This window comes from Sceloporus occidentalis, unplaced genomic scaffold (genome assembly GCF_023333645.1).
Source record: "Sceloporus occidentalis isolate IW3139 unplaced genomic scaffold, rSceOcc1.0.p SCAF_4, whole genome shotgun sequence".
NCBI lineage: Eukaryota > Metazoa > Chordata > Lepidosauria > Squamata > Phrynosomatidae > Sceloporus > Sceloporus occidentalis.
The window spans coordinates 196,778,906-197,028,551 of record NW_028316984.1 but is presented as its reverse complement, the minus strand read 5'-3'; the positions used below and the strand labels follow the sequence as shown (position 1 = coordinate 197,028,551).

Below are 249,646 nucleotides of genomic sequence, written 5' to 3'. Positions count from 1 at the left end.
GCAGCCAATGGAGCTCTTTTAATATTGGTGTTATGTGGCTGGCCCTGGACATGCCAGTGACCAGCCTGGCTGCCATATTATGCACCAATTGAAGCTTCCGGGTTTGGTCTAAGGGTTGCCCCATGTAGAGTACATTGCAGAAATCCAGTCTCGAGGTTACCAGGGCGTGTACCACAGTTTCAAGGTCCCTCTGGGCCAGGTATGGGCACAGCTGGCGAATAAGCCGAAGCTGATGACAGGTGCTCTTGACCGTCGCATTCATCTGAGCAGTCAGGTGAAGGGACGAGTCAAGAAGCACCCCCAGACTGTGCACGGAGTCCTTCACAGGGAGCGTGACCCCGTTCAGGACAGGTGGAACCACCGCCATTCCTGGACCAGGAGAACCTATCACGAGTACCTCCGTTTTCTCTGGATTCAGCTTGAGTCGGTTTTCCCTCATCCAGCCCATTACTGACTCCAGACAGGCCACGAGAGGAGAGACGCCATCCTCAGTCACTGCATCAGTCGGAGACATAGAGAAGATTATTTGGGTGTCATCAGCGTACTGATAACCCCGCGCCCCATGTTTCCGGATGATCTCTCCCAGCGGTTTCATGTAAATGTTAAATAGCATGGGAGACAGAATGGCTCCTTGAGGGACCCCAGTTTTAAGGGCCCTCTCGTCGGAGCACACGTCTCCCAGCTGCACCATCTGGGACCTCCCGGAGAGGTAGGACCGGAACCACTGGAGCGCAGTGCCGCCGATTCCCACCTCTGCCAGGCGCCCCAGAAAGATACCATGGTCTATGGTATCGAAAGCCGCTGAGATGTCCAAGAGCACCAGCAGGGACACGCTTCCCCTGTCGATGCCCAGACGGAGGTCATCGACCAAGGCGACCATGGCCGTCTCAACCCCGTAACCCGCCCGAAAGCCAGTTTGAAATGGGTCCAGATAATCCGTTTCATCCAAGACCGCCTGAAGCTGGATTGCAACCGCCCTCTCGATCACCTTTCCCAGAAATGGCAGCAGTGACACTGGCCGATAATTATTATGTACCAGGGGGTCGAGGGAGGGCTTTTTCAATAAAGGTTTCACAATGGCCAATTTTAATTTAGATGGAAATTGCCCTTCCCCCAGAGATGTGTTAATAATCCGTTGCAGCAACAAAGTTACTGCCGGTCCCCCCTGGGCTGCTAACCACGAGGGACAGGGATCGAGAGAGCAGGTTGTCTTCCGAACACTTCCAAGGATCTTGTCCACATCATCGGTACTTACCAACTCAAACTGATCCAGTTTAACAAAGTCCACGGAGGCTCTGGATGCCTCTACCCTAGGTCCTGCCTGAATGTCGGCGTTAAGACCTTCGCTTATCCGAGAAGTTTTATCCGCGAAGAAGTTGTTAAATTGGTCACAGCAGGCCTTAGAAGGTTCAATGATCTGGTTCAGGGCAGGAGGGAGCTGAGTTAGCTCCCTGACTACCCTGAACAACTCTGCTGGCCGCGACTCCGCGGACGCGATACAAGCACCATAGAACGAATTCTTTGCTGCTCGTATCGCCTCTCCATAGTCCTCTAACCGTTGGGCTAGGAGAGTCTTGTCGTCTAAGCGAAGGTGTTTCCGCCAACGGTACTCTAGCCGTCGCAGCTCTTTCTAATTTTTAAATATTTTTATTGAGAAACAAAACATTTAACATAAAAACCAGCGACATCCCAGAATAAATATCGCGCACATTAGTTCACCGACTGGTTATTTTAAGAATTTAATTAAAAATATTTTTAAATGTTTTTTAAATTAAATTATTAAAATAATCAATCAGTGATTTAAACATTTAAATACTTGACCCCACTTTCATTGTCACTGTTTTCATTGGGTGCATGCTACAGAATCCTGGGATTTATAGTTTGGTAGGGCACATGAAAGCCAGCATAGTGTAGTGGTTTGAGCACTGGACACTAAGAGACTGGCAGAGTTTGGGTTCAAATTCCGGCTGGGCCACAGAAACACATTAGGTGACCTTGTGCAAGTCACACTCTCTCAGCCTCAGAGGACGGCCATGGCAAACCCCCCTCTGAAGAAACACGACGAGAAAACCCCCAAAAAGCACCAGTATAAATATAAATGCATGCTGCTTAGTCATGCTCAAAAGGGAGGACATTTTGGAATTCCTCCTAGACAGGAGGCTGAAATGTAGGACGTGGCCTGGGAAAGGAGGACATCTGGTCACCCTGACCAAGGGCTCTTTTTAGCAGAGCAGACTAAGGACCTTGTAAAACTAAACATCCGTGGATTCCAGAGGATGGAGGAACATCACTTGTGGTTCCTTCAATTCGTTTCCAACTTATGCTGACCCTAAGGCTGGGGTTTTCTTGGCAAGTTTCTTGAGATCGGGATTGCCAGTGCCATCTTCTGAGGCTGAGAGAGTGTGACTTGCCCAAGGTCACCCAATGGGTTTCCAAGGCCAAGCCAAGATTCAAACCCTGGTTTCCAAAGTTGTAGTCCAACACACAAATCACTATGCCACTAAAGTGGTGTCAAACTACATTGTTTCTACCATGTACATTCATCCCTTCCGGTTCATGAGGGATCCATTCTGGACCGCACCATGAATTGGAAAAATCGCTGATATTGGGGCCCCATTGATTTCAATGGCTGTGCGCACCATAGGCATATGCGCCATTTTATTCCCTCCCCGCTTGCCATCCATGAGTAATGAAGGCCGAGAATCCCAAATCCACAAACAGGGGACGACGACTGTAGATGCACTCAAAGTGGTGTCAAACTGCTTTAATTCTGCAGTGTGGGTACACCCTCCGCCAGATGTCTCAATACCCCATTTGTGGTCTTTTACGAGTATCCTGAATAGAGAACCCAGGTTAGCCTTTGCGGAAGGCGGGAAAGGTCCAAATCATGGGAAACCATTTGGGCCATTCACACATTACAAACAGAGACTAAGCTGGCTAAAGATGGCTATGATCTCAGCAGGGTTTTAGCAGAGTTTTCATGCCTAGCAGGGGTTGCACTAGATGGCCCTTATGGTCCCTTCCAGCTCTGTGATACTATATATGTTGAATGAGGCTGTCCAGAAATACTCTCTGTGTTCCTTGCATACAGAGAGACAGAGAAAACAGGCTGAGGATTGTAATGTCCACTGTAAAGAATATTAAAAACAGCGGCTCAACGTGTGGCAGTAGTTAAGAAAGCAAACAGAGCACAGGGAAGTATTGATAGAAGAATAAAACACACATCCCCAGAAATCATTATGGGATTGTAACAAAAGACTAGTGAAGCCATACCTGGAGTACTGGAGAAGATTAAAGGAAGGGCTTGAATACAAATGGGGAGGGAGGGGAGGAAGTATAGCTGAGCGTAACCAGGATGATAAAACAGTCATGTGGATTATATCTAAGCAGAAAGACGTTGGGGAAATTAGGTTTGCACTCATTTAATTTTTTGAGGGGGAAAAAAGAAGAGAAAGAAAAGTGGAAAAGAGAGGAGATTAAGGTCTGGCATGATTGAAACGTTGCATATCAAATTCTGAGCAGGTAGGTGGTCATGGACCATCAGAAGCAGCAATCTTAGTCCAGAGATCTGTGCATGTTCCATGTCAGTGGGGCACTGAATCCACTCTGGGCTTTTGTTTAAACTTTAAAGAGCTAGTCCAGGCACTGACACTATTGGAGCGGTAGCATTCAGTACTCAGGATAGTTCCCTTAAGGTTCAGACAACAAGCCAGAGTGGATTCAGCGCCCCATTGATGCAGAAGCCACCAGCTACTGTTGGAGTATAGCATTGATGTATGTGCCTATAGGGTTAAGAGGAAAAGGAGGGTGCCTTCCTCATAGCTACATTGATTATCTCTATGGTCATTTGGTCAGTGTGACTGTGAAGAGGCCACTTGCTATCTCTTCCCACTCTACTAAAGGTTAAGAGTTTTACAACTCTTTGTGTCCTCTCCTCTTTCCCACTGTTCTCTAAGATGAATGAAGCCGCAAGGCTATTCCTCTGAGGATGTTTTTTCTTTCTTACCTGCATGCATGAGGGTCAGCACTAGGGATCCTTGTATTAAGGATATATATTTTTTTCTACTGATTACTTATTTTTTGAGAACATGGATGTATTCTTGGTCACAATAAAGTTCAGTCAGACCTCCACATTTGCAGGGGATCTATTCTGAACCCACCCACACCCATGGATACGAAAATCCATGCATGCTCAAGTGCCATTAAAATTAATGGCAGCGTGGTGCAGTGCAGCATGGCGCAGAATGGCGCAGCATGGTGTGTGCCCACCCGCTAGCACAGTCATGTGCATTTGCTGCCATTAACCAAACTGGGGGCTTGCCATCAGCAGATGGTTAAATCAACAGATGGCAAGTCTGCCAATAAGGAGGGTGAACTGTAAGTTTTTTTTTTTAACTTGCCTATAAAGGTAAAGGTAGTTCTTTGACATGAATGTCTAGACATAACCAACTATATTGGGCTGTGTTCATCTCCATTACTAAGCCAAAGAGCAAGTATTGTCCGAGGACTACTTTGGTGGTTATATGGCCAGCACGACTGCACTGAACGCTCTTACCTTTCACTGAAGTGGTACCTATTTATCTACTTGCATTTGTATGCTTTTGAACTGCTAGGTTGGCAGAAAGTATCCTATGTATCCTGTTTATTTACCAAAAGCTCAGATATATACTGTTGGGACACACACTACTGCTGCTGCACTTAATACAAGAATATCCAATTTTACCCACTACCAAATTTTATAGACTATCCAACAGCTACGGTTCTGGCTCTGTTCGGAGTCTCATATGGTGGGTGGGATATGTAGGTTCCCTCCATTATTTTCAATGGAGTGAGCTGGTAGACACACGGAAGAAGAATGCGCAACTTCCTCCACTGAAATGACTGGGGAAAACCTTGGAGAATTTGCACAGCAGATATTCATTCTGTGCTGTGCTGGTTGGAGTCGGCCTGCCAGTTGTTCGCTTATTTGAATTTGTGCCTGCCATCCCCCTATTAATTGTTATTATTATAGAATCATAGAGTTGGAAGAGACCTCAAGTCCAATCCCCAGCCACACAGTTAGACACAATCAAAGAAACCCCAACAGATGGCCATTCAACCCTTCTTAATTAATAGGCAACCCTATTAGGGGTTTCCTTGGTAAGATTTGTTCAGAGGAGGTTTGCAATTGCTTTCCCCTGAGGCCACCCAATGGGTTTCATGGCCAAGCTAGGAATCAAACCCTGTCTCCAGAGTTGTAGGAGATTTTCACATGGCAAAAGTGACAAGCATAGCAGGATGCTCCTGTCACTGTCGCCCAGTTGTGCGAAGATGATCAGACTATGTCATGGGATGTCGCGCAATGTCATGATAATCGTGTCATTATCCCATTAATAAAGAGGAATTTTAGTGTCACATTTTATTCATGGGACCTTCCTGTAAATAAAAAGTGAAGGAAGAATCCCTCCTTATTCACGGGATAATGACACGATTAACACGATGTTGCACGATGTCATCTGATAATCTTTGCTCAGTTGCACGATAGAAATAGGAGCATCCTGCTATGCTCCCATCACTTTTGACCATGTGAAAATCTTCGTAGTCCAACACTGTATGCCATGCTGGCTAAGTCATAGAATCATAGAGTTGGAAGAGACCCCCAAGGGCCATCCAGTCCAAACCCAATTCTGCCATGAAGAACAATCAAAGCACTCCTGAATGGCCATCCAGCCTGTTTAAAATTCTCTAAAGAAGGAGACTCCAACATACTCCAAGGCAGCAGCGTATTCCACTGTCCAACAGCTCTTATCATCAAGAGGTTCTTCCTAATGTTTAGTTAGAATCTCTTTTCCTGTAGCTTGAACCCATTGCTCTGTGTCCTAGTCTCTGCAGCAGAAAAACAAGCTTGCTCCTTCTTCCATATGACATCCTTTCAAATATTTAAACATGGCTATTATGTCACCTCTTAACCTTCTCTGCCCCAGGCTAAACATACCCAGCTCCCTGGGTATGTCAAAAACGTCTAATCCAGTATAATTCTGTTTGTAATTGAAGAGCTCTATAAGAAGTGGTGAACGATGGGAATCAAATTCTCTTAAGATTTCAAATGTGAAGAATTGGCAGGGAAGTTTCCCCTAGACCTAGGCATTTTACCAGGGACGTAGCCAAGGGGAGGGGGGTTCTTTGGGTCCGGACCCCCCCTCCATTAGAAAAATGAATGGTGTGTGCTGCTGCGCCGCCGCACCCAAGCCCCATTATAATGGTGGCACTTAGTCTGGACCCCCCCTTCCTAAAATCCTAGCTACGTCCCTGGTTTTACCCAGTTCTGGAAACATTATAAGAATAAGGTATCTGGTGGTATCAACTTTGCACAAATGTCTTATGGCACATTTAATTTTAAATCTTTCTTTCTTGGAAAATGACACATAGTGGTGCCACTTCCCACTTGCATTTATTTTCATTCAGAGCTTTGGAAAGTTACTTTTTGGACTAAGCAGGGAACTGGTGTGAATTATTGTCCAAAAAAGCAATGATTCTAAGCTCTGAATTAGTATATTTAATATATAAAATATATAGTACACTAGTATTGTGTTAAATTTAGTACATTTAGTACATTTAATATATTAGTATATAGTTAATTTAATACATGGTGTAGTGGTTTGAGCATACACTAGGGCTCCAGAGACCAGGGTTTCAATCCTGGCTTGGCCATGTAAACCATTGGGTGAACTTGGACAATTCACACTCTCGCAGCCTCAGAGGATGGCAATGGCAAACCCCCTCTGAAGAAACTTACCAAGAAAACCCCATAATAGGTTCATCTTAGGGTCACCATAAGTAAAAAACTACTTGAAGCCACACAACGACATTTAACATGGGACTGCCAACACATCTGATAGTCCTGACGAGAAATTTGTACCTACGATAAAAGGCTGCTGTCCGGATAGAATGTGGAGAAACAGAATGGTTCCCAATTGGCAAAGGACTCAGACAAGACTGCATGCTATCACCCTACTTGTTCAACTTATATGCAAAACATATTGTAAGGAAAGCAGGCTTGGAGAAAGAAGGAGGAGGAGTGAAAACAGGAGGGAGAGATATCAACAATCTAAGATACATAAACGACACCATAATACTAGCAGAAAACCTTCCAGACCTGAAACAACGCTATGGAGTTTACCACATGAAGGAGATCGGGAGTTTATCCTGTGAATATCCCGGAAAAATTGTGTAATTTCACACAACATCACACAAAACCCACCATTAAAGTGGTCACAAAGAAGCATTAATGCACATCTTTTTACTTTCAGTATTTCAGCGACAATGCATTTCCGATATCACTTTATTTGCACAATTGCATGTGATATAATCATTTGCACAATTACCCACCATTTCCGCTTCATTTGCGGGATGCTTTAAATGTGCTTTAATCTCGCTTTAATTCCAAAACCAGCCGCAATGTGATAAACTCCTAAGAAAAATCAAGGAAGAAATTGCAAAGGCAAGCCTACTGTTGAACATAAAGAAAACAAAAATAATGACAATGGGAAATCTTGACAAATTCAACATAGACAATGAAGAAATAGAAGTAGTAAAAGAGTTCTCATACCTGGAATCAAACATTGATAGAAATGGGGACTGTAGCCAGGAAATCAGAAGATTTAGAATGGGGAGGGTGGCTGTGAATGAACTAGTAAAGAAAATGCAAAGATATACTACTGAGCACAAAAGTTAGAATGATGCAAGCTATTGTTTTCCATATTACCATGTATGGATGTGATAGCTGGACAGTAAAGAAACAAGATAGGAAGAAAATCCATTCATTTGAGATATGGTGCTGGAGAAGAGCGCTGAGGATCTTGTGGATAGCCAAAAAGACCAACAAATGGGTCCTAGAGCAGATCAAGCCAGAAAACTCCCTGCAAGCCAAGATGACCAAACTGAGGCTGTCGTACTTCAGACACATCATGAGAAGGCATGACTCACTGGAAAAAACAATAATGCTAGGAAAGGTGGAGGGATGCAGAAAGAGAGGAAGCCTGCATGCTAGATGGATGGACTCTATGAAAGAGATCATGGGTATGAGTGGAGGAGCGAGGGAGTCGTGAGGGAGCCACGGGGAGCGCACGGGGTGCAAGGGGCAGTGCATCCCATTTAGTTGAACGGGGCATGCGCTCGAAGTGCGAGCACACCACCATGCCACCACCGCATGCATGAGCCTCATTACTTTCAATGGGGCTCGAGCATACACATTTTTTTTATGCGAGGGGGTCTGGAATGGTTCCCCCGCATAAAAAAAAGGCACACTGTATTAGTATAGTGCTGAAGGCAAATGAATTTATGAGTGGCCTACTGTTAGCGCACAAGCAAGCTCCCTTTCAGAAGCAATTGAACATTTTTTCTGATGCAGACTTGGAAGGTTGTGTAAGCAGAGTTGCATATGTAGTGCCATTGTGCATGTGGCAACCATTGCTCATCGCACATGCAGATGTGCCTTGTGCATCACAAAGGTACATTTCACATTTGCTTACCACCCAGTTGTGCAGGATAGCCATTCACTAACTCACAATTCTCACCTAACGGTGAGTTTAAAATTACATTCCACCTCCTCAAGGAAGGATCTCAGCCAATGTTTCATAGAACTTGCTGTAATTAAAATCAAAAACAATTAATGTAAATTGTAAGTATTAATTATGGTTAATATTATCACAATTACTTGCTACTATTAGTAATCAATAATTATTTGTTATTACCAATTATTAATAATTATTTATAATTATTAATTACAGTTGGTAGCAACACCGAACCAAGCCAAACCGTATCTGAAAGGTATCCTCATGCACATGATACATACATACATTTCATTGTTTTTGAGATTGAGCCTTGAATCCTCCGAGTCTGGCTTCATCTAGTGCTGTATTTCTGTAACTTGTAGCCCTTGAGTACCCTCTCGTGGTGAGTTGACAAAGCATAGCTAAAGAATATATTTTAAATATATATATATATATATATATATATATATTCATAGCTTCTGCAGAAAAAGAAAAGAGAACATTGCCCAAATCGAGGTCATAACACTTGTCCATGCTAATGTACACATACAGAGGTGGATTTAGAAATAATTCCCACAATGTAAATAAATAACCAAGATTATCATGGTGACTGGTGCCAGGATCCAAACTGGTCCTTGAACATTGCAAAGGAAGCCTGAGTGAATTACATACCCTCCAACTGCCTGGATTTGGCAGGAACAGTCCAAATTAATCCTCTGCTGGTCCATTTTTTCATTTGCTTTTAAAATGTCCCACTTTCCCCCTTTGTCCTCAGCTTATTTTCATTGCTGCAGCGAGAGCTCAAAGTGCAAAGTAGTGCACTTTGCAGAATCTTACCATAAATTGTAGATAAAACTGGAGCTTATCACTTGGGCAAATAAGACGGCTTACTTCTTCCGGCTTAAATGATTGCCTGGCAAAAAGCGGGATAGAAATAAAAATTTTATTATTATTATTATTTATTAAATTCTGGATCCGGCATGCCACAGGATGTTATCATACCTAAATCGCCACTGATCTAGCTGCGATGTCACCACCCGGATGTATCCTGGGTCGAAGCCTTGCTCAGCCAGCAGTTTTTCGAAGTCGGGAAGTTTCCAACTTCAAAAATTGGCCAGGTGAGCAAGGATTTGACTCAGGATGTATCTGAGCGGCAGCATCCCGGCTACATTGGTGGCACTTTAGGTATGATAACATCCGGGGGCATCTCAGATCCAGAACTGAAGCCGGAAGAAGTAAGCCAGTTTATTTGCCAAATGATAAGCTCCTGTAGTGTGGTCATTTGGGTGTTGGACTAGAATTCCAGAAGACCAGGGTTCAGATCCTCCATCTGCTACGGAAGCTCAACTGTGTGACCTTGGGCAAGCCACACTCTCTCTCTCAGTCTAAGGGGAAGGCAATGGCGAACCTCTGAAGAGTAGATCTTGCCAAGAAAGCCCTACTATAGGATTGATATTGGAGTTAACTTGAAGGTGCATTACAACAATTCCAAAAATTGTAGAGCCAGTATAGTGCAACTGTCCTGATTTGGTAGGGATAGTCCTGGTTAATCCTCTATCATCCCACTGTTTAGCTGCTTTTAAAATGTCCCAGTTTCCTCCTCCTGCTTTCATCCTTTGTCCTGAGCTTACTTCGATTGCTCCAAACTGGGTGTCAAAGTGCAAAAGTTGTTTGCACTCCATTAACTCAGCAGGAAAAGACAAGAGTTGGGAGCACAATCTTGCCCTATGCAGTAGGCTCAAGCTAAAGCAAACTTCTGCAGTATCTCCTCACTTAACTTTTCCCATCTGGACCACACTCTTACATTGTTTGGCCACACATATCCCAGGTTTCAACTGTGAAATGTTGGAAATTCTGCCTATGGTTTCCACAGGGGGATTTATCTGTCCCTTGCATATCAACAGGATCCTGGCCAGTGTGATTCTGGGCTGTGTTAATAGAAGCAATCTATTTTTTTAATATCCGAGTTTCCTTCTCTTTCTCTTGCTTTTTCTTTTGCCTTCAGCTTACTTCAGTTGATGCAAACTGAGTTCAAAGTGAAAAAGTAGCTTGTACTCCATTAACTCATCTGGAGGAAGAAGAGAGGAAAGGAAGTGATCTTGCTCTTCCCACAGTTAACCACAATTAATCAAAAGAGGAATAATGCAGCACTTTAGAACAGTCAAACTAATTCCCATATTCCTCTGCTTCTCAAACTAGATTATGTGGTAGACCAGCATTTACCCCCCACACACACACAATGTGCCAGGATCTGTTGTTGTTGTTGTTTACTTATATCCCTCCTTTCTCCCAGATTTCTGCCATGTGATTATTGCATTCATTTTATTTTCCTGGAAATCTCATTATGTCTGGCAGGCAATGGCTCACAGTCTAGCATAGGTCAACTGACCACCACTTTTGCGTAGCTCTGTCATATGCTGTCCGACTAGTTTATCACATGAAGGAGATCAGGAGTTTATCCTGTGAATATCCCGGAAAAATCACATAATTATGCAAAACGATTTCACATGACATCGCACAAAACCTGCCGTTAAAGTGGTCACAAATAAGCATTAACCCGCATCTTTTTACTTTCAGGATTTCAGCAAAAATGCATTTCCAATATCACTTTACTTGCGCAGTTGCATGTGATAATCTTTCGCACAATTTCTCGCCATTTTCACTTTATTTGCAGGATGTCTTAAATTCTTTTTAGTCTCTCTTTAATGCCGAAACTAGCTCCAGTGCACAAGTCTACAAATTTTGCAGTCAAATTTCCCACATTTGGGGAAATCGTAAGATTCAGCACACCTGGAGTGCAATGGATGAGTCTAATCCTGAGAAAAACATCTTCATGATCATGGTATCTCACCTGCCATGTAAGTCCTTACAACAGACATATTGTTGGTTAGTATCCTCTTAGAATCATAGAGTTGGAAGTGACCTCAAGGGCCATATAGTCCAATCCCCTGCCATGCAGGAACTCACAATTAAATCACTCCCTGTGACAGATGGTCATCTAGCCTCTGTTTAACAACTTCCAAAGAAGGAGACTCCACCACGCTCCAAGTCAGCATCTTGCACTGTTGAACAGCTCTAGCTGTCAGAAGTTCCTCCTAATATTGAGACAGAATCTCTTTTCCTGTAACTTGCATCCGTTGTTCCGGGTCCTATTCTCTGGAGCAGCAGAAAACAAGCTTGCTCCCTCCTCAGTATGATACCCCTTCAAATATTTAAACAGGGCAATCATGTCACCTCTTAATCTTTTCTTCTCTAGCTAAATATACTCAGCTTCCCCAGTCTATCCTCATAGGATATGGTGTCCAAACCTTTCACCATTTTGGTCACTCACCTCTGGACATGCTCCAGCTTCTCCACATCCTTTTCGAATTGTGGTGCTCAGAACTGGACACAGTATTTCAGGTGAGGTCTGACCAAAGCAGAATAGAGTGGCACTATTACTTCCCTAGCTCTAGACACTGTATTTCTAGTGATGCAGCCTAGAACCAGGAGAAACAGGAAAGGTTGAAGAAGACAGAATCTGTGATTGGATCTCCTCCTGAAATTTTCTAAGAGTCACTACTGGGGGGGGGGGGGGGGGGGGAATTAACAGGATTCGTATCACAGAATTGGAAGAGACCCCAAGGAAGGACAATCAAAGCACTCCCGACAGATGGCCATGCAGTCTTGGTTTAAAAACCTCCAAAGAAGGAAACACACACACCCGAGGCAGCGTCTTCCACTATCGAACAGCTCTAACCACTAGGGAGTTCTTCCTAATGTCAAGATGGAATCATTTTACCTGTTGCTTGAATTCATTGCTCAGGAAGAGCAGAAAATAAGCTTGCTCTATCCTCATATTGACATCCTTTTAATTATTTAAACATGGCTATCATGATTTGGTCTAAGAACATAGAATGGGGGAAGGTTAACTCACCACACACAGACACAGGGGAGGGGAGAGAGAAGGGTAGGTATACACATCATAGGCATGCCATTTCAGAACCATCCAAGGGCTTTCTGGTGATGTGAGGCAAGAAACATTTAATCTAGCCTACCTCCTTCTAGTCAGACACAGGATGCAGAGCAGAATGGAGGATGAGCCCTGGCACCACAACTACTGTGAAGAGAGCAAAAACTTACCTAATTAAATACATACACTTCCCAGAGAGTCTTTGCAAATTGCAGCAACAAATGAATTAAGCCATATCTCCCCATGTGAACCTGCCAGAGCTTTAAGATGACCAGGGGAAAGTTTTTTTCTCAGTCCCGCCACCATCACAGACTTCTTTGGTGATGACACAAGAGAGAACCTTCTCGGTGGCTGCTCCCACCGTCTGGCCTCCTCCTTGCTTTCCTTTCACCAGCAAGCAAAAATATATTTTTTTTATGTAAGCAAGCCTTTAATGCTTAAGGAAGGTTCTTAATATACGTAGATTTATCTTTTATCTGTGTTTAACTTTTGTATGATTTTTAATCCGTTTTATAGTGCTTTAATGTGATGTATCTACCAATCACGGTTTCCACAATCCCTGTAGATTGAGTAGAAGGCACTGACAAGTAGTTACGCACCAACTAAGAATGCAGCATTTACATTGGCATAACTCTGCTTACTCAACTATGAACTGATTACAAACATTGTGCCAGGGCTAAAAAGAAGTACAACTGCAGGTGTAAGAGAAATGGTGTGCCCTTAGGACACCTTAACCACCATGCCATACACTCTTAGTTATGTGATGGTGGACCTTAGTGAACTGCAACACTCCACAACTCAGTGTGAAAACAAATGTGAAATGCAAGACCACAGTGCACAATACACAGCCACAATGTGCAATGTGTGATGCAGAACTCACATCTGGATTTGCATATGGCACTATATGCATCAAATTGATATAGATATCCACACTGAACAAATATGTCCAACTGCTTATGCCTGTGGAAGTCACCAACAAGATGCCAGCCAGTGGTCGCAATCCTGCATGGCTCAGAATAGTGTAGTACTTCTGTGGGCATATCTACACTAGGCTGATCCATCTCCCACCACCATCTAGACTTTCTATACAGTTTCTAAAGCACAAGCTCCTCTGCACTGTCATTCTGTGTTTCATGGGGCAGGAGCAGACAAGCATCTGGCTATGTCCCTGTAGCCAGATGCAAAATGATTGTAGTGCTGAGATCTGCTGGGATTGTCTCATATTCTCAGCACTGCTACAATCATTTTATATCTGGCTACATAGACATAGCCAGAAGCTTCTCTAATCCTGCCTGCTTTCCAAGAGCTGTGGAGTAGCCATGTTGGGTGGGTGAGTAGGTGGGGGGCTTCAGAGGATGTACACTAAGTTGGGGGACATTGAGAGCTGGAGACAGAGGAAAGGAATACCAACCTCTGCAAAGGAGCCCTTGTGGCACAGTGGTTAAAAGCCGGGATTGCAGCCACAAGGTTGTGAGTTCGATCCCAGGGCTCCAAGGTTGACTCAGCCTTCCATCCTTTCGTGGGTTGTAAAATGAGCACCCAACTTGTTGGGAGCAACTGGCTTACATATTGTAAACTGCTTTATTAAGTGATCTAGAAATGTAAATGCTATTGTTATTGCTATTGCAATGCTTCCCTCCAAAAAACATAGAGGTTTATCACACAGGGCTTTTTGCAGCTCAGATCCGGGGTGACTCCTGGTTCAGCTATGCGAATTCATGTTATAACATGAGTGTTTTATCACACCTGGTTGCCCTTCCATTGCCCGTCTGAATCAAGGGGGAATCGAATCCAAGGCAAGTCACGTGATGCAGATTCACGCAAAGCGGAGTGAGTGCAAATTGTATAACCACACTGGTGCATCCCATGCAGATTCAACTATTTGAATTGGGACCCTTGCACATGCTCAGTGGGGGTCTGAACGCTGTCCTCCTTCCCTGCCCCCTCCTTAGCTGTCATCCTTCATCGGGCTGAAAGAGCAGCCAGGGGATGATGGGATAGGTTGCTGGGGGGCACTGCAGCCAAGATTGGGCTCAAGGGACAGGTAGGTGGCAGAGAGGACGAGATGGGGATGCAGGAGCAGTCAGGGGATGATAGGATGGGTGCCAGGGTGGCAGAGAGGACGAGATGGCATGAAGGAGAAGGAGGGGGATGAAGGAGCAGGATGAAAGGGGCCGGGGGGGGGGGGCGACATCGGAGTGATCTTCCACACCAGACCAATTCGAAGTGAAATCAAAGTGAGCTTGAAAGCGAATTCTGTGAATTCATTTTTTTCCCGATTTCATCAAAATGAGGAGTCACTTTGGAATCACTGCGGAAGCGCCACGGAAGGAGCATCCATAGAAAGGAATCTCGTCTGATAACACATTCATGTTATAACGTGAATTCGCATCGTTGGACCTGCAGTCACCCCGGATCCGAGCTGCAAAATCTCCAAAAAGCTTTGTGTGATAAACACCATACAATCATAAGGGAAACTTAAGCATGTGTATGTTACTACAGGATACCAGCCTGTATCTCCTAGGCAGCATCAGCACTGCAGAAATAATGTACTTTGGCACCACTTTAACTGCCATGGCTCAGTGCTATGGAATCCCGGGAACTGTCTCGATGGGCCATAAAACTACAGACCCCAGAATTCCATAGCATTGAGCCATGGCAATTAAAGTGGTGTCGAGCAGCATTATTTCAGCATTGTAGATCCAGCCTTAGACTTAGATTTTTAAACTGTAAATTTAAAATGATGAATTTTAAATGTGGGTTGTTTAGAATGGGTAGCATGTTTTAATGTGTTTTTATTGGTGTTGTGCATTACTTGGTGTTGTTTTCCACCTTGACCTATAGAGAGAGGTAGGTAAGAAATAAATTGCTTACCTACAGCATTGAGATATACACTTCCAGCCATCCTCCATATTTTATTCATTGGGGAGGAATGTGACAAGTATTTTATTCACCGGGGCAGAGTGTGCAACCTCCGGCGGACCCAGGGAAAAAAAATTAGGCCCAAATCTAGAGATACTGCCTATCCAGGTCTACATATTTCTGGTGTTTAAACTGGCCATGACATATAGCTTTGCTCTTAAAAAACTGGTAGCAAAAGTGAGATTTGCATCGCGGACTTCCCAGTTCACGGCACAGGTCCTCAGCGGTGACGTTACATCCCTGTTTTTCTTCATCCTTTCCTTGCACCACATTAGCGAGTACACAGATGGGAAGAGAGCAGGGGGAAATACAAACATGATATTTGTAAAGCAATTTCAAACACAGCTGGGGAACGCATCTCCAAAAACAACCAAATCTCTGTGTGTACTCAGCAAGGTGTCTTTGCAGTCGGAGTCTGTTGCAGCTTTTCTCCTGAGAGACCTAGTTTAGAGGAGAGGCAGGAGATAAGGGAGGGAGAGAATAATACTTAGAGCAAATTCTCTTCACCCATGGCATTGTCATTACAAACTCCAATGAGCACAGTTATTGCAAATAAATAAAAACAATGGACCAGAACCAGTTTTACATAAGAAAATACAGAAATACCATCCAATTAGGCCTAAGCTTCCGTTAAACCTTTTCTTTTGCCCATCAGGTGATAAGGTTAATAGGAAAACACTCAGAGGCCATGCTTGGGGGTGGGGGTTGAATGTGAGGAGAGGGGCTGAGACAGCCGGCAGCAAAACTAACAGGATGATCATACGACAAAAGGTATTCAAACTTAAACTAGCTTAAGAGTCATTCTGGCTTTGCCAAGAGTCCTGGGAATTGTATGTGGGAAAGGTAGCACAGGATAGAGGTGTCCCAACTTTTATTTTAAAAGAGATCAATACTTTTCCAAACAACAGTTTGCAGGATTCTATAGTTTGTGGGAGATCAGTACTTTACCAAACAACAGTTTGCAGGATTCTATAGTTTGTGGGAGATCAGTACTTTACCAAACAACAGTTTGCAGGATTCTATAGTTTGCAGGGGATTCATACTTTGCCAAACAACAGTTTGCAGGATTCTATAGTTTGCAGGGGATTTATACTTTGCCAAACAATAGTTTGCAGGATTCTATAGCTTGCAGGAGATCTGTACTTTACCAAACAATAGTTTGGGGGATTCTATAGTTTGCTGCCTATATCATAATCTTCTCAGTGCCTGCCTTTAGGGTCTGGAATTTCCATCCTAGGAAGGCTGTTTTTTGATCAGCGGCAAATATTTTTTTAAAACATTTAATAAGAAGAACATTTAATAGGATGCTTTATTGTTTGTACTGAGCCAGTATGGCGTAGTGATTTGCGCACTGGACTATGACTCTGGAGGCCAGGGTTAGAATCCTGGCTCAACCATGTAAATCCACTGGATGACTTCAGACAAGTCACACTCTCTCCCCCTCAGAGAATGACAATGACAATCCCCCACTGAACAAATTTGCTAGGAAAACCCTATGATACATTTGCCTTAGAGTTGCCATAAGTCAGAACAACAACAATTGTTTGTAATTGTACCATTTTCAAACTGCTTTTTATTGTTTCTAATTGTATGTTTTATTTTTTAGAATGGTATTGATGGCTTAATTACATTTTAATATTGATCACTTGTATATTTTAATAATATTGTGGTTGTGGTTTGTCATAAAGTCTACTTTGACTTAGGGTGACTTTATGAATGACAGACCTGCAAGAGCCCTGGTCATCAATTATACTGATTAGGTCTTGTAAACTCAGGGTCATGGCTAGACATTCATGTCAAGGGACCACTTTACCTTTACCTCTGGATATGTTCCAGCTTCTCAACATCCTTTTTGAACTGTGATGCCCAGAACTGGACACAGTATTCCAGGTAAGGCCTGACTAAAGCAAAATAGAATGGCACTGTTACTTCCCTTGATCTATTCTAGACACTATAATTCTATTGAAGCATACTTCCAGTTGCGTCATTAGCCACAGTGCTACTCATGCTTGTCCTCTGCTCTTCCCCACTAAGCTCACTGAGGGCCATCAGACCTGAGAGTTTCAACTTCTGGCACTACATTTTGTTTCATTTTCAATTGTCTCATCATAAGGTTTTCAAGGTAAAAGCTACCTTGGCAACTGTTACCCAGAGGACTTTTTCTTCAGTCACCCCCAAATTGTGGAATGACCTGATAGAAGAGATTCAACAGCTGGATACACTGTCTGAGTTTAAGACCATCTCTTCCCGTACCAACCAGTAAAGGTCCTAAGATCTACCGGGGAAGGTTTTCTCTCCCTCCACCTCTACTGCTGCCTAGCAGTTGTTTGGTACCTTCAGTCTGGCCTCTCAGCAAAAGCCTGTCTGACATGTGAGACCCTACCAGCTGCACTGCTACCATCAGCATAACTTCTTATCTCATTTGAGCATGCACTCCCATTACCGTAGAAAGGTAATGCCAAAATGGAAACAATATCATATCATTTTTAGTGTATACGTTTTGGTAGAAAGGCAAGATATTAATAAAGTTCATCATCATCATCATCATCATCATCATCATCATCATCATCATCATTTTGCTGGTATGAAGCAAATTTCCTTTTACTTCCCAAGGCCTTAAATGAACTGTTAACCCTTAGCTTTTTACATTTTCCCTTTGTATTGTTCACATGTTGTCCTGTTTTATAGCCAGTTATACTATATTATAATTTTCCCATAACTGAGTCTGGGATTAAAAAAAAAGAATCTCTGAAACATGAAAAACGTGGAATAATGTAAATATTTTGGATGTTCAATGACATCCTTAACTCTGCTTCTGCAAACATCATCTGAATGCACAAACTATTCTGAAATGCATAATTGCAATGTGAAATGTATGTGAACTATGCAATGCACCATGGGACCACGTGCAAGATGGCACCACACGTTCATCTCTGCTTCCATAGAGTACAACCATATGTCTAAAGAAACTTATGCATGTGTTAGTCACTAACAGGATGCCAACCATCTTTTAAGATGCAGTGGAACCAAACATAACCCATGATATTTGGGTGCTGAAAATCTGTGTTCCTGCATGGCAGTGGGTTGGATTGGATAGCCCTTGTGATTGCTTCCAGCTCTGTGATTCTATGAGTCTATGAAATAACTCACTGATAACCTTTCCAATCTCTCGCTCACACCCTCCCAAAAATCAGGTCAGGCCACCCTTTTCTATGGAATTCCGGATAGAAAGACAAGAAATCGGAATTTATCTCATTACATCCTGGCCCCATCTCCACAGCCACTAGTTGCATCCCACCACTCTAATCTATTTCTCCATAATCGGTTTCATAATGGTTCTCAAATCTTTTCCTCGCCACTAATTGGGGGTCGGTGGGTGGAGGGGAAGTGATGTTAAGAGAGTAATCTAGTCTCTCTCCGCTGATCTTCCGTGTATTTGGATGGTTCCTGCTAATGCATTGTTTCGTAAACATATGTTTTGCCACCCGAGAGAAAGCGGGGAGCAAAGGGCTCTTGATGCTCCGTGCCAGTTACACAGACTAATGCTTTAAATATCACTTTTAATACTAATGTCAGATTATTAAAAACATAATCCATTCTGCTGATTGGAGCCAGCGAAAAAGCAGAAGGATAAGAGGGCTTCTATCTGTGCATTAACACATTTCATGGAGTGTAAAGCCACTTTCTTCCAGCTGAAATGTAAGGTTGTGAACTAATAGATTCTGCACTTTGCAAAGAGTTTTTAAATATGTGTGTGTGTGTGTGTGTGTGTGTGTATGCGAGAGAGATTCATTCAGATATAGACACAGAAACACACATAGAGAATTTAGTAGAAATCTTAATCTACCACATTTATTGTGCTGCTGAGCTGTGTGGTAAACAAGGGGGGGAAAGTGTGACATGACTCCAATTTGCTCTTAGAGCCCTGTCCTGCCCCACTCCTCCTCCTCCTCCTCCTCCTCCTCCTCCTCCTCTTCAATTTGCTTTTAAAAACATTTTATATGTTTAAATAGAAACAGGAAAGGAGACTAAGAAGCACTCAGCTGAAAGCAGCTTTGCAGAAATGTGTTGGAAGAGACTAAAAAAAAATTTTGTTAAAAAAAAGAAAAGAAATAAGCTACCGGACTCAAATCTCTCAAAGATGGTCAGATAAAGGAAAGGGGCTCTTTTGGGTCCAGATTGTTTTCCTAGTTTTTTCCATTTATTCCCCACAATAGAGGCACTTGTGCAAGGATGAAACCAGTTCCGGACCAGGCTGGTGTGTGGCCACTTTTGTGCTGTGCATTTTGGTCTACGACTAAAAACTCGAAGATCCGGAAGAAAACAAGCGGGGGAAATTCAGGAAAAAAATATAGGGCTTTACCCCATTTTCCCAGAAGCTTTTTCCCCCCAGAAAAAAATGGGGAGGAAATGGGTTAGATAATATTTTCTTTTAGAATGGTGGACAAAGTGTCAAAGACAAAGTTTTCACATATTTACTTCCCCAAAATCATTTCTAAAAACAGTGTAAGAGGAAGATTTTTAGGTAAGATTATTTACAGTATCATCATTAAAATTCTTGCTCATAGTTTCCTTCCCTTAGTTCTTTTCATGGGCTTTATGTCTGCTTGCTACAGTGGAGAACTAGTAAAGACAAAATAATTTCCCCTGTTTTGCTAATGGTCATGGCTTCTTCTGTTTTTATTGTAGGCAGGTGAAAGGTATATAGGTTTGTTTGTTTTTGCTTGCTCCTGAACTGGAAAAACAACGAATTTCCTTATAGTTCGGGACTCGGCAGTTCCATTTGTACTAACAAACCAAACTTAAATAAAAAGTAAGTTTGAGAATATAGAAGAAAGAGGGAAACAGGAAGGCTATGGTCCCACTCACTTCCAGCCTTGGTCCTAACTTGCAGAGGCATTACTATAGAGGTGCAGGGGGTGCAGACCACGCCAGGTGACACCCCAGAGGGTATACACCTGGTGGGGTGGTACATCCACAGGGACTGGCACAGTTACTGGGTGAGAGACAAAGGGTGTCACCTCTCTTTCTTGCTTGCCCAGCAGCCACACCAGATCCCGAACAGACCCACTGGAAGCCACAGCACTGCCCCCACAGCAGTGTCCCTTCTGTTCAGAATCTGACATGGCAAGCAGACACACCAGACTCCCAAATGGGACCTCCAGAAACTGCAGTGCCACCCTTCTTAGCAGTGACCACTGGCAGGGGGTGCTTTTATTTCCGAATCTGGTACAGCCATGCTACACCCTGAAGGCTGCAGTGTTCTGGCCAAGTGGCAGACAGCTAGTAGAGGGGCAGATGAGTTAAGATTATGACTACTATGAGGACAGACTTAGGGATCTGGGTATGTTTAGCCTGGAGAAGAGAAGGTTAAGAGATGATTTGATAGCCCTGTTTAAATATTTGAAGGGGTGTCAAATTGAGGATGGAGCAAGCTTGTTTTGTGCTGTTCCAGAGACTAGGACACAGAGCAATGGATTCAAACTACAGGAAAAAAGATCCCACCTCAACATTAGAAAACTTCCTGATGGTAAAAGCTGTTTGACAGTGGAATAGGCTGCCTTGGAGAGTGGTGGAGTCTCCGTCTTTGGAGGATTTTAAACAGAAGCTGGATGGCCATCTGTCTGGGGAGCTTTGTGTGTTTCTGCATGGCAGGGGGCTGGACTGGATGCCCTTGAGGTCTCTTCCAACTCTAGATTCTAGGATTCTATGAAATGGGAGAGAGGGTTGAGGTCCATGATTCCCCCCCCCCTCGAGTCCTTTACAGGACCCGCACTGGATGACACCAATCTCAGTGAAGAAGCTGCTAACTAGGGTTGTATGACCTCCAGATTTAGCCCCTTTACTCCATGGAATTTTAGAGTTGGAGGTGACTGCAAGGTCCATCCCATTGTAGGAGAAAGGCAGGATATAAATCCTTGGAATAAAAATAAGTAAATAAATAAATCTAGTCCAATCTCCTACCATACCAGAATATACAACTAAAACACAGTCAAAATGTGCCTATCCAACCTCTGCTTAAAGGCTTCCAATGAAGGAGAGTCCATCAACCTCAGAGGTCATTCATTACACAGTTTAACAGGTCTAATTCTCGAGACATTGGAGTTTATCTCACCGGGATGGATTGGGAATGGAACGAAAGGGGCCGGGATGAGGCCAGAACGATTGGGGGACGCATTTTACTGCACACAAAAGTCCCCATTCCTTTCCCTTCCGTTCCATTCCTCATCCGTCCAACAAGAGGCAATTTTTTGAGAACGGTTACTGAACAGTTCTCAAAAATCGCCTCCTGTGGGATGGATGGGGAACAGAACGGAACGGAAGGGAACTGAATGGGGACTTTTGTATGTGGTAAAATGCGTCCCCCACTCGTTCCAGCCTCATCCCGGCCCCTTTTGTAATGCACAAGGCCCGTTCCAGGGGCCTGTGAGATAAACTCCAGTCTTTCTAAAGTTTAGGTGGAATCGCTTTTCATGGAATGTGAATCCACTGGTTTATGTTCTAGTCTCTGGAGCAGCACAAAACACATTCCAGCTTGTTAATATCTGTCTTGATCTGTAGTGTCCAAGAACTGTATCACACTTTGCTTTTAAAATGCCAGAAACATTTGATAATAGCACCTTTGGAAATACCTATTACACGACGTTGTCGCCCTCTCATCACTGCCTCGCCTTCCAATTGTGGTTAGGCCACAATGATGGGGAAAACTCATCAATAAACTTCAATGTGTGGTCAATTATCTTGCGACAATTCCAGGAGTGCAGAGGCACATGGTATCTCTGTCACCTTGTCTACCCTGTACCTCTCCCCTTCACTATTCCAGAACAGCCGCAGAGTTACTTCTATTTTTTAAAATCACATAGTTAAAAGCATAACTCTCAGAGGGACCAGATGTCCTACTTTTCCAGGACAAGTCCTTCATCTCAACTTTCTGTCTAGAAGGAATTTCAAAACATCCTCCATTTTGAACATGACTAATAACTGCTTTATCACACTAAGGGGCAAACAGGATTTAAACGAGAGTTAAACAGCAAATGTTGTGTGATAAACATCAGGTATTTCCTATTTAATTCTCATTTAACTCTTGTTTAAATCCTGTTTGCCCCCTAGTGTGATAAAGCAGTAAGAAGCATGAATTTACATTTGTATAAGTTTTATTAATTTTTATTTTGTAATGTCCTGCAATTTTCCTGTTATGTCCTGCATTTTGCAGTGCCTTGTCTTCCTTTGAGGTTATGACATCTGGTCACCCTGATGACTCTGGAACTGCATTAAGAAAAACTAAACAAGCACACATGAACAATACAAATGATGCTGGGTTGGACATTGGACAGGGGAGCAGGTTTTAGGATGAGGGTGAAAGACATCCTGAAGGGTCAGCAATAGCAGTATATGTGGTATGCACTTCTCAAGATGTGGCTGAAGTATGATAGCCTCAGTTTGACAATCTTGGCTTCCAGGGAAATTTCATTTATTCATTCATTCATTCATTCATTCATTCATTCCATTTCATTTGTTCATTCGCATGATGATCTGTTCATTGGGTCACCATAAGTCATACGACTTCCTTGATGCAACAGCTTCACTCGCTACTGGTCTGTTTCTGGGCACAATTCAAAGTGCTAGTTTTGACCTATAAATCCCTATATGACATAGCCCATGTGAAAGCCCATAACTCCCCATACAAGCCTCTACTCAGGCCATCAGCACAAACAGACAATATGTTGTGAATTTTAGATACTTTAATTGTTCTAAATTTTAATGTTTTTAAAACAGTGTGTTAATTTTAAAATGTGTTCTACTTCATACTGTTTTGATTGCTCTGTTTTAATTCCTGTTGTAAGCTGCTTTGAAATCCATTTGGAGAAAAAAGTGGGATATAAAATAAATAAACTAAGTCAAAGATGACTTAACAAATCACCAATGCCACAACAAGGTAAATCTCCGCACGCAAAGTTATTGTATACACTTGACTATAAACCAACCTAATGTATAAGTGGAGGGAAGGTTTGGGGGCCAAAATTATGGATTTTGATATGAACGGTGCATAAGTTGAGGGTAAAACCTAGGGATGTATTACAAAGGCTGTAAAGGATGAAGCAAAGGAAAACAATGCCACAGAATTTATCAAATTCCAATATAATTAACTAAAGCCAGGATGGATGAGAGAGTAGAAGGGGCTCAGTGCTTTCAGGACAGCTTACACTCTTGCCTTTCACCAAGGAATGGTTCCTTTTTTCATAAGAGTTAAAATACAGTGCTTACATTGACACGCAGGTGAGTCAACTCAGTTTTCTTGGTTCACTTTTTGACTGAAATTTCTAAACTTATACATGAGTATATACAGTATGTATTGATCATGCTACATAACCCTTTTACTGAATGGCAATGTTGTGCAACTGAGTGCACATCAGAATATGCAATGTACAGTGTGCACCCCCCAAGACGTCTGTACACACTGTGCATGTGCAATGAGGATCTTCATGCACAGTAGCAGCACATGCACAATTCCATTTCTGCATTCTTGTACTATTTCTAGGATCAAGAAATGAAGCAGGAGAGTGACTTCGTTGCAAATACGGACTGAACAGACTGCCCCAATCTGGCATTTCCGTGGCGCAAAGGAGCCGCAAAAAACGGGTTTTTGCACGTGTCTTCTAACATTTTCTGGAAACCTCAGATTGCTTTGGACATTGCAGTAGAGACAGGATCTGAAACCCAAGGCAGGGTAACCTTTGGTCTCCAGATGTTGACAAATTACAATTCCCAACATCCCTCAGCAAACTTTTTTGGAACATGGCCACATAGCCCGAAAAACCCACAAAAAACTATCCCTCGGCAATATTTGGATTGGCTGTGGAGGATAAGAACTGGAGTCCTCCAACAGGAAAAGAGTCCCAGGTTCTTCAACCTTGTCCTGAGTACATTGAATGAATTCCTAGCAGAGGCAAGGGTGCATCTACACTCTAGAAATAATGCAGTTTGACACCACATTAAGTACCGTAGCTACATCCTATGGAATCCTGGGATTTGTAGTTCTATAAAGTCTTCCAAAGAGTGCTGGTGCTTCTCAAAATTACAAATATCAGTGATTTGTAGAATGGAGCCATAGCAGTTAAAGTGGTGTCCAACTATAGTGTAGATGCAGCCTTGAACCAGGGCCATTCACGTTCACATGTCAGTTAGCGGTTGCTGTTGACAGATGGTCTCATATATATGTGTGTGTGTGTTTGTGTGTAATATATATATATATATATATATATATATATATATATATTAGTTTCCCTTCTTGAAATGCAAAATGGAAATGTTTTGTGAGCTCTTAAATGCTGCTTTTTCCAGATCAAGCACACAAGCAGTGAGAGTGAAGTCCATCTCCGAGAGAATCCATCTAAATGTAATGATCAAATCCCAAAATCTCCAAATAACGAAAACAAAGTGATCCAAGTAATGCAATCTGCCGGAAGTGGACCACAAAGTGACTTGGATCTCAGCTGGCTTACAGAAAAGTGTCCATTAACAAGGGATTATTAACATTAGCGCAAGAGGAGTTACACGGCTGGACAATACGAAATCAGAAAAGAGCTATTTCCTTTCCACAGCCATTTCAGAGCACTGAGGAGGGAAGAGAGGGGAGGGCTTGGAATTCAACACTTTACACCTTTTTTCCTCCGTTTTCTGAATTTTGCTGGACAAAACATTGTGTCATTTATAAAATAAGTTGAAGTTGATGATCAGATGCCACAACTATATCACCATTGCATTAAAATAAGGGCTATGGTCACGTTCTGAACTTCAAATTGCACAATTTTATATAGAAGTCTATATATTTTTAAAATGAACTCAGTGAACTTATATGAATGTTAAGGTGCTTTGGTTTATGCCAGCGTAGTACCAGAGATTTTAGCCATAACATTGTTTAAGCATTAATGCTAGTAAGCTTTTATGTTGGTCATGCTGGCAGGTAATAATTAGTAACAATAACAGTAGCAGCAGCAACAGCAACAGCAACAACAATAATGATATTTGAAAGTCGAAGGCTTTCATGGCTGGCATCCAAGAGGCTGTATTCTAGAAGAGTTTATTCCTGACGTTTCGCCAGCAGCTGTGACTGGCGTGGAAGAGAGTGAGGTATATATACTGTTCGTTGAGAGGAGGTAATTTACATGTTGATCTGTGTATTGTTCTGTTGTTCAATGGCAATGCATCAAGGTGTCTATTTAATTAAAGATCCATTGTCAGCTGGGAATCCCCCTGACCCTGGGTGGCTTTCATTTGCATTTGCTGCGTCTTGATTTTGCTGTTTTTCAGCACTGGTAGCCAAATTGTGTTCACTTTAAGGGTTTCTTCTTTCCTGTTGAAGTTGTCCAGGTGTTTGTGGATTTCAATGGCTTCCCTGTGCATTCTGACCTGATAGTTGTTGGCATGGTCCAGAATGGCAGTGCTTTCAACAGCATTTTATGCCCAGGATGGTTTGTGGCATGTTCTGCTACTGCTTATTTTTCTGGCTGACCCAGTCTGCAGTGTCTCTCATGTTCCTTGATTCGTGTTTTAACACCACATTTGGTGGTCCCTATATAGACTTGTCCACAGCTGCATGGTATGCAGTAAACTCCTGCGGCTGTGAGAGGGTCTTTCCTATCCTTCTCTGAGTGCAACATTTGCTGGATTTTCTTGGTCAGTTTATAGACCATTTGGAGGTCGTCTTTCCTCACCAGTTTCCCTATTCTGTGTGTGACTCCTTTGATTTATGGTACGTCAGGAATAAACTCTTCTAGAATGTGGCCTCATAACCCAACCCCCCCATAATAAAATTTATTTCTTACCTGCCTCTCCCTAAGGATTGAGGCAGGGAACAACAGATTAAAATATAGCAACAAATAAACACATAGTAGAGTTAAAAACACAAATACCAATCAAAAATACATAATCAGTTACAAAAGCATAACATCAGTTTAAAAAGCATACATATAAAAACAATGAATTCATAATTTAAAAACTTGGATTTTAAAAACTTAATTGAAAAATGTAATTACAAAGTGGTTTTTTCCCCCTCAGGAAATGGAATCTAAGAAAAAATAGGGTGGCATTAATGGTAATGGAGAGATGTAGCAAAAGCATTCATAGGATATACAGTGCTACCTCGGGTTACGAATTTAATTCGTTCCGCGGCGCCGTTCGTAACCCGATACATTTCGCAACCCGAAAAGGCGCTGGAAAGCCGCTAGCCGCGGCTTCCGATTTGAATTTCGCGCCGGAATTAATTTCGTAACCCGAAAAATCCTTCGTAACCCGGAACAGTTTTTTCCAATGTAACTTTTTCGTACCCCGGAAATTTCGTAACGCGGTGAATTCGTATCCCGGGGTACCACTGTAATGCAAAATCCGACTGACTAAGATCAGTTAGACTTCAGGGAAAACCCAAGAAAAAAGGAAGAGGAACAGACCTCATCCACAAGATCTGAGACATCAAAGTGAAATTTACACTAAGAGTGGGGATGCTCTATGCCCAGCAAGGGAACACATTACATGATCAAGCAGAAATAAAAAGACAATGGAAACAATACACTGAAGAACAGTATACAAGAGATGGAAGAATGACAGTTTCATTAGAGGAAGAATCATTTGAAGATGAACCTCCAATTTTAAAAAAGTGAAGTGGAAACTGCACTCAGAGCACTTTGAAGAAACCAGGAACAGATGACATACCAATAGAGCTGCTTCAAGCAACACAGACAGACTCTACTCTAGTTCTAATCAAAATCTGTCAACAAAATACGAAAACAAAACAATGGCCCATATTAGAAATCCCTAACAAAGGGGACACCAGAGATTGCAGTAACCACTGGACCATTGCATTGATTTCCCATGTAAGCTAAGTGATGCTCAAAATTTTACAACAAAGACTTTTCCCATGTGGAAAGCAAGAAATGCCAGATATCCAAGGTGGATTCAGGAAAGTAAGAGGCACTAGGGATTATCTTGCAAACATATGTCAGATAATGGAGCACATCAAAAACCTTCAGAAGAAAACCTAACTGTGCTTTATAGATTATAGCAAAGTCTTTGGTTGTGTAAGTCATGAAAAACTATGGATCACTCTTTTAAAAAACATTTGATTGTCCTAGAATTCAAAGATATAGCCCTTAGTTAGGAGAAAGTAGACTGAAATCTACAAAAGCTCATGCTGCCAACTTCTTTCTTTCAGTTAGCCTCTAAGGTGCTACATTTCATTGTTCTGATACTCAGGACAACAGGCTATCATCAGGACAAAATACAGAAAAACGGAATAGTTTTCAATAGGCAAGGAAGTCATGCAATGGTGCATTTTATCACCTTATCTGTTTCATTTGTACAGTGAACACATCATACATTAAGCAAAATTGGACTCAGAGGAAGGAGGCATGAAAACTGGAGGAAGTGTCATCAACAATTTAAGATATGCAGATGACACCATACTAGTAGCAGAAGATAGCAAAGACTTGGAACAATTACTGAAGAAAGTCAAAAGGAACGATACAAAGGCAGGCTTACAGCTGAAATTTAAGAAAACAAAAATAATGACCACAGATTATTTACATAACTTTAAAACAAACAATGACAACATTGAAATTGTTCTAGATTATCCATACCTTGGCTCAGTCATTAATCAGAATGGAGCCTGGAACCGAGAATTCAGGAGAAGACTAGGACTTGGAAGGGCAACTATGAAAGAACTAGATAAGATCCTGAAGTGTAAAGATATATCATTAAATACTAAGGTTAGGATAGTCCACGCCATTGTATTTCCAATTTCTTTGTATAGTTGTAAAGTCTGGATAGTGAAGAAAGCAGACAGGAAGAAAATCAACTCTTTTGAAATATTGTGCTGGAGAAGATTTCTACAGATATCATGGACTGCTAAAGAGACAAATAAATGTGTTTGACAGCAAATAAAACCTGGACTCTCCCTAAAATCCAAGATGGTTAAACCGAGACTGTCATATTTTAGCCACATCATGAGAAGACATGACTCAGTAGAAAAGATAATATGTTTGGTAAAGTAGATGGAAATAGGAAAAGAGGAAGGCTACATTCCAGATAGATGGATTCAGACAAGGAAACCACAGTTGCCCTAAGTCTGCAAGACATGAGCAGAGCTATTGGGGTGACATGGGGGTCTCTTATTCATAGAGTTGACATAAGTCAAAGTTGACTTGAAGGTAGTTAACAAAAGCAATTTAAAAATAATCTGGATAGGCCTGCCCAAAGAGATTGATTTTTAATGTTGTTTTGTATTTGTTACAATTTAAATGGCCACTGATTGATGCAAATAAAATTTGATCCAGTTTGGTCCAGTTCAGGCATGGTTGGTGATGGTCTGGGTGTTCATTGTGCTATTCAATGTAGAAAACTGGTATTACAGGGTTTGGTAGCATTTTAAAAAACCATTTGTCCAATCCATTGTATGCCGCACCACCATGAATGTATGCAAGAGCTGGGAAGTGAAGAAAACAGATAAGAAAAAAAAAACTTTTTTGAAGGCTGGAGAAGAGTCGTTGACAAATGGGTCCTTGAAGAGATCAAACCTGAAATCTCCCTGGAAGTCAAGATAATCAAACCGAGACTATCATACCTTGGCCACAGCATGAGCAGGCATACTCAATAGAAAAGCCAATAATGCTAGGAAGTGTGAAGTGAGCAGAAAGAGACTGCACACCAGATGGATAGACTCAATGAAGGAGGCAGCAGGCCTGCATCTAAAAAACCTAAGCAAACAGTGGAGGACAGGGGGGCTTGAAGATCTCTCATCCATAGGGTTGCCATGAGTCAGAGTTTACTTGAGGATGGTTAACAACAACAACAACTCATAATCCCCTCTCAGTCTGTTCTTCTTTTTCATGATAAACCTAAAACCTACCCATATCCTGCAACTGATCCTCATAAGACTTAGATTCCAGACATCTTGGTCACCCTCCTCTAGACATTTTTCATCTTGTCCTTCTTAAACTGCATGGAGAAGATGGCAAAATGCTAACGGGGACAGAGAAAAGGCAGAATTACTCAACACCTTCTTTGCCTCAGTTCGACAGTGGAACACACTCCTTCAGAGTGTGGTGGAGTCTCCTTCTTTGGAGGTCTTTAAACAGAGGCTGGATGGCCATCTGTCGGGGATGCTTTGATTGAGAGTTCCTGCATGGCAGAATGGGGTTGGACTGGATAGCCCTTGTGGTCTCTTCCAACTCTACGATTCTATGAAACTTCAGTGCACGCTCTTCACTATTAAGCACCACCACTATTACCATGTACCTCTACCCAAAAATTTGGCACGTCAGGTGGAAGAGTTCTACATTAGCTTTTTCTTCCTTCCTTCTGTGTTCTCAAGACGAAACTTAGAGCCAATATCTGCCCCACCGGGAGTGGCGGACCCATTAGAATGGTCCGCCCTCGAAGGCTGATGGAGCCCATTGGATTCCAGACAGCCTTAGAGGGTTTACTGGTTGGGAATGCTGGTGATCCTGTCGATGCTCTGGTCAATACCTGGAACACCGATCTTAACAGGGCTATCGACACGATCGCTCCCAAGCGCCCTTGCCATCCCGCCCCAAATCGGAGGCCCTGGTTCACGCCAGAGCTGAGGAAGATGAAGCGGTTTGGACGACGGCTAGAGCGCAGGTGGCGGAAGACTCGACTCTTATCCGACAGAACTCGCCATAGGAACTTTCTTCGTTCCTATCAGGAGGCAATACGTGCAGCGAAGAGAGCCTTCTCCTCTGCACGTATTGCGTCTGCAGAGTCCCGTCCAGCAGAGCTGTTTAAGGTGGTGAGGGAAATGACCCAGGTGCCCCCTGCACCAAATCCCTTACTTAACCCAACGACGGCCTGCTGTGACGCGTTTAACAATTTCTTTGCAGACAAAATCTCTCAGATAAGAGCCGACCTTGATGCCACCGTTGAAACAGAGTTGACAGGTGAGGCGTCCAGTGACTCCGCCGATGTAGTCATACTGGATCAGTTCCAATCTGTGAGTACTGATGACGTGGACAAGATGCTTGGTAAGGTGAGGAAGACAACTTGCCCTCTCGACCCTTGCCCATCATGGCTGGCCGTCCGGGGGGAGATGCATTGATGAGATTCCTTACGGATATCATCGGTGCATCCTTTAGGGAAGGACATATTCCATCTTGTTTAAAGGAAGCGGCGGTTAGGCCACTCCAGAAAAAACCTTCCCTAGACCCCCTGGATATGAGAAATTATAGGCCGGTGTCATTGCTGCCATTTTTAAGCAAGGTGATCGAGAGGGCGGTTGCCCTTCAGCTCCAAGCTGTCTTGGATGAAACCGATTATCTAGACCCATTTCAAACCGGCTTTAGGACAGGCTTTGGGGTTGAGACTGCCATGGTTGCCTTGACCGATGATCTGCGTCTGAGCATTGACAGGGGGAGTGTGACCCTGTTGGTGCTCTTAGACCTCTCAGCGGCTTTCGATACTATAGATCACAGCATCCTCTTAGACCGCCTGAGGGGGTTAGGTATCAGGGGCACTGCTTTGCAGTGGTTCCGGTCCTTCCTCTCGGGCAGGTCTCAGAGGGTGCTACTCGGAGACTGTAGCTCCAGTAAGAGGTACCTCACTTGTGGGGTTCCTCAGGGGGCTATTCTGTCCCCGATGTTATTTAACATCTATATGAAGCCGCTGGGTGAGATAATACGGAGTCATGGTGCTGGGTGTTATCAGTACACTGATGACACCCAAATCTATTTCTCCGTGTCTCGTTCGTCGGCCTCGAATTCTGATGGCATCTCTTCTCTCAATGAATGTCTTCAGGCGGTAATGGGCTGGATGAGGAAAAACAGATTGAAACTGAATCCAGACAAGACGGAGGTGCTCATGGTAGCGGCCTCGAATCCAAGAATTGGGTTGCAATCTCCAGCCCTGGATGGGGTCACACTCTCCTCCAGTGACTGTGTTCGCAGTCTGGGGGTGCTCCTTGACTCGTCGCTCCTGATGACAAATCAGGTAAATGCGACAGTCAGGAGTGCCTGTTATCAGCTTCGGCTGATATGCCAGCTGCGCCCTTTTCTGGAAGTAAGGGATCTCGAGACGGTTGTGCATGCGCTGGTAACCTCACGCCTTGACTTCTGTAATGCGCTCTACATGGGGCTACCCCTGTGCTTGACTCGGAAATTACAGCTGGTTCAAAACATGGCAGCCAGGCTTGTCTCAGGAACATCTAGGAGGGACCACATTACTCCGGTTTTGAGGTCCCTCCACTGGCTGCCTATCAGCTTCCGGGCCCAGTACAAGGTGTTGGTTATCACCTTTAAAGCCCTAAATGGCTTGGGTCCAAGCTATCTCAGGGACCGCCTCCTCCCGTACAATCCTCCCCGCGCTCTCCGGTCCTCTGGGAAGAACTTACTGCAGCCTCTAAAATCTAGGCTTGCAGCGACTTCCCAGAGGGCATTCTCTGCTGTCGCCCCCAAACTCTGGAATGACCTGCCGGATGAGATCCGTCAGTTGACATCATTAGACAGCTTTAAAAAAGCTGTCAAGACGGATCTCTTCCGGCAGGCCTTTCCAGATTAACCATCCCAGCCCAGGTTCCCTGATTCCCTCATTCCTCCCGTGGCCCCATCTTAGTGATGGTTGAGGATCAACAGAGGGATATCAGGGGTTTTAGTTTTTAATTGTTTTTATGCTTTGATATTGTGTTTTTAATATGTTATACTGTTTAATACTGTCTTAAGGGGGGGAGGGATAAAGTGTTTTTAATTGCTGTATTTTATATTTTACTGTTGTCAACCGCCCAGATTGGTTTCCCATAGGGCGGTATACAAATAAATATTATTATTATTATTATTATTATTATTATTATTATTATTCCCCATGACTAAACAAAGTGGGCCAACTCAGGCACAGCTTTATTGCCTCCATGAGAACAAGCAACAGACCTTCCCAAACCCAGACAGGCCTTCCAGATGTGATTGACTATAGCTTTCATCATCCCCAACCAGTGTGGCTTATTGGACAGACTTGCTGATCTGACACCTCTGGTTTTGATTTTGCACTGTCAAAAAGTACTTTGGAACCAGCAGCTCTGAGTAAGGGAGGAGGGAGAGAATGAAGGGTGGGGGAACTGCCTTGAGCTGTTCTTTAAGTTAATTATCACTTCTTTTGGTACTCTGAATGGCTGTTCAATGACAGTGTCAGCAAGTGGAAAGAACCAAATTACTTTAATTATGGAGTAATTGCACAGAGTGATGGTAATTAAATCTTGATCAGTTTAAGTGAGTGAATTAATTGCTCCAACTTGGAATGCAAATCACAGCGAGAGGAGTTGTTTTGTAGTTTAATTAACACCAGCCACTAAATTCTTATCATATCTAAAATGCGGCTCATTAATGAGTTTGAATCTGCGCTCACCTTAATAGGAACTTGGACAGAATGCATGCTGAGAAAGGTAGTCGGGCTGAAGGAAAGTGAAGGAAAACTTATTATTCTCGTCAGTTGTGGAGGTATTAGTTGCACACTCCACTTTGCCTTCTGGTGAAATGTGCAAATAGAAATATTTCCATATAATTAGCTTCTGGCCTCATTTCATTTCTGTATTCCCAGATCTGCTAACAGTATCCACTTTCAAATTTGTCAATCTCTCCACCCCTCCCTGGCAGCCCCAAGTTTTATATTTGCAACATAATGCCTGATCTCCCACATCAAGGGAGATGGAGTGGAACATTAGACTTATAATGTTACACAGCAGTTGCGCAAAATGGCCTAGTTGCTGAATGGCAATGTTGTGCAACTGAGTGTACAATGTGCACCCTCATACACCATACACAATATGCATGCACTCACACTTAACCATGTGCAGTGCACAGTGAAGGGCCACACACAAGGTGGAACAATGCCTAATGGAATAGTATTAGCAACTCTTACTTGTGCAACTTTGAACTGAATTCTGGACCAGATAAGAAAGTCTAATCTGCTTCTGTAGGGGACCTTACAATTGTCGAAGACACCAACAGGCTTCAGCCCATATATTTTTGTTTTGCCCTACTTATATCCATTCTACAAGCCCAGGTCAATTTTCCCCCCAAGGCTGTTCATTTCTAGAACTTCAGATAGCCAGATTTAGGATGATAAATTGGTCTGCTCCCAGATAATACTGAACACCAAGATGCAAAATACTACCACATGACCTGTCTTGAATTCTCCAGGGTTGTGGACATCCCCAGAAGATTGCGTAAACCAGGGGTGGGAATCATGTCCCTCCACATGTTTATCACTTTGCTGGCTGCCAATTAGTTTCTAGACAAGGTACAAAGTGTTGGTTATTACCTTTAGACCACTACAGAGTTTGGGTCGAGGTTACCTACAGGATCACCACCTCCCATATAATCTACTCAAAACTCTCAGCCAGGACTAGGTTGGGAACTGTCAGCCAGAGGACATTTTCTTCAGCCGCCCCTGGACTGTGGAATGACCTGCCAGGAGAGATTTGACTACTGGATATGCTGTCTGAATTCAAGACAGCATTGAAGACCAATCTCCTCCGGCTTATCCAGATGATTTTAAATTGTGAATTTAGATGTTGAATCCTAAATGTGAACTGTTTCAAACGGTGTATGTCTTATTTTCCTTTTAAACCCTTGCGTGTTTAATTAATGTTTTAACTGATGTTGTTCATTGTTGATTTATTATTGGTCCCTGCCTCAATCCATGGGGAGAAGCGCTACTGAAAATGAATATTTAGGGGTTTTTTGTAAAAAAAAAATGAATAAGATGTAAAAGTGCATATATGTATGGAAAGTAGATAAATCTGTTTTGTTTTGTAAAATCTCAAAAATAATAATTTTTTAAAAAGGGAGAAGCGGGTAAGAAATTGTTGTTGTTGTTGTTGCTGGCCTAAAAATCTCAGCATCTCCAAGCAATAAAGCCAACTTTGACGAATGCTGGAAAGTAGTCCAACAACCTACCAAGGTTGTAGCTACACTGCAGAATTAATGCAGTTTGTCACCGCTTTAAGTGTTGTGGCTCAATGCAATGGAATTTGGGGATTTGTAGTTTTGCGAGATATTTACCTTTGTCTGTCAGAGAGCTCTAGTGCCACACAAACTACAAATCACAGGATTCCATAGGATGGAGCAATGACAGTTAAAGCAGTGTCAAACTGCATTAATTCTGCTGTATGGCAGCAGCCCTGGTTTCCACGCTGTAGAAATAGTGGTTTGATACCACTTTAACTGTTGGATGTCTGTTGGACATTTGGTAGACATTTGACTCTATCTGGTAGAATCCTGGAATTTGTAGTTTGGTGAGGTATTCAGTGAGGCATTGTCATTTGAGATGCTGATGCCATGGATGGCCAAGAAGACAAACAAACAGATTCTAGAATAGAATCAGAATAGACTAGATTAAGCCCGAGCTTACCCTGGAACCCAGGATGACTAAATTGAAGTTGTCGTACTTTGGACACATCATGAATCATTGGAAAAGATGATGATGCTAGGAAAGGTGGAAGGCAGTCAAAAGAGACAAAGACCACATGCAAGACTGATAGACTCAATCAATCAAAATTGATAGACTCACGGGCCTGATCCCAGTTACTAGTTCCTTGTATACTAGTTAATCCTTGTCCTTGTATACTAGTTAGTATTATTTTAGAGATTTTTTAATCATACAATGTTATTGTTTTAGATTGTACGTCGCTGGGCAGGTTTTTATTCTTTTTTTCTTTTTTTCTTCTTCTTATTTTATTTGACCTTTACTATGTAAAGCACTGTGCAAACTTTACAGCACTCTATAAATAAATGTTAATAATAATAATAATAATAATAATCCTACAGGACCTAAGCAGAGCAGTGGAAGACAGCGGGTCTTGGAGATTCTAACAATTTCATCTTCTGACAAGTCAGATTAAAGTTCTCTTTCCTAAGTGAATGCCTGTCTGGTCCATGGCATTTGTGGTTTCGGCATTGCTAAATTTAATTAACAAGTGGTTTAGCGAGCCCAAGATATGTGTGTACTAGAATTTCTCTAGAACTTCTACAATGATCTCTTCCTCCTTTTCATTGTTCGATTGTACTTGTTATACACTGTTTTTCACTGTCTCTGATAGAGAAAAGTTTTTCTTTGTGCTGTACGTTCATTTCTTGTTCCTAATTACTGCATTTTGTTTGTTTTCCACATTTTATTTTTGTTCCTTTTGATCATTGTTCCTTTTGCTTCTCTTGATGATGGGTCGTTACGTTATTAACTGAAATTTCACTACCTGGATCCATCTTGTGGCAAATGTGAGGCATTGCATGAGTAAAGACTCCCATCTCAAACTTTGGAAAGCTGTTGCAAGTTAGTACACACCTAACTTTGCTTAATCTAGTGCTCTCCAGCTATATTTGATTATGACTTCCACCATCCTCAGTCAGAATGGTCCATAGTATCCTGGAGAATATCAGAAAAATTAAAATGGTAGCTGACCATAGCAGAGAAGGTATACATATTGATTGTCAGTTGTCAGCCAGCCACCAAATTCAACCCCACACTCCCAAAATATCATCAAAATAAAATGCACACTATCCCACTCTGATATTTGTGGGCTGTGGGCAGGACCTCAAATGTGGGCAAGAGGGGATTTCAATCTAGTCCCAAAGAGGAGAGTGAGCCAAATGGGAAGCAGGTCACATTTCAGCCAACTGCTGCAGGCTATATGTTTCAGAGAAGTGGCTTGTTGGGAAGATGGTACACTGTGCACCAAATGACCTGTGAGGAGCTAGCAAATTAAAATCCTCTGATGACCTTTTGGTTTCGTCCATCTCTGGTGGTCCCTTGCTTTGATCCACATCTAGTGACTCTTCTGGTATGGTTATTACAGGCTGTCCCTGTAATAGGTAAGGTTTTTAAATGCATTTTAAGTCTGTTTGGTTAATAGTTTGAGTGTTGGTCTATGACTCTGGAGATCAGTTCAATTCCCTGCTTGACCATTAAAAATCCACCTTGGGCATGCCATACTCTCTCAGCCTCAGAGGATGGCAATGGCAACCCCCTTTGAAGAAACATGCCAAAAAACCCTATGATAGGTTCATTAGGGTTGCCTAATCAAAAATGACTTGGAGGGATGCAGTAACAACAACCAAAGGGTTGTGTTTTTTTTTACCCCAGTTCTGGTTTGGAACTTGCCAGATGTTGTCTGGACTACTTGAACCAGAAACAGGATTTAAAACATGTGTCATCTGAACAAGACATGCTAAAAGTTTTGGGCCCAAGCAGACAAGCCCAGGGCATTGTTGGGCCTCTGCAACATAGCTATGGATTCCTAAAGTTATATAACATTAACTGCAATGCAGAATCTCAGTCATCATCCTCATCCTCCTCGTCTCTTGAGGAGAAGATGGTACTAGTAGACCTATGCCTGGACCAGATATAGCCTCACACTTTATAGCTCCCAAACTGTGGTCCTCCAGGTATTTTGAACTTCACTTCCCAGAATCCTTGACCAAGTTGTCTAGGACTTCTGGAAGATGAAGTGTGGAACACTTGTGGAACCAATCCTAGAGAACTCCTGTGGTGCATAACTGGTCAGCACTGCCACTTGGGTTGCACATTCACACCATAAGACAAAATAGGACAAATGCTTTGCATTTCTTCAGCAAGCAAATGGAACAAGTCTAGATATGTGTGTCCTCATCTGGAATCCTGATGCAAGATATAGGAGGTCAAAAATAAGGTCTTGTTTCCAGATGTCATGGCATTCCAGGATTGACAGTCTCCAACAAAGACTGAGCTCACTTAGGCCTTGATCCAGCAAAGCCCTAGAACGTGTACTTAACTTTCAGTGCATCAGTGGCAGTAAGTAATCCTAATGGAATGACTCCCCCTGATTAAGAGCTTTGAGTGCTAAATTTGGTACATGGAATAGCCAACCATCCTGCTGCATGAGAGTGACCTCTGCTGGATGACCTGAAAGCATCATTTACTCTAGCATATTTTAAGACTTTCAAAGCAGAGATCATGGTTGTCATCATAACTTTATTTGCCGATATTGTACATTGGCCACTTCGGACCTTAAGAATGGAAGCGTACCAGTTTGGCATGAGTTCTTATCACAATTTTCCTCACAATAACACTTTGGTGATCCATGGTCGTGTGATCTCTTTTCTGCACTGCTAAATGCCAACCACCTCCTGAATCTGGCTGTGTGAATGTGAACACAGCAGCCATTTTTAGGAAGGTTTTGCTGGGTGCAATCGCTGCGAGGATCAGAATCACATCCACTCACACCAAGTGACTGCCCGAGAAGCAGAACTGCAGAGGGAGGGACCTATCGCACAAAGGCAGTAATGGAATTACAAAGAGACTGAGAGCCTATTGACAGGTTTTGCCCATCAGTGAAAAGGTGCACCACAGGCACAAATGGAATGCAATGCAGCAACAGGAGGTACACAACACCGTGTGACAATTTCCAGCCAAAATACACTTTTATCCTGTTAAAATTCTGCTTTCCTAGCAGATGGCAAGAAAACCCTGTGAGAAGCTCACCTCAGGGTCACCATAAGTCAAAAATGACTTAAAGGTGCACAACAACAACAACAACAACAACATGGCCTGCATGCACAAGGTCATTTAATAGCTAGCAGCTGCATCAAGCAAAAGAGGTCTGTTCAGGTGCAGACCACGGTGAAAGAAAAAACACATTTCCAGTACCTTCCCACCAGTGACTGAGGCTGCACTAAGGAATTGTAATAGGAGTCTTGCTTCTGATTGTTGCAGCTTAATTTGCTGGTAAGAAGGGAATCCTTGTTTCCTGATCGACAACTGAACGGACCTCTTTTGTTTGATATAGCTACTGGCTATTAAGGCAGGATGGGAAGCATTTACAATTGTGGCAATAGTTCCACAAGCATGACTATGTGATTTTATTGAACTTGAAGCAGTTATGGATCCATAACTGCAGTACAGAATGCCATCCACCTGTAATACATTCACCACTGGCTTGAAAGAGGCTAGAGATGGGGGAAATATTTTTTAAAAGCATGTTTCTCAATTGTTGAGAAATCCTGGTAAGAAGAAACCTGGATTGATGAGAATCTTTGCAGCTCAACACTTATCCTATGCAAAATTCGCACATGATTGTTTTTGCTCAGGAAACAACATTTTTAGTTTTTTTGGGTTTTTGGTCTATGCGGCCACGTTCCAGAAAGGTTTCTTCCTGGCGTTTCGCCAGCATCTGTGGCTGGCATCTTCAGAGAATGCTTGCCTGGAAAGGACTTGGCTATATATATTGTGTGACCTGGAAAGGCAGGAGTGATTTGCATGTGTATTGTTTTGTTGCTAATGGCAGGCCTCAGGGTGGGAGGGTCTGCAAAAGAGGAATAGATGTCTGCTTGATAGTGCTCATTGTCTGCTGGGAGATTTCTCATTTGCATTTGTTGAGTCTTTATCTTGCTATCTTTCAGGACTGGTAGCCAAACCTTGTTTACTTTAAGGGTTTCCTCTTTTCTGTTGAAATTATCCAGATGTTTGTGGATTTCAATGGCTTCCCTGTGCATCCTGACATGGTAGTGGTTGGCATGGTCCAGAATTTCAGCGTTTTCAAACAGGATGGTTTGTGGCATGTTCTGCTACGGCTGATTTTTCTGGCTGACCCAGGCACGTTATAAACGGCCATTTAGTACGCGCTCTGCGCGTCCTAGGATTAGGAAGGGGCATGCTAGGGTTAGGAAGGGTCTCACCTTCCTAACCGGCCCCATTCCTAGGATGCGCAGAGCGTATACTAAGTGGCGGCCCCCGTCCACATGGGGGCCGCCATTTTGACGTCTTGGATGCACAGCGTCTGGACGTGGCACGGCGGAAGTGACGCCGCAAGTGCGTGCCTCGCGCCTTGCAGCGCCACTTCCGGGGGCCAAAAAGGAGTCCCATTTCGGCTCTCCTTTTTAGCTGTGCCAGGAAGCTTTGTGGTCTGGCCTCTGGGCCTTCTCAGCGTAGCTAATGACGGTGGCGGCAGACCGCTCGCTTTAGGGCGGTCTGTAATGCACCCCAGTCTGCAGTGTCTCTCGTGTTCCTTGATTCTTGTTTTCACACTGCGTTTGGTGGTCCCTATGTAGACTTCTCCGCAGCTGCATGGTATACGGTAAACTCCTGCGGCTGTGAGAGGGTCCAGCAAATGCTTCGCTCAGCCAAGGACCAGAGAGACCCTCTCACAGCCGCATAGCCCGAGAAACCCACAAAAAACTAAAAATGCTGTTTCCTGAGCAAAAATGCCAGCCATGAAAGCCTTCAACTTTACAACAGCATTTTTGATATGTAGAAAGTAGGGCTTTCTCTGCATTTTTGTTCTGAGCAGAATATTTGGCCTATTTTTGTGCAAGAAATGCTGTTTTCAACACAAAATAGCCTTGTACAATTATTTGTTGCACCGCATAAGTCTTGAACTGACATTGTCTTCAAAAAACAGTGCAGTTTGCAAAGACTTTCTCACAGTGAGAAGAAAATTGCTAAAATTGCTCATCGCTTCCTCTGAGAAGAAAATTAGCAAAGAATTACATCCCTAGAAGAGGGAAGTTTGCTTGTTTGCTTGCATTGCTTTTGATCTGGAGAAACAACTTCCATTTTCTTTATAAGTGTATCCGAGGTTAATCCAATTAACAAGGTCCAAGGTCCTACATGAAGGAAATGGGGAGTAACTTTAAGCTCATGGAGTTATGTGATGAATGTGCGTTTGTGGAGTGCAACACTGCACAAATGAATGTGCAAACAAATGTGAAATGCAGAATTGCAATGTGAGATGTAAACATGCATATACAGTGTGCAATGGACAATGGTCTCTGGATTTGCAATGCACAACAGACATGTGCACATCAGTATCACATGTGCAAGTTTGTTTCTCAGTGATGTAGTCTTAAGTCCAACTATTCAGACTCAAGTGACTTCAATGACTTGACTTGGACTCGACTCAGCAATAAATGATGCACGGACATGATTTGAGACTTGTATATTTTTAGCAACCGAGATGGTGGTCCAATTTCATCCAGAAACAGGAATTGCATTAGGCAATAGGCTTGAGGCAAGGGTTGAGGTCTGCTCAGCAGCCTGTCCCTGCTGCACATTGGAAGAGTCTTCTGAAGCTTTTGAAATGCTTTAGAAGGATACTTCTGCCTCAAGCCCATTGCCTAACACATATGCTGTTCCCATCTGGGAATTTCCCCCCATAACTTTGTGCATGTCTTCTTGATTTTCTAGTTATTGAAATCCACACACCACCACCACCACCTTTTTTCTTTTAAAGTTGGCTCTCAGACTTGAGACTTGAGAATTGACTTGAAAGTACCTTGTAAGAACTTGAGACTCGACTTGATGCTCAGAGTAAAAGACTTGAATACATTATTGCTGTTTCTGCAGCCTTCAGCTCAATACAGATTTCCACATCAGACAACATCAGTCACATTAAGCACTTCTATAGAGGGAACATATACATGCATAATTCATTCTTCGGATGCCAGCCAAGATGTCCAGATCCAGAAGGAGAAAACAGAAAATGAAAAAGTAAGTAAAGGGGGACAAGTCAAAAGATGCACCTACACTATGGAAATAATGCATTTGGACACCACTTTAACTGCCATTGCTCCATCCTACAGAATCCTGGGATTTGTAGTTTTATGAGCCACCACAGCCCTCTCTGGCAGAGAAGGCTAAAGACCTTGTAAAACTGCACACTCGAGGATTCCGTAAAATGGAGCTACAGTACGTGTTGTTGCTATGTGCCTTCAAGTCCTTTCTGATTTATGGCCACCCAAAGGCCATGGGGTTTTCTTGGCAGGTTTCTTGGGAGGACAGACTATGCCAGTCTGATAAAATATGCTGGCTGACTATCTGCTTTGGATTTATATCTTTGTAAATGGCTTTAGGTGTGTGCAAAGTGGAACTGAATAATTTTGCAACACTATATTGCAACATACAAGTATCCAGGGGTGTCATTAGGAGGGTGCAAGGGATATACCAGGTGACACTGCAAGGGGGATGACACTACTGCCCCCAAACATCTGCAGAAACATGATGTGGCATTCACCTGCATCTTTTTTGAAATGCTGTGAATGGTCGAGGTTCAGTAGGAGGAGAAAGGAGAGGCCACAGGTTTTAATTTTTAAAAATCTTAATTTCTTAAAAAATATTTTTAATTTAATTAAAATTTTAAGAAATATTCTTTTAAAATCTCTTTTAAAACATCAGATATTACCAAATTTTCACTTTAACCACATGATACAATGTCAATGTAAATACATTTAGGCTGTGCATATGATATTGTAATTTAAAGGTGTAATTTTAATTTTGTTAGTTGTTTATGGCATAACTATGATATATGGGCATTAGGATTTATAGGTAACATCAGTACAAAAAAATTACTAAGGATTCTGTATGGTGTGATACAGGAGAAGGTCAATGACACCATGAGTTACTGCATTGGGTGATGCCAACGTCACTGATTCCACTGCAAATGTCTTTTGTGCAATGGCAGCCAGTGGAGTGACTGATGGATCATAGCCCGATGCACAATGGGCACTGATGTACATTGCAATGCTCCCCAGTGTGCATCCAGACATCACCTAGGATGTGCCAGAACACAACAGAAGCACCCAATGCACATCAGAAGTGCCCAATGTACATTGGAGTGCTTTTCCAGGTGCCCAGATGTGCTTCTTTGCAATTCACTAATGAGGTTTCATTGCATTTCTGCAACATAGCTATAGATTTGTAAAGTTACAAAATGTAGGCTGTGATACAGGTTCTTGGCTATCAAGTCTAACGAATACACAAACAAATTTTGCAAGGTAATGCTCTTGCCCTGTGATTTCTCCTCCTTGCTCTGAGGCTCAGGAAGAGGGCCAGGTTGAGATCTGGGAATGCTAGCAGTTTTGTGGGGCTTCCTGCAGGCAAGTGGTGACCAAAAGCATAAACCAGATGGGCCATTTTTATCCAGATTCAGAACTAGGAGTTCATCACACAGAGGCAGAAACTAGATTTGCAGGTTGTTTTTCACATGACATTTGGGGTTAATCCAAACAGAAAGTAGAAAAAAACCTAAAATGTGGGTTGTTTTTCAGAAGACGTTTGGGTGAAAGAGAAATAACGCAACATTAACCAGAATAGAAAGTCGCTAAAACCTGCTCCTTTTGGGGTTTTGGTGACTTTCCGTTCAGGTTAATGTTATGTTATTTCCACTTTACAGAAACACGTCTGAAAACAACCTGCTTTTGAGGGTTTTTTCAGATTTTTAAATCCCTTTTCTGCACAGAATTTACACAGTTTGCCTCCGTGTGATAAACTATAGTTTCTCTTCAGCAGTTGTGTAAATTGGGACTTTCATCACTTGGTAAATTGGCACATGCCAACTTCTTTCTATCTTCCTCAGTCCATGCAACTAGGAGAGTGTTGGCTTGTCTCTCCTGCCCATATTTCTGACCACCCAAATTATCTCACCCTTATTTTTTGACAGGGTTTGCATCTTTGCTTTTTTAAAAATAATAAATTAACCATAGACGTTGGGTGCATCTACATGGTAGAAATAATGCAGTTTGTCACCACCTTAACTTCCATGGTGACATCCTACAGAATCATGGGATTTTTAGTTTTTGTGAGGCACCATCAGAGGTTTGCGAGGCAGAAAAGGCTAAAGACCTTGTAAAACTACAGATCCCAGGGGATCTATAAGATGGAGCTAGAGCGCTTAAAGTGGGGTCAAACTGCATTATTTCTATAGTGTAGATGCACCCCATAATTCTGGAAACCAGGGTTCAAATTCCTGCTTAGCCATGGGGTTACCTTGACAAATCACACTCTCACAGCTTCAGAGGAAGGCAAAAGGAACCCTTCTCTGAACAAATCTTGCCAAGAAAAACCCATGATAGGGCTGCAATAAGTCAGAAATGACTTGGAAGCACACAACAAAAACAAGGCATTGTATTAATTTTTTTAAATGTAATCACAACTTCATTTGGAAGAGTGGTAAAAGTAGCAAAGCAGAAAAAGAAACACAGTCCGATCCATTAAAATATAAATGGAATATATATATATATATATATATATATATATATATATATATATATCAGGAAACTATAAATGGTCTTTAGTGGAATCAGAAAAATGGAAAAGGTACTTTGTCCATGAGTTTTCCGGGAAGACTATTTTGCATCTGAGGAATGCCTAAGACTCTACCTGCACTTGCTATTTAGTTCACCTCTGAATATGGACTGAAGGTGGGATTGCATTTCACAATTAAACCTGATAGAATTAAGGCCTTTTGACACCGCCTTAACTGCCATGGCTCAATGCTATGGAGTCCTGGAATTTGTAGTTTCATGAAATATTCAGCCTTTTTTTGTCATAGAGCTCTGGTGCCACCACAAACTATAAATCCTAGAATTCCATAGCATTCAGCTATGGCAGTTAAAACAATGTCAAACTGCATTACTTCTTAGGTGCATTTTTTGGTCCATCAAGACGATCTATCACTTCCTCAACCCTAGTATTCTTCCTCTTTCCTTCTTTCTATTTCTCTGGAGGTTATCACAAGGGGGACAGGACAATGATCCTGTCCCTGTCCCATCCTTCCTGCACAATTGCGGGAAGGACTTTCAGACGATGTCACGCTTATCCGGACATTATCCCATCCAGAAAGCGTGAGTGACAGCGATCGCACGAAAGCCGTTCAAATGATGTTGTGCTGATGTTGTCCCATCGTTGAAGTGGCATTGCCTGGCATTTTGCATTAATGAGAGTACGCATTAATGCAATGCCACGTCAATGACAGGATAATGACAGGATCAGCGCTATGTTATGAAAGGCTTTTGTGCGATCTCTGTCATGGACGGGATAAGGACAGAGGAGCGATCCTGTCCCTATCCTATCTGAGTATGATAATCTCCTCTGTTTCTGCCTTCCTGACCTGTCTCCCTGCTATCCTCTGTTTCACTCCAGTATTCATTCTATATTTCCATCTGATCACTCTCTCCCACTTGGCAGGCAATAGGATTATTTCTCATTCTCTCTCACACACACTTTAAAAAGACCGGGACCCATACAGAGATGCAGCAATTATTCCTTGTGTGTTCATTTCCATATTGCATATCTTGCCTGCATGGAGCCTATTAGAGGTTATCTGACTCTGGAGCAATTGATATGCTAAGCCTGGCTTCAACTTCCTTTCTGCTGGTAGAAATCTGCCACCTAGTGACTGAAGATGGTTTTGCATTTTACAAGCATATTTGAATAAACTAAAATCAAGAAAAACCTTTGAAATGTGGTGCTGGGAAAGATGTCTGCAGATACCATGAACTGCTAAAAGTCAAATGAATGGGTCTTAGAGGAAATCAGCCCAGAACTCTCACTAGAAGCAAAGGTGACTAAACTGAGGCTGTTGCACTTTGACTGTATCATGAGATGACATTGGAAAAGATTATCATATTTGGTAAAGTGGGAAAAAATTACCCGATTTGGTAAACAAGGGGAAAAGGTGGGATGGTACTACAGGTGGATTGATTTGATCAAGGAAGTTTTGCAAAACCTGAGCAGGGCTGTTGATGGCTAGTGCTTTTGGATGTCTCTTATTTGGAGGCAAAGGCAAAGTTGACTAGACAGCAAACAACAACAGCAACAAATAATTGCATGATCAGTAGCTTTTTCTTTTCTTCTTCATCTCAGTTCTTTTATACCAACCAACAGGGCAGCTTTTACATTTTGGTTCTTATTTTGGAAATAATTCTGTTCCTTTGTTTCTATTATTATTGTTATTGTGATAGGTGAATAAAAATTGTAATATGTGAGGTACAGGAAAAAGTGGTCTTATTATACCCTCCGGCTGTGACATTGTCATCTTCTCCTTATTTGTCCTTTGCAAGGTATCATGCTTTCAAATATATATATATATATATATATATATATATATATATATAAGGGGGGGAGGCATGTGTTAAATCTTGTGCAACAATCAATTCCAACTATCCAAGTTTGGCTATTCAAATTACTTTTCCAAAAGTACTTTAAAATGCATTAAGTTATTAATTGCCTGCTGGCACTTTAATCAAATGGGGAAATTGACATAGCCAGAGGCATGTGTCTTTTTGTGGGAAGGAAATTTATTTAAGAAGGAACAGCAGCTCTTACTGCTTAATTTAAACTGAGAAAACTGTGGAAAATCAACTGCTATGGAAAATTAATAAAACATTTCCAGCTGCAAACAGTGACTAATTGTACAAGACGAAGACTGCCTGGAATTAATAACTTCCAATCTTCTGTGTGAAGAACCCCCTACCAGTTCAATTTACTGGGAGATTAAATTACTTCTAAGTTTGCCATATTAAAACAGAACATGAATCAAATGTTACTGAAGGCACATCTATTATTTACTGTCTGTGATATGGATATAATTATTTCCAAACAACCACAATGTAACGTGACCGGTAATATTTAAATGACTCTCCAGCAAACGGCGCACATGCTACCATGGGCCCTGAGGTGGTAAAAATAAAATAAAATGCACGGCTCCAAATGATGGCCTCACATTAAGGCTCCGAGGGAAACGCCAACTCCATTTCCTTCTTGTTGTTTTTAAGGGAACAGCAAGGATAGATCAGACCTCGCCAGAGCCACACGACTTGAGGAATGGCATGGCTAAGGCTGTTTTTTAAGCAATAAAATAATACAGGAGATATTACCGGAGTTCACAAAGGAGATGCGTTCCTGGCCATCGCGCCTTTCGTTCTTCTTGAACAGAAAATTTGGTACCGAAGGCAGACATAAAAAATAAGAAGAGGTTCCTATGGCATAAAAACAAGCACGCTTCAGCAACCATTTTAATCCAAATTAACAACATGCACATTGATGTGCAGAATCTGAGGCTACATCTATACTGTAGAAATAATGCAGTTTGATGCTGCTTTAACTGCCATGGCTCAGTCCTATAGAATCCTGGGATTTGTAGCTTCTCTGTCAGAGAGAAGGCTAAATATCTCACAAAACTACAAATCCCAGAATTCCATAGCCTTGAGCCATGGCAGTTAAAGCAGTGTCAAACCTTATTCATTCAGCAGCACAGGTGCAACCTTAGAGTTGGAAAGGGCCACAAGGAGCATCTAATCCAACTCCACTGCCATGCAGGAATACATAACTAAAGCACTCCTGAAAGATGCCCATCCTAAAGTGTTGGTGGTCTCCCATCCAAGTATTAACCAGGGCTGACCCTGCTCAGCTTCCAATATCAGATTGGATCTGGTGCCTTTAGGGTATTTAGGCTTGCTGCTGTACTAAGAGCTGAGCTGGAGATTTGCACCAAACTCTTTCCTCTTGCCTGGAGCTGAGCCCACCACACTGGAAAATTTGCACCTCCTGGAGATGACCCACAAAAACTGGAGATTCAAGATTAGACCCTGAGATCCAGCATCCCTAGCCTTGCTCAGTAGACCTGAGCCTTTGGTTTGCTCCTGACTGCAGGCTTGAGAGCTAGTCTTAGGGATGGGACATAAGGCAGAGGATAAGAAAGACAATCTGTAAGGCCCCATTCCCACTGGCTTATAACGCGGATCAGGACGCGAATCATGGGTGCATCGTTTCCATTTGAACGTGCATTTGATCTGCATTGCTCCATTGGAATTCGAATCTGAATCGAATTATCCTGAAAAACCCAAATTATAGGTCAATAAACCAGTTTAAAAAAACAGTGGCTTTTTAGCAAGTTTTCCTGTGCCTCTTGAGTCTGATTTGGGGCATACGAATGGCAACGACAAGGGTGTCTGATTCGGGAACCTGGAGATGGGAGGAGCAGCACTCAAGGGACTGGCCTGGGGGTGTCACCCTCTTTGTTCTCTTTCTGCATTGCCGGCGCCATTTTCTTCCTTTCGCATAGCCTTTTCCCCCAGTGGATTGGGAAGCAGGGTAAGGCAATCGCGCTACATTGAGCTCCAAATGCAGTAAACACATTACTCCCCCTGCAACCTCCCCCCGCTCCACATTCATAGACCGATGTGTGAGGAGAGCCATTGAACATCATTTTAAACTATTATTTTCTCTTTTTTCTTTTTTTCTTCTTTTGCCTCTGCCTGAGCGCCTGAGCAGCAGATGGGCTTTGCAGTACATGCCTGCATGATCATCCCCCAGACAGCCCAGGGAGCAATGGGGCAGGCAAAGGGACTTGGGGGGAATAGAGGCTCCTTCTCTGTTTCCCAGAGGAACTATGGGAAGACACAGAAGAGCCTGGACGCCAAGGGATTTGAGGGGAATAGAGGCTCCTCTTCTCTCTTTCCTAGAGGGAGTCTGGGGAGACACAGAAGAGCCTGGACGCCAAGGGATTGGGGGCAAAGAGAGGCTTCTGTTCTCTCTTTCCCAGAGGAACTATGGGAAGACACAGAAGAGCCTGGGACCCAAACGGATTTGGGGTGAATAGAGGCTCCCTTTTCCCTTTCCCAGAGGGGAAAAGTGCCTAAATGACTGATTGGCTGTGACGTCAAGCGCTTCCAACTGTCTTGGATGAAATCAATTATCTGGACCCATTTCAAACTGGCTTCAGAGCGAGATATGGAGTTGAGACCGCCATGGTCGCCTTAGTCGATGATCTCCGTCTGGGCATCGACAGGGGAAGTGTGACCTTGTTGGTGCTTTTGGACATCTCAGCGGCTTTCGATACCATTGACCATGGTATCCTTCTGGAACACCTGAGAGAGCTGGGCATCGGGGGCACTGCGCTCCAGTGGTTCCGTTCCTACCTCTCGGGCAGATTCCAGATGGTGCAGTTGGGGGACAGTTGCTCCTCTAAGAGGGAACTGACATCTGGTGTCCCTCAGGGAGCTATTTTGTCCCCCACTTTGTTTAACATTTACATGAAACTGCTGGGAGCGATCATCCGGAGACACGGGGCGGGGTGTTATCAGTACGCTGATGACACCCAAATATGTTTCTCTGTGTCCCCGACTTGATTCAGTGACTAAGGATGGGGTCTCTCCTCTGAATGCCTGCCTGGAGTCAGTAATGGGCTGGATGAGGGAAAACAAATTCAGTTTGAATCCAGAGAAAACGGAAGTACTGGTGATAGGTTCCCCAGGCCCACGGAAGGAAATTTATCCACCTGTCCTGAACGGGGTCACACTTCCCCTGAAGGATGAAGTTCGCAGTTTAGGAGTACTTCTGGACTCGTCTCTGCAGTTGACATCTCAAGTGGATACGATGATCAGAAGTGCTTGCTATCAACTTTGGTTGATACGCCAACTGCGACCCTACCTGGGCCAAAGGGACCTTGAAACTGTGGTACATGCTCTGGTACCCTCTCGTCTAGATTTCTGTAATGCGCTCTACATGGGGTAACCCTTGTACCAAGCCCAGAAGCTTCAGCTAGTACAGAATATGGCAGCCAGATTGGTCACTGGTGCTTCCAGGTTTGACCATATAACACCTATTCTGAAAGATTTGCACTGGCTGCCTATTCGCTTCCGAGCGCAATACAAGGTGTTACTTATTACCTATAAAGCCCTACATGGCTTGGGCCCGAGTTACTTGAGGGACCGCATCTCCCCACATAATCCGCCCCGCACACTCAGAACAACCGGGAAGAACTTGCTGGAAATCCCACTTTCTAAATATGTTACTACATCCCAGAGGGCCTTCTCAGTAGCAGCCCCACAAATCTGGAACAGTCTTCCCGAGGAGCTCTGCCTTATCACCCCCCCCCCCCCAGAAACATTTAAAAAGAGGCTTAAAACCTTCATCTTCTGTCAAGCCTTCCCCTCTGGAAAACGAAGTTGTGTATTTTGATCCCATCGACTCTTTGCCTCACCCTATTGAATGACTGTTTTAGATTTGTATAGTGTATATTGTGTTACTGGTTTTTATCTATTTTTATGATGTGTTTGTAACTGGTTTTAATTCTGTGTAAACCGCTTTGATCTTTTGGAAAAGCGGTATATAAATAAAATTTATTATTATTATTATTATTATTATTAAGCGCTTGATTGACAGCTGCTTTAAAAAAATTACCACAGGGAAAATACCAATGGGAACAAAAACAGGGGTAAAAACCCCTGGGTCTGTTTGCACCCATTTTTAATGGGAACAATGGGTCAGATTCGAGTCAGAATCGCAGCAAAATAAGCTGCTTTTTTTGCCCAGTGGGAATGGGGTTTATGATACCTTTTCTCCCACTCCAAAGTGATTTTTCCCCCAGGGGGTGAGGGAAACGTTTTCATAATTTTCATCCTCCCAAATAACAAACAGTTGCCATTCCCTTTCCCCTGATAAACTGTCCCATACATTCTAAAAATCATCCATCCTTCCCATTAAATGTAAAAAGAGAAAATGTAATTTTATACGTACCAAGTTTAACCATTTGAAAGTTTACTCAGTCTCAGGACACTCTCTGACATTGCACAGATGAAATTTTGGACACATGTGGCCAAACAACATCAGAGTGTTGTCAAGACGGCAAAAGTTGTTTGTGAAGGAGAACACCCAAGCTAGGAGAGGCCACAACAGTTTGCTTTTGCCTGAGTGTACAGGGAAGGAAAAGACTTTACTCCCTCCCATGATGAGATAATTGAGTGCACACTATTTGGAACTCAATTCGCACCATTGGAAGTAAACCATAAATGGGGAAAGTGGGAGGAGGAGAGAAAGAGCTTGAAAAAAAAGGGAGGATAGAAGATAAATCAGGACAGTTGGAGAGTAAACTACTTAATTCAGCAAACTGCAGTGGGACCCTGAAGCATCTATATTGGTGAGGTGGTGAACCCACTCCGAGTTTAAGTGTGAACTTTAAAAGGAGCTACCCAAAGTTCTGGTCTGTATCCCCCAAATTGGGTCTGCACCTTGGACAAATCCTTTAAAGTACAGGCTAAATACTGGAGTGGATTCACAGCCCCACTGACATGGAAATCACCAGCTGCCACTGGCTAAACTATTATTATTATTATTATTATTATTATTATTATTATTATTATTTTCATGTTTATTTATACAATGCCATACATTTACACGGCGCTGTACATAGCAAATAGCAAAGTACAAATAAAAGCCTGCCTAAGGTGCACAATCTAAGAACAAAAGGAAAATTGTTCTCCACTCTGTCTGGTGGTGACTCTGGAGTCGGTCTGGCAAAGAAATTTCTTTCCCTCTATGTCTTGCTGCTCTGATTCAGGCAGTGAAATGTCCCGGGGTGTCTCTTTTCTGAGCCACAGCTTGCTTTTGACAACCCATGTTCAACCTGTGGCTCAGAAAAGAGACACCCCGAGACATTTCACTGCCTGAATCAGAGCAGCAAATTGTACCTCCACCCATTGCACAGAACCCAAAGCAAATCTTACTGGAGCATCTCTTTCCTGATTCTTGGTCATAAACCAGGTCTAGCACTCTGTTAGTGATTTACCAGGGCACAAGTCCATCCTGTGCCATCACAACTCATTGAGGGTTGGGCTGTTGCAAAGATTGGAATTCTCTTTTCTCCTTGCATCAAACAAAAGCCACCCCACCCAAAGCACCTTGTCAACTGAGCATTCCCACCCAAACCCCTGCGATGCAAAAGCAGATTCCCAAGGAATGTACATTTATATGTACATTTGTAAATGTACAGAAAACTCATTTCAACACATTTTGTTGCAAAAAAGAAATTGAGCCGAGGATTTCATCACGAAATTTGGCAGCATGCAAAATTGGAGAGTGTGTTGTGTTCCAAGCCACATGCTGCCCCAGAAGTGCAGGTCAGGTTGGTTCATTTTGAAATGCAGCCAAGGAGGGAAACCTTTGAGTGACTCTCTGTCTCATCTCCATCTTCTGTTGAGGTAGGCCCAGGGGATGGAGGAACCGTCACAACGCATTTCCTGTTACAATGAAATCACTAATGAGGACAAGCAGCATAAGACGAGGGTCTGAGCCTTTAAACCTAAAGTTCGTTCCCCTAGGAGATCTTTGGAGCTCACAAACCAAAACAAGCATCCTGCTTCTTCATCCAACTTGAGCAAATTGAAAGCCGCCAAGAGGTTTGCCCTAAGGCGACGCTGGCAATCTCCTTGCCTTTGTTTCAGCCAGAACAAAATCTAGCTTTGAAGTTTCCCCCCACTTGTTACAAGGGGAATTTTCTTTTGTTTAATCCAGTTTAGCCTTTAATACCCGACCTGGATCAGTCCTGTGGCTTAGATCACATGGGCCTCAAGGCGACCTGGTACTAGCCGGAAGGTATGTTCTGCCTCCCATCCATCCCTCTCACCCCCCATGATATCAATGGTGCCAAAGTCTCCGGAATAATCAGTATCTCAACTTTAGGTCATCTTTCACTTTGAACTCCCAACTTGCCCTTTTCATAGAGGGAGGGCATGAAAACCTTCCCAAATATCAAACAGGCTTAATCCGCTTTCAGGCTTCTTAGCCTTCAACAAGACTTCTGTGTTGAGTTAAAATACCAAGGAAATGTTCGGCATCTTTTACATGGGGATAGGACTCCTTTCTTTGTGTAACCATTAAGACGCACGGACGCACATACACAAATCTACAAGTAAATTTCTTGGATGTTGTTCACTGCTTGTGGCTGTGATCAGACCCCTTCTCCCCTTCCTGCAAAAGCTCCCCTGCACATTCATACTTGTTGTTGTTGTTATGTGCTTTCAAATTGTTTCCAACTATACCAGTCAGCTGTAGATTGAAGAACTGGGAACATAGTCATGATGTTGGGGGATTCTGGACATTGTACTCCAAAAAGTTGTATTTGCAAACTTTGCTTGTTGTTGGTAGGTGTTGTCAAGTTGGCTTCAATTTCAGATGACTCTATGAATGATAAAATGAGCCAGTGTGACGCAGTGGTGTGTGTGCTGGACTGCAACTCTGGAGACCAGGATTCAGTTCTCAGCTTGACCATGAAAGCCACTGGGTGACCTTGGGCAAGTCACATGCTCTCAGCCTCAGGGGAAAGGAATGGCAAACTTCCTCTGAACAAATCTTGCCAATAAAACCCCATCTGAGAGTCGCTTTAAGTCAGAAATGACTTGAAGGTGCATGACAACAACAAATGAATGAAGAAACAAAAATAGCAACCACAGATGATTTACATAACTTTAAAATAGACAATGAAAACAATGAAATAGTTCAGGATTTTCTATGCCTTGGCTCAGTCATTAATCAGAATGGAGACTGTAGTCAAGAAACTAGGAGTTGGGCTGGCCATGTCCACAGTGATGGAAAAACCTGGCTTACCACTGGGGTATCTGGATCCGTGGGGAGGACAAGCTGTCCACACTGCCGGCACTCATGATGGGTTGATGCGAGTACAACACTATCCACATACTCCCTCCCATCCTGGCCTTGGTACTGTTCAAATGCAGTTTAGTGTTGTGGCAGGAGTTGGAATTTCTGCCGATGCTTCTTCTCCCATCCCCAAACTGGCAGGCAGTCCGCACACTCCATACTTCCCAGCCTGACTCAGAGAGAAATATCTGGACTATGACTCTGGAGACCAGGGTTTGATTCTCTGCTTGGCCATGAAACCCAGTGGGTGACCGTGGACAGGTCACATTCTCTCAGCCTCAGGGGAAGGAAATGGCAAACCTCCTCTGAACAAATCTTGCCAAGAAACCCCCAAGATAGGGTTGCCATAACTCAGAAAGGGTCCAACTTAGAGTTGCCTTAGGGTTGCCATAAGTCAGAAATGACTTGAAGGCACCTAACAATAACAAACCTGCTTCTAGCTAGGAGGTGGGGACTAAGGAGAGTGGGGGGGCGGGGGGTGAGCCCAGCCACCAAAACAATTGGGAAGGAAGGAGGAAGCTAACTAAGCAAATATATAAACTCTTGCAAGCCTAACTAGCAGTGGTTCTACTAGCTTAGCTAGAGATTTGCACACTGTTCTTTCCCCTGGCTCAGAAATGAACCCATCATAACTGGAGAACTTGCGCCTTCAGAGAAACCGGAAACTCAGGGCCAGGCCCTGAAATCTAGCAACCATCACCCTGCTACAGCATTAACACTTCCTCTGCAGGCAAGACTTTGCAGCTAAAGTGAAAAATGTGACAAAGAGATTTGTTCTGTGGGTTGTTAGTTTGATTCACTTTCCTGCCTCCCTGGAGGTTTTGCCCTTTTCACTGGATGTGAAATTTCATGAAAATTCCACATCAGCTGTTCTCCAAGGGAGACTTGGCTGCCTTGGACTGTAGTTTCAAGTCACTCCTCTCCATCCGCAGGAGGCCTGGTAACCAAATGAAGAAGCGCCTTCCGACGGTGTGAAATTAGTAACCCTCCATTAGCTCCAGAAATAAGTCTGCGATTCATGAGGGTCATTGCGTCGGCATTTATCAAAATGAGCTTTTCCTCGAATTAGCATCTCTGAGCCTCCTTGACAATTGGAATTCGCTTAAATATCTAAATAAATTTAGTAGCCACTCAGAACTCCACATTCCTAATGCATTTTCTCCAGAACCCGCTGGCATGTTTAAAATGCTCTCTCTTCCCTCCTCCCTCGCCCTCCCTTATTCTTAACTAAATACCTATTATATTAATGTTTAAAATCCATTTAAGTTCATCAGGGGTGGCTTCGCCAAAGGACCCTGACTTTACTGGTGTAATTAGAGGATGCATTGCCCCCTAGTGGTGATGCATGCTTTCAAGAGAAGCTGTGACTTAAATTGGATGAACCTTGCAGGAGGAGATTGAATGCAAAATAGAAGGGGAATTATATATATATATATATCGCACAACATGAGAGGGGAAGGTAGAGATACGTGTGGTTTCGTTTCCACAGTCTCTTCGTTTGAGATTTTAAAGCTTCAGTTCTTTCCGTACTAGAATCCTGTCGGTAACCTACACTGACATTACCTCCAGTTACACATTTCAGCAGGAATTCAGTGTGGGACATAAATCACTGTAAGTGGACACACATCTGCTGGAAATAGAATGCAGCCATTGTGCAACATCTGCATTCAGCAAGGGGCTGCCTTGATGTTACTACATACAGGAGGCAGAAAAGTGACTGTTGTGCATTGGAACACTGGCTAGGAACTCCCAGTGTGCATTGCTAGACCCCAATATCCATTGTAAAACTGTCTAGGGACACTTGGTAGTGTGCCAATACATATCTTCACAATTCACTAGCAGAGTTCCGTAGTACTGGGGCTACGTAGCTAAGTATGAGTAAAGTTACCCAATATTGACTGCAACATAGAATCACAGCTTATGCAGTTATAACTAGATCGAGATAAGCAATAGTAAACCCTGGTTAAATGCCGGTACTGCAGCCACAACATTGTGAGTTTAATCCCAGGATTCCAAGGTTGACTCAGCCTTCCATCCTTTTGTAGTTCGGTAAAATGAGAACCCAGCTTGTTGGAGGCAATTGGCTTACAGATTGTAAACTACTAAGAAAGTGCTGAATTCACTATTTAAAAAGAAATTCCAAAAAGCAAAGTTTAATTTTGCCATTTTATATAAGGAACATAATAATAATAATAAAATAATAATAAAATCTTTATTTATATTTCCTGCCTTTCCCCATGGATCAAGGCGGGAGTACAACACATAAAATCAGCATTACAACAAGCACAAATTATCTAAAATTACATCAGTTAATGAACAAGACAAATTCATAAAATTAATACAGTCCATACCTACATAAAATTACTGGAAGATAGGGTATTACCGAGGTTCCATTATGGTGGATTAAATGTATAAGCCCGCTGGAAGAGATCCATTTTAAGTGTTTTCTTAAGTGTATCTAGGGTGTTGATGCGACAGATCTCCTCCGGCACGTTGTTCCAAAGTCTGGGGGCAGCAACAGTAAATGTCCTGTCATAGGTCAATTTCAGTCTGATTTTTGGGTACTCTAGTAATATCTTTCCAGATGTTCTGAGTGTGTGGGGCAGATTGTGTAGGGAGAGGCGTCCCTTCAAGTAACTTGGGCCTGAGCCATGTAGGGCTCATTTTACTGTGCCACTGTATATAATGGGACTTGAAAATCCACAGATGGGGAACCAAACCCCAGTAGACACCCAGGGCCTACTGTACAACAACGATGACGACGCTGATACTTTAATTTATTTCTTAATGTCCAGAAACCATTTGGAATGGAATAAAATGTCACAGAATGCCAACTTCCAAATAGACCATTCCCACCAAATTCTCTACCTAGTTACCTAGTACTAAGTGGGAGTGATCCATTAAGTTACAAAAGCTCCACCAAGAACCACTTGGTTGCACCCTTTATGGCCAAAACATTGGGATGGCAAAGAATGGCCCCAAAATCTCACTCTACAGATAGCCACACCACCAAATTCACCATGTGTGTATCTTCTGTCTTGATTTTGCAGGGACAGTCCCAGTTAAACCTTTGCCATCCCACTTTTCCAGATGCTTTTAAAATATCCCAGTTTCTCCCCCCTTCTCCCACTTTTCCCCTTTGTCCTCACCTTACTTTAATTGCTACAAACTAAATTCAAAGTACAAAAATATTTTTCACTCAGTTAATTCTACAGCAGGGGAAGGCCCTAGCTTGTATTCTTCTTTATTAATAACATTTGCTATGACCATGCTATGATGTTGCTTAGCCACATATGTCCTGGCTTTCATCTGTAAAATGTTGGAGGGTATCATAGACTCATAGAAAGTATGTAGTTGAACAAGACTAGATGAGATTGCAAAGGGAAAGAAAGCCAAGTGACCTGGTGGAACAGCAACCCTAATCCTTTTAGGACTAGATCTCTCCTTGGCCTAAAATATCTGGAGTGTGTGTTTGTTAAACTGGCTAATTGGGGGTTGTATGGATTTCTGGAAACTGGGAGGACTAAACTGAGGCTGTTGTACTTTGGCCACATTCTTCTTCTTCTTCTTCTTCTTCTTCTTCTTCTTCTTCTTGGCTTTACTTCGCAAATGAAGATTCAGGAAGGATTCATCCGTGCTTTCTACAAGTGCGCTGATGACGTTGGATGTATCCTTCGAGCCTGTGCAATGGATTTTTCTGGTGGAGCGCAGCGTGCACAGAACTGGCCTCACCCTTTAAACCATAGGTTCGACTGCTGAGGCCTTGGCAAGCATGGACAGTGGCAGTGAGGTCCTCGGGTCATAGGTTTGATTAGAGTTTCCTTCTCTTAGATGGTTGACCTTACAGGGTTAGACGAGCACCATCTGCCCAGGTTTGGGATTAGAGTTTTCCTTCTCCATAAGGCTAAAGAGCCCATCCTGCCCTTTGGTGCTTTTGGTCAGACCCTTCGGTTGTGACCTATCTGGCATGGAAGGCCCTGCCGGTGGCTATTATACCACCGCCAGCATAGCTCACAACTGCATTAGGGTACGCAAGCCTCTCCCCCACACAGTCAGAGCATAATTGGAGGGGAATAGGAGGCCAGAAGATGACTGTTAAGGAGGAAGGAGCCTCTTCCTTCAGGCTATCCCTGGTGGAGCTGGGTCTGCCTGATCACTCCCTCTCAGGCTGGAAGATGACATCATAAGGAGAAATGAATAATTAGAAAAGGCAATATCACTCGGAAAAGTGGAAGGCAATAGAAAGAGAGGAAGACCACATGCCAAATGGTGAGACTTAATCAGGGACAACATAGGCCTGAGCCTGCAGGACCTGAACAGGAAGGTTGAGGACAAGAGGTCTTGGAGATGTCTCATCCACAGGATCACCATGAGTCGAAGTCAACTCAAGGGCAGTTAACAATAACAACAATGGAACCCAAGCCATTGTATTCCCCATTACCAAGTATGGAAGTGAGAGACTAACAGTGAAGAAAGGCGACAGAAAGAAAATCAAATCACATTACAGATGTGGTGCTGGAGAAGAGTGCTAAGGATACCATGGCTAGCCAGAAAGACAAACAAATGGGTCCTAGAACAGATCAAGCCTGAAATCTCCCTGGAAGCCAAGATGACTAAACTGAGGCTGTCGTACTTTGGCCACATCATGAGAATGAAGGACTCAATGGAAAAGACAATAATGCTAAGAAAGCGAGGACGACCACATGTCAGCAGGACAGACTGAATTAGAGAAGCCACGGGCCTGAACCTGCAAGACCTGAGCAGAGTGGTTGAGGATAGGGGACATGGAGACTCTCATTCACAGGGTCACCATGAGTCCAGGTCCACTCAAAGGCAGTTAACAACAACAAGAGCATTCTTTGCATTCCTGAAGTCTCCCTTTTCAGCAGACACGTCACACCATCTTGGAAACAAGAGCAACCACCTCAAATAGGCTCCTACACAGAACATCTGTTTCCCAGGTGGTGATAACAGTGATACAATTTGCAGTATAGTTTAAATGAATTTGTTCTCTAAAAAAAAATAATCATGTTCACATTTTGATGCCAAGTATTCACTGGATATTCAATTCTGTGCCAAGTGCTTGACACTGCTACATCCTCTCCCCACCAGTTATCTAAGCACAGAGGCTTCAAGTCTTCCAGCATTTTCTCTGGGATTTGGTTTACTTTGGATAAATGAAGAGAGAATACTTAAAAGCAGAAAACAATAAGGAGACAAGGTTCACATACTGTTTACTGTAAGATTGTGAACTGTTTATTCATTTTAAAATAGTCCAACATGTTTCAGTCTGTATGAGAAAAGGCCTTCTTCAGGGGTTAAAAACAAACACAAATACACACAAATATATCTCCTTATTGTTTTCTCTTTTTGGCTTGGATAAACCTACATAGATGTGTAACACACACACACACATTTCTTCTTCTGTGCCTTCAAGTTGATTCTGATTTATGACAGCCCTCTCCTATGGCTTTCTTGACAAGATTTATTCGGTTTTGCCATTGCCTTTCTCTAAGGCTGAAAGGGTACGACTTGCCCAGGGTCACTCAGTGAGTTTTCCTGACCAAGAGGGGATTTGAACCCTGGTCTCCCAGAGTCCTACTCTGACATTCAAACCATTACACCATGTTGGCTTTTGGGTGCATGCCTTCAAGTCATTTCTGACTTAGGGTAACACTAAGTCAGCCCTGGTTAGTAGTTGGATGAGAGACTGTCAATGAATATCAGGTGCTGCAGGCTGTATTTTAGAGGAAGGAGCTGGCAAAACCGTGTCTGAGTATTCTTTGCCTAAGAAAAATCAATGAAGCCCAAGGGGTCACCATAAATCAACAGGCAACTTGTAGGCACATATACACACAAAGAAGGTGACCCATCATGGGTCTTCTTGGCATGATTTGTTCAGAGGGGTTTTGCCATTACCTGAAGTTGAGAGAGTGTGAGCTACCCACGGTCACCTAGCAGATTTCCATGGCTGAGCAGAGATTTGAACCTTTGTCTTCCAGAGTACTACTCTAACAACATGCTGGCTACAACATGGTGACCCTTTCTATGGTTTACTTGGCAATATTTCTTCGAAGGAGATCTATCACTACCTTCTGTTTAGGATGAGAGAGTGTGACTCACCATGGTCACCCACTGGGTTTCCACGGCTGAGCCCTGGTCTCCCAGAATCAAACCCTCAAACCACTACATGAGGTGGGCTCTTTCATATGCACAGCCATATGCATGTATTTATGTTCTGTCTTATATCAAGAGATTTCACAGAGAGGTACAGACCGTAAAACCTAAACAGTCATGAAATAATTCAAGAGGATAAAATAACTACAGGATGGACTGCCCTTATCTGGAATTCTAAAATACAAAGTATTCAAAAATAAAAAAAATGTCTCATGGGTGGCTGAGATAGTGACACCTTTGCTTTCTGATGGTTCAGTGTACACAAACTTTAGTTCATGCACCTAATTATTTAAAATCCTATATAAAATTGACTTTAGGCTATGTGTATAAGGTGCATATGAAACATAAATGAAAGTTGTGCTTAGACCTGGGTCCCATCTCCAAGATATCTCATTGTGTATGTATATGCAAATAAAGGTATTCCAAAATAATTTTAAAAATCCAAAATCCAAAGCACTTCTGGTCCCAAGCATTTTGACGAGGGATACTCAACCTGTACTGGAAATCCACCATCTAGTAGATCAGCAGTGAGAGTTCTGTGGTCCTCCAAATGTTTTTGGATTGTAACTCCCATCATCCCTCACCTAGGCTGGCTAATATCTCAAGGGCTGCCTGATTCTCATCCTCGTGGAGATACCATCACACTCAAGGGAACAGACAGGGCCTCCCACAAGGTCTTAATGGTGATGCAGGTTTACCTTATACATACATATGCATATGCATGTTACCACACACACACTCAAGGACTGCAGTCCCAATCATTCCAAGTGAGCAGGCCATCCTTTGCATCCCACCAGTGGGTTAATTCATCACATGAGGACATGGAAAGGGGCCTTCTCCACTGTGGCACCCTGGTTTTGGAATGTGCTCCTCTTAGAGGCCCGACTGACATTGGTTTCATTTTGGTGCCTTGTTAAAACATGGATATAAATTTTACCCAATTTGTAAATGTACACAAATTTGTTTTATCTTACTAGATAGTTTAACACTATTCACTTATTTTACTTTTACTGCTCCCATGCTCGCTCAACACATTTCTGGGGGCACTAGTACCAAAAAAGTGCTTCCAGAAAGCCAGCTGAGATCAATCTCTCAGGCTGTGCCTTTTCCAATCAATGTCAGAGACAAAAACAAATTCCACATCTAGTTGTAGGGTGGAGGAAGTGGTCCAAGGCACCACCTAGCCATCCGGAATTGTCAGCTCAGGACTGCTCCATGCTCTGAGACCTAGGGATGACCTCTTTGGTCCTGGTGATATTACAAGGGTGATCTCTGTGTGTGTGTCTGTCTGTCTGTCTGTCTCTCTACACATATAGTGGGCCCTTGGTATCTAGAGGGCCCTTGGTATCCATTCCAGATTCCCCCACAGATGGCAAAAAACACAGGACCTCAAGTCCCATTGTTTTCAATGGGCATGCACTTCTGCCTGTGCCTGTGCAGGCACATGCAGGAGCGCACACCCATTGCAAAAGCTGAGCTTGCCATCCACTGAGGCTCATATCTGTGGATGGCAAACCCGTACTTGGTGTGGCGCGCTATATCTATATTTCTCGTGGGTTTTGGTGGATATAAACCCATTTCTTCTGAATCAGTACCAAGTACTATTAATGTCTCAGGCATAAAGCTGAGTGAGATATAAAAGACAATGGGGATATTTCTATTCCACCTTTCTCCCAAAATGGGATTCAAGGTGACTATATACTCCTTGTCCCACGGACAGCACAGAGCTCTTTATATGGAGATAAACTGTCACAACACTTCCCCCCACAAAAAAAAAAACCCCAAAAAACAAAATTAAAGCCAAGATCTTCTGGCCAGCACCAAATTCCATTGTTTCTGTCAACTGTACACGCTAGAACTGTAGAATAGTGAATTTGTTGTTGTTGTGTGCCTTCAAATCATTTTTGACTTATGGCAACGCTAATGTGAACCTATCATGGGATTTTCTGTTAGAAAATTTTTGCATTCTCTTTCTCCTTCCTTAGATAGATCGGGATTTCTTGCACGCAAACTCCTTTCTCTCTCTGTCTCTCATTCAAACTAACCATGTGATACACGCCACTCTCCCTTTGGGACTAACTGACATTCTCTCAATGATTTTCAACTGAGCTGTTGTGTTTCCATCTTCCTGCTCCCTCAACTTTCTTTGGAAAGATGGTGAGATAAATATTTCTTTTAACTGAACTATTTGCTAGCTAGATTAGGATATAGCTTCTAGGTGAATATAGATTAAAGCCAAACCAAGATGGCCACACACTTACCCAGGAAATGTGATCACAAGTCCTAATGGCATCACCCATAATATTGGGGGGGAGGCTTCATATGCTCATCCTCCAATGTGATCTATGCTATATTGTCTCAGCAAAGCCCCTCAACACTCAACACTGGGCAAACAGGCCACTACCTGTGCCAGAGGATAAATGGACATAAATCAGACATTAGGAATGGGAACACACAAAAACCAGTGGCAGAACATTTCAATCTCCCTGGGCATTCCATCTCAGACCTCAGAATAGCAGTCACTGAACAAAATAACTACAAAAGTAGAAAAGATATCCTAGCATCTGAGTGTTGCATGGAGGTTAGGGGGCTGAGATGGGAAACAGGAAGCCCAGTTAACAATAGGTTACAATAGTCTAGGTGGGACACAACCAGTGCATGAACCAATATCTTGGCAGTCGAAGCTGAAAGAAAAGGTCTAATTTCGGCAAGATTATAAAGAAAAAATCTACATGACTTGGCTGTGGAACAAATGACAAAGAAGAATAAAAATGAAGCCAAGACTACACACTTCCTTCATGAGTTGGATATGAATATTGCAAAGTTGGCTCATCTCTCTCTCTCTCTCAATCTCTCTCACACACACACACACACACACACACAGAGATGATCAAATTAATAATAATAATAATAATAATAATAATAATAACAATAATAACTTTCATTTATATTTCCTGCCTCTCCCTGTGGGTCGAGGCGGGATTACAATGATAGAAACAACATTACAAGATAAAAAACTACAATTTCATATAAAATACACTCAATAAAACCGTAAAACTGCTATCAATACAATACATAGACTAAATCATCATTTAAAATACATATCTTTGCAAATAGAGATGGGGTATTTCTAACTCTCTTATATCAGATTGGGTGGCTAGGCCTGCTGGAAGAGATCTGTCTTAAGTGCCTTAATCTTAGGCAGGAGAGGTACTGAGTGAGATCCAACCTCAAAGAGACAGGATGCCACTTTACACTTGAACTGTGACTTACCACAACTGAATATACAAAGAAAAGTGAAATGCCAAATTGCAAAGCAGAATGCCCAGATGAGGGTATGAATTTGCTTGTGCAAGGTGCATTTACATACTGAATGTGCAACGTGCATTTACTTGTGCAATGCATAGTATATTTGAATGTGCTGTGTGTATGTGCAATGCACAGTGTGCATTTGCCTGTGCAATGCATAATGTTTATTTGAATGTGCACTTGCATGCACAATGCACAGTCTGTATTTGCTTGTGTAATGTCCAACGTGCATTTGCTTGTGCAGTGCATAATGTGCTTTGCAATAGCACCACACGTGTGCTGTATGTTCATTTCTGCTTCCACTTCCTTCAATCAACTACAGATATTATGTTGTGGCTTACAAAGTACAACCACATGCATAAGGGAACTAACAGGATGCCAGTCTTCCTGTTTTCATTTCCTAGGGAGTATACGGCTGTGTTAATCTTTCACAGCTAAAATAAGAAGCCTAGAGGAACCTTAAAGATTAATACATTTTGTTTGGCATAAAATTTCATGGACTGCAGCCCACTTCCATCAGGTGTATGGAGTGTTGCCTTACCTGGCAGCTATGGTTAAATTTAGTGCCAGAAGGGACAGCCATTTACATTTATTTATTTCCCTTTACCCAGATCCTCTTCCTTCAAGCTTCTGCAATTCCAATGTTTTCATATTTTTAGCCTCCACATGACACCTTCTGTACAATCATATCTTACTGCTAAATCTTATATTCATTTAATCCCCCCCCCCCAAAATGGCCAGAAGATGGCAGCAATAGCTACACATTTCTATTATGGCTGAGGTTGTTTCCAACTTGTTTGCTGCAGTTTGCCAAAAGACAGATGTGTTATTCCACTGCAGCATGAAAAGGGAAAAGGGAGAAGGGGAAGAAGAAATCCAGTAGCACCTGGCAGAGTGAGTTATTTTAACACTAGCTTTTGCGGCTTTCAAACCATTACTTCCAAGTTTAAAATAAATCAGTTGCTCTTAAACACTTAAAATCATTTTGGAATGTACCATTTTAGACTGCAGCTTGAAAAGTGGTGTCCATATATTTCCTGTGATACAACAAAACTGTTTTCAGTACAGGGATAACCATGTATGTTGCATACTTGCATTTCATCCATGGAGGTACATGGATGTGTTTGTAGTATTCAATGTCTTAGGTATTAGAAGCCCTGAAAAACCTTTTACAATGAAATAAGTTAAGGACTTTGATCATGTACTTCTGCATGGAAGAGGGTTGGATTGGATGGCCCTTGTGGTCTCTTCAAACTGTATGATTCTGTGATTCAAAGCCAAAAGGCCAGCATTTAGTACAGTTACTTTGGGGATTACAGCTTCCGGAAATCTCTGGTCATCATGTAAGAAGCGAGGGTCAAAAGCACAAAACTTGAAAAAGATACTTTTTTGGATTGCAATTCCCAAAAACCCTCCTACAGAGAATGACCTCTAGCATTTGGGTACCGTAAACAAAACACGTATTTTCCCATAAATTCTGCAAAAGGCATACTAACAACAGACCTCTGAGCATTCTCCAGATGCACTGTTGTAATTTGCTCCAACCACTTTGTGCAAAAAGTAGGAGGAAAAAGATAAAATTACATAAATTTATGTTAGGTGAATACATCTGTTAGGAAACAACCAAAAGGGCACACACATGAGCAAGCTTTTGATTTCTGAAAAATGTTTCATCAGGCCAGGAAGAGAGGCAGGAGGTGACCATAGCAAGTCACACCAGAAGACCTCCAGATCCATAGAGAGACATAAACCTTTGGTCAGATGTTTTGCCACAAGGTTTGTAGTTCGGACCCAGTCTTCTCCCTCCCATTCATGATAGGAAGTGAACAGAAGACTTTCATTCAGTTCAACTCAGTGGCACATAGTGGTTTCCATGTGAGTGAAGCAGTGAACCTGCTCCAGGTTCTAGTGTGACCTTTAAAGGAGCTCTCCAAGGTGCTCAGTCCCATCTCCAAAATATAGATACTGGCATTCTGTTGGGGACTCACATCTTAATATGTGGCCTCACATGTGTAGAAACAAGAATTGAGCAGACGTGCCATGTTTGTATTCACCAAGGGGCCAACATGACATTATAGTATAACCCCAATATCTCATATTTACCATAGACAGCAAAAACCCTAGATAATGGTGAACACTATGTTTCTGCTGGAGTTTGACCATAGATTTGTACTGGAGGACCTTCAGATGCCTAGAGAGGTGGTCAAATTCCACTAGACATTGACTATAAACCTGTGCTGGAGGACCTCCATATGGCTAGAGAGACCCTTTTTCCCCAGGTAGTTACCAATCTAACAGATACGGGGGTCAGAGCGTACCACATAATGGTGTTCACTACACAATGGTATCCATTGGAGTGACTGATGTGCATTACATCCCTACTCATAGCAGTGCTCTCTGGCTGATGACCTGTTACACATCCTTGCAATTCGCTATCAAGGTTTCGTTGTGCCTCCGTTACTTAGTTGCGGATGTGTAAAGTTATGCACCATTAGCCATAATGTAAAATCTCAGCCATAGTCCCTTTAAAGTTCAAACTTAAACCCAAGTAGATTTGCCACTAGATGTAAATGTCCCAGTTTCTTTGTCCCCCTCCCACTTCCCCCCTTTATCCTTGGGTTGCTTCAGCCAGGGCAAACTGAGTTCAGAGTGCAAGAGTATTTTTTTTCTCAGCTAACTCAGCAGAGGAGAGAGGAGAGGAGCAAGGGGACTCTTGTCCTTCCCAGTAGAGGCAGGCAAAAGCATACCACTGCAGCCTCTCTTAGCTTGTGTGTTTTTTATTCCTCATTAATAAATTTTGCCATTTTGGCCACATTCTGATGTTGCTTTGGCCACACATGCCCCTGTTTTCATCTGGGTATATGATTCATGACATGCAGGACTGACAGTCCAGAAGCAGCTGTTGGCATTTAGCAATAGCATTTACATTTCTATAATGCTTATCAGTGAACTCAGCACTCTCTAAGCAGTTTACAATCCGTAAGCCAATTGCCCCCAACAATTTGGGTACCGACCTACAAAAGGATGGAAGGCCGAGTCAACCTTGGAGCCCTGGGGTCCATCTCACAACCTACAGTACCGGCATTTAACCATTGCACCACCAGGGCTCCTTTTGTGTGTCACCTAAATACCATATTAAAACACTGGTTTCAGTTAACTTTGCCTTGTGTTTCTCTACAAAATTAACTTATTTCCCCCATTCAAAAATTACGTGGTGCACACGTTTCTGTTTTATGAAGGACTCAGACATCCCAAATACAGGAATGTTGTTGTTGTTGTTGCTGCTGCTGCTGCATCTTGTCCATTCTTTATAAAATGAAAAGCATTCCGACCCTCAAATAGGGGGCATCCCTTGTAATAAGGGACTCTTACCAGCTTTACATGACACAAGTTTCCTGACCATCAAATAAGGGATATCCTTTCTAGCAAAAGACACTTGGCAACCCTAATAAAGGTATTATCAAACTGTAATTTCGGATCCCCCTTTTCTCTTGCGACTTACTCCACCATTATTTGTAGATGTTTTAAATGTAGTTTGTGCAACACACAAGTAATCCAGCAGAGGATGCTACAAGATTCCAAATTGGTGCTGCTGGTGCTGGAATACATTCCAGATTTTCTCATGAATTAACTGCCTCTCTTTCAATTTTTATAATCACTCTCCATGTCCCTGAATGCTTCTCCCCAGTACTAGCATCAATCCCTCCTTTGTCTGGATAAGGTCAGAGCCATTTAGCATAACATACAAGTTGGATATGACTTGAAGGCACACAACAACAACTGCTTTTGATCTTTGTTTTAAAGTAATACAGTGGCGTGAACACTGGATGACTCTGGGGACCTGGGTTCAAATCCCCTTTTGGTCATGGAAAGCCATTGGATGGCTTTGGGCAAGTCACACACTCTCAGTTTCAGAGGAAGGCAAAAGTAAATCCCCTCTGAACAAATCTTGCCAAGAAAACCCAATCAGGTCACCGTAAGTCGGAAACGACTTGAAGGCACACAACAAAAACACATACCGTGCGCCCGTGTCATACATGGGCACACTTTACGCAGCTTTCAGTATATGCTGAAAGCCACGCTGGGAGAAGGGGCGGCGTATCCCATAGGGAATAATGGGGTGCACACCCATATTACATCCACGCCGCCACACCGCTGCCGCACTGCCACGCCGGCACGTGCACGAGCCCCATTCATTTAAATGGGGCTCAAGCATAGGTGGAATTCGCTTTACACGGGGCAGTCCGGAACGGATCCCCTGCGTAAAGAAAGGGCAGACTGTATTTTAAATGGAAAGGGATCTTGTAATGCTTTTGAGACTAACAATGTGAAAGAATTTGTAGTACAAGCTGTCCTAGTCCTAAAGAGACTATCACATGGGGGGGGGGGGGGGGATCAGGGGATTAAAAGGGGAAGTTGCACAATTGTGGCAAAGATTTTCATACACACGAAAACCAGGAATGTTCCAGCAACAAACCATTTAATCTAGGCTAGATTAAATGTTCCTTATTCTTATTCAAAGGGATCTTGTAGCACCTTTGAGACTAATGGAAAGAAAGAAAGTGGTAGCATGAGCTTTCCTAGACCCCCATGCACCTGAAGAAGTAGACTCAAGTCTAGGAAAGCTCATGCTACCATATTCTTTCTTTCAGTTAGTCTCAAAGGTGCTACAAAATCCCTTTGCGTACTGACATTCGAGACTAACACAGCTATGTCTCTGAATTCTACCCACATATTTTAAATGGTTTCAATTTTGTTGTTAGTTTAATAATGTTAGAGTCTATTTTATTATTTTATTACCATTATTATTTATCTTTATCTTACATAATTTTAAACTTTTAATTTTTCCTCTTAATCCTCCCTTGCTGTAGATCCTCAGTTACGTCTTAAACAGTCTATCAGTTCTGCCCATTCCTTCTAAAAAATTTCTAGCGATCCATTTCTGTTCAACAATTCTCTTTTCCACACACTTTCCTGGGCATGTAATTGTATGAGCCAAGGAGCTGGGAAAAGGCCATTGCCGCTTGGCAGAGGGAAAAGGTGCCCTGTGTTTTTGGAAAAGAAGGGTAAAATGTACAAGGACAGTTGGCATGGTTGCTGGGCACCTGGAAGATGGGATAATGTGTGCTTTTGTGTGTCTGTGTTTGTGTGCATGTTGAAAGAGTTGCAGGGCCAATGCTGAATGCAGCTATGCTGAACACTGCTAACCATACCCTTCATGTGGTCATCTGGTTTTGCAGCTTAGGTCCAAAACACACTGCAGAAATAATCCAGTTTGAAACTGCTTTAACTGCCCTGGCTCAATGCTAGGTAATTCTGGGAACTGTAGTTTTGTGAGATATTTAGCCTTCTCTGTCAGAGAGCTCTGGTACCACAATAAACTACAATTCCCAGGACTCCCTAGCACTGAGCCAGGGCAGCTAAAGCGGTATCAGACTGTATTGTTCCTGCAGTGTGTTTTGGACCTTAGTTCTGATTTGGGGGGATAATTCACCAACTCTTTTTTGTCTTATAAATCCAACCCAATAACATTTGTCAAGAGATATTGGGAAAGCTTCTTTGCTGGGGTGCCCTGCTTTGGTGTTAAAAGGGGAGCTTGGAAAAGTTTCCTATCTTGCTCTACAACTCTGGTGGGCTAAAAAGAGAGCTTGGGAAAGTACCTTTTGATGCACTACAATCCCAGGTTTTTAAAGGTAACTATCATCATGAGTATTCTCATCAAAGATCTCCACAATGCTAGTCTCCCACCTTCCTAGAATGACCTGAGGGTACTTAAACCTTTCTTGCTGTAAGGAAACAGACTGGATTAACTCTCCCCTACTCAGGCTGCTTAAGAAGGAATGGTCCCATCACTGCCTCTGGACCTGGGGATGTCTCCTTTTAGCCATGATTTCTATCTTAATTGGCAGTCAGAGCAATATTTTCTCACTTGTTAGACTACTGTTTTAATATTTGAAGAACTGCTCTAGCAGGAGGAGCTGCGGTTGAGGCTTAATGTATCATGCTTTGGGGGCTTTTTAATGGTTTTTATGCTGTGTGGTGCTGGTTTTAAAGTTAAGAGTCGGTATATAGTTTTTAGTTTTTATTTTAAAAAATGTTTTAATGCATTTTAGTAGTTTTAATTGTTTTAACATATGATTGCTTAATTGTATATTTTATACTTTGATATAACTTTTATAGTGTTTTTATTTAAAATGTTAGCCACCTGGAGTCCCATTATTATTATTATTATTATTATTATTATTAAGAAGAAGAGGTAGTAGTAGTAGTCGTCGTCATCATAGGATGCCAGCAAACCTCTAATAAAAGAAAGTCTGTCACTTTCTTAGCCATGCAAGCCTGCATTATGATGTTATGGGTTAGTGAATCAATTTTGGATTTTCCTTTGAATTTTAAAGGAACCAATGAAGGTGAATCTGTTTTTATAATAGAGTTCAGTACTTTGGATAATTCTTCTGAAGGTCAGGCTGAAACCAAGAGCCGATTCATCTCTCCACTAACATCAGAGTCGGGGCAAGCAGAAGCTTCCCTATGTATAGAGACAGTGAATCTGCTCTAGGATTTATTCCAGGGTTTTAAGAAGCTATCCAGTATGGGGCCTGTTGGAGGGATCTCTCTCACTATTATTCAAATCATACCACTGGAATTTCTTCCTAATATTTAGCTGAAATCTGCCTTCTCCGATTTGAAAAAGAAAGCAAATTTGCTCCATCTGTCGGCATAATGGCCTTTCCTATATTTGGGTACAACTGTCTAGACTGCAGTCAAGATGTCAGAAGATGTCCCATCTGGATTGCCCATCTAGATGTTCACTGCACATTGCAATCATGCATGGCACATTTGTTTGCCTGTTGCCCAATTGTTTGCACATATGGTGTCCTTGTGCATTGCAAATGCAGGTGTGCATTGTGCATTGCAGTTTGTGCATTTCACATTTCTTTCCATGTTCAGTTGTGCAGTATTGCATTTCATGAATGCACCATTGTCACATAGCTCTGTGAGTGTAAAGTTATATTCCGTTCACTTGCTGTAGGATCTCAGACATGGACAACAAGCAAGTCCTTGGCTTTCCCATCAGTCTTAAGAGAGGAAGGAATGGAGGGAGAGAGCATCACTGGAGTAAAGTTCAGAACTGCACACAGGAGATGGGGGAGGATTGCAGGACAGCAGGAAATATGGTCAGGGTGAGAGATTCCTCTTCCTTCTATTGTCTTATCCTCCCCACACACATACAAACACACAACCCCTCATGCGTCAGTCCTGAAGCCCAAAAACAACCCTCCATCCAAGGTCATTTCCTTCCTCCATTCCTATGAGCAATCATCAAAGAAGTGGCATGAAACACCACTGTGAAGGTTGGACCACCTCAAACAATGGTGACAATGTTACCTGGGGCCCGAGAAAAACAACGGCCTCAGCTCCTCTAAGGGACTTGGTGTTCTGGAAACTAGGCTGTATTTCTTTACACCAACTAGCTACTGGGAATCTGTCAAAGTATACATTATGTTGTTGCATGCTCTCAAATTGTTTCCAACTTATGGCAACCCAAAGGTGAACCTACCGAGAGGTTTTCTTGGAAAGATTTATTCAGAACGGAATTGCCTTTGCCTTCCTCTACATCTGAGAGAGTATGACTTGCTTAAGGTCACCCAGTGAGTTTCTATGGCCAAGCCGGGCTTTGAACCCCAGTTTCCAGAATCATAACCCAGCGCTCAAACTATGCTGGCTTCCTGCAACATTTCACAGTTGCAAACCAGGAGTTGTGGGCCCAAGCAAGACCAGAGTGTAGTGAAGATGGCAAACGTTATTATTGAGGAAGAAGACACAAGCTAGAAGCTGCAGCAGTTTGCTTTTGTCTGAGTCTACAAGAAAGGGCAAGAACCTGCCTTCTCCTCTTATTTCCATGTCTGCTGTGAGGTACAGTCAAATATTACTGAAAGCCAGCAACCATGTATTCCCAAGTATATTCTTTTTTTCTTTGAAGTATAAATTTAATTATGGTACAGAGTCCACTGCCAAAGGGAGCAGTGAGAGGTATTAATTTAGTTGACAGCATGGTGTAGTGGCTTAAGCGTAGGACTAGGACTCTGGAGATCAGGGTTTGAATCCATGCTCAGCCGTGGAAACCCACTGGGTGACCTTGAGCAGGTCACACACTCTCAGCCCCAGAAAATCCCATGATAGATTCACCTTAGGATCATCATAAGTGGAAACAACTTGAAGGCATACAACAACAAAAACAACAAAATGGTGAAACTGACACATTTTTAAAGAATATTGGAAATAGTTCCATACCTTAATTTGGTCATTAAACAGAATGGAGCCTGCAAGATTTGTTCAGAGGGATTTTTGCCTTTGCCTTCCTCAAGTTGGAGTGAATGTGGTTTGCCCAAAGTCACCCACTGGGTTTCCATGGTCAAATGGGGATTTGAGTCTCCAGAGTTGAAATTGCCCATTTGCTCATCCAGGCCTTGGTTATTTCACACCTGGACTATTGCAATAGCCTACTGACAGGTTTGCCTTCTTGCTCTCTTACTCCTCTGGTTTTAATCCAGAACAGTGCTGTTCAGATTGTCTTAAACCTGCCCAAATATTAACATGTCTCATAGATTCCTCCACTGGCTAGCAGTTTTGGGCCAGGGCTCATTGCAAGCTTTTGGTCCTGGTGTTTAAGTCCCTGCACTTTAAATTCTTCCAGTATTTGGCAACTCGACAAGCATGGTATGGACCATCTAGGAATTTAAGATCTACAGGCAAAGGATTATTGATGGTTCCATCAATGCATATGACTCTATCAAGGTTATGAGCCTATCAGGATCTGGCTCTGCATTTGTGGAACAGTCTTCCTTTGCACTTCCAGCTGGTGAAGGACTTTATCCACTTTCATAAATGGTTGAAGACCTTCTGCTTCAATCCGCCAGATTGCTGAAAGTGCCTAAGGAAAGTGGGATGGGTAGCATCTGATTAATTCGTGTATTAATGTACAGTTGGTCCTCCACATTTGCGCTTTTGGCTTTTCATAGAATCATAGAATCGTAGAGTTGGAAGAGACCACTAGGGCCATCCAGTCCAACCCCCTGCCATGCAGGAAATCCAAATCAAAGCATCCCTGACAGATGGCCATCCAGCCTCTGTTTAAAGACCTCCAAGGAAGGAGACTCTATCACCTTCCGAGGAAATGCATTCCACTGTCGAACAGCCCTTACTGTCAGGAAGTTCCTCCTAATGTTCAGGTGGAATCTCTTTTCCTGTAGCCTGCATCCATTGTTCCGGGTCCTGTTCTCTGGAGCAGCAGAAAACAAGCTTGCTCCCTCCTCAATATGACATCCTTTCAAATATTTAAACAGGGCTATCATATCACCTCTTAACCTTCTTTTCTCCAGGCTAAACATCCCCAGCTCCCTAAGTCGTTCCTCATAGGGCATGGTTTCCAGACCCTTCACCATTTTTGTCGCCCTCCTTTGGACACGCTCCAGTTTCTCAATGTCCTTTCTGAATTGTGGCGCCCAGAACTGGACACAATATTCTAGGTGGGGCCTGACCAAAGCAGAATACAGTGGCACTATTACTTTTCTTGATCTAGACACTATACTTCTATTGATGCAGCCTAAAATAGCATTGGCCTTTTTAGCTGCCGCATCACACTGTTCACTCATGTTCAACTTGTGGTCTACTTGGACTCCTAGATCCCTTTCACACGTAGTTTCATTCAGCCAGGTGTCACCGATCCTATATCTGTGCATTTTATTTTTCCGCCCTAAGTGCAATACCTTACATTTCTCTGTGTTGAATTTCATTTTGTTAGCTTTGGCCCAGCTTTCTAGACTAATCAGGTCGTTTTGAATCTTGATCCTGTCCTCTGGGGTATTAGCTATTCCCCCTAATTTTGCAGATTTGATTATTTGCGGTTTCAATCAATATGTTCTCTCTAGGAATCTCTAGGTCCTCCAGCACAACTCTGCCAGAAGTTGACCATAGAGCTGTGCTGGAGTACCTAGAAGTTCCTAGAGAAGACACTTCTATAAGCATTTGTAGGTCCTCCAGCATGATTCTATGATCAACTTCTGGCAGATGTTGACCACAGAGTTGCATTGGAGGATCGAGTGATTCCTAGAGAGGTGTCCTCCCAGATAAAAAGAATAGTGGATTTTATTTATTTATTTACGGTTTAATTAGATTGTGGCCCTTCACCACAAACCCCAGCAAATGTAGAGGGGCCACTGTATTAGTTTAGTATTTTAGCATTTTATATTCTTGTGTTTTATCGTCTGTTTTTTATATGTGTTTGATATACTGTCCTTTGGTGGAAAGGGCGTTATAAATAAACATTGTTGTTGTTGTTGTTGTTGTTGTTGTTGTTGTTTGGCCATCCTCTGCTGTAGGTGGAAAAGAAAGCATCTCTCCACCCCTTGCTGATGAGGCTGAGCCTTCTCCATTTATTCAGCTCCATCTCTCTTCCCTACAGTAGTAGACGGAGTGGTTGCTCATGTAACACTCTTACTTCGAAAAGAAGAACATTACCTCCAGCAGTCCAGGTTTGAATGAACAATCCTGATTCATCCTCGGTCATCCCATTTTTTCAGCTGCTTTCAAAACGTCCCAGTTTCTCTGTCCTCCTTCCACTTTTCCCTGTTGCCCTCAGCTAACTTACTGTATATACTCATGTATAAGTCCAAAAAATTTGGTCAAAAAATTGACCCCAAAAACTTGACTCGACTTATTCATGGGTCAATGTAAGTACTGTAAATCTTATATAAATAAAGGAATCATCCACAGGTGAAAAGCAAACGTGTAATCTGTTCTAAAAGCATTGAGATCTTCTAGTCATTCATCCATCCAACCCTTAGTGTCAGCACAGATAGTTATGCTTGCTGGAATTCTATAAGTTCTTTGACTTTGGCCCTAAACAGACTGCCACTTGCCAACCTGGGCCCACACTAGAGCTGCGGTAGGGCAGAGCGTTCACACACTCCCAAACTCTACCGTGTGCTGTGGGTGCCATCTTGGCATGCCGCCGTTTACATGGGGTGCACCATGATGACGTCCACCGTGCACAGTGCCTTAAAAGCGCAGTGCATGAGGGGCATCATCATGGCATGCAAGCGTGCCAATAGTGCCCCTTCTACAGTGCAAAAAGAAACCCCTTTATGGAGCTTCTTTTTCTGCTGTACGCAGGCCATGGTGTGTGGTTGCCGCAGGCTGCTTCCAGGGCAGAAAGGGGTGGTGTCTTGCTACCCCTTTCTGCCCATCTGTCAAGCCCTTTTGTTTTCTTTTGTTTCTTCTTTTAGATCCTTTGTTGCATGCCCCTAAATTTTTATTCTCGACTTATCCATGGGTTATATCAAAATCCATAATTTTGTCCCCAAAACCTGTCCTCAACTTATACATGAGATCAACTTATACTCAAGTATATACAGTAAATTGCTCCATACTAACTTGCACTCGATCAGCAGAAGTCAAGAGGAGCGGAGTGGAGCCTCGCTCTTCTGTGTAGATTCATGCAAAAGCAAACTGCTTCTACGTCTCCAAGCTTAGGTGTTCTTCCTCATTCATAATGCTTGCCATCTGGACCTCACTCTGATCCTGTTGCTTGGTTAGATTTGTCCCAGTTTTCATCTGTGACATGCAAATGGCTACAGGATCTGTGGGGGCACTTGCCAAAGAGTCAAGCTGCACATTCCCCAGGCTGTAATGCACATAGTTGTATGGCTCAGGTATTTGGAGAAAAATAACAAGGGTTCTCACAAAAAACCCTAAAGCACCCACACACAGGAAATGGCTGCTGTGTTTTTGTATGAATTCTCCTGCCAATTAGCGTCTTGTTGCATTGGGTAAATTTTTCTGTTTCTTTGGATTTTGGAGGGTGTGTGTGTGGAAATGAGGATTTAGTGAGTCAGTCGCACCCTGTGTAGATAAGCATAAGGACAGCACAACCCGCTCCCAGAGGAAACTGTGTCGCCCCTCTGCGTGAGTCATCAGACTGTACTTCCCTGCTTCTAATGTGTAGGCAACTCATGCTTTCTCTTACAGCAGCAGCAAAAGATTGGGGTTTATTTTAATAAAATATGTCTTCCAGTTAAAGTTTTTGGAAGGAAATTGAGCTGGAATGAAATGGCATTACAGACTTTGGAAATTTTCAGAAGGGGGAAAAAACAGGAGTAAAAGGCCTAATCTTGGCATAGTCGCGCTGAAATTTTTCAGATGATGTCGTGCTCATCCAGGACTTCTCCCATGAAGAACCCGGCATGCTTCAACAACAAGCCATTCACAGGGAAGTCCCATGAATGGCTTTTCAATAGTGCGAATGAAGCGCAATTGTGAGAGTGCAAAAGTTACTTGCACTTCTTTTGCACTATTGTGCAGGACATTTACCCAGATTGCATTTTGGTGGAGTCAATCCGTTCTCATTGCCAGAACTGGTTTTGCAGTGGATTTCAGTCTTCTTTTGTGATATGAGGCACAATTTTGTTTACACTGGGTTAACAGAATGTGGTGACGTAATAAAGTTTATTTTATTGTATTCTATTCTGTGCGGGGGCAGAAATATGATTTGCAAACATGTGCCATAGTACTGAAACAGCGCATATGTGGAACGATCAAGTCCAATGTACTAATGATTCATTCATGGATGTGTGTGGATCATGATATTATTTGGCATTTATGTTGCAATTATCACACAATTGTGAGAGTATGCAAAAATATTGAGCTCTATAGCACTACTGTTGCAATAGCTTTTGCTTCTGCAATTATTGCTGAATTGGCGCTGGTGTGATCATCTCCTTCAACAACCCATTCGTTTGCATACCCTCCAACTGTTCTGGTTTGTCAGTGACAGTCCCAATTAAACCCTCTGTCATCCCACATCTTTAGCTGCTTTTAAAATGTCCTGATTTCTTTTCCTTCCTTCCACTTTCCTCTTTTTCTGTAGCTTACTTCATTTGCTACATACTGAGTTGAAAGTGCAGGAGTAGTTTGCGCAACTTGTATGAATTGTGGCAAATCTAGTGCAGAGCACAAAAATAGTTTGTATTCAGTTTACTCAGGAGTGGGGAAAAGAGGAGAGGGGCAGAACCTTGTTCTTCTCAGCAGACTCAGGCAAAAGCAAATTCTGCAGCCTTTCCAAGCTTTTCTGTTCTTCCTCATTAAAAACCTCTGCCATTTGACCACACTCTGATGTTTCTGGGACACACATGTCCTGTTTTTCATCTGTAAAATGTTGGAGGGTACACTTTTACTAATAACATACCCTGTTGTTTGGAGTTTTTCTCCCTGGAAAATGAAACTATGTGCTGTAGCTTCACCAACTCCTTGGAACCTGGATTTATAGTGACCTGTGATACCTAATTTCAACATTTGATATTCCACAGGGTTTGATAACTTTCATGGAATGGTATTCCATACTTAAATATGTAAGAAGAGCTGTGCTAGGTGAACCTAAAGGTCCAACTAAGACAGGCTTCTCCAACTTCGGCCCTCTAGGTAGATCAAATTATAACTCCCATCACTGCCAACCTGTTCAGGAATTGGCTGGCGAGAGAGAGAGAGAGAGAGAGAGAGAGAGAGGGATTTAGTCCAACACTTGTGGAGGGCATCCGGTTCCAGAATTATCTAAGCCAGCATCAAATAGCCAATGACAGCTTTCTGCAAGGGATTAAAGCCTTTTCTGCATTTGCTCCTAGCAGTGAGTATTTTAGAGGTAGACATATAGTAATATACTGCCTTCTACCTTACTAAGCATTATTGCCTTTTCTAGTGAGTCATGTCTTCTCATGTTATCTCCAAAATATAATAATAATAATAATAATAATAATAATAATAATAATTTATTTGTGTTTACCCACCTCTCCCGATGGATCGAAGCGGGGTTACAGGCTACTAAAATCAGAATACATACAACAGTCTTATAAAATACGAAGAATAAATATAACATCAATAGCTTATCAAACCATCAGACATCCAGGGGCAATGGCAGAATATCGTTGTCAGACAGGCAGATTGGTTATCACTCCTCGGGGGGAAAAGTTTGGTGAAAGAGCACGGTTTTAAGTCTCCTTTTAAATGTTTCCAAGGGGGTCATGAGACAGAGCTCCTCAGGAAGACTATTCCACAACCTCACGGCCATTATTGTAAAGGCCTTTTGAGATGAGGAAACATATTTGGAAGATGGTGTTTCCAACAAATTCTTACAGCCTCAGTTTGGTCATCTTGGCTTCTAGGGAGAACTCTGGCTTGATTTGTTCTGGGCCCCATTCATTTGTTTTTTTAGCAGTCCACAGTATTCTCAAAACTCAGCACCACATTTAAAATGAGTTGATTCTCTTCCTATCCACTTTCTTTGCTGTCCAGCTTTCACAATCACACATAGAAATGGGAAATACAATGGCATGGATCATCTTAACTTTAGTATTCAATGAAATATCTTTACACTTCTGGATCTTGTTTTGTTGCTTCATCGCTGCCCTTCCAACTCCTGGACTTCTTCTAAACTTCTTGACTGCAGTTTCCATTCTGATTAATGCCAAGGTATTAAAATCTCTTGAACTATTGCAGTTTCTTCATGGTCTGCTTTAAAGTTGTGTAAATGGTCATTATTTTTGTTTTCTTAGGGTGCAGCTGTAAACCTGCCTTTGCACTTTCTTCCTTGACTTTCTTTAGTAATCGTTCCAAGTCTTTGCTGTTTTGTGCCAGCAGTACTTTATCACCTGCATATCTTAAATTGTAATAGGAACAAATCTGTAGGGACACAAAGGGGAAGGTTTCAAAGGGCAAGTGTGTTTTCTACCTACACTCATGAGGGCTATAAAAAGAATTTTTAAAATCATTATTAACAGTGGAAGCAGATGCCAAAGAAGGGAACCAGAAATGAAGTTCTGTTCTTAAAGGATGCAACTAAGTGCCATCTGGACCCTCCTCACCTTTCCTTCTCTGGCTGGTGTTGCCAAAACCATTAGCAAATATTTTGTCAACTAGGCCAATAGCCAGTGTTTGTGAGCAAAGGATCCTGTTGCAGCTGCCCTGGCAGGAACCGAGGAGCGAGGAAAGAAAGCACCTAATAACATTGGGAAGAAAGATAATTAAGTTAAACCTGAACCTCTCATAGGCAACCATAGGGGACGGGAAAGGAGTGTGGGAACATGCTGTTGGAGTCCATCTGGCTAAATATGGTCCGGAGCCGCTCATAACAGAGGATGGCTTCTAAAAAGGAAAGTAGGCAGCTCCTAACAAAAATATACCGTGGGTCTGAGTAGCACAAATTCTTTCCAAATGCCTATCGGTAGAAACTGGATGTTTATCACCAGTTCAGTTTTATAATGGGCGGTGGGATTGCGATGCAGCTGGAAACAGGAATGATCAGGGAGTCTCTATACCGGAGAAACAAACATCTGGAAGGCACCCAGAGTTCACCCGGACCACACAAAGAGGCTCACTTTACAAATGAAGACATTCCTCCTACACCAGAATGTGAGGGAACATGAGTTTTGCACATAGACGATTGGGTGAGGTCATATGGAGAGACAAAATAAGAGAGAATACTGCTTGTGTCTTATGCATTAAGTAACTTCCCCTACGGAACGAAACAGGCCTTTCATAATCAGAGCCTGCTTTTTTCTTGTTAAGAAGAAACAGGCCTTGTACAACGTGCTGGAGTTTTATTTCTTTTTGCCATTAGTTTTAATGGTTTTTGTTTTTAACTGGTTTTAATTTTATGATAGTTTAATTGCTTTTTTTTTTGTGGCCTGTGAATTTTAGCTATGGTCCAAAACGCACTTCAGAAATAATCCAGTTCAAGACTGCGTTAACTGCCTTGGCTCAGTGCTAGGAATCCTGGGAATTGGAGTTTATTATGGCAGCAGAGCTCTCTGATAGAGAAGGCTAAATGTCTCACAAAACTGCAGCTCCCAGAATTCCCTAGCATTCAGCCAAGGTAGTTAAAGCATTCAAAAACTGGATTAACTGTGTTTTGGACCTATATTGTTCTAACTGTTGTAAACTATTTTGAGAGAGCCAGCATAGTTTAAACATTGGATATGACTCTGTAGACCAGGGTTCTGTACATTCGTTTGTACATTCTGTTGTGCATTAAGCATTACCTTTTAACACAAAGGCTACATTGCACAATTAATGCATTACTAGACATGCAGCAATTCACATGATACAACCTCAGTATGTGATAGAAAGAAGCCCCCAATTTGACTTTGATGCATGGTGATCCTGTGGATGAGATATCTCCAAGACCCGTTTTCCATTTCTCTGTTTAGGTCCTGAAGATTCAGGTGCATGAACTCCCTGACTGAGTCCATCCATCTGGCATGTCGTCTGCCTCTCTTCCTACTGCCTTCCTCCTTTCCTAACATTATTTCCTTTTCTAATTATTCATTTTCCCTCATTTTTTTCCCTTTAGCAGAGACAGTTCCAATTAATCTGATGTCATCTCACTTTTCCAGCTGATTTAAAAATGTCTTAGGCCCGGTACATACCTCTTGGCTGGCAGCGGCCTAATTTCCTCTGGAGGGAAGCCACAGCTGCCAAACCGCGCGGCTTCACTCCGGAGGAAAAAGAATCTGAAAAAACGGGTTCTTTCTCCGCCGCCATAGTTACATTATGAGTGCGCCAAGTGACATAACTGCCACAGCGCAATGTGCAGACTCTATGCAGCCATTACGTCAGAATGGCAGCGCCTGTGTACAGCCGTCATTGTAATGCTGCTGGAACGTATTAGGCTTAGGGACTGTGTGGTTGCTGTGCGGTCCCTAACCCTAAAATCAGTGCAGGTACACCGCTTGTTGGTGGTATGCACCATGCCTTAGTTTTTCTCTTCTCCTCCCACTTTCCCCCTTTGTTCTTGGCTTACTTCAGTTGCTGCAAACTGAAAAGTGCAAAAGCAGTTTGCATTTATTTAACTCAGCAAGTAGCAAGGAGAAGAGGAGGAAGAATCTTGCCCTTCCCAGTAGGCTTAGGCAAAAGCAAACTGCTGCAGCTTTCTCCTAGCTTCTTTGTTCTTCCTCATTAATAACTGTTGACATCTTGACCACACTCTGATGATGACGACTACTATTATGATGATAACATTTATTTATAACACCCTTTTCACCAAAGATTAGAACATATATCATCAGAAATATATAATTAAAAATTGACAATAAAACACAATGCTAAAATACTAAAATAATATAATAATATAATAAAAACAAAATCTTTATCAGTGATGCTGTTTGACTACTGATATTTGTTTTTCATCTGTAAAATACTGGAGAATATAAGTCAGGCGCACATTCAGCTTATCATTCAACACAAGGGTGATGTAGTACAACCAGGACATAGCTCCACATTCATAAATCCATTGTAAGAAATCAGCCCATACCTTACATTTATTTAAGAATTTAGTTTTTTGAGCAGAAACAAAATGGCAGTTTTCAACCATCTTTCCCCAGCCCCTAATTTTTGGGAGCTTTCCAGCCTTCTTTGCAAAGAAAAATAAAGGCTCTGTGTGTATTTATCTTGCCTTCATTTCCTCTCCTGGTTGATTGATTAGATGTTCAATATCCCACTTCAACACAAAGTTCCTAGAGCAGCTTCCAACAAAAAATTCAAAACTATAGTACTATTTTAAAAAATGAAAATAACTTGTTCAAAATAAGAGTATCAGAAGCCTGAAATCCCTTTAAAAATTAAATATCTATAAGAACTAGGAAGAAAAAATTAAAGACATCAAATGAACAAATTAGAGGGAGTTTGAAAGGGTATTAAGACAAAGAATGTCTCATCCAGGTATTACCTTCCTTACCTCTGATGACCGAATGACCTGGAAAAGAGCATCCAAGGTACTTCTTAAATAAAGTTGTCCTCATTCGCCCTCACTTGCCATAAGCAATATCCATAGTCAAATCTGAAAGGCTGTTTGGCATGTCAACACCATTCCATTCATTACACGAACCCCCATTGTGATTATAAGAAAATGATGAGATAGGATTGGGGAAAAGTGAACAAATATTCACAGAATCATTGGCCAAGATCCCACGTTGTGGAGAAAGAGTGTGCCTTTACACCTCCAAAGTTATGATGTGACAGTACACAACCAACTATCAAACTAAATTGCAATATTGCACAACCAAATGCACAATCAGTTGGACATTTGGGAGGGGTGTGTGTGTGTGTGTGCCTTCAAGTTGTTTCCAACTTATGGTGAACCTAAGGCAAAGCTATCATGGGGTTTACAATACCCCAGGTCACAAACCAATGTGTAAAGCCAGGAGTATAAAGTCTGGGTCTATCTGCACTGTAGAACCAGTTCAGTTTGACACCACTTTGATTGCCATGCCTCCATCCTACATAATCCTGGGATTTGTAGTTTTGTGAGGCACTAGCACGTTTTTACAGAGAAGGCTAAAGGCCTTATAAAACTACAAATCCTGAATACTTCAAAAGATAAAGTTTGAAGAGATAAGTTAAAAAGAAGTTTGAAAATAATAAGTAAGGAAATGTAAAGCAATTTAGTCACAGGAATGATTAACGAAGGAAATATTAATGAGAAACAAATATAATTTGGAATTTTCAAAGTAATATATTGAAAAGCTTGTATAATGGTGAGAGAAAAAGTAATCAATTAGATCTAGGAAGAAATTCGTAGCAGAAGGCCAGAAAACTAAATGTGTGCATTTGGTTGAATGGGAAGTATGTGAAGGTGTATGTCTGGTCAAATATGAAGTAGTGTTATATAGGCTTGAATGTAGATAAATAAAGGAAAATAAGGGGAGAGATAATTATTAGAATATAGTATGTGTTGTATGATAAACAACAGAAAATAACAGAAACATGATGGGAAACAATAACTGCTATATTTATATATAATTAAAATACAATAGCATGCAGAACACAGAACATGTAATGAATAAAGAAAGAAATCTTAATCACTGTGAACAAAGAGAAGAGAGAGAATAATGAAAATATCAATGATATTTATGATTAGTATTATTGGCAATTATAATCATTTATAAAATAACAAATCTAACTCAAGCTGTATTAGAATAATTTGATTAAGAATGTATTCATATGTTGTTTGTTCTTTGTTTGTTTATAGGTTTGTTTTTCTTTCTTTTTTGGGTATATAATCAGTTTTTATATTTTTTAAAAAAAATAATAAAATTAAAAAATAAATAAAACTACAAATCCCAGGACCCCATAGGATGGCGCTACAGCATCTAAAGTGGTGTCAAACTGCAGTATTTCTGCCATGAAGATGCATCCTCTTCTTGATGTAAGATCTCAGCCAATGTTCTCCATGAGGGAATTTTTCTTTCACCAACGTAATTCCTGCTACAATCTTTTTACAAATGTAATCATATCCAGCGCAGCCTGAATAGTTATATTCCAAAAACCGTATTTCTAACCAGAGGGTGCTTTGTTCCCAGGATTGCAGATTTTCCATGTATGGCTTATCCCACATACTAAACTCCACAGTGGAAAGAACTGAGTAAAACCGCCATTCTTTCCTTAACACCAACAAATGGGGGGAAATCTTCATGCTTGAAGTAAGGGGGAGTGGGAAGGAAAAAAGGGTCCACGGTTCCTGGAGGTAAAGCTCTACAGATCTTGGTGGTTGCAGTGCTTCTCTTCCATAAGTTTATTCCATTCTATTTTCAGAATGAACAAAGAACGTGATAAAAGGAGGGAGCTGACAAACAGGTGAAGGAGAAAAGGGGGGCAGAGAACCCATCATGTTTCTCAAGAGAACATCAGCGACAGGAACACTCTCTATATAAAAGCACCCCTCCTATAAGTAAGACATCATTAATAAATCAATGACAGGGAGATGGATCACTGAGCCAGCTGGGTCACAGATGAAAGGAAAGCCCATCAGCAGCAATCGCTCTCTAACTCTCTCTTCCCCGCATTAACAAATAAGGCTTCTGGATCAGTCACGCTAATGCACAGAATAATGAAGCCCCGAGACCGATTAAAGCATAAATCAATTTTTTAAATGGATTCGGTCCCCCTCCTCAAAATGTCAAGAGAGATGCACGCCTTTCCTTTGCAGTCCTTCCCGGCAGCTGCTCCGTTTCAGAACGGCTGCCCTATTTCTACTTCCCCAGATACTATTATTGTTATTGTTATTACTATTCAAATGAACCATCTGTATCTGGATGGATCAGCCTTGCGCCATCCTTTGTAGCCGTTTTCTAAGGGATAGCCATTTTTCCTCCTCTTCTTCCTTCTCCTTCATGATATGTAGGCAAAGAAACAGTGACCATAATTATACAGACATCTGGACATAGAGATTTGTATTTCAAACGTCATTGTTCCAAAATCATATAAATATAAAGTAAGGGGCCTTTTCACATTACCTTGTTACAATGCTATGATTCCCCTTTAACTCCCCTGGCAACATCCTATGGAATACTGGGATTTCCAGTTTAGGAAACTGAAATAGTGAAAGAGTTCCCATATGTAGGATCAAATATTGATCAGAATGCAGCCAAGAAATAAGATGAAAACTAGGATTGGGAAGGGCAGAGTTGAAAGAACTAGATAAGAACCTAAAGAGCACCAAGTTCAGAATTGTCCAAGCCATAGTATTCCCCAACACCATGGACAGATGTGAGGGCTGGGCAGTTAAAAAAATGGATAAGAAAAAAATCAACTCATTTGAGCTGTGGGGCTGGAGAAGAGTGCTGAAGATGCCATGGACAGCCGAGAGGATCCTTGAATAGATCAAGCCTGAAATCTTCCTGGGAGCCAAGATGATCAAATTGAGGCTGTTGTACTTTGACCACAGCATGAGCATTGTTGTTGTTGCCCTCAAGTCGATTGCAACCCATGGAGACCCTGCTGGTGAGACATCTCCAAGACCCTCTGTCCTCCACTGCTCTGCTCAACTCTTGCAAACTCATACTCGTGATCTCTTTAACAGAATCCATCCATCTTGCATGCGACCTTCCTCTCTTTCTACTTTCCTCTACCTTTCCCAGAATTATTGTTTTTTTCCAATGATTCATGCCTTCTCATAATGTGTCCAAAGTACGACAACCTGAGTTTTGTCACCTTGGCTTCTAGGGAGATTTCCGGCTTGATATGCTCCAGGACCCATTTGTTTGTCTTTTGGGGATGTTTAGCCTGGAGAAGAGAAGATTAAGAAGTGATAGGATAGCCCTGTTTAAAAATTTGAAGAGATGTCATATTGAGGAGGGAGTGAGCTTGTTTTCTGCTGCTCCAGAGACTAGGACCCAGAACAATGGATGCAGGAAAAGAGATTCCACCTCAACTTTCTGACAGTAAGGGCTGTTCGACAGTGGAACAAACTCCTTCCTCGGAGTGTAGTGGAGTCTCCCTCCTTGGAGGTCTTTAAGCGGAGGCTGGATGGCCATCTGTCGGGGATGCTTTGATTTGGATTTCCTGCATGGCAGGGGGTTGGACTGGATGGCCCTTGCGGTCTCTTCCAACTCTATTATTCTATGATTCTATGATTCCTTAGCACTCTTCTCCAGCACATTTTGAATGAGTTCATTTTCCTCCTATCCTCTTTCTGAACTGACCAGTTCTCACATCCATACATGACAATAGGGAATGCAATGAGAATTCTAAATACCCCTCCTTAAAACTGCCAATACCAGAATGCAACAGGAGGCAGTTAGAGGAGTCAAAGTGGAATAGTAGCACTTTAAGAGTATAGTGTGATAAACATCTATGATTCTAACTTTTGTGTTCAGTTGTATATCCTTGCATTTTAGGATCTTCTCTAGTTCTTTCATAGCTGTCTTTCCCATTCTTCATCTTCTTCTGATTTCCTGGCTGCAGTCTGCATTTCTATCAGTGTTTGATCTCAGGTATGAGAATTTTTCTACTATTTCTATTTCTTTGTTGTCTAATTCACACCTGTGTAGGTTCTCTGTGGTCATTATTTTTGTTTTCTTTATGTTCAACTATAGGCCTGCTTTTGCTCTTTCTTCCTTGATCTTTTCAGTAGTTGTTCCAGGTCTTTGAGGTTTTCTACTAGTACAATGGTGTCATCTGCGTATCTCAGATTGTTGATATTTTTTCTCCTATTTTCACTCCTCCTTGTTCTGTGTAATAATGCTGGGAAAACCAGAAAGCAGCAGAAAGAGAGGAAAACCACATGCCAGGTGGCTAGACTCAGTTAGGGAAGTCGTGGGCATAAATCTTCAAGACTAAAACAGTGCAGTGGAGGACAGGGGATCTTGGAGATATCTCATGCACAGGGTCACCATGAGTCAGGGCTGACTTGAGGCCATTTAACAACGGCCCGGTCCAGATGGATGGGACAGGACGCCCTCGTCACGTGCGAGGGGCAGCGCTTCTAGATACCCCTCGCCCCTCCCATGTGACAAGGGCATCAAAATGGCAGTGTCCTGTACACATGGACACCACCATTGTTACGTGCTGGATGCATAGCATCCACACATCATGGCGCCATTATGATGTCATGAGTGCACCATTGGCACACTGTGTCATCATAATGGCATTGCTTTTTGCAGGTTCTTTTTGGTCCGCGGGGAAGTCCCGCAGTCTGGAGGCTGTGGCTTCCCCACGGACCAAAACTAGGTGCTGGGAGACCATCCTTTTTGGACGGTCTATCCCACACCAACAATAACAAATTTATAATTTTTAACCAGAGAGCTCTAGGGCTTCCCCAAATTACAAACTCCAGGATTCGATAGGATGCAGCCATGGCACTTAAAATGGAATCGTGGTGCTACAATTAGGCAGTGTGAAGGGACCTTTGCAATTTTCCGCAGAGTGGTTTTCTTGTTATCTAACCCCTTCGGACTCTGATTAAATATATCAAGTTTCCTCATGTAAGTTATATCCTGTTTATCTGCTCTTTCATGGTTAAAGAGAAAATTCCCCCTCTGCAAGTTATTAGCAAGGCTTTCCTGTTTCTGTGGTAGGGAGAGGGGCTATGTACCCAGGCGCATACACACACTCCTAATTGAGCACTGTGGTGCTTTGTGTTGTATCATCTGTGCACACCAAGCTATCTCTAATCAATATTGCTAAATCTGTGCTGATGAAGGCCTGCCTCAGCTGTCCACTGTCTGAACACCCTGCCTGGAAAGCACCCAAACACACCATGCTGGATATCTATCTGCATTGATCCTTCTAGCTCTGCATTGTTAGAGAAGGCAGCAGCATTAACCCCTGTAGGCATCCAAAACAAAACAAAAAATGTTTCTGAAACTCTCAAGATTTCTTTGCTAAAAAGTTTATCTGCTACCCTAAGGGCCTGAACCTTGCTCCCCTTGCAAGAGGAGATAAGACGCTCAGGAATCTCAGGACGTTTCTCAACATACCAAATGGTAGAATATCTTGTCTGGAATGAATGGTGCAGTATACTAAATTCTGTGATCAGGACCAGTTCTGGTTTGTCTCTCCCCACATCTCTTCCCTTCCCAAACACTCCATTGCATAAGTGCCCTGCCTTCCCAGTTTTTGTTGCTAACTGCCCTCCAGTCCATTTCAATTCATGGCGACCCTGTGAATGAGACATCTCCAAGCCCCACTGTCCTCAGTCATTCTGGTCAGGTCTTGCAGGCTCAGAGATGTGTCCTCCTGGGTTGAGTCTACGTATCTGGTATGAGGTCTTTCTCGCTTATTGTCCTTTCTAGTGAGGCCTGACTTCTCATGATATGGCCGAAGCACAACGGCCTCAATTTAGTAATCTTGGATTCTAGGGAAAATTCAGGGCTCAGTCTGTTTTAGGATCCATGTGTTTGTCTCCTTGGTCATCCACAGTATCCTCAGTGCGAGCATGGCCAATAGTCAGAAAGTTGAACTCCATAACATATGGATGACTAAAGTTTATGAAATACTGGTCAAAACATTCCTCTGTGCTCCAGATCAGTCAGGTTGCATGCCCTCCAACTATCCCAGTGTATTTTGTGATGCAATGTCACATCACTAATGAGTTGGTGCCACACAACCGCCACCAAACTCTGTGAGTGTAAAGTTATCTCCTGAATGTAGGAGAGGAACCAACTAGACATAGGAAGAAGTGATTAAACTAATAAGGAACTGGAACCACACAAAATATTTTAAAGGTTTCAGAATAGATTCCACAGCCGTTGACTGTGGAAAGGAGCCTCCGCCCCAATCCTAAACTTAATAACTGTGTTGGAAAGCTTTAGACACAACATCCCCTTGGCTCCCACTTCCAAATCTTCTCACCTGAATGCTGACATTCCAAGGTCTATTTCTTGGAAAGCTGCCAGTATCTTATAATAACTGGAAACGGGAATCACTGGGTATCCCATTGTCCCTCGTGCAGAAGATGAGCTGCAGACATGCCTGTTTGAGTTGAGATTACCTGTTTGTGAGTTATATTGATCGCTGGAGCAAAAACTAATTATTTGGTTCACTTCCACTGTCTTTCCCATAGAGGCTGATGCTTAGACAATTAGTTCATGACGTCCAAGGATTTTCAAATACATGAGAAGAGAAGGGAAGCAGTTTCCTGTGTCACATTGCTTATTTCAAAAACTTCTCCCTTTGCCATGCCCTAATTAGATAGACAGACAGACAGACAGACAGACAGACAGAGATGCAAACAATATCCAGTTGCATGTAGCATAAACCCACTGAACCCATTGTTGAACCATGAGTTCAAACTGATTGAATGAAAAGATCTACTCTGCTTGGGTTTGATAACAGGAATGAACCCTATGTTTTATTTTATAGGAAGACATAGTCATTATAAGCTTGGAAAAGTTTGCTTTTGAGGGCTGTAGTTTCCAAAATTCCCTAGTCAGCATGGTTTCATGATCCCACAAAGAAAATGGGCAGCAACTAGTGCCATGGACATCTCTCTTTGGACACATAGCTCTTCTTCTCCATTCAAAATATCCTCCTGCTGCCGCTGCCAACTGTCAAACCCTGTTACTGACTGCTAGGAAGGGAAGGAGAGGTAATTTAGGTGACATGGGGAATGACATGGCCCTCCCTGCAACTTGTCTACACAATGCTGGGCTAAATCCCCGATTTGAGTGCAGACTGGCTTCACAATGTGAGGCCATTTCTCTCCAAATCCATCCTAACCCTGCCTAAAACAGTTTTTAAAAAAATGCATGCCAGTGGGATGCATGTGTAGACAAAGCCACCTGGTATCACTCTGTTTTGTTATAGAATCATAGAGTTGGAAGGGATCTCATGGGCCATAAGGTCCAACCCCTGCTCAATGCAGGAACTCCAGCTCTAGCATCCCCAGCTAGTAACTGTCTAACCTCTTTTGGAAGATGTCCAGAGGAGGAAGCTGACCACCTCTCTAGGCAATTGGTTCCATTGCTGAGTTACTCTCACTAGCAAGATGTTGCACCATAAGGACTCCAGGAGATCAGAGTTCAACTACTGCAGAGTGTAATTACTACAGTTACACTCAGCCATGGAAACTCACCAGGTTACCTTGGGCGAATCACTCTTTCTCTCTCTTTTACCTAACTTTGTGCATCTCTTTTTGATTTTGTAGCTATTGGAACTCCACGCACACACACCTGACACACCAACACCACCTCCTTTTTTTCCTGTTAAAATCAGCTCCCAGACTTGAGACTTGACTTGGAAGTACCTTTCAAGAACTTGAAACTTGACTTGAGACTTGAAGATAGGGACATGAGACTCAACCTGAGACTTGGAGTTAAAGACTTGAATACATAACTGTTTTGTACTTTGCCTGGACACTAAGTGAAAAGGAATCATCCGCACATCTTACCTTGACCTGGGAACAACCCCTTTAGCAAAGTCTTAATTTCCAAGTGTGCTCTGTGCATATATGCATGTATGGGCATATGTTTGAATGACAAACTATGAGGAATTGTAGTTGGTATTTAATGTAACTTTTAATGACATCAACAGCGGCCATCTCTACATCTCCAGTTTTGGCTCAAAAACTCCTCGGGGCCTGAGATGATCCTGAACCGGTAAGCAACTGTACCAGAGACGGTGGCCTGTGCTTGGCTCACAGAGTCACAGTGAACAATCAATGTGGAATGTAATTCCCAAGCCAATCGGTCAGAGTTTCTATGGAGATTTGACCTTCTGTATGTACCCTGCTCTGCAAATTACTTGTCCCTGAAGGACAATCCTTAAAAGCAATTGCCTTTCAGCAACATGAGGTGTGGCTAATCAAACAGGGCAGGCGCTGAAAGTAAAAGGAAGGATCGTGGCATAAATCAAAGCCTGAGGATGTCAGCCAGACAGACAGATAAGAAGACATCACCCACTTGCTTACAGGACTGATGCTTTGAATTTAATTCTAAGTATTGGATATCCTTCTATACCATCTTAACTGAGAACAAAAACATCATGACAAAATGCAGGCCCACCCCCATATGATTTTTAACACCTTTGACTCACGAAAAAGCCCATTGAGCTTTGAAAGCTTGCAAGATGTATCTTGTGCATTTTGGTTGACCCAATAAAAGTATCACTGTTTTGTGGGATTTGGATGTTATTGTAGTACTGGAGTACTTCAGGGCAGGCAAAACCTGGGATGAGGAAACAGAGCTTCTTTCAACATAGGACTGATCTGTGCATTCATAGACAAGGGCCCACATACCATTAAATGCCAAAGTCAGAATCATCCATGACATCCTATTTCTCATTTTTATTTAAAACGGGACATTGAAGAAAGCTGACAAGCAAAGATAACAACTCATTTGAAATGTGGTGCTGGACAAGAGTTTTACGGCTACCGAGGACTGACTGCCAAAAAGACAAATAAATAGGTTCAAGAAATCCAGAACTTGGGAGCAGCCGCTGAGAAGGCATTCTCCCATGTCCTCCCAAATGTGCTTGTGATGGCAGTGAGACGGAGAGAAAGCCCTCCACCGGTGATCTTAAAACCCAGGCAGGCTCATAGTAGGAAATAATGGTCTTTCAGATAGTCTGGTCCTATGATATAGAGTGTTATTTTATGCATTCTGGAACTGGGTTTTTGTAATGGTAAAGTATAGGAACAGCTGGAATGGATAGGGAAGTATCAGGTATGAGATGAGCAAATTGTTTTGGTCACACTTTGGAATGCACAGATTTTCTGTGTATCAGTGATGCTTCTTTATTTTATTTTTTAAAAGCGAAGGATCTGCATGACATTGAGCTTCTAATCTTCCAATCAATCGTTAACCAGACAACATTCCCACTGCTATATGTAACAGAATTCAGATGATGGGATCTACAATTGTTCAGGCCAGGAAGTCAATCGCTTATCAAACGCTCTAATCAATGTGAACATGCCGAGATCATTTGCAAGGTCATGTCAACAGCAATTTTAATTCCATTTCAGCTTCTCCCTAAGTGGTTATTCAGAACGTGTTAATTTACAACTGCTGAGTTCTTCCCCCCTTGCAAATTATTTGGTACAACATATCCTACCTTAAGACCAGATAATTGTGAAGATGTATTCATTACAATAATAAAGGTGGGTCAAGTTTGGGGCTGGAGTGGGGGATGACTGGCTTCATATTTAATTATTTCTGTTCATCTGCTTTTGGGGAAATTATTTGTTACACCATACCCTCCAACGTTTCACATATGAAAGCCTAAGAAAGAACAAATGTGGCTAAGCAACATCAGAGTGTTGTCAAGATAACAAAACTTCTTATTGAGGAAGCACACACAAACTAGGAGGGGCTGCAGAAGTTTCCTTTTGCCTAGGCTCACTGGGAAGAGCAAGATTCTGCCCCCTCCTCTTCTCTTCTCCCTGTTGAGCTGGGTGCAAACTACTTGTACATTTTGAACACAGTTTGCAGCAGTTGAGATGAGCTGAGGACAAAAGAGGAAAGTGTGAGGGGAAGAGAGAAAGGACGGGTTGCATACCTGTAACTGTAGTTCTTCGAGTGGTCATCTGTGAACTCACACAAGTGTATTAAACTGTACAGTGTTTCTTTGGGAGCATTCTAAAGTGTTTTGAAGAGATTTGTCAGTAACCCTGCTCACCTTTGCCAGCCCTATAAAAGGGGGACCCTTCCGAATCCTGCCAGTTCCATAGGGCGCAGATGCAGTCATCCATGTGAACCAGAAAGATATGATAAGGAGAGGACGGGTGGGGTTGTGTGAGTTCACAAATGACCACTCAAGGAACTATAGTTAAAGGTATGCAACCTGCCCTTCTTCTTTATGGTCTCTGACTCACACAAATGGGAAACTAGCAAACTTCAAGAAGTCGGTGGCTGGAATGTTGGTGCAAACAATCTAATTTTGCTTGTATATCCAACAATCATACACACAACAACCCCCCTGCTCCAATATGTCATACAACAAGAATGACAGAATCAACACGGTTTCATAGGAAGAGAGAATAACCAAAACAGTAAAACATGGTCCTGAAATAAAGCTAGATCTTTATTCAACAGTATAGTTCAGAGGTAGCATTCAACAGTAAGGAAACACAGCTGTATCCGAAAGCATTCAGCCATATGGTAGAGAGAAAACATTTAAACAATAAAATCAGGTGTGGAATGAACAAAGCACAGATTTCCCAAACACCCCATCGGCTCGAGTACACCAGTCCACTCTATAATTTGAAATAAAAGTCATAGGCTTTTGAGGTTTCAAAGTCTGCTTGTACAGGAGAGCTTTTAGACCACACTCTCTGTTGTGTCTGGCCTGAAGTGTCAATGCCACACAGTCTGTACGTGAGGCAATATATGGGAAACATAAGAAGTGATATGAGAGCCCTGTTTAAATATTTGAAGGGATGTCATATTGAGGATGAAGCAAGCTTGTTTTCTGCTGCTCCAAAGAATAGGGCACAGAACAATGGCTGCAAGCCACAGGAAAAGAGATTCTACCTCAACATTGGGAGGAACTTCCTGACAGTCACAGCTGTTTAACAGTGGAAGATGCTGCCTCAGAGCGTAGTGGAATCTCCTTCTTAGGAGGCCTTTAAACAGAGGCTGGATCTGTTTAAGCATCTGTCAGGTGTGCTTTGATTCTGTGTTCCTGCATGGCAAAATGGGGTTGGACTGGATGGCCCTTGTGGTCTCTTCCATCTCTATGACTCTATAATGGTATAATCCAAACATTGAAAACATCTCAAATGCCCATCTCAGGACAGAATCTAAGTGCCGCATTCAATGCACTTTGTAAAAGAAAGCAGTGGCAGCTCTTACATAAACTGAAATCACTGTCATAAGGTCATAATTCTTTCTGATTAAAAGCAGGTATATTTTATTTTGTCTGTTGATATCTTATGCATGCATACGTCCCCCTATGAAATTGGCTGGACATTTTTTTGCCACTGCAGAATGTCTGTATTGACTTTAGGGTTGCCAAAAGGGAGTCACACATGTGGTGCCATTGGTCACAGATGTGCATTTTGCACTGATGTGTATACACAATATACCTGGATACACACTTGCATTAAGTTGTGCAACATCAATGAGGCCATGTTGCACAACCATTGCATAACTCCATGAGCATAGAGTTACATTCTATTCCCTCTGAGTAGGTTCTCAGCCTTCATTTTATTTTATTTTAGGACTGCTGCTGACTTTCATCAATGTGATGCCCATGGCTGCGGTGGCAATATGCCACAAAACAAACTCAGTGGGTTGGAGGGACAAAAATGACTGGATTGGGAGCACATCTTGCTAGGGTTGCCATATTCTAGTCCCTCATATCTGGGCATCTAATCAGCATATCATGCAAATTTTAATTTTTAAATTGGACACATTAATCATTGCATTTTTTCTGTCATTGTGTTTCAACTTCAGTCTGTATTTTGTGCATTTTGGTTGGCTGGATGAAAGTATCACTGTTTTGTGGATTTGGGATGTTATTGTACTTTGCTATATGGCCCACACTGCTATCTCTAAATATAGCAACAAGCTAAGAGCTCATTTTCTCTTCTTTCCCCCCTAGCTGGTGTGAAGAGAGGGAGGTTTCGAAGCAGGCCAAAGAGTAAAGCGATTCTCTTTACTCTCTCAAGGCTGTTTGGAAGTGACATTTCACTGTGCTGCCTAGCCCTAGGCTCAAGCTGACACAATCATCACAACACAAGGCCATCGCTGCTAGCCTCCTTTCCTTTCCTTCCCTCTGGGGCTATCAGGGAAAGAGGAGAGGGAATGGAAGAATAAGGTGGCAATGCTACCATTGTGCTGTAGCAACCGGAGCCTGCAGGGTGGGATGAGGCTCTTGCCAGTGCCGGTCTTCTTGCATGGTTTCCTGCTTCATCATCATTGCTGCATTTTAACCTACCCATCATCCTGTGATGAAGGAGAAATCTGGGGTTTACTGCTTCAACTGACCCAGCCGTCCAGGGCATTTTTTAGTCCCTCTAATCTGGGAATTTCCAGGTTTTCTGGCAGGACAAATGGCAACCCTAACATCTTGCCCACGCTTCTTTTTCGCCATTGGGTTCCAAAATTCACTGGGTAGCTGGTGCAATATTGGAGTCAGATGAGCTATTTAACCAGCCCATGCTAGTTTACCCATCTCACCAAATGGATAAAGTGAGAAGGAATGATCCAGGAACAGTCCCTTTAGCTGGGTTTCTGTCCTGATATTCAAACAAGAAAATATGTTTTTGTGTTAATGTGTTTGAATGGCACACTGTATGAGCAACTCCTGTTAGTATTTAATGCATATGACATCATATAGCTTATGACATCACAAGGGGCAATCCTTAAATCTCTAGCCTTGCCTGGAATGATCTTCAACTGGCAAGTCTGTCCAAGGCCCACATAAGGCTCATAACTGCCTTTAGCTCCCTGATGTCTGGGCAAGCAAACAAATAGAAGCCCAACTGAGCTGCCTTCATTGGCTTGCAGATCACTGCCTAGAGGCTCCTAAGTCTCACAAATCTCTCCTGAATGCCTCCAAGTCCATTGCACATTCCTCTTACCTGCATTTTATGGCTCAAAATATTTATATCAGGCATAAAGCATCGTAAAGCGGGAACGATAAGGGGAAAGGAGAGGGGGAAAGCTATTAAATACAGAAGCTAGGGATCCTTCGGTTTCCTGAATGAGTAATTTTATGTTTCATGAGAGAGCTCTCATCCAAGGAAGAGGTGAAAGAACTGAAGGAGAGAGAGAGGAATGGCGGGGGGGGGGGGAGACTCTCAGATTACAGAACATGCTGCAGCACAGCAGGCTGGAATGAATATAGAAATGTGTATGTGTGTATGCCTTCAAGTTGCCTGTTGACTTATGGCAACCCCATCAATTTCAGAGGATTTTCTTAGGCAAGGAATACTCAGAGGTGGTTTTGCCAGTTCCTTCATCTGAAATTTAGCCTATTTTATTGTTAACCATCCTCAAGTTGACCCCGACTCATGGCAACCCTGTCGATGAGACATCTCCAAGACTCCCTCTTTTCTACTTCTCTGCTGAAGTCCTTTGAATTCATGCCCATGAGCTCCTTAATAGAGTCTGCCTATCTAGCATGCAGTCTTCCTCTTTTTCTACATCCCTCCACCTTTCCAAGCATTATTTTTTCCAGTGAGTCATTCCTTCTCATGACATAGCCAAAGTATGACAACCTCAACTTTATCATCTTGGCTTCCAGGGCAATTTCAATGTTGATCTGCTCTACGACTATAGCACCTGGTATTCAATGGCCATCTCCCATCCAAGTACTAACCAGGGCTGACCCTGTGTAGCTACCAAGATCAGACAGGATAGCCAGGTTAAAATAAACCTGGGATTTTTACACCACCCTCTTCAGTTACTTTCAGGCACATTTTTCAAAGCCTATTATCTCTATCTAGAGATGACCTGGAATTGCAAGCCAGGCTTGTGTCAAATCTTGCCAAGAAAACCCTATGACAGGTTCACCCTAGGGTCATCCTAGGTTGGAAATGACTCGAAGACACAGAACAACAACAACTGGTGTCACCATGGTGGAGTGCTGAAGTAGGAAGGACTGCGGTGACTCAGGTTCAAATCTCCACCCAGCTGTGAAGCTCAGTAGGTGACCCTGGGTCAGTGGCTATCTCAGCTTGACCTACACCACAGTGCAATTTTTTTAAAAAAAGGTGATAAGAAGTATCTGCAAGTTACTTTAAGATGATTAAAGGAGGAGTGGAATTATGTGACATTCCAGATGCTGTTGGAATCAGTGGTGGCTGTCGGCTCCCACGTCATTGGGGCGGTGAATCCAGTGTACATTTTAATCCAGGCTTTAAAGAGATTATCCAAGTTGCTCCAGATAGGTTCAGCACCATGGATAACTCCTTTAAAGCTCTCTCAAACCTGAAGTGGATTCACTGCCACACTGAGCCACCAGCCACCATTGGTTAGACAGCAACTCCTGGCAGCCCAAGCCATCTTAGTTCCATATTTACAAGTGCTGGAAGATGCTGTGATGTCTGCAGGATTTCCAGCACAGCAGCAGAGTAGAGGTAGAATAGAAACACGATCTTTCTTTCTTCCCACCCCCAATAAAACTAAGAATGCTGACTTAGTCATTTCCTGAATGCCACTGTTGTGGAGGTGGCTTTCCTCACAAGCTTTATCGGGCTGTGAAAGCCAGGTTATTTTTACGCTTCACTGTTATCATATCCTTTCCACATTTCTGTCGTCAGGAAGGGGCAACTAACTTCACTGTTTTTGATGCGCAAGAGCAAGGGTGGAGAAAGTGTAGCCTGGGATTCATGCCATCACCTAGGGACATTTTTATGGCCCCCCAAAGACCTGTCATTGCTCTTTTATGGCAATTCTTTTTCAAAATATTTTTTCAGCCCCAAATGCTTTCTGGGGAGTATCACAGAATCAGAATCATAGAGCTGGAAGAGACCCCCAAAGGCCATCCAACCTCTATTTAAAAACCTCCAAAGGAGATTCCACCACTCTCTGAGGAGGCATATTCCACTGTCAGAAAACTCTTGCCAGCAGGAAGTTCTTCCTCATGTTTAGGTGGAATCTCTTTTCCTGTAGTTTGACTCCATTGCTCGGTGTCTTAATCTCTGGAGCAGCAGAAAGCAAGCTTGCTCCCTCCTCAATATAACATCCCTTCTAATATTTAAAGATGGCTGTCATGACACCTCTGAACCTTCTCTTCTCCAATGTGGGAGTATTTGCACCATGTTTATCCCCTGGGGTCATTTTAGGTGCAGCAGAGCTCTTTAAAAACAACAACAATAAAAGGGAGTGACCATCCATTTCCCGTTGTTAAAAATTGTCCCTCCTGGGCCTCAAATGGCCCTGGGAGAGGGAGCTGAAACAGAGAAAATGCCCCCACATCCTCTGGAGGGCATTCTGGAGCAAAAATTAATACAGTAGGCCCTTGGTATCTGCTGAGGTTTGATTCCAGGACGCCCCCTGGATAGCAGAATCTAGAAATGTTCAAATCGCATTAAATACATTATTTTTTTGGGGGGGAGGGGAGTCAGGGAAGCAGTCCTCCGAGGTGTATTGAGGGTTAATGCAGACTTCTAGCCTTCCACAGCTATTCACCTCTGCTGGCTAGCAGATTACAATACATACACAGCATCCTATTAATATAAAGGTGGGCAACTTGATCATAGAATAATAGAGTTGGAAGAGACCACAAGGGCCATCCAGTCCAACCCCATTCTGACATGCAGAAGCTCTTAATCAGAGCATCCCCATTGACAGATGGCCATCTAGCCTCTGTTTAAAGACCTCTAAAGAAGGAGATTCCATCATATTCCGAGGGAGTTTGTTCCACTGTCGAACAATCCTTACTGTCAGGAAGTTCCTCCTAATGTTGAGGTGGAATCACTTTTCCTGGAGCTTGCATCCATTGTTCCAGGTCCTGTTCTCTGGAGCAGCAGAAAACAAGCTTTCTCCCTCCTCAATATGATATCTCTTCAAATATTTAAACAGGGCAGTTGTATTCCAAAAACATCTGGAGGGCTACAGATCATCCACCCCTGCCTGAGCAGGACAAACTGAAGAAATCTGAGAGGTCCAAACAACAAGATCCACAATCAGAATAGCACATAAATGAAACTGTCCCCAAATGGTGAGTCTCAGGGACACCCCCCCCCCAAATATTATCAAATCCAGATAAAAATGTTGTATGGTCCCACAGTGAAATGGATAGGAAGTTCTGCTAAGAGGTTTTATCTGACTCAGGAGTGAGGAAACTTGGGCTCTCCAAGTTTGAGATCGTAACTCTCACAATCTCCAACCATTAGCCATTCTAGGTGAGGCTGATAGGAATTGTAGACCATTGTCATGGCCAGCCACAATAAGGACTCGGCTCCTCAGGTGCAGGAGGAACCTGAGGATGTGCCAGGCCCCAGTTCTGCCCTGCCAGGTCCCAACTCTGCTCTCCCAGCCCCAGTGGATTTGGCTCAGCCAGACCCTAGCTCTGTGGGATTGCCTCCAGTGGACCCTGGGGCTCAGCAGCCCAGCCTTGCCCCAGTAAAAGTGCCAGGCTTGGGAGACATAGAGCAGCAGAGCATTGAGGCTCCTACCTTTAGCCAAAGGAGACTAGAAAGGGTGTGCCTTCGGCATTCCAAGAGACTTGCTGAGAAGCACTCATTAGGCAATCAGCAGCTGTGATAAAGGAGCTAGATATACAGCACCTGGCAGACGCTGAGCTCTCTTGCCAGAGACTATTAGTTCTCATTAGTGGACGCTGTTGGATCTGACTCCTGGCTTGCTAGACCTTTGAATCCTTGACCTCGGACTGGACTGGTAGTATTGCTCTCTGTAATCCGGAACTTTGGACTGGCTTGTGGCTTATTCTATTGGATGTCATTTGGCATTATTGAGGAGCTGCTTTTTACCTTTTGGCCAGCAGGCTCTTATCAGCTGCGTGTGTGTTGGCAGCATTTCCAGACAGCCATACATTTGGAGGGCAAGGGAGTCTAAAGCATCTGGAAGGCCAAAGGTTCCTCACCCTCCATTTACTCCAACATCCAGTTTTTTACCTTTGCCAGCCAAACACTCTGGGAAAACCACAAGCAGGAATTCTTCCATTGTGCTCCCAGAATCCTGAGGAATTAGCATTTAGCATCTCATAACAACTCAAGAGAAGGATGGGCGAAGTGAGAGGGAAGTTTGCATACATTTTCATTTTGCATCCTAAGCTGGTCTCCCCTGCCCCCATAACAGATAGGCTGTTTTAGTACAAAAAGGAAAAGCAAAGAGAGTTTGAAGGAGTCTTGAAGCATTTTGAGGACTAACATTTATTTTAGCAGTAACTTCAACGGACAATCCTCTTCCGCAGGTGCACTGAAGTCTTGCATTGGACATACTCCCTTTTCTATTTAAGCTCAGTAAATGTCAAAAGGCTTGTAGGCTGTTAAGTTCACTGTGGACATGAAGTAGGGAAAGTGTGTGTGTGTGTGTGTGTGTGAAAGAGAGAGAGAAACATGTAACCTGACACATTAGAGCATAGAAATGAATTTCTGGCTAAAGGTCTGGATCTTTGTCTCTCCACAACGTCTTTGGAAAATGCATGACACTTGGAGTAGGTTATTTCCCAAGCTGATCTCCCAAAAGAGTAACTTTCTCAATCCTGATTTACTTCCACAGGAAGGCTTCATCCTTCATGCTCCAGTGGCCACCTGGAAATCTGTAACCAGCTGGTCAAGACGCAGGAGTCCGCACTACAGGTAGCAACTGAGAGCAAGAACAGAGTTCATGTGGGCAGGATCTGGCACCAATAATGGCAAAAGGGGAAAAAAAAGGCATGCTCACAAAATTCAAGTGGCAGCTTTCTCGGGACTCTAGAGATTATGTGTTTGTTGTTAGGTATATTCCCATCAATTTGTGAGTTAATTAACATGATCTTCAGGGGACTCTTGGCCTGCAATGTTCCAAACAGCTTGGGCCCATCATAACACAACAGCCACCCACCTTTTCCCATCTGGACTCCATGTCCAGAGAAGCAAATCAAATGAGATGATTTGGAAAGGGGCAGGATTATGGAGCGTTTCACTATCCACTCCACCTCACTTTATGATCTTGAGAACTGGCAGGCAAAGGCGTCCCACAAAGAGTATATTCACTTCTGAGCTGCTCCGTTGCACCTTGCCAAAAGCGGGCTTAATTTTATTTGGCTGCTTTGGCATGATTGTGTTCATTTCTCTTCCTTTGAATTTTCCTAAAATCTTTTCCAGATGAATAAATCAGAAAATATAAATGACAAAGGGCTACCCTCTCTCTTTCCTTGCCTGTTGCTTCATGTGTGGCATTTATGTTTTTTATTTTCCAGGTGGAATCCTTGAAAGCAACAGCTTATGCACATTTATAGTTTGTAGTTTAGAAGAGCATAGCCTGCCCTCCATGTCCACAGATTCAACCATCCAGTACATACATACATACATACATACATACATATATCAGGGACACTATTTTACTACTCTATTGTATATACATTCAGCCCTCCATATCCAAAGCGTTCTATGGATTCAAGATCCATGGTTTGAAAATATTTAAAATAAAAATTCCAAAAAACAAACCTTGATTTTGCCATTTCATAGAAGGAAAACCATTTTACTATGCCATTGTATTGAACTGGACTTGAGTATCCATGGATTCTAGTATCCATGGAGGATCTTGGAATCAAACCCTAGTGGACTCCATGGGCCTACTGTAGTGTGCGTCCCAGCAAACTAGGGTTCATCTACCTCTGTAAGTCTAATTCCCAATGGCAGCTGGTGGGTCTGTGTAAGTGGTACAACAAATCGGCTCCAGCTTTCAGTTTGAATTTTGGAGCTATCTGTGATGCTAATCTATACTGGGAATTATTTAAACAGCTTCCCTTGTTCTTTTAAAAATCAGACTAAAACTTAAAGCTGATTCATGAAATCATGAGTTGGAAGGCGTCCCAAGGCTCATGTAGTCCAGCCCCCTGCCATGCTGCAACTCAGAGCATCCTAAGAGCTGGCCAAGAAGCTTTAAAGAACTCCAAAGACAAGAGAGTCCACCACCATCTGAGGCAGTATGTTTCACTGTCGAACAGCTCTTATTATCAGGAGATTCTTTTTCATCTTTAAATGGAATCTCTTTTCTTGCCATTTGAATCCATTGGTTTCCGTCTGATGCCCCACTGACACATCTGGTACCTACAGTGCCCTTTCCACTGGCACATTGACATGGTGGCAGTAGGTGAATCTCTGAAAATTTGCTGTGAATTGTCATAAAGTTGACTTCAATTGCCATAAAGTTGACTTCCATTTGGATTGATGCTATGAATAGGAGAGATTCTCAAGAGTCTGAATTGTCAACAGCTCTTCTCAGCACTTGCAAACTCAGGGCCATGCCTTCCTTCATGCAGTCTACCTGTAGTGTGGTCTTCCTCTTTTCCTGCTGTTTTCCACTTTTCCAAGCATTGTCTTTTCTAGTGAGTCATGGCATCTCATGACATGTCCCCAGTGCAATAGCCTAAGTTTAGTCATATTGGCGTCTCATAAAAGTTCAGACCCACTCTTTTAGTGCCCCCCTGGCACACTCTGTGCCTGTTGTTGCACCACTCTAGGACAAAAGTTTTCAATGGCAGGCAGGCAGCTCTCCAGCCTCAGCCAATGCTACTTGTTAAGTGCAAGTTCTGTATGTGGGTGGAAAGGCATTGATGGGGATCCCTGCAATAAAACCTTGGCTTAACTTCTCACTCCCACTTGTTCTGGCCTCACATTTAATCTCTTCCCCTCTCTCCATGAGGAATGTGCTTTTGCTGATAGCCCAGGCACTTTGGTCCACATTTGCTCTCCCTACCTACCACCTGTATCTTTTACATCTTAAACACCTGCTTCCCCATTCATATGAGTTTTGTTTCACTTGGGCGGAAACTATAGCGAAAGGCTATGTAACTGTATTGGTTTGCACTCACTTTTCCTTGTGTCTCTATGACCTCCTTTATCCGGTCAGGACTGTCGCATCCATCTGGAACACACCAATACCTACAGTCCCTGGGCAGGCTCCTTTAAACTTTACTCACCACCCACCCACAAACATACCCGCAGGGAGGGTACTTCTCATTGCTGTTACCTCACTTGCTTTTCTCAGAGGGGTGTAGAAATTAAAGCACTGAAGCAAGTGAGTATAATAACTTCCCCCTGCATTCCATTTGATCTCTTTGGGGTATTATTGAGCATTTTACATAATAATCCTATTAATAGAAGTGATAGGCAGCTTAACACAGTGTGAGGTCATGCACGCTAGAAGAGCGAGACTGGTATTAGTTAATCACCAAAAGAGAAAATGAGGACTTTGATCAGAGAAAAGATTTACCACACTCTAAAGCTCCTACCTGATCAAGCCAGGAATACTTCACACAAGAGAAGTCAAGAGACACAGATTAGAGGCCATTGTGAGAGACTGGAGCAGGTTACCATTGAATTGTTTAACAGTGCGGACGTGCAGAAAGCACAGGAGAGGGTCACTCCACTAATTCAGAAGCATGATAGTTGGTGCAATTATCTTGAAAACCCTCAACTTATTTTGTTTCTCCATGTTTAGGTTTATGAAAACAATTAGAATTGTGCAGGAGAAAGAGATTCAGTCATTCATTCACATCTCACAATTTGCCTACTCTCAGTACAAAGTACTGTTTTCTTCTGTTTTACTAAAACTGACAACCACCATTTCTGCAGATCAAGACGAGAAGCATGCAGCCATCCAACTGTTATTGGACTACAACTTCCAGCAGCTCTAGGCAGATGTTAGTGGCAAGAAATGCTGAGGTTTGCAATCCAGCATCATCTAGAGAGCCTCAAACCTCTTGATACAGATGGTTTGAAAGAGCTGTGTGTGGTGTGAGGAGGCATCAGGTAAGGGCAGGTTCAGTAACCACAGTAACCACTTTGGCTCCTAGCTCTCACCACCACCAGCTCTCATCACTGTTTTCTGACACTCACCTCTTTGGTGTTCCTAACATTTCCTTTTTATATCTTGGAGGACCAATACAAACAAGTACTCCAGGAGATGCTAATCCAGTTCCTTTCCTGGTTTGCTGACACTTTGCCCACACTAGTTCAGAGAGAAAGCAGAAGTTCACTGCTACAAGTGGATGAAGGCTGAATCCAAGTTCTTGTGCTTCATACTTTCACAACTAATGACCAGAGAGGTGGCTCACATGCAAAAAATGGGATCGGGGGTGGGGGGGGGGGATATGAAGGGGATATTTGTAGACTGAGCCACCAGATGACATTGGACTGCAATGTCCATCAAGATAGCATAATCCAGTGGTTCCCAAACTTTGGTTCTACAGATGCTTTGGACTTCAGCTCCCATGATTCCTGATTGCTGGTCAAGCTGGCTGGGGCATCTGGGAGTTGAAGTCTAGAACACCTAGAGGACTAAAGTTTGGGAATCACTGGCACAGTCCATGACATGAAAGGAAATCCTGCTTAAACCTTCCCATTACTTGGCTTGAACATCTTTTTTAAACCTACATTAACAGTAGCTAAGCTATTTAGTAACTTTCACTTTATTTTCATTTGTTTTTGTGGTTCAAAATCGTATGCCTCAAGTCTTCAATGTCATTCAAATGCTTTCTTCCAGCATTATTTATGACAGAGGATCCATTAAACTGAGGAAAAAACCCATTTGATCTGAAGGATAAAATATAAAAATTCAGATTTTCTAGGAGGGTATTTTGTCTCTCACACACAGTTTTACCAACTATTCACTCGGTAGGTCTCATGGTATTATTCACAAATCAAACATCACATTCTTCTGCCATCTGTGAAGTGTGAAAAAAGAATCAAAAAGAGCCAAGTGATAATACTGGAATACCTTTTTAATTTGTTTTCCTCTCCTGTAAAATGGCTTGTACTTCCAAAATGTACAACAGGTAAATTGTGTTAATATCCATTCACAATGATGTATAAAAGACCAGATTTCACAAACAACTCAGAAGAGTAACAGCTGGTAACATATTGAAGGAAATTTTCCCACCTTTACCCATTCTCAAAGGGTTTGCTGGGCATGAGATGCAGTTTTGAGCTGAGACTCAAATTTCCAGGACCTTTAAAACACACAATCACAACCCCTCCCCAACTGCATTATATTCCTGCTCCTTCTAAATTAGTCTTTGTAGGTGAAACATTATCTCATATGCAGAAGGGACAAACAGATAACTTGGGGGAAAGGAATCTTTAATTATTTGGAAGTTTAATTTGTTGGGCATCTTAAGTATATCTTCTCAGGATGAATTTCTTGCAAATACTTGACCAATGGCCAAGAATCCAAATACTCAATTGTTAGTTCCAATGAGAGTAAACCCACCAAATCAATAGAAGCTACATAAGTTACCAAGTTCCTGTCGAGTCAGTGAGTCCACACTAGCTGGAAATAACTAGACTTATAGCATTATGTTTTTAAAATAAGGTCCCTAGAAACCATGAAAGCTTATCATTAAGAGGTTCTCAATGACATTAGTAATAAGAGGTAAGATGCCCAACAGATAGTTGACCCACCACCACTGTCCATTCCTTCCCATTTTATGACAGGGAATTCTTCAAAATCCTTTAGAATAGTGGTTTCCAACCTTTGGTCTGCTATTTGTTTTGGACCTCAGATTCCAGAAGCCCCAGCCAACTTGGCCAACAGTCAGGAATTATGAGAGCAGAAGTCCAAAACACCTGGAGGACAAAAGATTGGAAACCACTGCTTTAGAATATTCTCTCTGTTTTCAGAAGCAAAGGTTTCAAAAGCTGGGCTGACGTCCCAAACAAACAAGCAGAATTCTTCTGAAGAAGTGAGGTAAAGGCAAAGAAGACAAAGAGTTCCTCATAAATCATTAAAAGGGAGGAAGCCCCCCCCCCCCCAAATGAGGGAAGAACATTAGGAAACCACCAGCTGAACACAACTGGTGAATCAGTCATTTGGTGCCTGAGTTACAAGTAGAATTGGGACTACTTCACATTATTTTTGATCTATACAATGACTAGGGTGATGGGGAAATAATAATGTACACACCACCCTGTGTGAAGCCTGAGGACACTCTACTATGCACAGGAATGCCAAGAATTCCTTATCAATACATGTTCTCCATTACAGGTAGAAGGTGTCTTTTGTGTTCAGGGTACAGAAGGACAGGTTGCTTACCTGTAACAGTATTTCTTCGAGTGATCATCTGTGAATTCACACACATGGGTTATTTTGTGCCTGCACAGTTAGCTTCGAAACCTCCTTGGAGATACTAGAGGCGTTTTGGCGGTAGCCCCACTCACTTTCCAACTGCCCTATTAGCCGGTTTCCTGCCTAAACCCTCAGTTCCATGGACGCCGAGTAGCAACAGCCCAGGACCGAAGGAGAGGCAGGCAGGGCATGACTGTGTGGGGAGGATGGGCGGGATTTGTATGTATTCGCAGATGACCACTCGAAGAAATACCGTTGCAGGTAAGCAACCTGTCCTTCTTCTTCATGGTGTCTGCGAATCACACAAATGGGGTAGACTAACAAACTTTGGTCAGTGAAGTTGGGAGTACCATGCGACACTTGAAAGGCATTTTGACCCCAAATAGAATCACCAGTCGGGAAACCAAGTCAAAGGGCAAATAAACATGGGGACAAACAGTCCCACTGACATGACGACTCTACAGAATCATGTAGAAAATCCAATACTGAGACGTAGTGGAAACAGTCACCAATGCAAATGAAACATGAAAAAGAGGCTTGCCAGCTAACCGTATGTTGCACAGACTGTAAGTAAACTTTGATGGTCCATAATAAATGGCAGGTGTAAACTAAGGTCAGGGAAAAATCCTGGCCAAGATAGCAGTTTTGCTGGCAATGGAGATTATGCCAAAGCTACCAAATAGGTAAGTGGTGTGGAACAGAAGGAAGCTCACTACTGCAAGCAGTTAGGGGAAGACAACAAACAAGAAGGTCTGGTATACAGAAATTGTCTAATCCAAAGGGTGGATTGAATCCAACACGAAGGGCAAAAGGCTCACAGCAATGCAAGGCTGCACAGGCCGGGACATTGATAACAAGGAAAGAGGGGCTTACAAAGCCCTTAAATTTAAGCGTGTCATTCAAAAGAAAAAGGACAGTGACCTGATAAAGCCATGATTTGGAGACTATGGCATTGACAGACACAGCCTAGAATGTCAAGTAGTCCTCTTTAACAGAATATGAAATAGACAAATCTGTAGTCAGCAACAAGATGGTTGGGAAGTCCATCCATAGAGAGAGAGCCTAATAACATCAAAACGGAGAGGAGCTCCAGGAGGAGGAGTATTACCTCATTCAGTCACAACAAATTTGAGACAGAAAGAAATGAGAAAACTGTAAAGTCCAATTGTTGTGACCCATGAGACACGCTGTATCTGAGCGTAATATTTCAGGTTATCAGTATGAAGCCTGCAGATCCGAGACACAGCCAGAACAGCCAAAACTGATAGGCAAACAGTGTGGCAAGAGTGGCATGGTGTCAATCCATCATGGATGGACCCTTGGAATGAAGTTTTGTAAAGCAGCAAAGCTGGAATAGACCTTTAAGTGCCACAAAGTCCAATTCCTAGCCAGGTGTATAAAACACTAGGCAATATGCCAGAAATCACCCTAATGTCACCCCTAATGCTTAAGAGGAACGATTGAAGCTGTAGCATTAATGCACTGCAACACAGCAGTATGAACAGAGGGGCTTGGAGGCCATATGGGTGACTTGAAACCCCTTACCATATAGGTCCAGGGTGTGTAATGGAGCATGAAGGGCATAACAATTGGGGGAAACACAGGAGTCTCCTTATGGGAGAGAACCCCCAGGAATTTTGCAGACTGCATAGTTAGCCTTGTCAAGTGATGTGGGTGGAGGTCATTTTAAAAACTTCTCCTCAACAGTAAAGGTTTTGGGGGGTTGGAAAAGGGGGGACTCTGCCAAGCACACCAATTGAGGTGAGCGACCACTGTATCAAAAAATTTCCTCAGAAAGGGAAAGGGCCTTGCCAATGCAAAGGCGAGGCAAGCCACTGCTAAACAAATTTACCTCACAATTTAAATCACCTTTAAGTACACAATTGTCTAAAAAATTGCAGTACAGGCTGCCGTTAAAACAGCTGCACCTCGGAATTTAAATTCACATTTAAGTATGCAACTCCCTAAGAAATCACAGTGTAAGTTGTTGTTAAGGCAATGTTACCTCAGAATTTAAATTCATATTTAAATATACAGTTCTCTAAGAAATTGTACTGTTTTGTTTTAAAATATGAACACGATGTTAAAAAATTGCCACCAGATGCAGATTGATCATGTCAAATCGAGTGGAGATTTCCTAGATGCTGCAAGTGCGGCGCACAAAAGGAACTGAGGTTTTAGGTGGGAAAGCGGCTCATAAGGCAGTTGGAGAGTGGAAGGGGCTACCTGCCTCTAATATCTCCAAAACGCTTCTAATATCTCCAGGAAGGTTCCAGAACTAACTGCGCAGGCACAGAATAACCCATTTGTGTGATTCGCAGAGACCACACATTTTACTGGATAACAACCCAAGATTGTTCACAAATACATCAATCCTGAGGTTCACTGAGGTGTTTTCATCCTGAGGAGGGCATTAAACCAGTTTTCTGTATCAGAGTGGGCGTGCTGAAGGCCTGCTTCTGGCATCTTTTCCAGATAACATGGCAAACTCCTGCAGGAGTCTTGGGAACATCCATGGCTTGCTGGCAAATGAACTGCTTTCCAGGAATGGAGTTCCAGACTCCATCCCTGGCACCTGAATCTTGAACATCAAGGCTGAGAAAAGAAATGTCACGGTTTACCAAATCAGACCTGCCTTCCCCAACCTAGCATCTGCCAGATGTCTCCTGCTCCATCCTTGCCAAAATAAGGACTTAACCGTAAAAGAGATGAAGTCTAATACATTTGGAGGGCACCAGGCCTCCAACAGGCTGTTAGACTGTGCTGCACAGGTATCTTAAACATGGTTCAGATACATCAGTCTCAAAGCAAGATCCTGACAGTATTTAATTTCACCGAGAATGGGTGAAGGAAAATTTACACAGCTTTTCTGCTGGAAAAACATGAGGGCAATTGTCCCACCCATCAGCACATTTAGCAATCATCCTTGGAGAAGAGCTTCAAATGTACGGATCACTATTCAACCTCACAACAATCCTGTATGATAGATCTTTTTTTTTTACATTGAAAAAAGAAAGCATCCTGGGATCAAAGTACTGCACAGCTTAACTGGGCACAGGTCCCAAGTCTCCATGCATGACTCCCTTTGCTCAGTCTTCTAGCTCCCCTTCCAAAAGATTGCATTTGTTGTTCTGTGCTTGTTAAAATATTCATCTGAACTCAGAAGTACAATTAAGTATCACTTTAAAGGTAACGTGGTACGGTTCAACACTCTTAAAAAACATGCTAAAACTCTTTTGCAGAGCTGCATGGATCGCTGGGCTGGTGTTGTTGTCTAAGGCACACCCATTATTATTAACTGTTTTGGGACACAAAAGGGAGTGGGGCTACGAAAACAAGCTATTATGGAATTTCGTCAACCAGGTTCATGTTTCTACAAGCAGCTACACTGGAGGGAACTGCCTGAAGTGTCAACCTTCATGGAACATTGAGCCATCATAAATCCATAGTAGTCAAGAGGGCAATTTAAAATATACTTTCTCCCTACAGATGTTAACAACTGCATTCTTATCTCAAAGCTGTGTGAAAGACACACAAGCATCAGCAAGAAAAAGGGAGCTTGCAGTCAGAACATCTGAAGTTGATTGACAGTAACAAAACTAAACAAGAACAGCTCAGTAAAGGCAAATAATGAAAATAGTAATAAAGGAAATCACATTGCTTTGTTTTCAGAGACTGGTGCACACAAAATGGATATACAACCTTTTAAGAACCTAACTCTTGCCAAAGTTTACACAATCCCTAAAAACAGTAGTATTTAGTTACTAGTGCCACTATTTTTAAACTTCATTATATAGCATAAAATGGCTTTCCACCTTTGTTCAAAAATACAGACAAGAAAACCACTGACTATGCTCTTGTGCTTCACTGTTACGAGACTGGGGAAAATAAGCAACGGAAGTCAGCTTAGTTTTTTGTGGGTTTTTTGGGCTTCTTGGAATGCAATTTCCCTCTTAAAACGTAACACACAGTGGACCCCCATCTTCTCATTCACTACAGCAGGATTTCCTGGGACTCTGAAAAGAGCTGTGTCATATTTTTGTCGAAATATGAATTGGAGCCAAAACCTACTGTCATGCTAAGAGCATGGGTTCTTTTGTTCTTTAGGCTTGAAAGAGCAAAGTATACCAGCAGTAAATTATATGCCGATTACTGAATACAGAGACATGGCAGAATTTCCTTAGCAGAGCCTAACTGAAAGGAAACACTGTCTGGAGGTTTACAGGAGCCACTAATTTCTTATACTACACACTACTGGATCTCTCACTATAGATACCTGTAGTAAGATCTGCATAGAGTTTGAAGACTGTGCTACAGCATAGTGCCATTGCTACTGGGGGGAATGAAGGAGAGGGATTTGAGGTGTCCCATAATGAAAGTTAAAACTTGTTTCAGTAGTGGAGGAAGCTTCATTTAACTGTCAAATACTTAAGTAACAGGAGTTAATTGTGACAGAAATTGCTAGAGCCAGATTTCTAAACAGAATTTTAAAGACACATAACACCACAGCCAACTGTTGGCCATCTTTTGAGTATTCGCTGGAGCTATCTGTGTTGTTCACAAACGCACACAGAAACACCTTACACTGAAAATAAGAAAATAGATAACAGAGTCAACAACGTCTTCCACAAACACCTTTGAGAGCCAAATTCAAGAACATGCACATGCCCAGAAGAAAAGAATCAAATGTGTGTGTGTTGGGTTGTTGTTTTTTAAAAAGGACCAACCACTGCACTAAGCCCCTCGCCCAAAGAAGTGCCATGGCTTAGCAAGATGACATCAGGAAGTCACAAAAGAGATATGGTAATGGGCACAACTAGAAAGAAAATAATGGAAGGTGTGCAGAAAGAATATTGAACTTCGCAAATGACATAACCCATCTCCCAAGGTGTTTGGGGCTATAAACCCTTTTCTTTGGACTAATATTTTATGTCAGATGCCTCAGACTGGAAATGACTGATCATAAGAACATTCTAAATAACTTTGTTGTCACTTGAGGGGAGGAAATCTAATTGGTGGCAGACATCCAGTTTGGAACAATCAGTTTAAAAAGATTTTAAAAGATACAGAAAGATCCCCAACTGTACTCTATGCTATTTACTGGCAAACATTTGCATTAGAATTGGCTTCCTACTCCATATGGAGATAGATCTTTACAATGCCTTGCTCCCCTCCCATCTATCTCAACCGATTCCCCAAAGTAAGTTTCTTTTAACTGTCTTTACAAGACTATCCTGAGGCACTGAGGTAACATCATGACTAGCAAGGAGCAAAATCAATATACAATAATATACTTGGATATATTAGTGAAATGACCACAGTTCAAGGTCAGAACATGGACTTCAAATTTAGTATACAGACTTCTGAGGGGGAAAAAAATCCACAAAACCATTCACCTGCATGGGGAGTGTTCAAACTGCATAATACATGAGCCAGATAGCAAGGATTTAAAAGACAAGCTAAAAAAACACACACTGATTTATGAGTTGTATTTCTGTAGCTCTGAGTTGTATTCAAACAAAATGGGTTAAAAGGTTGCTCAGAAATCTTACTTATGGAATCCATTGTTGCTGACTCCTTTGGGGGAATAATATGCAAAGAAAATACTAAATGGCTTTCAACTCACAACAAAGGAAGTCTTTGAGAAAAGTTCTTCCAGGTAGTTTCTGTGCAAGGAATGTCCTGGAGACTTGAAGGTGGACAACAGAAATGCTTTTGACATAAAGAGAGACCAGAAAAATACATCCAGAAGATGAAATAAGGAAGCATGGCACATCCCTTAACTCCACATGCAAGGTTTCTTTCTGATTTTTTTCATTTTCTGACTTCAGCCTTTTTGGTGGTCATGCCCATCTGAGCATGGTTCCATGTTCACAGAAGTATTTCATTTTTACAATCATGGCAAAGTAGCAGAGCTGTTATATGCTACTGACTATTTGAGATGATGGAACAGAAGATCTAACCTTGAGCTAGAGAAGTTTAGGAATTGCAAAGATGGGAAACTAACCCAACTTAGAGCTAATGTCTTCAGATATGAAACACATCAGAAAAACTTTAGGCAGAAGTTTGCCAGAAGAGTCAGTGTTTCAGAGCAGTTTCAGAACAGCTTTAATCGGTTATTTCCAATAACGCTCTTTAGAAGTTTTCTTTCTCACAGAAAAGTTCAGTGAAAACAGGAATAATGTCAACACTTCCAAAGGAGGTAAAGTTAAAATTATTTTTTAGCTCTTAGATTAATGTTGTTCTCCCCAAACACACAAGCAGTCTTTGAGAAATCACCAAAAAGGACCAGGATCATAAGAGAGAATGAGCCAATCCAATGGATTCTTCCTTGACAAGCTCTAGAAGAGGTTCCAGATTATTAACACTTGTAATGATGATGGTAGGGCAGTTACAGGTAAACATTCACAAATGAAAAAGAACCTAATTATGGAAACATTTCACACTTACACAGGGCCAATTTTTCAGCCCATAAATTCCTTTTTAAAATCTTCATTGGTATGGCATTGCGCCAGCCTGGAGAACGGACTGAATAACTAAGGGCCTAAACTAGAAGACAAGAACACTTTTGGGGCCTTACAACCTGTGGAAGTAACAGCTATAGGAATCTAAGCTACATGTCTCTCTTATGGGATAGAAGGCAAGGAGCAGTCTGTTTTACAAGGCACTAGGATAAAAGTGTTTTGGAGATCATTGGCCCTATTTCCCAAACTAAGGAGTGGGGTAGGCAAATTACCAAGTACAGGAGTTGACATAATGCTACAGAGTAAGTGAAACCTTTCCAAATAAAAGAAGTGGATGTTTAAACTTTAAACGCTGAACTTTTTAATACAGAAAATTGTATTAAACAGCAGCAACTATGTAAAAACAACATGCTCGATCACCCAATGGGCAATGGACACTGAAAAATGTTTAAAAAGATTAACTATAAACAATATTACATCCAAAGTAGCAACAGGCCAATTCAAGTATATACACAATATATTAAAATCATATAAATTATTTATCTATACAAAGGACACAAATACAGCAAAGAATTGCTGAGAATTTAACAGAAAGGAGACTCTCCCTGCCCCCCACCCTCATGCCTGGTTCACTCTGGATGAGCAATGAATTTTTGCCCTAGGAATCTTTTTTTCATTCAAACATGGAAAAACTAATAACTCTAATACCATGAGTACAGAAAAAAATATAACAGTATCCTAAACAAATGGAAACGCTAACACGGAAGAGATAGTGAAAGGTTCACATAAGTCCCAATCTACTAATTTTCTGAGTGAGTAGTAATTATTGCCTTTCCAACCACTTCAATTCCTAGTTAGGAATTTTAAGTCACCCAGGTTATGACTAAATGTTGGGTACTGACATTTGAGGGTAAAAATAAAATAAAATACACTACTCAGACTATAAAGGGAAGGCCAGAGAACTGAGAAGTTAACAAACCATTTATCTTTAACTACTGAAAAACATTTGTACATTAAGGATAATATCAAAGAAGCAAGCTTAACAAAACAGCTCAATTATGGATTTCAATAGCTACGGAACATCTACACATGTGAATTACTAGAAAGCTACCTGCAGATGGCTAAGACTCAAGAGTGCCTGAAACTGCCTATAAGATCAAGGCCAACATATGTATGCTCTGCAAAAACTGGACCAAAATTTCTCTCGAGAGGTGAGGGCAGCTAATTAAGTGACTGGATTTATAATGGATTGCTATATTTCTACTTGCCCACAGGTACCAGGCATGCAAGGGGAACTGGAAAGAACACCCAATTAAAGACAGAAACTATTAAAATGGTACAAATGACCAGATATGTGTTTAAATAAATAAACAAATCACCCCAAATGGAAAACTGAAGAAGCCTTATCACGTATTGTGCCTTATCAATAGATTGCTAAAAGGTGCTTCCATTCATCACAAAGAGTCCAACACTATGTTACTTACGATGCTGTTGGGGGCACTTTTCTAAGGCTTCAGCCCATGTAATGTCATAACACCTAAAAAGGATGAAGCAAAACAGGCAAGGCTAACCTAATTAAGGACATCTGTGAAAGACTACATATTGGGAACATACATGCACAGGTGGGATGAAGCCACAGAAAGGTGGTACCATTGCCCACAGTTATTCATAAATTGGCCTTATATTGGACTTTGAAGAACAATTCTGTGACATGCTGAAACACAGGGCAGGATGATAGTACATTCACTGCCAGATAGCTCAACTGGCTTGGAAAGAAGTCAGAAGCAAATTCAGAAACTATTCTTTTTGCGCAACAAGAAACCTATCTTACAAATCTGTTGGACCAAACAAACAATATCTTGCAGCATTGCCACATTATGTTTTACAAACATTGATTAAAAAAGAAAATAAACTGTGTTAAAAAGTCGTAACATGGGAAGTGACCAACAGAAAACAACCCCCAAATTTCAAGTAACTGTGTCTTTTTTGGACAGCTGCATTACACCACACTGTAGAATTCCATGTTTGTGCTATTATTCATGAAGCTAACCTTTCATGTTCACAGCTTGTTTCACTCATGTATCTCGTGAACATTCACCTAGGTTTACCCACACATTCGGTACATCCTCTTTGAGAATGAACTATTCAAGTTAATTATATTGCAAATTAAAAAAAGAAAGAGAGAGGACAGACAAATTACATTCTGAATGCTCCTTTTAGGTTGAAAAAATATGTGTCTTAAAGGCTTGTCAAAGTTTAGAAGAAAAGCATTTCAGTTACAAAATCCAAGATTATAAAATCATTAAGACATTGGTTTTTGTTTTTTCTGATCTTACAAATATTACAAATATACTACAGTTTGACCAAGAAGTCATCATGAACATGCTGCTGTCAAGCATGCAATGCCATTGATAACTGTTTGGTTCCAGGTATCAATGTACCTTCATACCCTATGGTAATCCCCCAACCCACCCAAAGCCCTCATTAATAACAATCCTATAAAAAGGGGGTAAAATCTGGAGTTAGTGGCAAATTCTTTATCTTCACAGTAAATTGTTAACAAAGTGAGCTTTATTGAAGTCATCTGTAAAATGACATCAGTCAACTGGACCCTGAAAAATAAGTTTGACGCAGTTCTGATCTCCAGACAGCTGAATAGCGCAAAAAGGACAGGCAGCATGGAACGCATGAGTACCGTGTGGCAGTGGGATCTGTGACCAGTATTTGGCAGACTTTTCTGAGCACACATGGCCACAGGGGGTGAAAGCATAAGTTGGCGGACCAGCATCAACATAAAAGCCTGCCTCACACCCAAGCCAGAGAGGCACATAGGGACCAACGGTTCTGCACATGGGACACTCACGCTCATTGGCTTCTGTGTCACTGCGATGTCCCCAATTGTGATAGCCATGGACATGGCCACAGCTGAGGTAAGCCCATGGCTGTTTTTCTTCTACCACTTCTTTGCGGTTGATACTGGGAAATGCTAGTGTATTCAGCCCCACGGGGCACTGGGGCCTTGCAGCATTGATTTCTTGCCGGAGAGCCTCAATGTGTTTCTGAGTTGGTGTGTGAAATAAGCCATCTGCCGTTCTCCACAGGAGTGTGGCTCCACACAGATCAATGAGAGAACCATCTTGAAGGACGTTGGTTTCATTTTCTACCTAAAAAGGCAGGCACAGACATAAAGCCATTTGAGTGCTAATTAATTCTGAAGTGACCCTACACCACCCAAAGCAATGGGTGCCCCTCCTTTTAACTTTTTTGTGGATGTTCTGCCTCTTGTTTCCTGTGTCATCTTCACACAGTAATGCAGTTCAACTAATCCGGTGGGATAACCAAGATTCTATAACGTAGCAAAAAATCTTATGGTCCCTTAAAAGGCTAGTGCACATTACTGTAACATAAAAGCCTATTTACAGATACATATAAGAGGCCTCCCAAGGAACTCATAGAAGGACTGGATGCAAATTTACATAGTGATGCTAAAATGCAAGAGAGGAGCAGGGAGAACATTCAAAATTCACACCATTCAACTTATTAGGCCCTTTGGCCAGAATTCTTCAAGAAAGCACTATGCATTTTACGCTCACAACTAAAGCTTTTCTGAAACTTTAGATCCTTTGGCATGCAATTCATCAGTAACAAGTTCAGATTTAAATGAAGCAGAAAGGTTATACTGCAGACTCTCACAGACATGGTCAGAACCATCAATCACAGAAAACTGCAGGCTGGAAAGAATACAAAGCAGCACTTTCTGCCTAATGTTCAGAGAAGACATTTCTTTCTTTCTTTTTTTAAAATGCAAGGCAGACCCCCCTCCCCCCAATAAGGTCACAGGAAAGGACAGGATATTAAGCCACTATCAGCCTACTCTGTGACATACTACAAAGCCAAACCTATAGGAGCTCAACAAGACACATTTCACAGCACCATGGAAAAATCTGGCTTAAGTAACACATGTCTTGGTAACATCCAGCTTAATTACTGTGATGTGGGCTGCCCTGGAATAACTACCAGTTGCGAAATAGAATGTAGCGATATTTCTAATTGGAACCTGCTACAGGGGACCCAGCATCCCATTATTATATCACTTTTATTGGCTTCCTATTTACTTCCAGGCCCAATTCAAAATGTCAGTACTAAAAGTGTACTACTGCAAAATCCTAGGATCAGGATCTCTCAGGGGCTGCTTTCTCCATAATCACCACCTGCCTGCACTCTTGGGCTGAAGCCTTGTTCTTTACCCCCTTGACCTCAGGAGGTTAAACACGTGAAAATGTATGACAAGCCCTTTTTAGCTTTTGCAACCAGACTTCAAAATCCACCCCCTCCAATCCATCTGGCTCTCTTCTTTATAGTTTTAAGATGCTTTTGTTTTGGAAAGCTTTAGAGGTAAAGGCTAAGTCCTTTGTTTGATGTCTTTGGGGGAGGGGAGCTTCTGCTTTATTCTTTAGACTCTTGTGGATGTATTTATTTTTTAATGGAGTCACTTTGTATTTTACCTTTAGATAAATAACAGGCTAGAAATTGTTTAAAAAGAAACTTCTCATCATGAATTTGCAACTTACTAGCTTGCCCCTTTGCTGAGCTGATCTGGTTTCACGCAAAGTATACACATCACCACAAACTGAAATCTCTCTCCAGACACCAGGTTTAGATTCTTCAGTGAACCCTCCTTTAGGATGCATGACTAGAACCCCATTTGTTGTTAATCCATCCATGTGTCCATCAGGATTCTTCCATTTCGCTGCTTTTTCCTAGATGCCCCACAAGAAAGGGGAAAAAAGATAAAATTATCAACTTTTCCACATTTGGAAGTCCAAGTAGTCAAAGCATTGAAGATACCAACAACATATACAAATTTTCTGAAGAAGCATTACTAGCAATTTTGCCAAGAGATTTAGAGCAATGGTTCTTAACCTGTGGTCCGTGGACTCCCACAGCGCCATGATTTCCTCACAGGGCCCCCTGAGAAGGTATGAAGTTTGTGCAAACCACCTTCTCCCTTTAGCAAAATCGCTGCAGGACAGGAATCAAATTGAAGACAGGCTGGCTGGCTGGCTGTGCTTATGCATTGCCTGTCATCTGGATGCTCTGCTGACCTTCCTTCTTTTCCATGAAAAAGACAGGACACCTAAAACTGTTGTTTTAGGTGTCCTGTCTTTACTTTGAAGTAATACAAGGTGGGGGGGACACCTTTTCTTCCAAACTTTCTCTTCAAACAGTGACACCTCCAACAAAAACCCTTTGCATCTCCATCGTGAGGCGGAAGCAACTACACCACCCTCAGGACTCTACCTCCCCCACTACCATCACCTGGACTGCTTCTACACCCCAGAACACTAGTTTCTAAACTCTATAACTTCCTCTTCCATACTAAAAGGGGGAAGAAAAGATAAAGACATTTCTTCACCAACATACTGCTGCCATGCATGGGATTAGGTTTATTTGTATACCTTTCATGACGTACATATCTCCTGAAGCAAAATGTTGGTGTTTGCAAAGCATTCACATGCACATTTCAGCACTAAAGGATTATCACAGGGGACAGATTAGAAAGGGGGAGAAAACAGGGGGAAGAAATTGGAGGAAAAGCATCCCACCAAAACACCAACCCTTGAGAAAATACTGTGCTCCTAGAAGCCCACCTTTACAGTTGCTTGTGGAAAAAACACTTCAATCTCCTTTTGGTTCCCTCCTTTCCCCGAGATGGGATAAGAAGAAAGGGAAAGAAAGAATGGGCAGGTAAGGAAGCAAGCAAAGGGTCTGGTAGCCCTCCTCAGCACTGATTTCAGGAGTTAGAAGAAAATGTTGGTGCCCTCCAGCCAAAACTCTGGGGTAACATTGTGATTTGCAGAGGATCTGGCATGCTAGGAGCTTGTTCAGTACTTGTGGACTCTCCCAGAGCACCAGAGCAGCTGTCCCAGAGTTTCAGTTGCCCCCCCCCCGCCACACCTTTTCTTCAAAAAGTAAAAGTATGACTATAAGTAAAAACCATTTTCTTGGTATAAGTTACTATATAAACCCCATTCCTGTTAGATGACAGAGGTCATTTCCTGACTTTTATGAAAAGTATGTTGACTTACCCCAAGAAATATATTTTTGGAAGAGTCAAATCCTGCTGCAAAGATTCTGGCTGTATACGGTGCATTCCTATCGCAGACAATGCGGCATGCAAACCGGGAGATAGTGCTTTGGGTGATCTGAGTTTCATCACTGTTCTGGCTGCCAGAAATTGTATCTGTTACGACAAAATCTATGGGGCTCTCTGTCGATCTACCAACCTGAAAACATTAAAAACTTACTTTACAGAAATGTCTCAATTCAAGCCCTTTGGGGCTATAAAACCTGTGCAGAGCACACAGTTAAGTATACAGACCAGGTCCAAGATCTTCAAGAAACATGTGTATTCAGGTGTATGCAATGTGATTTACCAAACAGTTTTTAAACATGTTTTTTGTGACTATATAAAAACATGATTATGTGAAAAATCATGATTATAGCAAATTATTTGAAAAATATGGATATTCCAACTCCAGGTGCAGGCCTTTTTTTTTTAATGAAAAATGTGATTTTATTAAAATCTATGGCCCAGCCGAATGTTTGGACGGCTAGTAACAAATGTGACTCCCAGTAGAACAAAACCCTCTGAAGTTTTAATGCACACATGCTATCTCAATGTTCAAAATATGGTGATAAAGAACGATCAGATTCAGCTGGAAAAGTAGGGCCTATCTTGGTTTCTTCAACCCCATCCTTATTTCTGTTCTAAGAAGCATTGCAGAAGACTGATAACATTTACCTCACAACAGTTCTCCCCACCCACTGGGGGGAACCAAGCCATAGTGAGAGGGTACATCCCAAGCATTCCATGGGGTATTCCCAAGCATCTCCAACATACCCCCTTATAGACAAAACAATTCAAGATGATGATCCCAAAAGGGAAAATACTCAGATACAGTTCTCTCATAATTTTGAATTTTAAATGATCCACCCACAAACTATTTTTCTGAGATCCTGAGTTACTGTTGAGGTATTTCACATATGAATATTATGCATTTCATGTATGGCCATATAAAACATTCCAGGACTCAACTTTCTGTAAAACAATTCCCTCTTCTATGGTGTGACCTGATTTCTTGTAGCATCGGCATGCCATCAACTACACATAAGAGGCATCAGAGGTATATTATTGCATGAAAGATATTACAAACGGATCAACTGGGAGAAACACTAGTGAGTAAAATAAAGGTAATAAGCACTGATTTATTGTCACAGCTTTTATATTTATCTTACCCTTAGAGAGATTAATATTACTTTTTGGACTGATGCCATAATGCAACTCAGTCAGTTTCCTATATACCAGCAAGGAATTAACAAGACTTGGTTCTTTGGCCATTTAAAGAGTCAAAAAGAAAACTACATCCGTGACAAATTAAACAACTTAACCCATGGACAGTTCTGAAATGGCTATCTGCTACTACTCTGACATTTGCTAACAAGATGCAGGGTTCCATCTGTAGTGCTATGCCATTTTAGTTCCTGAACTTTCCTTAAAGAATTGGTCTTAAACTACACATTGTTTCCTTGGATTTATTGTAAACTCAAAGTATTTGCTATGGAAGACAAACTAGTTAGGAAAAGCCTTCCTACTTTTTCCTATAATATGCCAATCAAGGACATCTATATAAAAAGGAAAATCCAATATTTGTACCTAATGAGGTGAGTCACCAAGAATGCACAGGAAACCTATGATTTTGTGGGCGACAGGAGCATTAACTTAGTAGGTACTTGAACAGACTCTTAGATGATTTAACATGCTGTGTGTGTGTGTGAGAGAGAGAGAGAGGGGGGGTAATGTGCATAGTTATAGTAATGCTCAGATATTTTTGGCAAGTTATCTAAGCCTCAGATCTGGAACAGCAAAAATTGCAATAAATGATGATGCACAGGAGTCCAAAGAAGAAGAATGAGAGACAATTTCAAACATGTTGTACATTAAAATGTTCCATATACATAGGTTAATTAAAAAAATAAAATTTCTGTCTCCGTAAATGCCAGGTTAATAACTATCAGATACTGGATCTTTGCTCACTTTTCATTTCAAGTGGTTCCAATTATCTGTGCTCAATTATTCAGCCTTCTGTAGCTTGCAACACTGATTGAGGAATTATTACTCACAAAGATCTACTTACTACTACAGTTCTTGTTGTTGTCAATTGTCAAGTTGACTCCGACTCATGACAACCCTATTACTGGATACCTCCAATCACTCTACCCTCAGTTGCCCTGCTTAGCTCCTACAGACTCAAGGTCATGGCTTCTCTGATTGAATCTATCTGTCTTTAATGGGGTCTTTCCTCTTTTCCTATTGACCTCCACTCTACCAAGCATTATAGTCTTTTCTAGTGAGGCCTTCTCATGATATGGACAAAATATAACAACCTCAGTTTAGACTCATCAATTTGTCTTTTTAGCAGTCTGTGGTATTCTCAGAACTCTTCTCAAGCACCACATCTCACAGGAGTTATTATTTTCTATCTGCTTTCTTCACTGTCCAGCTTTCACAACCAGACATAGAAATATGACAGCATGGACAATCCCAACTTTGATATTTAACAATATATTTTTACACTTCAGGATCTTGTCTAGTTTGTTCATAGCTGCCTTTCTAGAAGTCCTAGTCTTCTGATTTCTTGACTGCAGTCTTCACTCTGATTGGTGACTGGGCCTGAGTATGGAAAATCTTGGTTTATTTCAATCTCTTCATTGTCTAATTTAAAATGATGTAGATCATAAAATATCAAGGAAGAGGGGAGCAGAAGAGGATATTTGTGGTCTCCAAACTGTCGCCTAGCCTCAAAAGCATGGATAGCCTTGGTGACAGCACACACATCTCCCAGCTGAAAATACTGCTGCTGAATGCCAGGTCAGTGATAATGGCAAAACAGCTGCCATTCAGGACCTCATCCTGGAGGAACAAGTTGACCTGGCCTGTATTACAGAGACCTGGTTGGATGAGGCTGGGTGTGTTAATCTCTCTGTTTTGCCCACCAGGATTCTCTGTGCAGCAGCAGGCAAAATCTGGGGGGTGAGGAGGAGGAGTTGCATTGATCTATCGTGATTCCATCCCCCTGACCAGATGCCCCTTCACACAGTCTACAGGTTTCAAGTGTGTGTACCTAAAGGTGGGTAGTCAGGACAGAATAGGGATTCTATTGGTGTACTGCCCATCCCATTGCTCAATAGTCTCCCTTCCTGAGCTAATGTGGTACTATCTGTCCTTCTTTCATCAACCTGTTCACTTACTCACATGAATTATTAGTTGTTTAAGTCTACCAGTGAGATTTCAAATATAAGTGTGCATCTGATAATTTCAATATATTTTGATAACCAGGAGCCCTGGTGGCGCAGTGGTTAAATGCCTGTACTGCAGCCACTCATTCAAAACCATAAGGTTGCGAGTTCAAGACCAGCAAAAGGGCTCAAGCTCGACTCAGGCTTGCATCCTTCTGAGGAGGTCGCTAAAATGAGTACCCAGACTGTTGGGGGCAAATTAGCTTACAGTTGTAAACCGCTTAGACACTGCTTAGGCGGTATGAAGCGGTATATAAATAAAGCTTGTTTGTTTTTTGTTTGTTTTATAATATTTTCATCCTTTTATGAATTACCCACCCCCTCAAAAAGGCAAATAAGGGGACACGATGGAGGTTTAAAATTATGCATACTGTGGGGAAGAATAAATAGGGGAAGGTTTTCATTCCCTCTCACTTAATACTAGAGCACTGAGTCATGAACTACTGGTGAAAGATTGGAGATTCAGAGAAGACAGAAGGAAATACGACTTTACACCAATGCAGTTAAGCTGAAGTCACTACTGCAAGGTTAAATGATGGCATCTCATTTGATTGGCCATGGAACTGGAATAAAACAAATTCATGGAAAATCTTAAGCAGTACATTCAATGGCTATGTTGCTATGCCAGGAGTGGGGGTGGGGATACAACCTATATTTACACATCTGTAACTTTCTATATCCATCCTCCACTAAATATACTATCAGAAAGATCTAGAGCACATCATTAAATTAAAGTATAAATAATGCATCTACCACTATTTCCCACTGGGAGTGCTTTCAAAAGAACAAGAATGGAATGTCTCTGCTCTTTTGTGAAGTCGAAGGCTTTCATGGCTGGCATTCATAATTTTTTGTGGGTTTTTCGGGCTATGTGGTCATGTTCCTGACGTTTCGCCAGCATCTGTGGCTGGCATCTTCAGAGAAATTCAGAGGTGCCAGACACAGATGCTGGTGAAACGTCAGGAAAAAACTCTTCTAGAATATGGCCACATAGCCCGAAAAACCCACAAAAAACTATTTCTGTTCTTTTGTCATCAACAAAACTCAGTGAGGAAGTTCATCAGCAGGATACACTAAGCAAAAAAGGAATTTCTAAGTTCAGTGAGGTGTAGGATGGTATAGAAAAGATGCAGTGTTCCTGTACAAAATGCTTCTAATACATTGACCGCTTCAAGTTTCCTGCATGAAAAATTCTTTAGAATCAGGAAGTGTTTTAGAAATTTGTGTGTGTGTGTGTGTGTGTGTGTACAATTTTTACATTGTTTTCATGTGAGTGTTGTTATACTGAAGATATAAATTTCTGCAATGCAACAGACAAGATTCAACTGTGCTGAGAATTATTCTTTCAATAATTTCAAAATGATCAGGATGTTTTAAGTTTGGTACTATATACGGAAACATTTTTAGGAAAAACATAGTAAGTACCCATAAGCAGCTGTTTTGCAGTACACTTACCTGAAACATATCTGTATCTTTATCATGGGTATATTCCACTACAACCGTCTGGTTTCTGGACAGGGTGTAGGAGATACTATGCTGCCCTTTACAGCTGATGGCCTGCCAAATAAAACAGTTCATGTTTCATTTAAGTAACACCTCAGTCAGGAAAAATAAAAAAAACCCATAAGGCATTACTACAGCATTTGTAAATGGTATTATACACACGACCAAGTTCTCCAAATGCATGCTGCAATGTGATTATGCAAAGTATAGCTACTATTTCAGTTGTTTTTCTGGATCACAAGAAGAAACACAGACTCACTGCCAGGAAATGGAGAGCTTTGAAAGACAATCTACAATTTGTGCTTCAAAAACAAAGAACAAAACTCTCTTTTACGTCTTCTAACTTATTTCACAAAGGCAGGAGAAGGGCAAATGCAATGCTCCAAATTCAGCTCCATTATAATGTTTCTGCTTTTTTATGCCGCCACAAAATCTTCCTGAATCAAACTCCTCCTGCAATTCTGTTCTACAAGCTCGGTTTTCAACTCTTTTTTCACCTTTTGTGCCCCAGCGCTCCAACATGATTACTTGCTCTTATGATGGGTAGTTTTACTCTCTTCTCTACTATGCTCCTTCTAAAGATCAATTTGTTTCCACTCTATACTAAAACTGTCAGGAAATGACATTGGTGTGGCCACTAGGGGGAGCTGTTGTGCAGATAATTTGGAGCTCCAGTGGCAGCTAATGTGTCAGCATTCAAACAGGGCATCATCGGAATGTTAATGCAACTGACAACTGTCAGTTCTCAACTGTCACTGAAGGACAGAGTGAGACAGTTGGTGCCCTAGAGTGGGTGTGTCTGTTACTGAGAGGCAGTGAGATGGTTGTGTGTTAATGTGACCGTCTCAGAGGTTGTGTTATTGTTGGCTGGTGTAAATAGTGTGTATTAGAGACGGATGTCCAATACACTGTGTATATCTATGTTGTAAATACTGCAAAGGAAGATTAAAGCCCTCGTTTAGAGTGAAGACTTGTAAGAGTCGTTATTAGTTGAAGACATCTTCACAGATTCCTTCTTCTTGGCATCCTGTCAACGTGTTTGAACTCTGCAGGTGGTCGTGGTGGACACTGCGCGGCATTTCCATAGGTCCCAACAAGGGTTATGGGCGCAGCACTCAGGCCACAACAAGAACACCATGAAAACTGCAGGTTTAATATTCAAGGTTCACTATTTGTGTGTGTGTGTGTGTGTGTGTGTGTGTGTGTGTGTGTGTGTGTTCGCACCTATTTTTCAAATAACTCATTTTCATTGGCAAGAAAGAGAGAACATAAAAAGTTGCTAATACAGTGACTTCATCGAGCACCAAATACTGCTTCTAAGCGGCTGTGCTTTCTAAGAGACAAGAATTTCTTGTTCTATTCCACACAAAGATTTTAACCACAAATTTTATTTTTTAAAAAACATAAAATTAAAACAAGTAAACTGAAGTAACAGCAACTAATAAAGTCAACACTATATGTAAGGCAGGTGGCGGGCTTTTATACCACAGTGTGATTGTGATCCTTCAAGCATCATTAACATCATTGCTTCATGAAATACATGACAACCGCGGAATAATATCTTGTCAACTGATAAAACTAAACAGTTGAGACTCCTCTCACAATACAGAAAATAACATAAAGAATCCAGAGATATGCATCAAAGTCTGGAATAATCTACTAACAAGAATACAGTTTGAAGGCCACTTCTCAGTACCTAAATTCTGCTGATTTTCTTTGGTGGGGGATCAGTGGTGGAAGTAAGATGAAAGAATATCAACCAATTACAGTGGTCTATTCCGGACCTCCCTGCATATGGCAAAAAACGCGGTACCTCAAGTCCCACTGATACCTATGGGCAAGTGCACTGTGGGCATGTGCACCATTTTAACTCCTCAGGCTTGCCGTGTGCAGAAGCTTAAATCTGTATATGGTAAGCCCGCCTAAGGCGCAGGCATACTGTATCAGGTTCTTCATTGAGCTTTCCAAGAATATGGGCCATTTCACTGTTTTTATTTTGCAAGATGTGCTAAGTATGCACTTAACAGTGCAAATGAAATGGAAAGTAGGAAAAATACTTGCATCACACCGCCATGTTTGTCAATCTCAGGACCGGTGGTGGCTCCCTACTGAGCAAACACACCATGACAAAAACAGCTGTAGAGTAACATGTGAACATTGGTTGTTTAGCAGCATACATGGCCTGGGTCCAGTCTACTTGAAGGAACGCCTCCTCCCATACAGTCCTTCCCGTACTCTCTGATCCTCCGGGAAAAACCTCTTACAATCTAGAAAGACCAGACTGGCGGTGAAATTCCTGGAGGTCCTTCTCTGTCACCGCTCCAAAAACCTGGAATGACCTGTCGGAAGAGATTCGCCAATTATTCTCACTCGAGGCTTTTAAAAAGGCAACAAAAACCTTTCTCTTCCGGCAGGCCTTCCCCGATTGATAATGTCCAGAACCAATTGAATCTCCCCTCCCCTTTTATTATTTTTCTTACTTGTGATTTGTTTTTAACTTTGATGTATTGTTATGTATTTTTTAAACATTTTTTTACTGTTTAATTTTATAGTTGGGAGGGAGGGTTGGGTCAGGGTTTTGTGGGGCTTGTTGTTTTTATTATTGTATATTAGATTTTCTTTGTTGTTACCTGCCTTGATCCTCAATCGGAAGAGGCTGGAGATATATATATATATATATATATATATATATATGAAACAGTCCCAAATGATAACGTAAATGAAAACAGAAATTCAGATTCTGAATAAAGGAGGACGCTTCAGCTTCGAGATCAACTCTTGACATAGACTGTTTTACAAAATTCATTGAGCATGTGTATCTGTGAGTGAGGTACTATGCACAATACTACTTACATAAAGACACTGTGCTGAAATAGAGCAATATATACATCTGAAATTGCCCTAGTGATACGGCTTAAATTCAAGAAAGGACTCTCTTCCTTGATACTGTGTTGCTTGTTCTCAGCCACAGTTAACAAAGATCTGCTATCTGTATGTAACAGGAATAGGTGATCTGTGACCCTCAATATGTTGCACAGTTGTTTGTTATTACCGTAACTGCCCTGGAGTTGACCTCGATTCATGGCGACCCTGTGGATGAATCATCTCCAAGGCTCCCTATGCTCCACTGCTCTGCTGTCAGAACCAGGACTCAGGCACCCAGCCAGTTCTTGGCTACATAATCAAAGAAAACGCCTGCACCTTGGGAAAGGGGATATAAGATGGGTGCCTGTTGGGACTGGGGGAGCTAGCAAAGGGGGAAAGAGAAGAATTGCCAGCTCCACACCCCAGGAAGAGGTTTGCCACCACTGTGTTTGCTTGCTGTTACTGCTATTACTGGCCTCACCTCATCGGGTGGACTTCTGTGAGACTGGTCCCTGTCAGAACCAGGACCCAGGCACCCAGCCACTTCCTGGCTGCATAACGAAGGAGGAACACTGAGGTCCTGCAAATTCAAGCCTGTGATTTCCCTGACTAAGTCTAGCAATCTGGTGCACGGTCTTCCTCTCTTCCTTTGCACTTTTTTCCTTGTCCTTTTTAGTAATTGCTCTATAGGTTTTCAGCTAGTGTCATCCACATATCTTATATGATTGATATGCCTTCCTCTTATTTTCACTCTGTGTCTAAGCCTGCTTTTCTTACGATATTTTCAGCATACGAGCTGAACAAATAGGCTGATAAAATGCAGTCTTGCCTGACTCCCTTGACATTCTGATTTTCCTTATTTTGTTCTAACAGTGGCCTCTTGTCATAAATACAGATTTGTCATCAGGACTACCAAATGCAGTGGCACTCCTATATGTGAACTCCATAGCTTTTTGTGATCCATGCAGTCAAAGGCTTTGCTATAGTCTATAAAACACATGTTTTTCTTCTGAATTTAGAATTCTTTGGTGCACTCCATTGGCCATTGTATATTTGTGATGTGGCCCTAGTGCCTCTTTCTTTCCTGAACCCCGATTTCACCTCTGGGATTTCTTTTCCATGTATCAGTGTCAGTGTCTCCTTTTTTGTGGATGGGGATATTGAACATTCCCAGTCTGTTGGCCACCTTTTCGTTTTCTATATTTGTTGGAATATTTTAGTTAACTGTAGAGTTGATTCTGTCTGTGTGGAGTGTGGCAATTCAATTATAATATCACCTGTTCCTGGTAATTTATTCTTCACAAGTTCTCTTATTGCAGCTCCCATTTCGCTTTCTAGAATCTGGGGTTCATCTTTGTTTGATTCTTCATTCTATGTGTCATTCACTTTTTTATCTCTTATACAGCTCTTCTGTGCATTGCACAGAATTGGATTACAACTCCTATTACCTTTCACCATTAACTATGGCTTTAGGGCTGATAGGAGTTACAACCAAACAACGTCTAGAGGTACAAGTGCTCCCCAACATAGTAATGATTTGCTTCAAATGTATGTAATCATGAATCTGGCATAGGAGTCTGATTCAATGAAGTTCCTTTCATTTCATTTCTTTCCCACGCTTTTATACAGTCTTTCATATTTAAGATTGTAAATTAAATTTGGAAATCATTAACATGAATGACCACTGTTCCAATAAAATCTGGCTCATTTTTCTTTAGAAAACCAAATTGGGCAAGATGTTCACAATAAGACTTTTTAAAGCTCTGCTGCCTATATTACTAGAGTGAAGTAATACCTTGTGAGAAGACCATGACAACTTTTAACAAAAATCTAGCTGATGTATGAGTTGACATTTTAAGATCTGGTGAAAATTTCACATTTCCAATTAATTTTATATATGATGTATTATGTTGTATACTCTTATAATATATCACCACACTTTAAACTTTACTTCTTAAATGAACATTTGGTTTCTGTTAACAATAAGAAATCTGTGAATACTATTTTTAAAAGCTTTTATACACCAGGTGTTTTAAGGGTCCATTCACTTGGAATGTCCTTTAGAACAAAGGCATAGATTCATTACTAATTATTGCTACCAGATGTTGGTTTTCAACTGGTCATTATGTTTAATAGATGAGAAAGCTTGGAAAAATTGGAATAGCGAGGAACTGCATTTTGAACAGAAAGTTACTTCATAAATTAAATACCTTTATGATTTGCAGATCAATTTACAGCTCCTTTATTTGAAACAACCATACATTTGTGTCAAAGTCTATTGATTCTGGATTGTTGTCTTGCTGTTGTCTTGCCCTATTTTTGAAATGGTATAGATGCCTTCCACATAATGTGCTGCTTTTAAATCAAAGAACAGATAGTTTGTATTACAAAATGAACTTAATTTACTATTTGATATTCCAAATGAAAGACAGTAAAATCATCCAGGAGAAAAACTTCATAAAATTCAATCTACCTTAAGCATTCAATTTAATGAACAAGGATTTCTCATATGTCATCCTTCTAAATAAACCCTATTTTTTCCAGAGTGGGTTAGACCTTTCCCAATGAAAATCAAGACTGCTGTTTTGTTTTGTTTTGTTTGGTGCAGTAACCTCAATTCTAGTTCTCATTAAGGTGGTAAGCCTGTGTCTGGTCTGCACCACTTGTACAGGCCAGCCATTTTGTAAGTGGAGAAAATAGTCTGTAGTTGCTTACATCTTTTTTATATAAATGAGTCTTACAATTTACTACTGAAATAAGAATTGATAATGATGAAGGGTAGTATATAAATATTATTAATAAATAAATAATTGCTACAATGTGATGCTGCAGAAGAGTGCTGTGGATGGCCAAAAAGACAAACAGAATGGTCCTAGAACAATTTAAGTCTGAAATCTCCCTGGAAGCCAAATGACTAAATCAAGGCTGTCGTACTTTGATCACACTATGATGCTAAGAAAAACAATGATGCTAGGGAACACAGTGGAGCAGTAGAAAGAGACGAAGACCACATGCCAGATGGACAGACCATGGGCCTGAGCCTACAGGACCTGAGCAGAGAGACAGAGGATAAAGGGGCTTGGAGACATCACAGATTTGCCATGGGTCAAGGCTGACTTGAAGGCAGCTAACAACAAACAAAATTGCATCCTGTATTTGTACTTTGTATACAGAAGTTGCTCAAGATGTATTTGTTTGCCTAACCTTGTTCCAACTGTTAATGACTGGACAATTTTAGCACATTTGCTTGTTTTAAAAACTCAGTCCTTTCCTTCCCCCCCCCCCCCCAGAATTCTCAAGGTATATTACATAGTCTTAATCTATTTTCTAAATCTAATGTAATGTAAGATATTTGGATATTTTTAGTTTGAGACAAGCATCAACTAAAGCCTGTGTATCTTATATTCACCCTCATTATGTTTTCCCTAGAGGTTGTTCCCCAAGCCTGAATATCCAAGAACAAGGTTCTTCAACTGCATCAGCAACATTAGAGGCTCAGTAGTGATATCCCTTTTAGTGCCATGGGGTAACATGAGGAGCATGTGGGCACTTCTGAGGAGCTTACAGTGCAGCTCCTCCATGTAACAATGAAACAACTGATTTAACACTGACACAGGAGCAGAGGCTGGCATAGTCTCCTTCCAAATACAGCTGTATTTCTCATATTACTCTGGCGGCACTTGGAAGAATGGTGATCCCAGGCCAGCAAGGAAATCCAAGAACTCAGCTTATCCTGTGCAAACTTGAGGTACAAACACAGAATTTATGTCAAGCTGATGCGTAAAAGGTCTGATTCACATGTTTAGTAACACAAGATGTGTGGTGGGGAGAAAAGAAAGATCTGTGTTTGAATCATTATCTCGGTGTATGTAAAGAAGCCTGCTACTTCATTATCTGACACACATATAAGTTGAAAATTAATTGACCAAAATTATCGTTTCCATGTTGTAAGACTATAGCAAATTGGGGAAATGAAATTGATCTGTGGTGCTGATACAGCCATTAAGTGTAATTTTCTAGTAACCTTTAGCAAAAAGAACATTGCCATGGAAACCTCATGGGCTTTGAGAGAGGAGAAGGAAGCCCATCTCAAGCAGAACATAAGAATTTCTTTTTTGAAACAAGACTTTCTCTTCTGCTTTTCTTAACCATATATCTGGCCATTTCATTGCTCCCACCCCCCAAAGCAACAGTAATTTACATGAGAAAAACAAGATACTTCTTAAAACAACTCTCAGAAAAACACATGCACTTTCCAGGTACCTGGAATACTTTCAAACAGAAAAAGGTTTGACAGTATGGGCTCATTCCCACTATGATATGAAGTGATTTACTGATCACTTTATATGTCCCTCGTTCCTATTGGAAACAGTTTCAGATGCGACTTGGAAGCATGACAAATGCAAATATATCACTCTTTTTGAACACTTGTGTTTTGGCGGTTCTTTTGAAAAGAAGTGATTGGGATGAATGTTCCACAAGTGGGAATGACTGATCTAATTCAGAGTCAGGCAGGGTGGCAGGCAGAGCCCCAGAACCACCCTGATAAGGCACTCTGAGGAGGAGCAAGGGTGGCCAAATCACAATCCTCCCAGGGTGCCTTGAACCCGGTGGTCCAAAAACCAGAGGGATGTTTTGCAGTTCAGGGGAGACAAAAAGCCCATGACTGGAAATGGGTGGAAGACAGCCTCCCTCCCATCCCCGCACCACTCCCGGGGACCCTCCCACCCACCACGGGCTTAGTATCCAAGGCCACCACAGCCTCCCAAGTCCCAGCAACCTCCCTAGCAAGGTGCTCTGAGGAGGATCGAGGGTGGCCAAAACATGGCCCTCCCAGGGCAGCTTTCTCCCTTCCTCCCTCTAGTTCAGGTGGAGTCGAGAAGTGAGGGGACATGAGTCTTTAAACTGCTGCCCCAGAGGGCGCCAGGTACCCAGCCTCTGGTCAGAGGGAAACGCGTCAGGCATTTAAAGCACTCCAGGGCACAATGTGACACCCTTCACCACCCAAGAATGGAGGGGGTGCGTTGGAGGACTGCACCTCAGGAGCGAGGCATCCGAGTCCTTCCCCTGTCCTGCCGTTGGGCCTCCAGAGTTTCCCTCCATCAGGTCCGGCATGCCTGAGGGGGTGTGGGAGTAATAACAATATCAGCTTCGTTTACATACCGCTTCATACCACCTAATCAGTCTCTTACCGGTTTACAATTGTAAGCTAATGGATGCGAAGCCAGTGGCGGTCAGACAGGCACGTGGGCCCCCGAGAGTGGTGTGGCTAAGGGAGGGAAGCCATCTTCCACTCATTTGCAGTCAGAGCCTTAATGGCTTCCACACCGGGTGACCACAGTTCCTTCTTTTCTAGGACACAGTCCTGCCTTTCACCCTTCTGTTCAAAAGCGTCCTCCATTTTGAAGCACGGGTTCATTCCCACTAGTGGGAACGACATGGAATAAGGACATAATTCGCTTTCATAGTGAGAACTACGCATCAGCCTGAATTGAATCCGTGACCCCATATCAATGCGAACCACAAACCAATTTAAAAACAAGTGGGAATGAGACCTGGGTAATATAAAAAACAAAATTAATTATTTTAAAGCAGGACTAAGGCTGATCTACCCACTGTTCCTGAATTTTGGTAGTGCCAAAAAGAATCTGCTTGTTTAAGAGGTTTTCACTAGTAATATGAAAATGTTCAGTTATACATTTAAACTGGTCTCATCAGCTGTCTGTGATGCATTTCGACTAGCAAATCAAATCTACTATATATACTTATGTATAAGTCTAGAATTTTTAGTGAAAAAAATTACCCAAAATCCTGGGTCAACTTATCCACAGGTACAGCACTGTACCTTAACTCTTACCAAAATAGGAACCATCCCCTTCTCTGAGTAGAATGGCAAAAGGCAAGAGCTTAGTCTGTTCCCAGGAGCATCTAAAAGAAGCACCAACCCCCTCAACTCTCTCTACCATGGCACCGCTTGTGAGCTTTTTGAATGCCTGGGCAGGAAAATGGTGGTGGTGGCAGTTTTTGGTGCCTCCCCTCAAAGGAGCACCAAGACAAATTGGGCTTTGAAGAGTCTGAATAAGACATTTGTGGATGTTGGTCAGCTTTTCTGTGCTAAAACCAGGCAAAGTCACCATGTTAAAGTAAAAGGCTATGATCACTGCTAACATAGACACCATTTTCTTTGCTTTGCCTTGCCATCCTTTCTGATATGTGCACATTTTCCTAGCCCCATCTGTGCCTAGCCCCCTTCCACACACATCACACAGCCATCATTTACTGTATTTCCCTACTCCTCCATGCAGCCTGTAGGGTGAACACAGACAGTTACTGTATTCCTGCTAGAATTTTGTAGGTTCTTTGGCATCATTTACCTTTCCTTCATCCTTTACATCCTTTGTTTCAAGGCCCTAAGTTTTAATCTTCATTATCTATCAGTCATATCAAAATCCATAAGTTTGGTTCCAAGTCTATGTGGTAATTAACTATGCAGCATTCTGATGTCTTTCTTATGATCTAGGAATACATTAGCAGCGGATTCCTATGTTCACAAGAGGTTTTATTAAATGGCCCTTGCACTCATGTCCTCTTTGTGGCCTTCCACTGTGCAGGCAAGACTCAGGACAAGGTTTGTTCTATTAAAAGAACAAATCTTCCAAATATGTCTTAAGGTGAGAGAAATTATCCACACCAAAATAGCAGTTTGTCTCTATTCTGATAGTTATATCCTTCCCTGTTGGGTTGTTAAACACTATGCTAGAAACCTAATATCAATAAAACAAACTATATTTAAACAGTAAAATTCCTAAACAACATTGTGATACAAATTTACCTATGAAGCAGATAAAACATTGACTATAACACATTTAATAAATACAGTGGACCCTTGGAATCGACTAGGGTTTGGTTCCAGGTACCCCCATGGATACCAAAATCCTTGGATGCTCAAGTACCATTATATACAATGGCACAGTAAAATGGTGAGAGCCATTGTGGTCTGAGTGTTGGACTATGAGCCTGGAGACCAGGGTTTGATCCCCAGCTCAGCCATGAAACCCACTGGGTGACCTTAGGCAAATCACATGTTCCCAACCTGAAGGGAAGGAAATGGCAAATTTTGTCTGAACAAATCTTGCCAAGAAAGCCTCATGATAGGACCATCTTAGGGTTGCTGTAAGTCAGAAACAACTTGAAGGCACACAACAACAACAACAACAACAACATAAAATAACAAAAGCAAGCTTTTTGAAAATTATATGTTTTTGGAATATTTTGAAGCCATGGATGGTTGAATAAAGACTCTGTGGATATGGAGAGCCAACTATAAAGCCTGTAAAAGAGGTATTTTCCAAAAGGTGAAATGGTATCCTGCAGAGTGCCAGCCTAGCCTCCCAAAACAAAAATCACAGATGCAGCCACTAAGAAAGTTCTTCCTCTTGTCACCTGTGCCTCTACTACAGTTGAGACCCAGACAGAGGATTCTCTGTTAAGTCTTAGGTTGTGAGTGGACTAGTAAGAAAGAGAGTGATCCCTAAGGTATCCTGGGCTTAAGTTATTTAGGGCTTTAAAAGTGGCCACCAGTAGCTTGACTTGTGCTCAGAAATGAACAGAATTCCAATGATTAAGAATAGCTAAAAATGTCTCATCATCATACTGGAGGAGATGCAAACAGACTGGCTCCTATCTCCATATGTAGACAGAATGTCCTAACGTTAAAACTTTTTGGACAGCAGTCATAAACCAGATCTCACTTATCACTAAACAAACCATCCATTTTTGTCCTGCGCATTTGTTATTCCATTTTTATACCAAAAAAACCAGTGCTCTGAAACACAGAAACCTTATCTCCTTTGTCCTGTCTGCTGCAAGAACTGAAATAGCTACATGCTGGAAGATGGGAAATTTATTACTGGAAAAAGGGTGGACCAGAGTTTTGAATACATGGTTACTTGAAACTTTCCAATGTCATCAATTCTTGCAATGGGCAAAAGAAATCACATTCCTTTTATGAGGACTGGTCAACTCTTATTGATGATGTTACTGCTACCTCACATTTGCCCAAACCATTCTCAGGAACTGCTGAGTAATGGAGGCTTTCTGCTTGAATCCAACCCCATTGTGAAAAGCTTCCTCAATGAATTTTTGTGTTCATCCGAATCATACAATGCCGCCTGAGTATCTATCCTAACGGAATTATCTCTTAAGTGCCCGTTATATGCGTTTTCCTGTTAACTCATAACCTAAGCCTGTTCGAACATTTTGTTGTTGTTCTTGATTTAGTATTCTTTGTGGAACTGAAATAAAAAAAAACTAAAAAAAAAACTGTTCTAATTTGGGAAAAAAGAAGAAATGGACAGAGAGTGAGTGCAATCTTGCAGGCTGATGTGAGTGTATTCATACAATACCCCACCAGCATTCTTGCTGCTTCAGCCTGGACCTGTTACTGTTTCCAAAGACTGTTCAAAGGTAGCTCCTTGTAGAGCACATTGCAAACATCCAATCTAGATTTAACTAAGGAATATGTGACCATGGGTAAGTCTGGTCATATCAGAAATAGGTATTGGATGGTCCTTGTGGTCTCTTCCAATTCTGTGATTCAGGGTAACAGATCCAAAAGGAAAAGCAATATGTGTCACCTGCATATTTGTGACAAGTTACCCAAATTTCCAGATTTCTCCCAAGGGTTTCTTTCACATAAATGTTAAATGAAAATGGCCAAGAAATCAAGCAAAAGACAAGCATCACCTCAAGGAAGGGCAAGAAGCACTGTAAAATGGTGCCTCCCAAGCTCATTCCTATCAGGTGGTCTAGAAGGTTGCCACAGCTGAGCGTTTCAACAGAAATAACAGGGACGTACTTCCACTGTCTAGTTCCTGGTGTAGATCTTTTACAGATAGCCAGAACTGGCTCAGTCTCGAATCCAAGCCTGACTAACGTGGGTCTAGATCATCTATTTCGTCCATGAACCATTACAGTTGTGACACCAACCAAGTATGATCCAGAGAGGGTTTCTCTAATAGAGGTTGCACAACAGCCACTTTAAGGCTGGAAGGCATAACTTCTTCTTCCAGTAATAAATTTACTATTCTGTGTGCTCATTCAACCAATCATCCCTTGATCAGAAGGAAAAGCGAAGATTGAGCACACATGTGAGCGATCTCACATAAATAAGGATCTTGTCTACATACTCAGCATGTATAAACTAAAATATATCCACTACTATGGGAATAGTAGGCACCTAAAAGGTACAATACAAACAGACAAATTCCACATGCAACAACAAGATACGTTAGGATGTTGTACAGATCTAAAGTCCCATCTTGAGATCAACAGACGTCTTGTCTCATTCGGTTCTATTTATTTCAGTTTTGTAAACCAATACTATGCAAGTTTATTCAGAAGTATCTCACATCCTCCAGTTCAATGAACCTTTAAAGTGCATGTGAGTCCAACATTTAACCAGATACCACTTACATTACTTTGATTTTTTATACATCTATAAAAGTGAAATGTTCATTTTTGATAAAGTAGAAGCAGAGGAGCAGAAAACAAAATCTTCAAATATCACCAAAGTATTTAACTGTTTTCTTGAAATAACAGTTTCAGCAGATTAATATTTGCTTAACACAGCACAACTTCTAAATGATACAACAAGGTTCTAATACTACAGGACTGTTCACGGCTGGTAAATAAACATCGACCTGCAAACTTCAGAGAACAAGTTACAGATCAGAAGTCATTTCACAGGAACTGTGCTCAGTCACCCATAAACTGGCCAGGGCAAATTGATCAAATCTGTTTCCTAGCAACACATCTTTGTATTTAAGCAAAATTAATAAATTAATACATTTGTTCCTGAATGTTTCATCGAAGTGCTACACACAATACTGCAGTTGAAACAAAGGGCATAAGGTTACTGATCAAAGCTGCATAGTACTTGGGTTTCACAGAAACCTAGTGAAAAGCATCCAGGGAAGGTGCTGGAGCAATAAAGCACTGGCTTTTGGTTTTCTTCTGGCTGATAATTTAACGTTATCTGCATCCCTTATGAGAGAGGGCCCTAGCCCTTATGATTAGTAGCTTACTGTATATACTCATGTATAAGTCTAGAAATTTTAATCAAAAATTGACCCCAAAACCTGAGCTGACTTATCTACAAATCAATGTAAGTACTGTACTTTAACTCGTATTTTAAAAAGGAATCATCCCCGGGTGAAAGGCAAGAGTATAGACCAGTGGTTTCCAAACTTTGGCCCTCCAGATGTTTTGGACTTCACCTCCCAGAAATCCTTGCTGTACTGGTTAGGGTTTCTGGAAACTGAAGTCCAAAACATCTGGAGGACCAAAGTTTCGGAACCACTGGTACAGACTGACTATGCTTCATACTTTCCACTCTTTATTAACATGTTACATGCCCCTATGTTTTACCCTCAACTTATCCACAGGTCATTTCAAAATCCATAATTTTCACCCCAAAACCTGCCCTCAACTTATACATGAGTTGATTTATAGCTGAATATATATCTCTGGCTTTGCTTCGCAAACGAAGATTCAGGAAGGACTCATCCCGCGCTTTGTACAAGCGCGTTGGTGACTAAAAAGGCCAATCCGGGATAAACAGGTCCGGTTGCAAAAAGCACAGCGGAAAGTCTCCTTGGGTGATGTTTCCGGGTTGCAGTTCTTTCTGTGTTGTCATTTCTCTTCAAGATTCGTTCGGCGTGAGCTTTCAAAAAAGGCTGCAGCATCGTGGATAGTGCGTCTCCATGCCTCCCAATGCGAAGCTAAGGCAGACCATTGTTGGTGATCAATTTGGCCAAGCCTGAGATGTTGTTTCAGGGAGTCCTTGTATCTCTTCTTTGGGGCGCCCCTCTTACACTGACCTGTGGTTAGTTCACCGTAGAATACTATTTTTGGGAGGCGATGGTCCTTCATCCGAGAAACGTGTCCTGCCCAGCGCAGCTGCGTCCTCAATAGCATGGCCTCAATGCTGGTGATCCCTGCTTGCTCAAGGACAGCAACATTTGACACATAGTCAGTCCAGTGTATATTTAGAATTGTGCATAAACTGCGCTGATGAAAGCATTCAAGGAGTCGTAGGTGCTGGCGATAGGTGACCCGTGTTTCAGACCTATGGAGGAGAATAGACAGTAGAATGGCTCTATACACACTGAGTTTTGTGCTTCGCCTCAAGTGTTTGTTACTCCAGACACTTTTGTGAAGCCTTCCGAATGCACTATATGCCTTTGCCAGTCTGTGATCGATCTCTTTATCAATCTTGGCATCTGAGGAGATGATGCTTCCCAGGTAGGTGAACTGCTGGACGGACTTAAGCACAGATGTGCCGACAGTGATGTGGAGATGGTAGTGTTCTTCCTGAGGTGCCGGCTGGTAGAGAACTTCCATTTTCTTCAGGCTGACTTCCAGTTCAAAGAGCTCTGCAGCTGTTGCAAAACAAGATGTTAGGCGCTGCAGAGCTGCTTCTGTATGGGCACCGAAGGCAGCATCGTCAGCAAAAAGCAGCTCATGGACTAGATAGTTTAGAGTCTTAGTGTGGGCCCTCAGGCGGCTTAAGTTAAACAGGCCACCATCAGTACGGTAACATATATAAATGCTGTCTTCTTCTTTGAGATCTGCCGTAGCCCTTTGGAGCATCATGCTGAAGAAGACTGTAAATAGAGTTGGAGCGAGAACACAACCTTGTTTCACACCATTAGCTATTAGAAAGGGCTCCGAGAGAGCGTCGCCATATCTGACTTGGCCTTGCTGGCCTTCATGTAGCAGGATGATCATTTTGAGGAATTTGGGGAGGCATCCTAGTCATTCCAGGATCTGCTGTAGACCTTTTCTACTCACAGTGTCAAAGGCTTTGGTGAGGTCAACAAATGTTACATAGAGTCCTCTGTTCTGCTCTCTACATTTCTCTTGCAGTTGTCTAAGGGCAAATACCATGTCTGTAGTGCTCCTACTAGCTCTAAAGCCACACTGGCTTTCAAGGAGAAGCTCTTCTCCAATAGCAGGGACTAATCAGTTCAGCAGTATCCTTGCAAGGATTTTTCCAGCGATGGAGAGCAGTGTTATACCTCGACAGTTTGAGCAATCCGATTTTGCTCCTTGTTTCTTGTACAGGGTGATGATGACTGCATCTTGGAGATCTGATGAATATATATGGTGTGTGTGTGTGTGAGAGAGAGAGAGAGAGAATATATGTGGTAGATTAAAATAGGTGTGGCAGATTGGGATTCGGTGGCAGTCAACAGTTTCTTGGGTTATACAGTGGGCCCTCCCCTTACACGGGGATCCGTTTCGGATCCTTCCACGTAAAGGGAAATTCATGTGTGCTGGAGCCCCAAGAGAAGTAATGGGCTTGCGCCCACCGCACACCCCATTACTTCTTCCGGGGCGTGCGAGGGGTGTATGCTGAAAGCCGTATATGCCACACCCGCGTAAAACATGGGCACACTGTATATGTCTAATAAAGTCCTTAGGCAGCTTTGATGGTTACAGTTCAAAGATAATATTGTTCTTATGTACCTTCAGGCTATTCTGACTTCTGGAAACCCTAAGATGAACAGGGTTTTCTTGGCATGATTTTTTCAGAGCGAGGTTTGCCTTTGCCTTTCTCTGAGGCTGAGTGAGTGTTACTTGCCTAAGGCCATTCAGCAGGTTTCCATGGCCAGGTAGAAATTTGATGGTGCATACAAGGACAGAAAAATACAAGCACTGAAGCATCTAGAATTTCCTTTGAATGTACAATGTAACAGTTAAAATTCCCAAAAGGAATAGTAGTTGGGATGGTAAATCTTGATTTTCCCCTCTGCTGACAGATGTACAGAACAAGAAATCAGTTTTTTGTCCTTTAGCTGTTCAGACACTCAAGAATCGTGATGGGAAACTGCACAGATTTTCTACAACAGCTGCACAGCTTGCCCTGTAAACCATGGCAGTTTCCTATAAACCATGGATTCAAACTATATGATTCTGTGATTCTTCAAGTCCAACCACTAAAAGGGAAAACATTAAAAAAACCAGAGGCTGGTGGGGGAAAATTTACCCAGATTTCAAATGGTCTCTAGAAAGTTCAAAATATTTTTCCTGACCTGATAGTTTCATTTCACATTTGCACATTGTTAGATAAAAACTTTGCTCAAAACTTGTTGAACTGTGCTTTTTTGTGTGTGAGTGAGTAGAAGCATATCCCTATTCTTTCCATGTTATTTTTCCTTCGAGGACCAGTGTTAAAGTAACAATAATGAACACATCTACTTCATTAACTGAGGCATATCTGTAGCAACAATCAGGACAGAACAGATCAAAAGTTCAATTTTCATTAATATTGAGACCAAATAGTTGTAATGCTAATTCCTTTGTCAAACAGGTAGCTTTTCACAAACATTCATACTATTTCTGGAATAGAACAAAATGTTTATGTACATAAAGGAAATGTCCAATTCATTAAATTTGTGCATATATGCAAATGCACTCAAATTTTAAGAACCCAGGTGGGAAAATGAAAGAACAATTTCTAAGTTCTATAATTCCATATAACCAAAGTGGTGGTACTTAACATAAGAAAGTTGGATTCTAGCACACACTAACACTGGCATAGTATACTAATAAGATGAGACCTCTCACATAACTGTATAGTTTCCAGAAACTATAAATTGAATCTGACACAAATCAATTTTGCGTCGATACCCAAAGACTGTCTAGAGACAGATACCTTGGGAAAGAAAGCAAGAGATCTTCAAAAAGCTGCCCCTCAAACGCTCATGAGAGAGGATCATGTACAAAAACTTAATTCATGCAAAAAGCCTAAAACTAAAACCTATTGATTGCTTACAGAACTAGAATCCCTTAATGCAATGATACTCAAACTCTTTACTCTTGGGAACCCCCTTTACATCTACATGCAGATGTACCTCCCCAGGTAGTATATGAATAAAAATATTTTGTTTATTTAGTGTGCGTATTTTCATTTGCACATTCATGTACGTTCATGTACAAGCAAATAACATCATTCAAATTAGAACAGTTTTATTTAAGAACATTCAACATTTAACTCAATCTGTGTACAAATTTTACACATTAAAAAAAGGGGGGGGGGGATCAAGGCCTCCAAGTCTCGCTGCCTCCCACTGAGCAAGTCTCATATCCCACTGGAGGTCCTGCCCCACCGTTTGAGAACCACTGCATTAATGTGCTCGGACAGCAAAACACACACAGAAATAGGCTTTGAAATGTACAGAATGAGCTATATAAGGAAAATTAACTTTTTTATTTCAAGGTTTGTAAATCTAGCACACTAATATCTGATATGAATTTAAGAGAAGGCTAAATAGCAAAGGGAAGGTTCTGGCCATGAAAAGCTTGAAGGCTACCAGTTTAAATTAATTAAGGCTAGAGGTCTTTGCAGCGGGGGGGGGGGGGGGGGGGACCATTATAGAAGCTGCTGGAGTTCTTTCTCATGAGATAGAAAATACCAGAAACTGTTGTGGTTGGTTGATAGGTAAACCTTTGAGACCCAAGTGCATTTCTGAGCTCAAAATGTTTAAGGGCCATATTCTATGACAGCAACCAAGCTGCCTCAGTGAGTGAATGATCTGGTGAAATGATTCCTGGCATATGTTTTATGGAAGATCTTCGTATCAGTAGTGAGCCCTTGGGTCTCCTCACACTCCACCCAGGCATTTTTTTGGATTGTGATTCCTTCAGTTGAAGTTAGCTAAATAAAGGCAAAGAATCAGTCCATCCTATTTTTTGTAGTCTTAGGCTGCATCTGCACTGTAGAAATAATCCAGTTTGACACTGCTTTAACTGCCATGGCTCTATGCTATGGAATTCTGGGGTTTGTAGATCTGTAGGAGATTTGGCCTTCTCTGCCAGAGAGCTCTGGTGCCACAACAAACTACAATTCCCAGAATTCCATAGCACTATGACATGGAAGTTAAAGTGGGGTTAAACTAGATTACTTCTGTAGTGTGTATGCAGCCAAAATGATGTCCTCTCAGAGCGGGAATTTGCAATATCCAGCCAAAATACTAGGACTCTGCCAGTCTACTGGCTCAGACATGAGTTAGAGAATGATTTCCCCTTTCTTAAACTTCAAACCAACAATAAATCTTAAATAGTTTCCTTGCCTGCTCTAGGGTATTTTACCTAATAAATGCATACATACATACCAAATGGCTTCCTAAACCCTTGTTCTGTTATGTTACCACATCAACGTAATCTCTAACATGTCTGTGGTCTTTGCTTTAGGAAATGCAACATATTTCTGATTTTTATTTAGATTCCCATAGCCTAATTCTTTGCCCTAGGCACACATTAGTACTAACTATTATGAAAAGCTTTTGCCCTTACTATATGGCTTGATGTTATTTTATATTAAATATATTGTCAGCACAGTTTATTAAAAAGGACATTTGGACAAAATCTTTAGGAAGTCAAGCAGGCAATTGCATTGTAAGAAGACATCCTGGTCTGTGGATAAAATAATGAATTCACAAATATCTTGAAATGCCAAAGATTCATTAGCTAAAAGAAGCACACTAGTTCTACTGTCTCTTTGATATAAACTCATTGAAGTTAATATCAAAATGACCTTCCCATAAGTCATCCTGCATGGAACAACTTTTCAAACCACTTAATGTTGTAGAATTTAAGTCTCATGTTGCACTGCTCTCAGGATTTGTCACCTCTGCAATACTAGCTGATATAATATGGCCATTTTGAAATGTCTGGTTATACTGAGTCACAAGAGAACAGAAACATGGTGACAATTAAAGATATTACCTTGCCATAAATTCAGCACTGAAGTTGCCAAATATATTTTGACTTGTCTGTATAAATCACAGAGTTCATTAAAGCCTTGCCTCATGTAAGTAACAGGGAGAATAAAGATCACACCAAAACATTAAAAACTGCCCTGGATTTGCCCAAGGCCTACTTCGTCTAGCACTGTTCCTAACAGGAATTAAACAGATGTGCTTGAAAGCTCATGAAAAGGTACAGTGCAAAATTGGTATCAGACCCAGCACCTGCTAGTTTGAGAGACACCGAGCCAGGAAGAATTTTCCACGTGCATCTCTTTGGCATCTCTAAGCTCCTTATTTAATAAGTCTTTTGTTCTGAAAGGATGCACAGGCATGGGAATAGTGGTATTTAAGATAATGACAAAAAAGTTGCATGCTCCTCTCCTTCACTGTAATGAAATCAAAACAATTGCTTTTGTGGAATTATGCAAATCATAAGGACTCCAAATAAATGTACAGGTAAATGCATTTCCAACTTCCAAGCCACCAGCTCAGACAAGCAATCCACAAAGGCAGCCTATAACAGAAAAAGCAGTCCAGTCCTGAAGTATTCTCATGTCGTAATAATCAGTAGATTACCAATTCTGCCAAAATACCCTAAAGGGACCAGATCACGTCTGATCTTAGAAGCTAAACAGGGCCAACTCTGGTTGTACTTGGATGGGAGACTGCCAATGAGTAACAGGTGCCATAGGCTAGATAGCAGAAGAAGGAACTGGCAAAACAACCTCTGAGTATTCCTTGCCTAATAAAAAACTATGAAATTCATGCTGTCACCATAAAGGAACAGGCAACTTAAAGGCACATACACACATACCACAATTCTCTTTTTTCAGGGAACTTCTCTTTGCCACAATAATGTCAGGCCTTTACAATGCTTTTAGCAGCTGCCCAAATTCAATCAGGAAGCCCAAGGCTGAAAAAGGAAGACTCCAATTAATTCCCCAGAGCCAAACTATTGAATTATTGGTTACAGTTCGTCTATAATCATCATTCCCTTTCCCTGCCATGTGCAGCAGACTCTTGGAGAAATGTCTACCATGGAACTCAATGCACTTAAATGCTCTTTTGCACTGCTCTAAGACCTTCTTAGGGTCTGCATAATACACTGCCCATTCCTCATGACCTACTCCTAACACTATTTCAGGACCAGAGCTTTAGTCTTTAGTAAGAGCCAACGTGACATGTGGTTTTAACACTGGACTATGACTCTGGGGATCAGGGTTCAAATCCCTGGGTTGGCCATGGAAACCAACAGGGTGATCTTGGGCAAGTCACATTCTTTCAGCCTCAGAGGAAGGCAAAGACAAAAGCTACTCTGAACAAATCTTGCCAAGAAAACATTGTGATTGGCTTGCCTTACAGTTGCCATAAATCAGAAACACCTTGAAGGCATGTATAAGAACAAAAATCTTGCACAATCTTGCTGCCTTTTATACTCAGAGAGAGCTTGTGAGCTACCCACTGGTGCATTTAGGCAAGAATTACAGATAATAAATGCCCTGCACATCTAGATATCTTCATTAAGCATATCTTGTTCCGTTAAAACCATTTGTACAATCTAAAAACCACATCCATGAATGTTTTGTACCTTGCAACAGCCTTTCCCCAACACTTAATAGAACATCCTGACCAATCTGTTAGGATTCACATGTGCTAGGGCATATTCCATTGCCAACATCTGGTATTAGAGAACACATTTGTACATGTCTGGCAAGAGTATTCCAGTAACTGTTTGTAGGTGGTTCTCTTCTGGTTAAATTCTTTTTAAAAAATGGAAGTTAAGGTTAGACACAAATCAACACAGGGACATGCGTTTATTTACAACATCAAGAGCAAGTACCACCTGATGTCTACAAATACACAATGCTTTCTATGGATTCTGAAAGATGCTGAGGTTTTGGGGTGTGTGCTTCACAGAGACCATGGAGAAGAGCTGGTAAGATTCACTATAGCAAGAAATTGCATCACATAGGCCCGTTACAGACGGGTGTAAAGTACGTCCTGGGGACGTACTAGGGTTAGGGAAAGTGCGTGCCTTACGCACGCACCTAACCCTACTACATCCCCAGGACGTACAAAATGGCAGTGCCCATTCCACACAGGAGCCACCATTAGAACGTCATGAACGCGCCGCCTCCAAACAGGGTGCTCCTTCCACGATTTGCGTCGCTGGCGCGGCCTTTAGACGGCTGTGCCAGTGACACAAGGGAGAAAGGGGCCAAGGTTCCTTGGGGCATGAAGCCCTAAAGACACCCCTTTCCAAGCCGCGGGGAAGCGGCCTTTTGCCGCTTCCTCGCGGCCTGGAAAGCGGCCTTTTGCCGCTTCCCCACGGCCTGGAAAGCGGCAGATCGGGGGCCCAGAGGCTGCCTTTCTGGCGGCTGAGGCCCCGATCCGGCGGGGAAAGGAGCGCCTACAGGCCGCCCCAAACGGGAGGTCTGTAACGCGCCATAGTTTTCTTGGCAAGATTTGTTCAGAGGATGTTTGCCTTTGCAAACCTCTAAAGCTGAGAGTGTGACTGATCTGTGGTCAGCCAGTGGGTTTCTATGGCTGAATGGAGATTCAAACTCTGCTCTACAGAGTTGTAGTCCAACACTCAAGCCACTACACACACTACAGAATTGATGTGGACAATAATGCCACTCTTTCAAGGGCTCTTGGTGGCAGACCTTTACTCGCCTACAGCCAGCCTCCAAACCTCAAACAGGTATTCACCACAGGAAGACACATGACACAAATGGGGACACAAGTACTAAGCCTTGCCACAAATTAAGATGCCAACTCTGCCTGCAGATTTATCCACGAAATGTCATCACAAGACCTAATGGCATCACCCACAATATTAGGGGACCATCACATGCTCATCCTCAAAAGTGATTTATGCCATACTATGTCATTAATGCCTGTCAGCACTCCACATCGGGCAAATAGGCCAATCCCTGTGTGAGAGGATAAATGGACATGAATCAGACATTAGGAATGGGAATACTGTACACAAAAAACGGTAGCAGAACATTTCAATCTCCCTGGGCATTCCATCTCAGATCTCAGAACAGTGGTCCTTGAACAAAAATAGATTGGAAAGAGAAAGGGAAATAGACAGAATAGAAGATTGGATAGATTTAAGAATAGAGAAAGGAAATATAAAAGAAAAATTTATGGGAATAAAAATTTCATGGTTTCATTATTTGCAAATAGAACAATGGATTAAAAACTGGAGGAAAAGGACAATAGAAAAGAAAAAGTATACACAATTTGAACAAATAGTTCAGAAAGGAAGAGAAATGGAAGAAAATGAGAACATAAAAGGAATTACTACTAAAATGTATAAAATGTTGATGGAGTATAAAGGAGGAAAAATAAAAGGAAATATTTTAAAGGGATTATGGGAAGAAGAAATAGGATGTAAAATAAATAAAATAAATGATAAGAAATGGGATAGAATTTGGGAACAAAGACACTTGAAAAATTTATCGGTTCGGATAAAATAAATTATTGTAGGTTGATTTGGAAATGGTATCTGACTCCAGAGACTACATAATATTAACAAGAATAATTCAAAAAATTGTTGGAGAGGCTGTCAAGAAGTAGGGTCATACATCCATATGTGGTGGCAATGTAAATATGTACAATTTGGGGGGGGGAGTTATATTAGAAATAGAACATGTTATGAATATAAAACAGATAGAAGACCAAGTATAGTTTTGTTATCATTATATAACTCAGAGAAATGGAAAAAAGAAAAAAAATTGGTAAAAAGTTCGGTTACAGCAGCGAGATTAATAATAGCAAGGTGTTGAAAAACGAAAATAGATGTAGAAGTGGAGGATTGGTACTAAGAGGTATGAAGATTAGCCATCAATGATAAATTGACATGTAAACTGAAAGTAAAAAAAGGACTATGGAAAAGAAATGACTTTGAGGGGATTTGGAAAGAATTTATTGAGAAAATATTGAGAAAAGAAGACGGAAGATTACCTCCAGAAGACGAACTGAAATTTTGGACGGAATATAAGGATGGAAATGGCTCCGGGGAAGGGGGGCACTGAGGGGTATATAAAATAATTTGTTAAAATGTCATAGAATGTAGGAATATATTTGTTTATGGAAATATTATAAAAATAAAATAAAATAGCAAGCCTATAAAAAGAAAAGGAAAGAGAAAAAGCAAAATTGAAGTTCATCCACAAACTACAGTTTCTCAGCAACAGACTGAACTTTAGATAATAGCGTCCTGGCACACTACACACATTTCAACAGTACCTGACCCCATCCTCATAAGGGCATCCTACATTCATTTATTCTCTTTACAACAGGCTAGTTCCATTGCTAAACTGGATTTGCCACAAAGGCTAGTTCACAATGCCTCTGTTCACAACAACCATCGTTAAAACTAAGCTTGCCACTTCATGTTTCCATACCCAAAGGATTCTGAATTCAAATTGACATTCTCACACACCTAGGGCATATATAAGTCTGTCCCTGGCTTACCACTCCACCAATTGCATTTGAGGAAGTAGACTTAAGTCTATGAAAGTTCATGCTGCCAATTTCTTTCTTTAATAACTTTAGTAGTTTCAAAGGTGCTACAAGATCTCTCTACATACCAAATCTATGATGGTGATGGTGCAGACAAAAAGCCTTTAGAGATCTTAAGGTTCGAGTAGGTTTGTATAGGGGATATACAGCCTTTCAAATAGTTTATACCAATGTTTCCCAAGCTCTGGTCCTGCAGGTGTGTTGGACTTCAGCTCCCAGAAACCCTAGCCAGTTTGGCCAACAATCAGAAATTGTGGGAGCTGGAGTCCAAAATATCTGGAGGACCAACGTTTGAGAACCACTGGTCTATATCAAAGCTGTATAGAGTTTTATACCTCATGATGAGCACCATGAATTGTGCCCGGAAATGGATTGCTAGTCTGTGAAGCTGTATCAGCAAATGATGTATATGTTCTTTACTACCACTCCTGAACAACAGCGTGGCTGCAGCATTTTGGTTTTTTTTTTTAAAAAAAATACACATGTTTGGATTACTGCAATTTATTTTACTTGGGGCTGCTTTTGGAAAGCATTCTGAAACTTCAGTGGACCTAAGATGCTGCAGCCCAACTACTAACTGCAGCTAATAACAGAGAGTCCTGCAACTCCCTTGTTTCAACAGTGTCACTGGCTGTCATTCTATTCCCATGCACAACTCCAAGTGCTGACTTACAACACCCTATACGACTTGAATGTAAACTACCTACAATATCATATTTCTCCTCTTCTCCTTCCTATTCTAAATTGTGAGATTTTTCAAGGGAAGACTTTCTTTTGGTCCCACTATCACTGGCACATTTTATCAGTGTCTTTTCTGTTCTTTCCTCACCAGGCCAAGACTTATTTATTCTGGGAGGCATTTAGCCATTAAATGGTTCCTGCAGATCTTTTAATAAAGTGTGTTAGAGTTTCTGTCCTCTTATGTTTTTAAATGCTTTTAAAACTGGTTTAAATCAGTGCTTGCTCCTAATATGATCTCTTATTTAACTGTTTTCAATTGTTTCTTAATGTTATATTTGATTGGTTCTGAGTTGTGGCTTGTTTTAAGTCACGTTTTAAGCCACCTTGGGTCCTGAAATAAGAGAAAAGAGGGATATAAAGTAAAAACATAAATTACGTAAGCCAGCACTCAGGTGTGCCCAGAATAACTTGAAATAATTGGACACCTGACATAATTTCAAGGTTGTGTTATTTTGTATTATTGTGAGTGAGCTTAGGATAATCTTCATGGGAAGGGAGGGAGAGGACAAAAGAGACAAAATATTATTGAATTAGTGAAGGAAGCCAGCTAACAGAGATAAGTAAGCCACCAGCAATGCAAAACCAGAACAAAAAGGAACTGCCAAGAATGGCTTACATTCTGGTGTGTATGTGTACTTCAGAACAAACAACTAAACAACTGCATCTAGAGGAGAAAGGTAAAGCTAGTTGCTCATCCTTCTCCAAAAGAAAAACAAGCGTAGTATAAAAGCAGAAGAATATATGTTCAATGTGGAGTGGCTAATAGCCAAGAAAAAGTCCAAGTATGTGTGTACTAAACACCAGAACCCTCCAGATTAACAAAACATGAGACATGTATTTGTAAATAAATTTAGCAGCAGTATAATCACATTGCTGTCACGTTATAAAGAGTTTGGCTATAGTGCTCTGGCAAGATGGATTATGATTTATAAATTTGAAGTCTTTCAAAAATAAATCACTCTGAAAGATTGTGAAATGAGTGAAGCTTGTTGTATGCACAAATGCTCAGCAAAAGAGAATGGTGGGACCAGAGGGGACAACTCAGCCATGACAAACACAAACAAAGAGCTATATTAACCATGAATTGGTTACAACATAAAGTAAAATATATGTCTTCCAGTCTCCTGCCCACCAATGGCAACCCCATGAATTTCATAGGGCTTTGTTAGGCAAAGAATACTCAGAAGTGGTTTACCACTGCATCTCCTCTAAATACAGTCTCCCAAATATTAAACAGGTCTGACCCTGTTTAGCTTCCAAGATCTGTTGGGATCTGGTGCCCACTGGCCTGAAGTCACAGCTGAAGTCTCCTCTTACAGCATAGAATTCACAGCAGATTTCTGAACATAGTTTCAACTTGCCCAACTCTGTGTTTTCATTGTTGAACTTTCACAGCAAACATTCACTTGATTAGCCCTGAGGGATAAAACAGCAATTGAAAGTTATGCCAGCAGCTATGATCAACATTTGTAAAAGTAAATAAACTACAGAGCTATACAGCAGTTTTCCAGGCCTGGGCTTTCACAGATCTGGAGCTGTTTTTGCTGTAAGGATCAGGCTACGTTTTCCACCAGTTCGCTGTGCTATATTAATTTTTGCCAATCCCCTTTACAAGATGAAAAGAAAGGACAAATTAAGAGTCTAGATCTGTTCTGGTTGTGTAATCTGTATCAGCTTTGTCCAATTCTGAGTGGACTCTATGTTTCCAACATTCAGAGCTCTGTGTTCCCCTTTTTACACTGAATGTTTAGATTCTGTTTATTAGTTTGGATAGGTTTCTTGTGTTTACAGTGAAGGCTTCAAACAGAAGACAAGAGAACAAAAACAGTTCAGTAAACAATTGTTATAGCCTAGGCTCAAGGCATTTTATAGCACTTGTAAAATGCAATGTAAATAACGGGTTGGGTTTTTCTCTGTTGCCTTCATGAACAGATTTAGTCTATTTGTAACAAGGTGGATCAGTTAGGGGAGCATTCTGCCATTTATCATACAGATGACTTATCTGGCTGGAAGCTAGTATTAGAAGGGGGAAAATGACAGTGAAAATGATAGTTTTGAGCAATGGCAGCTATAAGGCACAGCATGCATCCTACACTTTTCTCCTTAAGCGAAGCAACATCAAAACCTAAGCAATCTCAGCAAAGCTAGGAGACTAAAGGAGGAAAATGCTTATAAATTGCTTCTAACATGTAATTTTTGGTATTTTAGATTCAGCCTGCTTCTATTCATGTTTTCTCAAACTAATTCCACTGTAGATATGAACACATATTTTGTTACAAGACTGACCTAGATAGCCCAGTACTAGCAGACTAGTAGATGCTTCTCCAGGGTTTGGGGCAATGGAAACTGTTGACATCAAAGACTGAACATGAGCCTTCAAACCCATCAGCAATGGCCCTTCCTCGGGGGCCCTTTCCTTGCTTATCACTTTGGTTTCACGGGTTTATAAAATGAGGGAAATCTCTCAGATTGGAAGGTTTCACAATCTGAAGCTGGTTTTAAACATGGCCCCACATGATGATGCAAGGGGTTATAAAAGTCACCCTGAATCTCCCAGACACTAAGAACTGGAACACCACACTTTTTATAATGGAATTATATTCAACCTAAAAAAATACAAAATGATTCCTGACACTTACCATATTTTAAAAGGCTCTCAGGTAATCTCCTCAGATACTTTTGTAAATTCTAAGCAAAACCATCAGCACCAAATCTGAAGTGGGGCAGCAACAGGAATAACGGCAGTTGCTCCATAACAAAAGAATATCCCTTTGTCTGCAAGTCATCTACAAGTAGCCCGAAGGTAAGTTTGCGAGTGGGAACTGAGCCAGGAGGAGATACCTTGCATATAACAAGATCTGGAAACCATGACCTATGAGTAGAGACTTGGGGATCTGTGTAAATTTACAGCACTATATAAATAAAGCTTAATAATGTTTAGCCTGAAAAGGAAGTTAAGAGTTGACATGATACCCATGTTTAAATATTTGAAGGGATATCATATTGAGCATAGAGCAAACTTGTTTTCTGCTACTCCAGAGAATAGGACCCAGAGCAATGGATGCAAGCTCCAGGAAAAGAGATTCCACCTCAACATTAAGGGCTGTTCGACAGTGGAACACACTCCTTCATCGGAGTGTAGTAGAGTCTCCTTCCTTGGAGGTCTTTAAGCAGAGGCTGGATGGCCATCTGTCAGGGATGCTTTGATAGAGAATTCCTGCATGGCAGGGGGGTTGGACTGGATGGCCCTTGCGGTCTCTTCCAACTCTAGGATTCTAGGATTCTATCTATGTTAGGATCAAACATAGATCAGAACAGACATTGCAGTTAAGAAATGCATAGATAAAGGATGGAGGACACCTGGCTTAAGGAGACTATTTGTGAAAGGGATCTAGGAATCCTAGCAGACCACAAGTTGAACAGGAGTCAACAGTGCGATGCGGCAGCTAAAAAGGCCAATGGGATTTTAGCCTTCATCAATAGATGTATAGTGTCTTGATCAAGGGAATTAATAGTGCTACTCTATTCTGCTTTGATCTGGCCTCACCTGGAATACTAAGGCCCCATGCAGACTGGCATCAAAGATCTGGAAGGAAGTGGGCTGATTCGGATGCCCCTCCCCCGAATCTCTCCGTTAGCAAGTGCCCACTACAAAAGAGGGGCATTTTAAATCGAATGCATTCTGTGCCTGCTGCCAAAGGTGCCTGGTGACGTTTTGCAGGGGCATCGGAGTGTCCTCCCCCTCCTTTTTTTTAAAGAGCCATGCACAAAATGCCCCAAATGTCAATTTTTTAAAAACCTCTTTTTTGTGTGTTGTGTGTATGTGTGGGCATTTGGGTCAGATCTGCCCCGTCCCCATTTTCAATCCCATGCAAGCTAATACATCCCCCACTCCTTGCCCCCCAGAATGCCTCTTACACATGTAATAATAATAATGATAATGATAATAATAAATTCCTCCCCTCAGAAATGCCAGAAAAGGATGCAATTGCAATGCATTCTTTTTTTTTTTTGCTTTTAAAAGCAATTCAGGGCTGCCTCTGAATTCAGTAGCAAAAGCATGTATCATTTTGTCTAATTGACAAGAGCAAAAAATGTAACACTGATTGTAAGTCTAGCCTTTTGCAACATTTGTAACATTCCCCTTTTCTGGAAGCGAGCAGATGAAAGAGAAAGTGCACAAACTGCTAGCCCTGCTCTGTCTGCCTCAAGAAAACAAATCATGCGCATATTTGGTCAAAAATAATTTTAAAAAAATATGAAAAGGGGGGGGGGTGCCTGATGTGAGCTCCGTTTGTGCCCTGCCTCTGACCTGACCTGACCTGACCCTAGAGGAGCTTTGCCATTGCCTTCCAGTGAGGCTGAGAGAGTGTGACCTGTCAGTTCCAACTAAGGTAGACCCATGGAATCAATTGGGAATAAAATGGAAATGCAGCACAGGCATTCCTGTAGCATCCTCATATACTACTACTAATAATAATAATAATAATAATAATAATAATAATAATAATAATCCAGGAGCAACAGGAAAGTAGAACAAGCAAGCACCCAAAAAATAATGCACATAAATGGTCAGAAGAGGCTGATGTCCCTACATGCCCCAGCTTGGACCCACAGCCCTACTTCCCTGGGCAATCCTCCTTCCTTCCGACCCTCACCTCCCTTTGAGCTTTCTCCACCACCCCCACCTCCCTCTGACAATAATCCAGGAGCAAGAGGGAATAAAGTAGAACAAGCAGCCTGATTTCCCTACATGCCCCAGCGTAGCCCCGCAACCCAATTCCCCCTGGAAATCCTCCTCCTCCTCCTCCTCCTCCTCCTTCCTTCAGACCCTCTCCTTCCTCGGGGATGCCCAATGACCCTTTCCCCCAGCTCCTTCATCCTCCTCCTCCTCCTGCTCCGTTTTAGGATCCCCTCCATGGCTCCCTTCCTCCCACAGCCCCTTCCTCCTCCTCCTCCTCCTCCTCCTCCTCCTCCTCCTCCTTCATCACTTTCTCCACCCCCCACCTCTCTCTAACAGCCTTCTGCAGCCCAAAAGTCACCCCTGATTTCCCCCTTTCTCCTGTCACCCTTTGCATCCAGCGATTCCCCTTTTTTCGGCTCTTTCCTCCTCCTCCTCCTCCTCCCCCCTCCCTTCTGATGATGGGAGGGAATGCTCTGACCTCTGCCCGCCCCCTGACCCTAATCCCTCCCTAATTTGCCCCGATCATGATCGAAGGCAAGTTCAAATTTCGCTCAACCCGAGTCTTTTGGGAAAAGATGGATTTTAGCCCGAATCTGGATAACCCGGGGTAAGGGGCATTTCCTTGTGCAAGCCCCGACATGGATTGTGATGGATTCAGATCCAATATGAACTTCACGTGCAAGAATCGATTTCAAACCCAGTTTTTGTTGTTGTTGTTTTGTTTTGTTTTTTGTAGTCTGAATGGCCCGTTAGAGGGTGGTGGAGTCTTCTTCTTTGGAGGTCTTTAAACAGAGGCTGGATGGCTATCTGCCAGCAGTGCTTCAATTGTGCATTCCTGAATGGCAGAACATGGTTGTTCTGGATCATTATATGATTCTAGAACCTGATTCAGATCTCCCAGCTTTGATTAGCCACAAGTCCATTTCACTGGTAAGGATTTTATCCAAGAAAGGGGTAAGAATGCATTTTACATATTCCTCCTCCTTTAAAAAATAAAATTAATTCTGGGCTTTCAAAGGTTCAAAAATATTTTAAAAGATTTTAAAAACAACACTGAAGTCACAACAAACTCACTAATTTATATCTGGGTTTGATGCATATAAACAAGTCTACAGCAAACTTATTATCATGGCATATTTTGTATTTGGCCCACTCTTTATCATCTCATTGAAATATGAAATGGCAACAGTGAAAAGTAGTGTGTGGATAAAGAATGGTGTGCCTTCATATATAAGAGCATTATTAATAATCTACATATGCCCAAAATTAAATGAAGCATTGTGCAAACTAATTCTTGGCCTTTACATGACTTTAAAAGCCAGCTACAAAGTAAAAGGCAAAAGTTATATATTCTACTTGCTTGTTCTGAAGAAGCAGCAACATCAACCAAAATTCTCAGCATGTGTTTTTAGGCTAAAGGAATATAAAGGGCATGAAGTGTGTTTCAAAGCTGAAAGAATACAACTACTCCAGGTGTTTTCTACCTAAGTACCATCCAAAAATGCTAGCACATGATTTGAATAAATGAGGTGATATGAAGGCACTAAGTATACAAGGTATACACATACACAGTGCTATACTGTATTTATACAGAAATGCTGTGCCACTGTGGAAACAGAATAATGATTTTGTAGCACAGATAAAAATGGTTTTCTAACATGAAACAATGGGAAAGTTCATTATTTACCAAACATTTACAAAGGCAACTGAAACCTAAGACAGCCATATTTGTCTTTTTAAAAAATTCTACCTACTGTCTGCAGAACAGTCATTATTCCATTGTGCATCAAAGCAAAATTCTGATGACAAGATAAGTTGTGCACTGCACATCCAAGTTTCCCGATCTCTCATGTGTGTGTGCGCGCGCGCACGCGCGGAGAGACAGAAAAGAGATGCCATGGGTTGGAGTAATAGGTAACCAAGACTAGAAACCAGGAGCCCTGGTGGCACAGTGGTTAAATGCCTGTACTGCAGCCACTCACTCAAAACCACAAGGCTGCGAGTTCAAGACCAGCCAAAAGGGCTCAAGCTTGACTCAGGCTTGCATCCTTCTGAGGAGGTCGCTAAAATGAGTACCCAGATTGTTGGGGGCAAATTAGCTTACAGTTGTAAACCATTTAGACACTGCTTAGGCAGTAAAAATTCATGGCACTGGAGTACTAAATTGTATGAAACACCTTTTGCTTTATCAATGAGGAGGAGCCACTGGTTATGCTTTGTCAAACTTTTAACCACAAGGGGAAGAAGATTACCAACATTTTCAACTATGAAATCATCAATAAGTTAGATTCTACAATATTTGGATGTGCAAGGACATGCATAACTTTGTTCAAAGTGTAATAGAGAAGTAACGTCTGTAGCAAGAGTATAAAGATGCTTTTTCTTGCCATCTGTTGAAATAATTAATGGAGTTCTTCAAGTTGCAAACCTGCTTAAACAGCATAATCAGATACAGGGACTATGGTTCACTGCCAATAAATAGATAAAGGTGTAAAACAGTTCTCTGAAACTGTCACAAGATGATAGCGTCAGAAAAGCTGTAAGCCATCCTGTAAAGTGATACACAAGTTGAGAAAAACACAGCTAGATTAAGTTTAGATTTTTGAATTGCATATGCCAACCTTTATGCATATGCCTGTTCGCTTCCGAGCTCAATACAAGGTGTTGGTTTTGACCTATAAAGCCCTAAATGGCTTGGGCCCAGGGTACTTAGAGGACCGCCTCTCCCCATACAATCCGCCCCGCACTCTCAGATCATCTGGGACAAATCTGTTAGAGGTCCCTAAGTCTCATCTGGTAAGGACCTCTCAGAGGGCTTTTACCGTTGTTGCCCCTTCATTGTGGAATGAGCTTCCCATAGAGCTCCGCTCCTCTGCATCACTAGTCTCTTTTAAGAAACAATTAAAAACATACTTATTTCAGCTGGCTTTTTCACTTTAGCTAACTGTGTTTCTTGTTCTGCCCTTGCTCTCTGTTTTTGACCCCACATTTTGTAAATATTGTCGTTTATCTAGCCCCTGATGAATGTGATATGTTTCATCTCCTGGTTTGTTTTATGTTTTATTCCCTGTTTATATCCCCTAGTAATGTCTTTTAAAATTTTATATACTGATGTTTTAACTGTATCTTGTACGCCGCTTTGATCACTTTTGTGGAAAAGCGGGATAGAAATAAAGATTATTATTATTATTATTATTATAACTTCTAGTCAGGGCAAAAGTTCTCATAACGACAAATATCTCTCAGTTCCACATATCTGACATCAAACAATTCTAAGATATTATTCATTTGTACCAACACTTCTGTAGGGCAGTTTGATGGTTGCATAAGAGATCAATGTGCTTCTCTTATTTATATCTGAAATCCAGTCTGTAGTGTTTCAAAGACAATGTTCTGAATCATATTTTGGGTTCAATTCACATTTCACTGACAATTCTTGATCTCACAGAAACACAATCCTATAGTCTGTTAGGTGCAGCAGGAGTTAGAATCCCCTGCCACACAGCTAGAAATAAGAGCTAACTAGTTAAAATCAAGTTAGTTGGAAGCTTCCTAATACAAAAGGGCATTAAATTTATTAAATTAAAATTAAAATTAAATCTAGCAACTATGTCTGCTATGATCCCCGCAATGCCAATGGAGAGTTTCAAGAGGTTGATATTTCTGCCATGGAACTGTAAAATGTTAGAGAACCTAATTCTACACTGGGAAGTCCAGAATCAATGCTAACCCCCCAAGACATATATCTCGGTGACTTGTTCTAACCCTCTCTATGATTGAACAGTAGTGTATTGTCCATAATCTTATAGCAATAGTATTTATATTTCTATACCACTTATCAGTGAATTCAGTACTCTCTAAGCAGTTTACAATCTGTAATCCAATTGCCCCCAACAAGCTGGGTACTCATTTTACCAACCTACGAAAGAATGGAAGGCTGAGTCAACCTTGGTATTGAACCCAAAACCTTGTGGCTGCGGTACCAGCATTTAACCACTGCACCACCAGTGCCATCATCAATATGTCATCATTGTCGCAATGATACTAATGTGCCCTCAGTAATATTATTGTCATCACTATTGTCCTAAGTAGGAGTCAAATCATCTGCACCTTATCTTTTCTTTCAAGGCAAATGACATAGTCTCAACTGGTATGATTGTTTCAATTTTCTTGTCAAAGAATGGTAAACACACATCTTTTGAGCATATTGAATTTGTGATTCAAAATAAATTACAGTATGTAAAAAATATTTGTGCACACTAAAGCACCTCTGTGTACGTGCTTGTTACGTGCATATTTGTTCAGGCAAAGTGAAACTTTTAGCTCTCCGGATTGGCATTCTCTTCAAGTATGTTTCTTCTCTGAATACAGACATACCAGAATGAAAACCAGTGTACAGCTTTACAACAAAACCTCATGTTTCAAGCCTTCATACAAAATTTCAAGAGAATGAGAAAATAATTACCACTTACTGCAATTTTTATATATCTAATAAGCACTGAGAAATCACAATGAAACTTAGAATGTATGTTTAAGTCTATTTTTTGTTTGCAGTATGAACACATCTGCCACTCTGGGGAAAGGGAAACTAGAGGCAAAATAGATAAAATACATATTTGAATGAAATATTTGGACTGAGATCTACTAGCACATTGTAGTGTACTCATTATTTTTATTATAAATATTGGAACAACTATTAGAAGATAACATTCAACATCCTCTTCTGACAATGCCTTACCTAAGAAAGCAAATAAAAACAACTCTCTTTTCTGAATACTGAATCTCTCCTTACATCTTAAATGACTGGGTGATACCTCTTGCAATGTTAGTATTATATTACTAAGTACAACACAAACAACACAAATATATTCGGAGAAAGATGAAACCAGCACCAAGGGTTACCACTGAGGTGGGGCCTAAACTGCTCCGTGTCCAGAGTGTGGGAGTAATACGTTAAACAGGAATGTTGCTACAAATAAAGCATTAAAATTTACAATGAGGGCTAAAACAATTTACATTCCCCCAGTTCAGTGTTAAAATGGAATCATTTTATTTGTAGCACTGTAAGGATGGTTGTTCATTGTATAAAAATCTTCTAAATGCTCCAAGCCCACTGTGGGCAACAGCCTGCCATCCCCCATCTCTGAAAATTGATCTGGGTCTTTCTTGAAACCAAAACGTAAGCTGCTTAGGGACATATGCAGCTTCTGTGCAAATCTATTAGTGCTCTGGAAGACCTAACAGAAGTGCTATTTAGCTTGTTTAAGAGGCACATACTCATGTGCCCTTTTTCAGGTGAAAATTCAGGAAGTGTGAGTGCAAACAGTAACCAACAATAACATGCAACATGGTACTCGAGCAAAACTTAACATCCATAGCTAGTGCTTTACTTTTAAAGTAATGCTTCCAAGCCCCTTTCCTACCAACTACAGTCATTCAAACCTGGGCTCGGTCCTATCCACACAATTGCACTCTGCCATATATCTTGGCCATGCCAAGGTGTTAATGTTGGCAACCAGCATAAATTGTACACATATAGTTTTATAGAGAGGAATTAACTTATTTAGTTGTCTGTATCCAAATCAAAAGTAACTACAATAGTGCCCTAAGCAGACTAACTCAAATAAGTATGAAACCAACAACCATTTGTCATTTCAACCAGAAGAAAATACTGGTGACATTGATTAATGCCAGTGCAAAAGAGTGAAGAATCAGAGAAATCTATCTTGCATCTTGTTGCCCTGATTTCTGCTCAGTGCCTTAACTTCTTCCATGTTTCAGAGACTGTTTCCTGACATTTTTATTGAACACAAAATTGTATGTTCATTGGTAATGGTTAAGGCTTATTTCTCCCTTGTGAAGGGTCTTCCATTGATGTCCAAGGTCTCCTGCTGGTCTAATTGCAACAGAAGTAATACCCATTTTATTCTGACCCCACATTCAATACTCTAACACTTTACTTAATTACCTTCAAATATGAAACTTTGTCATATGCGCTACTCATATCTATAAGAGGATGCAACTAATGTTTAAGAGTATTAACCTGAGAAGTTCCCATTTAAAATCTCATTCTAGCTCTCTCTCTCTCTCTCTCTCTCTCTCTCTCTGTGTGTGTGTGTGTGTGTGTGCATGCGCGCGCGCCATTAAGTCACTTGTCGATCTATGTTGACTCCATGAATTTCTATTTAGATTTAACTTGGCATTTTAGCTTTCTTTCACAAAATGTATGTAGGTGCACAGAGGCAGCAGCCAGGAACTTTCCTCTCCTGGAATTGATAGAACTTAAACTTTCGGAGCTTCACAGCAAGATTCCAGCTTAATGTCCTTTAAGGTTACGTGTTACCTAACTAGAGAGAGGAACAAATTTTCAAAATTGTTCAAAATGATGAGGCCATAATTTGATCGTCAATCACCTATTATTTAGACGTGAAGGTTTTATTTAGTTCCTTCATAGCTGCCTTTCCAAGTTCTAGTCTTCTTCTAATTTCTTGACTAGTCTCCATTCTGATTTATGACTGGGACAATTTATGAAAAACCACTGACTATATCAATGTCTTTATCATCTGTTTTTCAAACTTATGTAAATCATCTATGCTCATTATTTTGATTTTCTTAATGTTCAACTCCAAACTTGCCTTTGCACTTTGACTTTCTTCAATAGACAGTCCAATTCTTTGTTATTTTCTGCTAGCAATATAGTGTCATCTGTATATCCTAAATTGTTAGATGTTCCATCCTCCAATTTTCCAATTTTCACACCTTGAAGTCTAATCAGCTTTACGTATAATACATCCAGCATACAAGTTAAACAAGTTAAACAGACAGCAGGATAAAATTCAGCTATGCCTGACCCTCTTGCCAACCGAAAACCATTTTATTACCCTATATTCTGTCCAGACAATAGTCCCTTGTCCTGAGAACAAGTTACTGTGAGTGCCTGCATGGCAGGAGGTTGGACTAGATGGCCTTTGTGATCTCTTCCAACTTTATGATTCTATGATTCTACACATCAGGAAATCAAATGTTGTGGCACACCCATTTTTAAAAGAATGATCCATAGTTATGATCTACACAATCAAGCACTTCAAGTTACCTTTTGCTATAATCTATAAAGAACAGGCTGATTTTCTTCCTGAATGCTCTGGCATGCAACATTATCTAACATACCAGTATGTTTGCACTATGATCCCTGTTGCCTCTTTCTTTTCTGAACTCAGCTTTACCATCTAGCATTTCTGGCTCCATATATAGAAAAAGTCTTTTTCCAAAACCATAAGGTTGTGAGTTCAATACCAGCCAAAGGGCTCAAGCTCAGCTCAGGCTTGCATCCTCCCGAGGTTGCTAAAATGAGTACCCAGATTGTTGGGGGCAATTAGCTTACAGTTGTAAACCGCTTAGACACTGTTAGTTCAGTATGAAGCAGTATATAAATGAAGCTGCTTGTTTGTTGTTTGTTTTAAAATGTTGTGCCTCATTTTGTTTGTATGGGTGTTCAGTGCAATAGTTGCTGCAATCCCTAGTTCCCCTTTGTTAGGGAATGGAATGTATATTGAGCATTTCTAATCTATCGGTCATTTTTTTTTTTCATATTTGTGGGCAGATTTTAGTTAGAACTTGAGTGGATTTTGTCTCTGCAGCCTGAAGCAGCTCTATTGGTATGTCATCTGTTCCTGATTTATTTCTTCCCAGCTTCCACTTCACTTTCTAAATTGGCAGATTGTGTTGTTGTTGCTGCTTACCTTCAAATAATTTCTGATTTATGCTAACCCTAAGGTCACAAAAATTCAATTAATGAGATTTTCTTGGCATTAATTGTTCAGAAGTAGTTTGCCTTTGCCTTTGTCTTCCTCTGAGGCTGAGACAGTGTGACTTGCTTGCCCAAGATAACCCAGTGGGTTTCCATCACTGAGCTGGTATTAACACCCTGGTCTCCAAAGTCCTAGTCCAATGTTCAAACCACTATATCATGCTGCTCGCAATGACCAGGTTACTATACCAAAAATGTAATACAGATTACAAGCATCTTCCTTTCTGTACAAATATAGCAGAATTATAAACTATACATGAACAAAGAACAGACACTCAAACAGAGAGAGAGAGAGAGAGAACTAAAATGTATCAATAGTCTGCAGAGTTAAATTTTCTCTTGGGGTGCTACCAAATGATGTTTTATTGTTCTATTGTGCAATGGCCCTGTCCCATTCACCAAATGTTGCAGACATATTAAATGACATTACAATCCATTTATAATCAGCCTCTGATTCCCACAGTGCTCCCTCGGGTTACGAATTTAATTCGTTCCGCAGCGCCGTTCGTAACCCGATACATTTCGCAACCCGAAAAGCCGCTGGAAAGCCGCTAGCGGCTAGCGGCGGCTTTTGAATTTCGCGCCGAAACGCGCCGAAAAAATCTTCGTAAGCCGAAAAATCCTTCGTAACCCGGAACAGTTTTTTTAAATCTAAGTTTTTCGTACCCCGGAAATTTCATAACGCGGTGCATTCATATCCCGGGGTACCACTGTACTGCATGTCATTTTTTAACTGCAAAATGCCTGGCAAGAAAAGAATGAAACATACTATTTTTAGTAACTAACCTAAATATCCTAAAGGTATCAGATTCTGTCTGATCTTGGAAGCTAAGCAGAGTCAGCCCTGATTAATACTTGAAAGGGAAATTGTCAACCAGTATCAGATGATGTAGGCTATATTCCAGAGGACTGGCAAAAACACCTCTGAGTATTCCTTGCCTAAGCAGGGTGCGATCCAGACCGGCGCTTTGCCACATAGTAGGGTTGCCAGGGGGTGGAGCGTCACATGCCCCGCAACCCTAGTACGTGACGGCACCATAATCATGGCACCTCCCATCTACATGGGTTCTGCCATGATTACATGGCGCATGTGCCGTGTCCTCATGGCATGGCACGGCACATGCGTGACGTCTCTGGGCCGCTCCAAGACACTTACAGCGGCCTGGCTGCAGCGCAAAAAGGAGCTCTGAAATGGAGCTCCTTCTGGGCACGTGCCTCGTTCCCACATGAAGCCCCAAGGAAACCCATTTTATGCACCACGGATAAGCGGCATTTTGCCACTTTTCCGTGGTCCTGAAAAACTCCGGATTGGGGCCACAGGGAGCTAAAAGGGGCGGGATGTACCGTGCCAAAATCCTGTGAAATTCATGGGGTCACCACAAGTCCACCAGAAACTTAGAATCATAGAATCATAGAGTTGGAAGAGATCGCAAGGGCCATCCAGTCCAAACCCCTGCCATGCAGGAAATCTAAATCAAAGCATCCCCGACAGATGGTCATCCAGCCTCTGCCTAAACACCTCCAAGGAAAGAGATTCTTGCACATGCACACACATGAAAAGGTAGATAACATAGGGGATATCCTTAGAGAGCCACCCTGGTGTAGTTGCTTGAGTGCTGTACTATGACTATTGACCAGCGGTTCCCAACCTGTGCTTTGTGGTGTCCTTAGGACTCAGAGTCAGTGCTCTAGACATCAGGATTTCATTCTGTGCTTAAGTGTAAAAACCCACTGGGTGACCCTGGGCAAGTCACAGCCTCTCATCCTCAGAGGATGGCAATGGCAAACACCCTGTGAGGAAACTTGCCAAGAAAACCCTATGATAGGTTCTCCTTAGATTCTATCATAAGTCAAAAATGACTTGGAGGCACACAACAACAATAACAACAGCCTTTCTCCTGTTTGATGTCCAGTTCAGTCACAGAGCCATTTGTATTTACCTCTAAGCAAGCATGCATACAATATGGCTATCAAGTTAAGTCATCTGAATGGTCATTACAATTTAATTATTTATTTAAAATTGTATACTTCACTGCATTGGAATGGGGCTCTTTGTAACTGCACAAGGAATGAGTTGTTATTCCACTGTTTCTAGTCTTTTTGCTTGGGTGGGACAATGGAGGAAGCGTTCTTTGGTGTTTCCCATCAAAGGAGCACTGAGAGAGTAGAAGAGATTGGTGCTTCTTTTATGTTCTCCCAGGATAGACTATGCTTTCCCCTTTCACCAATCTACCCAGAGAAGGGGATGGTTCCTTTTGGATAAGTTACCTTACCTTGTACCTTAACTTTTATCAAAAAATGGAACCATCCCCTTCTCTGAGTATTGAGGCAAAAGGCCTCTTTGAATGCCTGAGAATGGCAGCAGTCAGGATGGCTGTCCCCTTGAGGCAGCACTGGTGTCTTCCCCTCTCCACAGGATGACCCTCAACATATTCACAGGTCATATCAAAATAGACCATTTTGTCCCTAAAACCTGCTCTCAACTTATACATAAGGTTGACTTATACATGAACATATATTGTAACCAGGAAAGCCAAGCAGGATACCTCATTTTGCAACTGAGAAGTAAAGTCAAGATTTACAGCCTCACCATAACCATATTTATTCAAGGTACAATTTGCTCTCTGCCACAGGCCTTCTTATAAAACACACACTCACACACACAAAGAGAGCAAGACTTGTACAAATGTTGTTAAAATGGGACTGAGAAGTACTTGTTTGTAAATGGGAGGACAGGAGATGAGGTGAACGTTTGGATTTAGGAAATGACAGCCCACTTGGCTACAGTCCCTTTGGCAATGGAATAGATCAAGATGCCCAATTATCCTCAAACTGTTACATCCACTAAAAGTATAGCAAATTCTGCTTACATTAAAGCATCAATGATATGCAGCACTACCAGTTCTATGCCTCTATGTACACTTAAGTCTTTTGTAAATGCCAAAAGTTAGTTCCCAAAGAGATAGTGTTGATTGTCAACCTGGAAATTATTTCCAAGAACAAGCATGGTTTTTCACTCCTTTACATTTGACTTTGGGAACTATCTTACAGGCTTCCCAAGCTCCCAGAAAAGCTGGCCAAAAGCTTTGGGGTTGTTTTTTTTCTTTTTGTTTTTTTTAAAAACGTTCAAATCTGCTTTTGCACTTGAGAAAAAAGCCCTAGTTGTAACCCATTCTATTGCTGTTCTCTGGGCAGACATCCAGAAACCATACCTTACACAGCAATTTGGAAAGCACAAAAGCTCTTTCATAAGGGTTCAAAGAAAGTGCAAGAGAGCTATGTTAAACCTAGCATTTCTTTCCACCTCCAAGTTCTAAAATGCAAAATAGCAAAGGATTTTAATTACCATCTTTCAATAAACTTTTATTATCTTTGTAAGAACAAAAGCCAATGTTCTGCATATTAAATTCAAGGTGCACAAAATACAATGAGAATAAAGTTGTTTTAGTAACCAGGTGCCTCAGGCATGCTCAAAAGGGTTTTGGCAGGTGGTTACCTACTGCAGAATCCAGATGTTAGAAGCACAATACTGAATGCATGTCTTCTTTTCTATTTCCCTCTTCAAGAAGCAAGGGTTGTGCACAGAAATGTTAATTATAGCCCCAATATCTAATCTTTAGCGGGATACATACCTCCATTTTGTAGCGTGGCGGCGGCAGCAGTAGGGTTAGGGAGCGTGCACCATTCACACACTCCCTAACCCTAGTACGTACTAGGCTAACCCTAGAGCGTACTGGGAGCGAAAAATGGCGGTGCCCTGTCTACATGGGCGCCACCATTTTGACGTGACGAAAGAACAATTCACTTTTTGCGGGTTCTTTTTGTTCCGCGACAGAGCCGCGCGGTTTGGCCACTACGGCTCCCTCGTAGAGCAAACCAGGGCAGTGGGAGATCGCCCTTTTCGGACGGTGTGTATCCCGCCTTTGTTAGCCTTTTTGACAATTCTGATGTTCAAAGGAATTAAAACATGGCACGCGATACTAAAGAATCTGATTCTACAGCACAAACAGCTAGATCTCAAATGGTTAATCCTACATGGTTATGAAGTATTTTATATACAGTAATTTAAGATGCTGGTGATGACATTCTAAGTCCTGCCTACATGACTTGAAGCCTCAGCATATACCATTCTGCTATGTTTGTTCACCAAGGAAGATGCTTGTAATCATTCCAGTGCATCTCTCCACATTTACCTGCCCATGGACTGAGAGAAGCTCTCTTTTGTGTTCCACCAATCGGGGCGATATAATGCTGTACAGCACTTGCAGAATACACTTCCATTGGAGGCCTGACTGATACCAACATTGGTCTCTTTCCAGCATCAATCAAAACATAGGCAGGATACAGACCACCCAAAAAGGGCGGTCTGTTGGCGCCTTGCTTTGCTGCGCGAGGAAGCCGCCACACGGCTCCCTCGTGCACCAAAAAGGACCCACAAAAAGCAGGTCCTTCTTGCGGTGCCATAAGGACGTCACAGTGCGCCAACGGCGCACTCGTGACATCCTTATGACACCGGGACATGCGGACGCTAAACGTCCGTCGTGTCAAAATGGCAGCACCTGTGTGTACAGGGCACTGCCATTTTGACTCCCCCATCACGTGGTATGGGTGAGGCCGATATGGGCGGTGCGCCCTCGGCCAACCCCTAGCACGTGACAGGGGCGCCGCAAAGGCCCGTCTAGATCGGGCCATAGTTTTTGATTACCATATACTCGTCTATATGTCAAAAAATTTAAGCCCAAAAATGGGCTCAAAAATTCGAGGTAGACGTATGTACGGGTCAATATGATAATACTTCTCCATGAGCCTTGAGATAGCTGTAGAGGAGAGAGCGGAATCGGAGGTCTGTGTCCCCTCTTTTTGCAAGCCAGCAGCCTTAAGGAACGGTGTAGGGAAGGGAGGGAAATTGGAGGTCTGTGTCCCCTTTTTTTGCAAGCCATTAGCCTTAGGGAAGGTTGTGGGGAAAGGAGGGAAATTGGAGGTCTATGTCCACATTTTGCATGCTCAGACTATGACCCTTTTGAGTGGTCCAGAGAGGGAGAGGGAGGAGGAGGGAGTGAAGGGGTGTTTTCAGCCCCCTTCCGTTAAAATCCTTTGTTACATGCCCCCGAGTTTGACCCTCGAATTACCCACAGGTGATATCAAAATCCATGACTTTGCCCCCCAAAACCTGCCCTCGACTTATACATTAGTCCTTGGAAGTCTTTTAACAGAGGCTGGATGGCCATCTGTCGGGTATGCTTTGATTGAGCGTTCCTGCATGGCAGGGAGGTGGACTGGATGGCCCTTGTGGTCTCTTTGAACTCTATGATTCTATGAGGTAAACTTATACACAAGAATATACGGTAATGCCTTTGAGGTCTAAATTAACTTTTAAACATGTACAGTACTTTGTTTTTTGTCTTTTTTGCCTGTTTCAGCTTTTTTAACTTATTGAGTTGTTTGATACATTTGTAGCTTATTTTTATATGCATGAAACACTGCAATAAAATCAAATTTAGACTTTATGTGATAAGATTGTCTCTTGTCCCATGAATTTACTCATGTTTAACATTAATTCCAAAAGACTTCAGCACCTCAAAATCACTTCTTTTAAGTTTATGCCTTATGTTCCTTTTTGGTTCATTTGTTTTCTACAATCTGTTTCTGAGCCAACTGAAATAACACTTTATCCCTTGAATCTTTAAAGATCATTGAAATCTGGGGAATGTTTTGGACTCATGAATGAATCTACCACATTCAGTAACAAAGGTCAGAGGAGACTTACAATACAACAAGAGTATGATTTCCTGGTGCAATTATTAATTTATACATAATGGAAAGTTATTGGGGAAGAGCTCACAAGCCCAATTTGTAGGCTCAGTCACTATGCATATGAAGGTTCACAGCTGGATGGAATAAGACCAAAACTTGGAAATAACTTGTTTGAAATTAATTCACTGCCCTCTAATTTGCTTTAAAAAATCGATCATGGTTTTAAAATTTATTACGTATTTAATATCAACAATACTACTTTTGAGTAACAAGTAACATTAGAAGAAGAATTCTGAACAAGCGGGAGGTAAGCACTGGGACTTAACACTTTAAGGTTTCTACCTCAAAGGTTAATTTTTTTTGGGGGGGAGGGGGCTATAACTGGCTGAGTTTAACTACAGAGCAACTAAATGTTTTTTCTAGTTGTGACAAAAAGAGATGCCTTGAGAAATTCAGTGTTCTCTGCCTAAGAAAGGGGACTGTGGGTTAACAAAAGACAGAGATATTCTGGATCCCAAAAGGATTTACTTTACTGCTGCTAATGGAGTTAAATGTTGTTGTCCTTTGTCTCAGGCCTCACGTGACCAATAGGAGACTGGCCTCAGCCTGCAATGAATACTCCAAATCAACTTAACTACAGCAGAGAAATATCTGATACAAAATGTAGGCCTGCAACTCCAACACTGTCATTTTTCCCCCTCTTGTATGATTTTTTTAAACAGCTTTTGCCTGATGACAAAGATAGTGGAGCGTCAAAAGCTTGCGTGACTTGTTTTGTGCAATAAAGGTATCACCCTTTTGTGGATTTTGCTTTAATTAACATTTCTAGTTATCTTAAGGTATTAGTGGTCATTAAAAAGTAATTTTAAATTATTTGAAACAATTTAATCAATTAACTAACAAATTAATTTTATTTGTGCATCCTTCCATGGTTTAACAGTAACAAATTCATTTTCTATAATTATTTAGTGTGAACATGTTAGCACTAGCACTTGCATTTCCACACTCTGAATAAAGTACAACACATTTCCAAACAAGTATTCCATTGAACAAGCTCACTTTACCCTTCCTTCTATCTGCAATGAATTTTCTGTTCTTGTCATTGATCTCTGAGAGTAGGTTTCTGGCATATTCTCCTTACATCAGAGCTGCTAAAAGTCAGCTAAGTATATAATTTTATATTGCACCACAAAATCTCATTTTATATAAAGAATGGACCATCAATCATGGCAGTCTGGTATCCCTTTCATTTAAATCCATGAGTGACATATGATTGATTTCTGGTGTATTTAAGACCACCAATACTATTTTCCTTTTAAGTTTACATAGTTATTAGGCTATAGTTATTTCCATATTCTTCCAGTTTTCTATAAACTGTATGTTATACAGGGACATCGTATGTATTCCACAAACAGTTCATCATTATTTGGCTCTTTACAAGTCACTTCAGTAAGAATGAAATGAGAGGCTAAAAGTTACTTGGGTGCAAGGCATTTTAAACAAGGATGGCCAACTTCAACATGCAAGTATGCTGAGGGAGGAGGTATGCTCTAATTTCTAGCTGCTCAGACTCCTTGATGTGGCCAAATCAACATACACGCAGAACATATTGTGTGCATTTCTGCAACTAGACAACGATGCTACAATTCCAACATCTCTTGCTCTTTCTTCAGCTGACATCATTACAGAAATCTGGGTCTTCGACATTCAGTTCTGCAATGTCCAGAGAAAAAAAGCGCCTACAGCAGTATTCTCACTTTAGGCATCTGGCTGTGCTGCTCCTCTAATCCAAATCCTCAATTGCAGGTAGGCTGTACAAAGGGAAGACATCACCTTACAACCTAGGTATTACCTGTGGAAAGTCTGTAGGCCATCCTTGCCTTACAAAATTTCTTAAAAAGCAATGATGGACTTATGTAGGCAGTGGGGATATGGATGCAAAAAATAAACTCTAAATCAGAAACCAAGGGCATCTGCATCAGGGGAACAGAAGATTTCCCTGGTTTAGTTCCATCTTCAAATAGAAGAAAAGAGTCATTCACTGGTTCCAGGATACCAGGACAGAACCATATTTAAATAATAAAACTAAAAATCCATTTTAGTATAAAAAGACAAATAAATCACACAACATCTTAAGATTATCTGAGAAGAAGAAATTAAGCTTTCATGAAAGTTTACTTTTCTATTAATCTTTTCAGTTGATTTTTGTTATCAATATCTATCATCTCATTATCATCTGTCTTTATATGGATATTGTTTCTTGTCAAATTTTAAAAAAATCAACTATGAAGAAGGTTTTCAATAAAAGACGCAAGGTCTGAGACATTTGACCATCTGTAACAAGAGATAAATATAACCACTACTGCGGACAGAAATTAAGTGCTAATGTAATCTTCTCAAAGGAGAAGTGGTTTCCAGCTCTAGAAGGGCACCACAATCAAAAGGACACGCAAACAGTTCCCTGAACAGTACAACCACCACCAAGATCAGCTAAAAGTATTAGGTCACATACCTTGGAAGCTTGAGGTGTTGAGATCACATGAACTGTGCTGGGTTTGACACCATTTGCTTTGGGTCTCTTATAAAGAGCAAACCTGCTTTTCCTTCGGCCCCTGTCGCCATTAGGAAGGGAGCCATTGTACCTAGAAACAGAACAATGCAAAAGATATTTCACTCTATTGAACATATAATGAAGAATAGGTTGAAAGTTATTGCAAGGACTAACATAAGCTTTGTATCAAGCAGCAATAAAAGCTAGAGGGCTAGGGCAAAGAGTCATTTTCCCCACACAGAAGGGCATTCACTTCTTTGTATAGCTCTCTCTTTTCACAAGCAGTGCTTCCAAACTAATGTATTTTTGTAAATTCCGTCTGGCAGGGGTTCCTCTTTCTCACCTCCATCCTTTAATTTCTGTCCAGCATTCAGCTGCACACATTATCATGTCTGCTCACCGCTTCAATCACATCTCTCCTTTATTGTCATCCCCCCCAATGGCTCCCCCTCCTTTTCCATATTCATTACAAATTTCTGTTGTTGACTTTTAAAGCCCTGCATGGGCTGGCCCCTCCTTATTTATCAGAGCTTTGGTCTCCTTAACATCCCACTCGTGCCCTCCGTTCTGATAGTCAATGTCTGCTGACCTAGCCTAGGATTTTCACTGCCTCGTCCCAGATCCGTCCCTTTTCATTTGCTGCCCCTCACTCCTGGAGCCTCATTATTATCATCATTAGTAGTAGTATTATTAAACTTTATTTATACAGCGCTGTTGATTTACACAGTGCTGCACATACAATAAAAAACTGATAAAAATGAAACGTGCCAATGGCGTAGATTCTACAGGATAATAACAAAATACAAAAAAACAACAGATAATACAAGATAGCATTACAGGTCATTTCCTCTTTAACCAGCTTCAAAACTGAGTTATAGACTATACTGTTCAGGGAAGTGTTCCCAGGCATTGCATGATTTTTATCTGATGTTATTTTAATTTGTTGTCTCCCTTATTTTGTTGAATGTTAACTTGTACTAATATGTATTATATTTAATTATTTTTTGTAGAATGTATGCCATAGGCCGGTTTATTTTTATCTATTTTAACTGTATGCCCTACGAAGAGACTTAAGAAATTGTTTAGCCTGGAGAAGAGAGGATGACAGATGTGACATTATGGCGCTCTTTAAGTATTTGAAGGGGTGCCATATTGAGTATGGAGCAAGCTTGTTATCTGCTGCTCCAAAGAGTAGCACCGGATAAAAGTATTCAAATGAGAGAAAAAGAGATTCCACCTCAACATTATGAAGAACCTCCTAACTGTAACAGCTGTTTGACAGTGGAAGAACAGTTTTCTTCTTTGGAGGTTTCTAAACAGAAGCTGGATGGCCATCTATTGTAGGTGCTTTGATTCTGTGTTCCTGCATGGCAGAATGAGGTTGGACTGGCCCTTGGAGTCTCTTCAGACTCTATGATTCTGTGGCTCTAACTGAATCAAACCAAAGCAGCAAGCATGAGTTGTCTCCTACTGAACAACAAAACACCCTTTGAGTGCCCTCCTTCCTAGCACTTAGCAGATGCCTTGCCAACTATGTAGCTTTTTAAAGATCCGCTTCTTCACTCATCCTTTCCATGATTGACTGTTGACCACTCTGGAAACTGTACAGTTGTCCCTCCTGATTCGTGGGGGATCCATTCCGGACTCCCCTGTAAATACCCATTGGATATAATGGCTGGATGCTCCTGCACAGGCCATTTTTTCCCTCCTGGCTTTCCATCAACAGAAATTCAAGACCATGAATGGGAAGTCCGCAACTGTATTTTGGAGCTCATCCCCAAACTGTTTTTGCTAGATGTGACACTTAATGTTTTAACCAGTCATTTGTTGTTTTACATGTTAACAATTATCTTGACTTTTTGAAGTATATAAATTGATAGTAGTACCTGTAGTAGTAGTAGTAGTAGTAGTAATGGTAATCAACCTATTCAGTCAACCATGGCAATGGGATGCTTGTGTTATTCATTGAGTTATTCATATTCTGATGTCGAACATTCTCAAAACAATAAAATAACAATAGGAAGCCTCACTTTGTTGTATTGTGCTGAAGTCTATGTGTATATGAGCCCTCAAATCACCGGTCATGGCAACCCCATGAATTTCATTGGGTTTTCTTAAGCAAGGAATACTCAGAGGTGGTTTCTTCAGTTTTTTCCCTCTGAAATATAGCCTACAGCACTTGGGATTTGTTAGTAGCCTGCCATGTAAGTACTAACCAGGGCTCAGCCTGTTTAGCTTTCAGATCAGATGGGATCTGGTGCTTTAAGGATATTTAGGCTCAACCATTATATAAAAGAACACCTGAAACTCTCTGTATTGAAGACTTTATAAACACTCTGTTCTTGTTGTAGATTTTAACGTACAAGCTTATTTAGTAAGCTGAACCACTATTCCAGTAAAGTCAATTCCATTGGTAGTAACCACTTTAAAGTCAACAGTAACAACCAAGTAGAAACCTAACTATAGAATCATGGGAATCTCAGTGCGTGGTCTTGAAAGTATTCACTGTTCATAGAAATTACAGACAGAAACTCCACATTGTACCCTCAGCATAGCAAAGCCATTTATAACAGGGGGGAAGACAATTTCTGGAGCCAATGCACATGGCCCAGATGCAAATCTGCCAGCTCTACAATATACAACATCTGCTGGTACAACCAAGTCCATACTGTGTTAAACACAGTGGCATCATTCTTCACTATAGGGAATTTTGCAACCAGTCACCTATCTTGGGTCTCCACTACATTTATTGCCTGAAGCAGTTTTTCCACTTCACCTTCACACTTTCCATGTTCCGATTCTTATCCGCAATCATGGAAACATAACATTTTCATGTGCAAATGTTTTTTATTAAGGTTAAAAAACACAAACAGCAATCTACAATTTATCCTCATCTACTCTTTTTGCTTCACTTAATGCAGGCAGAGAGAAGACCACATCAACTTTTCCCTTCACCTTCAATTCACTCTCTAGACAACATGGACTGATAATTCAACTTCATCAGTGACCAGAACAATTACAGTCCGTCCTCACCTTACGCGGGGGATCCGTTCCGGATCCCTCCGCGTAAGGCGAATTCCGCTTATGCTCGAGCCCCATTGGAAACAATGGGGCTCGTGCGCGGCGGCACGGGCGGGGCGCAACAGGCGCGCGTGCCCATTCAATTGAATGGGACGCGCCGCCCCTTCCGCCCAACGCGCGCGCCGCGGCTTGAGCGCATATGCTCAAGGCCACGTATGGCGCAGGCGCACTGTAATTTGTAATAGGGAAACCAAACTGGGATTGGGATGGCAATCTGTTCTGGATGGGGTTTTCCTCCCTCAGAAAGCTCAGGTTTGTACCTTAGGGGTGCTCCTGGACCAAGCGCTGCTCCTAGACAGTCAGGAACAGCTTTGCCCAGTTTCAGCTAGTGTACCAGCTGTGCCCTTTCTTGGGGAAGAGAGATCTGGCCACAGTGGATCATGCTTTAGTTCATGCCTCCTGATTAGACTACAGTAAAATGCTCTAAAAAGGGCTGCCCTTGAAACGTGTTTGGAAGTTGGAGCTAGTGTAAAATGCAGCAGCCAGAATGGCATCAGGTGTGCATCTGAGAGACAATGACCTCAGTCTTGTATGAACTACACTAACTTCTAATTTACTTTCAAGCACAATTCAACATGCTGGTGTTGACCTACAAAAACCTAGATGACATGGGGCCAGGGTATTCGACAAGCTGCCTCCTTCCATATGAGCCTACCAGAAATTTGAAATCTCCAGAGGAGGCCCTGTTGCATGCCCCAGCACTTAGGCAAGTGGGTTCTGGTAACAGGGCTTTCTCTGTAGCAACATCTTGACTGTGGAACTCCTTACCCAAGGAAGTTAGGCTTGCCCCACCTCTTCAAGCTTCCAGAGGTCAGTCAAAACAATGCTGTTCCATACTGCATTCAGTGTTACTGGTTTATTGCTGTTTTAACTGTTTTAAAACTGGATTCTAGGATTGGTGTTAGACTGCTTTTAGGAGTACAGTGGGCCCTTGATATCCGCTGGGGTTTGGTTCCATGACACCCTGTGGATACCAAAATCCATGGATGCTCAAGTCCCATTAAATACAGTGGCATAGTAAAATGGTGTCCCTTATATAAAATAGGAAAGTCAATGTTTGCTTTTGGTATTTATATCTTTTTGGAATATTTTCCAGCAATGGATGCTTGAATCCACAGATAAAAAATCTGTGGATACCGAGATCCGACTATATTTTAATGTTTTAAAAATGTTTTGATCTTTGTATTGTTTGAATTGGGTTTTATTTTATCATCACCTCTGGAGCCCTTGTGGGCTCGAAAGCAACACAGAAATGAAATGAAATGAAATGAAATGAAATAAATAGGCAAGCCTCCTAAGAGCTACAGGAGCTACCTCTGCTACTCATAAAATAAATAAGATACAGAGTAAAAGGTGATGGTTGAGGAAAAGGGCCTTTTCTCTCTTCCCTCTGTGGTACAGCACCTGATGTATGACAGGATGGAGGGCTCAGCTGTTGAGGTGGAAGTGGAGGTTCCACACCGACAGATGCAGAATTTGGAGAAGCGGTTTCTAATACTGTCTGGGCAACAGCAGATACACTTCAGATCATTGACATGATTTGTCCTTGGCCCTTAATTTTCTTCTGATGCTTCTCCTGAGGGGCAACCAACACCATTTCTACCTCCTTCCACAGTGCAGAAAGGAGACAGGGTCAAGAGGGCTCTCCAGATTCAGTTTGCAGACAGGGATGAGTGTCATCTACTTCACATTCAGTTGCCTTTTTCTTCACTTTAGGTGGAAACATTTCTGTCTCAATCAGAGACCATTACAGAGCAACCCTTAAGGAGGAGCCCAACAATGGTGGTGAAGTAGAAGGTGTCACTTGGGAGGTTATTTCTACCAATGTTGACATCGTGATTTCTATCAATGCTGACATGGTTGAGGGTCCAGGCAAAAGAACAGAGAGAGAATTTTTATGCAACAGGGCCTTTAACCACAGTGCCGTATTCTTCCAACTCTGTGGAGTAAAATATTTACAGTCTATGCAAGTGTCCACAGTATGCACTTCCCCAAAACACTGCAGACACCTCAAATCCACAAGAAGCATACCTCTTGAAAGACACCAACTTGTCAATGCTACAACCTCTTCATATTCAATACTGTTTGGCTCTGAACAGAGAATCTCAGGTGTAAAGAACTACAGACATGACCAGAAGGGTGTTTTCAAAACATACACGTAATGTGAAAAGCATAAGACAGGTGGGATGTGGCTCCCATATCAAGATGCAAGGCAAAATGACAAAGACTGCCTTGCAATTATTCCAAGGCTTTCCTCAATTTCCCCAAAGACAGATGCAGGCCTTAACTTCAGATTAATTACTGGACTTTACAGATTACCTATGAAAAACCATCACTACAAGAAATGTAAATTTCATGACATTTTATGGTATTTCACTTGTAGAGCTTAGAAGGCAAAGTTTTAGAAATCTGAAGATGGTTTTCAATAGTGAAAAAATATTATGAGGACATTTGAAGATATTTCTACTGAAATACCTACAGACAAGAAGTCTACAAAACAGCCATCCATATGAAATATGCAGGTTTCACCTTGCCCAGCACAACAATCAATGTTTAAATTCAACACACACCCCAAACCCCGAAGATTCACTTTCAGACTCACTACATGCAGAAGACATCACAGAATGGCAAGTCTTGCTTAAAATGAGTCTGTAAAATTACTGACAAATCATTTTTATTACGTTAGATCCTCTCATAGCTCCTCAAACATCCTAGAACTTTTAAAATTTATCACATACACCCTTTAGCAATACAGATGTTAGTATCAAATATCAAGAGTTATGTTGCATAGCCACTACATCTGCATATAAATGGTGTTTTATTTTATTTATTTTATAAATTTGTAACCCATCCTTTAATGTAAAACCTTTTCCATGCATTGATGACTCCTACTTGCTCATTCAAACCACACCTTTCAATTCAGGGAAAAGGCAATGGATTCTACTTCAGACAGATATAGTGTTACTTTCTGCTACTAAATTCTATTTTCCTTTCAATACAATACTTCATGAACATTTTATATTCAGAAAAGAGTTGCTACACATACAATATGGAGACCTTAAGATAAGTATATAAAAATGCCCTCAGGAATTATTCCCCTGATGGAACTGCTTGTGCCAGCAAGACCGTCCTAGACAAATCAGCTGCCCCCATTTATCCCACAAAAAAAACCCGCAATCCTGCCACTATCATGCACCTTCTGGAAGATCGAAAAACCATCTGGAATAGGATTTTGGCAGGGAACTATCAGAGGATGTTTCATCATGCTGGCCGGTGCCCACTTGTACAATCTTGGGTTTACTCCTTGTACACTCGTCCTCCACATTCGCTGGGATTAGGGGCACAGGGCCCTTGTGAATGTGGAAAAACTGCAAATAACAAAAACACTATGTTTTTAACTGAGAGAACACATCTCTAGGAATCTCTACATCCTCCAGTACAACTCTGTGGTCAATATTTGCCAGACACTGACCATAGAATTGCGATGGAGGAGCTACAAATGCCTAGTGGAGTGTTCTCTCTAGAAATCTCTAGGTCCTTCAGTGCAACCTTTGGTTAAAGCTGACCATAGAGGACCTAGAGATTCCTAGAGGAAACATATTAATAACATCTGTGAACAATCAAATCCGCAAAAGCCACAAATGAATGGATTACAGACTCATTTGAAGAAAAACCATATGAAGTCAAACCTCCAGTTCAAAAAAGTGAAACGGAAGCTGTACTCAGAGCACTTGGGAATAATAAATCACCAGGAGCAGATGGCATAGCAATAGAGCTGCTTCAATCTACAGAGACAGAATCTACTTTAGTTCTAACTAGAAGCTTCCAACAACTATGGAAACCAAAAAAATGGACCACGAATTGGAAATGCTCAATATACATTCCAATCCCAAACAAAGGAGACACCAAGGATTACAGTAACCACTGGAATGGCATTGATTTCTCATGCAAACAAAACAATGCACAAAATTCTACAACAAAGACTTTTACCCTATATGGAGCCAGAACGTCAGATGTGCAAAAACTGGGTACAGGAAAAGAAGAGGCTCTAGGGATTACATTGCAAACATAAATTGGATAATGGAGCACATTAAAAAACTTCAAAAGAAATTCAGCCTATGCTTTATAAATTGTAGCAAAGTCTTGATTGTACAGATTATGAAAAACTATGGATTGCTCTAATGGTTGCACCACAACATTTGATTGTCCTGATGTGTATAAACTATACTCAAGACAAGAGGATACCTTTAGGGAAAAAAATACAGAGAAACAGAATGATTTCCAGTTCGCAAGAGGTCACACAAGGCTGCATCTTATCACCCTATCTGTTTAAAATGCATGCTGAATATATCATATGTAAAGCAGAATTACCTGGAGGAAGGAGGTTAAAAATTGGAATAAGTAACATCAAAATTTAAGATATGTAGATGATATCAAACTACTAGTAGAAAATTGGAACTATTACTGAAGGAAGTCAAGGAAGAAAGTGCAAAGTCAGGTTTATACTTCAACATTAAGAAAACAAAAATAATAGCCACAGATGACTTACATAACTTCAAAGTGGACAATGAAGACATTGAAACAGTTCAAGATTTTCCACACCTTGGCTCAGTCATTAATCATAATGGAGATTGCAGTCAAGAAATCAGAAGACTAGGACTAGCAAGGACAGCAATGAAGGAATTAGATAAGATTCTGAAGATTTATCACTGAATACTAAAGTTACCATTGTCTATGCCACTGTATTTCCTATGTCTAGTTGTGAAAGTGGACAGGAAAAGAATCACCTCATCTGAGATGTGACGATATAGAAGAGTGCTGCAGATACCGTGAACTTCTAAAAAGACAAATGAATCCTAGAGCAAATCAAGCCTGAACTCTCCCTAGAAGCCATGATTAAATTGATGCTGTTGCACTTTGGCCATATCATGAGAAAACATGACTACCTAGAAAAGACAGTAATGCTTGGTGAAGTAGAGTGCAGCAGAAAAAGAGGAAGGTCATATTCCTGACAGCCACAGCTTTGAGTCTGCAAAGCCTAAGCAGGGCAGTTAATGACAGGGGGAGTTGGAGATCTCTCATTCACAGGGTCACCATAAGTCAATATTGGCTTGATGGCAGTTAACAACAACGCCCAACCATTATGTGCAGTCATTTTATCAATATAACTGCCCCACTTTGAATTATTTTTGCTCCCCTAAGGGGAGTAATGCACAGAATAATGCACAGCCTACTTAAACAGTCTTTATGTTTATTTGTCCTTTTCATCTCTACAGGCTTCATAGTCTTCAAGAACTGATTGTTAGGAAGGGCTGCAGCTGCTAGGAAGCTTCCGATGTCAACACTGGGTCCTTTGGGGGTTGGATTAAAAATTAGAAACAGTACAACAAAACATCCTATTGCTAGCTTTCATATGTCATTAACACTGGAATGATATCTAGCTTGTAATTATAAAAACGACTGAAAGCATTTCTGTGCAATTATGCAAGGCTTTTAAAATTCTCAACATTTGAAGTTATGCCCAGCTATTTGTCTTCATAGCAAGGGACACCACATTAACCATTTCAAAAGATTAAACCTTAGTTGGTTATGCTATAAATAAAAAGAGATAGGGAACCATAACAACCTCTTTTGAATCTGGCATTTGCTCCTACATTTAAAGAAGTGCACCATCCTATACATGGAGATGAAACAATGGCCTGTTACAGACAGCCAAAATAAAGCTGCTTCGAGTCACTGTGGAGATATGGTGTTTCAATGATGCATGTGTCCTAAGAGTCCAGAAGCCACACCAAAGCCACGCTCCAGTCCTTAGGGCTGGAGCATGGCTTTGGTGTGAATTCTGGACTCTTAGGACGCATGCATCATTGAAACACTATACCTCCACTGTGACTCGAAGCAGCTTTATTTTGGCTGTCTGTAACAGGCCAATGGCTCTAATTTAGGTCTAACCACAAAGATAGCTAGGAAATTTACCTAGGACTACCCTGGTTGTTGTTTATAATTTCACTTAAGACATAGGTGGGCCACTTCAGTTGGTCCAGAAGCCCATTTCCAGTGGCGGGAAAATAGATTTTCAAAAATTAGTTGTTTATTATTATATATTATTATTATTATTATTATTATTATTATTATTATTATTATTATTATTTTATATTAAATCAAGGCAAGCAGAGCCCTGCAACCAGTTTAAAAGCCAAATCATGGTTCCTGGGGCTTCCAAGAGAGGCAATTCAACTCCCTCTCTCTTTCTCAAAAGAGAATTGCAAGGGAGTCTAAAGAGTTCAAGGGCCACAAAAACAACTTTGGAGGAACTGTCACATTTCACCCCAGGCTGAACTCTGGCCACACTGACTTACCATTTTAAATTTGAGTGATAGAACAGGAGTTAAAATGTTGCAAATACAGTAATGTTTTTGGTAAAAAAGCTGAATTTTGCCCATTGTTCTCAGACATGTATGAAATTGTTCAAGAAGTCAAACTAAGTGTAAAAATGAGGTTTTTAAAACACTTTAAATTATAGCACAAAGATGTTCTGCAAGGAGGACATTATTCTGTCCACTCTTTCCCCAATCCAGCTCCTGCAGTGTGCACAGGCCACTCAATGAATTCCAAGATATAACCCATTTGTATCATATATAAGAATTTGTAAATATATCTTGTCAGCTGCTTTGTTGCTGATTGTGTTGTGAGAGCTCTATTTATAAAATCCCAGGCTTTTACATTTGCCCGTAATACTATGAAAACCCTTATGAGAGGCTTTAAATAATCCCCTATAGTAATTAGATACACTGCCAGCTAATTTATTATAACAAAATTTTGAATACTCTTCTGACTAGGGATTCCAACCAACAGAACACTTTAACACTGAAAGGCTGGAGAAAGCAGGTTGCTTACCTGTAAATGATTTTCTTTAAACAATCACACAATTGGAGGTTCAGCAGTTATAGCAATCACCATTTAGGACTTATCTGGACCTCCAACTGGAGAACAGGCATTTTCCCTGGAGAGAACTTTTCTCCTTTCAGCACACCTTAAAAGGTTAGCTCAGTTACATTCCTGACTGCCACACAAATGCATGCCTCTTGTAAATACAAGACACAGAAGATAATTCAGTGAACATCAGTTAACAGGGCTGTGGCCTGTTTTTCATTAACATCTGCCTGAAAAGCAAGCATACCATGGGCTGGTAACCCCACAGTAGGTATTGATAACTTTAGGACAATATGCTGTTGAGGACAGCTTCAACAAACACTGCAGTTACTTTCAGCACATCCAAAGGGTCAACAGGTTGCAGCCCATAACGATTGATGGATTGGAAAAAGTAGCTGCCTTGCATAGCTGTGGGAGGAAAATGCTCTCAAAAGAGGCAAGAGAGGAAGCCATGCCTCCTAATTAGACTCCAAGTATGAAAGCATGGCATCTGGAATAGAAAAATCATGTTTGACAGTAAAATCAAATCCTGACAGAGATGGAACAATATTACGGAGGGGGGAAAGAAGATGAAGCTTCATTCTTTCCTGGTTAAAATGGAGGCACCTGGACTTCCCTTCAAATGTCTAAACAGCTAAGAAAAAAAGTTTAAATGTGGAGAACAAACATATCAGTCAATAATTTGGAAATGATCCATAACTGCTGATTAAGGGAGAGCCCTAGGTGGGAGTGTCATTACTAGTGAACCATAAGTTATTGAGGCACTTGTAAAAAAGTATTTACGTATGCAATCCATGCATCAGTCAGCTTTAAAGATAAGTCTTATTGAGGTAGTTTAAATAAATAAATAAATAAAAATTTTATTGGTATACCGCCCTTCCAATGATCAGGGCGGTGAACAACAGATTCCAATACAATAAACATACATATACATATATCAAACAACAATATTAAAACCAATATTAAAACCCCTTGAGCCAGCTACCATCGCTGTCGAAGGGTGGGGGGAAGACTATCTGGAGCTTGATTCAGGGAACGCTGGCCGGAACAGGAAGGTTTTTAGCTCCCTCCTGAACTGAGCCAGGGAGGTGGCTGAGCGGAGCTCTATGGGCAGCGTATTCCAGAGGGCCGGGGCGACGATGGTATATGACCTCCTTGCTGTGGAGGCTAGTCTAGCCCCTGGGACCCTCAGTAGTTGCTGCCCAGATGTTCTGAGGGTGCGGGGCAGAATGTATATATATTAATAAAACAGCATACAGTATATGTTAATAAAAAATCTGTTAAATATAAACAATGTTGAACAAACACAGTTGCCAAAACTACCATTTCAAAGAAACATTAACCAAGAGATGGAAAGTAACAGCTAAACTTTCAGAAAACAAGTTGTCACTACTTCTTGCTCATTACTTAGAATGAAATAATTGTAAATCCAGCACTATACCATATGCACAACATTACATACCGCCATTCATAAAACCTTAGAATCATAAAGTTGGAAGAGACCACAAGGGCCATCCAGTACAACCCCCTGCCATGCAGGAAATCTCAATCAAAGCGTCCCTGACAGATGGCCATCCAGCCTCTGCTTAAAGACCTCCAAAGGAGGAGACTCCACCACACTCTGAGGGAGTGTGTTCCACTGTCAAACAGCCCTTAATGTTGAGGTGGAATCTCTTTTCCTGGAGCTTGCATCCATTGTTCTGGGTCCTGTTCTCTGGAGCAGCAGAAAACAAGCTTGCTCCCTCCTCAATATGACATCCCTTCAAATATTTAAACAGGGTTATCATATCACCTCTTAACCTTCTTTTTCTCCAGGCTAAACATCCCCAGCTCCTTAAGTCGTTCCTCATAAGACATGGTTTCATTAAAAGAAATGTGGTGATTGGGAATTAAACAAGTGTGTAAAAATCAGGGCTGGGGAGTAGGAGTAAGATTACCTAGAACAATGGGCAAACACCAGAGGTTGGGGCCACATTTGCCTCTTCAGACCTCAAAGGGCCATACCTGTCCCTCAAAAAACCAGGGGATCCAGTCAGCACTAAAGAATGTGTCCAGGACTCACACTATGCCAACCCCAAATGAAAGATAAGCAAGACAGAGCTAGAGACTGAGCTGCAAGAGCAGAGATGTATTCATATTTGAATTAATGTTTGCAGAAAGAAACAGAGCAATGCTGGATTTATTATCAGAAAAGAGACTGACTAGTCAAAGGGATCTGATTGTCATGTTGCTTCTTTGTTTTTCTCCTCCCACTGCAAATCTCATAACAAAAACCAACAACTATAATTATCTCCTTTACAGCAGAGAAGAGCAGCCAACAACTGACAGGCCACATACAGTCCATAGCTTGTGTGCAACCCATTATACCACCCACAAGGCCCACACTTTGCTCCATTATGTTTTCCCACCATTCCATCATAAAAAGATAGCAGCAAGCAGGTGCATGAATAAGATTAAGGGCCAGACCATGGAATGCTATAAGAGTGTTCTAGCATCCATCATGAAGAACTCTCAAGTTCACAAGTAGACCTGTCAACCTCCCAGTCAATCTTCATTCAACAGGGGTGAGCAACTCCTCAACAGGGACGGTAGATGGAAAAGACAGAAGAGGGATGGAGAGGAAAAAGAGAAAAGAAGAAGGAAATATTTGCCCAGCGGGTGGGGGTGGAGAATAGAAACAAATCTCTTTATATGAAATTGATAATGATCTCAGGACCATCATACTTCCACTCTATGTCTACGTCTACTTCCTCTCCCTCTCTCACACAATTTTACACACACACTTAAAGAGAGGATAAAGCCACATATACAATGGTGATGATCTTGAGAGAAAGAATGTTGGATAGCTCAGGCCCTGCTTGCCATGTGCTTGTAGCCCTCAACAGATTACTTTTAAGGCAATGAGGTTATCAGTGAAAACAAAATGGCCCACGCCTATTTTACAGGGCCACTCTCTGGTTCCTTGATAAGTAGCGGCTTTTTGACTATGAATCCTGCAAGATGTGACATGAAACAAAGGTCAGAAGATAATGTAAGGGCATAATGCTGGGCAATGAGGAGTTTCAGCTGGAGAGAAAATGAAGAGGGGAAAGCAAGGATTTATATCATTTTATTCAACTACTTTGGGAAGTCTCTGCTCTCACCCTAGGAAACCGTAATCCAGAGTATTAAAGGCTCCCATCTATAAAGAGAAAGAGTATGCACAGAAAGCAACTAAGTGGAACATGCTTATAGAAGGTTATAGTTCTATATACACAATAAATGAACGTCATGGTGTTTAAGAAACATTCTTTTGCTGGCAATCTTGCTTTATGCACTGTTCAGTAATTACTACTTTAAGCCACATGAATGAGAAATGTGTACTGTATTTTTTCATATGGGTATATGCCACAGATAGCCTTAACTAGAATTCAGTGCAGTGAATATATCAATATCACATTTCCCTTAAAAAAGAACCAAACAAACAATTTCAAATCACAACTTTAGGCACAACAGCGCACCACAGACCTCCCATTCCCCAAAAGCAGTTGGAGTGCTGACACACAAATAGGTTGGGGAAAACCAACCTCTACTAACATCCCAGAATCCCCCATTCATGTGCTAATGTCACACCCACAGTGCACTTGATTGTTCCTATTATGTACAATACAAGTACATGCTGAAGATATAAACCTATGAACCTGTTCTGAATAGCTCCACAGAGCTCTGAACTTTCACCTCTGCACACTATATAGCTCTTTGCTACTTATTTATTACCTAGGAAAGGATAAGTAAAGACTAACATATCTGAATATTGCAAATGGCATCTGTAATGCAAAGGAAGCAAAAGTTGAAATCAAGACATTGACAGTTCTTGCCATAGATCATATTCTATTAGTATGAGTGTATCCGTTACATATATGCAAAAGAATCTGTATTTTTATTTGCTCAGTACTGCTGGGCATGCAGGGTTGTTGTTGCTTTTTAATGCCTGCAACTGTGTTTGGGAAAGGCCAAAATAGAAGTCCACAAAAACTTATACAGTCAGCCCTTCTTATACATGGATTTTTTATACACGGATTCAAGCATACATGGTTTGAAAATGTTCAAAAAAAGTATAAATTTCAAATATCAAACCTTGATTTTCTATTTTTATAAGGGACACCATTTTGCTATGTCATTATATTTAATGGGACTTGAGCATACATGGATTTTGTTATACATGGGGGATCTTGGAACCAAACCCCAGTATATAACAAGGGTCCACTGTACAACAATAGTTAGCCTCAAAGGTGTTGCAAGATCCCTTCTCCCACCAATCTCCCTTTGCCTTCTTGTGTTTTACAACGCTTGTGTTTTACCTTCTCAGTGGCTGCTCCTGGGCTTTGGGACTCAATTCCCTGAGGAGTCAGACTCGCATCCTCCCTGCTTGTTTACAGACAAGTAAACACTTTTCAGTTTAGGCAATTCTGTTGACTGACTGTGTAAGGCCCATCTCATACTCTCAGATTACTCTGATGGCATAGTCATGGAACTGATCTGAATATTAAAGAGGTGATTTCCAAGGCCTCTCAGGAAAAGCAAAAACCTTTATTTGGTATGATATGCTAGTTTTATCAGATGCAGTTCTCAAGCCTGTTATATAGTCAAGAAGTGAAGGCAGCATTGAGGGCACAAGTCCTATTAAAACAGTAAATGAGGAGAAAAAAGGTTTTCTATTCTATTTTACAACACAACTGTATTCTGTCTAACAACTATAAGTAAAGCTAGCATTTTGAGCAACTATAAAAGAAGGCAGCAGATCAATTAATTACGCCACCTGGATTTAATCAAAAGGTAAACAACCCACCAAGGAGTGCTGCAGTTGCAGCCCACCTTTCACAGATGCCACATTTGATGCCAATGGAAACTGAACTGAAGCAGTATCACATTCCTTCAGAGATGGAAGAATCAAGGCTGAGATTCATTATGAGAAAGTCCATCCAATACTAAAGCTTCAACTCTGGGACCTCAAAGGAAAGCTCTGGGTGGGAAATTCACCTTGCTTTTTGCCCTTTTTTTTAGTTTTCTGGCAAAAGAAGTGGGAAGGCAAAAGAAAGCTTGCCCTATACTTCCGGAGAGATGCCAATTTTAGAACAAAACCGTCATTCCACATCCTTCTTCTTACAAGTTTTTTGAAAAGGAAAAGAAGATGTCCACGTCCCTGCGCAGGAACTCAATGGATGCATCACATTAATATGTTTTTTGTACATCCTCACCACTTTCTGAAAAGTGGAGAGTGAGTGGCCACATACCTCCAGATAAGTGTTCTGTTTTACTCAAGACAATAAACACTTACCATTCCAAAGGACTCGAAGTAAACATTCAAGAAAGTATGCAGTAACATCCTGTTCATCCACTGACTGCTCAGGAAACGTAACTGAGGAACATTTTTATTCTAATCAATTTAATATAATTTGGTTAGGCCATAATTTACCTTTCAAAATACCATTAGTTACAAAATCCCACTTTTAGAAATAGGCCAGGCTGCTTTTTTTTTCTTTTTTTAGTTACATTAATTTAGCATCTGAATGATTTTGTTTTCAGATATCAAGGGAGAAAAGGTATCTGAACAACTCCTCAAACTCTCAAAACTATTATTTTTCATTCTAGGCCAAGAAAAAAAGCATGGTTCCAAAACTAAAGTGGTTCTTCAAACAAAAATGTGTAGCACTGACATAAGAAAATTTCCCAGATAGTTATGCACTTAGCTTTATCCAAGTATAGGTGGATTGGAGAGTAGTGCGCTTAAGGATGTACTTGTACTAATCGCAAGATTCTTATCTTGACTGATGGAAAAACCCATAGCAAGAAGAGATTTCTTAGTTTTAATCACACACTAAAGCAAAGTAATGCACAGGCTCTTAAAGCTAAGGGTTTGAGCAGATGCATCTACAAACAGAAGCAGTCTTCTCTCCCTCTCTCTCAAAATGATTTCTATTCCCCCCCTTTCAAGAATGCATACAATCTCTTGATAAAAACCAGATTGCTTCTTTTTCTTCATGCCTCAGTCATGCTTCACTCAGGACTGTCCACGATGAACAAGCCAAACATTTGTTTAGTAACTTATTAAAATCAGCTTTTGGAAATACCAGAAACTGACAAAAGTGCAAAGACTGGTTCTTGGAGACAACATATCAACACCAAGCATTCTTTCACCTCTACAAAATGGAGGGTCAGCTAATTATGGTTCTGTCCAAAATGCAGTGTTTCCATCAGAACAAATCCTAAAATCCAATATAGTGCATACCAAAGCACACTTCTAAAATGGCAGATCAAGTTAAAATGGGCTTCTAACTTGGGCATCAAGTAAAGTTGCAAAAAAGGTAACTTTATTTTTTTAAAAAACCAGAAGATTAATTGTAAGTCAAGGCTCAAGGAAACTATTTTCAGGAGGAAAGGCATCTTGAGAAAAACATTCCACTTTTTATAAAGAAAGTATTTGCCTTTTTATATTACTATATTCAGTTTGCTAATACTTAATCTTCTAGGAACATACAAAAGCTAAAATGATCCCAGAAATGAGCAGCTAGAGATCCATCACTATGGTGTGCTTCAAGGTGCAAAAAATTTCAAGTTCATCTGAGCCCTGCTGTAGTGCTGGTTGTTCACATCAAGAAGGAAAAATAGACATTATGACAGGAAAATCAGGTCATCAAATCTGGCATAGAAGAGAGGGAATTGAAATAAACATACAGCATGTGCTGTTCTAATGAAACAGTCCCATTCCCAGGCCTTCTTGCTAGCTAAGTTACAGTAAGCAGTGTATAGTTAGAGAGGGTATAGTTACAGTAAGAACTGATTACAATCACACTGTTTGCAAGCCTAGTAAGAAAAGACTTTAGCCTGAAATTCTCACTTTTGCCTTTACATATCTACTTATATGGAAAGAACTTACATATTCTTCCTTGTTACTACCACTTTATACTTTATGTTAAACAGATTTGCCAACACTCAGCAAAATAACTTCACCTCAGCCCGATGCAACATGAACAATTCAACTGATAAAAAGCTACCACAATTAGAAGCTGTTGGTGCAGTCTTAGGACCCACTCCCATTCTCCTGTAAAAAGCCTTACCTGATTCACAGAACACTATACAAGTATTTGTATATGACACACAACAATAATTTAGTCTTAAAAATGACTTGGAGGACAAAATTGGGGGCATACTTATCAAATTTGCAGATGACAACAAATTAGGGGGAGTAGCTAATGCCCCAGAGGTCAGGATCAAAATTCAAAATGACCTGAATAGACCAGAAAGCTGGGCCAAAGCTAACAAATTGAAATTCAACACGGAGAAATGTAAGGTACTGCACTTAGGGCGGAAAAATTAAATGCACAGATATAGAATGGGGGACACCTGGCTGAATGAAACTACATGTGAAAGGGATCTGGGAGTCCAAATAGACCACAAGCTGAACATGAGCCAACAGTGTGATGCAGCAGCTAACAAGGCCAATGTGATTCTAGGCTGCATCAAGAGAAGTATGGTGTCTAGATCAAGGGAAGTAATAGTGCCACTCTATTCTGCTTTGGTCAGGCCCCACCTGGAATACTGTGTCCAGTTCTGGGCACCACAACTTAAAAAGGACATTGAGAAACTGGAGCGTGTCCAAAGCAGGGTGACTAAAATGGTGAAGGGTCTGGAAACCATGTCCTATGAGGAAAGACTTAGTGAGCTGGGGATGTTTAGCCTGGAGAAGAGAAGGTTAAGAGGTGATATGATAGCCCTGTTTAAATATTTGAAGGGATGTCATGTTGAGGAGGGAGCAAGCTTGTTTTCTGCTGCTACAAAGACTAGAACGCAGGGGGATGCAAACTTCAGGAAAAGAGAATCCACCTCAACATTAGGAGGAACTTCCCAACAGTAAGAGATGTTCGACAGTGGAACAAACTCCCTCGGAGTATAGTGGAATCGCCTTCCTTAGAGGTCTTCAAACAGAGGCTGGATGGCCATCTGTCGGGGATGCTTTTAGATTTCCTGCATGGCAGAATGGGGTTGGACTGGATGGCCCTTGCGGCCTCTTCCAACTCTACGATTCTATGATTCTATATGATGCAATTCAAGTAAACCTTAAATCTTTTGAGAGGAATAAGATTACTAAAGCAGTTCCATAGATGCTGTTGACATGGTGGACGAAAAAGAACAGAATCAAAGCAATGAGGATAGAGCTGAGGGTGGTCGGAGCTACCACCAAAAAGCTTATGTAACTATAGTGGTCCCTCTACATTCACTGGGGTTAGGGGTGAAGGACCCACATGAATGTGGAAAAACCGCAGATAAAAAAACACTGTTCTTTTTACCTGAGAGATCACCTATCTAGGAATCTCCAGGTTCTCCAGTGAAATTCTATGGACAACAGTTGATTACAGAATCATGCTGGAGGACGTACAAGTGCCTAGAGAAGTATTTACTCTAGGAACCTCTATATTTTCCAGCACAACTCTATGGTCAACTTCTCGCAGAGTTGTGCTGGAGGACCTAGAGATTCCTAGAGAGAACATATTAACCAAAACCGCAAGAGTCAAAGCCACTAATATGGATTGCCAACTGTATTCTAAAAGGTTCCGATTCTGAAGATGCAGGCACAGGATAACCCAATTGTGTGTCACATGGACCAACTAGAAGGAATTCGTAAAGATGTGTGATTATTACAGCTGTAAGTACAGTTGGTTGTCCACATCCATGGATTCTTCAGCTTCTCCAAACTCACTTAAGATACAATATTCAAAGCACCCATTTTGTTCTGCCATATCTACAATTGCAGGCAGAATGTATGTGAATTATTCCTTTTTAAACTACATCATTTTTTAATTATAGTAGATGTCATATCTAATCTAAGGAATATTCTATGTGCTGCTTTATGACAACCCCATAATTTCACAGGGTTTTCTTAAGCAAGGAAAGAGATGATTTTGCCAGTTCCTTCCTCTGACATATAGAATAGTTATTATAAAATTCCATACAATATTTATCATTAAACATAGATACCTTATCTGGCTAATATTCTAAGTGTAATTTTATACTCATTAAAAATGTACTGACTTGTCACTATTTTTAAATTATATATAAATAATCCTTGACTGGCTATAAGTAAAGTTATTTGAAACTGCTTTCCTAAAATCATTCAAGATATCCAACTGGCAAGTGTAAATAAAATATGGCCAAAAATATCATTTGGTAAATGGACTGATCTGTCCATGTGGTGCCTTGAAGCTGACTTATAATAACCGTGAAGCAAATCTATAATGCATTTTTTCTTGGCATGATGTATTCAGAGGTTTGCCACTGTCTTCCTCTTAGGCTGAGAGAGTATGACTTGCCCAAGGTGGCAGAATGGGTTTCTGTGACTGAGGTGGAATTCAAACCCTGGTATTCCGGAGTCCTACTCCAACACTCAACACCCCCCCCCCCTGCCCCCATATCATGCTGGCTCTCTAATCAGATAGTGCATGAAATCAAATACTAAGGATAATCCTTGGATATATACTATTTAATTTAAATATTTTCAAATTAGCTTAATTTTGCTATACCATGGCTGTATCCTAAATGTAGATGGCCTAAATAACCTAAGGAGGCAGATTTTGGAAACTAAATAAGGTAAGCCCTGCTTAGCAACTGGATGGGAGACCATCTATGAATACCAGGTGCTGCAGACTCTATTTCAAAGGAAGGAACTGGCAAAATTACCTCTTATATTGCCCAGGAAAACACTATGCCATTTACAGGTTGACAGATGACTTGAAGGCGCATGCACACATAGTCTAAATGTGTAAGGAGGTACTTTGTTATTTGTACAGACCACTGTTATACCAGGTGTTGTGTTGCTATCAATATTCTTGTTGGCTTGCCTTGTTGTTGTTTTAGGGTCTCTGGAGTACTTCCATGGACCAGTTCCCCTGCCAGGGCCAACCAGGAGAACATAATCTCCATGGGGACATGTGTGAATTCCACAGGATCACTGGAGCTGATACTATGGGCTACCCATCCCTGTCTTACAATGTACTGTAATACATTATCATTTTATGATACAATTTAAAGTGTATCATCTACAGCTGGGGTGGGTGGACTGTGCCCCATCAGAAATTCTTAAAAAACAACTCCATCATGCCCAGATAGCATAGGTAATGGTGAGGGGTCACAGAGATTGAAGTCCAACTGAAGGGCTTCACAGCAAAAGGCAGGAAATGCATGAAATACATAGCTGATATTAATCCCATTAATGAATCAGTTTAAAGTTCCTGGGAAAACAAATCAGCTTCCATGCTGAAAAGAATGTAATGTTGGCACCAGCCGCAGCCATCTGCATACATGCAATGAAAAAACAAGTCTGAGAAAAAACTTGGGGGGGGGGGGGAGGAACTGACCTTCGGGACCAAATGTCTAGCTTTCACATAATAACAGAAAGACATCTTTGAAGAAACAGTGTTACTGAAGGTCTCCACCACTGTAGATGGAGGCCAAGACAAAAAAAGAGATTATAGGGCTTATCTTCCAAAGAACCAAATACCATAAATTTCAAGAATCAGCAGCAATAGAGACGCCTCAGGAGTTCAAGCTATTTGTGCAAGCACCTCCATGCAGGACATTGTATGATAATGGAAGTTTACAAGAAATTGCAAGAACTTCAGTTATAACTGTAATTACTTCCTTAATCTAGGCAAACAGAATTTTGTAACACTGCCTGCAGTCACTGTTGAGCAATCAGTTTTTTTTAATAATTCAACTTTTTACACAGGATAATCTTGAATTACTAGTGACAGAATCTGACAACTTTCTGAAATGATACAGAGAACACTGTATTTAAAGCATAGAAATCCTAAATATGAGGTATACAGCTCCTGGATTCAAGGATGAAATTCTTTTAACAATGAAGATGAAAATGCTGGTTTGTGTAGGGTTCCACATTTGTGTGCAGCCTTGTGTTAAATAGCAGTCCTGTTAAATGGAAAAGTTGCACAACTGACCAAGACATCAAACATGCAACCAATGACACAACCTTATGTGCATTCATGTGTAATGTGAACCATGTACAAATGGCACCACATTCAGAACTCTGCTTCTGCTACCTTGAACTGAATGCAGTCATCCCACATAAAAAAAAAAACATTTACATACACAGGACAACAACAGCATCCTCACCATTGTGTAATGCCTTAAAATCTTTAAATCACTATGTCAATTTGTGTGCATACGTGCCTCCAAGTTGTCTGCTGACTTATGGCAAACCCATGAATTTCATCGCTCTATAATACTGCTTTCGCTCAAACGTTAAAGAAGCTATCCAAGCGAAGTGTTTCTATACATCTAGGATTTACCTTCTTCCACAATATTCCAACTGCAGGCCAAATGATATTTTTCTAAGAGTTGTTTTTAAATAAGCTGCTCAGAAACTGATTGCAGGTTGTATAAACATATCTTTCCCCAGAGCAACATGAAATCCTACACCCACTCCACAGGTCCCGTAGAGTATTATTAAAGGATTGATAGCATTCTTGATCTTAGCACACATCCAATGGGTTTGGAGTAAATTTGTAAGGCATAAAAAATTGTAGTAGTACTCAGTGAAGACCAAGAAAAGTCGAGTTTGAAAAATCTTATCTTGGCCGGTTACAAACCGGCACTTGGGACGTCCACAGGACGTCCCATTTTAAAAAAGGGGCGTCTCTTCTAGACGCCCCTGGGTCTAATACGGACTCTGTCCGTACAATATGGCGCCGGCCATTCCACACGGGCGGCGCCATCTTTACATATCGGACACTGTGCGTCCGAACGTGTCGCGGTGCCTGTGACGTCGTGAATGCGCCCCTGGCGCCTCGCGACATCACAGAGGCACCGCAGAAAGAAGCTCCATTTTGGAGCTTCTTTTTTGCTCCCTAAGGGAGCTGTGCGGTGTGGTTGCGACGGCTCCCTTACGGAGCAAACGGCGGCGGCGGCGGCAGACTGCCTCAAAGCGGCGGTCTATAACCCGCCCCCAACTTCTTATCAAAGAGATTAAAAGATATGCACTCAAGGGGTGGAGGACACTAGTAAGAACAGAAGACGGGGTTGTGGAGCATGTTTTAGTTTTCTACCAACAGCTACCATTGTTCCCAGGAAAAAGCAACAGTTCCTTCAAAATCTCCTTTTTTTCTCAGCTTCTGCCTAAAGTAGGCTGAACTTTCCCAATGATCAGGATGGTACACAAACAGCTCTATGACAGGGATACAGGAAGCTGGCCTAAATAGTGTACATTGGCAGGACACTTATTGAGCTCCTTTTCTCTTGCATGTTTCCTTCTGTAGTCAAGTGATCGTGGGAACGGCGGTATAGAAATAAAATCTCAATCAAAAAAGAACAAAGTTTGTTAATAACTGGCTACCCTTACATAGCTATGTATGTATGCATGTATGTACGTATTGTATTTACATCCCATCTTTCTCCAGCACTGGACCCAAGACAGCTTTGTTGTTGTTAACAAGTTAAAACAATTTGTTAAATTCATCGCTTCTCGGCCTTTTGGATAAGATCAAGTGTAGTAATTTGTTAAATTTTTATTGTACAATTTAAAAAAAAGAATTGAACAAGATCCAAGTCCTGAAAGGCAGCAGTTTTACCACTCATGGACCTGGCATTAATCAGCAATATTTTCAATCCAGGAGTGCTGTTTCCAAGGCTAACCAAGATGTTTGTGCTGGGGGACAATCAACTATCACTGTTAGCAATCAAAAATCCGGCAGCAATTCCTGGCTGACTTATAAAGATTTAATATTCTGGAGACCAGATATTATTATATCATTTAAACAGAAAGATGTTATTTTGTTGGACAACCAAGAAATTGATTGGTATTTGCATTTTCAACTTGCTAATAGGTTCAGACTAGACTTAAAACAGAAAGGTTTTTGTAAAGGAATTAATGAATTAGATAAGATTTTGTTGGACAAGGGGAACAAACACCTGTCACAATATTACAAGATTTTGAAAGCAAGACAATTGGAGGATGAACTAGTGAAACATTCAATGATTAGATGGTCCCAAGACTTAGAGAAGGTTATAGAACTAGAGCACTGGGAAAAATCATGGAGAGACACGAAAAGATTTACTGTATGCCAAAATTACAAGGAAAATTACACTAAAATGCTCCATAGATGGTATATGACACCTGTTAAGATTAATCAAATTTATAAGACTTCAAACAATCTTTGTTGGAAGTGTGAGAAAAAGGAAGGTTCTTTTCTTCATCTATGGTGGGACTGTGAGATGGCTAGAACTTTTTGGAAGAGTATACATAGATTAATGATTAATATCCTTCAGGTGGAAATACCTCTAGATCCTCATATTTTTTTGTTAAATATGATTTGTATTATGGAGGAACCTAATGTAAGAAAGAAGTCTTCCTTAATATTGTATATGATTACTGTAGGTCGAATTTTATACGCACAATATTGGAAAAAGAAGGAGATTCCCTGTGAAATGGAATGGTTAAGTAAGTTATGGGAAGCTAAAGAAATGGATGTACTAACAGAGAGTCTTAAAAATAAGGATGTGAAGAAGATAACTGTAAGATGGGAATGTCTGGAATTGTACTGTGGCTTAAAGTTATGACAAACAGATGGTTCTTAGGAAATAATAGTATAATTAGAGAAAATGATCTGTATGCTTCTTTTTTAGTTTTGCCTTTTCCTCTATATTATATAGGTAAGATATCAAAGGCTATGGTCTCTTTTGGGTTGGGATTTAGTGGAATTCGATATAACATCATTCAGTTAATTACCGCAGTATGTGTCGGAAGTGCATGTAGCTTTTTATATATGAGGAGATAAGCATATTTTTGTTTTGTCATTTGTCTATATTATTTATGTTAATGTTGTGTATTGTCAGTGATGTTTTTATATTAATATGTGTATGTCTGCTTTACAATAAAAAAAAAATGTCTTTCTAATGTTAAAAAAAAAAAAAAAATCCGGCAGGTGAAGCTTTACTCATATACAGCTGTATGAAAGGGAAAGCATCCACTGGATTTCTGTCTTTTAATGACAACATAAGTCTATCAGGAAAATAAATTTTTCGGCATACTGATATAATTCTTTAAAGCTGTCTTCAATAATACAGCTCTCATTCCTGAGAAAATCTGCAAAGATGTTACAGAAGCATTAATTAAGACACAGACGTTTCTTGCTCCAGGAAATATTGCATCATACATTATTTGTAGATTAGAAAGTAGAGATAAATTCTGATTACAGAGCTTGCAAGATTTTCCCCCTTTGAACTCAGAGAAGCAAACAACAATAAAAAAAAAACCAAGTTATTGAGCTCAAAAATTTCCACCACTTGGCCTACACTTTCAATTCAAGATCCAGCAAAAGAGATTCCACCTCAACATTAGGAAGAACTTCCTGACAGTAAGGGCTGTTCGAAAGTGGAACACACTCCCTCGGAGTGTAGTGGAGTCTCCCTCCTTGGAGGTCTTTAAACAGAGGCTGGATGGCCATCTGTCGGGGATGCTTTGATTTGGATTTCCTGCATGGGAGGGGGTTGGACTGGATGGCCCTTGCGGTCTCTTCCAACTCTATTATTCTATGATTCTGTTCAACCTACCAGTAATGCTCTCAACCAGAAATGAGGATTGCATGCCTCCAGATATTGGACTGCACTTCCCATCAGCCCTAGCCAGCATAACAAATTTTATAATACAATGAGCAGTGCAGTTTAACAACATCTGGAGAGCTGTATATTGCCCTTTTCTGTCCTGAACAAATGATTTTCAAATAGTTCACTAAGCAAATTTAAAAATAGTTTTTTGTGGGTTTTTCAGGCTATGTGGCCATGTTCTAGCAGAGTTTCTTTCTGACGTTTCGCCAGCATCTGTGGCTGGCATCTTCAGAGAATGCTTTGCCTGGAAAAATTGGGTGTACTGTATATATACTGTGTGAGCCTGGGAATGCAGTAGTGATTTGCATGTGTCTTGTTCTGTGCTGATGGTTGGCCTCAGGCTGGAATTGTGTATAAAAACACAATTTTGCCCTTGTTTTAGGCCTGCTTGATGGTTAAAAATGCTGTAGCTGAATTTCTTACCTTTTCAGTGGTGCAGACCATAAGAAGGGCTAAGTACAGTATATTCCATGACTCTGTACAACTATAAAATCCAAAGAATGCAGCATGCAAATTATTCTAGCTTTCACTTTTTCAAAACCTTACAGCCCTTCTGGAAGCAAAGATAGGCTTTCCAGTGGAGGTGGGGGGGGGGGCAGGGGGGGGGAGAGCTGTTCCCAAATGCTCCTCAGTGCCACCTGGGACAGTGGGAAGAGGCAGTTCTGTCACTTTCCTTCTGCCACCATTTTAGGCTTAAAAATCTATTTTTCCAACAGGAAGTGGTCCAACAGGAAGAGACTTCACTTCTGCTGGAATAGGGCCTAAATGGAACAGAGAAATCACACAACATGGTAAAATTATGCCCCAAACCCTCAGATTTTTTTTTTGGGGGGGGGACATTTGGGGGCAAAAAATATCAATTGTAATGCAGTGGAGATGTTGCCCTCCAAGGTCCCCTGAGGGATCAATGTGCCCCCTAGTCTCCTAAAGTTGCCCATAGCTGCTTTAAAGCCTACACTGATCCCAAATTTTTTTTTGGGGGGGGGGGGTCACAAAACTACATCCTACATGACTTGTTCCTCTTTTGAATACATCAGTGAGAGGCAGTGTTAAAAAACTAACTGTTCTAGAAGCAGACGGGAACATCCAGAACAGTACAAAATTTAAAATGAAGGTGGGAGAGCAGAAAGAACTCAGGGAGTCCATTTTAAGCACTAGATGCACAAAAAGAATGATACAAGAATAAGCAATTCTGGCCAAAAAAAAAAAATAAAAGGAAAAAAACTATGAACCAGTTTACAGATTTGTTGTTTTTAACTGCCCTTGAGTTGGTCTCCACTCATAGTGACCATATGGATGAGACATCTCCAAACCCTGCTGTCCTCCACTGCTCTGCTTAGATATTATAGACTCAGTCCAGTGAACTCCCTAATTGCATCTAGCGATCTGGTGGGCAGTCTTCATCTCTTTCTACTGCCTTCTACCTTTTCTAGCATTATTGTTTTTCCTAAAGAGTCATGCCTTTTCATTATGTGACCAAAGTACGACAGCCTCAGTTTGATCATCTTGCTTCCAGGGAGATGTTCAGGGACCCATTTTGGCTGTCCATGGTATAACAGTATTCTTTTCCATAACCACATCTCAGATGAGTTGATTTTCTTTTTATATACTTTCCTCACTGTCCAGCTCTCGCACTATACGTGGTGATGGGGAATACAATGGCTTGGACAATTCTACCTTTAGTGCTCAGTTGTGTATCTTTAGACTTTAGGAGCTTGCCTAGTTCTTTCGTTCTTTCATGGTTGCCCTTCCCATTCCTAGTCTTCTTCCTATTTCTTGACTGCAGTCTCTGTTCTGATCAATGTTTGGTCCAAGATACCGGAAAACTTTTAACTATTTCAATTTCTTCATTATCTAGGTTGAGTGTATGTAGATCCTCCATAGTCGTTATTTTTGTTTTCTTTATGTTCAGAAGTAAACTTGCACTTTCTCCCTTCACCTTCCTTAGTCATTGTTCCAAGTCCATGATGTTTTCCACTAGTAGTATGGTGTCATCCTTATATCATAGATCGTTGATGTTCCTTCCTTCTATCTTCACTCCTCCTTCATCCAAGTCTAAACCTGCTTTTCATGTGATATTTTCTGCATACAAGTTGAACAAGTAGGATGATAATATGCAGCCTTGCCTGACCTCATTGCCAATTGGGAACCATTCTGTTTCTTCATAGTCTGTTCTAACAGTTGTCTCTTGTCCTAAATACAGATTTCTCATCATGACTATCAAATGTACTAGCACTCCCATGTCTTTAAATGCATTGCATAGCTTTTCGTGATCTATAAAGTCAAACTCTTTGCTATAGTCTACAGAGGAGATATTTTGCCAGATCCACTGTCTTTGTTTAACTAAACACATGCATGGTGCTGCAAAGTTCGCTGAATACAGGTGACAGAAGGAAGATATTCAACATTTCTATTCCTCTCTAACATGGTTGTCATCAAAGGAAAAAGATGTATTTGTACCCACGTTGGTAATTTGTCACAGAGGAGGCAAGGCAAAATAGCAGTCTGTGTATAGGTGGCTCAAAGTGAGAAATTAATATCTTCTAAACATCATAATTCCAATCTAGCACAGTTGCTTCTTCATTTTAGAAAAGTAAAAGTTGAGAAATCTGGACAGAGGAATCCTGCATTACAACATATTTTACTCCCTATCTAGAGTTTGCTGCCTTTCTAGGAAAAAGACTGAATAATTTACAAGGTTTTGCCAAATATTTGAAAAGGTAGTAATCAGAAATACCCTAATGTACCAGATCCTTGGAAACTAAGTAGCGTCAGCGACTGCCAGTGGTGCAATTATTAAATGCCAGTACTGCAGCCACAACGTTGTGAGTTCAATCCCAGGACTCCAAGGTTGACTCAGCCTTCCATCCTTTCGTAGGTCGGTAAAATGCATACCCAGCTTGTTGGGGACAATTGGCTTACAGATTGTAAACTGTTTAGAGAGTAAGGAGTTCAGTATTAAGCGGTATAGAAATGTAAATGCTACTGCTATTGCTACCAAGTTCTGTAGGCTCTATTTCAGAAGAAGAAACTGGCGAAACTATCTCTGAATACTCCTTGCCTAAGAAATCCCTATGAAATCCATGGGGTCGCTATCAGTTGATAGGTAACTTGAAGACACATACAATTAGGATCCAAAGAACTTCACAAGTGAAGAAGTGATTAAAAATACTATCTACCAAAAAATAAGGAAATACTATACCAAAAAATAAAGAAAAAAATCTACGGTACCTCTAATGTTTCATTCACTGTTCAGTTTTCACAAGGATGCATAGAAATGTAATCATTCCAAATCTTTGCTATTTTCTCCTAGTAGTATCATGTCATCTGCAGGTTCCTTCCACCAATTTTCATGCCACCTTCCTCCAAGTCTAATCATGCTTTACATATGATACAATCAGAATACAAGTTAAACAAAAAAGTGATAAAATTCAGCCTTGTGTGACCCTCTTGCCAATTGAAAACTATTCCATTTCTCCGTATTCTGTCCTAAGGGTGGCCTTTTGTCCAGAGTACAGATTACGCATCAAGACAATCAGATGATGTGATACTTCCATTACTCAAAGTGTAAACCATAGGTTTTTGTGACCTATACAAAGGTTTTGCTCCAACTCTGATTCTGATTCTATAGTCTATAATGTGTGCACTTTTATAGATGTGTATATACAAAAACTATAATCCACACTGAAAAACACATTAAAACCCTAGTGTTTCATTTTAAAACACCATATACTAGAAAGCGGAGGTTTGAACTATGAATAGTGACAGCATACCGCAGAAAGTCTCCAAAATGACAACAGGATGGACAAGCACATCCTGGGGCCCATAGTACATAAGAAATTGCAGATGCAAAATATTACACACATTCCTACAGAGAATCCGTTCTTTGTTATCAGGATTCTATTACATGCCCCAACAGCATTTACATTTTTAACAACTTGTGCAATGCTAAGTAAACCAATATCCAGCGGCAGGTAGCTGTTTCACATTAGCAAACTAAAAGAAAGGCCCTAGAAGGCAACTGTGCTTGCTACCTCAACTTCACCTTATATCCCTTCTATTCAGTCAAGAATGCAAGAATACCACTATGCCAGATCAAGTAGGCAGCTTCTTCCTCTGCCTTCCTACTCCAGAAATACCTAGAAAGTTGTACAGAGCTGCTACCTCTGCCCCAGGGCATACCGCAGAAAGCGAAGACAATTGTGGAAGCTGCAGCTAGAGAGAGAGTAGAAAGCCTTGTCAAATGCTTGAAACATTTTCCAGCAGTTACAAACTGGGATTAGGCACCACTAAATTAACACAGTGCACCCACTTCTTTGAGTTCAAGAGTGCCTATGATCCCTAAGGCATAAGAAAGTGAGAGCCATACATGCAGCAAATCAGAACTTTTATCTAGCAGTAGGTTTTTTTCTCTCAGGATCCATAAAAAGGAGGATTTACCAAAACAAAAACAAAAAACAGAATTGACAATTTCTGCAGGACACTGATAAAAGAGGGGTACATATTAAATCCCAAATGTCTGAGAACTAGGTAGATGGATGGATTTCCTCACTGATTTCATCTTAATAGCACTCTTATAATCATGCCCTTATCATCTTATGTTAAAAGCACTCCCAGAGAAGAATGATTTCAAAATGTGTGGGGTGTAACTGGTTATTTTTTAAGAGGAGGTGCATTGCATCTCTTCTTATCTACTGTACACCCCATCCAGTATTTACCCATTGCCATGACAGCAAAAGAACATATGAAACAAGTACAGGCCTATTACCCCCTCAGGGTTACCAGATCGTAACACTGGAAAGATAGCACAAACCACAAACAGCAAAACTGTTCTTGCAGCAACTGGACGCAATGACCCCTTATTTCCTTCCTTAGCCTTTGCGGTGGTCATGGTGTTGCCTGTATTTGCACAACATCCCTTTCAAGACTTGTATGCATATGTGCTACATGGAAATTGCTGATTAAACTGGAACCATGTCTGGTTCGGGAGAAAAAAAAGTTTCCTATCAGCAGCTTAAAAGGTAACCTTTTTTCGGTACCAAGTCAACTTCCAAGAAAAATTACATCCCTACATAACCTAATTTATCAATGTTTAAATACTCTCAGGATGTGGAAAGCAAACAGATTACTGCCCCTCACCAAGCATTACCTGGAGCTAGACATCCTTCATCCCTGCAACAGCCACACTGACATATGATCATCTCAGGAGGTTGACTGGCCTGCCAAGCCCCTGTAATGTCTTTCTTATGCGGATGCTTGTGTTATACGTTACTACTTTTTGTTAGGAGAATTAGGTTGAATGCTGGACTACGATGGAAACCCACAGGTGACCTTGGGCAAGTTACATTCTCTCAGCCTCAGAAGGAAGCAAAGGCAAAGACCTTGTGAACAAATTTTGCCCACAAAACTCTATGTTAGGTTTGCCTTTGAGTCAAGTTAGAAATGACTTGAAGGAACACAACAACAGCGAATGTTTTGTTAAGAAACACTACTTGACAATGTCTCTGAGGACCTGCCTGATTCACTAGGCTTTTATCCACCAGAAATCACACTAAAGACCTCAGACTCAAAGCTAAATTCATTCTGAGAGAAAATAGCTTGCTACTCACATTTTTTATTCCTAGATGTTTTTTGCTTACTGCTCTTGGGAGATCTCTTGGTGTAATCACTGGCTAGGCTTTGCCTAGATCCACTTAAGCTGAAATCACTGAAGCCTGGAACTGATTCTGTGATTCAGCGAAGGAAGATCAGCATCTTATATTGTTTCTTAAAGTCTTGATACTGGTCCAAAGGACCAGATTAGTTTGTCCTCCTCTGAAACGTTTGCCAAGATCTCTCCCCTTCTTTGCACTGTTTCAACCTGAATTACACTTTGTGGCTCCTTCTTGAGAAAGTCTATTAAGACTCAGGAAAAGCAATCTCTTCCCTGCAAAGTAAATTTTTCAGAATGTTCCCTCTGTCATCACCATGTATGAATATGAGAGCTGGAGAGTGAAGAAAGCCGACCAAAGAATAATTAAGACCTGGTACAGACTGCCCCAAAAGGGCGGTCTGCCAGTGCCTAGTTTTCCGCCGGAGAAAACGCAGCAGACAAACTGCGTGGTTTCCCGCCAGTGGAAAAAGAACCTGCAAAAAGTGGGTTCTTTTTCTGCCACGGATGCCGCATGGCACTTATGTAACGATGGTGGCACCCATCTGTACAGGGCGCAGCTATTTTGACACCCTCGTCACGTGAGAGGGGTGAAGGGTGTCTAGAAGCGCCGCCCCTCACACATGACGAGGGCGTCCTTTGGAGCCCGTCTGGACTAGGCCAAACTCACTTGAAATGTGGTGCTGGAGAAGAATGTTGAGAATTATCATGGATGGCCAAGAAGACAGGTCCTAGAATAGATCAAGCCCATACTCTCCCTGGAAGCCAGGATGACCAAACTGAGGCTGTTGTACTTTGGCCACAACATGAGAAGATATGAATCACTGGTAAAGACAATGATACTTAAAATATTGGAAGGCAGAAGAAAGCAAAGAAGGCCATATTCCAGATGGCTGGACTCAATCAAAGAGGCCACAGGCCTGAGTCTGCAAGACCTGAGCAAGGTAGTGGAGGACAGAGGGTCTTGGAGATGTCTCTTCCACAGGGTCACCATGAGTCAAGGTTGACTTGAGGGAAGTTAGCTTTAGGGAAGTTAACTGGCAACCCTCTTCAGCTACCGTTCTTTCTCCAGTATGCATGATCACTGGCAACCCTCTTCAGCTACCCCTTCTTTCTCCAGTATGCATGTAGCAGATGAAAAGACATTGAAGACCTCCTCTGCTTTCATTCTCCCCTTTTTTCTTTGCAACCCCTGAGACTCGGACTGTCTAGTCCCAAACCCTGCCACCTCCTGCAATCTGAGCCTTCTGTAGCATCCTCAAACTTTGCTGGACTTTAAAAGACTCTCAACACATATGAATGTGCTTATCCAAGTTAACTTTTCTCCATTCTGAAACAACTGTGCTATATTAGCTAGTTATTAGATAGATACAAATGACTACCAGTTACATATCACAATATGGATTGTTCCCAGTGAAACTGTTGTATATTCATGTGTTCAATAAAATTCTCTTTTAGAGAGCTATTTGTGGATGTGGGTTATTGGATCCAATCTTCCTAAGACACTCTACTATCAAAGGAAAAAGACCTGTTACAGTCCTGTATGGTCAGAACATGTGTGAATTCATATACATGCTGACGATGCGGTCCAAATATAAAAGGGTCGGTATAGGATATGTGTATCATCTCAGTCCTACTTTGTCTTGGATACCAAATATATTTAATAAAATATCTTCAACATTCACTACTTTCTCAAGTTGTAGACTCTTTGCTTTGTCTATTTTTACCCAGTGTATCCCTTGGCTAGTCTTGCCAGCATTCCCTTCCCTTCTACCCAAAGAAGCACACAGCCCTTTCTCATCAAGGCCTTCATTTCTGTAACTGATTAGTTTTCTTGCCTCAGTTATTGCTTCCATTAGGATCCCATTTCCCAGTATATTTCCTAAGCTACACTCTTCCGTAACATTGCATAATTTTCAGTCTTGGTTCACATGCAAACTATGGCTTGCTGTTGTTACACAGCCAAGACTCAGGCTCACATATTGCTTCCACCTATCATATTTCAATGAGTTACTTCCTGATAAAAAGAAGCCAGTATTTACCATTACCTCTGTATTGACAGATTTGTTTATGCTTTTACTTCAACTTCCTGTCTGAAGCAGGTTAATAATTCTAATATTGTGCAAAATAACCAATTAACTAGTGTCCTTGTGTTCTAAAACTTTGTCCCAATCATCAAAGGTGCCTTTTGTGAGGTTTCAATCCCAGGTAAACTGACTTCCATTGCTTTCCAAATCTTGACTGCAAAGTGTTTTAAGTTCCCAAAGCAACTGAACATCACACCAGTTCATCCAATTAAGTCAGAGGCCTGACCTCCACAACTGAAATGTATGTCAGTATTAGAGATCACTGCATAATCATACACATGAATTTGACCTGTTAAAGCAACATGGTCTTGAGGAGCCACCAATAAAAAAATTATGTTAGCAAATGCAGCCATTTTAAGCCAAGCTTAAAAATTTAATTACCCCCTTGGAAGGCACAGACTGAAAGTGGAAAGTCAGATTATACTCTTCTTGGCTCAAGGTACAAGAGAATAAATTATACTTCTTTCCAAGGTAAACTGTACCTCATCCCACTAAAATACAAGCTCTGTAGAACTCTTTTCCATCCCTATATACAGAGGCACACAGCACTCTGGTAATTACTGCATATACTGGACTATAAATTGATCTCATGTTTTTTGGGGGGAAATTATGGATTTTAATATGACCCGTGGATAAGTCGAGACTAAGAGTTAGGGGCATTTAACAAAGGATCTATGAATCAAAAGAAAACAATGCCAAAGAACTTATAAAACTGCAGGAGGCATAATAATAATAATAATAATAATAATAATAATAATAATAATGATGTTTATTTATATTTCCCGCCTCTCCCACAGATCGAGGTGGGATTGCATCTTTAAAATGATACATAGTAGAAACTGTTTGTGTTCACACAGAAGGATGGAAGGATGAAAGAGCAGAGGAGGGTCAGTACTTCCAGAACAGGTTACACTCTTGCCTTTCACCAGGGGGATGGTTTCTATTTTTATGAGAGTTCAAGTACAGTATTTAACCTTGACCCATGGATAAATCAACTCAGATATTTTGAGTCAATTTTTTGACTAAAATTTCTAGACTTATACATGAGTGTATACAGTACTCACAGCCTTATCCTCCATGACTCTGTCTAATCCCCTTTTAAAGTGCTTCAAATTGGTGAACATTGCAACATCTCTCTGTGAGATGCAACTCTTAGCATCATGAGGGGGTTTGGGAGTGTCAGGGAAGCTGAATGTAAAATAATCAGGGGACTACACTCTATTAAGTGTCTACACTTTTATGAGGGTCACCCAAAGTGGAACACTCAAGGTAGAAACACCAGATAAGATGTATCCATTCTCTTCAAGGAGTTACAGCGACATCAGCAGAAGAGAACTGACAGCTCCATTGATGCGACACTCTAGAAGGGAAGCTACTGGACAGCAACAGCAGTGGAAAGTGACAATGGCAATGGCATTTTACATAACTGTTGTTAGTAATGCACAAAAGGTACACTGATAAACCACTTCTGAATGTCTTTTATATTGAAAGCCGTACAATGAGACAATCCAAACTGAAGCAAGAGATAGTGCGGGAAAATGTGACTCCCAAGGTTGAAAGCCACTCGAATAGGTAAACAACAAAAGACAAGTGCAAATACCTGTAGTTCTATGTCTACTGACGCCTCTTGATTAAAATTAAAAGGTTGTTCAGCTCCTGAAGTGTTCAGATAAGAAAGGAGAGTCCAAAGCTACACAATTCATACTCAGAAAAGGAACCTATGGCCCTGTGTTTGCAAGAGCTGAAGCAAGGCAGTTAGTCACAGAACCTCTTGGAGACCTCTCATTCATAGGGCTGTTATGAATCAAAGCCAATTTGATGGCCTATAACAACAAGAGACAAAAAACAAGTTAACACTGAGAGGGTATCACAAAAAAAGAAAAAGTTCAAATAATTTGACTTTTTTCAACAGGTTTTCCATTACAAGGGTTCACTATGGTAAAGACTGGCAATTCCCATTCTAGAGGATGGAACAAAATGCAACAACATAACAAAGAAATACAACACTATTCAAACATCACAAACTTTATATGCATAGCTTTTATATCAACAATCAATAAATCTACAGCTTTCTCAGAATGGCTTACAATGCATTTTTAAAGCAGTATTTAATTCTACTTAAGCAGCCACTATATTTGATCTTTCCTCATAAGTAGGGTTGCCATAATTGTCCACTTTTACCAGGGACAAAATGTGGAACAAATTCAAGACCAAACTGTAGGACAACTGCAGGACAAAACTCAGCCCAAAATGTAGGACATTGAAGAAAAATGGTGGACCTTAAATGTCCTACATTTTGAGCTGAGTTTTGTCCTGCAGTTGCCCTACAGTTTGGTCTTGAATTTGTCCTACATTTTGTCCCTGGTAAAAGTGGACAATTATGGCAGCCCTACATAGGTGACCTGAAAATCTTGTACAAAAAGGCATGCTGTAAACTAAACTGAAAAGTATACCACTGCCATCTTATAGTGAAAGAAACATATTATGTATGGTTGCCAGAGATGTAGCAAAAACATCAGGAGTTTAGGCCCTTTGGCTGTCTCAAGCAGTTAGGAAAGCGTGTCAATGAATTGCCTTGGGAATGTATAGTAGGAAATATGTGTGTGTGTGTGTACACAAATACACACACCCCATCTGTTCAAAGGTAGGCAAAAACTCTCTGAAGTCTAAGAATTCGAAAGAGCAATCCAAATATTAAGGAATCCACAACACTCAACCCCAACTTTAAGCTGTAAGGTTTACACTGTTACACATGATACACTCTCATTTTCAGATTTCATTTTAAACAAACAACTGAGTACATTAATATTATTGTCAAGAAAAATTAAAAGGCCATGCTTCAGCTTAATCTAGTTATAACTGCCTTACACTGAATTTTTCAGAGGGGCTGGGCCAACTGCAAATTCCAGCAAAGCAGGAGCCTGTGGACCTCTTTCTCTACAAACTCTAGCCTCGGGGCTACAAAATGCATGCAAGATTGCTCCAGCCAAGAGTGTGTAAAAACAATACGGTCATTTTTCTACCCAGAGGCAAAGATGAGTTCAAATCCACTGTTAGATCCCTTCCAAAACTCTAAATCACTGTTCAAAGGGAGTGAACTACTAGAAACATTTTTAAAGGCCCCCAGATTCATTTAATATTTATTTTCCCCTGTGCAAGAAGATCAAGATAGATTATAGTCCATTTTACTTCAAAGAAAGTAAAGCAAAATGAGCAGACACAAATGTAGGATGGCCAATGCAATCCTGACTCAAATATGTGCCAGCTACAAGGGTTGAAAACAGGCAGAATTCTTTCCTGCCATCTAAACTGGCATTCCCCTGGCTGAAGTACTTTTATCCCAGCAAAATCCCTTTCTCTTAGCTGATCTCAGCAATCAGATGGCAAAGCAACCTGCCAGCAGTGCAGCACAACTGCCCCAGGGCTGAGAGCAGCCATCAGAAGAGACAAAGGGAGGACAAGGGGTGGAGTGAGAGAAAAACCAAATTATGCCCGATCCAAATCTTCCCCAAAGACAGCCATTAAGCCAGCAAAAGGCTAGGCCAGGGCAGTCTTAAGTAATTTCCAACATCCCTAGGCTGGGATGGGTTTGGAGTCAATATAGCTTCAGTGTCCTAGCCTTGGTTCAGATGGCCCACAGCTATTTTGTTGAGTTATGATTCTGTTTCCAAGGAGAAAGCTGTGTTAATCTATTTCAGCATAAGAAGGAAAAAGGATGGGGTGGGGAAGAATCAAACCACTACACCATGCTGGCTCTCTGCATTCTTTACTGAAACTTTAAACGTAAATTGCTCTGAAGCCAGAGCAACCTTCTGCAGCATATCTGCTCTGTGGCTGTAGCAGAGTTCACAGAAACAAAAAGGTTTATGATGAAATGTATCCATTTGTACCAATGTGCTACTAGATCCCCACCAACAACAACCTTTTATACTCTAATTCTGCAATCCCAAATATACTGATCAGAAAAAAAGTCCCACTTCACTCAGTGGCACTTATTTCTGAGAAGACATGAACAAAACTGCATCATACGTCTGCGATCGTGTCAAAAAAGAGTCCAATCACTTTGCACTCAAAATAATATGGAAATGATGGTGCTGTAGAATACAGCAGCACTTGAGAGCAAGATAGTAAGTAAACTTCTTAATTGGGTGCCAGGAATAGTAGAGTAAGCAAGATCTACCTGAAGAACGTCACACATTAAAAAAAACTGCTCAGGATCAGTTAATACATTTTTAAAAATTAAGCTTTGGGGAGGTACATCACTGCCTGAAATCACTTTTTATGTAATGCCAGAAACAGAACACACTTGTCCCTTCATATCCACGGATTCAACCATCTATGGCTTGAAAATATTCCAAAAAGGTATAAATTCCAAAAAACAAACCTTGATTTTGCTATTTGATTTAAGGGACACTATTTCAGTATGCAACTGCATATAACAGGAGTTGAGCCTCCATGGATTTTGGTATCCACAGGGAGTCCCTGAACCAAACCTCAGCAGATATCAAGGGCCCACTGTGCATAAATCTCACTCTGAGAGAAGGGCTTGTGAATACAGATTCCTCTCATGGAGTTAACTGCAAGCCTTTCAATTCCTTCCCAGACTCAAGACTGATTTGTGTAAATGCAAACAAGGGGTTGACTTTGCTTTCCTCTGAGGCTGAAAAAGTGTAACTTGCTCAAGTGTACTCATGAGATTCCATGGCCAAGCAGGAATTTGAACCGTGCTATCCAGAGTCACAATTCAATAATCAAACCACTACACCATGCTGGCTCTCTGCATTCTTTACTGAAACTTTAAACGTAAATTGCTCTGAAGCCAGAGCAACCTTCTGCAGCATATCTGCTCTGTGGCTGTAGCAGAGTTCACAGAAACAAAAAGGAAGCTGCAGATCTCAAGATACATTTGAAAACAGAAAATATCCCTTTGGCTACTACCATTAGGAACGACACTGTCAGCATAAGAGGTCACCAAAGGAGTACTCCCACTGACAAAGGAGCAAAGGCTGCACATACTCATTCAGCCAGAAAGGACGTTGTCATGCTTCTCTGCATGAAAAAGTGCTGCAGTACAGAAATGGAAGGCGCACTGCCAATAATTTTTGCAGGCAAAATAAAGAGACACTTCCTGCGTTCCCAAAGATTATCAGCAATTCAATACACAGCAACAAGTAAAATTTTTAACATACCTTCTGAAATGTTTAAGTTTTCTCACAAATTCATAATCAGGACAGCTATCATCCGTTTATGGGATGAGACTCTTCAAATCCCCAGGATCATTTTACTGAGCACCAACCCTTTTTCCATAATGGTCACTCAGCCACGTCAGAGAAGCCCCCACCATCACCACCTCTGATCCCTACCAGAGATCAGTCCCACTCTTTCCCAAGGCAGTTGCATTATAAGAGGATAATACCAGGATCTCCTCTCAGCTTCCGGAGTACAAATTGGAAGTTGTAAAAGGAGATGTGTTCCCCTTCCTCCTTCTCAGGGTGGCAGGGAAACTGAAATACTATGTGGAGTAGTTACCACACATGAAGGAGAAAGACTGAGCAAAGCTTCAAGTTTCCTTCCTGAATAACTAATGGTTTCTTTCCCAATGTTGTGAGATGTTTTGGTCAACAAAATGAAGCACAACGTCCATAACTTGATGAGCTTCACATGCAAACGTAACGTATGAATTTCAGTATGCAAGTTACCAATGATGGACTATGACTAAACACAACACCTGCATTTGGAATATAGTTTTGTTTTGACCAATCAAAATGTGCAAGCCTTTGAGTTAAACAGACTCATGCAATGTTTACTTTGAATTTTAAAAGGCAGAATCTATTTCCATTCTCAATGGCTGTCTTCACCACAGAATTTTGAAGCAGGCATCTAAATTGTAACTTTAAGTATTTTTAGTCCCACACAAGGGACACAGATGTCCCCAGCCACGATTTGCCATGTTCTGAGTATCATTAGAGATTTTCCCAAGGAAGAAGAAAGGGGGAAAAAAACACATCCACAGAAAGAAAACCCTATTTTGTTTGCATGTTCATTCTTTCAGATCAGTCAAGATGTGGGAACTTAACAATTCATAAGTATAGAAGTTGTACTGAGAAGACAGAGCTTGAAACAAGTTACCTGAAAATCAGGGTGAAAAAGATTTTCTGAGCACATTCAGATATTCCACTGAATCAGACTTTAAATACATGTTTCTGTTTTAAGCTACAGTACCTGTTACCTTATGAATACTTTTTCAACCATTACAGATATAGGATGAATTTCATACTTTATATTATGCCTAAGAGGACTGTCTTTCTTAGAAAGCATAAGCAGATACAAGAAATCACACACACATATATAATTAAAGAGAGACAAATAAAAAATCCCTTTTGATCTAGTTTTATAAGGAGAAAACATAAATCAGGCAACTTTGATTCCTCTCCCCCTTTTAATCTTCTGTGCTTCTGCTAAAGCTTCCGTGTTCAAAAGTCAGTACAAAAGAGACCACCACCGTGATCAAGATGCGGCCTTGTGCCTGTTACAATGATCTGATTGCAGGGTAATGCCAAGCCTGTTTCTGGGTGGTAAACCTGCACCAGGGCTCAGCAGGAAAATACCAGGTTTCAGTCTAGAGATATCAACAGTGATGTGCTACTTGTGAATTCAATAATACACATGGACTGTGCACAATTCTAGAGATGAGAATACACAACACCATAAAACATGAGCAGAAGTTGAGGTTATGACCCCCAGTTTATTAGAGCACTTAACCAAAAACGTATAAAATTGGGACACAGGCTGCCTCTTTATATCCAACTTCAGTAATGTAGCTTATGACATGCTTCAGTATTTAGCTGAACTGAGAAAAGTAACTGTCAACAGGAGCATAATCAAAGACTATAGGAAAAGCTGACCTGGGATTAAGAAATGAAGCAGGAGAGCGGCTGACTGAATTTTTCAAGGCCAACAGTTTATTCACTACAAGCACATTTTTCAAGCAACCCGAGAAGTGACTCTACACATGAACACCACCTGATGACCAATAAAGAAATCAAATAGACTACATAACTGGGAGCAGAAAATGGAAAAGCTCCATTCTGTCTGCAAAAACAAGACCAAGAGCAGGTTGTGCCACAGAACATGAACTGCTAATATTAAAAATGAGAGTGAAGCTGAAGAAGAACACTAAACCAGCTATCGTGCCAAAATACAACCTGAAGAACATCCTCATAAAATTTAAGGATAATATAAAAAATAGGCTTACACTATTAAACCTAATCAACTGGGAGTCAGAAGAACTCTGGACTGAAGCCAAAGACACTATTAGAGAGGAATGCAAAATGACATTATCTGCAGCCAAAATGAGAGAGGCTGAATGACTCAATGGATGACAGATTAAACTTTTCTAGTAGTTAAGGTGAGACAAGAAGCAAAAAGTAACAAAAACAGAAGCAGAACCATAAATCCAGCTATTCAATGACTTGGGCACAGGGACTACAGTACTATAATAATCAATGCAGAGAAATAGAAGATGACAACAAAAAAGGAAGAACAAGAAGACCTCTTCCACAATATCCAAGAAATCAAAGAGAAATTTAAATTTTACATGACCAAGCAGGAATAAAAAGACGATAGAAACAACACATTGAAGAACTATGCATGATAGATGAAAGGATAACAGATTCATTGAAGAAACAATCACTTGAAGACAAACCTCCAGTTCTAAAAAACAAAGTGGAAGCTGCACTCAGAGCACTTAGGAGAAATCAATCACCAGGAACAGATGGCAGACCAACAGAGCTGCTTCAGTCTATGGAGACCGAATCTGCACTAGTTCTAACTAAAATCTGTCAACATATGTGGAAAAGAAAACAATGATTGGAAACACTAGACATAAAATTCCAACCCACAAAACAGTTAACACCAGGAATTGCAGTAACCACTGCATTAATTTTTCATTTTTCATGCAAGCAAAGTGATGCTCAAAATTCTACAACATAGACTTTTACAATGTATGGAGTGGGAAATGCCAAATGTGCAAGCTGGGTTCAGGAAAGGTAGAAGCACTAGGGATCATTTTGCAAACTGGATAATGGAATGCACCAAAAAAAAAAATAGAATTGGAAGTTTGTCTTCAAATAGTTCTTTCTTGTATAAATTAAAATCAACCTGTGCTTTATAGATTATAGCAAATCCTTTGATTGTGTAAATCCTGAAAAACTATAGATTGATCTTGAAAGAAATAGGTGTGCCACAACATTTGGCTATCCTGACGCATAACCTGTTCTCAGGACAAGAGGCTCCCATCAAGGCAGAATACAGAGAAACAGAATGGTTTCCAATTGGCAAGAGGGGCAAGCCAGACTACATCATCCTATCTGTTTAACTTGTATACTGACCATACCACACATAAATCAGGACTAGACTCGGAGAAAGGTGGCTCGAAAACTGGAGGAAGCAACATTAACAATTTAAGACAGGCAGATGACACCATATTACTATCAGAAAACAGCCAACACTTGGAACAATTACTGAAAAAAGTCAGGGAAGAAAGTGCAAAGGCATTTTACGGCTGAACATTAAGAAAACAAAAATAATGAAGACATTGTAAGAGTTCAGGATTTACAATACCTTTGCTCAGTCATTAATCTGAATAGAGAGCAGTCAAGATATTAGAAGACTAGGATTTGGAATGGCAGCTATGAAGGAACTAGACAAGATCCTGAAGTGTAAAGATATGTCACTGAATACTAAAGTTAGGAATGACCAAGCCATCATATTTCCCATTTCTGTGTATGTTCTCTGTATGTTCTACAGATACTTCTAAAAATATAAATAAATGCATCCTAGAGCAAATCAAGCCTGAACTCTCTCTGGATGCCAAAGTGACTAAACTGAGACTGTCATGTTTTGGACACATCACAAGAAGCCATGATTCATTATAAAAAGACAGTAATGCTTAATAAGGTAAAGACAGAAGAAAAAGAGGAAGACTCAATCAAGGAATCCATAGACCTGAGTCTGCAAGATCTGAACAGGGCTGTTGATGACAGGATGATATGGAGGTCTATCATTCATAGGGGCACCATAAATCCAAGCGTACCTGACAGCAATTAACAACAAGGCCACCATCAGTATTTCAATTGTAAAAATGCACCAAAAGGGAATATGGTATATTTTAAACATTCATTTTTACTAGGAACACAAAAACATTGACTACTGCTAATACAGTCCACTGATTTTCAACCAGTATTTGAATAGGAGTGAGGGAATCCAATTATATTTAAATTATGTTGCATAAGGTGATATGATTTGCCTTAAGTAAACATAACAGTTCATAATAGAGTAAAATGGTCCATCCCTGTGGGACACTATTTTTAAGTCTTGCATCCCTTACAATCCTTCTCTGCTGAAATCAAGTATAAAGTATCGTGTAAAAAAACTGAAAACTGATTAGTGCTACTGTGAAATGTGGTTTACTATATTCCCTCACTAATATATGAAATAAACCAGCCTACTAACTGAAGAGCAGAGCAGCTTGCCTCAGGGAGTAAACACATAAATTGAAAGAAAGTTAGCCAGTCCTTTGGTCAGTGGGTTTCTCTTGCTTAACTTCTGAGACTGCCTTCTCAGCTAGTTATTCTAATCAGTCTCACTTAATTTAGAAGAGCACTTTACTCACCACTTTATCAGCCACATAAATTTGTGCAACAAAACCACGCCTAAACATGAATTGTCACATCATTAATACTCACAAAGAATTCATCTTAGACTACTGGGAAAAGTGATTAAAATGTATTTGCAAGAGCAACAGAATTACAATGCTTTAGATGTTGCTCTGCAAGCAGATTAACAGGCAAAGCAATCATGGCTGCAATAAGATGTTGTTTTTGGCAAGTGTGCGCATTTCTTCCAGCATAATTATTTCTTCTTAAAGTTTATATTCATATTAGGAATTATCCTTACCTGGACATAGGTCAGCGCATGAAGCACTAATAAAAGGCAGAGACAGCTCAAGCAGAGAGAAGATCCAGTATAACTTCCTTTAATAGCAGGATATTATAATTCCACCATAATACAGCTCTCATGTTTTAAAGTACTTCGGGTAGAATGAATGCTTCCTCTTCATAAAAAAAGTAAGTAATCTGTTTGTTTGTATTTTAAAAATAACTACAAAGGTTATTTTACCTTACTCATTATTCAAGCCGCCATCACAAGATACACAGGTATGATACACTAACACCTTCAAACCACAAACCATTTAAGTTGTTTGTAATCCTTCAAGGATGTGATTATCTCATTTAAAACACTATTATCTGGAGTTTTTTTAAATTATTATTTCCAGGTAGGAGTAACAGCTGAAGAATAAACAAATATCACTTATTCTGTCTATTTTTTAAGGAATACCAAGCAGATGTTCAAGCTGTTCTGTGATTATTTCCTACTAATGACCCAATTCTGGAAGGGGGGATCATTATTCTATTTGTGTCACTGCTGACTGACTAAGCACCCTGAGTAGGATTCTGAAAAGATGGAGAGAAAAGTGTTAGTATAAAAGAAAGACATGAAATCTACACATTTCTTGAATCTACCTCAAACTCCTCAACTGATTTTTAATCATGAAATTCTATCCCTAATACTGTTCTAAAAGGTGGCTTGCTACAATCTAGACAGGATAAGATTAGCCATTTCACTAGCGCAACTGAACTATTACTCCACTAAACAAGCCCAAAGCATATTTATTCTCAATCTGATAAATGACAGCAGCTGGTACTGTTATAATTTATTCATCAATTCAATTTATATCCCTTTCCTTTCCTCCCAACAAGGGACCCAAGGTGGCCATTACTTTATCAAATAACTAGATGTTCATCATGTTTATATGGTATACGAAATTCCCAAGGCTTCTACAAGACAACAGAGCTTAGGGATAGCAGGAAATCACAGAACATAACACTATCAGAGAAAAACAAAACCCTAAATTCAACCCTGCAAGCTACTGAGAAAAGGGGATATTTATTTATTTTTATTATTTCAGTTTTAAAAATACACATACCCACAGGAGGATATGTTTGTTCAAAGAAAGGAAGTAAATCCTAAGAACATCCTATTACAAATGTTTAGAAACAAAACTAAAGTTCAAACTGCAGCCAAGTATTGCACTTGTACACTTCCAACTATATTAAAAACCACAGCAGCTCATTTCTTTTTCGGCTTCCATCTGTGTAGAGGCAAGCCAGCTGCAGTACAAAATGAGTATGTCCCACCTAATTAAATTAAGGATTTGATATTAAATTGGGGAATTCCAGAAATGACACAACCTGAACAGCACAGCTGAGGTCCCCCTCTGTTTTCAGCATGCCACCAGTCCAAGTAAGCCATTCTCTACTGTTAGCAACTTACCATGGATTTTTCCACCTGAAACTGCTGAGATAAACAGCTTTGCCACCACTGAAGCCTTTCATGCATTTGTAGCCGTGTTACATTTTCACAGCAATTGCTAGAATAATCCATTCCGAGTAACCAGATTTTGACAGATCCCTTCTGCTGACAAACTCGGTGCTGTGTTAAGAAACCCCACACTACAGGCTACAAAGGTTTGCCTCAAACAGAAGAGCGAAGTAAGAGAAGAGAAGGTTTCTGATAATGGTTTTTTGTTTCAAGTCCTGCATTCTTTCTCATAGGTCCAAAAACAACTAATACTTACTGGAATGCACTCAATAGTTTGAGATTCCATGCGGCGGACTGTGCTTCAAAGACAGTGTTCATGCTTTGTTTACTTGATCAAACAACTTGCCTGCTGTACGTTTTATGCACTTTCAGCTATCAAGATTAAATGCACTGGGTTCTGTGAACAAGGGTTTACATGCCTTACGCTCAGCATCAGCTTCTATGGCGCTCAAAAGAGAAGCTCCAAGCTGGAACAGCAGGACTGGAGCATAACACCAAGCCGATTAACACAGATAAACCCCCTCCCTCCAAACATTGGCATTGAAGCAGGAGTGCCCTCCATCTCTTAAGAGAGCCCACCCACCCCATCATCCCACAGTCACCACCGCCTTCCATCTGGGGAAACAAAATAATGTCTATCACAGTAATTAACATGCAGCTGGGAGTCAGGAAGCGGAAGGCATGAAACCTTTCATTATAAAAGCAGTGGACATGCAGGCAGCAGCCATCAGCAGGCTGGGATCTGTGCAGAGAAGGGTAATCTTCTTTTACCCGCTTCCAAAAGCGGGTTTGTGTACATTTCAGCTGCTATCACACTGCATGTTTCCGAATGTTGCAAGCCTTCCAGCTGAGAGCTAGCCAAGCTGGCAGCACCTCCTTGTCACAGGACGCCCCATCCCTTCACCTCCCATCCCACAGCGCCTATGTAAGAGGGTCCACTACACAACCCTCTGCTCTCTAGAAGGCTGCCATGTCACAAGCCCAGCTATTATGTCTGTCAATCTGGGAGGCTCAGCCAAGAGGCGGGAGGAAATCCATGCATACTAGGCCTAAGGCAAACCACAAGATCCTAGGAAAATAAATGTCCAAGATGAGAGGAAGGGACAAGCTGAAGCACATGCCTTCTGATACAAGCAGTGTCCCAGGGCTGCATCAGACTGCACCAATACTCAGGAGCACAGAGACCACTCTAGGTGTCCCTGCGCCCACTTTACACCACAGCCTGGGGGTCTGTCTTTCTTGACATTCTCCCAAACAGTTCCACACAAAGAAAACTGAGATTAATAAATTAGAAAGCTGGGCCAAAGCTAACAAAATGAATTTCAACACAGAGAAATGTAAGGTACTGCACTTAGGATGGAAAAATGAAATGCACAGATATAGGATGGGGGACATCTGGCTTAAGGAGACAACATGTGAAAGGGATGTAGGAGTCCAAGTAGACCACAAGTTGAACATGAGTCAACAGTGCAATGCGGCAGCTAAAAAAGCCAATGCGATTTTAGGCTGCATCAATAGAAGTATAGTATCTAGATCAGTGATGGTGAACCTTTTAGAGGCCGAGTGCCCAATCTGCAACCCAAAACCCACTTATTTATTGCAAAGTGCCGTGTCCCTCTGGCTTTCTAGTAACAAATCCTGGCAAACTCTGTGCTGGGGCGACAGCACATGTGCCCACAGAGAGGGCTCTATGAGTGCCACATCTGGCACGCATGCCATAGGTTCGCCATCACTGGTCTAGATCAAGGGAAGTAATACTGCCACTCTATTTTGCTCTGGTCAGGCCCCAACTGGAATATTGTGTCCAGTTCTGGGCACCACAATTTAAAAAGGATGCTGAGAAACTGGAGCATGTCCAAAGGAGGGCGATCAAAATGATGAAGGGTCTGGAAACCAAGCGCTATGAGGAACGCCTTAGGGAGCTGGGTATGTTTAGCCTGGAGAAGAGAAGATTAAGAGGTGATATGATAGCCCTGTTTAAATACTTGAAGGGATGTCACATTGAGGAGGGAGCTAGCTTGTTTTCTGTTGCTCCAGAGACAAGGACCCAGAGCAATGGATGCAAGCTACAGGAAAAGAGAATCCACCTCAACCTTAGGAGGAACTTCCTGACAGTAAGGGCTGCTCGACAGTGGAACAAACTCCCTTGGAGTGTAGTAGAATCTCCCTCCTTGGAGGTCTTTAAACAGAGGCTGGATGGTCATCTGTCGGGGATGCTTTGATTGAGATTTCCTGCGTGGCAGAATGGGGTTGTACTGGATGGCCCTTGCGGTCTCTTCCAACTCTATGAATCTATGAGATTTGGGAAGGGAGGGAATGAGTGGGTGCTGAATTCCTCTGTCCCAGTGAACAGGGACTCCTCTTCCCAAGTAAAATATATGTTCAATCAATGTTATGATCCATCTCCGCTGGTTAGTTTTCAGCACAATGTGCACAGGGACACAAACATGCTAACACTTGCCTACCTCTCCCTCACTCCCCCTTACTCCTTCCAGTCATTCCCACACACAAACTACTCCCTTCTTCTTGAGCATATTCGTTCAGACTCCTAGCTCACCCTCACCCTCCTGATATCCTCTACCCTCACGTTAGTTTTCTGACTGCCACGGTCTCCACAACCAACAACTCTTCTCCCCTTCCCTGTCAACCATCAACACCTGCCCTTCCCAAGCAGCATAGACAAAATGCTTGCCAGCTGCCTTCTCATCCCAAAGAACCTCTCAAGGCTTTCCTGGTTCCAAAAATGAAAAAGACAAGAGAAAATCCCTCTCAGGAACTCCTTTTAATGGCCCCTGGAAAGCAACCAGCAGGGCAGCCCCATAGACAGTTCCACCTGAATACTCTCAGCCCTGGATCTGGGTATTCTCACAGCACAGCTCCATTAGGAAATAATACACCAGGATAACAATGTTCTCCCTCTCACTTTGTGGCCTCTGCCTACAAACCCCAAACTCCCCTTCCTTCCAGAGGCCTTTCCAGGCTCTCTAAGGCAGCCTTCCCTGCACCTACCCACAACAAACACACAATCCTTAATGTAGAGAGACAGATGCTCCACATCTCTGTGCCCCTCCACATATACACCCTCCTTAACACTGGGGCTGCATCCACATTGGAGGAAAAAACCCAGTTTGGGACCGCTTTAACTGCCCTGGCTCAAGGCTATGGGATTCTGGGAACTGGAGTTTGTTGATCTGCCGCATCTCTGTAGCCTCCTTCCCTGGAGGTCTTTAAGCAGAGGCTGGATGGCCATCTGTCAGGTTCCTGCATGGCAGAATGGGGTTGGCCTGGATGGCCCTCCTTGGGGTCTCTTCCAAATCCATGATTCCATGACCCACCCTCTTAAGACCGGGAGACAGACCCCCCTCAAATGGTGCCCCATCTCTGTTCCTCACTACACACCCAGAGACCCCTTCCTCCCTTAGTACTGGAAGACTGACCCAGCACAACAAAAGCCGCTCCATCACTCCCCCATCCCTACTCCTGCCCACACTTGGACCTCTTGCTACACACACAACCCTCAGGGGCTCCTTACACACCTCAATCTACACACACACACACACACACACACACACACACAGTTACTGGGACCCTCTTCTCTTCCCCACCCGCCCAGACCAGAGGCCCTTCCTGAGGTGGCAAGCCCTGAGGCTCACAAGGGCTGCCTGTCTGGCCCCGCTTTGGCTGCCCTGGCTGAATGCAGGGGATTCTGGGAACTGTAGTTTGTTGCGTGTGTGAGAAAGACTGAAAAGCGTTCCTTACTCTCTCTCACACACAAACACACACAAGCCGAGATGAAGAGAAGGGTCAGTCCAGAGAATGTGCTTTTGGTGTGGTTTTTAAACAACAGAGAGAGTGTGTTGTTGGCTTGCCTTTTAAACACACTCACATATAAACATCAACAGGGAGTGTGCAGAGTTTGTTGGCTCGCTTTTTAAGCATATATAAACATCAACAAAGTGTGTCCTTGCTTTGCTTTTTAAACACACTCCGAGAGAGAGATGTCGGCCTGCTTTGTAAGCACACACACACACAAATGTGTGCTGTTGGCTTGCTTTTTGAACACACACAAACACACACACACTCACATAAGAGAAAGTGTGATTTACTTTTTAAACATGCAGACACACACAGATCAGGGAAAGTGTGCTGCTTTGCTTTTTAAACATACACAAACGCACACACACACACACACATATATCCACATGAATATAAAAGAGTGTCTGCTGGTTTGCTTTTTAAACACACACACAAAACAAAGTGTGCTGCTTAGCCTTTAAAACGCACACACATATATAAAAGTATGATGGCTGGCCTTTTAAACACACACACACATATACACACATATACAAAAGTATCCTGCTTTGCCTTCTAAACACACACACAAACACACACAAACATGTGTGTGTGTGTCTGTGTGTATATATATATATACATGAGAAAGTATGCTGGTTGGCCTTTTAAACACACACAAACATATATATATATATATATATATATATATATCTCCCGACTGGCCTTTTAAACGTACACAACACACAAACATGGAGTGAAAGTGTGGTTTGCTCTTTAAACACACACACACAGAGAGACACAAGCATGTAAGAGAAAGTGTGTGTTGTTTTTTTAAACTGACACACAAATATAAGAAAGTAGGCTGGCTTGCTTTTTAAACACAGAGAGAGAGAGCCACCAGAAGAAGTCACACACACACACACACACACACACAGGGATTAACACACAAACACAGAGAGAGAGAGCTGTGTACGTGTGTCTGTGTGAGAGTAGAGGGTGTTGTTGTTCCTTAAGGGTCGGGCTGCCTTGTGAGTCAACACACAACACACAAAAAGCGAGAGGAGATCCCCGCCAAATCACAACAACAAACAACAACAACCCAAACACACACATCCAAATAACCCCTGAATTCGTTCTCTCACACAAAGCCCAGACACGCGTCGGCGGGTGCACACGAGCGCGGTGCAGACACGCGTGTAGAGACACCACACACAAAAGGCGCTTACTGACCCCAAAACCACCAGCTCCCCATATTTGACGGGCTCCTTGTTGGGCGCGCAGTGCTCCTCCTGGCTGGGAGAAAACATGGGGCCACAGCCGCCACTCTCGCCGCCGCCGCCGCCGCCGCCGTCCTTGGGCTTCAGTCCCAAAAGATCTCTATTTTTAGGGTTTAAAGGGAAGAAATGTCCAAAAAACTACAGGAAAAACGGAATCCGAAAAGGACGGCTCGGTCGGGCGGAAAAACCCCACACGCATCAAAAACGAGGAGGAGGAGGAGGCGCCCGCCCGCCCGCCCGCCCGCGCGGATCCTCTCCTTGGCGCCCCTCTTTTCCCGTCCTCCGTTCGCTTCCCTCCTTCTCCAACGTTCGACGCGCGAGCCCTTCAATGGCAACAACCGCCACACAGAAAATAAAAGGGAGACTCGAGTCGGGAGAGACCAACTAAGCGCCTCCCGCTAAGCCACGCCCACTCCAATGTAAAGAAGAGGCGTGGAAAAGCTCCGCCCCTTTCTCCTCCTTTAGGCAGCTTCCCCCCCCCCTTTTCCCTCAACAGCTCTACTTCCCCGCCCCCCCCAAAGTCCGGAATAGTATCGTCCGGTCTGTTATGTAAACATAAGAGTAAGGCGAGGAAGGAAAGGAGGCTCTTAAAGGGACCGCGTCGTTTTAAAAAAAACCAAAGTCATTAGTGTTAATGGCGTTACTAAGAGGCGCTGGGGGTTTGGACTGTTCCAAGTGACTCCTTAAAAGGGGGATTGACACCACTGCTCCTCAAACACCTCCATTTTGGCCCAAGCCAACTGTGGCATTCACCTGTATCTCCCCAAACTTGCTCTTTAAGGGCTTTTGGACTCCAACTCCCAGCATGCCACACTATTGACCAACATGGCTGAGGCTTCTGGGAACTGTAGTCCAAAATCTCTTAAAGGGGACAGTTTGGAGACCACTGTAGTATATTGTTGTTATTATTATTATTATTATTAATATATTTATTTATGGAGCACTGTAAATTTACACAGCGCTGTAGATACAATCAGTTTAAAGTAGAATAAATAATAACAGAAAAATAGAAATAAAAATAGAATAAATAATAATAGTAATAATAATAATAATATATTTATATCCCACCTTTTCCTGAAGGGTTAAGGCGGGTTACATAAAATAGAGAAAATACATAATACAACTTAAATCAAAATCATATATCCCTCACCTAAACTAAAACAATAACATTATAATTACATTAGATCCTAAACTAAGCACATTATAAGCACAATTTAAAATTCAATGAAATAGAATAAGCCTGCCTACGGCATACGTTATATATATATATATATATATATATATATATTAACGTAATACACGTTGATACATATCAACATTAAATAGTAAAATATAGTGGGTAACAAATAAAAAATAAACCTACAGTAACATGGATTTGTAATTGGATTTGTTAAAAAATGGAATGCAGAGATATAAGATGGGTGAGACCTGGGTGAATGGAACTACGTGTGAAAGGGATCTGGGAGTCCAAGTGGACCACAAGTTGAACATAAGTCAACAATGCGATGCGGCAGCTAAAAAGGCCAATGTGGTTTTAGGCTGCATCAATAAAAGTATAGCGTCTAGATCAAGAGAAGTAATAGTGCCACTGTATTCTGCTTTGGTCAGGCCCCACCTGGAATATTGTGTCCAGTTCTGGGCACCACAATTCAAAAAGGAATAGCTCTGGGCCCAGGACAGAACCCTGGGGTCCCTTCCAAAGATGGATTGGGGCCACAGCAACCCACAAGACGGCCTCAATCTGCCTTGAAGCTGGCCCAAAAAGGAGCAGAAAAGATCCGAGTGGGGACTGATTCAAGGGCAGTTAACAAATAACTTCCGACCTACGACTACTAGAAGTATTTTTCAACCATCTCAGCTCTCTGCCTTGTCTTCTTTACAAGGCCAACGTCAAGACCAAAACACAAAGTCTCAAAACCCGGTGAGTGATAGCTGTCTTTAAATATTTGAAGGGATGTTTTGCCAAAGACGGTGCACGCTTGTTTTTGTTGCTCCACAGACTCTAACAAGAATCCACGTGTTCAGAATGCGATCAAAGAAATTCCACTAAGAACTCTGCGACTATAAGACCTATTTGACATGGAATGGACTGACTCAGAGAATGGGGCCTCCCCATCTTTGGAGGTCCTTAAACAGAGGTTGGGGGGACATCTTTCAAGAATGCTTTAGTTGTGTTCTTCTGTATGGCGGGGAATCGGACAAGATGTTTCTTGCAACAACCCCCAACTTAAGAGTCTGTGGTTCAATGATCCTGTGATTCTAACTTAAAACTTCAGTTGCGCATTTAGAAATGATCAATGCAGTCTTCTGCACCAGCGTTTCTCTGGCTGATAGAAGGGATCACCAGTCTTCTTCTTAACGCAGCAGGGATCAGTATCATATTTATGCCCCTTGGCTACAGTCATTCCTTTCTTTTCTGGAACTCTCCACTGACTGACAGGCCATGATGAATTTGCAAATCAGCACTGATCCATGGACTGCCACTGTTTCTAGGTGACATCCCTTTAGATAACCAAAGATGGCTATCATATCACCTCTAAATCTTCTTTGCTCCAGGCTAAACATGGCAAAGTAGTCACCTCTCAAGGGGTTCAGCTTGCAGACCTTTTACCTAGGTCACACTTCTCTGGACATTTTCCAGCTTGCCTATATCCTTCTTCAGAATAGGATACAGGACTACAGGTGAGGTCTGCCCAAAGCAGAATAAAACAGCCTTGTGCAGCTGTATCAAGCAGTAGCAGAGTATTGGAGAACAGCGTTGAATGTGCCCAGAGATGTACCTGGAGAGAGGGGATCAATGTGGGCATTGCCTGCCCCCCTAAGGATCCTCCTGCCCAGGTGAAATTTTCTTTCAGGCCCCACATTTTTGGCACTCTGGTTAACATAAAACTTCAGTTGAATGTTGAGAAGGAGAACTTAGACATCAAAAGAAAAGGGGCAGACAAAGTTCCCAACAGAAAGACTAACACAGCAAATAGGAGTTATAAGTGTGAATGATTTTTCAGCATCTCACTCTCTGTAACACTAGAAATTTGGGGACTGGATGAAAATGTACAGGCAGGGCGGAATTCTTCTTTGGGAGCAATGTTTAACATTTTGCTCCCTCTCCTGTGGCTTCACTCCTGGATGTGCCCCACAGCCTTCGCTGCCCTATGCTTATTTTGTTAGCCTACTGTCTCCAAGTACAGTGGACAATATTAGAATTGTAGAGTGGGAAGAGACCCCAAGGGCCATCCATTCCAACCCATGCAGGGTTGGAGTGCAGGAATACACAATCAAAGCACTCTTGCTTGTGCAGAAATCTACAAATAAGGCATCTCTGACTGCTGCCACACTGCAGCATTAATGCAGTTTGACACTTCCTTAACTGTCACAACTCTATCCTATGGAATCCTAGGATTTGTAGTTTGTTATGGCACAGAGCTGACAGCAAGGGCTAAATATCTCACAAAAGTACAGATCCCAGAATCCCATAGCTTTGACCATGGCAATTAAAGTGGTGTCAAACTGCATTAATTCTGAAGTATAGATGCAACCCCTGACAGGTGAACATGCAACCTTTGTTTAAAAGCTCCAATGAGAGGGAGCCCACCACCTTCTGTATCCTATTCTCTTCACACAGTGTGTGTGTGTGTACACACACACACACACACATATACCCAACTTTTTCCAGGCAAGCATTCTCTGAAGATGCCAGCCACAGATGCTGGCAAAACGTCAGGAAAAGACTCTTCTAGAACATGGGCACATAGCCCGAAAACCCCACAAAAAACTATGGATGCTGGCCATGAAAGCCTTCGACTTCATATCCTATTCTACTGTGGAAGAGCTCTAACCATTAAGAAGTCTATCCTAACATTTAGCAGGCTTCCCCCTAGTTTGCATCCATAGCTTTGGAGCCTACCCTTCAGAGCAACAGAAAACAAGCTCACTTCCTTTTCCACTTGATACTCCAGAGGGTTTCATGATTTTCCACAATGTTCTGTATAAAAGTAATGAGAAGTAGTGGGATGAAGGTCAGAGTGGGATATGTCTAAGGAAAATTTTGAACAGCACAGTGGTGTGTAATTATAATGCATTTTACATGCCACAACAACATATCTATGAAGTTTCCCCTTGCATGTGTCTGTTTGTCAGTGTGCACACACTTTTTGTTAGTTTGAGTCACATCCCATGACATTTAGAAACCTACAGAGTGGGAGAACATCCTCAGACCTTGGAGATCTGACAGCAGGGATGTCGAAGAGTGTTAAAGTCAGGGTTCGCACAAGAGGCATTGTGAACTTCAGCAAAACTTTATTTGAAATGAAACACATTTAAAACAACTATGAAAAATTAAGAACAAGAAGGCGGACATATATGTGTGTGTGTGTGTGTATGCATGTACAAACACTGCAGACAAATTCTACTTATTAGCTCCAACTAGAATCAGTTGGTTCAGTTTATGGGAAGCCAGCCTTTATGTGAGAACCATTATGTTCCTGTGGTGTGAATGTTGGACTGGGAAATCAGGGTTTAAATCTCCATTCAGCCATTGAACTGGATGATTTGGAATAAGTCAAACTCTCTCAGCCAAAGGCAATGGCAACCTCTTCTGAATAATTTGTGCCAAGAAAATCCTAGAACAGGGTTGTTGTAAGTCGGAGTTGACTTTAAGGAACATAACAACAACAATTGCCATGAGTTGTGGTTGACGCAAAGGCATTTGACAACAACCAACCAACCACAGTTGCTCATATCTTGTTTAAACAGAGAGAGAGAGGCAGGAGAGGAAGAGAGATCATAGTGATATAGTTGGAAATCAAGTCACAGCAAAAGGAGCTGTTTCCATATCAAGGTAAAATGGGGGAATTATTTTTTGTTACTTACTTAGCAGGACAAGATAAGGAACATTTAATCTAGTTTATTTCCTTTTAGTCAGAAGGTGAATTCAGAGCAAAATGGAGCATAAACTCTGGCATCACAACTGAGAAGGAAGGGAAGTAATAACCAGAGTCCCCAATGGTCCTTGCAAATTTTAGCAAGCTGCTGCTCTGTTACCTGAGCTGGAAATTTATGCACAGCACTCTTTTCTTGCTTGGAAATAATCCATCAAAACTGGAGATATTGCACCCTTCTCTCCTGTCCGGAAATGACCCATAATGACTGGAAACACAGGGTCAAGCACTGAAATCTGGCAACGTTAGTTGTTAGTAGTACTTTTGACACAGTGGTATTATGACTGGGGACAGATACAGGGATCTAAGAGACAGAAGCAGTCAAGGATGATTCTTAGGCTATAATGTGCCTGCTTGTCAAGGAGGGTGGTGACACTGTCAGTAGACTGAAGGAAGGAGTCACCAAGGAGAGGAAGGCACAGTCATTTCGAGAGCAGAGCTTAACAATTTATATTTTAAAAAATACTTTTGTTACCTGGTTCATTATTGAGAACCTCCCTGGTGAGTCATTACCATTGAGAACAGAATTTGTTCCATTATTCCTGAGGTGAGAATCATACAGACTTCCAGATGTTGTTGGACAGTAAATCCCAGCACTGGCTACGATCTGATGAGAGTTGGAATCCAACAACGTTTAGGTGGCTGCTCTTGAACCTGTTTGCTTGTGGATGTGGATTTCGGTAAGACTTTACCCAAGCAGACACCCATCAACATCTAGAGGGCTGCACTATGTTAGTCATTACTTTGTTGTTGTTCTTTTTAAAATGACATATACTAAACGTTGGTTCACTGCAATGGATTTTCTCAAACCCAGGATTTAAAAACAGCCTCTGAAAGTTTTTGATAAGAGTTAAAAATCTTTGCGTGCCTTTATGCACCATTACTTTGCATTATGGAAAGTTCCTGTTTGTTTGTTTTTCCAGCAGTTTTTCCTCTCCGTTGCTAAAACTCATAAGATTATAACCCACACATAACAAACAGCCCTGTCTCTAAATACCCACACAAATATCCACCTTGTTCCAGTGTCATACCGCCTAGTATCACCTAATGTATCTGTGAGTGATTTTGTGTATGTGTGTATATATGTATGTATTAGGAGTATGTTATGAATGTTTTATAGTGCTATTTTAACATTTTATAAGTTTTATATATATTCTGTTGCCTAATGGTCAGTTGGCTGAAATAAAGGTATGTTGTTGTTGCTTTTCCATATCCACTTCTGCATCAGTCTAACCTGCAGTCGTCTTCCTTCTTTCTCCTCCGTTGGACCACATATGTCATTATGGACAAGTAATATGTATCCAAAACTACTTTTATATGGTTTACAAAAAAGAATGAGCTTGTTTCTTTCTCTGCTAGACCCTGTGTATGAGTGGCTGGATGTGGAACTGATCGTTGTTCAGCTTCTGCCCTACAAAGTGCTTACTCTGCTTGAGAGATCTATTACTGTATCTCACATTTTCCAACAGTTTTCCTGTTCTGGTGCCCAGGGATTGACAAGGGGAGAGATTTTCAGTGTGGCTGTTGTTGTTTAAACATTGGCAACTGATTTTCTCTTCTTCCACCTTGTCTGGTCAGAATCCCAACCACTCTCCTATGCATGGCGGATACAGAGTTTAAGTAGATATTCTTCTCCTCTTCTAACCTAGGAGCTCTAGCTTCCTGTATCTACTTCTGTTGCCCCCTGTGTGCATGGCATGTTGTGCAGAGGAAGGGCTGCATATTTCTCTATTTCTAATTAAGCGGAAATGAGCAATCAGAATTTCCTATGGACATGGCAATTAGAATTTTCTTTGAGATTTAATTTATCAGCAATTGGAAATGACAGTTCGGAGTCTCTGGAGTCAGCCACTTCCATACCATTTCATCTTCTGAGACTAAACTAAAATAAATTTTCTTAACTGCTACATCCTTTGTTCTTGAGTGAGTTGTAAAAAACTCACTCTTTTTATGGACAATTTCAACTGAATATGTTTAAAAGTCCATATTTCCACTTTGGAGTCATTTATATGCTGTTTTATCTTTGCAGCCTTAACAAGTATCCTGAGCATTTCAGCTTTTTTTTCTCTTTGGGGCACCGTTTGTGTAGAGTTCATTTGTGTGTGTGCACACACACACTTTTTGTTCCTGTCTTTCTGAAGACTACTGGATAAAAGCAGTCAATCACCTTATTAATGTCTACTAGGCTACATGACAGAAGAGTGGATGTCTTGCAGCACTTTGTTTATTCTGCCTTTCAAATCTCAGCATCTGAAGTTGTCCTATATGACCTATTTATCAGAAACCTAAAGTCAAAGTTTTAGCTGGTTAACATCTAAATCAGCCCGTGAAATCCAGGCACTTCTCCTAGCCACAACTTAGGACTCACTACTTAGTTCCTTCACACACAACCCGAAATCACTTGCTGTTCTAAGGATATAGCCACTTCCTATCTGTCTCATCTTCATTCTCCCCTTCTCCTTTCTATACCCTTTCTATATTTTCCAACTGTCCCAATTTGGCAGGGAAAATCCTGATTGTTCCCTGATCCAGGGTGGCCAGGTGTGCTAACCATAAAGGAGGACAAGGCACAGCAAAATGTAGGACATTCAAGAAAAATGGAGATGGTGAAATAAAAGCTAAGAACCTTCTAAATGCATGCGTCTTAGTCATGCTCAAAATGGAGGTTATTTTGGAATTCCTCCTGGACAGAAAGCTGAAATATATGTCCTAGTAAAGGAGGACATCTAGTCACCCTGTCCCTATCATCCCACTTTTCTGCTACTTTTAAAATGTCCCAGTTTCTCACTCCTTCTCCCACTTTCCTGTTTGTTCTCAGCTCACTTCAGCTGCTGCAAAGTGAGTTCAAAGTGCAAAAGTAGTTTGCATTCAGCAAGGAGGAAAGGAGAGGGCAGAATCTTTCCCATCCATGTAGACTTGGGCAAAAGCAAACTGATGAAGCCTCTCCTAGTTTGTCTATGCTTCCTTATTAATAACTCTTGCCATCTTGACCACACATGTCCCAATTTTCATCTGTGAAATGACAAAGGGTATCAGAGAATAGCTACTTATTGCCTGCTTTTCCCAACCAAATTTTCTCCTCCCCTTAGTACACATAAAGACTATTAACACTGCAGCTCTTCTTCCTTCCTTCATCCATCCTTCTTTTGAATTCCCACCTCTCAGCTCACTTTCCCTCTTGCCCTTCATTTAAAAAAAAAAAGGCCACACATGTCCTGTCATTTCCAGTGATAATGAGAAAATGGCTGGTAGCAGCTAATCTTAAAACACAGAGTTTTCGTACCAGTTTCCAGAGAAGGATGAAGTCTTATTAAAAACCAGAACTGAATTATTACAGATTTATCTTCTTTATTAGGCTGAGGCAGACACTGTGAAACTGTGCTATAACTCACTGTCAAAGTAAACAAACACTTTTTTGCTAAACCATGTGAGAAATAAAAAGAAAGCAGCCAACCATCCTGCATGATGCTTTCTCATATTGCTTAGGTTTTACTCTAAATGCTGAAGGTTTGGATTCCACTTCTGCCCACGCTAAATCAATTTACAGTGGGCCTTCCCTATCCACATATTCTTTACCGATGAATTCAACCATCCAGAGTTTGAAAATGTGTGTGTGTGTGTGTGTGTGTGTGTGTGTAAAATAACTTTATTGTTAAAAGCTAAAAGCCATCACAATGTGATACTGGTCCAGCCAGTAGGTACAACAGCAATATAAAAGGATCAAGACACAGAATTTCTGGGGGGAAATACAGATAAAATAATAATAAAATAATCCCATCAATAAGATGCAGTAATACAACAATAATGATAAAAACAAATGGCAAATGAGACTTCTAATTTTCGCTCCCATCTTGAGAATGTTATATATTTACATATTTTTACACACACACACACACATATATAAATATATAAATTTCAGAAATCAAACCTACATTCTATGGATGCCATGGATCCTAAACAGACAAATTGATCCTAGACTAAATGAAACCTGAGCTCTCACTAGATGACTGAATTGAGGCTGTATTACCTTGGACATATCACAAGAAGACAAGACTCATTAGAAAAAACAATAATGCTTGGTAATGTGGAAGACAGTAGGAAAAGAGGGAGACTGCACTATAGATGGAAGCAATCCATGACTGCCCTGAATTTGCAAGACCCAAGAGCCATAGCTTATGACCAGGGTTTTTGGAAATCTCTAATTCATGGGTTCATCAAAAGCCAAAGTCAACATGACAGCAAATAACAACAACAAAAATAATTCTGAACACCGATAATCTCCCAAGCCTTCCAAATTCCACCAGCAGACAGCCATAACATTCTGGCCACTTCAACACCTGACCAGCTGTTGAGGAAAGTGCTTTAATTGGGAGTGCTGTACTCCTCCTCTTGCGCTTTTAGATTGTTCATATTATTTTAAAATTCTCTATGCATTTGTTTAATATTAAATGATTCTGCATCATCAGACATAGCTGTGACAATAGTGCTTCATTGTCATTGCTACCTCTCCGATGCCACACTCCAAAAAACATATCTAGCTAGGGCTGTTGAATCAAAAACTAGAGAGGCATCCTGTACCTTTAATGGTTGTGTAAAAGAGGGAATTTTAGCAGGTGGCTAGTCAGAAAGTGCCCAGGTGAGTACAGAAATACCCCACAAGAACCTGTGGAGAAAAGCCAGCCCAGCCCAAGGTTTACATCAGATAAAGGCCGCTGCCCAACTGATCGGCCAGGCAGCGTTGCCGCCGGGGGCCTGCGCCACGGAGGTCTGGCGCGCCCCAGCATGCTTTGCTGGGGCGTGCTGGCCTCCAATTGGCTGGCCGAGGGGGGAAAAGGAGAGACTTCCGCCTCCTGAGCAACACTCTAGGAGGAGGATAGTCCCTCTCTATGATCGCGCCGGTCCTCCAGGACAGCCGATTGGCTGGCTGCTCCTGGGGGCCAGGCGACTCCCCTCTTGGCCTCACCTTTGGAATAGGCCTATATATAAGCCATGCGGCATCCTGCTCAGCGCCATTTTTGCTTGGCTCTCCCACCCACCCTCCCTAGGGTGCGTGGTTTGCTGTCACAACTTTTGGGGCGGCAGCAGAGGTTCTGGATCGGGTAGGCATGGTCTTGAAGGTTGCATAGCACTGTATCAGGAGCCCCTATGGGACACGGGAGTGATGAGGGCATACGTTGTGGTCATTGTGGGGGCCATAATGTGACACCACTTCCTGGTGACTTTACTTTACTTTACTTAAATGCAATCTGCGGGTTGCATGAATACGAGAGGGAGTTAATCTAGCCCCTAGTTCATCCCGATGCCTTGCTTTATATGACATGCCATTTATCCTACAACGGTGGGTTGTAAGATGATACAGAACTCATGCTTTTGGCCAACCCTACCTTTTGTTGATGCTTGCGTTAATAAAGTTGTGGCCTTTCCTCCACATGTGGCTTTGCATTTTATTGTGGCGACGCCCTCACAGGCAACAAAGAGAAGGGTGGTCTAAGCAATTCAAAGGGAGAAAACAGTTCTCAGTGGAGTCCAAAACCAAGAGGGGAGATGCCAGTGAGATTGGTCCAAAAGTACATGCTGGAGATCAGGAGCCAGAGAAGCCAGGCAGGGTTGCATGAAAGTTGGGAACTGTTTTTCTGAGCAGTAGCATAGCTTCAGCTGAGTTAATAGCTAGTAGTTAGTCAGCCAGCTGGCCTCATTAGCTCAGAGCCCTGTATTTAAAGTGGACCAGGACCCTGCCTGACCTTTTGCTCCTGGTGCTTTAATTTATGTCACTTGACACAGTGATGTGCCTCTGCTTCTGCCTCCTGGTTAGCAGCTACTGTTTGGGATGTGCCAGAGCCAGGATAGAACAGGACAGAACTAACAGCTTTATTCACCTCCAACTAGATCCTCTCATCCTAGCTCTCCTCCTCCCCTTCTTTGTCCCAGGAGACCTCCTCCAGGTAGAACAAACAGGTAACAAGGAAAACATGCTGAAATTCCCTCCTTTACACAACCATTAATAATGCAAGAGGCCTCTCCCATTTTCATTCTGGCAAACCTATGTCTTAAGCCAGACAGCACCACAACCAAAAGGTTTCTTAGGCACTGAAGATTGGGATGTGGGAGAATGATGATAGCAGTGCTCTCCAAGTCATAACATGACTGAGACTGGCAGCCGAAGAGTCCTGTCAAGGTCCTACTGCAACTGCTTCTCTCAACACAAGATGCTGCATTTCCTAGGACTCTGATCTTCAGTGCCTTGGAAATCCTTCAGTTGGGACACTGCCTGGCCTAAGAGTGAAACAAACTTCCTCAGACTGTAGTGGAGTCTCCTTCCTTAGAGGTCTTTAAACAGAGGCTGGATGGCCATCTGTTGGGGATGCTTGATTTAGATTTCCTGCATGGCAGAATGGGGTTGGACTGGATGGCCCTTGATGTCTCTTCCAACTCTATTATTTTATGATTCTCTATGATTCTAAGAGGTTGGGTTTGGGGGTCACTTTCAGTCATTAACAACAATCAGAGGCAAACCTGGAAGAGTCTTTTCCTCAGAGGATGGGCTCAAGATGGCAATATAACCTGACACACTGTTGTTTGAATATTTTCACCCTTCCAAACGATAGGAAAGCATTTACCCTAGCAAAATTCAGTGTGTTTCCCTTGGCTTTATTAGAACACAGATATAATAATGTCCCTTTTGATGTTATATTGCCCTTTCTATAATGGTTATTGTGACATTTTTATTTATCCAATTCTTAGAGGTATTCCTGGGAGAACTGGGGAGTGTTATGTATTCCATTTGCTGGGAGACCAGTGTCCATCAGTAAATAATTAAAGCGGATGGCTTTTGTGCAGCAGCAATTGTCTGTCAACATAAAATGGTATTAGAAAAATGTATAATGATGCATTTTAAATTTAAATTTTAACCTTGTATTTAACTCCCAATAAATAATAGCCACTTTTTATAATCTGACGTTAATTTTATTTGATTTGTTTTATCTGTATGTCTGATGTTTATCTATATGACTGATCTGTTGATCGTTAATAAACAAATAAATAAACCATAAATGCATATCCCAAAATTTACAAGACTGTAAGTCTAGCTTATGATCTCATAAATATTGAACAGGATACCAGCCAATGTACATGTTGAGGTTTAGTTAAAAATTGAGGTTTGGTGAATCTCTTTAGCATAATTTAAAACTACGCCAAGGCAGAGATTTAGAACTGAAGACTAGTCACCTCCCCCATATGTCTGTCTAGCTGAGAAAAAGGAATGGAACTAATTTTTACTCAGGAGCTGTCAGGGTCACCAGGCTCCCTGTGCCATATTAAAGTTAGCCTTGCTTAAGTCATGCTGTAGTCATGTAAGCTGACTCATGTGAGACTAGACCTGTGTGTTAGGAGGGATAGCAGTTACTGAGAGGTGCCTGTGAGAATCAAAGTCATTCTGCCTGAGAAAAGAATTCAGGCCATTGGGAGGGGGAGTGCAGCAGGAATTCTTAATAGTGAAACTTACACTGTAGTGTCAGATCTGGCAAAGGATGTGTTACTGTGCTGATTTTCTTCAATAAACTCTTTCTGGTTCATCCATGAAGCATTTTCGTTGAGTTGGAGCCTATACAGACGGGCAGCTCCATGCCGCCCATTTTTGCTGCAGAAGGAGGCTGCAGCAACTACACACCACGGCATCCGAAGGAGAGAAAAGAACCCGGTTCTGGCCAGTGTCCAAAACTAGCTATGATGGCTGGTCCCAATAACCACAACTATTGTTTCCAGAGCCTCATTCACACTACATAATAAACTGATTTTTGCATTAGATTGTTTCAAATCAATGGAGCAATTCGACCCCAAATAGACGTTCAGACTTTGATTGCTGCGATCAAACCTCCTTGTTTCAATTTAAATGACTTCACATTCACATTAACAATTGGATTCTAAAATGTGTGACATCACAAGGATGATTGCATCACAGGGAACCAAATCCAATTGACAATGTATTTGCACTTGCGTTGAATTGAATAATTTAAAAAATGTGGTTAATGCCTCACATTCAGGAAAACCAATTTAACCAAGTTTAGTGCTGCCCCCCCTCCCTGCAAACCATGTTGGAGAAATTCAGCATCAGTGTGAACAAGGGCCTTTAAAGCGATTTAAACCAATTTAAAAACCAGCTTATGATGTAGTGTGACACAGATAAACAGAAATCAAGTGAGGGAAGGAGGAACGTTTGTTGCTGTTGTTGTTGTTGTTGTGTGCCTTCAAGTAATTTCCAACTTATGCGACCCTAAGGCAAAACTGTCGTGGAGTTTTCTTAGCAAGATTTAGTCAGAGGAGGTTTGCCATTGCCTTCCCCTGAGCCTGAGAGATTGTGACTTGCTCATGGACACCCAAGCCAGGAATTGAACCCTGGTCACAAACCACTATGCCACACTGGCTCTCAGGGGAATGTTTGCACCAAAACTAAATGATTCCAGTGTTTTAACTAATGTAATATTGCTAAAGCACTTTAACACTTTGTCTCTAACTCCTGAATAAATATAAAGAAGGCTCAGTGGAAAATTAGTTGCTGAAATGTTGCAGGAGTCTAGATGTGACATATGATCAGAGTGGAGGAGTAATGGAGGCAAGTGGAAGAGTAAATACACAAGGGATACTTGGGATATTTCAAGAAAAGAGTTTGGATGCAAACCTGGCATTAAGGTAGGCACAGTACACACAGCGCTAAAGCGCCGTGCTGGCACCATACTAGGGTTAAGGGACTGTGTGGCAACCACACGGTCTATAACCTTAGTACAGTATGGAGCTGTAACAATGGTGGTGCCCCATGTATATGGGCGCCATCATTGTGACGTGACGGATGCATAGCGTCCGCATGTCGTGCCACGTCTGTGACATCACGAGTGTGCCATTGGTGCACTCATGGCGTCCGCCCTGTGGAGGAAAAACAGGCGCCGTAGAATCCCTTTTTGGGAGGTCTGTACTGTGCCGTAGAATCAGAACAAAATGAACTAGAAACTCTCAATACATCCACAGGCGGTTTTCCTTTCCGAATGAGCCCTAAGACATACTGCAGCTGGAGGCAATCACTTTGAACTGCTAAAAGTAGTCATATGTTTAGTACTACCAGGATTTATCTGGTGCATTCTTGACCCAAAAGACACATTTTCTCATTATTTAAAATCATATGTCTAAATGAGTCATTCAAACACCAGGGTGTTCCAAACACATAAGGATGCCCCTATGTTGCATCCGTGAAATATTGGAGGGCATGTTAATCATGACAACAGGACAGGCACAGTCAAGTTAGAAATGCGAAGCTAATGTGCTGACACCACCATCATCAAGGGTATTTCAAAGGAGCATGACTATACATCCTGTTCTGAAAATTCACATTGCAAAATCCAAGCCAATTTTTAAGATGTCAAAGCATCTGAAGACACTGCCCTTTTGAATCAGAGCTGACTTGGCTTTAAAGAGAGAGAGAGAGAGATTGAATGCACTTGTGCCTTAGCTGGTTCCAGCTTGGAGACAACCCCAAGATCACCAGCATTCAACACTGGGTTAATTCATTTTGGTCTTGGTTTTATTTTTTTGAAAGCATTTGTGTGCTGTTTTGACAGTGAGTTATGGGGACTTGTCTCCACAACAGAGTTGGGGCAGCAAAGAGGGTGAGCTGGAATAATAACCTCTTCATCTTTAAATTGCATTTTCTGCATTTCAGAACAGAAAAAGAAGAAAAGGAGAGGGAAGACAAAGATGCAACCAAACACTCAAATAGGATAAGCAAAGCAAGGGAATAATAGCTGAATTGTAAAGAGCCTGATGATGATGATGATGATGATGATGATGATGATGATGATGATGATGATGAAAATATTTAATTGCTATTGCTGTGTGTATTTAAATCATTTCCAACTTATGACCATCCTAAAGCAAAGCCATCGGATTTTCTTAGCAAAAGGGTGAGAAAGTATGACTTGCCCAAAGTCATCCAGTGGGATTTTGAATCCAAGTTTCCTGGAGTCCAAGTTCAGCCCTCAAACCATCCACACTCTTGGGTAGCGATGCTAAAAACCTAGTAAAACTGCAGACCCCAGGATTCCATGAAATGGAGCTGCAGCACTTAAAGTGGAGTCAAAGTGCATTATTTCTACTGTGTAGATACAACCTAGGACTAACCAATAGGGTGCAAAGTGTTACAAGGTGATTATGCTATATCAGTGCTACTCAAAATAGTGGTCCCTGAACTGATGCCAGTTTCTCAGACAGACAGAAAGAAAGAGGCAGTTGTATCCAGTGAATACAAATATGGTGCTGGACATTGGGACATCGGGATAAAATAATTGCTGGTCTGCTACGTCAGATAACCTGAGAAGCATTGTCTGACACTGCCCATCTGTTGAATACAATTGCATTGTGCAATTAATTGTGTATCAGCCAGCATGCTTGCTGATTGTCCCATTGAGCAATGGGCAATGCACAATGGCTGTTTCCAATGAAGAAAGTGGTACATTGTAGGCATTAGTGAATAGTTGTGCACCATCAAAGAATGTGCAACTGTATGTGAAATGGCATGTTTCACTAGTGGAAGTCTGCTTACACAACCACAGAGTGAATATGTCCATTGAACAAAAGCCAAAAAACAAAACAAAACAAAATCTAAGGTAACTCAGTTGTATGACACCAGCAGGATTCTGGCCATGGTTTCAGACCTTTGAGTAGTTTGAAAAACTAAGTCCTACTCTTGGGGGAAAGCTAAAGGATGAATAAAGTGACTGGTTGATTGTTGTGCTTCTTTGACACTTCAGGTCCACCAGTAATTCTAGGGCAGAGATGGGCTGACTTCAGTCTTCTACCATCTACACTTATCTTTACAATGCATTTTACACCTGCAAACTTAGCATATATACTCAGGACCTCTGAATAGTAAGGCAATATGCTACAGAATACTTGGTCAATCATTTGGTCAATCCTTTGGTCCACCTAAGTCAATGGTTTCCAACCTTTTCTATGTCCCACATCCCTAGGAAATGAATGATTAATGTTTGTACCCCCCAGAAAAATAAAAAGATGAAGTCCAATTTCTAATTTTTGAACCACAAATTGAACCGCATACAATACTGTGTGTAAACAAATTGAACTTTTTTAAAAAAAGCTTTTAACTTGGTGCATAAAATGCAAATCTAAATTGAACAATTAGATTCTAATTTATTCAGAAAAAAATGAGTGATGAGTCAAGAACCCTTCACCTAAGTGATCCCAGCAATCAACAGATATTGACCAGGATCCACTAACTCAGCCACTAGCTACCAAGTCAGTAGATGCAGGGTAGAGACAGCAAAGTACAACAGGTGTGGTCAGTGGTCTGCATAAACTGAGTTTGTGCACTTCAGAGCACCGTGACATCCTAAACAAGTCACAAGCTGGAATCCTGTTGGCATCTTTAACATGAATAAGTTCCCCTACTGGAATAGTCCGACATTTCTGTCTGATCTGGAATAAATGTATTCAGTTCAAGGCTGTAGATGTGAGGTCACCCAAGGAGATGCACATTGGGTTTGCATTCAGTTGTTCAATGTTGCCTCTCAGTACAAAGGTTGCATAGCATAGTCCATGTGCAAGCAGAGGTTTACATAATGCAACCTCAATATAGGATCTCAGCCATAGGAGTTCCAAAACAAATAGAAGATGCTGTCTTAAACAGAAGGCCCATTTTCCTGTAGTTTGAATCCATTGCTCCGTGCCCTAGTCTCTGCAGCAGCAGAAAACAAGCTTACTCTGTGCTCAATACAACATTTCTTAAAATATTTAAACAGGGCTATCATATCACCTCTTGACTGTTTCTTCTCCAGGCTAAACATTCCCACCTCCCTCAGTCTCTCCTCATAGGGCATGGTTTTCAGACCATTCATGATTTTGGTCACCCTCCTCTGGACACACTCCACCTTGTTAATATCCTTTTTGAATTGTGGTGCCCAGTATTGGAAACAGTGTTCCAGATGAGGTCCGACCAAACCAGAATAAAGTGGTACTATTACTTCCCTCAATCTAGACACTAAACTCCTAGTGATACTCCTTCTACACATCCATTAAAGGTACAGGAGCCATCTCCAGTTCTCACTCTAGCAACCCTTGTTGCTGAAAAACAACAACAAACATTGCCAAACTGAGAACTGGAGATGGCCTTTAAAGGTTTTTTTGTCTGCTGGTTCCTCTAGTTCCTTTCTAAAGTCCTGCCAAGTCACTCAGAGCACATGAGATTTCTTTTATGCTTTGTACTTTCTAACTGATGTGGTTATTAGGGTAGGCTAGAACTAGAAAGCCTTCATCTGTATCTTTATCGTGGGTCATCCCGCTCTCCTGGCGTGGCCTCCTGCAGTGAAGCACAGCAACCACTATTTCCAACAGTTGCAAGAAATTCCTCCTTGTAACTGAAGCAACAAATACTTTCTCAGCAGCTCTGCAGTGGCCGTTGTTTAGGAGGGTTCTCACAGCTGCAGTCAATTATCGGCAAGAACTTTAAATATCTCGTGGTTTGTGCTTTGGGATTACTCATGCTGACTTCCTAAAGTGGTGAAGGAGGCCTTTTGTTGAAGAGTTTTCTTCCACGCCGGCATTAACAAATAGCTTTGGCAAGCTTCTTTGCCCTCTTTTCCCCCCCTTTATTTAGCATCATTGCAGTGGTTAAAAAGGAGAAGAGGAAGAAGAAGTCTGGATTTTTGTTTTGACGAGAAACAAATGAGGCAACACACTTGGGTTACCATCTTTCCTGGCAGAGTGGGGAAGAGGGAAACACTCTGGAGCTCTTTCACAATACAGGATTATAGCTCTGTGATTCCAGTTTAACTGCCATGGGTCCATTCTTTGGAATCCCAGGATTTGTCATTTGGGGAGTCACCATTTCAGTTTAAAATTTTCCCCCAGAGTGCTCTAGGTTGTTGTTCTTGTGTGCCTTCAAATCATTTCTGACTTACGGCAACACTAAGGTTTTCTTGGCAAGATTTGTTCAGAGGAGGTTTGCCATTATCTTTCTCTTAGGCTGTGAGAGTGTGACTCACCCAAGGTCACCCAGTGGATTTCCATGCCCGAGCTGGGATTTGAACTCTGATCTCCCATTGTCCTCATCCAATGCTCAAACTGTTACACCACATTAGTGCCTCAACAAAATACGAACCCCAGGATTTCATAGGCTGCCTGCCTTCCAAATTTAACAGGGACAATCCTGATCAATCCTTTCACACTTTTCCAGATGCTTTAAAAATGTCCCAGTTTCTTTCTCCTCCTCCCACTTTCCCCCTTTGTTCTTAACTTACTTCAATTGCTGCAAACTGTTCATCCCTCATGCGCTCTCCAAATGGGCCTGTGACAATGGGGAGACTGAGAAAAAGCTGCTCTCATAATTCTCAACCCTGGTTGTTGCTGCCAAGAAAACCCCATGATAGGGTCACTAAATGTCAAAACATGATTTGAAAACACACAATAACAAGACTTAAATGCAGAAATTCCAAAGCATCTTACATTTAAAAAAAAACATAAAATATGCACAAATGATCTTGATAAATTCCCCCTCCCTCCAAAAGAAACCAGGATGAACAAAACAGAGAAGGCTTGCTTAAATAAGTATGCTTTTAAGCAGTGCATCCAAAAAGAATAGATGGGATGTTGTTGTGTGACTTCAAGTCATTTAGTTAATGAGTGCAATCCAACATCCCCTCGGCTAGTGTCCGTATTCACATGCAGATATGCTATGCCAGCACTATGCAAACCCCCTGCAAAATTGCAGCATTCACAAGACGTGTTGATGATCAGGTGCCATTTTTGCAATTCACAACTGAAATGTGCAATCACAATGCTCAGTGCACAACTTCAGTCTGCAACCACAATGCCTAACATTGCTATATGGACAACTCCACTTCTGCCATCATCAGCAAAATACAGTTGGGCCTCCATGTCCATTAATTCTTTTATCAATGGGTTCAACCATCCACAACTTGAAAATACTTAAAAATATATAAATTCCAATAAGCAAACCTTGGTTTTGCCATTTGATATAATGAACAGCGTTTTACTATGCCATTGTATTTAATGGGACATGGGCATCTGCGGATTTTGATATCCAGGGGGAGGTTGTGGAACCAGAGCCCAGCAAATAACAAGAGCCCACTATACACCTATGACTTCCAGAGAATGACAAATAATTCACTCTGCCTGTGTAGCATGACTTATGCATGTGTACTTCACTATCAGGATGCAAGGAAAAGTTTAAAATAGGTATTGCCCTGAAAGGAGGAAATATGTCTGTATTGTGCATTTGGGGTAGGAGAACATAGGAGAAGACCAGCCAAAGAAGCAAAATTGCACAAATGAGCTAAACTTCGTTCCATCTGTAGGCAGTGACCTTTTCCCATAATTGTTCTGCATAGTGAAAGCATTGGGTAGTTGCTTTGGGTTTTCGTTCTCTGAAGTCTTGCCTCTGCAGACTAGAATTCTATGATTGATTGATTGATTGGCTGCACAATTTTACTGTTTTGAGATTTATAAGCAGCAAGTGTTCGCCAGGGGCATCAGAAGGGGAAGGCTGCAGGCTGTGGGGGGTTTCTGGATTGCAACCACAGATGGAACAGCGGGAAACAAGGGTGCTATATGTGAGTTGTGACTAGTGAAAGGCAAGCTGGCCTGGTTGTAAGATCAAACTCTGTTACAGATGCAGGGAGGGACAAATGTGTAGGGAAACCCTCAACAACCACTTTTGTTCTTAAACCAGGGATGAGAATTATGGGACTCTCCAGATGTTTTTAGATTGCAAATTCCTCCCGTGGGCAATGCTGGCCAGAGTTGCTGGGATTTGCAATCCAACAACAACTGCAGGGCAGCATGAATCTCACCTCTGATCTATTATATCTCTAAGGAGCTTATAACACAGAGGAGATTGTGAGTTTATCCTGTGAATATCCCAGAAAAATCGTGTAATTATGCAAAATGATTTCACATGACACACAAAACCCACCATTAAAGTGGTCACAAAGAAGCAATAACGCACATCTTTTTACTCTCTGGATTTCAGCGACAATGCATTTCTGATAACATTTTATTTGTGCAATTGCGTGTGATAATCATTCATGCAACTACTCGCCATTTTTACTTTATTTGCAGGATGCTTTAAATGCTCTTTAATCTCTCTTTAATGCCAAAATTAGCCCCAGTATGATAAACTCCTTACTGCAGCACCTTTTTCAAATCCATTTGATTTTGTTTTGCAAAAAAGTGAGGAGGGGGTCAATTAAGGATAAAAATGATCAAAATGAGCCCCCAGTTTTTAACATTCTTAAAAGCTACCATGATGCATTTTAGTTTGTTGATCCGGGGGGGTGGGGGGTGGGGTTGTTAATGGCCAATACGGATGTCCTACAACGTTCTTAAATGAACATAGATTTCAAAAACATAGCCATGTTAGTCTGGAAAATGTGTGTGCAAAGGGATCTTGCAGCACTTTTGAGACTTACTGAAAGACATAAGTCAGTAGTATGAGCGTTGGTAGATTTGAGCCTACTTCCAGTTTACATGAGCCCTAGATTACTCTTTGGGTCCCTTCAGATTCTGTGTTTCTCTGCTTCTCTCAACAGACCTGACTGCAAGTTGTCTCTGCTTAGGTGTGCAGGGAAAGAACATCCGTTCTTTGCACTAATATCTGATGGGTTAAGAAACAATTTTCACCTTTTAGATTTCCAAATAACTTTGTCAGGCCTGCTTGTAAAAGGCAAGCTATCAGGTTTAGTGTATCCCAGTGGCGCCTGTAGATAAATCACAGCCATTCTGAGCTCTGTTAGCTAGAGTCAAGCTAGGCTTTTGCTGCTGCTATTTAGCCCAGTGGAATAGGTCAGAAAGGTCTCCCTAGAGGGTGCGGCAGGCATTTTTTTCTCTTATTGCTCTTATGGCTGACTGAGCCTCAACTGCACTAATGACAGGCGAAACCAAATGGCCTTTGGGGGGAGAGGAGAAAAATGGGTGAGGAAAAAGTCATTGGACAAGCTAAGACAATATACTCATAGAATCATAGAATCATAGAGTTGGAAGAGACCACTAGGGCCATCCAGTCCAACCCCCTGCCATGCAGGAAATCCAAATCAAAGCATCCCTGACAGATGGCCATCCAGCCTCTGTTTAAAGACCTCCAAGGAAGGAGACTCTATCACCCTCCGAGGGAGTGCATTCCACTGTCGAACAGCCCTTACTGTCAGGAAGTTCCTCCTAATGTTCAGGTGGAATCTCTTTTCCTGTAGCTTACATCCATTGTTCCGGGTCCTGTTCTCTGGAGCAGCAGAAAACAAGCTTGTTCCCTCCTCAATATGACATCCCTTCAAATATTTAAATAGCGCTATCATATCACCTCTTAACCTTCTTTTCTCCAGGCTAAACATCCCCAGCTCCCTAAGTCGTTCCTCATAGGACATGGTTTCCAGACCCTTCACCATTTTTGTCGCCCTCCTTTGGACACGCTCCACTTTCTCAATGTCCTTTCTGAATTGTGGCGCCCAGAACTGGACACAATATTCTAGGTGGGGCCTGACCAAAGCAGAATACAGTGGCACTATTACTTCTCTTGATCTAGACACTATACTTTTATTGATGCAGCCTAGAATTGCATTGGCCTTTTTAGCTGCCGCATCACACTGTTGACTCATGTTCAACTTGTGGTCTACTTGGACTCCTAGATCCCTTTCACACGTAGTTTCGCTCAGCCAGGTGTCCCCCATCCTATATTTGTGCATTTTATTTTTCCGCCCTAAGTGCAATACCTTACATTTCTCCGTGTTAAATTTCATTTTGTTAGCTTTGGCCCAGCTTTCTAGTCTATTCAGGTCATTTTGAATCTTGGTCCTGTCCTCTGGGGATACTCAAAGGATACGATCCATTTATTTCTTCCATTGCCTTCTTGATACCCGAGCTAAATGCAAATTTAAGATACCATACATCCATTTGTGGTTTTGCATTCTTTTCACACTAGTGGTCACTCATGGCTTCCATATCAGTGGGGTCATGAATCTCCTCTGGAATTCAGTCTGAATTTTTAAAGAGCTCTCCAAAGCCCTGAAGCCTATCCTCCCAAATAGCATTCACAGCATCTTGGATGCTTCTTTGAAGGTTCATGGGATGTGCACATGTGCATTTTGTTGCATGCAATTGCACAATGCTGCAATGCGCTGTTGAGATGGTTGCTCTGTAACTGCTATGAGACTTACTACAAGGGGGTTCTTGGCCCAACTATGAAGGGATTGACCTAGACTAGCCATGAAACTTACTTGCTAGTCCACATATCCAGCCCCAGGTTTGACACACTTGGCCCATTGTTTCTCAAGTTTCTTTAGCCCTTCTCTCACCCCAAAATTGCTGATGTCTGACTGCTCTCTTGCTGCTATCACCTCTGAATCATTTGAAAATTTCAAACTCTTTTTAAGGTTTGGAAACAGGAAATAGTCAAAGGGAGATGGATCAAGGTCTTATGAGTAGGTGGATGGTCTAAGCATTCAAGCCCCAGATTCCAGGAGTTGACATTGTTGAAGGGCTCCCAGACATTGCTGCATCTTCGGTCTCAAAATCTCCATGCTGCAAGTTAGCACACTGCTTCTTTGCAGTGGAGTAAAACGGGCACTTGTCACTCAATGTTTGCATTATACACTCATGGATTTCCTTGGGAGTTTTCTTCTGGGTTTGGAAGGGTGAAATGGAAAATTTCACCCTTTTCACATACTTTCACACTGATATCAGTGGCCTGGGGGAGAAAACCCCAGAAATTAGAAGTACAATCCAGCAAAATTGCAATTTACAATACAATATAAAAGAGCATGCTTTCAAGCTACTGTGACAAAATTAGGCAATTTGGGAGGTGGATTGGGCTGAGAACTTTTCAGCACTCATATATTCCTTCTCCTTGATGTACAATCTCTGTCAATGTTTCCGACATTGCTCAGAATTCTATTGTGTCTCATGCTTCTGCATTAGTAAGTAGATCAGGCCCTAAATATCTATCCCAGGATCTATCATGTATAGAAAACTCCTGCATGTATTCAAAAGGAATTGTATATGGTGAATAAACACCAGAGAGTTCCTTAGTATTTCAAAAAGATCTCCATTTCTTTTAGGCTCCATTAAAAAAAAAACACCTTCTTGATCCCAGCCATTGCACTCTATTATTTTCCCTTGTTTCAGAAATCTTCTGAAAACAGTACTAAGGATCAGTAGTGACTTCCAGGCTACAGGCTTAAGAATCTTTATTGCCATGCATGTGTGCATTGCTACTCTTACAGTTTTGTCCCTATGTGTGTGGCAAGTTGTTAGAAGAAATTATTTTTAAAAAATCAGAGTGGTACAACAGGGTTCAAGCAGTCCGTGCTTAATTTTTCTATTGAGCTTAAAGGGGCTTTGGGAAGAAGGAAAATCTGACTCTAGGTGTTGCATGCATTTGCAAGAATCTACATATAGAAGAACATAAAAAGAAAAGACAATGGGGAGAATCCCAATGGAGTCTTATACACTGATCCATGGATATGTATGGATGTGTACTAACACACATACACAATTGGTTGTTCATTTGGTTGCACACTTCTTATCTTGACTCAGTTGCACAACACTGCCATCAATGTAAAAGTTGCATGGCACAATTAACGCGAACTACACATATGGAGATTGCCACTATGCAATGTACAATCTCAGTCAATACATATCCCATTGATTGAAGAGAACTACATACAACTGTGAGTTGGTGGCAATAAATTTTTAAGTAGCTCATAACGAAATTTCAAGTAGTTCATACTTAAATTTTGAAGTAGTTCATAGTTAATTTTTTCTGTTGCATCTACATGGTTGGGAAGAAGAAGGAAAATCTGGCTCTGTGTGTTACATCCATTTGCAAAACAGAATAACATTTTTCCCAAAAAAGGATAACATATTGAAACCCAATAGACCATAAAACATATTATAACAAGATGCAATATCAATATGCTGAGGCTGAAAATATGTATTATGCATTATTTATCAGGAGCACCTCTTGCGCTGCCTTATAAAAATAATGTTTCTTTTCTTCCAAAATGATCCCAGCTCCTGCTAGAAGTCATAAAGGGGGGACATTCCAGATGCATGCAGGGAGTAGGAGCATACAGAGCAGCAAGGGTCAAACAGATCTGGATTTATCTTCTTGAGTTCAGCACGGCTGTCGCCTTTGTGCCTCCCACCTCTTTACTGAAAGTGTTCCTTGTTAACAGTCGTGGGTTTCAAAACCAGGAGAAGTGGGGAGGGAAAAATGAGAGGCTTTGTCTCCCTGGTCCTATGGTACCAGCCGTGTTCTGTGGGCAAAGGGCAATGGAAGCAGGAAAGCCCAAGAGAGAACGAAACCCGTTCAGCACTGCGTGCCTATTGATCCATCCATCAGCACAAACAATGGGGGACCGAGGGGGTCAGACACCAGCAGCTGCTGCTAGGAAGTGGCTACATTAATTTGATCTGGCAGATGTGCTTATCTGAAACTGCAGCAAGGGCTGCAAGTGCAACATCCAAAATATGGATCGTCGGGAGGACTCAAGATGTCGCAGGCTTTATGGGCAGAATGAACATGGCACGCAAAGCACAGGACTGCAGCCAAAAGAAGCAAGCTCATGCTGAGATGCTTCCCTTGAGGGTTATCCAGGAGACATTCAGATGTCTTTTTTTGTTTGTTTGTTTGTAGGGTGACTATGTGAATAATCTCACTCACTCATTCTGGGTTTGTTATTGTCGGAAAATCACTGCATTCTCTCTCCCCGTCCTCAAATAGATAGGATTTTCCTGCATGCATCTCTACTGTCTTCTGTCTCTATCTGCATGCCATTTGGTCCTGCTCCTGCTAAATTACAGGGGCAATAAATACCTTTGTAAGTTGGTAAACAGATCATGTGATCTAAGTAACTTCCTTAGGAAGTTCTCTCTCCTTTCCCTTGGGTCTCTCCATCACCATGCTCTCTCAACTTTCCTCCGAAAGATGGTGAGATACAAACTTCTTCTTTTACCTGAACTATTCACTAGATAGGTTAGGATGTAGATTCCATGTATATGTAGATTTAAGCTATTAGTAAATTTTTATTTTTAAACTACAAGCTATTTGTGTCAGCCTCAGTTCTAAGCATCTTAAGACAAAGACAGTTTCTGCTGCTTTGATTTACAAGCGAGACCCTCACAGGCTTGGCTTTGATACTTTTGATATTTTTGTTTCCTTACCAAAGGCTGAAGCCTTAGGAAACTTGAATTTCCCTACAGTTATTCATGCTATGGAACTACATCTATGTACACCTCTGTGAGTTTGGGGTGCTCATATGCCCCAGCCTTGAAATAAAGATGGAGTGGATGATGCAAATGTATTCAAAGCACTTCAAGGCATGCAGAGTTTTACCCTGGTTTGCCTTGGGTCTATTCATGCTAGTTATTCATGTTACTGATGATGCAAATCTTTTTTAAAAAAAACTCAGCGGTGGGGGGGGGCGGGGAACAATAGTTTAAATGGATTTTTTTGGCAGTCCCCCAAAAAACTTAATCAGATGTACTGAAATGCATCTGAACAACAAAGATTCAACCCAAATTCTACCTGGATTATTTTCTCCATCTGAATAACCCCTTTTATGGTAAAAAATATTCCTGGTTGGACACCTGGTTTAAGGAGAAAGGGATCCAGGTGTCCTAGGAGACCACAGGTTGAACATGAATCAACAGTGCAATGCAGCAGCTAAAAAGGCCAATGCAGTTCTAGGCTGCATCAAGAGAAGTATAATATCTAGATCAAGGGAAATAATAGTGCCACTCTATTCTGCCTTGGTCAGTCCTCTCCTGGAATGCTGTGTCCAGTTCTGGACACCACAATTCAAAAAGGATGTTGACAAGTTGGAGAGTGTCCAGAAAAGGGTGACCAAAATGGTGAAGGGTCTGGAAACCATGCCCTATAACGACTTAGGGAGCTGGGGATGTTTAGCCTTGAGAAGAGAAGGTTAAGAAGTGATATGATAATCCTGTTTAAGTATTTGAAGGGGTGTCACATGAGGATGGAGCAAGCTTGTTTTATGCTGTTCAGAAACTAGAACATGGAACAATCAAACTGCAGGAAAAGAGATTCCACCTCAACATTAGGAAGAACTTCCTGACAGTAAGAGCTGTTTGACAGTGGAACACACTCCCTTGAAGTATAATGGAGTCTCCCTCCTTGGAGGTCTTGAAACAGAGGCTGGATGGCTATCTGTCGGGGATGCTTTGATTGAGAGTTCCTGCATGGCAGGGGGGTTAGGTTTCATGGCCCTTGGGGTCTCTTCCAATTCTATGATTCTATAGAAGGCTAAATATTTCACAAAACTACAAATCCCAGAATTTCATATCAATGAGCCATAGCAATTAAAGTGGTGTCAAACTGCATTATTTCTGCAGTGCAGACGCAGTCCTTTTGGATTTCTTGAATGCAAACTAAGATTCTGGAAAACTGTGCAATTTTCTGGGCAATCTACATAGCATTCTTGGAAAAGCTGCACAATTTCCTGTCATTGTGTATGTGGTGGTGGGGAAATACCGAGTATCGCAAAGATACGAGACAAAACGCTGTTTCATTTTTCTCAACATCCATTGCAACTTGGAAAAATCAAGACTTACCATCCCTTCAGCAGAAGGGTGGTGCTCCAACTACTGCACAACTACCACTTAACTACGTGAGTATAAATGTATAATGCACAAACATGATGTAGGATCTTGCTAATCTTTGGAGTATGTGGATCTTCTTTTTGATTATCATCTGTCTGGCTTTGAGAGCAAGAATCTCAACCAAGGCAATGCAGTTTGGTTTATGGTGAGATGTTTGAGAGGGAACATAAGTTTTTAATCTTTTTAATTGTATTTTATTCTTTTAAAACCTGAGATTTCAAGTGCTTTAACATGCATGCATCATCCATGCCTCTGAGGAAGGAGACTAAGTCTACGAACGCTTATGCTAAAACTACTTTCTCAGAGTTATTCTCAAAGGTGCTACAAGATCCCTTTGCATTGTTTTCTAACATTGTAACTTTTAAAATTTTATTTCAGTGTTCACTTTTTGTATGTTTTTGACTGTGTTGCTTTTTTCCAACCATAAGCCTTCTGGGAAGAAGGTGGGATACAAATTATTATTATTATTATTATTATTATTTAAAAAATGATGACGGTGGTGATGCCACTTGGTTTGGTTTCTTTTTCTGGTGTTGCCACAAGTGGAATTAAGGTCAAAGAGCTCCCGGCTGCCAAGGAAACTCTAGAGGAAACCTGTCATGAACTATTAATAGGGAAGTCTGGGCTGATGTTGCTGCCTGGCAAAGCGCCAAAGCCACAAAGTTGTGTTTAATTTGCTACCGGATGGGAGGTGGGAGGGTGAAGGAAGGTGTCACAGTTCCATTGTGTGGAGGAGGTGAGATTTCTGCATCAGGCCTTGGAAAGCAGCCATCGCTCAGCTCAGTGTCAAGTTCTCTGCAGCAGAGGTCACCGGCATTGCTAAAGCGATGAGAGAAAAAGATGAAGAGAGAGAGAGAGAAAGGGGCCCTGAAGCCAGCAAGAGCAGCAGGCAAGGCACTGGAGAAGATGCTCCCCTGCTAAGTCAGAACTTTTCACCTCTCTGGAAATGAAGAACAACACTCATCATGTTCCGTCACTTTTGTCCCATTTATCACGGCACTTTTAACCATCTCCATATGTTCCAGTCAGCCCAGGGGAGGGATAGTCTAGTTCACACTTTGAATTAAGGTTGTCAGATTGGAAACTGGAGGGGGATCCCATACCTTTAATGGTTGTCTTGAAGAGGGAAATTCAGCAGGTCTTGCTTTTCAAGCAGCCGGAGAACAAGCAGCACCTGTTGAAATTTCCTCTTCTGCTTAACCATTAGAGATATGGGAGCCCTCTCTAGTTTTCAACCTGTGAACCCTGGTGAATGTAGCCCCTAAATTCCACTCTTCCCTCCCCGGAGCCCACCAGCTATCCACCAAGCCTCCCCCACCCCCCAAAAAAAACCCTCCCAAAATTTGTAGAGAGATCTTATAACATCTTTGAGACGAACTGAAAGAAAGAAATTGGCAGCATGAGCTTCTGTAGACTTCAGTCTACTTCCTCAGGTGCATTTGGCATCTAACAAAGCAGACTGAAATCTACAAAAGCTCATGCTGCCAATTTCTTTCTTTCAGTTCGTCTCAAAGGTGCTGCAAGATCTCTCTACATATTGATTCTACAGACTAACACAACTATATCTTTAAGTTCTACCTCCAAAAAATTAGAGTTTGTTCCAACTCTATGATTCTATTATTCTAAATGTTTCTGGTGATTTTCTGACTGTTGCTTGCATATGCCTTCAAGTCAGCTTCAATTTATGGCCACTCAATGAATAAGAGACCTCCAAGATCCCTGTCATCAACTGCCCTGCTCAAGTCCTGCAAATTCAAGGCAGCCATGGTTTCCTTGACTGAGTCGGTCTGATTGTAACATGGTCTTCCTCTTTTCATCCTGCCCTCAACTTTTCTCAAGATTGTCTTTTCCAATAAGAAATCATATCTTTTACTGATATGTCCAAAACAAGTGCCAAACCACACCCTGTCCCATATAAATCATAAAGGCAACGGTAGTTCCTTGACATGAATGTCTAGTCATAGCCAACTGTAGAGGGCCGTGCTCATCTCTGTTATGAAGCCAAAGAGCCAGCATTGTCTGATCACTGCTCTGGTTGTCACATGGCCAGCGTGACTGCACCGAATGCTATTACCTTCCCACCAAAGTGGTACTATTTATCTACTTGCATTTGCATGCTTTTGAACAGCTAGGTTGGCAGAAGCTGGGACTAGTGATAGGAACTCACCCCACCATGCAGCACTCGGGCCTTGAACTGCCAACCTTCTGATCTTCTAATCATCAGAACTGGCATCTTAACCACTACACCACCGCAAACCACCATATAAACCCTACCTACAAACGTTTTCTCAAACCTAACCGTCAGAACCCCAATCCTCCCCGAAAGCCTCCTATTCAGCTGTGGATTGGTTGGAAATAGCAACCAGAAGTGCTGTGGCATCACTTCTGGTTAGTGCTGCCAGGTTTTCAAAATAGCAATAAGGAACAGTTGAAATTCATGACTTGCAGGGCTGAAAATCAGAAAGTAACTATTAATTTTTCCAGGATCATTCACTGGGTTTCATGGCCAAGACGGTATTCAGACCCTGGTCTCCAAAGTCCTAGACCACTGCTCAAACCACTACACTATGATAGCCCTCTGGCTGAGTATTAAGAAGACAAAAATAATGACCACAGAATATTTACACAGCTTTCAAGTGGATAACAAAGAAATTGAAATAGTTCAAGATTTCCTATCCCTTGGTTCAGACATTAAACAAAATGGGGACTGAAGTTAATAAATCAGAAGAAGGCTAGGACTTGGAAAAGCAGCCGTGAAGGGATCAGTTAAGATCCTCAAGTGTAAAGATTTAATAATTAAATACCAAAGTCAGCATCATCCAGGCCATAGTATTTCCAGTTTCTATGTATGGTTGCAAAAGATGGACAGTAACAGCAGAGACTGAAATCCACAGCGGATTCACTGCCTCATTGATATGGAAATCACAAGCTATAATAGCTCTAACCAAGCACAGTACTGCAAGGACCATTCTGAAGTATGTTGTTGTTGTGTGCCTTCAAGTGGTTTCTGACTTATGGTGACCCTAAGGAAAACCTATCCATGGGCTTTCTTGGCAAATTTCTTCAGAAGGGGTTTGCCATTGCCATCCTCTGAGACTGAGGAAAATACCGCACTGCATTCTGAGAACGTTCTGGGAACCCGATGGGAATGGAACGCATTTAAGTATACCGTACGTATGTGTTCCCATTGGGTTCCCAGAACGTTCCCAATGTGTTCCACATGTGTTCCATGGAGGGGACGGATTAGATGTGTTCCCAGCGAGCTGTAACATTCTCAGAACGTTCCAAAACAGGTCTATGCAGTATTTTTCTGTTCTCAAATGCGTTCTCTCATTCCTCCGTCTCCTGATTGGCTGAAAGAATGACAGGCAGGGAGGCAGGCAGGTGAGCGACTGCAGTGAGGGAAGGGGTGTGGGGGGGAAGAAGGAGGGAGGGAAGGAAGGAAAAAGGGAGGGAAGGTGGGACAAGGGAGAGAAGAGGAAAGAAGGGAGAGAGAGAAAGAGAGAGGGAAGGAGAAAATGGAAAGAGGGAGAGAGAAGGAAGGATAAGCAGTGAGAAAGAGTGAAGGAGGAGGGCAAAACAGAGGGAAAAGAGAGAAGGAAGGGAAGGAGGAGACCAGGGCAGAGAGCAAGAGGGAGAGGGTCTGGCTGCTTCTGCAGGGGCCCCTGGTGTCGTGTCCAGCGGGGCTCCTGTGCTGTCAGCTCGCAGGAGGCAGGGATGCCAGGGATGCCCAGGATCCTCTCCTCCTTCCCTCCAGGAGTGAACCCACAAAAGCTCCTCTGTTTGGAGCACCACACAAAAGCAAGCAAACAACTCTCAGAATTCCATAGCAAAGAGCCAGACAAAGAGTTAAAGCAGGGAAGGAAGCTCACAACCTGAAGGCACACAATACATGCACACACACACAAGAGGCAAAAGGGTGACAAGCTGCCACAAAGGGGAATTGGAGTGACAGCAGAGGACTCTTCCTTTCAAACCGGTTTAAAGAGCTGCAATGGCTGCCGGGGCTAAATACCCAGACTGAGGTATTTGTAGTGGGCATTTGCTTCCAGAGGCATTCGGAGGGGCAGAAACCGAATCTTCCCAGTTCCTTACAGTCCTCCAAACGAAATACGGATGCGCTACAGCAAAACGTTCTGGGAACGTTCTCAAGAAAAAGGGATGCGCTGTGCTGTAAAATGTGTTCTCATCACGTTCCCATCACGTTCCACTTTCCTCAGTGTGGTAATATCCGTTTCCAGAACGTTCCGTCTCAGAACGTTCTGAGAACGATATGCGATAATCTTCTGAGAAAGTGTGACTTGTCCAAGGTCAACCAGTAGATTTACTTGGCTGAACTGGGATTCAAACCCTGGTCTCCAGAGTCCTAGTGCCAATCACTACACCACACTGGCTCCCATTCTGAAATATCCTTAGGCCTAAACCCAGGGATGTAGCTACATCGCTGGGGTGTAGCAATTTCTATGTATTGATCAGAAAGGAGGATAGTTAAGAAAATTGACTAGAAGAGAATCAATTTATTTGAAACGTTTGCTGGAGGAGAAGTCTTTTTGTCTTTTTGCCAATCTGTGATAACACAAATGAATGGGTCTTACAGCAAATCAAGTCTGAACTCTTCCTAAAAGCTAAAACAACCAAAATAAGGCTGTTGAACCTTACTATCTTGCCTTATTGGAAAAGTAGTAAGGAATTGAGACCACACTACAGATGGATTGAGAAATCTAGGCAGCTCCAGCTCCATCTGTCCTGAGTCTGCAAGAAGGTTGATGACTAAGGTTCTTGGAGGTGTCTCATTCATAGGGTTGCCATCAATCTCAAAGTCACCAAATTTCTAGCACTACAGCAATATAAACCTGCAGCTGAGCATTTAGACACACAGTTTAGGCATCCAGTTAAAGGGTGCAGACAAAGCTACTAAGGGAACACAAACATGGCACATAAAAAAATTTTTAGATGTGAATAATTTTCAATGTTTCACTCTCTGTAATGCTAGAAATTTGAGGACTAGAGGGGGGATTATTATATGAGAGGGCCCCTCATTTTGCCCTATTGTAGCTACACCCCTGATACAGACAGCCAGGGAAAGAGGGAGTAAAGAAATTAAAAAGAGAAATGTACAAGCAATCCACATTAAGAGCCAACTATAATAAATACATGATCCATAAAGCTTTGTAATAACACTGAAGGCACAATACTGTACCTGCCAAAGTCAATTTGGCATAAATCTTTGCACTGATGATTGATGATCATTAGGGCAAGCAAGCCACAACTTGAACAAAGGCCAGGCATGTTTTGACACAATTGTCTTCCTCAGTTTTGCGTACTGTTGTCCTTTAGTTCACGAGATCTTCTAATTCTTTCCACCAGTCAGAGCCAAAAATACCAGGCTAAAATTCCTCAACCAGCTTCTAGACGCTGAAGGCAAGAGGCCTTTCTATTCCTATTGTTATTTGTTATTATCTGACTGCTCCATTCACTAGAATAGTGAGTTCACAGTGAAAGTGGCAAAGCTGAGCACACACTGTAGGTGAAGAAGGTGCTGTGACTCCTCTCCGTATATACAATTTATTTCACTGTCCTCAGTGGAGGAATGGATTTAGACACAGCAAGGCTTGTGGTGCAAAAATAAATAAAAAGCAAACACACTGCAGGGAAAGGATTTGATAAGCGTACTTGCAAAGAGATAATTCACAGAGGAAGTGTAAAATCATATGCTTTTCTGTTCTGTTCATGCCTGGCGTATTTGCACCAGAATGGTACCTTTGTTTCTCCTGAGTCATCTATACTCCAGAATTAATGCAGTTTGGCACCACATTAACAGTCAGATTTGTAGTTTTGGGAGAAATGTAGCCTTCCCTGTTGAAGAGCTCTGGTGCCACAACAAACAATGAATCCCAGGATTCCATAGGATGGAGCCATCACAGTTAAAGCAGTTCCACCCTATAGAAGAACATATGAGCCTATGTGGTGTAGTGGTTTGAGTGTTGGACTAGGGTTCTGGGAGATCAGAGTTCAAATCCCTGCTCAGCCATGGAAACCCACTAGGTGAACTTGGGCAAGTCACACTCCTCAGAATCAGAGAAAGATGATGGATACCTCCCTCTGTGGAAATCTTGCCAAGAAAACTCTAGGATGTGGTTGCCAGAAGTTAGAGATGACCTGAAGAGACATAACAACAAATATCAGGATTTAGCATTGTGAGATCGCAGCCTTAAGTCTCCAGTTTTTGTGGGTCATCTCCAGGAAAGCTGATGAGGATGGAAATCCTTTAGTTTTGGTGGGTTCAACACTGGGCAAGGGTAAAGGATTGTGTGCATATCTCCACCTCGCCTAGTAAAGCAGCAGGTTGCTACAATTTTGTGAGTCTAATTGATTTGTTGCTGCAATTTATAAAGATTCCCTGGGGGAGGAGAGGGTCAGTGTTTTTACTCCTTTTTCCCTCTCAGTTGTTGTGGCACCAGGGCTTACCCTCAACTCTGCCCTACATCCACGTTCTGATTAGAAGCAAGTGTGCTAGATTAAATGTTCCTTATGCCATCCTCTAAGTCAGGGGTAGGCAATCTTTTTGAGCCGGGGGCCAGGTTGCTGTCCCTCAGACAACTGGGGGGGGCGAAGCCAAAAAATAAATAATTAAATAATTTTTTAAAAAATGAAATATATAAATAAACCAGGACAAATGTAGGACAAAATTTTCAAATGGAAGACACTTTTTTTTAAAAAAAAAGGAGGACAACCAAAAAAATTTGCTGATTTTTTAAAAAATGTTAATATAAATGCATGTTTCTGCGGCTTCTATAGACAATTGCCCCCCAAAGGCCCCGGTGGCAATCGGCGGCAGGACCAGGCTGGGGCCGGTCCCAAGGCCTCGCCGGGCCGCATCTGGCCCATGGGCCGCAGGTTGCCTACCCCTGCTCTAAGTAAATGAGAAGAAATAGTCTCCTCATTTCACCTTTATCTGGGAACAGCCCCAGATCTAAAACATCTGTCTTAATTTCCAAACATCAGGTGGAAGAGAGGAGCAGGGGATGAAAGAGACCAAATGAAAGAAAACTGAGATTTCTGCAGACTGAAAGTTTCTTGTTTGGTTTTGGTTTTGTGTTTTTAAAGAACATGCATATATAATAGCCAGGGCTTGGAAAAATGACCTTTTTGGATACAAATTCAAGAGTCCTTCATATTTTTACCTTATTACATTAGCTGACATTCTGTTAGTGATTTAGGCATAGTAACGTCCCCTACAGGAGTCATTGGACATTTTTGTCTGATGGGCAAGTTCATACTGAGCTGAAGGATGAGGAAGCAGAGCTGTGCATGTGGCATCATTATACATGCATATTGTGCATTATACAAGCATTGCAGAAGTGCACTTTGTTGGGCAATTAAAATTTCTTAAGGCTTCAGCTTTTGTTTATGAAATAAAATATTTAAATATGAAAAATATGAAAGCTAAGCCTGCTAGACATTAGCTTTCATTTGCAGAATAATAGAAGGGGGAAAAACATGCCCCAGTCTGATGCTGCTTCCCTGAGAACTGAAACTGACTCAAAATCAAACAAGACAAGTTGCCTGCCATGAAAGTTTACTAATAGCCTGAATCTACATATGCATGGGGAACCTACATCCTAACTAGCTAGTGAATAGATCAGGAAAGGAAGAAATCTTTGCTCTCACCATCTTTCAGAGAATTCAAAGATATAGCCGTGTTAGTCTGTAGAATCAGTATGTAGAGAGATCTTGTAGCACCTTTGAGACTAAAGCCGTTATCACACGACGAAAACTTCCGGGCAAACCAATGCCAATCCAATGCCATCGCAAGCCCAATCATGCGTATTCACATTAATTCGCAAGAGATTAGCACAAGCAATTGCTGTTATTGCGCAGTCATTCCAGGCCCAATCCTAGGTAAATTCAAAAATAGGTAAATAATATTAATAATAATAATAATAATAACAATAACTAGCAAATTCACAAATCTTATTCCAAGGTTAATTCGCATTCAATTCAATGTGGTGCTGGTGTGGAATACAAGTTTTCATCGACTCTGATATCCCCCCCCCCAAACCTCAAAGGTTCCACATATCCCATGGTGCAGCGCTGCAATTTTGCACCATTTTGCTTCCAGTAATCCTTTCGCTTCCAGTGCTGGCAAGGAGGGGAAAAGCGACTGTTTCCGATGCCACTGGGGAAAGGGCTACTACAGAATGAACATATTCACGTTTTAACGTGGACAGAGCAGTGCATGGTTTGTGCCCCCGATGCCACAGGGGAAAGGGCACAGAGATCCATAGAAAGGCAGCCTGTTTGGATGCAAAAAAAAAACGGAACATAAAGCCCATGGAAAGCCAACTTGTTTGGATATAAAAATGGAGCATACACATATATATGTGTGTGTGTATATATACACACACACATATATGCATGCATATATATACACACACACACACCTTTACACAGATACATATGTGTGTGTGTGTGTGTGTGTTTATATTTCCATATATGTATTTGCCCACCCATGTCCATGGCTCACCCATTGGGGCGGGGTTATGCATGCATGCATATGTATGTGTGTCACCCAAGAGCTGCAGCCTATGCATCCCCAAGAGATGCATAGGCCATGGCTCCCTTCCCTTCGTTTGTCTTCCCTTCAGGAAGAAACTGAAGAGAAGACAAGCGAGGGAAGGTCGGCTATCACCCATTTGGGAGAGTGAGGCCAGTGCTTCACAGAGTTCCCTCTGGGATGCATCGGCGGCATTCTCCCAAATGGGCAACCTTCCCTTCGCTTCCCCTCCCCTTCTATTCCTTTCCAGGTGGAGAGCCCTCTCTTCCCAGCAAGGAACAGAAGGGAAAGGGAAGGTCTGCCATTTGGGAGAATGCCACCCA

The 249,646-nt window shown here is 41.5% G+C and overlaps 1 protein-coding gene and 1 non-coding gene across 2 annotated transcripts; both read right to left on the bottom strand.

Annotated features, from left to right (window-relative positions):
• Positions 1–11,235: 11,235 nt before the first annotated feature.
• On the bottom strand, positions 11,236–11,397 carry LOC149315249 (U1 spliceosomal RNA). Its single transcript, XR_016281192.1, has one exon. It is a non-coding gene; the product is annotated as a U1 spliceosomal RNA (small nuclear RNA).
• A 90,387-nt stretch (positions 11,398–101,784) lies between these two features.
• Positions 101,785–214,376, bottom strand: PELI2 (pellino E3 ubiquitin protein ligase family member 2). The gene is made up of 6 exons (XM_089522825.1): positions 214,093–214,376; positions 165,184–165,313; positions 120,422–120,523; positions 115,696–115,893; positions 114,178–114,366; positions 101,785–112,770 (listed from the first exon to the last, which is right to left on the bottom strand). The coding sequence occupies exons 1-6, from the start codon at positions 214,167–214,169 to the stop codon at positions 112,204–112,206; spliced, it is 1,263 nt and encodes a 420-aa protein (XP_089378951.1). The 5' UTR covers positions 214,170–214,376; the 3' UTR covers positions 101,785–112,203.
• Positions 214,377–249,646: the final 35,270 nt, after the last annotated feature.

Bases quoted from the DNA above. Each gene is read 5' to 3' on its own strand.
- PELI2 (XM_089522825.1), bottom strand. From the start codon at position 214,169: ATGTTTTCTCCCAGCCAGGAGGAGCACTGCGCGCCCAACAAGGAGCCC. The intron at 114,367-115,695 runs GTAAGTCAACAT...TGGGGCATCTAG, and splicing joins CCAAAAATATATTTCTTGGG to GAAAAAGCAGCGAAATGGAA. The intron at 112,771-114,177 runs GTAAGTTGCAAA...CTGCCTTTTTAG, and splicing joins CTCAGCAAAGGGGCAAGCTA to GTAGAAAATGAAACCAACGT.